The following is a 288,358-nucleotide window of genomic DNA, read 5'->3' as shown; positions in this document are numbered from 1 at the left end:
AGGCCATTCATCAACTGTCAAAAGGTTTTAATTTGTCTAGTTTGCTGATATTATTAAACATTCAAACATTGGAAACAAAACAAAGAAAATCTTTTACATTTTATAGGTATGTTAACCTCTGCTCATGCCTGACATACCAAGGGCTACACAGGAAATTCTCTTATAACCCTATTCCTGTCACATGACTGTAACTCTCTGCAACATCCATCCTGTTCAACTGTTTACCTGTTACGAATTTTGACAATGAAGCTTGTAGAAAAGACTAAGCAAAACCACTCTCAGCTGGTTTTTTGGAACTTTTCCCATATAACTCAAGTAAACTTCTAAGTCCCTTTGTCTGAACAAGGTTGAAAATTACCCATATTTGAAACCAAACTTGAAACCTAAGAATATATCTTTCAAGAGAACCTACTGACTTAAAAAATTGCACAAAAAAGCAAGTCACCCTGAAAATGCTCACTAGGTGTCTCCATATATTTTTTGCAGATGTAGCTGCCATGCAATTTTCTTTGCCTCAGTGATTATCACAGAATCACAGAATCACTAGGTTGGAAAGGACCTTTAAGATCATCAAGTCCAACCATTAATCCAGAACCACCATGTCCCCTAAACCATGTCCTGAAGTGCCACATCCACACGTTTTTTGAACACTTCCAGGGATGGCGACTCCACCACCTCCCTGGGCAGCCTGTTCCAATGCCTGACCACCCTCTCAGTGAAGAAATTTTTCCTAATATCCAATCTAAACCTCCCCTGGCGCAACTTGAGGCCATTTCCTCTTGTCCTATCACTAGTTACTTGGGAGAAGAGACCAACACCCTCGTCGCCACAACCCCCTTTCAGGTAGTTGTAGAGAGCGATAAGGTCTCCCCTCAGCCTCCTCTTCTCCAGACTAAACAACCCCAGTTCCCTCAGCCGCTCCTCATAAGACATGTGCTCCAGACCCCTCACCAGCTTCGTTGCCCTTCTCTGGACACGTTCCAGCACCTCAACATCCTTCTTGTAGTGAGGGGCCCAAAACTGAACACAGTATTCAAGGTGCGGCCTCACCAGTGCCGAGTACAGGGGCACAATCACTTCCCTACTCCTGCTGGCCACACTATTCCTGATACAGGCCAGGACGCTGTTGGCCTTCTTGGCCACCTGGGCACACTGCCGGCTCATATTCAGCCAGCTGTCAACCAGCACCCCCAGGTCCCTTTCCGCCGGGCTGCTCTCCAGCCACTCCTCCCCAAGCCTGTAGCATTGCATGGGGTTGTTGTGGCCAAAGTGCAGGACCCTGCACTTGGCCTTATTAAACCTCATACAGTTGGCCTCTGCCCATCGATCCAGCCTGTCCAGATCCCTCTGCAGAGCCCTCCTACCCTCCAGCAGATCAACACTCCCACTCAGCTTGGTGTCATCTGCAAACTTACTGAGGGAGCACTCAATTCCCTCATCCAGATCATCTATAAAGATATTGAACAAGACTGGTCCCAGAACCAAGCCCTGGGGAACACCACTCGTGACCGGCCGCCAGCCGGATTTAACGCCATTCACCACAACTCTCTGGGCTCGGCCATCCAGCCAGTTCCTCACCCAGCGAAGAGTAAACCCGTCTAAGCCTCGAGCCGCCAGTTTCTCCAGGAGAATGCTGTGGGAGACGCTGTCAAAGGCTTTACTAAAGTCCAGGTAGACAACGTCCACAGCCTTTCCCTCATCCACTAGGCGGGTCACCTGGTCATAGAAGGAGATCAGGTTGGTCAAGCAGGACCTGCCTTTCATGAACCCATGCTGGCTGGGCCTGATCCTTTGGCTGTCCTGCAGATGCCCTGTGAGCACTCTCAAGACCAACCGCTCCATAATCTTCCCTGGAACAGAGGTCAGGCTGACAGGCCTGTAGTTCCCAGGATCCTCCTTCCGGCCTTTCTTGTAGACGGGTGTCACATTGGCAAGCCTCCAGTCTTCTGGGACCTCCCCTGTTAACCAGGACTGCTGATAAACGATGGAGAGTGGCTTGGCAAGCTCCTCCGCCAGCTCCCTCGGTACTCTCGGGTGGATCCCATCAGGCCCCATAGACTTGTGGGTGTCCAGGTGGCTTAGCATGTCCTTGACTGCTTCCTCCTGGATTATGAGGAGTACATTGTGCTCTCCATCCCCGTCTTCCAGCTCAGGGGGCTGAATATCCTGTGGATACCTGGAGTGGCTATTAAAGACTGAGGCGAAGAAGGCATTAAGTACCTCAGCCTTGTCCTCGTCCTTGGAGACAATGTTCCCCGCCATATCCAGTAGGGGATGGAGATTCTCCTTGCCTCTCTTTTTGTTGTTAATATATTTGTAAAAACATTTTTTATTATCTTCCCTAATCTACATGATTTTGAAATAATGTGTTAGATATGGTGGCAGTTAACAAGTAAGACCATAAAGCCTGTTTGGTCCAATGGCACAGGTGGTGTTATGCAAGTAGCACTATCCTGCTATAGTAATATAGGGATGAACTGTCTAGCTGTAAATTACAGAGCTATAGAGACAAACTGTCCCCATAGCAATATAACTGCTATCCTGCTATGGGAACAAACACACTAAGATGATGACTTCTCTCCAAATAGCATGAAACTGTCCTAGTGATGCAGTGGGGTATAAGTTGTGTAGTCTACAAAGCCTGTGTGTTAAGAGGAGCTATGAAGAGCTGGGAAAGCTCATTGCAGCTTGCCAGCTCTTGGTCCAACAAATGCTAAATTCCTCTGCTTCATGACCACCATCTAGTGGCAGTTTATCTATGTAGTTATTTGTGAGAATATGAAATACTTTCGTTTCCCTGTCTACACAGTACAGACAAATCACTTCCTGCACTTTCCAAGTAGCATGTAGACAAGATCACAAGGAGGATGTGCTTCCCCAACGATTTCTATTTCCACAGTCTGCAACACATGATTTATGTAGCATAATACCTATTACTGCCCCATCCATGCTGATCCCATTCTGTAGTCTGACGGGGAAAGAGAGGAATCCTTGTGTCTCTGTTTATTCCTCATTTTCTTCTGAGTGATTTGCACCTCAGAAGAATAACCCACTCTGTCTGCACAACATTGCCTTTGAAAAAGCTAATCAGGTAGCAACTAGAGAGACTTGCAGTTTACTCATCCTCAACCTTGACCCATTCACTCAAACAAGGGAAGACTGTCATCTAGCTTGCAAGATGGATCTCCCTGTAACTGTCATAACAACACAAACAGAAGAAAAATGGGTATACTAAAACTAATTCCGATTATTCAATCTTAGCACCTTTGTATAATTGTTCTAACATTCTGCAAAGACTATCAATTACAACATTTTCCACTTGTTAAACTTTAATTTTCATTCCTCTATGTAAATACAGTAATTACATTTTAGCTCCATACTACTACGATGTTATCCCAGCCCTGCTATAAATGATAACTGGCCAAACAAGAACGGGGGCAATTCACAGTTCTCTCCCTCCATTTTCCAGCTTATTGATATGCTTCCAAGGAAGCACTTAGAATAATCACTACTGTTTCAGAAAGCTGCTATTCCAATCGCAATTACTGGAGAATTTGACTCAGTTTCTACCCACCATGAAAAAGGTAAATTTCTTGTTTACAACACTGGGCCCAGTACGAAGTTCTGTATGGTAAAGAATTACCATTCAATTACTGAATAGCACGTGCCCTCTAGTGGCTAGTCACTCCAGTACAAAAAGTTCCTTTTGTATACTTGTTCAGGAAAATAGATATGATGACAAGTAATTTGCAGTTGGCTAGCTCCAAGGAGTTCAATATCACACGATCTGTAAAAACTGCAAGATACTAAAAAATATTTTGCTTTCCTTTGCTTCCCACCATTAAGCTGTTCTCTGACAGTGACGGTCCAAAGCCCTGATCAACAGCAACAAAATACAGTGAATTCTCATGTTTAACCTTTGAGGAAACAAGCGTTGCTGTTATGACATGACAGAAGGAGTGAAATCTGTGTAAGGGCTTCCATACGGCTCAGTGTGTTGCAATTTAATTCTTTAGAATTGATTCACTTATTCCACTATCCATTAAATATTTTTTTTAACAAGGACACTTAGGTGAATAAAACACATGATGACAAAGGTATATCTTTCTAGTCATTCTAAAAAAATGTTTGAGTCTATAACCAAAAATTAGCCAGTAAGGTATGTCTTCTCCTTAATGATATTACCCTTTACCTTCCAGTACTATCATACAGTGCCTGGACACTTCTTTTTCGCTTCTGGTCTGTAAAACAACTGGCCAGATCAGAACCAGGACTTGAACTTCTCAGGTTTCCTAGAAGAAACAGGTAAGCTTTACAGATATGAAGCCAGACTTCCTACAGATTTTGCCAGATGCATAACATATGCACTAGTGAACTATTATATGAATATAAAAATCATGGAACACACGGCTCCCTTCAGTAATTTGTCATCTCCATGCTTTAGATACTTAACAACAATGTTCTTTGCAACATTATTAACTTTATGCTGGACTACTATAAACAGACAATAAAAACCCAGGACAGAGAAAAAAAAATGAAAGCATGTATTAATACCTGCATCAGAGTATTTGTTGTCTCCATCCTGTTGTCTCCTCCATGTCCAGAGGAGGCCACAAAACTCATCAGAGGGATGGAACAGCTCTGCTGGGAGGACAGGCTGGGGGGGTTCAGCCGGGAGCAGAGAAGGCTCTGGGGAGACCTTACTGCAGCTGCCAGGACATAAAAGGGGCCTATAGGAAAGATGGGGACAGACTTTTTAGCAGGGCCTGTACTGATAGGACAGGGGGTAATGGTTTTAAACTAAAAGAGGGCAGATTCAGACTAGATCTAAGGAAGAAATTTTTGACGAGGGTGGTGAACCCCTGGCCCAGGTTGTCCAGAGAGGTGGTCAATGCCCCATCCCTGGAAACATCCCAGGTCAGGCTGGACGGGGCTCTGAGCAACTCTGATCGAGTTGAGTATGTCCCTGCTCACTGCAGGGGGGTTAGACTAGGTGGCCTTGACAGGCTCCTTCCAACCCCAAAATTCTATCATTCTATGATTCCATGATCCTGCTCCTGCAACATCTGAAAATAAGCTATATTGACTCAATTGAAAAATGTATTGCTTTTCTGTAACTGAGCTTAAGAAAACAGCAATAGTATTTCACCATTGAATTACCAGATGTGCAAACAGTATCAGTTTCTATCAGTAGCCACAAATTAGTAATTCTGACATTTGAAAATGAGTAATACCAGAGATAAGGTAGATAAGGGAAAATACTGCAGAGTCATGAGCAACAGATTTAACAACAGAGAGATATGAATTAAAACATGATACATGAGGAAGATACTCCATATGCCTGTGTGCTGAAGTGCTTGTTTTAGATGTGGACTATGCCTGGTGTATAATTATTCTAATAGCTATTAGCTAGATTAGATCAAGTATTCAGTCTGCTTGAAAACATGTTGATTCTTGATTCTGCCAAGTGACTTTTCAAACTTTGCAATCAGGTAATAACTTGCCTATAGAATGTTGATTCTAAAGGAGGAATTGTCATGAAAGGTGAAAGAATTCCAGAGCACTGAGCACAGCACTAAAGGAAGATATCAGTGCGTATACATCAGAAGAGCAGCAGTGATGGAACCAGAACTGACTTCAGTATGCAGCAATCCACCACCACACACTGTCTCTCCTGCCTTGAGAGACTTATGACAGATGGGGCCCAAAGTCATGGACTAAATTAACTCAACGGACATTTTAGAGGGATGGCCCATAAACTAAGGAAATTTGATTTTGAGGGCTCAAGAACAGGTGCCAACCGCTACCACAACAGAGCACTGATGGCAACATTGCACCAACCAAGACTCACCGATTCCCATCCATAAACTGATTTGTCAACTGGAGAGCCAAGGAGTGATCAGCAAGACTCGCTCACCCTTTAACAGTCCCATACAGCCAGTGCAAAGGTCTAAAGGTGAATGGAGACTGACAGAAGGCTACCGTGGCCTGAATGAAGTCACGCCGCCACTGAGTGCTGCCGTGCTGGACACACTAGAACTTCAATACAAACTAGAGTCAAAGGCAGCCAAGTGGTATGCAACAACTGGTATTGCTAATGCGTTTTTCTCAATCCCTTCGGCGGCAGAATGCAGGCCACAGTTTGCTTTCACTTGGAGGGGCATCTAGTACACGTGGAACCAACTGCGTTGGAAACACAGCCCTATCATTTGTCATGGACTGATCCAGACTGCAGTGGAACAGGGTGAAGCTCCAGAACACATGCAATACATTGACGACATCATCATATGGGGCAACACAGCAGCAGAAGATTTTGAGAAAGGGAAGAAAATAGTCCAAATCCTTCTGAAAGCTGGTTTTGCCATAAAACAAAGTAAGATCAAGAGACCTGCACAGGAGATACAGTTCTTCAACTTCTAGGACTAAAACCTGTGCACAATATCTAGTAGTGACTAGCATGCAAATAGAAAAAAGAAACTTCTGATACCTAACCAGAGATAACTGACTTTGGTTCACTCGTCATTGCTATCAGCAGATGTGGAGAAAATAAATGCTGTATTATCTTAAGGAAAAGCTCCTGAACCATTCAGCTCTGACATGAGGAGGGTACCATATCCAAGTTCATGTAAATAAACTGAAAAATCAGTATTTCTCTGCTGAGGCAGAGTAACATTAATAAGAAAAACCCTTACTAGCGAACAAATACTTCAGAAAAAGTTTCTTTTGTTATCTCTCCTTCATACTGTTTTACTGAAAGAATTTCTTTCCCCAATCAAAACTGTCATCATCCATTTTAAGCTAAATATTTATTGTCAGAGACATGCGGTACTATTGACTTTAATATTTGCAAAGTTGCTTTTCTAGGGAAGAAATTGCTGCATTTCAAAGCTATTTCCTGCCTCATATATACAGAACTAAAATATCAAATAGATCTGGTTTAGACTGGATGCTCTTCAACTTTTTCTGCTCTAAAAATTCAAGCCAACAGTAGTCATCCATAAGGTAGCTGTCGTGCTGTAAATCCCTACTGGTTTCTTATACCATGTTCTCTTCTACTGTTTCTACTTCATTTCCCGCTTCTGATTCCACTTAATCACATCCTGGTTTTACATGCTCTCTCTCCTTTTAATTGTTAAGCTCCAAGAATAAGACAAGCCCAAATAAATCATGAAACTTACAATTTTTTCTTCTTTCATGTTTTGCTTTCAGAATCTCTAAAAGAGCTAATTTTTATGATGAAATGCTTCGGCACAGCAAAGTAGAACATGCTTACAGCATTCTAGAAAAACGTCTTTGGTGTTATATGTTATGGTTTCAGCAACTGCTTGCAGATAAAATTAACACAGCCTCATCACAACATACGCAGATTTTGCTCTCTAACTCAGGCAGGGGTTATCCTTGCATGAGTCAGGGAACTGAGCGCAATGCTTTCATAGCTGTCTTTTTAAGCCACCGAGTGTTGCAACACAATAAAATGGAAGTGTTGGTAGTACTATAACACTGCTTTCCATTCTCCTTCCCCAGCACACACAGGCACACAAGTGCATACACACACACCCCCCTTGTTTGACTTGTCTGGTTAGGGACAGAGTAAGAATGGAGTAGGAACTACCTTCTACTCTACCTGCCCATCATGTTACATAATGCCTAAGGACCTGAAGGTACCATTATCTTATATACAAAAGATTATAATCACTGACAAATTTGAAAAAATGCCAACATTTCTGATGAAGATTTCTTCATCCACAACATGGTTTACAACATAGATGGTAAACATTAAAAGGTAATTCCTTAATGGTATTTTTCATTTTAAACACTGAAAATGAAACTGTGAAGAAGTTTATCAAATAAATAATTCCAGATTAGCTATATCTACTTCCAATTCTTATATTTCATTGTAAGATTATTATAATCAGACATTTATCTTGGGTGATGCTATTCCTACATAGGACATTTATTTTGGACAATGCTGTTTCCAAAGAGGATGAAACAGGATTAACTGCCAGAACTGTGGGATGATAAAAATCACGGACAGGATTCAGAAAATCTTACTGAGTAATAGTCCACAGTAGAGTTATTTTCAAATGAGGTATTAGTCAAACAAAAAGCTTCATACGTAGTAAGAAAAAAACATTACTGAATACTACCTTTGAAACCAGGTCCTTTGTTGTTTCCAGTAAGTATTTCTCTTCAACTTTTGCAGGGTATTCTAGTAGCCATACTACCATGACATCGATCTGAGGCAATAAAAACAGTTTAAGAAAACATGCTAGCTGTTTAGATGTCTTCATCATCAATGAGAGTATTTAAACAGAATGCACCATATTTCCTTAACACTCTGTAACGAAGTTGTTGGTTTCTTATTTAAGAAGGAAAATAATTACAATGAACTATACATGGGAAATTATATAAAACCACCCATGAAAACTACGCTTGCACTATCCGGTGCTGGAAAATTTTTAACTGAAGCCTACTCCGACTAATTACACCTATTTAATATATTAAGCAGCAAAGCAAAATAACAAATATTCCTAGCTCACTGCAGTTTTGAATGTCATTTTCACTGGTATAAAATTTTATCACAGATGTTACTGCTTTGAAGATGTATCTGTTTAATACAAATGTCACAGTCACTTTATGGACATTCTGTATTAATTAAGGGTGAAACAAAGGACAAAGAGATTTCATTGTGGCCAAAGTTTTAATTTCATACGACAGCTTTTCAAAGAGCAAATGAAATTCTGACTAGATTTTCTGAATGACAAGACTGGATCTTCCAGCTGAAGTGATGAAATACTTGACAATTTAAATATTATGACAGGTGGGTATTTTTAATAAATTCTGTGAAACTTTTATAAAGCTTAAGTAGTATAAATCCTTCTTATTACTACACATTAGATAATTTAGAAGGGTTTGTTAAAGGCTGCATTGTTGTGTTTTTGAAGTGTCACAATAAAGGCCTGGAAACAATGGGGTTTTTTGAACTTTTTTTTTTTAATATGTATATAACTCATAACAGAGAGAAAGTATCTATATCTAGCAGCTAACAGTCCTGCCGGCTTGATTTCAGGGTGCAAGTAACTCACGGGTATGCCACATATGTATTTTGGATACTATGCATCCAAAGTATTTACAGTATTTTGAAACTGTCTACAATTTTAATGGATTCTTTCTCATACATTCAGAATAAAAGCTTGTATCACCATGCCATTTTTCTGTTGTCGACAAGATAATCTTACTAAGTATTCTTCTTTAAGCACACCGGGCAATAAAGAACATTCAAGTAGGTTTTGCACACTCAAATGCAGGGGGTGCTTAAATTACTCAAGAATTAGTCTTTGCCACTTTAGCACTAAGCCCTATTTAGAGTGAACTGAGATTTTTTTCAGCCGAACAGGCTGCCTCCGACCTCCCCCACAGGCCAAATGCTGGTCTGGGACAACCCCTTCTGCTAGCTACAGAGGCAAATTCTGAACTCAGCCTACAGAAAGGCCGTCCCTCTTCTCCCACACAGGTGTAGAAGGGACTAGCGGGACTGAAGCTGCCTATTTCTGGGTACACTCTGGCTTCCACAGCTTTACATTTGGCAGAGAGATAGAAAGAAAGGCTGGGAGGGCTGGGGGGGCTCAGCCTGGAGCAGAGAAGGCTCTGGGGAGACCTTACCGCAGCTGCCAGGGCTTAAAGAGGCTTAGAAGATGAGGACAGACTTCTTAGCAGGGCCTGTAGCAACAGGACAAGGGGTAAGGGTTTTAAACTAAAAGAGGGCAGATTCAGACTAGATAGAAGGAAGAAATTTTTGATGAGGGTGGTGAAACCCTGGCCCAGGTGGCCCAGAGAGGTGGTCGATGCCCCATCCCTGGAAACATCCCAGGTCAGGCTGGACGGGGCTCTGAGCAACCTGATCGAGTTGAAGGTGTCCCTGCTCATGGCCTTGACAGGCCCCTTCCCACCCAAGCTATTCGACGATACTATGATTACAAACTGCTGGCAACAGCACTTCCCCCCCTCCCCGTGCTAATCCCAGTACACCAACGTAAAAGAAAAAAAGACAGTGGCTGAACAGACTTGCCCAGGACTCTAATTTGGGTCATTCCAGATGAGAGATAAGAATAATAAAGTCATCTTGATAATGAGTCTACATATACATTCCTCAAATTCTAGCTTTCTATCAAAACAAGGATACATGTCAGCAACATGCTTACTAGATCGTCCATTAAAAAACTTAGCAATAAAAAGTCAGTCATGTCCTAAAGATTGCAATTCAAATAGAAAATTAAAATCTAATCCCTAAAACAATAGTCTCCAGACTTTTTTGATAGCACATGCCTATCAGTATAAAAAAAATTTGAGCCCACACCCCCAAAATATGTATATTAATTGATAAATTATATACATGTGCTACTGTACTAATAAAGTGCATTATAAAAATACACAAAAATAGACATTAAAAAGGATGAGAAAGATTAAATTTTAAAAATAATTTTATTTATTAATGGTGAAAGAAACCTTTTTATCTCGAAAAATTAATAACGGCCAATATAATATCACAGAATCACTAAGGTTGAAAAGGACCTTCGAGATCATCAAGTCCAACCATTAATCCAGAGCCACTATGTCCCCTAAACCATGTCCTGAAGCGCCACATCCACACGTTTTTTGAACACTTCCAGAGATGGCGACTCCACCACCTCCCTGGGCAGCCTGTTCCAATGCCTGACCACCCTCTCGGTGAAGAAATTTTTCCCAATATCCAATCTAAACCTCCCCTGGCGCAACTTGAGGCCATTTCCTCTTGTCCTATTGCTAGTTACTTGGGAGAAGAGGCCAACACCCACCTCACCACAACCCCCTTTCAGGTAGTTGTAGAGAGCAATGAGGGCTCCCCTCAGCCTCCTCTTCTCCAGACTGAACACCCCCAGTTCCCTCAGCCGCTCCTCATCAGACTTGTGCTCCAGACCCCTCACCAGCTTCGCTGCCCTTCTCTGGACATGCTCCAGCACCTCAACGTCCTTCTTGTAGTGAGGGGCCCAACACTGAACACAGTGTTCAAGGCGTGGCCTCACCAGTGCCGAATACAGGGCGACGATCACTTCCCTACTCCTGCTGGCCACACTATTCCTGATACAGGCCAGGACACCGTTGGCCTTCTTGGCCACCTGGGCACACTGCCGGCTCATATTCAGCCGGCTGTCAACCAGCACCCCCAGGTCCCTTTCCACCGGGCTGCTCTCCAGCCACTCCTCCCCAAGCCTGTAGCGTTGCATGGGGTTGTTGTGGCCGAAGTGCAGGACCCAGCACTTGGCCTTATTAAACCTCATACAGTTGGCCTCTGCCCATCGATCCAGCCTGTCCAGATCCCTCTGCAGAGCCCTCCTACCCTCCAGCAGATCAACACTCCCACCCAACTTGGTGTCATCTGCAAACTTACTGAGGGAGCACTCGATCCCCTCATCAAGATCATCTATAAAGATATTGAACAAGACCGGCCCCAGAACCGAGCCCTGGGGAACACCACTTGTGACCGGCCGCCAGCCGGATTTAACGCCATTCACCACAACTCTCTGGGCTCGGCCATGCAGCCAGTTCTTTACCCAGCGAAGAGTAAACCTGTCTAAGCCACGAGCCGCCAGTTTCTCCAGGAGAATGCTGTGGGAGTCGCTGTCAAAGGCTTTACTAAAGTCCAGGTAGACAACGTCCACAGTCTTTCCCTCATCCACTAGGCGGGTCACCTGGTCATAGAAGGAGATCAGGTTGGTCAAGCAGGACCTGCCTTTCATGAACCCATGCTGGCTGGGCCTGATCCCTTGGTTGTCCTGCACATGCCCTGTGAGCACTCTCAAGACAAACCGCTCCATGATCTTCCCCGACAGAAGTCAGGCTGACAGGCCTGTAGTTCCCAGGATCCTCCTTCCGGCCTTTCTTGTAGACGGGTGTCACATTGGCAAGCCTCCAGTCTTCTGGGACCTCCCCTGTTAACCAGGACTGCTGATAAATGATGGAGAGTGGCTTGGCAAGCTCCTCCACCAGCTCCCTCGGTACTCTTGGGTGGATTCCATCAGGCCCCATAGACTTGTGGGTGGGCTGGGCTTTTGCCTTTCTAATTTTGTCCCTGCTTGACCTAACGAGATCCTTGTACTCTTCATGAGTTGCCTGCCCCTTCTTCCAGAGGTGATAAACTCCCCTCTTTTCCCTGAGTCCCAGCAAAATCTCCCTGTTCAGCCAGGCCGGTCGCCTTGCCCGCCAGCTCTTCTTATGGCACATGGGGATCGTCTGCTCCTGCGCCTTTAAGATTTCCTTCTTGAAGACTGTCCAGCCTTCCTGGACACCTTTGTCCTTCAGGACTGCCTCCCAAGGGACTCTCTCAACCAGTGACCTGAACAGGCCAACATCTGCCCTCCGGAAGTCCATGGTAGCAGTTTTGCTGACCCCTCTCCTTACTTCGCTCACAGTTGAGAATTCTATCACGTCATGGTCGCTAAGCCCAAGACGGCCTCCGACCACCACCACCTCTCTCACCAGTCCTTCTCTGTTTGTAAACAGCAGGTCCAGCCAGGCACCTCCCCTGGTGGGCTCACTCACCAGCTGTGTCAGGAAGTTATCCTCCACATGCTCCAGGAACCTCCCAGATTGTTTCCTCTCTGCCATGTTATACTTCCAGCAGATGTCCGGTAGATTGAAGTTCCCCACAAGAACAAGGGCCAGCGAATGTGAGACCTCCGCCAGTCGCTTATAGAACATCTCATCTGTCTCTTCATCTTGGTTGGGTGGTCTGTAACAGACTCCCAGAAATATATAAAAATAACAGTATTTTAGTGAGAGCTCTATGATTTAATACGGTCCATTATTTTTTAAAATATTGGTTTAACACATTCTGATACAGCAATTTGAAAGTCTCGTTCTAAGTTCAGTTTGTTTTGATACTTGGTTTTGATGCCTGTCATAGCTGGAAGACGACTCACAAGGATAGGCAGATCCAAATGGAAGGAATGCATTGTTTGCTGCACTTACTGAAACATGATACTTGTTTTTCACTCCCATCCACTAATTATGCAAAGGCTTTTCTTGAAATTTGGCTAGTAAATTTTCATCTTCTCTGATGCTAATCAGTTGTTCTTGCAAACTCATGGGAAGGTGTTGCATTTTTATATTTTTAACATATGGGTTCAAAACCCACTGAAACACTTCATTTGGAAGGTTTTTAAACAGGCTAGGGGTTTCTTTTTCCAAGTTTTTTAAGTGTACAGATATGAGAGTTTTTATAGGTGATGCATCGTTTTTGGAACAATATCACTTAACAATAATTTCCACACATCCATTTTCAAAATGCTCTCTCCATCGCACCAGTTTCTTTCAAAAAGCGGTTACTTTCTCCCTCATTGTTAAAGTGTCCCTTTTACCTTGAAGGGACACATTAAGTGTGTTTAGTTTTTTGAAAATAGTTGCTAGGTGACATACTACCAACAGCCACTTGCCATCACAGAAAAGGTCAGCAAATTTGGAACACTTTTCTTGTGAAGAAAAATGCGTAACTCATCTTTAAGCCTGAAAACTCTTTAATGCACTTTGCCATGAGATAACCAGTGAACCTCTGTGTGGTACAGAGGATTTTTATGGTCATTCCCCATGGCTTTCTACAGCTTAGAGGTCTTCCTGTTATAAAATTAGCCACATTGAAGACATCCTCTAGCACTTTGTGCACTTTTGGCTCCAACTTCCTTGCTGCAATAGCTTGCCTGTGAATGGTGCAGCTAATTAATTTCACACATGGTGCAACCTCTGTAAGTTTACCTCAGAATCCTTTTTTTATTCCAGTCAAAGCAGCCACTCCATCAACAGTTACATTTTCATGTTTTTTCAGTAAAACATTGCTTTTATTAAAAAACTCATTTGCTGTTGAGAATATATCCAGTATATGTTTCCTTTAGTGGTTCACAAAAAAGTAGTTCTCCTGTATGTCATTACTGAAACAGAATCTAGCAATACCATAAGCTGAAACATTAGAAATAGCTGTACTTTCAGCCAACTGTATAGCAAACCTCCCACAACACACCTGTGCTAACCCTTCTTTCTTCAAATTTTCAGCAGTGTTTTCTATGCATCTTCCAATAGCATTTGCTGACAAAGGAATGCATTTTACTTTGTCTCCCTATTGTTTTCCATGTACTATTTCAGCCATTTTTACCATGGCAGAAAGAAAAATTGTTTCCCCAATGGTATTCGTCTTTTGCTATTAAGTAAGAAACCTCAAAAGAGGCTTCTAAAGATTGAAAAAAAAAAAAATCACTAAAAACTGTCTTCATTTTCTGGATGCTTCATTTTTAAATGCTTTGCTAGTTGTGATGGCTTTATACTATCATTAGCTATTATCTCAGGGCACAATATACAATTAGGGTGAGGTTCATCGTTAATGATAGCAGATATTTCGAGTAGTCTTAACTTCAAAAGTTTTTGGCCGGTATGTTGACAAATCTTATTAGATAGTCACTGTTTTTACCTTGTAATGTGGCTGACAAGCTTGTAGTAGGAGTAGGTGAAGTGTCAGCTCTGCCATTTTCTTGTTCGCTTGCACTCGCATTATTATCTTCAATCTGTGGATTCTTTGCAGGAATCTCTTTAAGCCACTTACCCATTTTGTGAGCTTTATTTCAGTTAAAACTAGATAATATAATCCATAAATCCACTTAACTAGGCACACACAAACTCCAGTACATCACAATCCACTGAAAGTGAACAAATGAATGAGGGCACCACTGTGAACCTCTCTGTGTTGTGAGCACCCGCTCTTCCTTCAGGAGATGTTGGTACCATACATGACACTGAATATTAGTGAAATATTAGTGAAGCATCATTTCTTTTTTTAAGATAATAAATATAAGGAGAAGTTCTAAAATTTTCATTATGCACACCAACCCATCAGTCTTGCACACACCCTTGGCTGTACACACCTCACTTTGGAGACCACTGCCCTAGATAACTGGTGAGCAATGAATAGTCTCTTACTAACTTGTTTCCAAGTTAACTGGGTGACTTGCTTTTATAATAAATTAGTTGGATCTTCAAAGGTCTTGTTTAAGCTGACAAAGTTCAGCCTTTGTTCTCCAGAGGATTTGGAAAACCTATTGACAATGAGAGACTACTTTTTGTAATATTAATGTGGCATTGCCCAGCAGCTCTGTTGCTGTCCTTTCTTGGAACTTACATCCTTACTGTTCATGCTGTTTCCCTCCTATGTTTACCTCACTAAATCAAGTTCTACAGTCTTTTGCTTGAAATAAAAAAAATCACTACATATTTCTTAAAAGCTCCACCTGTGGTCTTTCTGCTGAAATACCTGTATAAAACTGGAGAGAAAAGTGACCAAAAAAAGTCTCCTATCATCTCTGTAAAGCTTCTGTATTTTACTATGGCTTCCCCCAACAAACAAGGATTAACTATAGAGGTAATGTTCTCCTCAAATATTTGTGCATCTTCTGATCAGTGGAACAAAAGGCCTTCAAGCCTGCCCTAGAGAGCAAGAATGTACCATTTAGAGGCTTTTTGCCCAGACATTAGTCATAGAAACCCAGCAGACAGATGCACAGTTATGCATATTCACACAACAGTATGGAGACTGTTCATAATTATTACAACGTTAGACATCAGACTTCAAATTTGGACCACAGATGCATAGTTGAACTTCACATCACTGACAGTTAAAACCAAGTTCTGCTGCAGTACCACTTACAAACTCCCAAGAGAAACCAATGACTAGTTTTTGTCCCAGAAGAGAACGCTTTCTTCAGTCGGGATACAAAGTTGTAACTAGCTTTACACCGACTTCACTGTTTTCATTAGAAGTAGTCAGCAGGCGCAGCAAAACAGCTTAGCGAAACACATACACATGAAATCCATATTATCACTAACACAGCAAAAAATGAGATGCTGTAATATGATACCTGGTGCTATAAATGAAAATCTCCTTCTCTACCGCTTAAGTCAGCATAAAGAGATTTTTCCTTGACCTACATATGCATTAGAGGATGGTTCCGTGTAATACATGGCCAGTAAGCAACTGGTCCTGGTTCTGAGGGTGTTGAAGGTGCACAAGGAACGAAGCTGGGGGTATTGTTTAGTCTCTGTGAGCAGTTTCCAAGGAGCAACCTTGAGGGAAGGAACAAGATAATCACAAAAGCAGCACAGCTCCGGGACCTTGAGGGAACTGTCCTAATTAACATCTAATTAACATCTAATTGGCAAATAGCAACCTGCCCCTGGGCGGGGAAAGCCCCCTCCTCGCTCAGCATGCCCGGGAAGAAAGAAGGACGCTGGCTTTAGGCAGAGACGAGGCTGGCGAGAACCGAGGGGAACGAGGGCGACGGAGCCAACTGCTGAAATCACCGGTAACTGCTGCTCGGAGCGTAGCCACATGGCCCGCGTGTGGCCCGAGGGCTGCCAGCTCTGTGCGCAGCCGGAAGAAAAGCAAACACCCCGCCTCCGCGTGTTTCCTGGCTCCCCGCGCACCGGCAGAAGAACCGTGTGTGGGACAACAAGGGGATGAGGCTCCAAATGAGAGGTCCGGTAGCGCGGCGATTCTCTGCCGTCTGCCACGGTGTGAACTCCCACTAGGGCCTTTCCCTCAGCTGGGCAGGAGCAGCTGAGGTGCTTCTCTACCCAGGAACTGATTTCCACTAAATTTGGGGCAGAGCATTAGATCTGCAGTCGCTAGCCCTCTGTCGGATGTGGCCAAGGGCACTCGGAGGCTTCAAAAGTTCTCAGTCACAGGAAGGAATGCATCAAAACACAGGAGCTGAGCACATGACCTCGAATTCTGTAGGAAACCCAGCTAAAAAACTTAACAAATCAACAGATCTACAAAAACAATGCTAAAACTCCAAAAACAACAATAAAAAACTTAAGACATGTGCAAGTGAGAAAAATTCTAAGCGAAATACCACAGAAGTTAAAACAGGCCGAAGGAAACTTGGAGACTATAGCAGTAATTTCACAGGCCTATGATGAACAACGACGACAAAACAAAGGAATAAAGAGGGCGACCTGTACGAGGGCTGGCCAAGGCGATGGAGGCTTCCACCAGAGCGAGATGGGTCAGCAGTCCATCTAACACTGATTCCCCCCCCCCCCCCATATTGCAACCATTTGCTTCCTTCAGTGGCTCCCTTCCTCCTTCCCGCCCGACTTACACGATGCCTCCTCAGCCGGGCGCTGCAGGGAGCCCCACGCCACGCTGACCTGCTGGAGCGGAACGCCCAGCCGACGGCCGCCGCCGCCCCCCAGCCCTTTCCCGCCCCGAGCGATGAGCCGCAGCCCCTCGCCCTTCACGACAACCGCTCCCGCCCTACCGCACCCACGCGCCGCCTCATGGGCCGCCGGCGCGCGCCCGCCCCCGCCCCCAGCCGCATAAGGGCGCCGCCCTGCGGCACCTTGTGTTGCGGCTCGCGCTCCACCATGGCGCGGCGAAGGCACGTACCCCCCCTCCCGCCGCTGGGTAGGCGCTCTCCTGCAGGTAGGGGCCGGAGCCGGGATCGGAATCGGGGTCGCTCTCCCCTCCCGCGCTGGAGCCGGGACGGGATCGGGGTCGCTCTCCCCTCCCGCGCCGGAGCCGGTGGGAGCAGGCGCTCCCGCTCCGCGGCATCGCCGGCGGCCCCACCGCGAGCAGAGGGAAGGCAGCCGCCGTCGTGCCCGCGGGCCGCCTTGCGGGGCCGGCCCCGCGGGCAGCTTGGCGGCCCCCTGAGGGGGTGCGGCCGCCGAGATCCGCCGTCCTTGGCGAACGCGGCTCCGGATAGCGCCTGACGTCCGCGGAGCCGCCGGGCCGCGCCGCGCTGCCCCGCCGCGGCCTGCGCTCCCACACCTGCGGGCTCCTGGCCGGCTCCTGTCGACGCCTGAGGGGGGTGGCAGCGAGGGCCCGGCGGGCGGGGGTGGTGTGCGCCGACCGAGCGTGGCTGCCTGTCCGTTCCCTTCCCCCGGCGCCGCCGGGCGGGCCTGGGCCGAGCCGCGCCGGGCTGAACCCTCTGCCGGCGGAGCGCTTCTGAGGCGACCGTTGGACCTTAACGCGCCGCGGTGCAGGCGCTGAAACTCGTCTATTCTGCACAGCCGTTCCCGCTTCATCCCGAGAGATCGCACCCCGACGTTCTGTACTGCACCCGCTCCATTGAACTGGAACTTGAACCGCTTGACTTTGGATCCGATAGAGCAGGGAGGCATGAGGTTCTGCTGCGCTCTCAGTCAGCAGCGCGTTATCAAATAATGGGGAGAGAAAAAGGTTTCAATGTTCTAATGAAATGTTTTGGTTTAGCGTTCCAGTCTTACTCTTCACCTCCTGTGGTAACGTGAAAAACTCTCTGGGTTTTTTTTTTTTCTTCTACCTCCCCCTTGGGGTTCTTCGAAGTAGTGCCTCTCAGTGCAGGCTGATGACTGTTCCACGTGGCGCTCCAACCCCTGCACTACGTAATGGGTGATGTGTGACGATGTCATACGCCCAGGTGTGTTGGAGAATTTGTAAATTCATACAGATGGTAATCTGCTCCTATGCTTGCCCACCCGCTAATTGTGTCTCGAAACGCGGAGGGAGCAGTAGCTTTGTAGCCCGTGGTGCTAGGTCCGCTTACAGAGCTTCCGTGGGTTTTGCCTTTCGAACTCTTGCCCAGTCACTGCTTAGTCTAAGCTAATTAGGGTTTCTGCCCCCTGCGGTTTATTAGGAGTAGTTACTGCCTGAAGAGCACAAGGCATAACTTGTGTGTCTCATTGCACCACTAAAATCTGGGTTTTTTTTCTGGAAAGTTTCTTTTTTAGGCGTGCTTTTACGTGAATTTGTGATGTAAGTAGCTTTATTTTCAGCTTCACTTGTCTCTAGTCCTTTCCTGGATTTCTGTGTCTGTGTGTGTGGCAGGGACGGTTGAGTTGCACCTGAAAGCGCATTTAAACCACTACACTCGGTGACCTAGTGCGGGTACTGGTTTTTCTTAATTTATGTGACAATAAAGTGCACCTTGGTGAGGCTTCTCTGTCACTGCAGTGACGGTGACCTGGCAGAGTAGGGATGGTAGGAAGTAAGTTGTTTCAACTATGCCCTTAGTGAACAAAGCAGGTTGAAAGTGGACACCTTTAATCTGACCATAGTTTCCATTAGCGACCTTGGGATTCAACAGAGCTTGGTGCCTTTGTTTCTGATTTGGTTTGGGTGTTTCTGGGGTTTTGGTTGGTTGTGTGGTTTTTTGGGGGATGGGGGGGAAGATGTTCTTCCTTTCTTTCTTTAAAAATATATCATGTTTTTAATGTGGAAATTAGTATAGATTTTGGTACTTAGTTCTTAACTGTTAGATTACATGGCATGCAAGGCACATACATAAATCCAAAAATTGAACTCTATATCAAAACTTTTACATCTCTCTTAATTGCTCTGAAAAAACCTCAAATTACAAAACAGCATTCAGGTGCATTCCAGAAGCATCCATATTTAACTCTTCCACTGCCATGGATGTGTCTGTGCTGGTCTGACAGCTGCTACGGGCAGCTATTTTCAAGTCAGTGAAAAGACTGAAACAAGTCTTGCAGTATTTCTAATAATTGTAACTTTCTTCTGTGGGATTGTTGTAGTAGACACAATTCCTGATTGGCCACTTAGTGTTTAAATGTCTCTCCCTGTTTTGGGTATCTCTCTCCCTCCTGCCTGCCTGCACCAAGGCCCCAGCTCCCCTTTGTGCTTTTTGTAAAGCTTCATAGTGTCAAAATGTCTTTGCCTCCCTGTGTGTCTGGATCTCTTCTCCCTGATAAATTAAAACTATAAAAAATCCTTGTATCTAGAAATCGCCAATCCTCCACATGCGTGCCTAGTGAAGGTCCCAAACCAAAAGACGTGGACCTAGGTTCAGTTATGGTTTTTATCTACTTCCAAAATTTTAGCTGGGTTCCCATTTTCAGTTTGACTGTTCTTAAAGAGAGAGAAAAAGAAAAAAACAAAAACCACTAAGTGCCTAACAAGCTGTGGAAGAATACTTGGGATAACTTGCATTGCTGTTCTAGATGAACTTGTTATAAAGGGAATGTGATGTCAAGAAGACATTAGTCTGAAATCTTGAAATATTGGGGGGGGGATGTTGTGCTGTGTTTTTCTTTTTTTTTTTTTTAATCCTTTATCATTCTTTAACGATGCCTCTTGTGTTAACTCCTGCTTACAAACACGAGGAAGAGTTTCACACCTTGTGAGCTGAGGATACTTAGAATCTTGATTCTCTTTACTGGTAGATAATTGGAAATGGTTGACATTTCCTTTTCAGGGACTTTTCATTTTGCAGTTAGGCTCTCAAAAGAATTTGGTTTAGTCTAGATTTCTAGCGTATTTGCAGCTGTAAGGTTGCCGGGTGATCCATTTGCTGCTTATACAGCAGTATAATTAACTCTTTGTATGTATGTTTGAAAAGAAAAGTCTAGATATTGCAGAACTCCAACACTGTAAGGCTGCTTTGGACATGACTGAATGAGAATTCATGTTTCTAAAACTAAACCTGCAACCAGGAAGTAAAAGGTGAGTAGTCAGATTTGATAAGAAGATGGGGGTTAAGTTACGGATGGACACATCTGCTCCCCCAAAAATGGCCAAATACATTTCTCCTGCTATTTAGCTGAGTAATTCTTTAAACTTTCGTTCATTCCCTACTCACTCCTGTCCCCAAATATTTCAGTTTGAAAACTTTAGTGTTGATTATTCATTATAGGAATAGGAACCTTGCTGTAAGATGAAGCAACTTCTTCAAAATAATGAGAAATATATACTAAGTTTGTTCTTTCTCACTCTCACAATTTTAAAACTTAAAAAACCCTTGTGAACAGGAAGAAAGTATTTCTTTCAACAAGATGTTTTAGCTAACTTCACAGGTTCCTTGTTCAAAATTGAATTTTCTGACATGCCTTAGTACTTAAATTGTTATTGTTAGGTCATCTGTAGCTTAATTAGTGCTAAATGGTTTTGTGATTGGCAGATATCTTAATAAAATATAATTAAACTTGTTAGAACACAAGTACAAGATAAGTATGCAGCTGTTTCTTACCTGCATTATTAAGTTTATTATAGAATACCTTGAGCAAATCGTGAAACCTTTATTGCTGTTAGTGACATTGTTCGAAAACTGAAAGTGTTTAGAGGTTTGTTTGTTTTGCTTTTGTTTAATTTAAAATGGAAACATTCTGAGATCTGGGGGAGAAGAATGCGTATTGACATAATAAGGTCTTAAGATTTAGTGTAGTTAGCAGTGACCAAAACCCCCCTAACTTCTTGATTATGGTATTTGGAAGTTGATTTGCGTATGCTATGACACTGAAGCTTAAAGTCTTGGTTGGATCTCTTTGGTTTACTTCTGTGTATGTGTGTTTAAAAGTGAAGTATAGAGTTAAATACTGAAATATGATTTACTGTTAACACTTACCTGGGGTTTAAGTATATTTTTCTTCTCTAAGTGCATGTAATGTAGTACATAATTCTGTAATAATATTTTCTTCTTGCAGTAAAAGCTGGAGGTATGAGAGTGTCTAAAAAGCAAGAAAACGGACCTGTTGAGAGAAATGCTAAACCTCCAGGAAAAGACAAGACAAGGTACTGCACTGCAGGGCTTGTTCCCCCCAGCCCCATAGTTAAAGTCCTTAGGTAGCAGGCTGAAGGCTGAAAACAAAGACAGGTCTTAAACTCTGAAGAGTTTAATTCTTAAATTAACTTGTGCCATTTATAAGTAAAAGGCAACTTTGAGATAATAATCCACATAAAAACAAAAAAAACCCCAACCTTCAAAACATAAGGATGATGCCTTGCAATGAAAGACACAGGCTGAATCTCTTTTCCATGGTTATGTGTTATGGAGCAGAAATTAAAACAATGTGTTCCCTACCCGTACCTAATAAAGTAATGGTTGACACCCCACAAAGAGTCTATTATCACCTGTATAGGCTATATCTCCCATTTGAATCTCAAATCTAACATGGTTTTTTCCTGTTTTCTAGTTCCGGAGGTTACTCAAGCTATCTTGCCCCAAAAGTGAAGGCATGTTCCTACTTTAGAATAAAGAAGCAGTGACTGGTTGAAGTGTTCATCAAAACAAATATTTTCGTACAGCTTGTTCAAACAAAGACAATGTTTTTCTAAAATATTTGCATTTTTCTTAAATGTCCCATAACAAAAAGTTGACTAATATAACGATAAGAGGGTAAAATTTTCATGACTTGTGGTGTTCCTGAAATTGCGTTAGCATCCAAATCCTAAGTGGAACGCAGTGCCTAAATAGGATTTAAACACTCAGGTTTTTGCTTCTATTACAATTTTAAACTTTCTCAGCAGCCACCCACTTTGGATGCTCCTTACCTCACCACATACCTTCTTTTTTGCTCAAAAGTTTCCCTTTAAGAGCCTGCAATTCTTTTGGGGCATATCTAGAATTGCATAGTTATTGCAGAGTACCTAGCACCCCTCATAATTGCTGATATTCAGAAACTAGTCAGTGTGACACTAAGGTTTTGTTCAAGGGTGCCTTATACAGTGATTTGCTTCTGGAACAAACCTGCTGTGTCCTGATAGCTATGACTTGCTGTGCAAGGAAGTGGTGTACATATCCCCCTCCATATGATGATTAGGATATTTGTGAGGAAATGGAAGACCTGAATTTTAGCCTGTTGTCAGCTAAAAATAGCACATCTCTTGCTGTGTCACTTGCCTTCACCAGTGAGCTAGATGCTTTCTTTTGAAGTTTCATAGAAAGACTTCATAGAAAAAGACTTGATATTTGTGGAGATAAGATAAAATGTAGTGGTTAAAGTACTATGTTTGGGGAGGAATCTAAAGGATGGAATCTAAAATTCCACTCGGTGTTGTAACTAGTGTGCATTTTAATACCTTTATCCCTTTTGTTAGTGTTCAAAATAATCATAGAATCACAGAATACCAGGTTAGAAGGGACCTCAAGGATCATCTGGTCCAACCTTCCACAGCAAAAGCATGGTCTAGACAAGATGGCATAGCACCCTGTCCAGCCAGTTTTCTGTTTAAGCTGAGTCTGGAACTTGGATACTCTAGTGAGTGCTCCTGCACCTAGTGTATCCTTTTTTCTAGCCCTCTATAACATTAAATTTTTGCTGCCAGTGGCCCAGCTCTAAGAGGAGAGCACAGTCTGGTCTTGTAGACTTTTGAGAGCAGATTAGGGTTTCGTCCCTTTTAGAATGAGAACAGCTTGGAATTCATTCATCCCTTGGAAACTGTTCAGCGTGACTTTATTAGGCATGGGTCAGAAATACATCTGTTGTTGCTTTAAAAGTGACTTTGTCATCTTGCTATGAAGAAGCACTTGTAAGCCAATGTTTTTACCTGTAGAGTGGGCTCTAATTTCTGTCTGGGTGTAGATGCCTCTTTTGTAGTCCCAATTTGCGACTAGTTTTGTGCATTAAAAATAAACTGAAACAAAACAAGATTAAATTTCTGTTGTATCTCTTAAGAACAGAACTCCCTTCAAGCAGTTTTTGTATTGTTCTCATGATAGCTCGCTCTGGGCTTGCTGAAGAGGCCTGTCCAAACTGGGAGCAGCTCTAGAGTCATGTCTTTATTAAAGCATATCTTGGAGTTATCCTGAAAGCTGTGAATTACTCCTTCCACTGCTGGGGATTTAGGGACATCAGTTACTTTTTAACCTATAAAAAAGGAGCCACCTGTACTGTGGAGTTTCTGTAGTACGCAGGCAACCATTTAAAAGGGAAGCTTGTGACTAGACTGACAGACGAACCCAGTTTTGGGACGTAGATGTGATCTCCCCCCCCGCCCCCACCCCTGAATGTTGTAATCAGCTGGATAGCTTCTAAATTAACTGGGTTTAGCCATATTTAACACTGACACATTGACACTATTTCTCAGCATTCTACAGAAATCACCACTGTGCATTTTTGTTTATGTGGTTTTTTTCCTCGCTGGCTTGGAGGACACTAACCTAAAATACAATTTTTGGAATAAAGCTGAGCCAGTAACACTGACTTCTTTCCTGTTTACTAGTTCTCTGTGCCAGAATCAGTGGTTACCCAATACAGTATACGTACCTTGTTGGGATGATGGATTTCATTGTCAGGTTGCAATTGCAGAAGTCACAGAGAACTTCTTTATAAAGTAGTTTAGTAGCTATCATATACAGATTCCTTGCCTCTAAGTTTCTGGTTCAGTTGAGATTATCTGGTATGCTCGAAGTCACTGTCATAGCTTAGAGTGGTTACTCAAAGCTGAATTTGGTCTTGGCAGGAGCTGAGCTTTGAGATTTAGGTCCAAAAAAACAAAAAGCACGCTTGCTCTAAAGGGGCTGTGTAATATAAGGCATAATAGTGTGTAATGCATTGTGTTAATAACTAGATGCCTGCCTGACAATCTTCTGACAATACATTACATTTGGCTATACCTTATTATTTAAGAGAAACAATTCAAAGTTTAGTGTGTTCCTGGGTTTTTGTTGTTGTATTTTAATAACTTGACTTCTGGGGTTTTGGGTTGCTTTTTTTCTGGAGCTAGAAGGTTTTTATTTTCATTGATTGCCAGTTGTCTGTGTAGTTTTGCTGCTGTCTTTTCTATAGTCATAGTTATCTGGTGTCATAAAGGAATATCTTACATTTCATAGAATCATAGAATCTTTGGGTGGGAAGGGACCTGTCAAGGCCACCTAGTCCAACCTCCTGCCATGAGCAGGGACGTCTTCAACTGGATCAGGTTGCTCAGAGCCCCGTCCAGCCTGACCTGGGATGTTTCCAGGGATGGGGCATCGACCACCTCTCTGGGCAACCTGGGCCAGGGGTTCACCACCCTCATTGTGGAAAAATTTCTTCCTTCTATCTAGTCTAAATCTGCCCTCTTTTAGTTTAAAACCATTACCCCTTGTCCTACCGCAAGAGGCCCTGCTAAAAAGTGTCCCCATCTTTCTTATAGGCCCCCTTTAAATGCTGGCAGCTGCAGTAAGGTCTCCCCAGAGCCTTCTCTGCTCCAGGCTGACATTTGTTAGTGTGGCAAACTGTATTGATTGCTAAATTGAAATTTCAGTGGGAAATGTGTCTTGCCTGATCTACAGAATCATTAACTTAACTAAAGCAGCATCTGCTTTTTCAAGAGTCACATTTAATATATCTGGTTCCATGTAGATGGGTAATAACGATTTTTCTCGACTCCATTTTAAGCCACACTGATGTTGCTGCAAACAATGGTATCATCAGAAGAATATGCACATTCCACAGTACTTCCTGTTGCTGAACTAAATTATTTCATATCCACAGATTGTTTATTTGTGGAATATTGGTAACAGGGCTGTTTTTCACTGGAATATGAAGTTAATGGGATAATCTTGCAGAAAAAGTTCCTGCTTGACAAATTGCTGCTGTCAAAGGAAATAATCCCTTAAGCAGAGGGTGAACTTTTTTCATGGGTCTAGATTGGAATCAAGAAAATTACAAAGTCAAATTTTATAGTTCTGGATATCAGTGCTCAGCTTCTGTGAAGCTATTCTACAGTGTACCAAAAAAAAAAATCTCTTTTGAGATACTTAAGGATATTTTATATGTCATTTTCTGTATAAAACTATATGTAAATAAAACAGCCTGCAACACAGATCTTGCATTTTTCTATTTTGAGGCAGCATACCTTTTTTTAATACATAGTCTTTAATGTGATTTAGGTTTTGGAGCTAAATCCTTTAATTTCTATTACAAAATGTTTTGTGTTAAGTCTGGAAAATGAAAGTGACAAGTGTTTCTGTGAGATGGAATTGCTAAATACTTTTTTCTTTTGCTTTACAGTGCTATTGCCAGCTTTTCAAGAACCCAGAACATGAGTGTCTTGCTAGCAGAAGTGCTGAGCAAAGTAAGTACACCTGGAAGAACAAGATACATGTTTGTCAGGGCTTTTACATAAAGCTAAACATTAAAAAAAAAAAAAAAAAAAAATCAAAAAGTGACTTTTCCTTCAGCTGCTGTCATCTGACATTTGTAGGTTTGTCATTTACCACTAAACATTCTTGAGATGATCTATTTCTTTAGTGGTTGTGTGACTAAAATGCTAGATGGCTAAAAAGTAACTAGCCTTTCCTCCTTACTCTGCCGTGTTTGATTCCATGACTATTTAACACTAAGGAGACCCAGGGTAGTTATGTATACCTGTTACAGAAAAGTACAGCAAGATATTAAGGAGTGTCCTTTTTTAAAGTGGCATTTTGATTTAGATTTATTGAAATGTGGGGAAGAATTATCAGTGACGTAGTAAGTTTGTGGCGTGGCAGAGCTGGGATTACAACCCAGAACAAAACCTAGTCTTCAGTTCTTTATCCCACTGTGGCAATAGCTTCAACTTCTGTAAGGGTCTGACTTAGAGAAGCTAGAAGATAGCTTCTTGAAGGAGGTGGGTAGTGTCACTGACAAGTGCACAGTGGATGCCAAGATGGTAAGCTAATGTCAAACTACTGTAAGTGATCCCCAAGACAATAGGCACAGCATATTCCACTGCTGACCCATATGCAGCTATTTCACCTGAGGCCTGACATTAGATAGTCATGTATCTTCTTGATTTCTCCCTTGGAAATACTACAAGATAGTTTAAAATTTTGTGTCACAAAGCTGTTGATGTACCCCTTCAACTCCTTACGCTTACAACCACTGTCCAGTATCTGTTGCTAGGCTGTTGATGCGGACTCTTACACCTACACTTTGCAAGAGCTGATTTAACAAGCAGCTTTTTAATTTGCATGCTAATCTGAAGATCTGACAGGTATAATCTATTTTTCATACACATGCAGTCTTTAGATTCTGAATCATAGAAGAGTTCCTCAACCATAGAGCTTAGTGAAACATGAGTTGCATCATTTCAACATAAATCTTTCATTAACAGATGTGATTATAGCTTTAGTGTGTAGATCTTGAATTTTTGCTTAGACTTGTTTGTTAAGGAGAATAGATACAACTCATCCTGTTTCTTTTCTACTTGTCCCCATCTCCTGTGTTCTGACTACCATTTCCTTTTCCTGTTGGTTTCCAGAATCTCTCACATGAAGCTTCCTTAGTAGTTTAGAAAGTGATAATTAAATACTGTAATGATGATGATTTACATCTGGGAAAAAAAGAATTTGAAGCAACTTACTGTTAACTCTGGCATACTGATTAGTTGCTCTGCTTTCCTTGACAGCTCATCCTATGAACTATTAAAAAAAGGAAGGGGGGAAAAAAAAAATTAGTAGTTCACTGAAGGTAGTCAGGCTAATGTAACTTTGGAAACAAAAATTACAATTAAATGTACAAAGTCACCATGAGTTTTATGTATTGATCACTTGAACTTTTTGTGGAGTTAGGTTTTACTACCATTTTTAAACTACTTTCATATGATGGAATTTAGGAAGAAAATAGCAGAAAAGCTGTATTCTATCACAACTTTTTTTTCCCCACTCTAATGTTACAGATGAGCCACAAAATTCATGCAGCAGCATTACAAGCGGCTCACCAAAAGCCACAGCCTGCCTTGGAGAAGTTCATACTGCCTAAAAGAATTTACATTATTCAACAGCCACGGAAATGTTAAAATACTCATTAAAATATTCATGTTTACTTAAAACTGAGTTTCTATTCTAAATAGCACAGCACATTGTGGTAAAAGGATCAAGCTGTGTGACTTGTATCTTACTGTATTTCTGTTACTGACAATAAAATACTTTATAAAAAGAGTTACTAAATGTACTTGGGTTTTATTAAAATATCATGGCTTCTGTCTAACTTGGTTTTATTCGTGTACAGTAATTACTCAGTGCCAAGAAGTCTAACAGTTTCACTTACTGTGCAAATTTTGACTGAAGTACTAGAAACTGTCAGCCCTCTTTTAAATTTTTTTTTTTTAATTTAGCGATAGCAGAGCTGAAGTGAGCATGATCCTAAGAAAGCAGATCACAACTGAAAGGCATGTTCCCCAGGAGATTTGATGTGTCAATAATGAATGTTCTGAAACGCTTCCTTAGATCCAGATTGCCTAACACTTCGACCTTAGTCTCTCTTTGGGTTTTTGGGTTGTTTGTTTGTTTGGGTTTGTTTTCTTAATTTAGGCTGCGGTATTCCATGCTGACTGTATGCCTTTGGCTTACAGCATAATAAGAAACTTTAGAAAGTCCTGGGAAAGATTTTCATGCAGTGGAAAAAGTATGGGTTTTTTTCTTGCATTTCTTTCTGTAAGGAAATGCAGTTCCTCCGCTGGGATCCAGACAGCAGGAGGAAGCAAGTGGAAACAGTCTGTTTGCGTGAACCCCTTTGGGGTTGGGGAGGATGAGTGAAGGAAGTACCTGACTTGGAGCTGAACCTCTGGGATGAGAGGTTAGATAGAAGGAAGGAGTCGAGGTGCAGAGAATGCAGTGATTTGGCTATGGAGTTTAAGGTTGGTAGAATGGGATATGAGGCTGAAAAGCAATGAGACTGAGCATGGACTGGCAGTGGTAGGGTCTGAGGGGTCAAGCTTAATAATGGTGGGGAGCAGCTGTAAATACAGGTACAGGAAGTATCCTTGAGCCTTGCCTGCTTGTACTGTCACCAAAAAACAGTAGAAATAGTCAGGCCTGCCCAGTGCAGAGGATAATGCACTTCTGCTGCTGCTAGTTGGTTGAGTAGCTCAGCTGACTCCTTGCTTTGAATTTAATTCTGGTGGGACTAGGATTTTTTTAAAGTAGTAATTGCAGATGAATATGCCATGAAAATTGTTGTCAAGGAGTCCAGATAGACTTAATCAATATGAAATATGATGCTCAAAAATATTTATGTTGTTAAGGAGGCTTCTCTTTATAGTGTGCTTTCCACATGACTACAGTGGAAATCTATTACAAACGTGAAATGCAATTCCTTTTAAATAGAGGGATCCCAGGTGGGTTACCCAGAATTAGTATTACCACTTAACATGAATGTCTGCTTCATTTCATCCATCCATAAAATGTAAATAACTTTATATGTTGATTAAAGATTAAATTATGATCACAGGAGGTGGTGATTAGTAGTATGTGCAATAAGTAATTTGGTTATACCTTGAATAAGTAGGAAAAATTAAAATACTGCTGCGCCTATGAAGAAGACTGGTTTTTTTCCCATGTTCCTTAACTGACTGGTAGCTACTTGTAAAATATTGTCATTGTTTTCCTGGACAACAGCAGCAATACACTTTATAGATGTTTAAGTTGTAGGTAGGGAATTTGGAAAACAGCTAGTTCTGCTTTTATAGCATATATGGCACACTTTCCCCTCCCCAGGTATATAAATGAAATCAATATGAACGTAAATGATGAAACATAATTTGAGTTATCATGTGTGAAAGGATTATTCATGCTATGAAGGCCAAAAATAGCACCGTGCACTCTAACATGTCAATGGCTAATACATGCTCCCTACAGAAAGAATATTAGTAAATCTTTATAATTCTGACCTTTATTCTTGTTTCTGAAGAAAAATAAATGGCTAGTGAAAAATTACAGGATATGATTCTGAAGGCCTTTATGAACATTATGTTCTCTGAAGTAATCTGCTTCTGAAAACTGACTTATGTTCTGGCCAAGGACTTAATGCACAATGAGATCTTGTAGGAAAAGGTTTGTTTTTTCCCAAGTTATACCCAGCCTTCCCGTGGGTGCTAGATTAACTAGACACCTGATTGTTCTGGCCGATTTGTGCTTAACATTTATCTGAGTGGAGAAACCATCTGAACACCCTTTCCTGGTGCCTGGGAGGGATGGGACGTATTCTGGCATGCTATGGAAAGGGCTAGCTGTGGCAAGTCGCACCTGGCTGCGAGGAGTTGCTCAAATACCTGGGGAATGGAGATATCCGTGATCCATATTTCTATCCTATATCCCTCCAGGGGTTGGAAACGTTACTGTCCTAGCTGTGTGCGAATCGCTCGGTGGGGATGTGACCTGTTACTGCAGTGCTTCGTCATTGCAGTTGTGTAAACACGCGTGTTGTGATGTAACATTAACATCACTGCGAGTGGCAGTGAATAAACCAAAGGATCTGACTGCCCTTCTGTTAGTTCCTTCTTTGATTTTGCGGTTTGGTTTGTTGTTGGTGCTTTGTTGTTTGGGGTTTTTTTAAATGAATGTTATTTAAACTGTTTAAAGTAGTAGGGTGTTCAGGGTAGGTGCGCTGGTTTTAGCTGGGATAGAGTTAATTTTCTTCACAGAAGCTAGTATGAGGCTATCTGTTGGATTTGTGCTGAAAACAGTGCTGGTAACACAAGGATGTGTTAGTTACTGCCAAGCGGTGCTCGCACGGCCTCAAGGTGCTCCCGACCCCGTCCTGCCAGCGAGCAGGCTGGGGTGCAGAACAAGTTGGGAGGGGACACAGCCGGGACAGCTGACCCCGACTGTTCCATACCATATGACGTCATGCTCAACATAGAGAGCTGGGGGAAGAAGAGGGAAGGGGGGGATGTTTGGAGTGATGGCATTTGTCTTCCCAAGTCACCATCACGCGTGATGGAGCCCCACTTCCCTGGAGATGTGTTGTGGTTTAGCCCCAGCCGGCAACTAAGCACCACGCAGCCACTCACTCACTCCCCCTCCCGCAGTGGGACGGGGGAGACAATTAGGAAAAAAAACCTTGTGGGTTGAGATAAACACAGTTTAATAGGACAGCAAGAGAGAAGGAAACAACAGTGATAATACCAACAAAGGAATGTACCAGAACAAGTGATGCCCAATACAGCGATTGCTCACCACCCCGTGATCGACAGCCCGTCCCCGAGCAGCGATTTCCGCCCCCCGGCCAACTCCAGTTTACATACTGGGCATGACGTATGGTATGGAATATCTCTTGGGTCAGCTGTCCCGGCTGTGTCCCCTCCCAGCTCCCCGTGCACCCCCAGCCTGCTCGCTGGCAGGCCAGCACAAGAAGCTGGACTGTCCTTGACTGCTCAGCAACAACCCAAAACATCAGCACATTATCAACAGTTTCTCATCCCAAATCCAAAACACAGTCTCACACCAGCTTCTGTGAAGAAAACCAGCTCTATCCTGGCTGAAACCAGGACAAGATGGCTGAACCCCTGCCTGCCGATGGCAAGTGGCGAATGGATTCCCGGTTTTGCTCTGCTGGTGCGCGCGGCTTTTGCTTTGCCTGTTAAACTGTCTTTATCTCAACCCACGAGTTTTCTCACTTTTACCCGTTGGATTCTCTCCCCTGTCCCACCAGGGGGGAGCGAGCGAGCAGCTGCCTGGGGCTCAGTTGCCGGCTGGGGTTGAACCACGACAGCAGGGATGGCGTGCTCAGTGTAGAAGGTAGCTATAGGAAAGTACTTTTTGTGACATAAATCAGGTAGTCATACAGCCATTGCTTATTGATGTAATAGTTCTGTTTAAAAGGTCCTATACTCTGTGCAGTGCACATTTAGCAAGTTCAATACCACATGGATGAATTTAAGTACACACAGTAACTCAAGTTCTGGAAGTATGGCGTCTACTGTATCGGCCAACAGGAGTTATACAGCATAGGCTCAGCATAGGCTTCTAAGCGGCATCAGTCTTCCTGGAGAAACAAATCCATACATGTATTGCAGCAGTGCCTAGGATCTGTATACGTAGAGAACATATCTGGTGGGACAGTACACATCTTGTAGAGCAAGAAATGCCTGGCAACTGATCTATGTCATTTCCTGCTTCTTGGAGGCTGTTGTCCTCTGTGGTGGTAGTACAAGTAACATATTTGCTTTTTGTGTCAATACTGTCAGGGGCATTGTTTTCTCTAATTTATTTCTATTTTTTAAGGTGTTGGTTAATATGCAGGTTTTTTATCTGTAGACCTCAGAACACCTTACAGAGATGGGAGTGACTGAAGCCAAGTGATAACGAAAGCAGTGAAAACAGATTTCAGTAAATGTTGATTGGTTCAACATACTGGCAAGCTTGATAATGTTGTGCATTGTGTTTGACAGCCTGAGTAAGACACGCGTGTTTTGCTGGACTTCTCTGCAGGGATGAATTTCCTCTTGGACAAGGAAGAGTCTCCACCTTTAAGCACTTAGCGCTCCCAGGTTGATAGTGCTTGACAGAGCTATTTGGGAACTTGGCAGTGTGCAACTTTTACCTGGTCTGGAATGAACTATAGTATATGCTGTTACGTGTGCAGACTGAGGTCTGAATTGAGAGTATGTGATTTCTGCCTCTTGTGTGAAGCTGTAGCAGATGAAATGGCACAGAAATTAATGCATGGCAAATCTGGGAAGTTACAATAAAAGGGAACTATAACAAACAACTTAGTAAATATTAACTGTTGTTTAAAGCCTCTATCCCTTCCAAGATGTATTTGTTCAGCCTGTTCCTCTCTAGTATGCACAGATCTGCAAATCACGTAAAGCACAGTAACCTCTCCCTGGTGTACAAAACCCAAAAGTTCTGCTAAGTGGTACACACATAGCCCAAGCATTTACTGAGCTCATCTTTAGTTCGGTGGTAGAGGAGTATGTTCCTGGAATGCAAAAATTCTTTGGTCTAATTGGTGTCATCTGTAGTATTCATATTGTGATTGTTCCTGTTGTGTGTAACTCCCATAACAGTAAAGCACCTCTTGGTTTTGAAAACCTCACTGTCCTTGATGACTGTTGTTTCAACATGCTGCCATTCCTCGCATTCCCTTCCTGCAGCTTCTAGACAACCCTCTCCCACTTGGCATGAGCAGGACAGATAACTTGCAGCTGATCAGTTTAGCTGGAGGAATGTGCACTTCACACTTTTGGACCACTTGTGAGTTAAATCTTTTTAAAGAGGGTAGGTGTGATGGGATTCTTTGCAGATACCAGGGTTCCATTTGTTTTGCCTTTGGGCCATTAGAGCTTCCAGGCCTAAAGCACTGTCGGACTGTTTGTTGTCCTCCCCACTGTCAGCTGAAGGGCTGCCGCTGTGCCAGCGTTCTGCAGGATACTATATTGAACCAGGCTTGTACTCTTCAGTCTTGCTCAGCTACTGTAAACTGTAAAGGCACTTTGACTTCCCTGGTGAAACCTGTCATAGTTTTCCCTTTATTCCTCAAAACCATGCAGAAAACAATGATTCAACATAATAGCATGTTTATTATTCTTGTCAAACCTGGCCATGGACTCTAGTTCTGGCCATTGTTCCATTCTTGCTGAATTGTAATGAAAAACTTTTAGATAATTTTATTAACAGAAATTTCAGTCTGGCACTTCATCTGTAACAGGCTGCCAATGTTTAGTTAATTCTTCAGCTGAAGAGGAGGACTGTTACAATTCTGAAGTCTGAGTATTGCTGACTTGCCAGCAGAGAGAGCCTCTCCAACTGACAAAGACTCTCCAACTCTCCAGCTGTTTGCTAACAGCTAAGATTTTATAGAGGTGTATGACTCGTATCAAGAGCAGCTTAAGAACTTTCAGTAGTTCTTGATTACTATGTGTACACCATCCTTGCCACAAGAGGTTGCTACATGTCTACAGCTTATCCAGGTTCTGCCAGCTGAGCTAGCCTCAGAAAACACAGCTGTTTTCTTAGAAGAAGGTGTATTCTAGTCTGCTGGAAAAGTGTCAAAGAAAAAAATAATAGATTAGTTTATGAAAGCATCGTTTGGTATTTCACAGAGGATATGACAACTCCTTAGAACTTGTAAAGACAGAAGGGGCATAAATGGATGGTAACAAAAACTGGCATCTGATTCCTTATCCTTCCTGCATTCTCTATGTTCATAGCTGTGGTCGATTACAAATGAAACATAGAACAGGGAATAGAGTAATGTGCATACTAGATTGGTATCAGGTTAATTTACACAGCTAATTAAGATTTGCTGGTTTTGTAGATGGTTTCATATTATGTTTCTAAATGTGATCACTTCAGAACAAACTCATTGTTTCATGAACCAGGCAACACTGAAGAGTTGGGTACAGCTATTCATACTCAACAGTTAGGTATAATGGGATGAAATTTCTGACACTGACTTCATTTATACACACTGCTTTTCTCTTGTGTTTGGGGTTTACTTCTGGTGATTACTTCAAAAGTTATTTTTATATAAAGGCATGATTAAGACTTTTCCCAAGTTATTATTAAAAAATGTTCTATATAATAGCTCTCATTTTAGTTGCACAATATGCATTTACTGTATAGTGAAATAGAACTATCACTAAAAGATTTACTTTAAAATTTAAATCCAAGTTTCTACTTCCATTGTTCATAACTTTCTTAAATTCCTTCTAGCTTAAATTTTCCATATTTGGTATCTTTTTTCAAAGTTAAAGAGTTGGAGCAAACTCTGAGCTATCTTTAAACTCCACAAGCCTGAAATATTTGTTCTTTATATGTTACTATCAAGAAACATCAAAAATAATGAAAAGCAAGATTATCTATTAAAAAAACAGCTGAAATTGAAAACTTTTAACTTGGTTTATTCTATGTATCTCAGTCTTAAAAAGTAAAACAAGTCAAAAAGCCAAATTTAGAATGAGATGATTTTGTTGGGGCTGTTCACAGATGCCGGTCAAAGACGGGTAGCCATACAATTGCTTGTCCACAGTGTGTATGGATTTGAACTCTTCCATACTAAAGTCTTCTGAGGTTTCTAAAGATGGTACTTTAAAATACATTATAAAGAGTCCTGCAATTATGTTGAAAACTCTAGCTGCTAGTCCTTTAGTAGCAGACTAAAATTGGCCTTGCTACCTGAATTGTAATGAATAAAAAGAAAAAAAAAAAGGGGGGGCGGGGGGAAGGAGTAGCAGAATGTCCCAGAGCTCTGCAGGCCTTGGCTGTAAGGAATTTAGAAACTTGGCTGGCCAAATGGGATATGCTGCATGCATCTGCTGTTTTAAATGCATATACTCTTCTAAACTAGTAAGCTCACACTTAACAAATTAAAGTTTGAAGCTAGTAGGGATGGTAGAATGATGATGAACTCAGATTTTTTTAAAATCTTTTTTCATCAACCCTACTTTTCCTTTCAAAAGGAGCAACAAGGACTCCACCTCTGGCATTTTCCCCAGCTCACGTACAACCTTTCAGTAGCCTGGTGTATGCACTGCACCTTCAAACGCTGCCAGTGAAGCACAGAATGTTTTGCTTTTATGGCTCACTGTGATTAAAAATGAATTCTCATTTTAAAGAACTGTCCCTAATATTTGTAACAAAAATGTGAAAGAACACTGTTTTCGCTATGCTTTGGTTCCAGCTTGGTGGGGGAAAAAAATCCCTGTTTCTGAGAAGGACCTCAGTAGCACTCACCTTTTCAGCAGTGTGCTTACAGAGCTGAACTGTAATAACCGAGCTCCATGAGGTCTCTTTTGAGACAGTCTTTGCCAACAGAATCTTCAGAAATGTAAATTAATACTGTTTGTCAGACCTATTGCCATAGAAGTATAAAGAAAAATATGAGTGAAACAGCACAGCTCTCCTTACTTTCATGACTGTTTTAATCAGATGTTTCTAGTGCTTCCAGCTTTTCAAGACATTAATTGATTTTTTTTTTTTTAATTTTTGTTACATCCTGGGGATTGTCAAAGTATAAGGTGTTATAAGGCATTATTTCCTACAAATCAAATTTTTTTTTTTCCCTTGAAACTACTACTGCGTTCAGTATTTTTCACATAGGGATTCATTTCCAGACAAATAATATTAGTAGTTCTTCAAATATAAGGTACGTGTGTCCCTTATTCTATGATTTTACCATAGGTTGGAGCACATAATTCATATACAGTAAGCTTCATAAACTTTATGGTCTGAAAACTTTTTTCCATTTTTTAAAGTGCATTTTCTGAACTGATGCTCTATGCTCTATATATATGCTAAAATAAAAAAAGCAAATAATGAAAGAAGAATTAAAAAAAAAAACCCAAACAAACCTAAACCCTCCATTTGCACCACTTTATGTTAGTTGTTTTGGTACAGGGAAGGAAAGGGAGGGAGCCTAAGGGGCAAAGAAGAAATTCTAGTTTGTCTCAAATTGATCTCTAGGACATGTTACTAGTGTCTTCTCCTGCTGCCCTCTTTTACAGCAACATTGCTTCCACCATTATATTCTATCATCATACTGTATTTTTTTTCCAAATGACTCTGTAATGCTTGAGTGCCAATAGATGATAAATGAACTGTCATAGAAGGAGCAGAGAGACAGGAAAACCTAAGGACATAAAAGGTCTTTATCATTGGACCAAATTCTTCTTTCAGATAAGTGTATACATTTTTCATTTAAGTGGTTTATAGATGTATTTTTATAATATATATATTAAAAAACCTAATTTTAGCTCACACAATTCATAGGCAGTCTAGGTAGCCAAATCATCGCTTACTGCTTGACCAGTAATTAAAAATTCATGTGTATCATGTAAAAGATTCCTTAGTTCAGACCTTTAAATGTTTCGCATCACTAGTTCTAACTCATTAGCATCTAGATAATTTTTGTGCGTAGGCAATGAGCAACTGCTCACTCATTTGCAATAACTGCCTTTAGAGCTACCTAAGTTAAAAGAGGACTACATGAGAAATTCTGAATGAACAAGAATTCTCGTAAGTGTAGGGTATCCTGTGGTTTCTTGGATGTCAAGGAGGAGGCTACATAAAGAGCACTAAAATTTCCACCTTCCATTTTTTGCTAAATTGTATTGCTTTTTGTTGTTGTCATTTCCTGTAACAAGGAGTAATTTTAAAAATACTCAGTCTCTGTTAAACGTCCCCTTAAAAGATTCCCTGATGTTAGTTAGTTCTATTGCTGAAAGTGAGACAGAATGTATAATGAATATGATTTTTCTAATTAGTAACCTCTATCAGTATTTCAAATCGGTGGCTCCTTAGGAGTTCAGAGGCGTGACCATGCTGCAGATTCCCTGCAGAAGCAAGGCTAGAATCCAAATTCTGCTTATTCTGAAAGTACAAGACCTGCTTTTGGCGTCATGTAGAATCTTTATTACCTGCTAACGTTATTGGGGCCTGCAATGCCCTGCTCAGCTATTCTGTTTTTCCTGCAACTCCCTCTCTCTCCGTTCATATGGCTGCAGACTACTGGCATAAATACACATTTGAAGGGAGACATCCTAGGTTTTGTTCCTCATGCTGCGATACTCTTGCAATACTCTACCTCTGGCTTAAAATGGCTTTAGTCTTCTGTGTTCGTTGCCAGTCCAGCTTCAGTAGTGAGGTGGGAGATGTCTGTCTTAACCTTTTTCTTTCTTTTCTAAGTAGCATCTGGTGTTGTGTAATGAAGCTATGTGGATTCTGCCTAAAAAGTAATACTTAAACAGAAAATCGTTCAGGTATAAGTACATATTCACAAAGTAAGTCCCTTCCCTCTTCGCTTTGACTTTAGAACAGCAATTCCTATGTTAAATGCTAAGGCTTATTTGTTGTCCTACCTCCCCACGCCTTTCAGAAGCGTACTCCTGACCAACAGACAAGGGAACGGCGCGCGCTAAAGCCGCGCGCTCCAAGCTGCTGTCTGCAAGAACAGACCTTACACCGAGGTCAGTTGCCGATAATTCTTTTTTAAAAAGTACATAATGGGAGGAGTTGGGAATAGGTGGACAGAAGGGCAGCAAAGCATAGGGAAGGACAAGAGCTGAAACTGAGCCGGGAAACAGTGGACAGAAAAGAGCACAGGGAACAAATTATTAATGGAAGCAATTGCAATAGATGTAACGGCATTTGGGACATTTCCGTTGATACCACTGATTATTAATTTTTATTATTTATTCTATTAATACTTTGGTAAAAGTAGCATCTACACCTATGGGAGCTGTTGACAAACAAGTATCATAAGAAACTAAACATCACAAATAAGGTAAATTCTGATGTGTCATCAGTGACATTACTGAGGCTCTGTGCAGGATCTGCTGCGGACAGCAACTGCAAGACCTAAGCTGGTGCGTGTAGCCATGGTAGAGTAGTTTTGTTGTCTTCAAAGTGCAATTAAGTGTCAAATGAACTCCAGTCATGTAGCCTTGAGAATGTTTCTGGAAACTGCAGGGATGATTAGTTGTAAAATATTGTAACCAATTAGCAGTTAGCGATAAAGGATTGTATAAAAGCTGAACCCTGAGTGAACGAACCCTATTAACATCTGATTAACATCTAATTGAACCTGCCCCTGGGCGGGGAAAGCCCCCAACTCAGGGAAGCCCCTTCCTCACTGAGCATGCGCAATACAGGAGGACGCTGTGACCTGGAGACGAGCCTCGCGAGAAGCAACGGGCACAAGGGTGACGGAGCCAACTTTTTAAAACACTGGTAAGTGTTGCTCGAAATGTATCAGTATTTTCTGCGTGTTAACGGGGGTGTGCTAGTTGCATCTAGCATCCGGGCTTGCGCACCTCTGCAATAAATCCGCATCTCATCTCAGTGTGTGAGACTGGTCACCGCACGCCGGGAACGCACGCACATTTGCGACAACAGTTTGACATAGGTATTGTTTGTAACTTGCTATTAAGCTTCGCTCTTGCTTTGCCCTGTAAAGCCACGTGACCGACTTGTAGCCTGGTTTCCCAGGGAAAACAGGCCTATATATAATCCCTGGGTGCATACCTGTTTGTTCCCTTTCCTCTCTTTCCCCACTAGCTTTAGAACCAGTTGGTTCATTTGAAGTAAAACCAGCTGAGAGTAATACTTCGGTGAAATTAGTTGAAAACAGGTAGCCAAGATGAGACAACCTCCTACTACTCTTCCGCTGTGCCAAGGTGCCGTCACAAACAAAAGCCGACTGAGACATCGGATAACTGCGTACTGGATAGACATTGTAAGTGCTACTTTTACGGACAAAACCCATTAATCTGAACTTACACCTTCCTAGACATCTGCAAATCCAACAGTAACAAAGCTATTGAATATAAGGTAGTGTTGATTCCACTAGTTATAGAACAAGTTGTTTTCTTAAAACAAGTACATCAAGAATTTTCTACCAAATTATTATTTTGCATGAGAATGAATCTGACAGGATAAAAGCAGCTACATTGAAAGAAAGCTCCTAAAATTTACCAAATTATCTCCTTTGAAGAAGCCCTCCAAAACCAAGAATTGAAACTGAAGGTTAAGATGAGAAGCCCAAGCTAACATAAACAACACTGAAGCTGAGCAGAAAAAGTGAGAAGTCTTTGCTAGTCCCCCGCATTACTGCTGCCATTGTATTTCAGCTTGATCTAAGGTTCCTGTTTAAAAAAAAAAAAAGAAAAAAGGGAAAAAAAAAGGCTTTAAAACTACTAGAAGCTTGCTGTACACTAAGTGTGAGACTCTGAGGACAGACATAACCTTTGTGGGGAAAAAAAAAAAGGGAAAAGCTGAAGAATTTCCGTGGCTGAGAATGGACAAATCATCTGAACAAATGAGTTGAAGGAGCAGAGGGCAGAACAGTTAAAGTAGAAAAGCAGCTGTGGGCTAAATTCTTCCCAACAGGAAGCTACTGATGAGAGCGAAAATCTTTATGTTGCTGGTATCAAAAGCATTGCTCTACTGAGACAAATAGGGAAGCACTAAAATCAAGCCCTGGTTAAAAATTTCTTGATTCTGAGCTTTCCTGGGGAACAGCAGGACCTAAATCCAATTGACTGTAAATACTATTTCGAAACTTCTGGGTTCATACAGAGAGGAAGAGAGAGTGAGCACTGGACTTGATGAAGAATAGATCCCAGAATGGTGGAGTCATAGCTCAGTTTTTTGTCTCGGATTTCAGAGACAAAAACAAAATCATAAAAGGCTGCCAGAACTAAGACATTTCCTCTGAGAGAAAATTCCTTTCTTCCCAGAAATATTTTTCATCACGCAGGGAAAATGGAGGGAAGAGAATGTGATTTAAGGCGATTCTCCACCAGAAGAAAGAAAAGCTGCTGGCTGAGTCGCACGCAGCATCCTAGCCTTGTTTTGGGACAAGTCTTCAGCTACTAAGCTGCTGAAGTCACAATGAAAGAAGTGGAAGATAACTAATTGCGCTGCTGTTGCAACCCTGAGAGGCTTTGTCTCCATGTTACACCGCTCCTCTAATACCATACAAGGCAATCATGTCCAATGTTCTTGAGGGGATGCTCTTGTATGTAAGCCTGAAACTTGTTTCTGAACACATATATGGATTCTCTTTTGTAGCCCTTACAGACACGATGAAAGATGCTGTGTGAAATACATGCATAGCACAGAAAATGTTCTAGAATACTGTGGCACTGTAATAATTATTTTGCATTTAAATTCAGATTTAGTTTTTCATGATGAATTACATACGAAAATAAAGCCTAGTTTGCCCAGCAAACCCTTACTATTATTTATAAATGTGTTTTGGATTGTCCCTACATTTTCCTTTTTTAGTGTGAGGAGGATTCATTTTTTAATTAATTATGTGAAACTGTACTGTAGCAATTACGTGGGGAAGCCAGGCAGTTTGGCCTCTATGCAGGGAATAGCTGGAGTATTGGACATTTTGGGTGGAAAAGGCCAGCCATTTGAGGTTGGGAGACAAAAACACATCAGTGGTCATGCTCATAATGAGGGCATTCAAACCTATGTCTTAATACTTAAAAAAACCCACCAAAACACTTTAACACTAAACCCATTAATGTGAGATGGTTATTTACATGTAAAAAAAGAAGCTAGCAATAATGCTGTGTGGTGGCTACTTTGATAATAGCTCATCGAGGCTACCACAGCATTGACCTCAGTTAAGGGCACCAAAGGAAAATTATCAGTACCTCATTTTCTCTCTCATAAGCCCCCGTTTGAGCCATCTTTTTTAGGAGCTAAATATTTTAAGACTCTTAATACTAGGCATCACCTTCAGCCTTCAGACCGTTTTTGTGGTTCTCTGCTGCACCCTCTCTAATATTTCAGTATCTTGGAAAATACGGATAGAGAGGCTGGAAGCGGCGTTCCACTGTGGGTCTGACCACAGAGGAACTCGGAGGCGACACGACCTCTGCACGGGCCGCTAAGCCCTTGCTCACGCAGGCAAAGGCGGCACTGCCTTTTTTTCCTGCAGCGACATTTACGTTGCGTGGCTTTACCGCCGCCACCCCAAATCCTGCCAAAGGTACTGCTTGCCAGGACGGGGTGCAGCCCTTTCTGGACCGTGGGCAGGGGCCACATTCCATGTTCCTAGCCACGTCGTCGCCAGTCTCCGTGTTCCTAGCCACGCAGGTGCCCGTCTGGCGGTGCCAGACTGCATGTGCCTTGCGTGGCCCAGTTCGGCGAGTAATTCGGATCACACGGAGAGCTCTTCTGTCGTTATTATTTATATTCCACCCGTCGTCTTGTCCTTTGCAGACCGTATAGGCAACGATGTAATTACTTTCGGGTTACCGATACGAAAGGCTGCATTATTTGAAGGGCGACCGCCAGCTTGCGGAGCGGTAGCCGCGCCTGCCCCGCCGCGGCCTGCCACCCGCGGGGAGCGGAGGGCCCGCGGACCCGAGCTGCGCCCCTGGGTTTTCACAACCTGGCTGAGACCACTGACATCCGAGCACGCTGCCATAATCACGAGTAACAGGTCAGAGGATGAACAGATGTCCGGGTGTCTTGAGTAGCAGCCGTCGGAATTCAGCAGGCTGGCGGAGCCGAGGGCTTGGCAGCGCCACGGCCGCCGAGGCGATTCCGGAGGCGATTCCGGCGCCTCTCCCGCGTTTCCCTGCCGGCGAGACATCCGCCTCAGGAGAGGCGCGGCGCTCGCTGGGGGTGCCCCCCAGCCCGGCCGCGGAGGGCCGGCACCGCCCCGGGCTGCCCGCCCCCGGCCGCTGCCCGCGGAGCTCCCGCGGGGCCGAGGTGCGGGGTCCCGGCGCGGGGCCGTGCCGAGGCAGCTGCGGGGCCTGCCCGGCCCGGCCCCGCCCCGCGGAGCCGGTCCTGCAGCGGGGCGGCCGTGGGGGTGCGCGGGGCGGGGACTGCTGCCGCCTGCGCCCGCTGAGCTCATCCCGCCGACGCGCCTGGCTGGCCGCGGGAGCCCTGCCTGGGCCGCGCCGCAGGAGCCCGTGGGCGCGGGGCCGGACCCCGCGGCGGAGGTAAGCCCTCCTTCCTCCTCCCCGCCGGTGCGTGCGCCCGGCCGCCCCGGCGGGCTGCGCGGGGGCTCGACGGGAGCGGAGGCGCGAGTGAAACTTTCTGGCCGCGGAGCGTGTACGGGCATGTCGGGCGGCCCCGGGGCGGGGGCTGAGGTGGCCGGCGGGGTGGCGGGGCTGAGGCGGCGCCTGCCCCCGCGCCGGGCGGCGGGGCCTGGGCCGTGGCCGTGGCCGGCGCAGGTGGGGGCAGGGAGGAGCGCGGAAGAGAGCGGCTCGGGGGCGGCCGGCGGGGGCCCGCCGGGGCCGGGGGGCCTGGGGGCGGCCGGCGGGGGCCCGCCGGGGCCGGGGCGGGCAGGGGGAGGCGCTGCCCGGCCGCTGGTGGGGCGAGGCCTGGAGCTGTCTGCGCGGCCGGGATTTCCGCCTCCCCGGCTCATACTTCCACGTCTCTGTGGCTGGTGCGATTTTCCTTCCTTTATCGGTGGACGTTCGGGGGGGGGGGGACACAAAAAAAAAAAAAGTCTGGCTTCAGGGAAACTTGATTTCTGTGTGGTTACTTGTTTTTGGTAGTACAATGTGAAGAAGGCCCCGCTAAGAGCAGGAAAGACGGCGCGATTGTCTCATTGATAGCATGGCAGCTGAAGTAACGACTGCGGCTGGCACAGCCGGGCGCTGTTAGGCCGGGTGGCTGACCTGCGTGCGGGGTCCGGGCGGAGCTGGCGGGAAGGGGGGTGTCCGGCTCTTTGCCTTTTTGGACTGGAATGGGTGGTGTGGGGGCATGTGTGCATCCGTCGGTAATGACCTTATTTTGACTAATATAGAAGGTCCTGCCCTTGTAGTCGTCGGTGTTGCCTGCTATGATCTCAAGAATAAAATGATAGAACGATAATTTAATTTGGCTTTTAATACGTGAGTTACTAATAATGTATAGTAACTGTGTGTTTTATATTATACTTTCTAAAGCTTTCTGACTTCTCAGCAGTATTATTGCAGTGATTTGTTTGCCTTAGCTTCGTAATGCATATTTATTTACTGGACAGGGAGTAAACTGTGTCCTAAATGATTGTTTTCAAAAATAGCATGTAACTGAAGACATCTCTCTGGGAGGATGAGCCTTGGGGGAAGAAGGGGGTTCAGATCTGCTTCAGTGTGCTACTGACTGGGTCCCCCTGACCCTGTTCTCTGCTCTGCACCCACCTCCTTTTCCCCCGTCGTGGCAATGTGGCACTCGTCTGGTCTACTGTAGCGGCTTGTGTTTTCTGTCTGACGAAGCAAACGCTGCCTTACCGTTTGGGAAGCTAACAGTTGGGGATGTGTGAGGTTTGCTTTGGGCTGCTGTCATCGCTGCCTGTCCAACAGGTTGCAGGAGGTGACTGGCCTTAGAGTATGTTAAATGTTTTACTCATCCAGGCTACTTCAGAGTTTTGCAGGATTGTTGAGGACGTGTTAGTTGTTTGCAGAAGTCGTACGTTAGCTCATATTTTTGATAGCTGCTGCTTAAAAATAGCCTGATGCTTATAAAATTAAAAATACCAGGAAATAAGGGAAATAAATGTGGTACCTTGGATCGTACAGAATTTCCTCCCACTGTAGTTTGATATGCAGCTGCCAAAAATGAACCTTTCCCGTTTGTTCTGATCTGAGAGTGCTGGAAAAACAGTATTACATTATTAAATAATGCTACTACACAAGATAAGTGCAAATAGAGCTTCTTTTTGCTGTTGCTAGGACAGTATATTTAGAGCTTCATTTACATGGATATTCTAAAGTGCTGGTTGTCTTGTTTTCTCAGTTTAGCTAGCCATTGGAATGTCAAAATAGTGATGAATTATGTCTACTTTAGAGCCAAAACATATTTGGTTCATGGCCAAAGTTGCTCAGCTTCCCATAACAGTCTGTAGGAAAAAGACATTTTGTATGTCTAACCACAGTCCTGAAGTTGATGCCATAGCAACTTTGTGATCTGAGTATATACTTCTGAAGACAGCTAAGCAGTCTTAGCGGAGTTGTTCTGTTTTTCTTTAGCTGAACTTCTTACTGTCATCAAGATTAAACCTTTCTTTGAAGATGTAAGATTAATAAGCCAGCATTCAAACTCTTCTGTGAGTAAAGCATCAGTCTGATCTGTTCGTTATTTGTAATGACACCCATAAACATATCTGTAAGTTTAAATGTGTATTAATAGTTTTTAACTTAAGGTTTTTCTGTAAAGATGCTGTTTTGACCAAAAATTGGTATTTCAAGCTCTGTAAGGAACTAGATCTTTATGTTTTCCAGAAAAAACAGAGAAAGGTCATCTTTGGATTTTGCGTGTGGGTAAGGTTTGAGAAAACTGCGTAAGTTCAAGTCTTTTGGTAGCTTTCAACTCCCAAGACAACATGGAGGTTGGAGAGTTTATTTATCACAAAACTGTGGCAACTGAAAAAGAAAAACACATATGGCCTAACAAATGTACAAGGTCTTATTTTTTAAAAATATGTTTGTATCTAGGAGACACTGCTGTTAGAACACTGACTTCTGAATAATAAGTAAGGCATAGTATAACACCAAACTGAAAAAAACCCAAAAGCAAGCACTGAAGCAGTCCACGATCCTCACTGCATTTGGGTTTGTATTTCGGTTTGAAAAGTGTCTTTTTTTTTTTTTTTTTAAGAAAATAAAAGAAAAAAAGGAAAAAAACCCAAGGTTTTTTTGGTGGAGCATTAACCTCCCTGATCTTGTCCTGAAGGGAAGTAAATAAAGGGAGCAGTTGCTTATTAATGCAAAATACCTATTGTGTGGCCTGTGTTAATGTGTCTACTTTTATGCTCTATTACCTTCTCCTTTTAAAATTCATTGTTTAACATGACTGATCAAATTGTTTAGTGTTAATTGTATTTAGGAGAGTCTATAAGGATATTTCGGCATGCTTACCTGATCAGATTTTTTTATCTAAGTATAAAATATACTATCGAGATTGTGAGATGCTCTTTATTTGGTGTTTAGCATCATCATATACCTTTAAGGGTCTAGTGCAGCATACCTGTCTGGCTTACGTAGGATGGAGGCAATTTTAAGTAGGGAGAATCTGAACTGGAACACAGGTTTTCTGCCGTCCAGTTAAATAGCATGCCTCTGACCTCCGTATCATAGCTAAAATGTCCTGCTGCCTTCCCCCTCCTCCCCCCGCCCCGGTCCTTCAGCTTCAAAAAGAGACTAATCCTGCAGAGTTTGTAGTTATTTCAGGTTTCTGTGATGTATAGGTGATACATCGCTGTATAGACTTCTTTTCCACCCATCCTTGTCACTCCTGCATCGTGAAATATATGCATTGTAGTTCATGTTAAAGTCCTGTCTTTCTTGCCGTGTTCCAGGAATTCTGTTTTTGTTTCTTCCCCTCTACTCACTGAGATGAGGCCTGTTAAGCTATAGGCTTAATCTGTAAAGGCACTTCGGTAATGGAATATTAAACTTTGCAATATCTTAACTGCAGCGTTTGGCCTCCCTGTGTAATGTATGGAGATGCTCCTGTGCCTAACTAATATTCATAAGAATATGGAAGCAGAAGACCAGGTAATAAGTGTCTATGAGAGTTACTTCTCCATTCCATGACTGGGAGTAGTTGGTGGAATATGTGCTTTATTTCCTGAGGTAGTGCCATCTCCAGTTTAGTATTTCACTTATTCCAGATGAAGACGAGAAAAGAAAATAGTAATTTCTAATGAGGGTGCCAAGTCGAAAACAGAAGTTCCACTAGCTTGTTGGATGAAACACCCTGCAGATCAGCCAGCTTGCTAGATTTGAAGTGTCTCCTCATTGGTGTCTTGTCGCGTGGGATGCCAGTTCTGAAGCGTTCACAGAGAACACTTTGCTAGATTTCATAGACTATATAATGCTTTCAGCTTGAGAATCTTGACGGGTCTTAAACACGGATCAGTTCAGTGATATCAGTAAATGAGTTCTTTGCATAGCTGTTAGCAGAAATTTAAATGTCTTTGAGGTCAAATCAAGAGCTGCTTTTAAGATCTTGATGATGAAGTTGGTGGCCATGCTCAACAAGCTGTTGCACATTTGACCTTTTTCTGTAAATACTCTGTGTCAACAGGTGCAGAGGTTATGGTTTTTTAGTGTTTGCTTGGTGACTTGTTTGGTGAAGCACTGCTTTGTGAAGTAGTACTACTTGGGCACTTCTGCAATCCAGATGAACAACAAAATTTTGGAAATGGGGTTGACCTTGAAGTCATCTAGCTCTTCCTCATGTACCTTGGTGAATTCAGCTATATCTAAGCTTTTGCATGAAGACTATCATTTTACAGTTCCTTTCTGAGAAGCTAATGCCAGCAGAAACACTGCAAGTTCTTGGACATAATACTATTTTCGTAACTTTCAAAAATTTTCTTCTCAATAAAGTCAGTCACTTTGCCTTTGCTGAAACATCACTGAGCACTAGTCTCAAAACCAGATTACTCAACAAGGCCAAAAAGTATAGCAAACAGGTATGAAGTTGGAAAACTGGATGAAACTTAGAGTTCTAGTGATCTTAAATATTGTAACCACAGAAGGGACAAAGCTACAGATAGGGTAGTGGGTTTTTTTCAGCTGCCTTAAATTCATAGTGTTGCTTTAAAGTTAGAACTTGTGAATTATCAATAAATGTGGATTTCCATGTTTTAGAAATCTAAAATACAGGGTGGTGTTAAAAGAGGAAAACCTCTGTAGCTGTGGTAGAATTGTTCGCAGCCTCAGTTTGGCCTGCAGGAGAATTTCCCTCTGATTAGTGATCCAAGTTTAATGATCCAAATTACTCAAATTTAACACCTTTTTTTTTTTTTTTTAAAAAAAAAAGATGCCTCATATCCCAGCATTGTAAAAATTAACCTATCAAAGAAAAGTGTGCAAGGCAAATGTATGACATGCACGGTGTTGTGTGGGAAGCGAAACAGTTGTATGGATGGAGTAGGAGTGACCTGTGTGGGTGGTCTCCAGAAGGAGCCATGCGGGCAAACGCATCTTGGGACGGTGGTGGTGTGTGAGCATGCAAGTTCATGACTGGAGTCAGTAGCTTGAATGTTGAACCTCCTTCAAGTTGTTTCTTACCCTTTCCCTTCTACCTGCATATTCCCCCGATCTAGCTCAGACAAATCTGTAATTAAAATGTTCAAGAATTAGCATGTTTGCAACAAAGTCTGAAGACTTTGTAAGGAGTCTTTTTGGCTTAATCCAAGCCACGACTGTGTTTAGTCCTCTAATCCAGATAGCAAAGCATGCTTGGCCCTACTGAGGAGCGCTGGCTTCAGGTTGAACTTCTGACTTCCTCTGTAAAGGTCACTCACTTTTACGTACATGTATTGAATTAGCAACCCTACAGTGCTTGTGTTACCTGTACCTCGTAGCATATACGGTGCAATTTCAGAAATGTGTAGGGCGAAAGGGTGAGGGGCTGCTACTTGTTTGCTGCATATTTCATATATTTGGTAATCAACAGTTTTAAAAACAAAGGTGCCTGTAAAATGTTTTCTGCATTGTATTGAAGTTGCAGATATGGTGTGGGTTGGTTTTTTTTGTTTGTTCTTGGTTTGTTGGTGGGGGTTTTTGTTTGGTTTGTTGGTTGTTGTTTTGGGGTTTTTTTTTTTTGCTTTTTTAAGACTCGATCTTAGTCTTGGTTAAATTTAGATCCAGCAGGAGAGAAGCTGGAACTTGTTAGCAACACAGGAAACGCCCTGAAAGAAAGCTTTTGATGTGCGTGTTTGTGTGTAAATGTGAACTCCGCAGCTGTATGGCTGGAGTTAAGACTGTGGGGAGCTCTGTTTAGTTTTGCATCTTTAAATGTTGTATTAGCTTCTGGTGGCACTTCGCTGCCATGCATTTAATGTAATTAAGTATTAATTATTAACTATCTGTGACTTATCCAAAGCTCGTAGTTATAAGTGAGATTCAAAGCTACTGCACTTAAAATAGCTGAGGTGTTTAATTGCTGAAAAAGGCAGACTCCATGCTAAACTGCTTCAGCTTTGTTTTCTCTGGAAAAAATTAGAGTTTGAGTAGTCTAAAGATTGTGCTTTTCTTCTTTCAGTCATTTACAATGAAACTAATCCATTTCTTTCTTAACAGACGTCCTTTCCTTAGAATCTGTATTTCTGACCATACTTTAACAAGTTAGGATTTGAACAATATACAAATGAGAATATATAGAAGCAAAAGACGACGTTTGCTTTTTGAAACTTAAATGAGATGGAAGTTGCTAGAGAGTTTAATGTGTGGGTTGGTTTTGGTTCGAGCCTGTTTTTTTGCCTTTTTTGTGGTTTTTGTTGTTGTGGTGGTGGTTGGTTTTTTGTTTTGTTTTTGAACAAAAATGACAAAATACAAAATACTCTTAATGTGGATTTTGGAGGGAGACTGTTTTTGTAGTTTACACCAGAAATGCCTTTGAGTTGAGTTGATTATTTAGTTAATACGGTTCAGGGTCTGTTTTACAGTGGGCTAAATTCCCATTCAGTTCACAAAGGGATTTTTTTTGTGTGTTAGTAAGGACTGAGTTCCTGGATTTTTCTACAATATTTACCAGAAACTGAAAGTTTGAAGGAAGGAGGGAGGAATATTACTGCCGCAAAGTGTAGACATCGTTTTGCTACGACAAAGTAAAATTTTCAGCGCTTCCCAACTACTGTTATAGAATCTTTGTGTGTATGTAAGAATTGCTTTGAAAAGTTCAAGAGGCAATGAAAAGACATCAGGGGAAAACTTGGCTTTGTCTTCAGATAAAGTATACTTGGCAAAGGTAGAATGGAGTATGGGAACATTGTGCCTTCCAGCATGATGTACCAAACTAATGTACAGTTTCAGAAGTCACTGATAGATTTAACACTCCGGGAGAGTGTTAATACTCCATACAGAGCTGGTGTGTGTAGGGTTTTTGTTTATTCTCTCTCTAAGCTGTTATTTGTGCTGCTGTGGTACGTTACTAGATGTATTTTCTGTAAGTTTGTGGCAAGTTGATCAGTGAGTGATGGAGGCACTTCTTATAAAGTTTTACACTCATTCAGAGGAGCTAGGCATAGTTTGAAAGCTTGGGGGAAAAAAAGATCTTATTAATCGTGGGTTTTGTTTTCCCACAACCAAAAATGCTGCACTTTGTCTTTAAAGGACAATATGGAAAGGAGGGCGAAAGTGACATTACGTTATTTTGTTCTGCTAGAGTTCAAAGCTTTGTAAAAGCCTGCAGCGGAGGAATATACTGAAAGGTTTGTTGGAGAGGACTTTTTTGGTTTTCTCCCCTCCCTGTGCCTGTGCAGAGGATTCTTCCAAGGCTCTTGCATCCTCTGCACCAGTGTGTACCACCAGAGTTGCGTGGTACAGATCACACTGGGGAAATGGGCTTCTTGAGAAACCTTGTTTTATTACTAAAGTGTTCCAAGAGTCTCCTTACTGGCACCTGAGAAATCCGACATAGTCCCTCAATCTGGTAGAAACAAGATTCTTTTATTGCTATTTTCACCATGTCTGCTAAAAGGAAAAACAAATGCTTTTCTCCTTACTGAGCCTTGCTTAAGCCTCCTTTCTTCAAGTCTTAGTTTTCCTCAGGAGAAAAAAAGAATTTTGTTTCTTTTCAGTTTTTCTTCTGTTCACAGGATTCTGAGTTAAGTGAGTTCTTGTTGGCATTACATTGATTCTCTTCATAAATAGGTGAACTTGGCTTATTTGATTTACATGGGATTTGCAAGCAACCCATTAACTGGTTAAGGTGAGGCAGTCTATAGTGTCTTGGCAAACTTGTAAAGATTTACATATACCTAATATTTTAATGAATAATTAATATTTTTTTTTAAAGGATACAGGTTTGTATTGCACTACTAGTCAAATTCCCGTTGTGAGGTGGTTTGGTTTTTTTTTTTTTGGACAGTTGCCAGTGGACGGAATGCTTTCTGGCATTTGAATTAGAGGCTTTAAGTGGTGCTGGCTGTTTAATTACTTAGGACAACTGTAAAATTTTAATAAATATGGGCTTGCCAGGTATTTCATATTTTTGGTAAGAGCATGTAAGATCTTGTCTACACCAGGGAGTTATTGCAGAATGAAGCAGGGTGTGAATGTGAAGCACTTTTCCCCTTGTATAGACAAGCCTTTAATTTTTCAAGAGCAAAATCTGGGATGTTCCACATACATTCTTGTCCCTGGTTTGAGCTCTGTAGTGGACTTACGGCTTACAAGGAGTAATACCTAAAGAGTGTATTTAGTTCATGTGAATGAGCTCATTGATTTCAGTGGTCTGCTCATGTAAAAAGAGTACACACATGCTGAGTTGTGGCAGGATTGGAGGCTTGCTTGCAAGTCCTTTGTGGTAGATACTGCCCATAATAAATGTTCAAACAGAGCTTGTTTTAACACTGTAACAAGGTCTTTTAATGACACTGCATTGTACATTAAAATGGAAAGTGCTTAAAGGGAAGAGGAATTGGAAGAATATGGATGCTAGAGGGTTTCCTTGTAGTTTACACTATAGAAGAATGCCTGGGTCTTGTCCACAGAACAGTATAATCAAGTAATTAAAAATGGAAGGCTTACATTTCACAAGAGACAGAGAAAGGTAGCATCCCAGAATTCGAGATGGGAAGTAGGGAGGGTAATATTTCTGCTTTGCCACGTTCCTCTGGGTGAGATTTCCAGAGATAGTTGAGCCAATCAGTTTGTTGGTATTCAAAGGAGTGTTTTTCCTTCTGTACCTGCCATGAGGTCCTGCTGTTTTTTCTGTGTCATCTCTGTTAGTCATCTGACTCGGCAGTACAGTTCAGTGAACACATGGAAAAGTGTATCAGTGCTGGCACAGTGCAGCAGGAATGTACAGCTGACCCCTTTGGACATCTTGTAAAGACTCACCCATTATGACCCTTGAGCAAACTGATTTTTCCTCTTCTGAAGTAAAACGGAAATAAGACTACTACCCTCCCTGCAGGCTCTTAGGAGCTGTAATGTGTTTCGAGATGCTTTGGGGAAGAAGAGGCAGTATATGTAGATGCCTAAGATACATTCTGATTCACGTAGCTTCTAGATTACGTAACCTAAATGTCTGGCAGGCTCAAGAATGTTAATGTTAAATTCCCAAGTTTGCTAATTTATTTTATCCACTTTAGATTACTGCTTGATACCCTTCTGTGTGTGTGTGTGTAATTGTGCTAACGTGTCCTGGACGATGATAACAGTCCTGGTATGTTTGAGCCTTGTGTTCCTCCTTATTTCTATGTTTTAGGGTCACTTAGGAGTTGCATCTTGCTTGCTTTTTTTGGTGGGGGGGGGGGGATGTGTTTGTTAACACATCCATTTGGGCAATTGCAGTCTCTGAAGGAAATAACTCTGTCTGCATTGCGTTTTTAATACGGGTTTCCAAGATGTTCTTGTGTGACTTGCTCTCCTGGAGCAGGGGGGCTGGACCAGGTGACCTCCACAGGTGTCTTCCAACCTCGGCCATTCTGTTACTCTACCCTAAGCAAAGAGCGTGGTTACTTTTTGTCATGATGGATGTTTCAAGCTGTTGTTGTACACATACTGCTCTACCTTTAGTAACTGAGGCTAGAAGATAGGTATCCTAATGAAGAAAATGCCAGCATCAATTTGAAACCGGAGAAATATGTTTTAAAAGTCACATAGATACGTTCATCTCTATTTTTAGGCCTCTGAAGCAGGAAGTATATAATGTGTCCTTTGTATGCAGAGCTTGGATGGAGCTCTGCATTTGATTTCTGGCAAAAGTGAGTGGCTGTGAGTCCCAGCCACTTCAAGATCAGATATTTCATAATTAGGGATTACAGAAAACATACTGTCCCAGAATTTCTAAGGAAAGCTTAGGGAAAAAAAAAAAAAAAACCCCAGACCAGAACATGCAACTGTATTGGACATCTATGTCTAAAATAGAGACCTGTAGTGTTAGGATAAAATTACTAGTAAAACAGGAGGAGAGGGACCATTTTTGCTTTTTGAAAGGGAGGAAAATTCCATGAAAAAGCAGAGAATACAATCCTGAAAATAATCTGCAAGGATGGATGAAGAATATAGGAGATCTGGAACTCGATCTGATAAGGAACTAAAATAGAAAAAGCTTTGCATTTTATCAGCACCATCTTACTGTCACTCAAGGAAATACAGCTGTTTACATTAGCGTGACGTTTTGTTAAAAACAATTATCTCAGGCATACTAGATGCACTGGAAACTTGGAGAGTAGCTGTGATAACAAAAATGCCACCTTTTCTGTGTTCTGGACGTAATGCTGACTTCGACAGCTTTGCTTTGTTGCCAGATTTATCAAAGGGATGTTTTGGTGCCGTAGCTGGTCAGGGACGGTTAAGCTACAGGGTGGCACTTCTTCGCGTCGCTGGGCGGCAAAGCTGTGTTAAAAGGAGCCCTGGGCAGGATCCTGGGCCAGAGACCTGAAGCTACCGTGGCTGTCACAGGTAGGCGTGAGCGGGCGCGAGCGGGCGCAGCGCACGGTTACACCGGCAAAACGACGCCCTTGCCGGTTTGCTTCGCTCGGATGGGGATGATGCTGCTTCATTAACGCTATTGATGGTGGCTTTGCTGGTATGGTTTCCTTAACGTATCGGTAGAATAATCCAGGAATAGACCTAGTTTTGGTTTCAATGCAGGAGTGAAAGCTGAATAGCAGGTTTGTAAGAGAAACGATGATGTACCGGCATGGAGGAACGGAAGGGAGCTGTATTGCTGCCGCCTCCGCTTGCAAATTCGTTTCACTGCTGTTTTCAACGTTCAGATTCCTTAGTAGAGTGACTGTCAACTATCTCAATGTTTTTTCCTCTCCTGAGAGATCTTCTTAGCATCCGTGGTGATCTGCCCTGCTGAGTTACCCGCAACCAGCGACAGGGCTGAAGACTCTGAAAGAAAGGAACCTGTGGGGCGACGACTTTTGGGAGGCCGTTTACGGTGCAAGTATGTATCAGCAGTCTGTAAATTCAGCAGTATTTTTGACTGGTCCCCTTTCCTTTTGTTGTGTAGAGTAATTCTGTGAGAAAAACCATCCGTGTACGCTGTGAATTTGCTTTTCAGTGGATGAAGGAAATGGCGGAAGAAACTTTCACTTCCAGACACTAAGCCTGTATCCTCATATTATGTCCTACAATATTTTCCTTGAGTTACATGCATCTACTAATCAAGTGCTGCCAGGTTTCACTAGTGCCTGCTTTAGCTTGGTATTAAATGATTTAATTTAGCATTTGGAGGGAACTTTTTTCTTTTCTGAAAGGATCATCAGTCTGTTAAAGTCTTGGGAATTCAGTGGTTTTTTTGTGTACGAAGTGGTACTGCTGTCAGACTAGCTATGGTGGATGCAGCAGGTGGCATTTTAGCTATACAAAAACATCCCTATTCTAAAAATGTGACTGAAGATGGTCATGCTGTGTGCTTATATGTAGTCTGGTGCTAGAATCATGTCATTCTGAGGTACGGCAAAGTTTCTTCAAATCCAGAGATGCCTAATGTTTGGGTTTGTTTTTTTTTTTTGTTTTGGTTTTCTGGTTTGTTTTGTGTAGCTTTGTAAACAAAAGAAACAAATATGGAAATTAATGTGTGTGTTGGACCATATGCTATTTTAATCATGTCCAGAAGAGACCTGTGGTGTTAGATCACTTTGAAGTTGTGTTTTTTTGGATGTAGTCTGGAGTACTGTTTTCAGAGCTGCCTTAGCTTACCAATGTACTCCATTGAAATTCTCAAGAAATTACCCATTTTGGTCAAGTCTAATTTTGGAAAAGATTGTCTGTGATTATTGTCATTTTTAGTTTTATTTTTTAATATTGAGGCTGATAGGAACTTGATTGGTGTTCTTTGGACTGAAAAGGAGCAAAAGTAGCTGCTTTGCAAGATCTGAGTTAGAAATACACATCTTAAATCTGAAAACAAGACTCCATGCAGGCACGTAACTGGATGGGTTTATGTAGGATTTTTTCATACATAGGATTTCTCATCTGCAGTATTTGGCAAGTTGAAAGTGCTATTGGTTTAGCCTGATGTTTCCTTCTAATAAAGTGTTTTGTGATATTAAATCCCTTTACCTGGGATAGCTTCCTTCCCTTGAGGTTTTAAGGGAGTTGATATCAATAGTAATTTATTTGTTTCTCTGTGAGCTGTAGCCTAAAAGACACAATAAACAAGCAGATGGTGGTTCACCTGTCTCAGCTGCAGTAGTTCATTTGCTAAACTTACGGATTTTAGTGATAAGTAGTAAGTGTAGGAAGGTTAAGTCATTAGTATTCAACTTCACTGGGTGGACCATATAATCTTCTTGCTCATCGTGTGACTGGAGGACTTGACCATCCTTTGAGGGGAGCCTGAGTAGAAATGGTATGATGTAAACAAAACTGAGTTTTGTTTAAGCCAGTTGTGTGGTGCATTATAATAGTAGACAAATCTCGTGTATGCTATCTCATGAGGAAGCCCTGGCCATCTTAAAAGAATCTCCTGTACCAAAAGCTGATAGTAATTCAACTGTCATGATGTCATTTTGCTGCCTGCTAAATGAAGTTTGGTCCTTTTTCTCCTGTGGAAGAGTATAAAAAATTGCATGCACAGCTGGAGGAGACAGCTGTGTGAGTTTTAAAGCATAATGAATCCAATATGCCAGGTAGTGTTTCTGAATCAGCTGGTAGGATTATGTTGCCATGCAGACAATGAAATGAGCTGTCATTGGGCCCAGAATTTTCATGTGGTGAAGACATCACTTCTGGTGTTGTAGGAGAAACTGTATTTTTCCCTTTGCTGCAGCACAAAGAAGAGAGGATCCCTGATCAGAAGTAGGTGGCATAGCCCTTTGAAAGTCCTGCCCAAAATTATTACAGATTTGATGTATGGCCGGTTTGGTACCGTTACATGAAGATTGTATCTTGTCCTGTAGTAATAGATTTTTGCAAAGTAGGTATTGCTTCTGGTTATTGCTTGTCTTTAACACAAAAATATTTGTTACATCTAGATTGATTTTTTTCTGCTGCTTCTCCCTCTTAACTTTTTAGACCATGGTGATTCCTTAATGGTACATGTAGTTTAACAGGAGCAGAAAAAGCTTGCTTAAATACAAAATGCAAAGACTAACCCATACAGGCTGCCTGTTGAGCCTTCTTTTAGAAGTGGGGGAATCCACAACTCTTCTAATGGATATACTGGAAACTGCATGGTGCCCAAGTAGTCCACAGATCCAGTCTGTTAAAATGTTGGGGTCAATTAATGTAGATATTGATGTGCTATCTGTCCCCATTTTTACTTTGCTAGATCAATCCTGTCTTCAATTTTGTGGGTCGTGAAACAATGTCTGGAATGGCAGCGGTATGGAGGAAGCAAGTTTAAACTGATGTAGAGTGGCAGGCTGAAGGAAAATGGTTTTGCCCACTAAGTTGTTTGAACTGCAGCCTGTCTACTGTGAGATGGGTGCATTCTGCATTGCATTTACTCTTGGCTGTTTGGAGTGAATGGTTGTGTTGTTTCACAAGCAGCTCGTTGATGTTCATCTGGAAATTAGGACTGTATCTAGGCCAGTTGAGAAACTGGAGCTGCGTTTTATTTCTGTACTGACTTTCCATGCTTTCTGGGGAGGACGGTGCTGTCATAACCTAGCTTACAACTGGTCGGTAACGTAAGACTTGATTACTGTGAGTTGGCTCTAGATTTTGGTTAGCACGATTTTTGTCTTCCTTTGATTTCCTGTATGCTAGTAAAGCTGAAATGGCAGTTTCTGACCTAGTTTTCATTTAGTTTTAGGCTCTCAATTTTCTGCTGACACAGTGTGTGCAGGGGGTCACTTCTGCCAGCTCGAAAGTGAGGAGTTCTCTTCCCTAGTGTTCTGACCCTTTCATAATCTATTTTAAAGTGGGGGGGTGTCACTTTTTCTGTGTTTAACACGGTAGGATGGAGAGAGATGGGATGAAAGCGGCCATTATGTCAAAGGCAAGAAAAAATAAATCCGTGGTATATTCCATTTTCCTTTGCTCAATCCTGCCTCAGTGCAAACTATGTATGTCTGTGATGTCCAGCTGTTCTAGGGATTGCTGGCTGGGATGCTTATAGGAGTGTTTCCTCAGCATTGTTTTTAAACCATGTGACCTTATTTCATTCTAGAACACCATTCTAAATAGTGACCTTCCACTTAGAAGAGGGCCAACTTTTTTTTAACTTTTTTTCACTGAAGTGAGGATTATTGCTAAAGACAAGTAGCAAGCAGTCTTCCTCTTACCGTCATGATTTTGCTCTCGCTACACCCACCCACCTTCGTTTTGCCCCTGAAGCAAAAACATACTTTGTGGCATAATCTGTGTACACCAATCCCTGTCTTGCAATGCTGGAGGAGAGGAAAGATAATTAATTGAATTTAGAAATAAAAGGCAGTGGTATGATAGAGGGTAATTTACTACTGTGATACCTAAAGATAAAATTGAAGGGAGAGAACAACCCTCGTGAGAGTGGAGTTAGGCTAAATGAGATGAGACTAGAAGAGCACAGTGGATCTTTTGATCCTTTGAAGAATTTGGCAGTACCTTGTAAATGACAAGAGCTAGAGGGGTGGGCTTCAGAAAGAAGCCTAAACAGCAAGGAGAAATATGAAAAATTCAGTAGGGATGAGAAGCATGGGTTTCTTTTGTTGGGCTGTTTTTGTTTGGTTTGGTTTGGTTTTGTTGTAAGTCATAACTAAAAAAAGGGGGGAAATTGTGTGGAAAATGGTAGAAGGCTATGGTCTTGGCGTTATCTCTGGAGGGTCTCAGCAGAATGGGAAGAGAAAGGGAAAAATAAATTTGTCTACACCTTATCTGTGGTCAGATTCTTTTCATATGAGAAACAGCTGCAAATCTTTAAGACTTTATGGCTCTTCTGTTGGCAACTGCTGCTCTTTTTCCCCAATGTAGACAGGTACGTGACTCAACTCATGAGTCTTCATCTGCATCATTGCTGAATCCTTCAGGTTAGATTAAACAGGTGCTTATGACCTTGGAAGTTAATATTTCTGACTTGTGAGTGCTCTTCATCGGCTTCAGTGGAAGATCAGTTTCTTCAGCACTTCAGGGCAGTAGCAAGTAGCTGGGGAACAGTAATCTTTAAAACTGGTGAACAATCATTTCTGCAGTATCTGGCACCTGACAAAGAATTTTTGAACAGCAGTCAAATGGAGGGACCATCTTTTCCCCTGTGTTGGTAGTCCTTAGAGACACTGGCCAAAATAATCAGCGATAGGGTACAAGAGTAGCATAGCAGAAAGCTGGGTGACTGCAGGGTAGAAATGGGTATGTCTGTGACATCTGGGAAGTGAGATCTAGAACCAGACTGGTGGGAAAAGCTACTGTAAAAGCACATTCTAATAGCTAACCTGATAATGAGTTTTTTCTCACACTTCCTCATCTTTCACCTCTTTCATTGTATTTTCATAGTGCCTCGGGGCGTAATTCCACTATTTGGAAGTGAGCGGCAAATTTGAAACCTTGGTGTTCTTTTGCAGTCTCCTATTAAATTGACGCATAGCTTTCAGGGGTGTCAGATAAGGGGGGTATGTGGAGTATCTTGTAGGTAAGATTAGTAATAATTAGGTTATTGAGTGAGCAAGAAACAAAACAAATGCACTATAGCTTGTCAGGTTTGTATCTGTATTGATCTTCCTGCATAAGAAATATCTACAAAGGATAAAGACTATAATTGTTTAGGGTATTGCAGAAAAATATTTCAGTAATAGTTGTTTAAACTGGGTGAGTTTGTTTAGATTTGGCTAAATATAGTCCATTGGAAACAGCATATGTGCCATTTACTTTTTTATTATATGAAGTCAGACTTCTTCACTATATCTGGCTTATCATTTTCATTCATGCATTTGAATAAAAATAAAACAAATATAGCTCATCAGAAGCTGTACCTTAAAAAAAACCAAAACACTACTCTCTTGTTTTCAAATGGTTTTGTTCGTTCTTGAATTAGGAGTCTCTTAGATCTGGGAGTATGCTTTCTGTTTATTACAAAACGTTAAATATTGATGACTCAATGTAATAATTTTAAAGGATTTTTTAGTTGCTGTATTGCCTGTTACTGTTGTTGTACTGTTATATCAGTAACACCTTTAAGTATTTTGTTGTTGTTGTTGTTTTTCTCTTGTTTGAAAAATACAGTTATGCTAAAGGAATTTGAATTCACCAGAAAAGGGAAATGTTGAAACTTTTCTAAGTGTAAACAATTACATTCTTACTGTGTTTAAAGGCAATAAAAGCACTTGTGACTAAATGAAGTTTTCTGCAAACCTTAGGACTGAATCTTCAGATATTTACAAAATACAAAATGCACTTTTTAAAATACAGCTTCTTTGAAATATATGTTTAATAAATCCTACACTGAGAGGTGGTAAGTCCTTAAGTACTTCCATGGAAATGGTAGAATGACTAAGATATTCCACCCTTTATTTCTTTGCAAATATATGCTAACTGTTTTTCAGGATTTTAATATGGAGGAACTGAACAACACAACTTTGGGAAGCAGGTAAATGTGGAGTTCACAGGCATTAGCGCAGGTGGTTACATACCACATAGGATGAGTTTAGTTCACCTCTCCAGAAGCAATGAACTCTTGTGGATTGATCTTTTGAAAATAACCCACTTCGATAGGTAAGATATATAAAAAGTGCATGCTGCCAACCTTTAAGGAAGGTGCAGCAGAAGTTACGAATGCGAACAAAAGCTATGAATCATCTTGTTACTGATGTTAGTATCTGTCAGTAGTAGCTATAAGTGGAAAATATTCCCACGCAAAGAGGTTGCTGAGTTTTAAGGGGGACTCACAGGCAGAGTGAAAATGTGGAGAGAGGTTTTTTTTTCTGCCTTTCTGCTTTTCAGAGGGGATTCTCTAGGTAGAGAAGTACTTAATTTCTAAAGGGTTAGGAATGAAATACACTGTTGTGTATTTCTGTGCTCCCAGCTCTTTACAGAACCTAGCATTTGTATTTTATAAACCTGATCTTGTTTTGAAGTCCCTCATTTATAAAAAAGCTGATCATACAAATTCTTAAATCAAGGGAATTTCCGCCCATTCCCTTCATGCTCTGAGTATGAGGCAATTGTATGAAATCTCTTGGATATCTCAAGACAAACAGTTGAACTGGTGGGAGGGCAGCACCCGTTTTAAAATGTATTTGACATGAGCTGGAGTGAGGGATCCAGTTTTCTAAGCAGCCAATATGAGCTTTGATTGCATAAGCAAAAGTGTGTTGAAGTGTTTTCCTTCTTATGTGCCATCATTAATATCAACCCTTGGATAACAAGTCCGCATTTTGTATCTGTTTTAAAAACAGAAGTGATAGCTGAAGTTTTTAAAAGACCTTAAATCTTTAAAAAACCCCAACAAAACCACAAAGAGGTGCTTTCAGGGCAAAATTTAAAAATTGGAACCAAGAAAGTATAAAACTGAACTGTTCACCAAAGCCAAACAATTGCAATAGCTGAAAGTGTTTCTGAAATCTTAGTTAGTGAATGATTTTATATAAGCTTAGTTGTGGAGAGAGAGGAAATACAATGGGCTTAGAAAAGACAAGATGCCAGCATTACTGGAAAATATCCTATTAATACAAGTATCTTTAAAACAAAACAAGATCCAGTATCCTGTGTCTGTTTTGAGGGATGAGGAAATATAAATGCACAGTATTGCTGTTCAGTTTGATCAGTTGTCTTGAAGTGTGAAAGATGGGTATGAAGACATTTTTTTACTTGAAGCTGAAATGCCTTTGCATATATGTCAGAAAGCTTCACAGTATGTACAAATAAGTTTTTCTTTAAATAACACATAGTTTATTTGTAGTCAGTATTTCTAAGCTGCAGTATTTGGTTCATTTCCTAAGCAGTTTAACTGCACACCTTTGTGGAATTTGAATGCTGTTGTAAAGTTACCAAGATGTAACTTAAGAAGACAATTTTGGTTGTGTTTTTGGGTTGGGGGGTTTTTTGGTACCTTTCAGCTTGCAAATTAATAGGAAGTTTCACTGTGTGTGCTTTCCTGTTCAGCTCCTTTATTGGTTAGGTGTCTCCTTGAGTGTAGTTGGCATATTGAAGGGGAATTTCTTTGGAAGTGGTTATCTTTCATTTTTGCATCTCATTTTATAGGGGAGAAGGAAGGAAATGGACTTTGCTTACAGGTAATAGGCAACTTTTATAACTGCACTGAATGTGTCTGAATAAGCAACCATCTTGCATACCATTTGTGTTTTATATTGGAACAGATCTTGAAGAACCGTATGCACAGTAGGGAAGCTAGCCTCAATTCCAAAAAGAGAAAATCTAGGATGGAATTGTCCTTGATTCCTTTAATTTGATCCCTTATTACCCCCTTACCTATATCCTAAGAATAGGAATGACATATACTGTAAAATTTCACTTCTATATCAAGTCTCTCTGTTTTGGTTAATCAAAAATTTCTATTTGTCATGTTTGCAAAATAAGAAGAAAGTTAAATATAACACGCAGGTTTTTGGGTGGGGATTTTATTGGTTTTTTTATTACCACTCTGTTCTAGTGTCCTGGTGACTAGAAAAAGGGAAACATTGCACCCATTTTTTAAAAGGGTAGCAAGGAGGACCCTGGGAAATACCGATCCATCAGCCTCACCTTGGGGCCTGGGAAGATGATGGAGCAGATCCTCCTAGAAGCTATGCTAAGGCACATGGAGGACAGGGAGGTGATTCGAGACAGCCAGCATGGCTTCACCAAGGGCAAGTCCTGCCTGACCAACCTAGTGGCCTTCTATGATGGAGTGACCACATCAGTGGATAAGGGGAGAGCTACCCATTTCATCTATCTGGCCTTCTGCAAGGCCTCTGACACGGCCCCCAACAACATCCTTCTCTCTCAACTGGGGAGGTACAGGGTGGACTGTTGGGGGGATGAGGAACTGGTTAGATGGCCATATCCAGATGGTAGTGATCAAAAGATCAATGTCCAGATTGATCGGACATGAGTGGTGTTCCTCAGGGGTCCGTACTGGGACCACTACTCTTTAATATTATCATCAGTGACACAGACAGTGGGATCGAGGGCACCCTCAGCAAGTTTGCGGATGACACCAAGCTGAGCGGTGCGGTTGACATGCCTGAGGAACAGGATGCCATCCAGAGGGACCTGGACAAGCTCAAGGAATGGGCCTGTGTGAACCTCATGAGCTTCAACAAGGCCAAGTGCAGGGTCCTGCACCTGAGTCAAGGCAACCCCCGGTATCAATACAGGCTGGGGGATGAAGGGATGGAGAGCATCCCTACCAAGAAGGACTTGGGGGGTCCTGGTGGATGAAAAGCTGGATGTGCTCAGCCTGGAGCAGAGAAGGCTCCGGGGAGACCTTACGGCAGCTGTCAGGGCTTAAAGGAGGCTTATAGGAAAGATGGGGACAGACTTTTTAGCAGGGCCTGTAGTGATAGGACAAGGAGTAACTGTTTTAAACTAAAAGAGGGCAGATTCAGACTAGATAGAAGGAAAACATTTTTCACGATGAGGGTGATGAAACACTGGCACAGGTTACCAGAAGAGGTGGTAGATGCCCCATCCCTGGAAATATTCCAGGTCAGGCTGGACAGTGCAAACACCGCAACGCCAGCCGGTCAAGAGGTGGTCATCGCGCCGTACTCGGCATTCGTGCAGCCTCAGCTCGAGTTCTGCGTGCAGTTCTCAGCCCCACAACTTAATAAGGATGCGAAGGTCTGTGAGTGCGTCCAGAGGAGGGTAACCAAGCTGGTGGCAGGGCTGGAAGGCATGTCCTGTGAGGAGCGGATGAGGACCCCGGGCTTGTCTAATTTGGAGAAGAGGAGGCTGAGAGGCGACCTCATGGCTCTCTGCAGCTTCCTGAGGAGGGGACGTGCAGAGGGAGGTGCTGAGCTCTTCTCCCTGGGATCCAGTTATAGGACGCGTGGGAACGGTTCAAAGCTGCGCCAGGCGAGGGTCAGGCTGGACATGAGGAAGCATTTCTTTACCGGGGGGGTGGTCAAACACTGCAACAGGCTTCCTGGAGAGGTGGTCGATGCCCCAAGCCTGTCGTTTGGACAATGCCCTTAACGACATGCTTTAACTTTTGGTCAGCCCTGAACTGCTCAGGCAGTTGGACTAGATGATCGTTGTAAGGTCCCTTCCGACTGAAACAATCTAGTCTATTCTTTTCTAAATCTCTTAGGTTGATTCAGGTATGTTCCCTTTCTCCGACAAAGCTCACATTGGATCAAACTCCTAAAAATTCTGATTATCAGAATCCAAAAGGAAAGAAAAACAACTCTAAGCATTTTTTCCAAATACATAGCCAAACACTCTCTCCCAGACAACTTCCTAAGCTAAGACAACAAAGAAAATAAAAGTCCCAATGTATTTATTACACTCTGCTTTTTAAATAAAAAGATTTTTTTTTTTCCATTTCCATACAAAAAATTTATGCTGTATTAGAAAGTCTGCATTATGCAATGGTAAGATGTGGAGGTGTTAATGGATTTCAGAATCTGAGAACGATATGCTACACACATAGTCACCAGGGAGCTCTCCTGGCTGCCAGGACTTTTCAAATATCACGGAGAGTGGCTTGGCAACAACATCAGCCAGTTCCCTCCGGACTCTGGGATGCATCTCGTCAAGTCCCAGGGACTTGTGTATGTGTTCTTACTGGTCGTCTGTCTGGTCAAGTGTCGCTTGTTAAATTGCAGCTTTCTCCAGCCCTATGTCAGGGTAAAATCAAGGCTGTACGCATAATATGCTGTGCCGAGGACTTTTTCTTTTACTAATTTGTGTTCGACCAACCCAAATCAGAAAATGTAATTTAAAAAGCAGCTCACTGACACTATACAACAACTCGTAGGCAAGTGTACATCGTGTTATCCTGCTGTAAAGTCTTCAACTTCAAGCATCTGTGGATCCAGCAACTGAGTTTTTCAAATGTACAGGGAACACCCACGCTAAGGTTAATGCTGTAGAGTCTTACTAAACTTGGCAGACAAACTATATTCTATGTCATATTTTAGAAGCCGTGAGTTTGCCTGTGTTAGATAAGGATTTTTATACACACACAGACTTATATACCAAGTTTTATATGGTTCTGTTTTATATTTAATGAATGAGTTTTCAAAATATTGTTAAATATTTTTTCTCTTGCAAGAGGAGCTTCCTGTTGTGTAGTCACATCCTCTGTAAGCACCAATGACCTTTGGTGTTGTAATATTTCAGGATTACTGCTACAGGCATAAATCCATTGTGAGCTCTGTAACGGGAATCAGCTGTAATATTTGGCTCACTGGTTAGATGACTTATGGAAACGCCTACCATCTCAAGAACAGTGAAACGAATATAACTAGAAAAAACAGGTGATCACTAGCCACCATCAATAAAAAGGACAAGGGTAAGGAGTTACTTGTCGAAGGGGGCCTGTTGTTATTCCTCTAGTGAGGAGTTAGATGCTTTCTCATGATTTGTCCATTAGATTCCTCTTTGCACCCATTATTTTTTTCTACTGACTTTTTAAAAACTCACATTTCTTCTCTTTGAGCTGCTGCAGAGGGTTTCTTTTTGGGCTGCAGCTGTTCAAGATCCTGTAAATGCTGTATTTTATTATTATCATATTTTTCTTAAGAAAGATCCAGTGTCATTGTCTTCAGTTGCAGTAGGCTTCCTCCCCGGACAATAAGCTCTGTGAAACCAAACTTTTTTCATAATTACCCTCTTTAATTTTTGTTTCTGGTTGCATTACACCACTAAGCTGTATCACTTTTGGAAAAAAAAAAAATTAAAATGCATCTAGTAGTCTCTCTAGGGCAGAGCTAGATCAGACATGCTCTGTGAACTTCAGCAAGACTTCAGGTAGACTATTTCTTCTTTGTTCATGTGGTGATACCAGGCAGGATTTTAATAAAGTCAGTATTGTTCTGCAAGACTTAAGGTATTTTAAAATGCTTGTAAGTAAATGTACCACACTGAATAATTTTAAAGGAAATATTAACGTTTCAAAGGCAGGCAGAAGTTAGGGAATACCAAACTAAGAATGTCTCTGCAGCTGCAATTAGACTTCCAGTTCTTCTATACATGCATTAAGTTTCAGCCTTGAATTACATGATTGAACACTCTTTTCCTCACTAAATGCTCTAACTGAACCTGTGCATGCCTGCTAGTAATGTTAAAAGCTACAATACCCTCGAGTACAAGTACCTCAATTGCGACATACTAAAATGAGCTGAGAAAATTTTCATTTTAAGGAGCTGTCCAATTACATATAAAAATAGGTTCCAAAGAGCATAAGCCCTTCAAATTGTAATATTAAGGTGAAATCTATATATCTAGGTTTCTGGAACAAAGACCAGCGTCTGACTGTGAAGCAAGAAGTCTAAGTTCCAAACTCGTACATGGACCAGTATCCTATGGTGTGAAGTGGCTGGAAGGATTTGAGATGACTCAGAACAGTTGTTTTCAGAATTTTTTTTTTTTAAATGAATTTTGTGCTAAAATTAGAAAGGCCCTTTCTAAAATGGTGATGAAGAACATGGAAAAGAGCATGGCTCCAATGGAGCTGGAGCCTACCTAGTGTTTGACGGAAGAAATAACAATAGGTAATGACTGATAGGTATGAAATATATATCACAGCTGCCCTATAACAGCTTTGTCCTGTATAACTGTACTTTACAGAGTTGTGTGATTCAGAAAGCATCAAAGAAGCTTGGTCTTTGGGCAAAGGACATTTGCTGCATCGCTCTCAGCTATTTTGTATAGCCAAAGTACATGCAGTGCGCGCTGTGTGCGCATGTTTTTACAGACTGCAGCCTACATGATATGAACAAGGAGGAAGCTGTTCTGAAAGGATACTTAATACTTGTGAAGTGAATCATTCAGATTTTAGGAAAAATACGTTTAAGGTGCTTGGGCAGTCTTTTGCATCTGTGTATTACAGTGGCCTTGTGGTAGAGGCAGGAAGAGAACATGGCTTTCCCGGGCCCCAGTCGTGCGCTGTAGACAAACAGGTTTGAGTTTGTGGACACCCTTTGCACCGGACGAGTGGACGGGACATGCTTACATCATTAAAGTTTCTAGCACAATTTATGTACAGAAGCAGCACAGACTTGGGTTGCGTGGTTGAGCCTTTAAATTTCCTAACTTCTTAATGCTTGCCCTCACAGTTTTCGCATCATTTATTAGCCTTTTTTATTTGACCTGCAAATTTGAATCTTGCGCTGTTATAAGAAGTAATATTTTTAAATACCGTTCTCCATACTAATGAAGACCAGTATTCTATAGGGATAGAGGGAAGTTAGCTGTCTGTGACATTAGGGAATATCTGTAATTACTCAAATAATGCTTTTATACATAATTTTTAATGTAAAGTCACTCTTATCTCATACCTATTTCAAACTATGGAAGATACTCTTAGGTTCTTGATTTGTTAATACTGTTTGAAGGTGGATTTGATTTCTAGAAATATAAAGTGTTCACATGACTCTCAAAAAACCCTCAGGCTCTCTTTAATCAAAATATTATATTCTTCCTCATGCGCTGCATTTCTGTAAGAGATACCAGTTGTTAAAGGAAGTAAGGCTGCTTAAATCTTCAGAGTTTGAACCCTTTTTTTAGTATTTTTTCCCTTCTTAGCTACAGTTTCATAACTAGCTATTTGATAACTAGTTACAGCTTTCTGATGAACCTTTTTGTAGCCTGCGTATTCCTCTTGGCTGAAGCCTGACAGCACAGAAAGCAGGCGTGGGAAGGGCTTCTGAGGGGCAGTTTAGTACATCCTCCAGTGCGGATCTGATCCCTCTGAAAGATTTCCATTATTAAGCAATTTTTGGTTGAATTGGAAGAAAAATAAGCTTTTAAAGTTTCAAAACTTTTTTTCATGCCTGAAGCAGACACTTGTGAGGTTTATGGCTTGTGTTTTTGTGTTGTTTTTGTCCCCATCCACTGACAACTGTGTCATGCAAATGAAATACCTTAACTTGTCTGGCTCTTTCATCCTCAGCCTAAGACATCCTACTCCAGCCACAACCAGTTGCGGGTTTTTTTCTTGCAGCTGTCTGTTTGAGAGAAGCATTCCACTGTTTCCTTATGGGCTGGCAGTTTTCCATTTTGTTGTCCATACTGCTAGGAAGTTTTTTCTTAGTGTCTAAGCTAAATTTTGTCTGCTGCAAAGCAGGCTCATCTTACTTGGTCTATCAAGAGTTGGTATGTAGGATAGATTGTTCTCTTCTGTTTAACAGTCTTAAAATATAAACCAGGCTAACGTAGTTAGGTCTCTCCTCAAGTCTTTTGCTCTTAAGAATAAACAACACTTTTCAGTCTCTTAAGTCGCAGTGTCTCTGGCGTTGTCTTCTCTGTTCCCTCTGTCTGGTCCAGGTCTGAATTCTGGTGCCCACAATGGGACATAGGCTCCTCTGGAGGCCTCATTACTGCCAGGTAGAGTGGAGTCATGACTTTTTGTCTTAAAGGCAGAGCTGGTCTTCATGCAACTTAGTGAGAGATTTATTTTCTCCTGTCATCAGATGGGCTGTTTCCAGGTGACTGTGGCTGCCTCTCAAGAGTCATTCTTCCTTCTTTGTGACAGTGTACTTGAGGATGTGACTTGTTGTTTTCCCTTGTTACTGCTTTTTGTGTAAGCTGTTGTGTAAAGGAGAGGTGCTGCTTTTTTCCTTTGCAAAGCTAGAAGCCGTAAGTACTGGGAAAGGGGAGACAATTAGGGAACACACGTGATGAGTGAGAATAGAGATACAGTACTTGGCAATCTTTCTCATCCTCCCCAATAACCAGCCGTTGGTGAAAATGATATATATGGTATTTCAAAGGAAGTAGCCAGCGCTGCAGTTAAATTTTGGTTCAGGTGTTCTGTTTCAAATTTCTTTCTCTAATTGTCGATGCTGTTTTTTAATCTCAGAAAATTCTTTGCTGTTGTGGATTGTCTCTGAAGCTAGCTCATCCAGACAAGTGAGGAAAGGAGAGTGTTTCCTCGTGTTGCATTTAGTTTTTTCTTCTCACAATCTTGTGTTGGGATTTTAGGAGATATTTTCTTATTTTCAAAAAATTGAGCATTGTTCAGGGGAGTGTCATTAACCATGTTCTTTCAATCCAGCCTTTTCTACGTTGCTCAACAGATGTGTTGGGACCTGGCGCATAGCCTTTGCCTGTAGAATATGACTGACAGTAAGTCACTGATATTATAACCACATAGAGTGTGTTTTTAAAAAATGCTTCACTCTTCCCAATTGGCATTCAACATTCTAGTATAGTATAGTGATGCTTATTTTCAGAAATTTATGGTTTGTATTCCATAAATAATCATAATTTGCTTCCTTTTGGTTTATTTGATTTTTCAGGTAAATGGTCCAACTTTGGGGGTGTTTTTGTGTTTGTTTTTTTTTTTAATTTTTTTAATGCTGAAGCTGGAGACGGATGCTTAGTTTACATTCTTTGTGAAACAGCTGAAAACACTACAGAACTTGTTTTACTCCTGTAGTTTGCAGATGGATGGTATTAGCAAGGTGGGTTTTTTTCTCTGTGGGTAACCCTTAGCAGATACTTCACCCGAGACGTAGAGCACAGAAGACAGCACGTTTGCTGCCTGCTTGCCCTGTGGTGTGTGGCACTGAGGGGTGTAACTCATCCGTACAGCTTGCTTGCGATGCTACACTGCCATGTGAAAACCAGCCGGCTACGTGCACAGCTTCGCCCCTGTGGAACTGACCCGGGGATTTGTGCACTGAATATAATACGAGCTCTGGAAACCTTCCAGTTTTCTAATGAGTATTAGTTGTATGTGCTTCAACTTATTGATAGAAGCTTAAGAACTCTGTTGTACTGATTTTGCTTTTTCTGCTTTATTTCATAAAAATAAGTGGACTTTCTGAAGAATCCATATTTTTTGCATGGAAGATTTTTGCTTTTCCTGTTGATATCATGCAGGTTTTATGGCAATCCATTATGTAATAATCCATTAAGTAATCCAGCATAGATTACTTGATTTTTTTCTTCCCCCTTGTTGTTGCATATTCTGTACTGCAAGTTTTCTAAAATGAGATAGCTTTGGAATTTTTCAATAGAGAAAACAAATGAAATTAGTATTTATATGTGCTCTAGAAAGCTTTTTGAGAAAGAAGTGCCCTTCCTAATTCCTTTTGTTCCTTTTTCCTTGCGTTGTACCTGAAGATGGTTACCTGAAACAACTGTCTTCCAGGTTTCCATCCCAGATATACTTTTCTTATAATGAATAATTCTCCGCAGTCTGCCGCTGCTGCTCACTTGAATTTGTTGTTAAACTGGAGATGTGGAAGACAGAAATGCGTGTGCTCACGGGCCTGGGTACGTGGGCAGGTACGCATGTACGCAGCAGTGCAGCGACTTAGGGAATTTGTTCAGCCTTTTCTGGGTTGGTTACAGTGCGTTGCACATAGGTGAAGAACGGTTGCGTGGCGATACGGTGTCGTGCCGTCACCCATCCGTTCTAGGCCCCGGCGGCCTGGCGTCTCCAGCTGCGAGCGGGTTTCCAACCGCAGCGCCCGCTCCCCCGGCCGTGCTGGTGCGCTCCGGTCGGGAGTTAGACCTCTGTTCTGCTTTGTTTTCGCCAGAGTGTCTTACAGTAACTCACATGAGTTTAGCCTTATAACCTTAATTATACGTGGAATGTGGAGAATGCTGTATTATTTTTTCCGCATAGGAAGGCGGTGAACTCCAATTGCTTAGTTCAAGGGTTAAAACATTCCTTGTGCTTCAGGACTTTTCTTAAGCGAGCTACGTTGTAAAAAATACAGGTAACTGCCAAAAAGTTTCTTCTGATTACCTCCCTGCTTTATTTGTATTGATCCTATCTTTATTTTGTTCGGGTTTGTGTGAATGGATGTTATTAATGTTGCGTTTATTTTTGTTTCTTTCTGTTATCCTTTAGGAGCAACATTTAAAATGTTAAAGGCAGTTTTAAAAAAGAGCCGAGAGGGTGGAAAAGGGAGCAAGAAAGACTCAGGTATGAATATTAATGAAATATGTTGTAACCCAGCCGAGTTGTGCGTGTTAAATCCAGCAATTACATTGCCTCCGTTGCAGCAGCGGTGCCCGGTCCCCGGGGCAGGGAGGTCCGCAGGCCCTCGCCCTCCTCGCGCCTTTGCCTGGGCCGCTTCCATGCGGAGCGCGGCCAGCGGGGCCGAAGCCGCCCCAGAGGCGCGCGCGGCGTGCTCCTTCCTGACCCGCTGCTGGCAAGGACAGGTGAGGGCCGCTTGCTCTCGGTTCTTGCGTAGCAGCACGGAGAGCAGGCTGCGTGTCGTGTCCTGCCAGCTGAAACGCAGCCCAAGGCCAGAGGCTCAGAACTACGGAAATGTATTTTAAACTACTTATTCAATTATATTACAGAAAAAAGCCATTATGTATTATGGGTGATAGAATTTTTATTATTAATTTATTTAGGAAAAAATGTATTGAAAATAAATATAGTGAAAAGCTTTTAAGTTGGTTATCAAACTTCTATTATGTTCTAGTTCTTGCTTTAAATACAGATTTTTTTGAACATAAAATTAATCATCAGCAAATTTTACTTTAAAAAAAAAAAAGCTTATTTTACTGTTAATCATAAATTCAGTAGTCCACTGCTTATCTGTATTGCCTTTCAGGAAAAAGGGTAACTGAGACCTCTAATTGCCATTTGCAAGGGCAGAGGAGGACCAGCAATGCCTTTGAGAAGGAGTAATAGTGGTAGAAGTGCACATGTTGGTGGCTGAGCATTAAACCTGCCTGCTCCATGCAGGTCATGCTGAAGTCTTTGCAGCAATGGCTAGAAAGCTCATGGACCTGAGTGACAGTTACCTTTTCGTCACAGTTAAATTTTTAACTTCAGACTATTAATGTAGACTAATACATCTGATTTTCTGATGAGTGACATCCAAAATTATCTACAAGAGTGAGTTTGTGCTCTTTGGCAACACAAATGCATTACTCTGCCCCCTTCCCCCCCCCCCCCCCCCAAGTAAAAAGAAATATTCCTTTAACGTATTAAGTACAGAATGTAACACAGACTACCACATCCACATTTGCGAGAACCTTTAAAACAATGCAGTCATATTTTCTTTGACAAGCAAATTATATACGTACTTTGCATTGCAGCTTTTAAAACTATACCGAGGTATACCGAGTCCTACGAGGAGAGTATTTTAAATGTTCTTTTGCAAAAAGCAGTTCTATGTTCATCTGGCAGGTAGTATGTTCTTCAGGAAGTTCTTGTGGTCTTCTGAAGTTTACACTCCACCCTGGTTTCTTTCTAAGTGACTGAATGATGGGAGCTATCCTGAAAAGAAAAACATTGACACTAGAGCAAAGATGCACAGAAGTGATCACAGAGCAAGACGAAAGGCATCCTGTTTAATTTTATATGTACTGCTGACTTGAAGTTACCAGCTGGAGTTGTTTAAACATAGTGGGCTAAAGATTCCTGTGGTGAGGCTTTCATTGGCACATTTTTTGTTAAAATACTAGATGGAAATTGGTTTAAGCTCAAAAGGAAAATTAGGCTGTTTGGAATGGAGCCTTGACCAGGCTTTGATTAAAATGTGAAGCTTGAAAAGCCTTTTTCCTGTAGGTTAGAAAACACATATTTTTTATTCTAGGATCTCATCACATCTGTCTGGATTAATGTGTGCAAAAGAAAGGATCTTCTCCCTCTGTTTTTACAAATACAACGCTGATGTATTTCTGAACACCAAGGGGAATGTTAAAGTGTGGGAGCATTTCTGGTTTCACTTTTGGTTTGGGTGGGTGAGTGGGTTGGTTGGTTGGTTGGTTTTTTTAAGCAAAGCTCCAGAGTTTGATGTATGAATTGAATGTTATGGAAACAAAGGAATGGGAAAAATTGGTCAATAATGCCTGGCTGGTGAAAGCTAGAGTAAGGAGTGCAGGAGCTCCTTTTTTCAAAAGGAAGGAAGTAATTTATACAGTGGACTCCAGAGATTTTGGCTTATTTTGTATTTGAAGACGTTATGCAAGGTTTGAAAAAAAAAAAGTGTGCATTCTGTTCTGTGTTACTTCCAGGACTTCCTGTAAAGTTGTGTTCGGTTTAATAATTTTATGTTTGTTCCAAAGGAGCTTCCAATTTTTTCAGCTGTAAGTCATTTCTCAAAGTTTTTCGAGAAGATGAGAAGCAAGGCAAAGAACATTGGTCTTTGCAGAGTTTTTGTTTTACTCCCTCCTCTCCTTGGTCCTTAAACTCCAAACAATGAGAAATGGAAATTTTTTTAATTATAGAGTTGTCCCATCTCATGGCCCTTCAGGTCCTTAATAACAACAGCGGCTCTTAAAATTTACTGCTCTCTGAAGAGCTATGAAGAGCGAACAAGTATGCTAATGACGGAAGCTGACCTGAGAGACACCCTTCTAGCCACCGTTTAAGAGAGTAACGCAATAGTAATGTTAGATGCTTCTCTTCGCTTCATGGGCACATAGATTTGATTTTTTTGCTGATGAAGTTTTGAAAAAGTTTTGAGAGCTTCAGAATGTAGCAGGAAGTAGATGAGAGAGCGCAGCTCAGTTGTGCCGAACAGAACCCGATTAGGAAGACTTCTGTGATCTTTTTTCAACATACACCCAGTTTGGGAATAATGCTGAACAGCTAAGAAGGCAGTAAAATCTTAAGCTGCCATAGCTGTGTCAGAACTGACTCTATGAACGTGCTTGCGAACATCCTCTAAGGTGCGTGGGTAAATCTATCGTACTTCGCATCCCGGCAGGCAGAGGAGAGACAGCGAGGTGTTGAACGGCAGCTGAGAAGCGGTAGCTCCCGACAGCTCTGTCTTGACCACTTGTGATTGTTTCACTCTAACTGAAGCCAAATTGGAAGAGGTTTAGGCTAAACTGCAATAGCTTATTCTTAAACTGAAGTAACCTCTGTTGTCCCACGGGGTTGCTTGTATAAAAGGAACTCCTGGAAGTCTGCTAATTCAAAGCTGAGTGGGATGATTCCTGTTTTACTGAACAGAACTTCCTGTTTGTGCATTAACTATATCTTACTGGTTTTACAGCTGTTAGCCTTGCAGAATCAGTGCAAACAGGAACTTTGGGGTTTTTTTAATTGATTGAAGGCACATCTGTAGTATTCAAAAGTCTGTAAAAGGATTAAAGAACAAAAAGAAATTAAGGCAGGTTTGGGGTTTTGGTTTTTTTGTGGTTTGGTTGTTTTTTAGGTGGGTTTTTTTTGTTTTGTTTTGGTTTGTTTTTTTTAATAGCTTGTATACGGACGGTGGTGAACCCCTGGCCCAGGTTGCCCAGAGAGGTGGTCGATGCCCCATCCCTGGAAACATCCCAGGCCAGGCTGGACGGCGCTCTGGGTGACATAATCGAGTTGAAGATGTCCCTGCTCACTGCAGGGAGTTGGACTAGATGTCCTTGACAGGTCCCTTGCAACCCAGACTATTCTACAAGGGCTTAAGAGCTGAAGATGTGCATAACATTTTTGAAATACAGCTGCTGAGTATGTTAAATACAATTATTAATAGCTTTTTAAATTCAGGATTACCCTGAAAAAGAAGGTTGCAAGAATTAGTGTTGGTGCTTTTGGGAGAGAGACTGAAGTGCTATGCGAAAGACTGGGAGAGGGTCTTTATATAAAGCGACTTCTGCCCTAATCAGGTGGAAGACTGTCATGTGGGAATCTCACTTTTGGATGGAAAAAGGGCACCTTAGGCTACTCCAGTAGCAGTATGCTAGCTATACATAGTTGGGCTATGCAGATCCTGCAGTTGCTTCAGTAATAAACCTTCTACAGTTGTTTTATTAAAATGTGTGTCCCAGATGTGGCTGGGAGGCACTGATAGGTGGGTGGCTGTTACAGGATTAGGTAAAATCTAAATGAAGCAAAATTTGTATGTTTAAACATGTGAGTGCATCCATGATTGTATATCAGTATGTGCGAGCACACATGAACATCGATGAAAAGAGAGCAGTGTTGACAGCATGGTGTTTATGCACAGAAGAACTTTTCAAAACAAAGCTTACTAAACTTGCTTCTAAATGTGGATTTGAAGACAAGGTGGTTGACGTCATATTTAGGTACACTGATGTGCCAAAGGAACAGAATTTCAAACAAACCAATATTTTGACCCAGACATCCAACTTTTTCTTCATCCAGCTTTTTTTCAGGTTTTCTGCAGTATGAAGCAACCTGTCTTTACACTCCTTCAGACATAGTTATTTCTGTTTTATGGAAATAAGTATCTGTGAGTTGATTTTTTGTTTTGCCTTGTCCCCCTTCCTTCGATTGAAGTGATGTACGTACTTGGTAAAGGACAGAACTCAAGGAGAAAAAGACCACAATCTGCATGTGTCACATTAAAGTAACAAAGAACTGTTTTGTGAATGTTTGGAGCCAAGCAGGAAGAGGGCAAACAGGAACATTAATTTTTGTGTCCCAGAAAGTAATCACTGGTTTTATATTGTCTCATGTACACTGAGCTGGAAATGTACAGCAATTACTCTCTCAGTTTCCCTTAGTTTCTCAAGTTTTCATTCTGTCTCAGAAACAAAGTAAAAATTTGGTATTTTCTTGTCTTAGGTTATTATCATCAAATAAATATTAAACTCTGAAAGAGTTTCCAAGACCTTTAATGATTCCTTAGAAGATGTCTTTTCTAGTAAGAAGTGGCAGACGTAGTCTTTTTGTTTGGGAGTCTGTTAGTGTAACTCGCACTAGTCCTTATGACTTCTGCTTAGGGCACACGTTTTCTTTCCTTATTCTTTGCCTTTGTGTTGTCAATGGGCTGTATTTTCTAGATTTAAGATAATCTCGTGTCTTTGTCTTCATTTCTACCCTGTGTTTCTTTCTAACTGCCTTGGAAATTTCTTTCTGCTCTTTCTTCTGTGTTGTCTTCATAGTTGATTGTGGATTGTATGTTTTCCAGTTTCTTTCCTTGTTTTAAATTAATCTCTAGCCACTGGGAGATTCTCTGGCTCTGGCCTCTCTTGGAAGGAGCTGACCTTTTTTATTTTAGTATAGCGCAGAAACTTCGTATCGTAGTGTCACAATTCAATAAATCAGAGCCAGAAGACTGTTGTTTGAACTCAAGTTCTGCAGGGTTACCTGCAAGTCTTGTCTGTGTCCATGATGAGGTGATAGTATAAAGAATATACTTAATAAGCTTCAAAATAGAAACAAAAAATACTTTTTAATTATGATTGCTTTAGTAGAACTTCTACTCAGCTATTTGTTCTTAACTGCTTAAAAATGCTTGGGAGAGAGATTTGTATTAGTATTTCCTGTTGGGTTTATATGCTGCCGGTTGCTTTGCAGTATATAATTATGCTTGTTTTCTTTAACTGTCCTAAAGCCAGCAACTTGCCTGCATTCTGGGAATCCGCTGGGGTTTTTTACTTACTAAGCAAAAGGCCATTCAATATAAAATACTTGTAATGTATTTCAATTTACAAAGAAAAGAAAATCCCATATATTAAGTTTCTACAGAACATGCTCAATTATTTCAGATGGCTTTTTAGTAGCATAAGCATTGTCGTTCTGTTGACCCAATATCAGGCCTGAAGGAACATGAATAATGGGAGTATTGTGCTTAGTTTGCAGTGTTCTTCCTGCACTAAATCCCATCAGAAGTTTAACATCAAATGTAGTACATGGTATGCATGAAAACTTCATTGATTTCAGTAGAAATTAATGTGGTAAGTAGTTGGGACTTCTACATTTTGCAGCTTAAATGCTTGTTAGACATTCATGTAGTGCTCAGTTAACAAGGGAGAAATTATTATGTCAACAAAAAGATAATGTTTAGAACGTAATGCTATAGTGCTTTAAAGGTAGAGAATCTGGAGAAATGAGATCAGTGTGTTTGATTTCTGGATGATGAAATAAAAGGTATTGAAGTGCTGATGTACTCATGCATTATACTTTCAGTGATTGTCTTCATATTGTGTTTTTTTTTTAGGGGGGCTGCAAAAAAGTTCCATATTAATAAAACTTCCCTGGATCTTGTTTGATTCTCCTGTACATCAGACTTATTTTTTTACAATAGTCTTTTGAGACTTAGTTTCCTTTGTTTTTCCTTCTTCTTGTATTCCAGTGTCTTTGTGTAAGTATCTTTGACCTAAATGTGAGTGTACAAAGTTTCTGAATGTTAGTATAGAATGGATGCTTTTACTTCTGCGTTATGTTCTGTTGTAGATTGGTGTACTCTTAGTTACTTTGTTTGTATGCCTTGCTCTTTATCAACATTTTATACTAAACAAGTTGGATGAAATCTGTGAATTTGAATTTTCTTCCTTTTTTCACATATGATCAGATACAATTAAGAAATTGAGATTATACTTAGTATTCTTTTTGAAAAATCAAATGGCTTTCAAAGGCATGAGCTGTGATCGCTCATACGATGTTCTGCCATCCTTACTTTTCTGTCTCCCATTCCTATTAGCATAGGCCACTGTTACACCCGACGGACAGCGCTAGTGCAGCACTTTGAATGATAAGCATAAATGTGTTTAAATTCACTGATGATTTTTTTTGCTGGTGGCAACTAAATCGCTACTTTAAAAGAAAAATTAAGTTGCTATGCAAAAAGGCCTAATTTTTATTAAGACCCACTACGTAATCATTATTTTAAAATTAAGTGGTTTCGGAGTTATTTCCCTGTAGCAGTAAAGGTTCGACTCTCAGCTGAACTTGTTAGGTTGAATGTGTGTTTGAACCCCACCTTTGTTGCATTATATCTCATTAAACATTTCTGTCTGACTAATGTACTTGTAACCAAGCTGAGAGCATCAAGAGCTTCAGGTACCCTTCTGGCAAATTCAGAGGCTTGAAATCATAAATAAGTTTGCATTTTAAGACTAAATATGCAAATTCAGTTGGCTTTATCTGTGTCCAATATGTCCAAACCCTCTATGATATTAGGCTTTGAATTTTAAGTGCAAATGGACTTTGTGGTGCATAAAGTACACATCCACTAGCCGGAACATTGAACTTGTACCGGAATACTTTCAAGCTTCAGTTCGACTTTTTGTTGTTACTCTAAAAATATCTTGCAACAGAAGAAGCATTGTTTCATGCTTCAAATATGGAGCTGGTTTTGATTATTCTGTGTTGCTTTGCCCACTTTCTGTGGCTGTTGACAGTTGTTTAAGAATTTAAACTCCTTTTTTTTTTTGCTGAGCAGTGAGTATTTAATGTGGTGAATGTCTTTTCCCAGAAGCTAATTCCAGTGATATATTCCATGTACACATAACGTAAAAAAAAAAAAAAAAAGATCTTGCCCTTGAAACACATAGGTAGAAATTACTTCAGTGGTCCTAATAACCTCTATTTATCACTCTGTTTTGTTTAAAAATTGATTGTTTTTTTAAGTAAGCACTACAAGAGAACGTTAGTATTTTGTGTACTGAAAAAGTAATCCAGAGTTCAGCAATAAATGCCAGAAAGTGAGCAAATACTGTCAAGTATGAGCATAGTTGGCAAAGCTTGTCCATTTGGACCTTTTATTCTCATCTTTACTTGGTTTGTTTCTCGCTCAATGCACTTCACTGCTTCTGTTACTCGGGCTGTAATGAGTTTTCTTCCAGTTCCAGGCTAGTTCCTGCCTTTTTTCTAGTCTCTCCAGAGTCTGAAGAGCAAGAGAATTAAACGTTGATCTTCCCTAATGCCTGTATTTTACATGACAGAAGCCTGTTTTCTTATCGCAGAAGGCTAGCTGATGAGGAATTTTTCTGCAAGTGGTGAGCGTCGGCAGTAGTGTGAGTGGTTACCTTGTCCTCACTGCAAAGACCAGGTCCGTTCTGTCCTCCTTCTGTCCTCCTAGATCGCCTTCTCACTAGGTGGGACTGGCTATGTACAAATGCACGCACACCTGTAAGCATTTTAATTTAGAAAGACACAGATCCTTTAAAGGAAAGTTATCATTGTTTTGCAATTAAAATAAAGCACCTTCTACACAGTCACTGACCCGTGCTAGAGACTTCTGTCTACAGTTGCCTGTCAATTCTGTTGAAAAATACGATGGGAGTGGAACACAGAAGAAAACTGTGTTTTAAAACATCAAAACCACTATCAAAACCAATTATCAAAACCAGTTTCTTACTACTTGGACGTAGTGATGCCTCGTTCTGGAAGGTCCTTTCCAGCTGTATGGCTTTCCTCACAGCTAATTTCTTTTTCCCCACTCGTAGTTTCCTTCTGAATTCGTCTGTAAAGTCTCATCTTTTCTTTTTCATTTATTAGGGTGAAACACATCCTACCAAGCAGAAAAAAGTTTAATAAGACTGTCAGTAGTAACATGTAATCACATCTGAATGTTGGGTGTTCCTGTTTGGGGAGAAAGTCTTCTTTTTCATAGTGCTCCCTGTGCGTATGGATTGGTACAGTTTGCTACGCGATGTTCATCAAAACTCAGCAGTTTTCCCAGAGGTATCATGGGGCGCTTGGTGCGAAGAGAATAGAGCCTCGTGCAAAGCAGCTAGCAGAAGTTACTGTCGTTACAGTCTTTTGCACGTTCCCCATGGCAGTGTGATTCAGTTCCGTCCCAACTCAGACCGTTATGCTTGCTCTAAAATAGCAAAGGAATCATACCTCCTAAGCTCATCCTTTCAGCTTTTCCTGATACAGATTCTCCAGAGAGCTCGGCAGAGTTCCAGCGCTGGCTGTACGTGCGGGAGTCACCCCAGAATCGCAGCACCTCGGTTACCAGGACTGTGTCCAGTTGGCTTTTGAGAGCCTCCCGGGATGGAGACTCTGCAGCCTCTCCGGGCAATCTTTTCCGCTGCTCTGTCACCCTCACAGTTTTTCACAACAACGATACACTGGTGGCTGACAAATTTAGTGACTCCTCTATCGCAGTAGAAATGTCAGGGCGTTTTGCAGACAGAACAATTGCATGCAGGTCGAGGCTGAACCGGACACCAGCTTTTATGCTGGTTGTATTCTCTTCTGTAGAGAATACCGATTTCCTTTGTGTCTGCGCTGTTCATTGATCTCTGAGGACTGTCGACATAAGCCAGCAGCGGCCTCGGTAGCCACGTAGCCCTAGACCAGTCCTGTTGACACTCTCCCTTCCCAAGGATAGTTCGCAGTGGTACCCAGGTTCTTGCCACCTCCTGGTCTTCTGCCCCGAGCGTGTGCCAAAAGCGCGGAGTTTGCAGCTGTCACAACGGGAGTGTTTCTTTGCTGCTGCTTTGCTTTCCAGTTCATGCCAGAGCGCTGGTCAGAGCCGGGTTGTTACGGTCAAGTTCTCATTTGTTTGGGACATGCTGTCGGTGCACTTCACCCCGTGGTGCTCGCGGCGAAGCTTTTTCAGCAAAGATGTTTTTAAAAATATCTTAAGCAGAACTGCAGAACTTAAGATTCCTTCTGCTATGGCACAATTTTGTATCAGATGTATTTTTAAAGTGGGTTGAGGTTCTTTGTTTCACTTCAGTAGATAGCTGACTTTGTCTTTTTCTCCCTTAACCTATCTCAGAAATACATATTGAGAGGAATCTGCACAACGCTGTTCTGCAGTCGCTGTCAATATTCAGACTTAAGAAATCTGCATTTTCGTTGTTTTAGCTTTCACCGCTCTGAAGGTTGCGGTCCTATTCCTTCATGTTAAAATAATCTGAATTCCAACATGTGCACCAAACTCCAGTTTACATGTATTTTGGTAAAGCAGTTAGCATTCTTCTGGTTTCTAAGCAACTTGTATTGAATCAAGAATTAGATGTGTTTTATCATGTTTAATACTGACATATACACTGTAAGTTTTTCATTTTAGTTATCCTCTCTGTTCAATAGAAGGATTAGTTTAAGTTCAAGTTTTCTCTTAGGATATTAGGCTCTACAAAATCATTACTTTAGTCAGCCATCCTTGTAACTTTTTGTATCCGGGCGGGGGGCGGGGGGGAGTAGCTTGTTAATCAGATTATGCCTTTCAGTTGCATCCCTAGGTGCAACTAAACTGGGATTTGATTTCCATTCTCAAAGCTTTTTGTGTGTGGTTTTTAAAGCTATTAAGTTGCTTCCATGGTTACTTTGACCACTGAATAAGAACTCTGGTGTTGGTTGATGCTTATGAAACTTTTTTGTCTTGAGGCTACTTGGCAGTGGAAAATGTACAACTTGGAGGTTTTAAAAACAAGAAAGTGGGATTTCACAGAACCTTTCCTTATGTTTTAGTTTGGCATTATTAAAAAAGTCTTCTGAGATGTCATCTTTCTCCTATCCCAGAACTGATGCTTGCCTGTTTTACACTGGGTTAGAGCCCAGGAAATGTAATGTAAATTTCAAGTATTGTTCTGGTGGCTCGAATATTTGCAAGTACTAACCTTTAAGTTAGTAACAAATAATTTCAGTCTTCTGTGTGCATCAGTGTGTGGAATCTGGTTATACTTGGGCATTGTAAGAAATTGTATTTTGACAGCTATTACTCATGCATTTTTCTAGTATTCTATTATTATTCTAGTATTTCTAACACGAAGTTGTGTGGCAGGCATAATGTATTACCTTGTAGATCCCACAAGCTTGTTAATTTTGTGTCTGTCTTGTCATATATGTAGATCCAAGGATCTTATGGGAATTATCCTGTAAGTGGGATGAAATGTGTAGATTTAGTCATCAGCCCGATAGATATAAAATAGAGGATGTAGGATTAGGCTAAATTAAATATACGGGATAGATTCAGAGACTTAGGAGATAATGATATAGGCATATAAAATGAAGCTTGCCATCCCACATCATCGCACGTGTAACTTAACTGTAGCCAGGTATAAATAACACTACTTGTGTGGATATAGAACGTCCCTTGATGCTGTACTGCAAGAATAATAAATTTTGTAGGTCCATTTAGAGAGCTTGTAGGACCAAGAGATAGAGGAGGTCATCAGAGAACTTTGCCTCTGATTCTGTCCTGTAACTCTCACTGTGCTACAGACCCACGAACCTGCTGTAAAATTGCCTATGTCTGAGGCAAGTGCCTTAATATTCAGTTGAACTGGATTGTTTCTGTGGGAACTCGGTGTCTCACAGTCTGAGCTTGGCATGAAGCAGCTATTCCTCCAGCTGCGACTCCGCTACATGCGGTGAAGAAAGGTGAGCCACATCTGAGCATCAGCTAGAGACAGGGCCTATTCCCAAATCTTCTGCCCAGTGCCACCCTCCTGCGCGCGTGCTTCTCTGTGGCCCTGCGCTCCCGCGCTTTACCTGTTGCTCCCTTCGGCGGTGAGAGCATGTTTGCTTCTGTGAGGGAGAAAGCCGGTGGGAAGAACAACCCTGGGGAGGTGCGTAGGGAAGAGAGAAGACAAAGCAAGCAGCTGTCCTGCTTACCCTGTTACCAGCCTCGAAGCGTGCTTGGACCTGGGGACTGCTGCAGATGGAGGCAGCTTCTAGCTTCCATCAACAGGTTACTGCCCTGCGGACAGCCCCTGGAGTCCGTGTAGGGTTTTAGCACTCAAACGCTTTGGGTTTCCACTTACCGTTCGTTGCGCTTAGACGACTGCTTGGATCATGGGGGTCTATGGGACGTTCTTCTCCTGGTAGAAGACCTGTCTCGTGGCTGTGGCTGGGACAGTATTCGGAGGGTTGTGGTGCATGAGTTCTGCTGGTTCCCTTCTATTCCTGTTTTTTATGTTTTTTGAGGTCACAAATGTGGGATTGGTCTGTTAGCTAGTGTCGCGTTTAGTTAACTGTTTTTTAGAAAGTTCCTGGAGGAACAACTGTGGAATGAGTCGTGTCTAATAGCTGTCGGCTGTTGCACAGTATCCTAACCGTATTTCATTTATAACATGCTTTTTTCTGCTTCAGTAGAATACATTACTGTTTAAACATGTTCCGGCATCACTGAGGGTGTGGTATCCTCGTAGGTTGAAGCCCGTATGGTTGGGCTTTCTCAAGGTGTGGATTTTTGCTCTAAAGAGCTATTGTATCTTAACAGCATGGGTATATAAGTGTCAGTGAGGAAAAGGTTGTTGTAAAATTAGGAAAAGTAGTGACTGAAAAGGAAAATTGGTACACCTTTTGGATTTTTATTTTTTAAGCCATAGTGCTCTTAGAATCCAAGTTATGAAAGCCTGATCTTTGTACCTGTCCCCTGACCTTTCCTGCAGGGCTGTCAGGAAAATATAATAATAAGAAAAATCGTAGTACTGCTGTAACAAAAATTGCTAAGATGCAGTAGTGTGTATGTATAGATTCCAAAATGTCTTTCAAGCTACTGTCATGATCAAATAATCTAAACTTATTGATTAGAGTTATACCAGCATAGTATTTAGTCCCATCACAGAAGAGGTAGAATGTTTCATATACAACGAGAAGGATAAATTAAAATTAATTCAAAATTCAGAAGTGTGCTAAGATGACAATGAATTAAACACTGATTGTTGATGTCATAGTAAAAGGGAAAATAGAAATTAGGGAATTGTAGGTGGAGTTATTAACCCTGAAGGGGGAGGAGGTAATTTTTGTTTGTTGTTCTCTTGTCTCTTGCACCCTTTCACTAGCATCCCAGTGGAACACTTACACAAATTCCAAATTCCAACCTTGGCAACGTATCTAGTAGAAAACTCTTAACAAGAATGCCAGTATTTTCTAATTGTAGTTAGCTGCATTACTGTGCAACTTCCTTGCTTTTTGCTTATCTTTGAAGGAAAAAATGGAATACCAGAACAAGTTTCTCTGTGCTTCTTCAACAACTTGTGAAGCAAACTCAAATGTACTGTATTGAATAATAAATAATAATATACCTAATGTTAAAGTTGTGCTTAAAAGCAGCTGTTGAAAAAGTTAAATTTCTGAAAGAACAGAGAAAGAAAATCCTAAATGTCTTGATTTCCCCTGAAAGTGAATGGGAACTCAGTAATTAGGCATCTTGGTCTTTCAAAAAAAATCTCATATATGTGATTATAGTGTCTAAAATACTTAGTCCTTTTATTTTAAATATATACTTAGGCTGTACTACTTTTTTTTTTTTTTTTTTTTTAAAGAACAGTGTGTTACAGCTAGGTTGCTAAGGCGTTGAAGCTGCTTTTCTAGTTCCCAGGATTTTAACCCAACAGTTATACTCCCATAATAGTTGCAATGGACTTCAAAAAAGAATATAGTTACAGTTTTTATTTCCATCTTGACTAGATGAAACTAGAGTTGTTTCTGTAAAATCATTACCTGTTACTATGAATTTTGTTTGAACAGAGAGTAGAAATTTTGGAAGGTGGTAGTTTAGTTGGTTTCAGAGGAACAAGAGAGTAAGTTTTACAGAAAAGTTTGAATCTCACATAGCATTCTTTAAGGTCATTTATCTTCCAGATGGATATACACAGCCCTCGTGCGATTCTTGTGAGGAAAAAAGTATGGCTAGAAAAGAAACCTAAATAATCTTAAATAGATGCACGTTTGGAAATAGGGAATTAGATTTTAACATTCGGGCATGTTTGATTTTCTTCCCTTCCATGCACACTTCTAAAAAAGGAGAACAGTAGTTAAATTGACAAAAATATTTTTACTTTTCTCAAAGGATTAGGTTTGGGTTTTTTCCTTCTGACACAGCGTGCAGGTCGGTTGTATGCAGTCAGTGCTGCCTGTAGTGGAATGTGGTAGAACAGCAGCAACTGAAAGACAACAGAATGAACAAGAAATGGGGATCCTGTAGAGCCACATCTATCTGAAGTGTTTCCTTACTGTAAATACTGAAAATAAACCTGTTATAAGGGAGTCACATTTCAAAAGACATTACTTCTCCTTTGTTTGTCTTTTCTTCTAGTTTTCCTTTGGTTTCCTGTACTTCAGCCATGCTGCTTGTTGCATACAGACTGGTCTAAAAAATGTTCTGGCACTATCTTTTCTCTTTGCATCAGTTTTATTTTTCTATTTTTTACCTTTGGTCATACCAATTCAATTTCAGCAGTAGTTCATGTAAATTATTGAGCAATACCCTAATTTGGATATTAAAAAAAGCTGTAGTTAGTTGTTAGCCTTTGCTTTTCAGTTCTGTTTCTGTTATCTGGCTAGGAAAAAACTAGCACTTTCAACGTGTATTTCTGCTGTCTTTGAATGATTACTGTGAGCAACATAACTTTCTGTTGTTTTGAAAATATATTCTTGATTTAGCTGAAATTGCGTTGCCTGCACCAGCAAGAAATTTCTGTGCTTTGGGTGTATTTCCTTGTTTTGATGTGCCACTTAGTTGTGAACCAATAGCTCGTTTTTTCCTTAGATTAAAAAAAAAAAATCACTGTTGCTGTCAGATTGTATATAACTGGACTTCTGAGTTTTTAAACAGAAAAATAAAGCTTAGACTGGCCATCTGAGTGTACTTTTTTGTGACCCACCTTTTAATTGAGAGTAAGGGGGAACCCAAATAAATTTCTCCTTTAACTAGTTCAAGTAAACAGTATTTTCAGATGGTCTTGACTTTCAGGATATCACCGTGATCCTGAAATACCTTTTCAGCTGTAAAAATACTTTTATCTTTATAGGAAATGGGGTTTTACCTCTAATGATGAAATCTGAAAAGTACTTACATTGTTGAAAGTGAGGTTTTTCTCCTCCCTTGCTGTCTCTATTTCAGTAAAATAGAATCTCGCTTACTTGTATATTTAAATTTTTCTAGTGGTTGTCTGGATTCTTCAGTGGAGGATGCACAGTAAGATGAGTCGTGCTGAATTGTTGCTGGCAAATATGTTTTTCTATGTTAAAAACTTGTATTTCAATGCAATTCTATGCTTTTTATTTTGGTATATCAGGTAACGGATGACAAAATTTTATTTTTAGCAGGTGACTCCTGCCCAGAGAATGCCTTGCAGGTTATAGCAACATCTGGCCACAATGCAGATTTTGCCTTTGGCAACCAGCCAGTCTCCGAGGACACTTATAGAATGAACTTGGCTAAAGGAGTCTCAATGTCGCTGCCATCTTCACCTCTGCTGCCACGCCAGTCCTATTTGATGCAGTCAAGATCAAACAAAAAGTCTCCAGGTAAAATGAAACTGATGAGCAACTAAAATCTTCATAGCGCTTTAACTCAGTTTTTGATACACTTTCGTAAAAGTAACACAGTAAAATCATGTTTATCTTTTGCAATAAGGACGGGAGTTGTGAATGCTTTTTGCACGTTCCCAGGGAAAAAAGGTAATTGGTGATTAAATAGAATATAATACTTCATATGGTAAAGAATTATTCTAGTTGGTTTTGCAAAACCTATACTGAAATGTCTGAATGTGTTTAAAACTGGTTATTTACGATTAGTATGTCAGTTAGGTAGAAGACGACTTAAGAAACCTTTGTTTATGCACATATTAGTGACTGTGTGTGAGTGAATGTTGTTTGTGGCTTTTACAGTTCACTTATTTTACTCGTATCTGCATACACAAATGTATTAATAGATAAATTGCTGCTGAAGTTGTGGCAAGAAACTTGTTGATTTTCAGAGGTTGTGTCCTTAGTAACGACCACATACTTGTGTGTGAGCCTTCCTAAATAAGGTGCTCCATCTGGTTCCCTTTTTATCAGCATTCTGTACATATAAATCATTCCAACACGCTAGTGTCACTTGGGTTCATTCAGGTCAAAGCTTGAGCGTCAAGTGAAATTTTCCATATTCCTATTACTTGTGGAGACACTCAACAGTTCTGAGGTTCTTTGTTATAAAGTTTATAAGGTCTAGGAACAAATGGTGTCGAAAGTTGGTTTTTGTCAGTGCTGAGAAATGTCTTGGTTAATGACTTCTTTTTACATGAAAGAAAAAATGTGGCTGAAAGAATTGCCACAGGATAGTAAGTACAATTTCTAAAAGTGTTCTTGGTTTAAGCTACCCATCAATATGTTTTTCCTTTCAAAATTTAAAAATAATAATCTTAATGTTTAAATAATTTTGGGTTGGTGGTTTGCTTGCTAAACAACTTTAAAAGATAGGGTGAAGTCCTTGTAATGTGGAAGGAAATGGAAGGATTTTTGCCAAAGATTTAAGTGAAGGTCAAGATCTAACTCTTAGTTTTGTTACTGTTGGGAAAACTCAACTGCATTCTAGGTATAGAATCATAGTATTGTGGAATAGTTTGGGTTGGAAGGGACCTGTCAAGGCCACCTAGTCCAACCCCCCTGCCATGAGCAGGGACATCAACTCGATCAGGTTGCTCAGAGTCCCGTCCAACCTGACCTGGGATGTCCCCAGGGATGGGGCATCGACCACCTCTCTGGGCCACCTGGGCCAGGGGTTCACCACCCTCGTTGTCAAAAATTTTGTCCTTATACCTAGTCTAAATCTGCCCTCTTTTAGTTTAAAACCATCACCCCATGTCCTATCGCAACAGGCCCTGCTAAAAAGTCTGTCCCCATCTTTCTCCTCGGCCCCTCTCAGCCCTGGCAGCTGCAGTAAAGTCTCCCCGGAGCCTTCTCTGCTCCAGGCTGAGCCCCCCCAGCTCTCCCAGCCTGTCCTCCCAGCAGAGCTGTTCCAGCCCTCGGAGCGTTGCTGGGGCCTCCTCTGGCCCCGCTCCAGCAGGTCCGTGTCTCTCCTGTGCCGAGGGCTCCAGAGCTGGATGCAGCACTGCAGGGGGCAGAGGGGCAGAACCCCCTCCCTCACCCCGTGGCCAGCCGACATTCCTTTGACTTTCAACAATTTATAGCTGATGGAAGATTATTTAGTATAAATTACCTGTCTAGCATCTGAGGCAGGAGTAATAAAGGTACTGATGTCAAAGCACTCTATTTTAGTGGTTTACAAATAGCAAGTTAAAGCTTTTTCAGGATGTGGTGGATGAAAGAAGAAAGGATTGCAGGAGGGAAAGTTAAAGTGGTATTCTGAAGTTAACGTGTAGTGATGAAGTTATCTAACCAACGGTCGAACAAAATTCTATTTTCAGTACTCTCCATTTACAGGTGGAGAAAAAGCAACTACTTAGAGATGTATTTTTCAATGCAAAGCAGATCATTAATATTTTTTAAGTGTTTGAAACGGTGTAATAGAGCAGAGGAAAAAATTGTCCCTTGATATGTGACCATTTGTTCTACCTTTGTTTCTCTTCTGTAGTGCTGTTCTTATAACCCCGACATGTTGATGGTCGTATATAAAAGGTGATATCCTTGCATAACTTATTTCCTCGAAATAAAAGTCTATTTAGTGTCTGCTAGACTGAAGCAATATACTGTATGTATACTCGGGGGTAATGATTAAAGAGTATATTCACTGAATGCTACCCAGGTTTTAATGAAGAGTGTTTCCTAACTTTTTATTTAGTCTGAGTAGATTTAGTTAAAAATTTTGGTTAGTAAATTAAAAACAGTCAGATTTTCCTGTCAGTGTGTTTCTGTTATAAATTCAAAAGTGAAAGTTGTAGTTAACCAGTAGTTACTGGCACTAATATTCATGAAAACATCCATATTTGAGGGCTTCATACTCAGTACATTCCCAGTTTTCTAAGAAATTTGTCTATGCTCTAGCTTACCTTTATCTAGTCCTGCATCTGTATTTGCCAATTTAAAAATACTTAATTAGGCATATATGTTCAGTGGGTAAAAATAGTTTTTCCTGGTTAAATAATTCTAAAATAATGCATGGAAGAACATTCTGCATTAAGAAATGCACTGTAAAATGTTTGACGTTTTTGTGTAACTGGTAGTGACCTTCAAACTCTTTCACAGAATTAGACTCTCGTTGGTGATGTCTAGAACAGACAATCTTCAATGTAGTTAATTAAGTGACAGAGTGCTCTTACGGCTTCTCCTTTCATTGCCCTTTCTGCATGTTTCCAAGTGGGTGTTAATCAGTGGCTTTGGAGAGGTATCTTTGGTTTTGTTTTTTGTTCTGGTTTCACCTCTTTGCTCAGACAGTAGTGAAGACAAGCAGCAATTATTACTGTCCACTGTCTTTTCTGTAAAATGTGTCAGCATTCTGAGTAGGACTTGAGCAAGCCTTGTCCTTCTGTAATTGCTTCATCCACTCGCAGTCTGGTTATCCATCACATAAAACTGTTGAAAACCCAGCATGTTAGTTCCACCAAAAGTGACTTAGTTAACGATGGAAGTATGTTTTATGCTTAATTTGCTATCTTTTTAGAAAGCTGCACACTCATAAATAGATGGTGCTCAAAAGAAGGCAAATTCTTTGACTGTATCCTGTTAAGCGAAAGGTGTTGCAAACATTTTAAACATCGTAGTAAATTAACAGAATTTAGTATATCATTTAGCAGTGGTACCGTATGAAAAACTGCAACAGCAACAAAGAAAATATAAGGCCACTTTTTAAATTTACATTCAAGCAATGTATAAATCCAAACAGAAACTGGTTAATTTATAATTTAAAATAATGGAAAAGTACTTTTTTTGCTGTTCCTGTCAGGCATATTCTCTTTACTCATGTGAACATTTGCTAATTTGGAAGGTTATTTTAACTTATTTCTAGGTTGCTTCAGGGTTTTTTTTAGTTTATCTTATTTATTTTATTTAAATTAAAATGCAATGGTAGGAAAAGGATGTTATGCTTGAAATTATTTTCCCTGTGAATGTCGTATACCTCTTTGTAGCTTTCTACTTCAGATGACTCCAAGAATAGAATGATTTTGCCAGTGTGGTGTTTTCGCTCTTTAGACTTAAGAGGACACTTTTCCATCATAGCCATATAATTATTAGTTCTCAGGTTGGGACTCATCTCACTGAGAAAAGCATTTAGATACTGTAATGTTTAGCAAGTTCGAGGTATCTGTTCAGAACAGATTTGGAAATTGTTAGTCTGGGGACCCCCTGGACCAACACAGGACTTTGTGGCTGTGGTGTCCTTTGAAACTGCTATCCTGATCTCTGGCATCTCTTTCTCTCGTGCGCTACCCTCTAGGTAGGGGTTCAGGCTTGAGACTGAACTGATCGGTCCTGGTGCGCGAGGAGAGTGGTATGTTAGCAATGTTAGCTATTTTATTGTTCCCACTGCAGTGGACAGGCACAATGACAAACGTACGCAGCGGAGGGGGCATCTTTGCTGCAGCACGCGTGTGGTCATGGCTGCTTTTTTGCCCATCCATCTGCAAGTAGCTCAGCCACTGCGACCTCCTAACACATGGGCAGGCAGAACCATGGGAGAGCAAGCTGAACTTCTTCACCGGAACACGGAAAGCTACATAGCCCTGTTTGCACAGTCTACTCTGAGTGACGTTGTGTTTTAATTGCTTGCATAGGAGATGGGAGAGGTTTTTCTTTGTGAGAAGAGCTTGGAAGAGTACCAGTGCTTCTGGCCCCAGTTCAGTCCTCAACTCTAACTATGAAAGGAGAAACTATATCTTAGATTACAACAGAGCCTAAAATTATTGGCAGAACTGAAGTGACTGGTTCATTTGGAGTCAAAAGCTTCTTTAATGAAATAGTTCATTAAGGAGGAGGTGGATAAAAGAGCAGAAACAAACAGGACAAGGAAAAAGTTGTCAGCAGGAGGACTCTGGGATGGGGAGCAGTAAATGAAAAACTGTCACAGTAAGTTGAGTTTCTTCTACTATAAAGCTAGAATGACCATTGCTTGGACGGGTAATCTTACAGGTGTGCAACTAAACCAATATTCATGTTCTTAAAGGGGTAATAGTTGATTGTATGCTGATTTAGGAGGGTCAATTGAAAGAGTGAAAATAAAGGAGGCTCTTAAAAATTGGTTGTTGGAATTTAAGGTGTGAATGACAGACACCATTGCTGCCCTTGAAGTAAATGTTTACTGGCTCAAATTATTTACACCATCATGCTTGAACAGAGGAAGGAAGCAGCTTTCCTTTTGAAGACATCAGTGAATGCCGAAGATGGTTGCTGGAAGAGTCTTCCTTAAATGTGCAGTAGAGCTTTTAATTAGTTTTTAAATTAAACTTTAATTAAAATTTTTTATTAATAAACAAATTAATCGGCATACCTGATACTTGAGACTAGACTAAATAAGAGAACTGGTTTCACCTAAGGCTTCAGTTTTGTGAACCGATCTTGAGAATGCTGGGAAGCAGTTCCCCTTGCATGCAATAAGCTATCCGAGTGCAAGGTCCCACGCCTGGGTCAGGGCAATCCCCAGTATCGGAACAGATACAGATTCATCTAATGCTGATGGGAGGGAAAGCCAGTTCTGAGGATTAGGAGGGAGATGCACAAGCTACAGTAATCCTGTAGAAACATCAGCTCTTCTGCAGTCAAAACAAGCAATCGCTAAAAATTACTAGGAAAGCACTAGATCATAAACAAACAAAAATATCATCATGGAACTGTACAAATCAGTGGTTTGTCTACCTCAGGAGATACTGATACAGATCTGGTGACACCAACTTTAAAAACCTACAAGAGGTTAGGAAAGAGCTGGAGAAGGGCTGCAGGAATGACTAAAGGCTTGGGATGGCTCTGAAGGAGAAATTATTGAAATAGATCTGGCTGGTATTTTTGTGCCTGGAAGACAGACAATTGGTGGGAAAAGGAGACGGAATGATTACCACTTCATGCAATGCTGGGTTAACTTCTGGATGGTACAGATTGTTAACGAAAGGCCGGGGTAAATTCTTGGAAGGAAAATCCATCTAGAATTTTTAAATAGAAAGTGACCCCTTCTGACTCGGGAAACAATAAACCACTTAACCCAAGTCAGGAAAAGTGTATCAGGGAAGTACGTTTTCCCTAACTTAGATTCTTCTCTGCTTTTTGCTGCTGATAAAATACTGTCCCAGGTGAACCTTTTGTCGGACCTGATTCAGCCATTGGAAAAGAGCTTCCATTGTGCAGATACAGTTCATGTTTAAATGGGTCCTTTTTCATCCATGGATTAATCCATTCTAGATTAGTGCATGAAAATAAGTTTACCATGGATTTTCCTAGTTATCACAATACTGTGTGTCATATTTGCAAGGACTGTAAGTTGCTTCCACATTAGTTTGTGAGGAAGAAAATTCAATAAAGGGTCTCTTCCACAGCTTACAGTGTGAGTGTTAAAAATAATTCCTGAGGATATTTCTGTTCTGATCTAGACTGCTACATGTTGTTCTGGTTCCCTGAGAATGGTTGCTTTTTGTTGTTCAACTTTGTTACATCTAATTATACTTCTGCTTACGAATGACAGATTTTTGACTATTGTCTCCTTAAAGAATGTGATCTTGTTTCAAAGGAATGTATTTTTAGCTGCTTTTACCAGGGCCAGTGCCCCTTATTTTTGTTATGAAACAGTGTTGAAAGAGCACCCTCTGGTGATAGTTGGTAACTAAGCTATCTTCCAGTTAAAAAAAAATCGTCTCAGAGTCTCCAGGTAGAGATACAAACATATGCTCATATGTGACTTACATTCCCTGCCCAGTAGTTCTTAGCTAAGAAATTGGGCTATCCCCATATTCCCCTATTGCACGTCTAGGTGGAAATCTGAAAGGACGGGTAGGTCCCGCAGTGAGGTGCCTCAGCGCTTTTGTAGCACCAGCTCCTGCTGAGGTGTAGCAGGCCATGTGTTCTCCAGCCAGCTGCGGCGTGACGGGGCAGCGCCTTTCTGTGGGGAGGTGAGGTTGAAACGGAGAGCGCTGCAGCTTTTCTTTAAAGGCTGTTGTCAGCCTTGAAGCACTCATGAAAACGAGCAAGAATCAGTGCAGTTTTCAGAGACTTGATGTAGCATCTGAGACTGCTGCCAAAAGGAAGGATGGGAACTTTGTAAGACTGCAAGTGTCGTAGCCCAAGTATACTTTGGGTTTTTTTAATAAACGAAGTGTGGGTTGTTTCAGAGAACTTTGGCATGCCCCTGAATTTTGAGCCAAGTAGGAGGCTGCTATTTGAAGACCCGAATTGAAGACAAGAAAACCACCTTATCAAGGACAATGTGGTGTAGTTAGCATCAGGCCTGCAGTCTCGCTCCAGTGCTTTCTGAACAGGGTTTACTTCGTTACTGAGGGAGGGTGCAGACCAGAAAATGGAGCAGTTGAAAGCCTGAAGGGCAGTCCTAAGTTATATGCTAGCAATAAGAGGAGGGAAGCAGCCTACTGGAGTTGTTTGCAGTGTGCAACTTACACACCACATACTAAGAATAACTGGCAAGCCAATTCTGTTTTATCCAAATATTGCAAGCACTTTCAAGTGGGATAGGTAGGTAAGTACTTACCCTTTTGTTTCTGGCGTGAGAGGAAGGAGAGAGACCTGAAGGGCTGCAGTAGCAAAGTAGCACTTAGCAAGGGAGTAGCACAGTGAGGCTGAAACTCAGTTTGTGCCTATTTTGATGTTTGTTGGTTTAGGTTTTTTGTTTTGGGGTGGGTTTTTTTTTTCTTTTTTCTCTGATTCCAGTACATTACAGGCTATTTTATTTTAAAATTTTTTGTGGTTGTTATTGAGGATGTATTTTTACTGTTGTTTTTTATTGGGACATTCACCTCCTTTGTTTTGAAAACTTTACCTTTGGTTATATTTTGTATATTTAACTTAAGGAAAGGTGCTAGCTGTACCCTTCATTGCTTTCTTGAAATCTCATTATAAAACTAATCAGAAGTCATTACTCGTCAAATGCTGTAGTATCATCCGTGGGTGCAGTTATAGCTGCCCATGTATACTAAAAGAATAAGGAGCTGTAGATACCGTGGCATGGTCATGATTGACAAAGCTGGCTTCAGAAATAGTGAAAAATTACTTTTGTAATTATTCGGGAATTTACCAGTAGCCTTTCACTTTTATCTGCTGGAACGCTTTTGTGTCGTGAGGCTTAGGCTTCTACTTGATAAGTTTATGAACTTTTGTGGGAAGGAAAGATCTTGTCTAATAGCTTGATAACTAAGCCCCTTTCTCTGTTTTTTTTAGCTTGGTTTCCTTAGGAAATGAGAGAATTGAGATTGTTATACCAATCTTGTAACTGGTGCGGTTATATTTGTAAAATCAGCTTTTTGATCTGGCACTTCATTCATGATATAGTTCCCACATAGAAGAATACTTACCTGAAATCTTTTTTCACTCCTTTCTTTTCAGAAATGCATGATTTCTCAGTCAAACAGTATCTAATGTGTTGTTCTATAATCTACAAACTGTAATTTTTAAAACCCCTTTAATATCAGTTTGAGTTTTATGTGAAATCTGTGTAAGCTACATTATGAATTTTAAGTGCTATCATCAAAAACACTGTTCTTTAAAGATTGCTTTAAGATCATGGCAGGCAAAACTCATGACGATACATTGGTTAGAAATGAGCATATCATTGTAAAATCACTGTGTGAGCCTGTGAACTGCTAGGACATAGGATTCATTAACATTTGTTTTGTGCTGGGTCAGCGATTCTCTAACCAGGTATCAGTATAATACTGTGATTATAATGATTAAGTCAGCGACGTTTAAAAACTACGCCCACAGTTTTGTGAACTTCACCAATGATACTCCGAGTGCACAAAACAGTGAGATAAAACTTGGACTTGTGGGACGCTTTCCTTATTTTGCAGATGTACTGTGTGAACATGACTGTACCGTTCCTTCATAGGACCCTGTAAGTTCCCATCTTCCTTCAGTGAATAGGTTACCCAAGGCCGAGAAAAGTAGACGCTGTCAGCAGTGGGTGACTGAGCACAGCTGCTTTCTTCGTGGGAGCGTTGCTGATCCAAGGCATCCTGAGGGGAGGAAGGACTGGATCCATTCAGCTGGTGACCAGGCAGTTGAGTTTAGAGGAGGGAGTGGGACATGGAGGCCGTGCTTACCCAGTAGCACAGCTAGCAGATGCATCAAAAGATGCATTCTGGTCTGCCCTTGCTTCACCGGGAAACGCCTCTAGCTTTCTTGGAACTTCTTGGCTTCAGCTGTGGCCTTCTTTGGAGCCACTGCTCAGTGCTCTGACCCAAAGTTCTGCCACTCTGTAGTTACAGTGTGGACACAGAAGTAACTGGGACTCAAACTGCTCAAATGGCAGCGTTTCCTGGCCTGATGCTGTTTCCCTTCTTGTTAACCGTAACTTAAACTTAAAGGCCTCCCATCACCCAGTCCCTCATTCTGCAATGGGCAGAGACAGGAAGTGAAACTACTTGAAAACTGTAAATTTTTGTGGTAATAAAATCCATGTTCTGTAGTAGTGTTGTAGATCTGCTTCTTAAAAGGCTTACTAGTTTTGTGTACTGAGTATCATTTTGTTGATTGTTCTCTGTTTGTAAAAGCAAACAAATGAACAAAAACAAACAAGAAAGAAAAAAAACCATCAGGTAGCCTTGTCAGTAGTTTATTACTGAGAGATATACGAAATATACTGGTACTTGAATTCATTACCTGCTCTCAGTATGGGCATATTACTGATGAAAGGTGGAGCTTGGAAACACATCTTGATTCTAGGACTTCAGTTGCTTAAAAGCATCTCGGAGCGAGCTTAACCCATCTAACCAGGGAGGACACTTGGCTGAGACCTTGGGATTTTGATTTGATTTCAAGTGTATCATAAATGTGATTAAATAAAGAACCTAAAAAGAATGGTTTTTGAAAGCCAAAGATTGGCATAACTTGAAGATGAAGTCACTGTAGTCTTAGACTCTCTATTTGGTAAGCGCTTTTAAAAAAGGCTTCTGAAAGTAGTTTTAATTCTGGGTTATAAACAAAATACGTAACTTGGAAAATGTAATGCATTTCGGCAGGTGAAGGATCTGGGAAACAAGGCATGGATAGCATAGTGTTCGTAATTGTTAGTGCTTAAGAGTTTTAGTACTATTTAGATGCTCCTGATGAAGACCAAGACCTTGCTGTGAGAAGGTCTGGTGTCTTTTCCTCTGAACTTTAACTACAGAGTGAAATGTACTGGGAAAACAAGAGAGGGATACAGTAGGAAAGCAAAGGGAGAAGAGCTTCGTCAGAGGAGAGGAGTAGGGAAGTAAGAGAAACTCGGGCTGGCTGGGGAATGGAGTTGCACTGAGATTTTCTGAAGAAGTACGGCTATGCCAGAGAGCCTTGGGCTGGGACCTGGGTTCTGTAAGGACAGTTTGGAATGGGTAGGGTGGAAAGTAAGTTTGTGGGGAACCCTCTCATTCCAGGATCGGGAAGAGGTTTGCCAGAGTGCGTGGCAGGCCTAGCAGCCAGCCCTTCCTCTACTGTCAGACATTCCTTTTGTAGTGCGTAAATGCAGTTTAATTAGACTTACATGAGTATTTTTGTACTACTCTGGCTTCTTTTAGTTAGAGGGGGACGAATGGGGCTCACTTCGTAAGCATCTATATTCAAGGGGTTTTGTCCTTTTTATTGTTCAGTAAGATGTTCCAGTACCTTCGCTGCTTTCTAAGAATCATGGGATATCTCAAGTTGGAAGGGACCCATACGGATCATCGAGTCCAACCTCTCGCAGGACTACCTAAACTAAACCATATGACTAAGAGCATCGTCCAGACGCTTCTTGAACTCTGACAGGCTTGGTGCTGTGACCTCTTCCTGGGGGACCCTGTGCCAGTGACCGAATCTTTTCAAACAATTCTGGATTAAAGAATTTGAATAGCTTAAAGACAAAGTTACTAACTTCTTTCTGGTCTTATTCTCTGATATTTAGTACTACGTGTGCATTCATCACATCCTTTTCCATAAACCCTTGCGGTGTTCATTACAGGTACGTGTTTGGAGTTCCAGCTTTTTTACTGAATTGGTCAGAGGTGAAAAACACTAACTTTTTGGAGTTTCCAAAATAAAATATTGCTGCCATTTTATGGTTGCATTTTCTTCTTTCCCAGGATATATAATGTAATTAGCACTTAAGAGTGTAGATATAATACAGTATTTGAGTTGAGTTCCAGCATTTCAGCTTCTCCCATTTGAATTTGACAGAATTGAGCTTTGAGGTTCTTTGATTAAAAAAAAAAAAACCCACACAAAAAAAAAAAAAGGCGTGACCATGTAACTGTAAGTTCAAGTTTCTGTGGAGTAGCACAAGAAATGTTTTCTTCATGAAATATGCCAAGTTCTGCATGCTGGCTTTTAAGACTCTTGATTTTATTATTATTATGAATAAAACGATAAGAGTAATATACAAACACGGAAGATGCAGAAATGGAATGCTGCTAGTAGAATGGTTTTGTCGTGTGCTTTGTCACTGTGGCCTAATGTACTTTTTGAAAAATCATTTGGCTGTAGCATGTCGGACATATTTTCAAGCGAGGAAACTTCCTTTCCTACTCTAACGATGCTGTTGCATGATAGAGAGAACCTGAGATTGTAGCTCTGTAATATAACAGGGGGTTCTGTTTAAATAAGGGAAAAAGCACTGTCTGTTGCCAAAGCTGGGGAAATCCACAGAAGCATCTCTGGTTTAGTGTTTTGTTAAGCCCAGGAACTGACTGTGTTTCTAGGGTCTTCCAGCTAATAATTTTTCCAGCTAACAGATTCCTCTGGATGAACCATTGGAATTGCCTACCATACCCCAAGCTCACGAAAACTGTGAAAGGTGTGGCTTTGTTACACATGTAACAATAAATCGGGATTGTCTTAATGAAAATTTTGGACAAAAATTTGGGTTTGAGTTCTTGGTACAACTGATGATGATGTTTCTATTCCCCATGCCATTAAAATATCTTCGCTTTCCAATGTGTAACTTTGCAAGCTTCCCTGTTCATGCTTTTCCAAAACCCTTCGTGTTGCAAATGCCTTTATTGATAAAAAATTATGTTGACATATTTTTCAGGATGTGGATAAAGATACGGTGGAGTTTTAGTTCTACGACATATTGTGCATCAGCATAGCGGTCTACCTGCCAGTACATTCAGTTGCCGAATTAAGATCAGAATTTCACCCTGTGTTTGTAGTGCAAGCAGATACCAATTCAATACTACCAGTATACTTTTTCTGGTAAACCTGGAGAGGGAGGCATCGTTCCCCTTCTGTTAGATAAGTTGTGTAGTTAACATTTCCTGTGGTTGCTACTAAATCATATTTAGCAAAGGATAGGATCATGAACAGCCTGAAACCAAAGCATGAAGCTAACAGTGAGAATGAAGAGTGAATCAGTTTAATTTTTGAAAAATATGTGTCTGCGTGGATACACAGTTCTTCTTAATACTGAAGGTGATAGGTCTGAATTTAGTATGTCCATGAACTGGGAATGCTACTGCTGAATGAAACCAGAAAACGTTAGTAGCCACTAATGTTTTCTTTTCTTTTTTGAACTCATCTTCACCATTCCCTACGATCAGGGCATGTGTCAGTATTTGGAGAAAGTATGCTGCAATATAAAGCTTTCTGGGTTTGAATTATTCAGTGTGTTCATGTTGCGAGCTGTCTGCCTGTAGTCTTTTTCTCCTGGCTTCAAAGATGCTCACAACAAAATTATCTTCCTGTTATAGTGGAAAATAAAAGCTCTGAACCAAGGAGGCCCATTGAAAGTTGTCTGAGTTTGAACGTGGAAAAAGCCACTCGCTTTACATATACAGGGAACTCTTCCAGGTTTGTCACAGCAAGCAGATTGGTTTTGCTTTCCAGCAGGCTTTGCATTCCAAAAAGTCCAAAGGGAGTGTTTCTTTCTCACAAGAGTGGAAGTGCAGCAGCTCGCTGGTCTTTACAGTAGCAGTTGTGAATGTAAGAAATAATTCCTCTACTTTATTTGCATTGCGGAGGATAGACACTGTACATACGAAACTTACAGTCCATCTGGAAAAACTTAGATACACTCAGCTCATTCCCATTGCAGGTCCCATCAGGAAGCTCAAGTATGTGGAAAGTCCTAGAGTGCCAGGTGAGGCAGCTCTGCCGCTGGGAAAAGGATCAGAGCAAGGAGAACCCAGTCAAAATGGTAAGAGTCTGTTCAGCGATTTGCTAGAACAGCTGTTCGTTGCAGACAGAGTGATGCAAAGGCGCCTGCATAATAAGGAAATCTGATTCTTTACTTGTAAGAAAGTTTTGCAGATTTAACGTGCTTGTGGTAAGGAGGAGATGCTTGTCGTTACACTTACGTGGTCTTTAGAACTGTCTTAATTCTTGGAGCTGTGCATGTACTGCAGGCAAATTGATGTCTGAGTGTTGTTGATTACTACATATGGCAAAGACCTACTAGGATTTTTCTGCATTTGTTTTTAATGTAAATTGGTTCCAAGTGTGTAGCTCTGCACGAGGTACAGTGCTTCATTTCAGAATTTTTGTAAAAGCTTGCTAAATAAGAAGGCAGTAAGAGTAGACTCCTGTGTTGGCAAAGCCGGGAAAAGCTACCTCCCTAGAGTTAATTGGAAAGTGTCATGTTCGTTAAATTTTGATGAGTGCATAACAGTGTGTGTCTTTGACAGTGGATGTCATGGTCAAAGCAGTATGACCCATAAGTTGGTATATAACTATATGCCTTGCTTTCATATGCCTTGTATTTTTAGATTAATTTTTCAGTTTAACTGACCTCATTAAAGTCATTGCATGTAACTGATGATGTTCCAGCTAAACAATTTTTTGTTTTCCTTTCGTTTCAGTTTTAAAGGAAACCACAGTTGTAAAAGCCAATGTTTTCTTTTTTAGAAAGCCCCTTATTTTTCATATTTCCTAGTGAAAATAGAACTCATTGTAATTGTTTTCAGTGTCGTGTTCTGTATGGCCTATTTGATGTGTTATCGGTACCCTTGTCTCTCTTGTGCCTCCATCTTCACAGTCGTATTAGTGCTGGCATTAAAGTTCTATGTCCAGTTGGGAGAGCATATAGTCCTCATCTCCCTAATCTAAGGGTGACCGTCTTATGATGATCCTTCTCTTCACAGAGTTGTACTCCCAGACAGTGAAACTGCTGAAGGTCAAAAGTTAAACTCTAGTGTTTAATTATTAAACACTGGTTGCTGGGTTGAACACCTTAGACTCTTGGCTTTTTGTTGCTGAACTGAATTTGGTACTATGTCTAACATCTACTCAGATTTGTCAAAGATTAAAATTTAAGTATGATAATAACAGGGTTTTGCAACTTCGATAGAAGAATGAAGATGTTGATTTCACAAACTCTGTAATTTCCAGGATTGTAATTTTGAGGATTAATCCTCAAAATGACAATTTTACGGAGAAAATAGATTTTCCAGTCAAATATTCCAAGACCTGTCAATTTGCAAAATATTCTGAGATACAAAAACTTTTGCTCTCTGCCTTCAAAGAGACACCATTTCATAGACTCAGTCCTGAAGGCAGGAAGTGAGAATCAGATAATTAGATCTTCCAGAGTGAAAACTTAAGCTGTCCACAAAATTAAGAAATACGTGCGTTCAAGTAGGCATTGAGCTGGAGTGAAATAAAGGATGGTTGACTAATAAACTACTCATGTTTGCAAACCATGCATGGGTTTTACCTCACTCCTAAAATCGAAACATTGTTGAAGTAACGTTTACTGGTCAAACTCTTCTGTTACAATTACTGTTTTCTATGTTTTTCTTACAGTCTGCAGCTTGGGGAAAAATATGCTATTTATTGCAAATACCACTGAGTATCAGCGGTGCCTTATGTGGTTAGATACCATCTGCTCTCCATGAAGGGTAAATACTGGCCTGACAGTCCTGTGGCTTAGTGAAGCCATAAAGGAAAGACTGCAGTAAAAGGGGCAGTTCAGCCTTTTTTTTGTTTTTTTCCCCAGCTTTTCCCCCCACTCTGCTTGTTGGTAGCATAGAAGCCGCCAGGCTTGTCCGTCCTTCCCTTTTAAACGTCATCAGTAAGTCCCTTTCTTCACCCTTCCTCTGAGGCACTCCTTATCAATCAGGAACTTTTTATTGCGTGAAGTCTCCAAATTTTAAAGTGCTAAAGCCGTTTGGGTGTCCCTGCTGTCTTCCAGCTGTGCGGGGATGACGTCGCGACGCTCGGTGCCTTGCGCGCACGGCGCTGATGAGGAAGTAGCAGCATGGGAGCTCCCGCCTCTTTCCCTCTCTGCAGAGCCAGATGGTAGCTACCACAGCCAGCGGCTCTGCAGCTGAGAATTCCTGCTGTGGGCAATTTCTCCGAGTGGTTAGATGATGCTCCTCAATTAATTAACTGTTTATGCCTGAGGATGGGACAGGCCTACATGTTACTCTTTTCTTAATGGGCAAAAGAAACAAATACTTTATAAATGTTTCTGCTAGGGAAGAGCATTACAAGTTGGTAGGTGATGCCAAGCTGTTGGCATCAAAGAAGATGGCAGAAGAGGCTAGTTTGTGAGATTATACCAGCAATGGGTGTTTTCTTAAGCAGATCTGTCATCGGCTGTTTCTGTTGGAGGTTGCCTCATTTTTAACCTTGTCCCATATCTGTTGAACTCCAGAAGACATCTTAACACACTGCACTGATAAAATTAAATATTTTTGCAACCAGAAAAGCTGGGACACTTACAACTGGTGTCACATTCTTTGCATAGCAAGCACAACAAGAATGTATGGTATAACTGTGAGATTACAAAACATCTGTATTATTAACCTCTACTCTTTCATCTTTTTAATGTCAAAACAGAAAACTTTATAAAAAAAATCACTGGAACAGAATTTCAGTCTGCTACTGAGCTTTAGTCTGCTACTGAGCTTTGATAGCATTGAGTTTAATGCTGCTGTTAGGAGAACGATCACGTCAATCATCACTCCAGTGGCGAACTGCTTGCACTTAACCATTACTGTTTTGACTGGCAGGGTGGGTTTTTTTCTCCCCTAGATTTGTGCAGATATGCAGAGGATCCAAGACCCACCAACAATTTAAAGTCTAATGGACGAAAAGTTTAAATGGCATTAGCTTCTCTGTTAGATATATTGCTGACAGAAGAACTGGTGTTTGCACTTGGTTGTACTTTTTCTACCTCTTGTAACAAATAGTTTCCAGATATAAGACACTAATCTTCACCAACTTTTTTCCTCCCACTCCAAAGCAAAGCCTGATAAAGACTCGAGCTGTTCTCCTGCAGCACAAGAATTGATGACGAGATTGGGTTTTTTACTGGGAGAAGGGATCCCAACTTCTGCTCATATAGAAGAGAAAAATGAAGTCATGGTAGGATAATGGAAAAGAATATATTTAATGTTCATCCTATTTCTGAGAGCACTAATGTTATTTCTCCTATTTGCTAGTTGCAATTACTTGATACTTAGCAAAATACAATCCATTTTAATAGACATATGGTAATGGAATTGTAAATTAATTGTAACAAATGTGTGTGTGTTTGTTTTAAAATTGTGAGTTGATCTTGCATTCTTAAAAAAAAAAAAAAATAGACTCCTCATCGTTTCTGGATGTTTATTCTACTATGAATGTGAATAGCTTTCTCTGCCTTATTTTAGCATTTAGGAGGAACTTGTTTTCCCTTCTATTCACAGTGATTGATGAGAGGAAAATGTCAGTGGTTTGTTAAAATAGGAGCATGCTTTTGGGGCATGTGTGTTCATTTTTTCCCCAAGAAGTTCACTTCCATTTGACAGTCTTTCTCTGTCATTTGTGGGTAGAGGAATTGGGGAGAAGCAAGCAGCTATTATCTATATGATATCATCTGCTAACCAAAACTGCACAGTAACTACCAGTCTCTCTTTCTTCCTCTTCCTCTCTACTTTTAGTCCCAGGCCTCATAAATTTTAGCGCATCAGTTTGGGTTTCATTGATAGTGAAATGTGAATAAGACTGCAGTTCTAGTGTTTTTAACCGAAAGAATAAATACTGGGGGCGGAGGGGAGGGGTGTCTAGTAAAATGTTTAATAGGGAAGAAATCTGCCTCACTGCAACTCTTACACTCAACTGTGAAATTCCTTTTTTTTTTTTTTTTCCTTCAGAAGTCACTTCTTAAGAGTGATCTGAAAGCGTGTCATTAAGGTTCCCAGTCAAGATAAAGCTTCCGCTTCTTGAAGTTTTTGCTTGAAAAGTGGGCTTTTTGCTTTGTTCTTATTCTATTTCACCTTGATGTTTCTGATTTTCAGCACAGTAGTGTACTGCCTCCTGTGCAGTAACTATTCATTTTTCTTCACATTGCAGTGTACGGTAGCCAGTCAAGGAGTGAGTCCATGTTCCACCCTCACAAGCAGCACTACATCACCTAGCACTGATAGTCCCTGCTCAACTCTCAATAGCTGTGCTGGCAAAACAGCAGCTAACAAAGGTAGTCCCTGTGGAACCATTAGCAGCCCTAGCTCCACCCTGGAGAGCAAGGACAGTGGAATTATAGGTAAGCGTCTTCATTAGTAATGCAATTAATAGAAATTAACCTTCTCTTAATAGTACAAGTCTGAATAGCTGCTTCATGTCATTGTGTTCAATTTTATGTTGTGCATGGATCCCGTTTCAAATCCTCTGTACTTTTGTTTAAGTCTAGCTGATGGGACTAAATTTAGGGAGGCTGAAGAAAGGAAGCAATTCTAGATCTCAAATGCCTAGATTTGACAAAGTAAACTTAAGATGTGTGGTTGTCTTTGACTGTGAACTTAGTACTTTTTTTGTTTACACCTTCTGTTTGTAAAGGGAATTTCAAGTGTAAGCTGTCTCTGCCTGCCTGCCATTATGAATACCATGATGATAGTTGGTATAGCACTTGCCAAGAAGTAGTGATAATACATGTTTTTATAACACAGTTGATAACACTTTACTCTGACTTTATAGATGTTCTTGCATTTTGTTATAAAGTGAAGTAATTAATAGTCCTAAGTTACAACATAATATTATTTTTACTGATCAGTTACCCTAAAACAGATGTTCATTATGGGTCAAAAGACTTGTGTGTAATAGCACATAAGTACTTTAGTTTTAGAACTATTTTGTGAACTTGTTCCATAGTAGACTGATAAAAGGCATTGTCCGTGGTCAGTTTTGTGTAAGATCTAGTTTTCAGGTAGCATTAACATTTTGATGTAAAGGAAAGGGTATATCAGAATTGTTGCTCTTGGGTTCACAGCTTTCAGTCATTGCCTGACTTGAGAATAGAGTACATTAGTTGTAGGCTTTGTCACAATTTAGGGTTTCCTGTTTTGATACGCTGATGCAAATATAAAACAAACTGAAGTGATTATACAAGTGAGTATATTGGTGTAAAAATACAGCAACGTATGACTAAAAGAAACAGTAATGCCTCTTGTTGCAAAAAATATTTATCTGTCTGTATACCTTAGTCATTTCTTTGTTTAAAATGTTTTATGGGGGTTCTGCTTTTTTGATAATTTAAATCAGTTCTCTGAATGACACTGGGATCTATGAGAGTTGTGCTATTAAAATAAAACATATAATAAATGCATCAGTGTTTAAGCTGCTACTAGCTCTGTAGGTGATGTGTAGACTATTAGGCACTTCTGCTTAGGCATGTTTCTTCAAAATTCGGGACCTTTGTTAAGGCTTCTCTAAGTGGTGAGTGTTTGCCTTTTATAAAAAGAGGAGTCGTGTTGGTTTGGAATACTTAGTTGTTTGGAGGTTTAAACCTCATGGGTTTGTTCATTTGTTTAAAGCGGTAACGCTGAGAAAAACTTAGTTGACTTTGCCAAAAAGTTTAAGAACTGCGCATTGTTTTGCATGCGACTTTTGTTTATATCTGTGAGAATAGCATCAATGTGAATATAAAAATTGGTGTTACTAATACACTAAATTGCTTCTCTGGTAGGTGATATAGAAGGGGAAAAAGGGATACAGTTTCTCAGTTAGTTACATGCTTTCAGCCTTACTCAGCTCTTCCATGAGGTACTGCATCCCAGGGGAGGGATGCAAGCATGTTTTGTACGTGCAATTTAATGCCACAGAAGATGCATTTCTTACACAGATGCTTTATGAAGTCTTGGAATGAATACATGTACAGTATCAGTAACGCATAGCTCGTCCAAGACTATAGAACCATGGTTCGTCCAAGACTATAGAAGCAGCTGCTGGTTTTGGAGTGGACTGGGTTCCTCCTTTCCTTCCAAAAAGACAGGATAATAGGCTGGAGGTCTGTTATTTAACCTTCTTTAAAACCTGTTCTTGAGTGAGAGCTTCACTTCTCTCAAGTGGACAAATTTAGATACTGATATGAACCTAGTGTCCATGCTTTGCAAGCTTGAAGTATTCCGTCAGTATGTCCATGTTCTAAGTGAGGTCAAAACTAGCCTCATGTTTGTTTAAGATGGTATAATTGGCGTGACAATTACATCTTCTATTGTATAACCTTGTAAGCGCTAATATTTTTAAGAAACGATTTTTGAACCCAGTGATACATATTGCTTATTGAATAATAAGTCCTTTATTAAACAGGGAGAAGAGAGCATGGTGGAGTTGTGAGGTGTATGAGTGTGATAGCAAGGGGGAAAAACCTTAGAGAAGATATGAGGGTGCGGGGGAACTCCTGTATAGCTCCTTCAGTCAAGTATATATGGTTTGTGATCATGGGACTGTATGAAAATCATCTGCTCTAGTTCTGCTGAGCTGTCATTTGTGTCTCAAATTCAAGGAGAATTTGAACACCCTTTGTCCCTTTGGCAACCCATGGCAGCGCTCCTTACATCTATAAAGGCATGAAACCAAGGAGGGAAATAAGAGGCACCTTGCTGGCAAATGACTTGTGTGTTTGGTTTTTAAATGTGTCTGTGCATTCAAGTTTGGTATTAGTAGTTAATGTGCATTTTAACTTATGTTTAGCAAGTATATCTTTTCTAATGTCTTTGACAGAGTTCATCCAACCATGCAAATGGCTTACTCTTTCATGCTACTTATGTGGGCTTTCATTGTATTTCTACTCCCACTAAGTATTCTGGGCCAGCAGACTCTGATAGGAAATCTGTCTTTTCTCCCTTTCCCTCTTTTTTTACTTATGGTTCAGGTTTCTTTTAGTTTTCTAATGTTTTACTGCTGTAGCAGTTGAATTCTTCTTTGCTTCTATTAAGTTTGACATAACAGTAGTGGAGGCAGGTTTTAATCTTCAGCAATGAGCTACGTAGGAGAAAAGACTGGACTACTGGCCAAAACATAAGCTTTTCTGGATAATTGCGACTGTTTCAGTATGGAAATCTTGAGCAGCAAGGTTTCCTGATGCTACATTTCCCTTCAGGAGGAATCACAGTTTTAAATAGTTCATACTTCAGGAGGAGCCAGATTTTTTTGACAGGAGCATAAAAATAAAATAAATTTGTCATACAGAAGTACAGCCTAAGCTGTGTGCAAAGGTTAATAGAGTGCCTGAAAAGCTTTTTCTTCTCTTGCCTCTAAAGTGTATGTCTTATTACTGGTATTTCTTTGAATACAAGCTCTTGAATTTAAGCATCAGATCTTAAGTTTCTAGTGGATGTGAGGCTAAGCTGGAAGAATGCAAAGTTGTACGAGTACCTCATCACCCTGCAAGGCTGAAACTGCAGTGCAGTTGATGTGAAAGAACAATAGTTGGTGCTCAGAAAAGCCTTGGTTTTCTAAGGAGCAGTCCGTGCATTTGCATTCTGTTAGCGGTCTAATACGCCAGGATGTTTTACTTAACGACTTGGTCAGTTGAATGTGGAATCACCACATACATACCTTTAGCATTTTAAATTTTTTTATCCTGATGCCCTTCCATCCTATTTTGTATTTTCCTCTGTTGCATACATTCTTATATAAACTAGCATTTGTAATTAAATAATTTGTCTTAGAAGCTCGGTCAAGGTAAAAAGCCCAGAAGTGTGTAATTAGGTAATCTTGAACATTACTTGAAGTGAAGTTGTTAAGTTTTCTTTCCTCTTCTCCTGAAAAAATGAAATGATCAAAAAAAATTCCCCAAACCAAAACAGAGAAAACCCCCACTACCACTTTTCCTGACTTAGCAAGCTGCTTTTTTTTTTTCTTTGTTTTATTTACCCTCATCATTGATTTCTAGTCTAGACCTAACTTTTTTCCAAGATAGTTTTGAGTAACTATGTTTTCTGTCATAAGGGCATGCTGTCCTCATAGATTTAGGTGAACTTTCCAGTGTTCAAAATGCATTGAGTGTTGGCTTAACCTTTAATAAATATTTGTTGTTGAGTTATTTTGTGAGAGTTTAATGTAAGTGCTGAAAACGTTTTAACTGAAACAGAGTAATATCACTGTTAAACATAGAAAAAAGGGTATATGTTTGCAAAGTGTTCTTATGCAAGCACATTAGCATAGTTTTATCAAACATTACCCACCTAGGTCTTTAGGAGTATAAATTCTTCACACCTTCAGTTATTGTAGGAGGCCTTGATTAGCTACAGTCTTGAGGAGCTAAAGATGCACTCTGATACCCTCCGCCACCAAACTGGAGTATCTGGAGCACTCTAGATAACGCAGTTGGTGGTTCAGCTTTCATCGAGCAAATCGCTACAGCAGTGGAAAACTACTGTTCTGTAATGCAGCATCCAAAAACACCCGTGCGGTCTTCAGTTGTCTTGTAGCTGAGGATCTGTCTAGCTCTATGTTGCTTATTTTGCGGCATCTGCAATTTTCATAGCAACAAAAGCACATCTTACTGCCAAGAAGTTTCACATAGTCTTGAGAAATTAGTTGTAAACGATTTCTGATTGGTTTACAATGGCATCAGAAACGAACAAACAAGCAAGCCTTTATCTGAGCCTCCAATTTAGTTTATACTGCAGCGCACTGAAATACTTTAAAAAACTAAATCAATATGGTTAATATAACCTGAAATTTTATTTATATACTCTACTGGGTCTGACCAAGCATGCACCTAGCCTTGCATGCTCTTTCTGACAGTGAAATGTGGTAGGTATTTCAGAAAGGAGTAGAACAGCTCAGTTGCTGGAAGCTTTCTGTCAAGACGTGTGTGCCAGGTACGTGAGTGCAGGCTGAGTGTCATCCTAATGTAGCTAAGCTCTCCATTTTAGGTCGGCTAGATCTCGGAACAACACTGAAAACACTGGCACAGTTCTTCCAAAGTTGGGAGCCTACTTGTGACCAAACATCCCGTATGTTGTGAAGCAGAAATGATAAGAATTCAGAGAACTGAATTTGGAATTCTTTTTTGTAAAATATTAGTCTAGATGCAATTTTTACTTCTTAATGAGCTTTTATTGTCTCCATGTTTACAGAGTGGTTTGAAAAATTGCAAGATACGTTATAGAATTTTAATTTTTAAAAGAAGTTGAGACATGTTTTGGTGAAGTAGTAAATTCTTGATATAAAGTCATAAACGGTTTGTTTGTTTTCTCCTCTGCACAAATTACATAGATCAAAAGATACACCTGGATTCTTCGGAACATTTTCTTGCCTCCTTTCTCAGGTGTTTATCCCAATCTGAGAAGCTGTGTTGTTCGGCTCTTTTAGATAAATAATATTCCTTAAATTTAACAAAATATCCAGTGAAGAAATACTTGAATATCTGCTGTCCCAAAATGACATTTGAGTATGAAAATTATAACCCATATTAACACAAGTGCACCATTTTCCTCTGATGTGTACTTCAGTTGCTTTTTTTTCTTTTTTCAGCAACTATAACAAGTTCATCAGAAACTGATGATCGTAGTGGATCCAGTTTGGAATGGAGCAAGGATGGGAGTCTCCGAGCTGGAAAACATCAAGGGATTAGTCATGATCGAAGAACAGATAATTGTTCACCTGTTGCAGAAGAGGAGGCCATTGGATCTGCTGAGAATTTGCCAAAAGAAGTACCAGCAGGAGAGGGTCCCGTTCCTTATGCTCAAAGTTCTGGCTCTTTAATAATGCCTCGTCCAAACTCTGTTGCAGGTAAAGTCCTGAGGTAGAAAACAGGATGTTCTCAATGATACGACATTTCTGTTGAATCTTTCTGTTCAAGTTATGTTGTTAGTCTGAAAGTATTTTTATACAAAAATAAAAAAGCCTAGGTTCTAAATTGAATAGATGAGCATTACCTAAGTTGTTTAAAATTGTCATAGAGAGGGCTTTTATCATGCTTTTTAGTAGGTATTGGTTAGGTCAGAAATTTTCGAACACTTTAAATGTCCGTCAGTCATTCTAGGACTGTATCTGGTGTCAGCTAACTCCTTGAGGTTGTTGCTTTTGTGTATGCTCACATTTGCTAGATGTGTAAATCTGACTAAGATCAAAATCATACTTTGATCTCTGTTGAACGAGTTATGTATATATTTTTTGAAAGAACTATGTGAAATTCTGCCTTCTGATAGCAAGATGAGTCAGTTCAGTTGTGATAGATACGTATGTGACCTTACCACCGCTTTTTCTGGGAGTTGTGAAATGGACACATCTCTGAAGAAGCTCTTGAAATTTAGTAGAGCCCATCGAATTGTAACAGTAGTGGGCAATTAGCTTACTTCAATGTAACCCTGCAAGAAAAATGTTCTGATCGTGTTCAGAAGCATGTGTGTCATGTATGTGGCGGTAGGTTTAGCTAAATAAGAAATCAAAGTTAAACTTTGTAAATGCAGAGTGAAAAAAACTTCAGGAATGAGGTTAGGGCTTGGGAGTTGGTGATTCCTAGAGGGAAGAGAGGAGGATATTACACTTCATTCCAGATGGAAAATATTGTCAGTAAAAAGGAGTATTTTTAGTATAAAAGGTGAAGCAAAAATTGATGCATAGCATTTTCTTAGTATGCCAAGATGTACAGGGGAAATACTGCTACTAAACCAACTTTTGAAATTGTCAATGGCAAAATTTTGGCAAAGAACCTGCTAGAAATTTTGCTGAGAATCTTTGATTTCTGACAATACCACTTTAAATTTTTGAAGGTTTTGGATTGTAATATGAGCACTAATTCTGTGGTTTCATTGTCATGGCACAAACATGTTGGTTCAGCTCAGGGCGGAAGAAACATTCTCCATTTCATTTTCAAAGGAAGTATATAATATGTTTATTCCAGAAAAGTCCAACAATTTGTAATATATTGGAATTGCAACAGAAAAAGATGCTAATATGCAGCTCAGTAAATGTTATCAAGAGCTTAAGACTTGTCAGTAATAACCAAAATCTGATGCTAAAAAAACCAGTTGTAACATTTAGAATGCTTCATGAAGTGTCATGAAAGATGCTGAAACACGTACTACATTCTTAATTTGAAGTTTTAAAATACATTGAAAGTTATTAGCATATTGTTTCAAAATTCTGCTGTTGAAGGATTATTTTGCAGCAACATGTTATGATAGGAATACAGTAATGCCCAGGTTCACAGGGGAGAGAGCATACCACAGTTCTCCGTAAAACCGCTCTTATCACAGAACAAAGCTTTCTGGCTTTCTGCTATGTTTGTTCATAGCTTGTCTCTAGCTATTTTACATAGTTATAAAATTACAGGTGTTAGAAACAATTTTTGAGTCTGCTTTGAAAATAGCTTGATTTATCTGCAATTTGCCTATTGAATGAACTGAGCTGTTGTTTTATAGTACCAAATAGTTAATGCTCTGTGCACATTGTCCTATTTCAAAGGAGATGTAATAGCCTGATCTTAGATGTTCTAGTATCTGATAGTGCAGAGGTTTTGGCTACAGATTTTGTGAAATCTAGTGTGCTTTTAAGCTGTAAATGACTGGGTTTTGGCTTTTGAGTGCTAAATATCCCTCTTTAAAAATGGGATACTTGTGCTACACGTGCAAGAAATCAAAAAAGTGATCTGCAATACCCGTGCAGGTAAGGGTGACCGAAGAAATTTTTCCTAGACGAACGTGGGATTGGAAGTTGTCTCACCTCCAATCCCTGCTAGAGAAGCAGGAGTGTTGTTTTAGGAATCATTGAATTATGTCTTGCTGTTACTGCTTCCCCTTTTATTACGTCTCACTTCCTATCTTGGAGTTGTGAGATGGACTGTACCCATGCCATGCTCCTGCTTTTCCTTTTATCTTCTATTACTCCCTCCCAGTTTGATGCAAAGGAATTCTGCCCAGCTTCTAATATTTTTAAAGTGACATCCACAGGAGCGTTGGCTTTTTTTGGCTCTGGCTCTTTTTCTAGTCTTTAAATTCTTTCATTTCATTGCTTTAGTATTCATCCATTGCATTCAGGATTTCTTTCATTGCTGTAAATTTGAACTGGACTTTAATTTTCAGGCTGGGCTTCTGCTACCATAGTACCAAATACCTTGACTCTGAACATCCCACTGCAAACCCCATTCACATCTTACAACTTGGACCTGTAGTTTCGACTTCCTTGCTTTACCCTAGGGAGAGATGACATTAAGTTAATGCTCAGTAAGTCTCTATCTTTCTTGTACTGAGGAGCACAGAACTGGACACAGTTCTCCAGATGTGGTCTCACCAGTGCTGAGAAGAGGAGAAGGATTGCCTCCCTGAACCTGCTGGCAACGCTCTTCCTAACGCAGCTGAGGGTGCTGTTGGCCACCTTTGCCAAAGGGTGCAGTGCAGTCAGCTTGTTTACCACCAGGACCCCAGGGTCTTTCTCTGCAAAGCTGCTTTCCAGCCTGTCAGCCCCCTGTGTATACCAATGCCTGGGGTTACTGCTCCTCAGCTGGAGGACTTTGCATTTCCCTTGGTTGAACTTCATAAGATTTCGCTCAGCCGAGTTCTCCAGCCTGTCAAGGTCCATCAGAATGCCAGCATGATTGTCCGTCATATCAGCCATTCCTCCCAGTTTTGTGTCACCTGCAAAGTTGGTGAGATTGCACTATCTCCCATCATGTAGGTCATTAATGAAGATGTTAAGCAGTGTTGGACCCAGTGTTGACTGCTAGAGTACACCACTCCCGAGCTGCCTCTACTGGACTTTGTGCCACTGATCACAACCGTCTGTGCCCACCCATTCAGCCAATTTGGGGCCCACCGCACTGTGCACTTACATAACCTGTACTTCATCAGCTTGTCCATGGCAGTGTCACGGGAGACAGCGTCAGGAGCCTTACTGAAGTCAGGGAAGACAACATCCACAGCTCTCCCCACATCCACCAAGCCAGTCATCATCTTATAGTATCATAGAATCACAGAATGGTTTGGGTCGGAAGGGACCTTTTAAAGATCACCTAGTTCCAACGCCCCTGCTGTGGACATGGACATCTTTCACTAGATCAGGTTGCTCAAAGCTCCATCCAGCCTGTGTTCAGTGAAGAGCTCCTTGCTTACCCATGCAGGCCTCCTGCCTCCTGTCATAATTGCTTTATTTCCTTTGAGTGTCAACCAGCTCTTTTGGATCCCTCTTCTCTCCAGGAATATAGGCCATGGGGTTCTTCCAAGCAGAACTCTGAAGAGGTTGAAGTCCATGCACCTGAAATCTGGTGGTGTGTTCCTGCCTTTTGGTCTGCTCTCTCATATTAGGATGCTGAACTCCACCATCTCATGGTCACTGCAGCCACGACTGCCCCCAGCTTTCACATCTATGACAAGTTCTTCCTTGTTTGTATTGGGTCCAGCAGAGCATCTTTCCTTTTCGGCTTCTCAGACGCCTATGTCAGGAAGTTGTTAATCAATGCACTCCCAAAATCTGAATTGCTTCTGCCCTGCTGTGTTGTCCCTCCAGCAGATGGAAGATGTTGGATTTTATATCAATTTGAAAACAGCTTTGTTGAATGTGAATATTCATTTGGTTTATTTCTGGCGAAAAAGTATATATCCCTGATATAACTTGGCAAATACGTTCTCTGGTTTTTCAGCTCTTACTTTGTATAGCTATCATTTTGGTTTAAAAATTGAAGAAAATAAAAAATGTTATCCAGAATTCTGTAGCGTTAGATAAAGAATGTAAATATTTCCTCACAGTTAGTGTACTAGCAGCTAATATGTGAACCTGTTACTGACATTTCTGACCTCACTGAGAGGTGAGATGAGAACCTGAATGAGAACCTGGTGGTTCTCATAGTAAAAAAAGTAAACTGTAGTAACATGAGAACTGTTTACCATGCGAGTGAGTTAAGGCAGACGTGAGGGGCGTCTGAAAGGGGAAAAAACCTAAATTTTTAGTGAACTTGATGGAAAATCATTTTGTAAATGTAACATGAATGACTTCAACCACTGCCATTGTCTAGAAAAACTTAGATGTATAAGTACTATGTTTAGGAAAGAACTGTCATAAATAATAATGTTGTTTGTAACTTATGCTGCAAGAAAAATAAGCTTCAATCCTTTAATACTGTAGCAACAAGTTCAACCAAACTGGAAGATCTGAGTTATTTGGATGGACAAAGAAATACTCCTTTGCGCACTTCAATTCGCTTACCTTGGCACAACACAGCTGGCGGAAGAGTGCAGCAGGAAAGTAAAGGTATACATATTTCCATCTGCCTCCGTCTTGGCACAGTCACACAGTTCCTCAGTATTTGTGTAACATGGATGTTCTGAGATCTTTGTAAACACCCCCATCCCACCAAGTGATGTTTTAGTGCTCCTGGCAGCACTGAACATGTCTGAAAATAAGATACTTGCTTACACTTTTTCCTGCATAATGCTGGGCTTTAGAAATAGAATGTATGGCTTTAATAAGAAATCAGTATATTGTTTACCTAAGTGTGCATGGGCAGTGCAGTGCAGATCATGTGAATCTCCAACGTGAAGTTGTGTCATACCAGTATTCAGGAACTGGACTGAATATTTTCTTGACTGCCAGGTTTTATCATGTGACCTTCAGATAAGAGTGTACTGCAACTTAGGAAAATTTATGCTGAATTTAAAGTCTTCTGGAGGCTGTCGTTAGAATTCTGTTTTAGGAGGAAAACTGGTCTAATACCTTTAGACTTATTTATGACTAATATATACTACATCTCTGGTCTTTGAGTCTGAAAATAGCAGGTTTATTTTTTGTTTTCTCCTCTTACCGTAGCCATCTGCAGGCTCTGTTAATTTACCAATGTCGCAAATGTGTGATTTAGACCGCTTAGAGAATCACTGTCAAAGGTATAGGCAAACATACATAGTGGTTTTAGTGAAACACAGTGTGGTGAAAGTGTGACTTAACAGTTAAGTTCGATGGCAAGGTTCGCTCTATTACTGTATGGCACGAAGGGTGCAACGATGATTCAAAGTTAGCGAGACAAAATCTGAGTGCGCTGTAACGCGAGGTTAGGCGCAGTATCGGTCACTTGCCAAAGATCTGCTGTTGGTAGAAGGTCTCTCTGCCTCGAGGGTGTCCCAGCTCAAGGGGAGCTGCCCGCCATGCAGCCAGCTGCTTAGCAGGCAGGGCTCAAAGCAAGCTCAGTTCGGCTTCCTGTTTATGGAGCAAAGCGGTTGGCCTGTAGCCAAACTGCATGTGATGGAAAAGGTCTGCATGAGACTCCTTGTACCCACAACTTTCTTTGTGCCTTGACACATGAGTCTTGGAAAAGCCAGCTGCTGTTCGTGTGTTATGGCATGACCGACGTTCCCAGCTGACGTGCCTCGGTGCTCACCATGTCACTCTGCTCCTTTGTGGGTTTCCAGAGAACGGACTGGAACCAGAGACCTTCTTGGCCCACTTACAGCTTAGGCCTTTACCTCCTTTGGAGCCTGAACCACACTAACGCTAGTTTGGTCAAGGAGTAGAGTGCATCCATCACAACCAGTAACAGTTAAAAGCAGAAAAATTTAAGCCAGTTCCTGGTAAAACTGATCTTGAGATCGTATATAGATGCTATGCTGTCCTCTTTCATTTATGTTTTTTCGCAGTCATAGATTAATGCTGAGACAACATTTGTGTAACATTAGGTTAATGAATCCTCGGGGCATTATATTAGTGAACATTATTATATTGTGCAGCCAAACCCAAACTATTATTCTCTCTGTAAGTCTTGTCAGGTGTTTGGCAAATGTATAGATTAAAGTAATCACACACGACTACACTTTTAGCTGTTCTGTGTAATTTCTGTTCTGGCTTCAAAAGTACAGAAAAACAGAGTAGTAGTATTTTTTTTACATTACTCTAAAAATATGAGGGTTTTTTAAACAGAAAAATGTATTTATTCCCTCTACCTTTTTCTGTTAATCTGTAAATGTCTTTACAGATCCAAAGACCTGACACTCAGCAGTGTAGTTCACTCTAAAATGAAGAATGCTTGGCACTTCCCCATTTATAGAATTATTAATGCATTTTAAAGAAAACTTTTGGATTCTGCAACTTATTAACTCAAGTTCAATTGTTTAAAAAAAGCCTCAAATTATACTTGTAGCTTCTCTATTCTAGAATTTCATTCACGTAGGAATTACAGAGGTGACCTGAACTGAGCAAATCAGGTTTTATTGTTTTCACGAAGAAAGCTCTCAGAAGTCTGATTATGAATGCTGTTAACAATGTCACTGGATGAAATGATCTTCTGCAGCACTGCTGCTCTATTGTGTGTTGAGTTTCTTCTGGTAAACTTTTCTCCCTGCCATCTCTTCTCAGCTCGTTTTGTCCCCTATAAGCCTCAAGACATTTTGCTGAAGCCACTGTTGTTTGAAGTTCCAAGCATAACAACAGACTCGGTGTTTGTCGGAAGAGAATGGCTGTTTCAAGCAATTGAAGAAAAATTGAAGAATACTGATCCAGCAGAGAAGAGGGGAGCAGTCATTACTGGAAATGTGGGATTTGGGAAGACTGCAGTTATTTCACGGCTGGTGGCACTTAGCTGCCATGGAAGTCGCATGAGGCAAATAGCTTCAAATAGCCCTAATTCTTCCCCCAAAAGTATGTTCCTTTTCTGAGTAATTTTTTGGGTTATTGTACTGATAGCAAGAGTCAGAATGTTGTTTGCTTCTCTGGCTTAAGGCCTCATCAACTCCTCGGCCAATACTTGTTTCCTCCAGTGAGGAAAGGAAGCTGTTAAAATTGTGTGCTTTGGCAAATACCTTCCACATAACACAGCGTGGGCTCAGCCCATCAAAAAACGTGGTAAAATGGAGAGAATGTGTAGAATCTCTTTCCGTCAGGCAGTGCATACCCTAAACTCTGTTGATAGAGCAACTGTAGTAGCTTGTTCTCCTGTCAGTTTGGAAAGAGAGAAGTGACATGTTTCTTCCTCGCTGTGTACCACACGCTTTTCAGTACCGCATGTTTTCCATAGAATTTCAGTAGAAGCAAGAATAAAGCTGTGGAGAAACCCGTTCTGTCTTCTGCTGGGATCCACAGGATTCTGTCACCTGACCAATCCAGTCCCTGTATTAACTGGAAGGATGGTGTGACTGTAGTTACTGCTAATTCCTCTGCTGACATCATTATTATTATTATTATTAATTATTTCCCAAGAGTTCAGTCATATAATAACTATTAGTTCAAATGAGTCATCACATATATAAATTTCATAAGGAAACTCTTCATATCAGCATGGTTTTGCTTTCAGTAATTCTATAGTTTTGATCTAAAAGTCAGTTGAATTGTTTTAAAATTGAAAAGTTGCAAATATGTTCCTGTATTTATCAGACTAGTTGCAGGATTCTTCTAATGCTATTGTTCAGTTTAATGTTTACTCTAGCAGTGAAGATACTCCATGATGTTTTCCTACAAAACAACCTGCTATCAGTGAATTTGGCCTCTTTTGTATTTGTTGTCTTTTAAAAATAGGTGGTGACTCCTGTCAGGAGATTCCCCTAAGTCAGCTACCCCCGTCTGCTCCTCCAGCAGGTGGTACCAATACAGCGAAGGCTCTGAATTGTCCTGGTAGTCCTGAATACCAAAACCAAACAGGTGATGCCGTGAGACGCCTTGCTTCGAAGGTGAGTCTTCACTTGGTAATAGATTTTCAGTTAGAAAAGCTCTAACCTGGGGGGAGACAGTCTGCTTTGCAGAGCCTCCTGGGTGTGCCAGTGGGCAGTAACCTCGGACACTTCCAAAAGATGTGTGGGTCTTGTGAGTGGTGAAACCAGCTACCTACCTTTTCTACCTTTCAGGTTAGTACTGAATTCTGCTGGGTCTTAGGAAGTGTTATGTTACAAATACCACATCGGATTTATGATTTATGTGTGTATGGGAGCTTGGGATCCTTTACCTGCAAAAGGAGGCTGCGTGTTCTGTAGGGGTAGATGCTCGGTGTAGCATCCAAAAGCAAAATTCTGTAAAAAAAAAAAGAGAGAGTGCAAAATGTTTGGTCTGTGTATGGTCCATCTATATTCTACGATACGGGTTGAGTCTGAATGTAGTCTGTTTTTCATACTCTGAGAGTCTGAAGTAAGCAATTAAAAGTTATTTTTGCATTAGATAATTATGGTGCTTTATTTTTTGCCTAACTAGTAAAAATAATTAATGTTTTAATTGCATACTTCATGCAGATAGTTGTGAGGAAAACACGGGGTTATTGTTTCAGTCTTTAAGGTGAGGCGTATTATTTGGAAGCAATGTTACGAAAGCTCCTGAAGTGCAAACTTTTTATTTACTGTGAACACCATATTTTCTTTGTGGTTTGATTTTTCTTCAAAGGAATATGGCCTATGTGACGTTTTATTTTTAAGGAATACACACCTTCGCAATAATCAGAATAAAGCCAGTTGTCCTCTTTTTCTGTTTGCTATATGAGAGTGTCTTTAGTAGCTGTCTGTGATTTACTTTTGCCTGATGACGATCAAATTAGTCCCTGGGTCATTACAGTGTGTGACACAATGTTCTTAAATTATAGCTAACAGGTTGCTTAGTCAGAGCCTCAAGTTATTTTTCTTGCGCTACTTGGTTACTTCGCTGTTTACCCACTGTATCCAAATGCCATGAACGTAAATTACTATGTTTTCCTGCCAGAATCTGACATTTATGTTTCTTTTCCTCGTTGCATGCGCTATAAGACCAAAATCTATGTCATTGTCTTCCTTTCTGTGTCTCTGACAAAGGCCATCTGAGACCAGTTATGGGGTTGGATACTTACTCTAACACCGAAAAATATTTTGTAGTTGAAAGAGAAGTTTATTTATACTTTATCATAATTGGACTAACTAGTAACCAACTTAAATATTAAAGGGGTAACACTTTTTTTTTTTTAATTCTCCAGGTGGTTGCTTATCACTACTGTCAAGCTGACAACACATACACATGTCTTGTCCCCGAATTCGTGCACAGTGTTGCAGCTTTACTTTGTCGTTCAAATCAATTAACAGCATACAGAGATCTCCTAATAAAAGAGCCTCACTTACAAAGCATGCTTAGCCTGAGATCTTGTGTCCAAGATCCAGCAGCAGCTTTTAAAAGGGGAGTGTTGGAACCACTTTCAAACCTCAGGAAAGGTAGGTTAAGCAGGAAGTGACTTGGAAACTGAACCTAAACTGCTTAAAAAATTGAAAAAATCTAAGAATATGTATTGTTAATGTTTTAAATAAATAAATTAAAACATTCCTGGAGAAAGAGACTCCTTAATTTTTGTAGCTGTTTGTAACAATAATAGGTAGGTTTTGAACAGATGTTGCGTGTTTCAAAATAAAATTCTATGAAACTTATTAAAGATCATGGAAACTTTACCTTTTTTTTTTTTTTTTTCTTTTTTTGGGCCAGAAAACTCAAGGATATCTTTGTAGCTTGAAGTTAAGGTTGGCATGTTTGCATTAAAGGATTTTGGTTTCAAATGCTTTTGAGTTTTGTCACACTTTTTTGTTCTGTAATTTGCTGTGCCTAAACACCTGTGAAGTGGATGTGTTGTTTTCTTGTTTTTAAAATTGATAGGGCAATTTTCCATGTTGCTACTCATTATTTTCGTGTTCTAAAAAAAAAAAAAAAAAACCACAACTAGCCAATTCCTCCTTGAAAACAGCTGGCTTCGCAGTATGTGCCAGCTTGAGCAGGTACCTGATAGATGGCAAGACGGGGGAGATTTGCCTACGTGTGAACAGAGCATGTGTCATTCCTACAAAAACTGGTTTGCAGTTCTCGAATTTTGTTGACTGTCAACAGATATCTGTGAAATCCATTGGCAAATCTTACGTTTACCCCGGGATTTTCATACTTAACAAGTGCTCAAAATGAATATTGCTAGTTTCTCAAGCTGTTGCAAAATAACTTTCTCCTCAGAACTGAAAATGTAAACCAATGCCTTTATGATTATTGCAAATTGTAATTTTTTTTTGTTTGATAAATCAAATAACGTATAAGTTTTAAGTAAATAGCTAATAATTAAACGCAATGTTAACTAATAGCTTAACCTACATATGCCTTCTTCCCGTATCCATGGGTCTCTTATCTCTTACATGTTAACAGCCTTGTTTAATCTTTTAAGTCTTTTTAAATTAGTTATGAAATAGATCCGTAATAATAGCGTAGCAAAGAACGCTAATGTAAGTGATTGCTTCCACTTTTTAGCATTTTTATGACAATGTTATATAGTATCTCCTGATGTTGTTTTTAGTCTCCTAATACATCTTACGGCATTTAAGCATTATTTACTATGCATAAAAACACGTTTTTATTTCTTGATGTTCAAAATTTGGGGATAAAAACATGTCACTTATTAGGAGAATTTGTATTCATCCTTTCCTTTTTTTCTTTTTACGTTTCAGAGCGGAAAATTCCTGAGGAAGACTACATAATTTTGATAGATGGTTTAAATGATGCTGAGTTTCATAAACCCGATTATGGTGACACACTTTCTTCATTTATCACTAACATAATTTGCAAGTTTCCTCCCTGGCTGAAGCTCGTTGTGACTGTAAGAACTAACTTCCAGGTAAAAACCCCTTTTAACTTTTCTTACCCTCAAAGGCTAAGTGATCATTTATGTTGGTGCAGCTGCATTATTATGAAAAATACTTGCTTTAGAGGAATTCAAAGTAAAGTCTCTTGGGGCTTTTGCCTTCCTTCCTTTGTTGTTGCATGTTTCTTTACAGCACACAAGTATGACATTGGAGGCTTTTTTGTTTTCAGTCACTTTCCTGCTGTATGTATGCTAGCAGAATTGGTAAGACAAGAAGTGGTGAAATCAGGGTATGTTTCCTTGACCTTCAAGAGTGAAACGGGCAAATGAATGAAAGCTAAAAAAAAAAAAAAAAAGGTAATTAGAAGCCCATAGTTATTTTACCTTCAATGTTTACTTGTTGGAGTGTATTTCTGCTAGTATTAAGCTCTGGATTTTCACTTTTTAGGAAGGGATAAGCCACAGTTCCACTATCTATGTTTATGAGATTGATTTCTGGCCTTATTACCACTGATCTCTGCATCCCTGCATCTGTTTGCTGCCCCTGAAGAAATCCTGCCTCAAAAGTTCTGGTTAAAGCATTTTGTCAGAAATAAGCAGCTAAGAGATGCTTGCAGAAATCCTGAGAGTGTTTGAGTGAGGCTATACAGAATTCCTGTTTTTCTGTGTTGGACAGCAACGTTCTGAACGAGGTCCTGGTTTTGTTTCCAGCACTAGTCAGGCTCTTTTAAGATGGTCGCCCTCCGCTCACTTCAGTTTAACGAAGAAGGTGCGTCTGTTCTGGCCTTTCACCACATCTCGGAAGACAGCAGCCCTTCCGTGTCCCGGCGGCGCTCGTGGCGCGGCTGCAGCAGCCCCGTGCCGCCGCCCGCCGCGGCAGCGCCCGCTCCGCGGGGCGGAGGGCGCGGAGGGCGCTGCCGTCCAGCTCCCGCGCAGCCGCCGTCCGCCGCGCCGCAGGGCGCCGCTGGGCGGAGGCGGGCGGGCGGCGCCGGAGCTGCGCCGGGCGCGGGCTGACAAGGCGCGGGGCTGTGCAGCCCCTCCTGGCGGCGTTGAGGGGCGGCTGTGCTTCAGAGCGGCCTTCTGAGAGTTTATTTCTTACCCGCCTTCCTGCCGCTAGGACTCCAAGCATTTAGCTGGCGTAGTTTAGTTATCAAATAAATTTTTATTTTTAACAAGGGATTTCTGTAGCAGGGACTGTTTCTTCTCTGGAGAAGTGTGTGTCTGTGATCAAAGCGTCTCACTAGCCGGAAAGTTCAGCTTTTTGAAATCCATGTAACTTCCTTGAAGTGGAGTAAAGAGTTCCTTTTTGTGCTGTGAAATAGTGGAGAGGTTTGATAAACCCTTCTGATACATGCCTCTATGTAAGAAGTGTTAGGTCTTTCAGATCTTTATTTACATAAACACGGATGTGTTCTGTGTCACGAAAACACAAAAACGTGTTCAGGTGAACCTGTTGAAGTGCCCGACCGCGCCATACTTGGTACTTGCCTTAGACTAAATGGGGCTGTGTATGTGTGCATGGCGCCTTGGTGGTATGTTGTTATTGGAAGAGGTAACGATGATGAGATTCTTTTCTCTCTTCTGTGATATTTCTTTATAAGTCATTCCTTCTCAGCAGATCATTCCTTATACCTCCCTGCTTCCCCTGGCCTGTCTTAGGGCCCAATTCTGGTAACTGTTTTCTGTTCTCTTAATTCTGAAGTGGTCATTTCTATAGCTCATTCCCTTCGATTGCCTTGCTGACCTTGGTCAGTAAGATATTTGAGACCTTCCTATGAAAAATGATGGAATGCAGAAATACTGTTCTACGTGTTATCAGGGACAATATCTGCAAAGCCGTTGCAGAGATGCTGAATTTCTTTTTAATCTGTCTGGTACTCATTACAGAAGAGAAATATTGCAAAGATGTATTGTTGAGTTTTCAGTGCTGGAATACTGTAATGCCTGTGTGGGGGTTTTTTCTTTCTTTTTTTTCTTTTCCTCTCTCCCTCATAGGAAGTAGTAAGTTCACTGCCCTTTATCGTGATATCCCTGGACAATTTTCCAGACAACAAAGCAATTCATGAGGACTTGAATGCTTACATTCAGTACAGAATTAGTAACAGCCAGGAAATTATAAACAACATATCTTTAAATGGAAAAGCTGATGCAGCTATTATTGGGAAAGTGAGTAACCACCTCATCATGAGAAGCCTGGGATCTTACCTCTATTTGAAACTCACTCTGGATCTTTTCCAAAAAGGTCACTTAGTAATCAAAAGTGCAAGCTACAAGGTTGTTCCAGTGTCTCTATCAGAACTGTACTTACTTCAGTGCAATATGAAGTTCATGACAAACTCTGCTTTCGAGCGAGCCCTGCCGATATTAAATGTGGCACTGGCATCCCTACATCCCATGACAGATGACCAGATTTTCCAAGCTATTAATGCAGGCCAAATAAATGGTGAACAACAGTGGGAAGACTTCAGCCAAAGGATGGAAGCCCTTTCATGTTTTCTGATAAAAAGACGTGACAAAACACGTATGTTCTGCCATCCTTCCTTCAGGGAGTGGCTTGTTTGGAGAGCAGACGGTGAAAATACTGACTTCTTATGCGAGCCAAGGTAAATGAAACCTGCAGTAAATCAAGTTCAGATAACTGCAATTATGTTTTATATAATTGCTTGCAACAGTGGGTAAGAGGAGAAGGTAATGTTAAAACACAAGTATGCCTAACTTTTTCCAAAATGAAAACTTTTATATATTTAGAGGTGGACTTTACCAGAAGTATGAGAGGTTATAATGCATGATTGACTTTGGAAATTTGCATTTGACTTTGCTACCTTCATGTGGAAATGAAAGTATTATGTTGTTATTAATAGAGCGGGATTGTTGAGAATTACATGCAGCAACACCTTTTTTATTAGAGTGCAGGAATAGAAAGAACAGATCATTTGGGTTCTTTTAAACATAAAAATATTAAGACATTTCTTTCTGTAATTATATCTTCATGGGATTGTTTCAGTTTGTTCCATCGCACCTTCTTTGACTTAGCGTGAATTAGTTAAATCAGGGACAATAAGCTCTTACTGTACATGCACGTTCTCGCAGTCTGCATCGTCCATTTTTTTTCATATCCTTCAGGGTTTTACTTTTTTTGTTTTTAGAAAAGAATAAATAATGCTGACATTTAAAATTGCCACCAACCCAAGACTTCTCTGTCCTTTCAAGTAGACTTAACAAAAACCATGCAGCAGGTGGAACTACCAGGGTGGCTTGGCCTTACTGTCTTTCGATGTTGCTAGCTGCACCCTGGGCCCACTGAACACCTGATGCACAGTGCACGCTCTGACAGAAGGTGACATGTTGCCTAGTCATACTTAAAACTTGCATTTGTGGAAAGTTCTGTTCAGAAATTTCTGAAGATGGGGCGAGAAGCCCCCCACAAATTCGTCCCCCAGATGAGTAGTCCAATTAGCAAATGGTTAACTGTCCAGTTCCAGTATGTAGTCTGATTAATGTATAGCGTGCGATAAACCTTGTTTTCTCAGGGTTGTGCCATTTCCACCGTTTCCTAGAACACTGACTGCCGACTAATGTAGATGTAGAATTACTAAACATGCATCTTATCTCAAATTTCAAAAGGATTTGGGTCTTCTGCTTCTGAAAGGATTAGGTTTTATCTGAGGTACCTGCAGTTCCTGACTGTGAGATGAAACAAGACAAAAGGGAAGCAGTATGCAACTTGGTGTCCAAAGCTGCATTGGTTCGGACATCGGCTCTTGTGGGGTGACAGCAGAGAAATACTAGGAGTGTGTTTCAACTTTGAAATTTGCCTTTTTGTGTTATTTTGTTATGGAAAGAATTTTCTTGAGATGTAATAGTATGTTTCAGTAGTCTGACAAAGAAAGTTGAGCTATTATGACAGGCATACAGATGTGTTAGCATATTTAGTGAAAGTATAGTTATAAAAGCAGTTCCCTCTTAATCCTTTTTACTAGGAATGGACATGCTCTACTGGCTTTCATGTTTTCTCGACAAGAGGGAAAGTTAAACCGCCAACAAACTATGGAACTTGGTCATCATATACTTAAAGCTCACATTTTCAAGGTAAAGCTTACAGCTTTAATAGTTTTTATGATCTATTCATATGGATGGATCTTAGAGACTCTCCTCTGAGTTGCTTTAATAATTTGTTAGGTGCTTATGCAAAATACTTGGTAATGCTAACAAACAAAATTGTTACTTCTCTTTGTACTGATGAGATGTAGATATAGTATTTCTAATCCTATAGAGAGATTTCCTGTTATATCATTTCTGTTAGGGTCTCAGTAAAAGGACTGGAATTTCTTCCAGTCATCTTCAAGCCTTATGGATTGGTTATAGTACTGATGGACTGTCTGCAGCCCTTGCTTCTCTGAGAAACATCTACACACCCAATGTGAAGGTAGGAAAATAAGCATTCACGTATAATGCATGCTTCACCTGCCACTCTTGCTGTAACTGTGATGAACAGGGAAATGAATGTGAAGAAAAAAAGCCGCTACTATGCATCTGTAACTGAACTGCTTTATAACAAGTCTTCATGTACTTTTTTAAGCTATTGTTAAAGTTCAGTTTTCCTTGATAGTTTTCACAGAAAGAAGGGTTTCAGCCTGATTCTGATGTATCCACGGTCTGTAGCATAGGCAAGTGTGGGGCTCAGATGTACCACCTGATGTGCTGGGACGAGTTCAGCCGTGTTTTCTTGTATGGGGAAGTATCAAGGGAACTGTAAAAGGGGAAATACTGTAAGAGTGAAAGGATGTAAAATGCCAGAACTTTGTACTATTATTTGAATCCCTGGATTGTGGGTAGGGAAATCCAAGTTGGCAAGTTGCAATTTTAGCCAACTACTAAGCCTTTTGCTTGGAAATTTGCGTGCATGTGCACACACATGCATGCTCTTACAATTTTTTTTGAGATTGCTTTTTATGCAGTCTGGCTTTCTATTAATGGAGTCAGTTACATAAATCTGCAGAGTAGTACCAAGTCACACCTTCAAAAATCCAACCGTTATGACAGCTGAAATTGTGGTGAGAGAGTTGTGAGTTTCAGGGGAGAGGTGAGTCTTGTATTAGGAATACATAGGTCAGTAATAACAATAATTTATTTAGTGACAACAATAATTTATTTAGTAACAGTTTATTTTAAACTTTCATTTTGCTGTATATGTGATAAAGTCAATGTCTGACAATAAAGTCTGCATCAAAATTAGGGAGTAGCATATGAGTACCTGAATTAAGATGTTAAAGTCTCTTAATAAATTCAGACAAATCTGAGGAAAAATTTATTTTGTTTAAATTACGTTTTAGGTGAGTCGGCTGCTGATCTTGGCAGGAGCAAATGTGAATTATAGGACTGAAGTATTAAACAATGCTCCCGTGCTGTGTGTTCAGTCGCACCTTGGACATGAAGAAGTGGTGACTCTTTTACTAGAATTTGGAGCTGCTATTGATGGAACTTCAGAAAATGGAATGACAGCACTTAGTTATGCAGCCGCTGCAGGTCACATGAACATAGTTTCACTGCTGTGCAAAAAAGGTGCAAAGGTAAGCTGATGAGCAAAGATTGCAATGTTTACAACCAAGAAAAACAGGCAAAGCCCTAAGAAAACTGTAGCTGATTACATAATTATATAATTAACACACATAGACGTGGGGACAGGGAGTCCAGCTCATCTACACAGACTTCCATGAAGCATTTTCCATATGCCACTGATCACAACCCTCTGGGCTCATCTGTTCAGCCAGTTTTGGGTCTACTGCACTGTGCGCTTACATAACCTGTACTTCATCAGCTTGACCGTGACGGTGTTATGGGAGACAGTGTCAGAAGCCCTACTGAAGTCGAGGTAGTCACCTCATTGTAGATAGCTGTCAAGTTGGTTTTGCATGATTTCCCAGTTGTAAACCCATGCTGACCCCTCCTGATCACCTTCTTGTCCTTCATGTGTTTGGAAATGGTGTGCAGGATTAGTTTCTCCCATCACTTTCCCAGAAACTAAGGTGAGGCTGTTTGGCCTTTAATTCCCCAGATCTTCCTTCTTGTCCTTCTTGAAGGACAGGCGTGACATTTGCTCTCTTGCAGTGCTCGGGAGCTTCTCCTCTCCATGCCTTTCACTAGACTTTTTAACTTTGAACTTTTTTTCCTCCCCCCCAATGCAGGCTGACTATGTAGACAAGAAAGGCCAGTGTGCTTTGGTCCATAGCGCATTGAGAGGGAATTGTGATATCCTTGAATACTTGCTCAATGTGGTTTGGATAACTCCTTCCCAAGAACAAAATTCACTAAGAAAAAGCCAGGCACTGCAACAAGCACTTACAGCAGCTTCCAGTATGGGACACCGTCAGGTAGGTTGATAGTTCAAACATTTCCAGAGCTGTTTGAATTTGAGAATTACTTGCAGCTATTTTTAAAAGAGTTTTGGAAAGCAGAGCTATTGAAACATCTGCTATTTAAAGTAGTATGCATTCTTAGCGTCTGTTTTAAATGCTGCAGTTAATTATCCAATAACATTAGTTACTTCAGGATTTATTTATACGTAATTTTCTGTTTACTTTTTTCTCACTGTTCTTGGAAGTTGTCCTAAGTGGGAGTGATGATATTCTGTATCAGTGATCCACCCTAGTATGTTTCTACTTTAGGTTGATTTCTTTTTTCATAGTATAACAAATTCTATATTGCACATAGTTGCGCATGCTTAACTTCTTAACTTGATGCACGTGTCAGGTTACAGACTTCAGTTTACTTCAGCTTCTTGTCACTTCAGGTAGAAATCTGGGGTTGTGCATGTATGTAAGTGTTTGTCAGCATTGCAGTATTATTCATTAAAAGTAACACTAAAAGTAAACACACAACAAATCCTCAAAATGCTTTAGATACTTAGATAATACAAGTATGTCATCTGTTCATTGGGAAAATAAATCTTAACCTTGATATAAAATTAATTGGTAAGTAAAGATACTTGGATAAAGATCACACTAGCCTGATGGAATTTCCTGTGTATTATAAGTGATGTGCCGAAAGTGGAAACTTAAAATTTCTTCAATAAAACAATTTCAATATTTACTTCTTTTAAATCTATTTTTTAAAATTGCTATAAGATCAAGTTGTTTACATGATTCAAACATAGAAATGTCTTATGCGCAATTATTTTATTATGTGATATATAAGCCATGACAGTCCCACAATACGAATTGGATGATTTAAAACTATGATTAACTTCATATGATGGATAACTCCCTCACTCTCTTAATAAAAGTTCTTGTTCGCTATCCACTGATTAAATGAAAGCAGTCAACTCCGGCATATCAGCAAAGTAGATCACGTTAACCATAAATACATACTCTTGCTGGAAAATGTCCACCTATTTTTAGGACAATAAGAAGCTTAATTATTCTTTAGCTAGAAAAAAAGGCTGGTTGTGTGGTGTGTTTCATGAATTTAAAAAAAAAAATTATTCTAGCATTTCAAATTTTAGGATTTCCAATCCACTGTATACAACACTTCTCATACAGCCTGAAAATACCCATGTACTTTCTCCTTTCCTACTTTTGCTTTTTCCCGTAGCATCCAAAACTTTCGTTAGTGTGATTCTACTCCCTTACCTGCTTGCTGCAGTCTCAGTGACAGTGTCCCCCGTTAGAAAATTTGTTTCAAATAGCCAGTAGAAGTTGTTTTAATGTAATAATCTTTTACTAGCAGATGGTTACAAAACATACCTTTAATTAATAAAATAAAAACACAGCAAAACCTAACTTTTCAATTTGAGACGTTATAAATTGGCGTTTAGCAATGTATGTTTAAACCACTCAGTGAAGAAATTTTGTAAAATGGCAAAGATACAAACAATATAAAAGGAAAAACATAGGAATCCCCATTTTACAAGATGTATGCAAATATTCTCTTTTTTTGCCTTCATTTTAGACAACATGGAATTTCCTCACTGAAGCTGGGATGCTTTGTTTTTATTTTTGGCATTATTTGTCTTGATTATTCTGGTATATGTAGGTCACACAGGAGCTCATTAAATCATAATCATGTAAGCCACCCTGAACCAGTTCACAGAAGGGCACTGGGCTTTTTTTAAATTACTTTCAATAACATTCAGTCGTCTTCAAGTCATACTAGAAATCATACTGAGCTTGCTTTGCTGGATGATGAAAAATACTAATTTTCTTTAATTCCTGTGCATCGAGAGAAGCACTCTCACTTGCTCTGAATCTCTTCTCTGTTGCTGTATCTTGCAAGTGACAACTGATGGTTTTTGTGACTCCCTACATCTCTGCTGTTTCTGGCAGGTGGTTTGTTACCTCTTGACAACTGAAAAGGAACATGAAGTAGACATCAACGACACAGATGCCTTGTGGGGAGAAACAGGTATTTCCTTGCTCATATTTTCCCGCATTAGAGTTGCTTACTTAAGAAGTAAGAGTTTTTCATTTTGATTTTCTTAAATTTCATTTTATGTGATAGAATTAATGGGAAAATACCAGTTTTAATAATAAAATGCAGCTTATGAGTCTAGAGTTTTTAACTTAGTAAACCTACTTGTCTCATGTATGGAGGAGTTATTTTATATCAAAATTACTGTAAATTACTGACTTTGTAATAAAATTGAAAATTGTGGCAATACAATGCTTCAGGCTTCAATGTAGAATTTCAGAGAATTTTTTTTTTCTTTTAAATCTTATTTGTTTGCAAGAAATGCTAGGCAATTGCATCATTTGTTCTAATTAGACAATGGATGAAGAGGCATGCCTTTGTATGTATGGGAAATGCCAAATATTTTTTTTTTAAATGGACTGTAAGCTGTGCAGCCTGTAGATGAAAGTCTTCCTGTTTTACCATGAGTAGCATCTCGATTTCATTTACATAGCTGAGATTGCACAGGCAGGTGGGAAAACAGCCTCTCTTCATGATCCTCAGTAGCCTCTACATGCTGGAGAAGCAAATGTTCTTTATTCCTATGCAGATACAAAACTCCTGTTGCAAATCCAATGAATTCTGAAAAACATACGTCTGTTTCTACATTAGTTTTGCTTTAATATTTTCTTGTCAACATGTTGTATTGAAAATCTTACTTACTGTATTGGGAACATTTGCTCATCCAGCGTGTGCTTCCTTACGCAGTCCTAGCTTGTGATGGAGGTGAAGGCCTGAGGCCAGAGATGTACGAGCAGTCCCCCGTGCACTTCTGTGCTTCCTGGGACCCAGAGGAGTAAGGCTGGGACAAGAAAACGGGGCAGAGTGAGTCAGGATAGCCACAGGATTAGCATTACATGAAATACTACTCTTCAGTTACTGGATGTAAAAAACTTAGGTGGAAAGGATGCTAATTTATATGCTGCTGGAATCTTCCAGTTCCGCATGTGTGGGTGAACTTAACATTTGCCTTGCACTGCATGGCTGGCAGATGGAGTGAGGAGCCGTGTGTTTTGTGAGTGCCTGTTTTAAAACGGGAAAATCCATCGCACCTTGAAACAGCACAGAACAACCTTAACGATCGTTCTTTTTCGTGTAGTAACACGTTCAGGAACGGCTTGTTTCTGTTCTTACGTTTGTACTGCTGTTACCTCCCTGAATCTTAAGTTGGTTCTGCTCATCGTGGAGGCTTGTTTCCGTAGCATTTTATATTGTGAGTCTTTTAGAGGGCGAGACAGCTAGAGATCACCATTGCCATTCCCAGCATTTTATCACATTAACGTAGCTGAAGTCCATATCTGTATGAAGTACAGGTTCAAGGCAAGTTAAATAGCAGCTTAAAGTGGAGATAAAAAAAATCATGTAACACATGAAAAGAGAGGATGGAGGGGTGGGAGACTGCTAAGCCTCTTTTCTAAATTTCCTTACTTTACCCTTTTCAAAATCCACATTACTGTGTCTTAGTTGGAAAAGACATTCTTAGGTTAAAGACACCTGAGATGTTTTTACGGCCTCGTATGTTCTGTACAGGTTAGCTGATTTGGAGCATTACTTACAGTCTAGAAAAAGTGATAGAAAATAGCATCATTTTGGCTGCTCTCAACTTCTGCAGAGCCTCGTTGGGCAGATCAGAGGGGATCCTTCTGAGTAGAATAGTTGGAACTCCTGAGGCAGGGTTTAGTCCTGATGTTGTTTAAGCTGACAGGAGGAATCGTTTCATCTTCTTACATGTGGATAAGGTACAGGGAGTTCCATTGTTGCTGTAATGTTCGTCATATCACGAGGTAAAATGCTGGTACTGACAGAATACAAAATTTTTTGAACAGAATAGTTTATTTTGCCTTTAATGTTGGTATCTATAACAGTTACTTTCCAGTTGCTCGGATGTAAACAGTTGAGGTAGCTGTAACACAGCGAAATATCAGTGAGTGAAGAGTGAACGGGCTAGATATTATTGTTTAAAAAATAATGAATTTACTACTTCTTGCAGTGTTTGTAATTTCATTTACATTCGGCATCCATTGGAATTTTTAAAAATTCTGCTTTATTATGTTTGAAAATGTTTAAAAAAAAAAAAAAGAGTAACAAGAAATTCACAATTTGACCCACTTCTTATGGGAAAATACACAGTGTTAGGGTTTAGAAAATGGAGGGGGGAGTCCTTTGCAGAAGTTAGCACATGACCTCATTTTCTAAACAGTGTTAACATTACTGATGATGCTTCAACACAAACAACAGCAACAAAATTTTTAATTTCAAGCTCCATTTAAAACACACAATAAGTTGATGTGAGCCAAATGGAAGAGGGGAAAAAGTCATGATGGGGAAAATATTTTATTTTCAAGCTTCAGTGAGTGTCACCGTGAAAAACAAGGAGTATAACAAGCTGGAGGAGAGGGTGGCGAGTTGTTAAAACACGCAGCCTTACGGCAACATTTCAGTGTTACGGTACTGAGTCGAGTCACAACACATTAGTGCCGAGTGTGTGGAAATTACCTGCTTTCTCATAAGCCGTATGTTGTGAACAGAGATGTGCAGCAGTTTGTATCTTACGAATGTCTGAAGTAAAGATCATAGCAGTGGCTTTATTATTATGCTACCTGGCCAGACGCGCTGCTCCGCGGCGCCGGGCTGCCGCGGCGCCAGGCTGCGCGGGTGCGCATGCGGCCGCCCTGCTCCGGTGTCTTCAGCCAGCGCCGGAAAGGTCTCTTCTGCGAGTCGAACCGAGCTGTCTAAAAGGTGCAAGGTTACTGCATTTTAGATAGAGGTCAAGAGCGCTCGCTCTTGACAGCATACACTGTTCAGTTCAAAAAAGATTTGTAGGGTGAATTAGAACGTTGATGTCTCTTGTGTGCTGGAAGACGTACAGTAATCCTTTGAGGTCTGGAGCAATGGTTTACACACAGGAATTAGAACTATTGATTGATAACCTGCTGTGTTTTTCACAATGAAAAACAGGGAAACAGTTTTAACTGGTGCCGAATGAAGCTAAATTGTCCGAGGCTCCAAGGCACAAACTTTCTGCAGAGATCTAAATACCTGACGTTTGGTAATACATCCCTGCTAGGGATCGAGTAAACAGTTCTTCCTGAAATTTGAGTTACAGTCCCTTTGCTGAATCCCAGAACTCTTGTCATCTTCACCTTTGGGAAGGGCCTGATAGAAAGAGATGAAGCTTTCTTGTCATGAAAAAAATTAATGAAAAAGGAACTAGAACTGCCTCAGGCTGGTGGGGGCTTATCCAGAATTCCCATAAAGATTGCTTTCAACCTACAAGCTACGTACATGATACAGTAGTTACCTTTGAGAATCATCTTTTTATTTACCAGAGAATGTCTGTGGCTTACTGACTTAACCCAATTCTGACCGGTTCTTTTGAGTCCGAAAATAGTTGTGAAAAATCTTACGGAGCAGCCGAGTTGAAAAAATTGGGGCTTCGGTACCGCTCATATAACGTTCACGCGTCAAAAGCTGTGGTGAAACAGCTAAGAGGTTGTGCTGATGAAAATGCTTTCTTCAGCCCTGACAGCCGCCGCAGGAAGAGGAAAGCTGGAAGTCTGCGAGTTGCTCCTGGAGCGAGGCGCGGCCGTGACGAGAGCCAACAGGAGGGGGACGCCCCCGCTGCTCTGCGCAGTGCGGCAGGGGCACTGGCAGGTCTGGCGCGTCTCTGCGGGTCGCGGGGATGCCTGTGGGAAGCGGTGCTTCGTGCCTTCCGCCTCTAGTCCTGTCGGAAATTAGCGTAAACTTTCCAGTATGCGTTTGCGTCACCTTCAAAGGGATGTGTTCGGAAGGTGACTTGTAAAGTTAAAGTGATACAAAGGAATCAAAAGTACGTCGGCTGCATGACAACCTTAGTTATAGTATACCTGAAAAATAATACATGGGAGTTAAAATATTTTATTTCCTGGACCAAGAACAGAGGCAATTTCAGATCCTTTATACTGCCTCTGTATTAATGGAGAGAGAACCTTAGAGTCAGGCCCTGAACTGCAAACGGTTAAGACTTGGGTTACGCAGGATTTCTCAATGACTGCTATAAATAACACCTTAGTCCTCTTCTTTAAAAAGACTAAATTATTAAATTATGGCTAAAATTTAAATCTGCCGATTTATTTTTAAATTGCTGTTTTCTATTTCAGATTGCTAAGCTTCTAGTGGAGCATGGGTCTGACGTGAATTTAAGCGACAAGCAAGGCCGAACTCCACTTATGGTGGCTTCTTGTGAAGGACATTTGAGCACTGTGGAATTTCTGCTTTCTGAAGGTAGAAAACAGCGGTTCAGGGCTGCACAGCTGTACCAGAGACTGCATCTGTGCGAGTTAAATAATTTTTGCCTATTAAACAGGACATCTTCAAAACAAAGTTAATTCTCGCTTTATAGGTGCAGCTATTTCCTCTCTGGACAAAGAAGGACTGACGGCTTTGAGCTGGGCATGTCTGAAAGGCCACAGGGAAGTGGTTCAGTATTTGGTTGAGAAAGGCGCAACAACTGATCAGACAGACAAAAATGGACGAACACCCCTAGACCTGGCAGCTTTTTATGGAGATGCTGATATTGTAAGTAGAACTAACAGTAGAAAAAATAAGCATGTATTGAATTTTCATAACACAAAACAAAACTTAGAAAAAGTATTGACAACCAAAATAGAAGGGAAATTTGAGGAAGTAGCTAAGATGCTTACACTGATCTTGACCTCAGTGCGTTTACTCAGAAAAGCATTTTCTAGATAAGGTTTTGGTACCGAGGTAGTTTGTGATAAAGTCAGCGTTATGCCGTTACGTTTTACAGTGTGCTGTTGTACTACATCGTGGGTGTTTTAAATCTCAATAAAAAGTTAGCGTTTACAATTTCTGTGTTGGATGATCTGGAATTACAAAAAAAAAAAAAAAGAAGCCTGTGGGGCATGAAAGGAAAATATCTTTTTTCAGCCTCTGCAAACCCATCAAGGAAACCTGACAGGGTCCCAGTCAGTTGAGTGTCTTAGTGGAACAGAGACCCCACGTGAGAGATGTAGAAAGAAGAATATTAGTGGCAGAATAGATGAAATGCAGAAAGGTTTTGCTTCTCTATTATAAGGCAGCATTACCTGTCTTTGATAGGTATTTTACATGCTTTGCATGACAGGGAGAGAACTGTTAGAAGTCCTTAAGCTTTTCGTCTTGCAAAGATGACACTGAGCACATCTCAGTGTTACTATCCAGTCTATAGATGTGGAAGTACAACACTTGAGGCGTAAATTCAGTTTTTCTCAGTTTGTTCCACAGGTCATTTCAGAAACAGGACAACAACTGCAGTTCCTTTTTCAGTCCTGTACCTTTCTCACATACTACCTTCTTCCTCTATTATACATGTTGCAATGCAAGAATTTAAGGCTTTTTAGGTGAAGTTTTTCTGAATCTGAAGTAGAGCATACCTGTAACTGAGATCAAAAAGTATACACTAAGTTTGAAGTCTGTGATTTAGAATCCTCTGTATCTTTAAAATCACAGATCTTTTACATGATTGTATATTCTTGTTCTCATGCTTCAAAACTTGCTAATTAAGCACAATTCAGAAGCCTGACCAGATAGGAATGCAATTTCTGCAAACTGCATGGAAAGGCCATGGTCAAGTCTGCACGCACTATAAACAGATCCAAGAGTTCACCAGGGAACTAGAAAGCAAGCAGCCTCTCAAACTTGCTAGCATCTTTATTTCTAGAGTTTGCATATACAACATCTGGTTTCAAAACGGCAGTTCTTGAATAGAAGTGCTGCCATACAGTGTAACTTGCTATAGCACTTTAAGTCCCATTCACTCTTAGTCAGAATTACCTTGAAATTGTAAATAAGCCCTTAGATTCTGTACTAGCTTTAAGAGGTTTCAGAAGCCACATCATGGAGCTATTCCTGCCACTGCAACTGTTTCCAGGTAAAACTGGGTACCTGAAGAGGCACTTCTTTCCTGCTTGGGAATGAGGGATATCGAGACTCCTTTACATACTTTTACTGTAGGATATTGCATTGGAATAGTAAAGACTGCCAGTTCCCTTGATAGACTGGCCACATTGGTGGTTCGTGTGGCTGAAGAGCCTTACCTTTGTGCCTGGGCAACAGGCAAAGGTGGAATCATACTAATTAAGAGATCACTCAGCAGGCCAGGAGCTTTGGGTCTTGGGGGCCTGTCAGTGGGAAGGATTTTTAATACCTTTTTCCCTACTAGATTACTGCCAGTTGCATTTGGGCAAGCAGTGGTTATGTGTAAGAACTATTGCTTGCTTCAAACCTGCTATCCCTGTCATTTCCTGTATATTGCACTTTTAATTAGTATTGCTGATGGGTAATTACTCTGTTGCTCCGGATACCTGGTGAATGCTTGGTGGAAGCTGATGGTGTCTGACATCAGCTTATTTTGCTTTCTTAAACTTTCTTATTCGCCCTTGCTGCATTTTACATTTGCTGCATGTATGTCCAGCTGCAGCATTAGACTGTCATAGTAAATGGATAAGAAACAAATAAAATTACAAATGTGTTTTTCTTCATATAGAGCAAGAAGTGGCCCCTCAGCACCATAACTTGTATGTACACTGTTAACTAGAATGTTTTAAATATCTCATGTTACGTGACAGCAGCCTGGATGTTTTCTGTTTGTTGTATAGCATCATGTCCTGTAGTAGGAGCACATTCTGGTCCTGCACTTCGTGCTTCTCGTTGTCGTGTTACGGTGTACTTGAAGCTGAAACCACAGGGCCTACACCACTACTCTCTTTTCACCTGAGCTTACTGCCCTTATGCTCAAGTTGCTGTGTTGGCACGCAGAATGTGAGCAAAGGAGGGAAAAAGCATGATGTGTTGGTCTTAGGGTTTTTCTGACACAGGTACTTCCAGGAATTTGGGTGTTGTTTTTTTTCAGTTCCCTAAGTTGCAGGTCTTTGGCGCAGTTTGATAGTACTCCTGTGTTGTGTTCTGTTCAGTGGGTTCAGTTCAATGGATTTAAAATGGCTTTAGCATACGCTGGAGCATATACTCAGTATACTTCAAGGAAGATTAGGTGGTAGCTTAAGTATTTCACTGTTCTGCCCCTTCTACCAAAAATAATGTTACGAGGCTTGTCTTGTTTCTTTTCGCAGGTGCAGTATTTGGTAGAGAAAGGAGCAATGATTGAGCATGTTGACCACAGTGGCATGCGGCCCCTGGACAGAGCTATCGGATGTCGTAATACGTCGGTAGTGGTTATGCTGCTGAGAAAAGGAGCTAAACTAGGTTTGTAAAACTATCCTATACTCAAGAGAAACAACGGAGTATCTGCTCTGCTAGAATTACTGTCCTTCCTGTAAAGTAGATGACATAAATATTGAAATACACACTAGATTTTTGCAGGTGGAATGGTTTGCAGATGCCTGCTCAAGAGAAATCAGTCTCTTACTTTTAAAGGCAGTCACTCAAGACTCACTTCAAAAGTGAGGAAATGCAAGTAATTTTATTCTATTCCTTTCTTTGATGTATGCTGATGAGGAGGTCTGGAAGAGTCAGTCTTCATGTGGTTACTCTATCATGATATACTTAAACAAGAAAATTATGATTACGCTATTAGTGATACCTAATTTTGACACTATTAACAATTTAGATTAAGAAATTTTACATTATTTTAATAAATTATAGAATCATCCATTTTTGCAAAGGGTGGGCAAAAAGTATATGTCCAAATCATGTATTGTCACTAGGCAAGTAGACGGTGCAGCTGTGTACATGATAATTGCTGAATCTGTAGTACCTTTAAGTCATCGTTCATTATTATTTGGGTAGTAAGTACGATCAAATACAGATCCTTACTTACGCCTGAACTTTACCAGGGCTTTCATACTGTCTTATAATGGCTTTAGGCTGGGGGTAAAAGGAATTGGGCCATTTAATATCTGGCTGCCATCTCTGTGGGGCAGCAGGGGGCAGGTATGGATATATATGTATTTACAATGCATATGCACACAGTAATAGTAGTAGTAGTAGTAGTAGTTCCATGCAGGTGGAATATCTGCTGAAGTAGGATTAGGCTTTCTAGTGTGAATAGGTATCAGAAACACATTTTCTTCCCTTTTGTCAGAGATCCTTAAAATTTAACTTGCAGGAAATGCAGCATGGGCAATGGCCACCTCAAAACCCGATATTCTCCTTATTCTGCTGCAGAAACTGATGGAAGAAGGAAATATACTGTACAAAGTAAGTAGATTTTTATTTTTTTCTGGTAGCAGAACATTATAATTGGACTTCTGTCTGAAGGTACATTAAAGTTCTTTATACCTCCTTTTCCGTTCAAACAAGATGTGTGCTTGCACATCCCCTTATGTTGGGAATGAGACCAAGAAACCTGGAGAACCCTGGAAAAGAATAATTGAAAACTCCTGTGTAAAATAAATAAATATTAAGTACATTTTCTTTCTGTTGAGCAAGTTGCTCTGTGAACATCTGTAGCAGTCAGTTGCTTCTTAAAAGCAACTCAGAATCTAAGGTGCTGGTTTCAGAGTGCCTTGTTGAATTACATGACAGGCATATCCTTTGCTTCAGGATAATGTTCTTTTGTGTGCTGTTTAAATACATAATGAGCAAAGTGACAGCTCTCATGATACATTCTTTTTACTAGTGGTAATTTATTGCTCAGAAGAGAGACTGGAATTATTTTTGTAAACTGTGCAGTACACCTGTGTTATTTCACTAGTGCAACACAGTGCTGAAAGGCTTATATCATTCAAAGTCTGTTCTAGCGACAAGACTTGAAATCTGTAGGGTTTTTTTATAAGGGCCCTCAAATACCTGCCACCTTATCTCTGATTTTTGTTTCATATTAAATGGCTTTGCGTAGTACCGAAGAGAGACCCTTGAGACTTTGCCGTCATGAATCAGGGTGGACCTGCTGAGATTCTCCCAAGTTCTGTATAGGAGTCTGGATAATTTATCAAGTTTATTGATCCTGAAATGGGTCAAGAGCTTTATATCCAAGCAGGTACCTTTAAGCATGGGACATTTTTCAACCTGAAGGATTACAGGTTTTATGCTACAAAGGCAGTTCTGTCATCCCTGGGAAGCCTCTCCTGTGTCACACTTCTCTAGTGGTGTGCTGAATGTCACTCGCTGGCTGCTCAGCGAGAAGGTGCCACCGTGTCACCAGCACCAATTAATTTTCTTCAGTTTCTGCCTGAAGCTGCTCCACAGGTTGAACCCTGCCTAGACTCTGAGAACACAGAGTAACGTGGCAGGACTCGGTACTCGCATCTTTCACGTTTTGTTACATGAGGTTGAATTCCCTCCTGGTATCTATTTTTAGAGTGCTTAATTTTATGGTAGTAATTTGAATGGACTCACTAAAGCTATGGTATGTCATTTAGCTTGTTAAACTTTTTCCAATATACTTTCTTTATTTGCCAGAGTATTTTAAACGGATAGTTATTTTGCAGAGTAACACGTATTTGAGTCTACTCGCAGTATGCGATAACTACTTTTCAGCTCTCCAGCTAAATAAAATATTTTCCTTGCCAGGTTCAACAGTAAATTTTGACCACTTTGAAGGTTTCGGTGAATAAAATAATAAAAAACACCCAATGTTTATGAAAATAGATTAACTTGTAATATCCGTAAAGAGAAAAATTTCTTCATCTGTTGATTAAAAGATCTGCTTTTCTTATCATACCGGGACGGTTTCAGTGTTTTTAGCTAAACTGTCTCAAATCTTCAGTTTATTATGGAGATGTTCTCCAGGCATCTCTTGGAGAGTCTGAGTATTTCCAGTGCAACAGTAGATCATTCAGGTAGTCCCGGGGGACAGGTCAGCTCTCTGATGGAGCCTCTCTTAAGCAGGAGGAGAGTGACCTTTGGCTACTTTAAATTCATACACTCGGGCACCCAGCTGGTCACGGCTGAGACACGGGAGTGGATCTGGCAGCAGCTGGACTCCACGTCTGAATGATGTGCTGACTCCCTCTCCCACCCAGCCCCCTCCATCGCCAGAGCTTATTCTGCAGTACCGCCATTCCTGGCTAAGGGTGCACTGTTCCTGGCTAAGGAGATGCTCTGCGAGAAGCAGCTAGGCCTTAGACTTTTAATCAACTACATCTTCAGATATTTGACTGCTCTGCTTAAAGAAAGAAAGAAAGAATGAATTGTGTCATATATTAATTGTACGTGCATGGATTTTTCTGGTACAAGTAGCAAACATTATCCTGGTGAAGTATCATTAAAGGTGTGAGTTTAGAAACAAACGCAAACTCTAGTTAAGGCGCAAGTTCTCTCATTGTGTCTGTGTGTAAGTGTAATTCATGCTTTGTATATTTATTTTGTAAAAAATCTGTCTCTGTATCTTGTCCCTGAAGAGCGCCTGTTGGTAGATGTCAAATATAAATGGGCTTTTTTGCAATGGTATTGCAATATTGAGTTTGTAAAAGCCTCTTGTTCCCTAAATTTGTAGAAAGGTAAGATGAAGGAAGCAGCGCAGCGCTATCAGTATGCCTTGAGGAAGTTTCCGAGGGAAGGATTTGGAGAAGAAATGAAAGCATTCAATGAGCTGAGAGTTTCATTATACCTAAATTTATCACGATGTCGCCGAAAAACAAATGTAAGCTTGTGCTGTTAATCTGTTGCCTTTCTGGCTTTGAGAATCTTAGACTTCTGTTCTGCTGTGTTACTGAGTTTGTACTTCACAGAATCACTAGGTTGGAAAGGACCTTTAAGATCATCAAGTCCAACCATTAATCCAGAGCCACCATGTCCCCTAAACCATGTCCTGAAGCGCCACATCCACACGTTTTTTGAATGCTTCCAGAGATGGCGACTCCACCACCTCCCTGGGCAGCCTGTTCCAATGCCTGACCACCCTCTCAGTGAAGAAATTTTTCCTAATATCCAATCTAAACCTCCCCTGGCACAACTTGAGGCCATTTCCTCTTGTCCTGTCACTAGTTACTTGGGAGAAGAGACCAACACCCTCGTCGCCACAACCCCCTTTCAGGTAGTTGTAGAGAGCGATAAGGTCTCCTCTCAGCCTCCTCTTCTCCAGACTAAAACTTGGACATATTTTTTTGCTGTTTTAGAATCCTGTATCCTGATATTGGGCCTTCTTGAGTCAACAAATGGGGGCAGTTCATAAGATGAGGGCATGTTGCTGTGGGGGATATATTACAGCTGTTCTTATGTAATCCACTTATTTTGGAATGATGAACTGCTGGATGGTTTTTGTACTTTTAAAACGCTAAATGGAAAATGCCACCACCACTACCCTTTGTTACCATACAGCATAACCTACTACTACAGCTGTATTGTATGTGCTGGTGGTTTCGTTGTACCTTCACCAGTGCATCAGATGGCTGGTAAGAACCTGAATCCAGAACAAAAACTTCTGATTCTTCTGAATACACCTTACATTGTTCCTTCTTTTCAAACGGTGACTTCTTAATTCCCTAGTCATCCAAGTTGTTCTTGACACCTGCTCTAGTTTGAAGAATTTCTAAGCATAGGTCTCCAGGACTTCACACAGGCAGTTCTGCCACTGCTTTGCAGCAGCAGTACTAATGCTTTCCTTTCTGTGCTAGAACTACCTCTCCTGATGCCTTCCTAGATGAGATTGGCTTTTTCAGTTGCATCAAACTAACAGCAGAAAGTGGCTCTGTGACCAACTAGTGCATGTGTGTGCGTGCATGTGCGTTTCTTATTGTATCTCACCGATAAATTCTGATTTACATTTTGCTAATCCTGAAGTGCATCACCTTACATCTAAAGCTCAAGTTCATCACATTGCTTTGCTTTTGCGTGAGATATCAGAATGGTTTTTTGGGTGTTAATGCTTTCCAACCTTCTGTATCATCATGCTCGATATAATTCAGTATCGTGAACGCCCTGTGCTGTGCATGGCTGTTATGAAAATTAGACTTGCTTCTGCCTTCATCTTCCCCATAGCCATCTTTACCCCCATTTCAGTCCTGCTTTGTTAATTCCAGTCCTTGGTTTAACCAACAATCTACTAAACTCTTATTCTGTGTTCTTGTTAAATGAAAACCAAATATGTTACATCTAGTGCAATTCTTCTCTAAAATTTTCATGTACTTTATCAAAGAAAGCTCTGGACTAGTCCAGTCCATTTCCTGATGTTTCTTGGTTTGCTCTAAATTCCTAAGTTTTTAACTGGCCTTTTTTCAAAAAACATTCTAAAGCCTTCCTATCTGAGGTAGTCATTTATCCTGCTAAACACACAGACTCTTCTAGCATTTTAACATCTTTAGAGAAGATATGGTTACTTTCAACCCATATTAACATTGCCTTTTAGCTACCTTGGAGTCAGCTTCCCTTAGGCATGAGACAAGGTTAGCAAGATGAGGTCTGTTCTCCATCTTTCAGAAAGTATCTGCTCTTGCTAACTGATAAAGGTGACTTTCTATACTGCATAAGCTATCTGCACTTTTGAGGGGGTACCGTGAATAAAGAGCATGCAGCTTTCTTCTATTGTCAATGTATAATGAGTACATTTGTTTAAATTATTAGGACTTTGGTATGGCTGAAGAGTTTGCTACCAAAGCATTGGATCTGAAACCCAAATCTTACGAAGCCTATTATGCTAGAGCAAGAGCCAAGAGGAACAGCAGGTATGGTTTGATTCTGTGCACCTGTCTGCACCGATTTTTTTTTTTTTTTAACTTCCCAACACATCCAGTAACTTTTTCTTTTCCACTAGTTCTATTTGGAATTTGCAGAGGAAAAGTTTAAGTAAGTTCCTTGTGCACTCTCCATCTGTATTGGGTTTCTGTATCAGTTAAAGCCAACCGAACCCAAAAAGCACTATTGAATACTCATTTAGGTAATTATTGGGCAGTCCAGAAAGTAACAAATTGGCATGTTTCAAGTGTAAGAGTGAACGGGACTGCTACTCCATGTGATTCAGCAGAATGTTGTCAGCAGTGTTCCACCAAACTCCAGTGCTGCATTATTTATTACCAAGAATAACTGGATGCTTTTATGTGACAGGATATGTTGAATCATTAGTAGTTCAAGATAAAAACAAGGGGAGAGAGGAGGAACCATTATTTAAACTGGAAAAACACCAAACTATAGTGGTATAGTTGAAGTACAGGGAGAGGTGCCTTTTTGATTTGCCATGTCTTTTCTAAGCAGAACTAGAAATAGTCATGAAGCAGAGTTCAGCAAGTTACCTACTCTGAAGATAACAGTAAAGGGCTTACGAGACAAAGCTTCATTTCCTAGCGTTACCAGCAGACCTCTGCTGCCCTCCTGAAAAAGCTGTCATGATGCAAGGGAAGGGTTTAGGGCTGGTTCTGCACTTTCATGGTAGGAAAGAATTTCCTGGGTTGGAGAATATCCAATTCTTATATTGTCACCACCTGCAGCAGGAGATGAGATGACAAATCAGAGTACTTCTTAGAAGGTGGCAGAGGTGGGTTAGTAGTAGGCAATGCTGAGACTCAGATTTGCCCCAGGTTTTTATTGTTTGCTCTCTTCCCCCCCTGCCTCCAACCAGAAAACTACTTGCTGCTCTTGCTGACTTACGTGAAGCCACACAGCTGTGTCCTAGCAATCAAGAGATAAAACGTCTCCTGGCTCGAGTAGAAGAGGAGTGCAAACAGTTCCAGAGAACACAGCAACAGAAGCATCAGTTGCCACAGCTACTCCAGCAAATTAGCAACTCTGATAATGAGGAGGAGGGCATTATACAAGGTGTGAATGATAACTTTAACCTTCAGGACAGGGAGGAGGTACTGCCACACTCTGATGAATCTGTTCCCTCTCCACAAAGGCTGCAACGTTCCTTAGCTGCTTCCTCGTACAGCAGGACCCTACAAGAAAGTGCTCAGCAGAAAGCTAGATCTGTGTCCCCTCAAAGCAGAACGGGCAATAAATATCTGAGAGAGCCAGGCTTGATCATGCAGCCAACAAAGCAGGCACAGATTGTAAAAACTAATCAGCACCTGAACTCCGTCCAGCCTGGATCAAAAATGGGAAGCAGTCCATGTAATACCAAGACACAATCATCTTTTCAGCAACTTCCCCAAAGTCCCTTGCCAGTCCGGCACTCTAAAATTCAGCATTTGGATGGGACAAGCACATTATCATCTGGCAGTGGCTCCACAGGTCCTAGTTCCGAACTGTACAATGAGAAGTTTACGTCCAGCCAGTGTCCCCATTCACAGCATAGTGAGAATCTCCCTTCTCATTCTTTTGGAAGTAAGTCTAAAACCGCCGACAGGTTAACAGCCCCTGCTCAAATGAATTTCAGTGAAGCAAGGCAGCAAAGCCCTGCAGCCAGTGGTGTCTCTTCTAATTCTCCATCCAGTAGTATGATTCTTGCTAGCTCAACCAGCAGCTTAACTTCAGCCAGTAGTTTTTCAGAGAGTATTAAGGGGCTAGGCCCAGATGTTCGACTCAAGGAGAACAACATTAATCAGGTTCAGGGCGCTACTGCTGAACACAGACCTCGCAACACCCCATTTATGGGAATCATGGATAAGACTGCAAGGTTCCAGCAGCAAAATGCTCAATCCAGTCGCACGTGGCACTCTCAGGCGTCAGATGGATTATCAACAAATGTTGCTTCTGGGGGCATTCAGCCCTCAAATTTTGAGCAGTTCTCAGTCAAACACTACCAAACTAAAAGTTCCTCTACTGGTGCTGCCCCAGGAGATAGCAACCAGAATGGCATGCAAGCTAAAGAACATGAGGAGCTTACATGCCAAGTATCTGCGCGCTGTCAAGACAACAGAGCACCTAAACAAGCTTCACATTTGTACCCAGATGCTGTGTCAAAACAGCAGTCTCACATCGGTAAGGAAGGCCATCTAAGTCACGTCACGTCCACAAAACCAAAGCGATCATGCATTGAATCAAATGTATGAATATCACTTTGTAATGATATTACAGGGTTGTAAAACTTGGCTCATAGCACCATAGGGTATCACGTCTGTACGACATACCGAGTGGCTGGTCACTTGTGAGTTTGGGTAAGCAGTCCATGTTGGCCAGTACTTAATGGGATACAACCACTTTAACCTGTTCCTACCATCACGGGACAGTTACAGTAACTGGAATAGCAAATTTGTGTAGAAAGAGTCAAGTAGGATCATCAATCCACCAAACCAGGACCTCAAGCAGAGAACTCCTTTCTATTACACTTTACCATTAAATAAGACTTTCCTTTTACGTAGGGCTTTAATCTTGGCTTTTGGTTATATTACGTCTTGCCACTTACTTACTTACACAATAATCGTGCCTCAATAATGCTTAAGTGCTTACTTCTCAGAACAGTGTTAAGAAAGATACCTGCTGCATAATACTCAGATCTGTATATGTATGGGTTTTTTAAAATCAAAGATAGTATTTTATCACTTTTCTAGTGGGATTTAATTTGGGTTGCATGATGTACATTTAGGAAGCATAAATGATTTGTGTATGAGTAAGCTATAAGCGGCAATGTTTTGACATGTAAATACAACTATTTTTAGTAACTAGAAGAAATCAAGTAAAATAAACAGTGACATTTGCATGTGTATTGAAAGGCTTTGACCATATTGGTTATTGCACTGAAGAACACATTATTATGGCATATTAACAATAATCGCACTTTATGTAGTTTATCTAATCACCTTTGGGTGCTATCTGAAAAGCAAAATGATTTATTGTTTATTTGTGAAAAAGGTACAGCAATGAAATGTTTAGTAAGTGTTTTTATGGGAAACCCAGGGAATTGATGGAGTGGAGATGGAAGTTTGAGGAAGAGTGTATGCGTGTGCAGCGGCATGACAGGCTGAAGTTGTGAAGTTTTTCGGAGGTTTTATATCGGCAAGAACGTTCTGAAAATAGACGTGGGGACATTCCTATGAGTGCAATTAGGTTGGAGTGGTCAACTTTACATGGACGCTTTTCATGTCGTCTTTGTATACAGTGTTTTATGTACATTGTAAGCAGCCGTACCCATTTTTACAAATTCTTTTTGAGTTTGCATCGTTATGCCTTAGCTTATTTATTGTTTACTGTTTCTTTGATATTTCAAACAAGTCCTATGGTAATCTTGTCCTGTAGTTATATTTTTGCACAGCTACTGTATTTTTTCCGTACAAAATAAAGATCATGCCTATACCTGCGGGCTGAGGTGCAGTCACTGATGGTTACAGGAGAAACTCCCTCCCGGCTTTTCCATCTACCTGTTCAGTAACAGGGAACAGAGAAAGGTACATTTTTCTTTTTCAAATTAGAAAAAGAAGAACAGATTATATACTTGGCTATTTCTTACCTGCTGGAACACTAACTTGGAAAAATCAAGATTCAAAACTCATAAATGTAGTGATAATTTTAAGAAAACTTTATTTGAAAAACTGTGGACCTGAATACCTCATTTCTTAAATACCGCAAAGCAGAATTACCAGTAACAAAGTTTTTCAGTAATTTGCTGGGAGCTTCCAACAGTGAAGATTTTCTTTCAAACAAAAACTTAAATGACAGCCACAGATTAGAACGGAAACGCAGCTTTTTCTTTTTGATTGATTGATTGTTTCCGATACAGTTATTTCCTTTAGCTACATACAATTTCATGTCAATTAATTTTAATAAACAACTTAAAAACTAAGTAAGTGGTTTAACCGTATTTCTGCTGAGTCTCTAGCCAGCGACTGATAGCCATTTTTAGTGTCCTGTTTGGTGTAAGCATAAGCGAGTGGAGAGGAAGATTCGTCATGGGACTAGATCGTCTTTTATTGCTGAGCCAGTTTTCCATTGCTTCCTTCTCATAGGAATAGCCATCTACAAAGAAACCACCATCAGAGGCTTTTGTTACAGATGCTTGGGTACTTCAGTGTTACGCTGTAAGGGTTTTAGCTATTTAAATTTAAAAGCGATGTAAGGTAATCGGTATTTCCCAACAAGAAAATTGAGAAAGAGAAAAAAAATTATGCTGTCTGTGAAAGCTTCACCATAAACTAATAAATATTTGTTTCAAATCATATAGTTAAATGTATTACAACAAAACTTTATACAGCAGTATTAAGATAAAAGTTTGGTTCACCTTTTTAATTTGTACTGTACCTAGCAAACTAACTGCTACAAGCTGTCTGTCTTAGACAGCACTGCAAATTTACCAGCCCCTTACAGCTGCATCAGTTCACCGACGACTGACTATGAAGCAGCGTGTTGTTTGAAAAGATCTTGCAGCTGTGTCCGACACCTACCCCCAACGCGCCAGGAGTGGGCATGGGGGGACAACACAGGACACACAAAATTTCCATCTCTTTCTTTAGAAAAGGCTCCACTGATGCTGAGGCAGGGCAGCAAGACATTTGCAGAACGAGCCTGCTTGTCTCTGAGGAGGCCACGGGCCTAAGCCATGTTCGTGCATGAACTTGTGACTAAGGTAAACAAGTGGTAAACAGCTCCAAATTACATAAAATCACGTGTTCATGCTACAGGAAGTTCAGTTCTGTAGTGCTGGGCTGTGAAGTAGCTACCTAGTGAATAAAGAAGTTTCCAAACACAAAAAATATACTTTCCTTCACCTGTCTTGCCAGAAACCAACCTTCTCCTGCTGCAATCACTAACATTTCTGTTATTCATTAACTTCTATAAAAATAAAGCAGTATGAGGAACTCCCAGATATGCCCACCCTCTGTTCTGAAAAGCAGAGGAATCCCATGTTTCAGGACAGCAGTGTAACACATGAATACTGAACGGCACACAGGTAATATTTATGTATATATATACACTGTAATTGATCCCACACACACTGTAAACATTTTATTTTAAAAGGTCAACAGTTTCTCTTAAAAACACCTATTTGATTTTGTAATATACACGTTAATAGTGACTGGTAGTAACGTTCAGCTTTTCAACAAAACTATCCTGCTCTAAAACTATGTACCCTTATTTCAAAATTATATTAAAAAAAGGATATGCAAGGCTGCCCTCCTACTGCTATTGCTTAGAAGCTCAAGCCCTGTTAAGTGCAGTGCTTACTACTCCAGCAGGTGGCAGATGTTTTCATATTTTGAACGTTTTAATTCTCAAAAGTCTGGCCTGATACCTCAAAACTGTATAAAGTTAGGCACTGTTTACAGAGCATCAAAAAAAATATACTGGTCTTTTGCTGGTCATATGCCCACCCTCCCTGCCCCCAAAATTATAACTGTGAAACACTAGTTCTTCATAACATAACATCTCCTGGTCCTTGCGTATCTCTGTTCCAAGGTCTTGTTCAATCTAAACAAATCTCATTCTGTACGAACTTTTTAGCGCCATATACCTGGTGTGCTAAGAGTAGTAGTGAGCCTGGGCTTTGTCCCCCCTGCCCCCTGTGTGCATAGTTCCATTTTGCACTTACCAAGGCAATTCTCTAATTAGGCTTGTAATTATATTTGCAAAGGCACATAAAGAAAGGGACATTAAAAAAAAAAAAAAATTATGCAGCCTCATCAGCAGAGCTGACACTACGCAAATTGCTTGCTACAGCATATAGAGATATAATTTGGCAAATTAAACATTTACCACAGTTCTATTTTGTGGCAACAGCTATTTAGAATAGCTTGTCTTTCTACAACTGGTAAGATATGCCCATGTTTGTGCTCCCACACCTATCTTTACCCTCAAGTCATTCATTTTAGTGAACGTCATTTAAAGACATACCTGCTGCAATGACAGGATCCTTCATAAGCTCCCTTGTTATAGGACATAAGAACTCGTCAGGGATAGTAACAGAAACAGAGACCATTTTCATCCTCAGTTCTTCAATTTTCTGGAGGACTTTACTGCGCAGGCCTAGAGACTCTGAAATTCATACATGAAGCGGACAACACAGACATGTAAGGCAAAGAGGTTAGGTCTTGCATTCGTTAGCAGCTGCGTTACAGGAGACACAGCTCCATCTCACCACCCCCACCTAATACAGAAAAACCTGCAGACGTCCCTGGCCACTGCTACAGGCAGCGCAACTGCAGCCCGTCACTCCTGCTGGCTAACAATCACTTTGTACAGTAATGCCAACCAACAGTAAAACAAATGCAAGCGCAACGTCGCTGCAAAGACGTGGCTACCTGGCAGAACAGCATTTTAGTTGACGCACAGCAGAAGCACAGACACTGCTGCATGTGCAAAGCTAACTGCAGATAAAACTGAGGCAGAGTGGAAGACAGCAGTCTTTCTCCCTTGAAACTGGACTATATAAATAACAGTACGAAGTTGTAAGAGTGCACAAGTACCATCGTCACCTCCAAACAGAAGGCTACCTACCACCAAAGCACCCGAGTGAGGACTCATCACCCTTGGACCAGGTTTGCCCTGCAGTTTGGCACAGGGTCATATTTATGTCACCATTATGGACATAAAATGCTGAATTTTTCACAGATCAGTAGGGAGGCATTCAGGTGTTGCTTAATCTCCCAAAAAGTCTCATTCCAATCAGGCTGAGCATACTTAACACAAGGACTCTGCTGTTGGTATAGCATTACACCAAACAGGATGAGAAGGATGCGATATTTACTCTACTTCCAACCCTCTGTGGAACAGCTTAGTGGTTCGCACTGCCCTTAGGCATGGGACAGTCTGGATTCCAGCGTGCCTTAGGCTGTGCAGCATCAAGTCCACCTTTCTCATTTCCCGAGTGTATGCATCAACCACTCTTCCAGTAGAATACTGCACCAAGCAGGACAGCAAAGTTCACTGACACTGTAGCAGGCTGAGGAGACTCCATTAACATGTTCTGGCCCCGTTCCTTACACTATTTGCACTGCGTAATTGGAGACAACCCACATAAACTAGAACTATTTGCTTAAGTCTAAGCTTACTAGCATATTTTTGATCTTCTACCTTTGAGCCATGTCTACACAACAGACATACAGTTAGACTCACGCACAGGTCCTAAGACTTTGCATCCAGGCCTTGGGAGTTCCTGGGACTCTGTTACTGGAGATCCAGAACCACATTCCTACTTCATTTCTTGAATTCAGGCCACCATTAACACATGCATTCACCTTCACTGTAAGCGGTAACGATGAGTGCCAATTTACAAAATAGAAGCATGCAGCACCAAGAATAAAACCGCATGACAGTTGTAGGGGCTCCACTCCTTAGTTTGATTGACCCGTTTTTTAAAATGGTAAAAAGGAAGACCCTGGGAACTACCAACCAGTCAGCCCCACCTCTGTGCCTGGCAAGAACATGGAACAGCTCCTCCTGTAAGCTATGTCAAAGCATACGGGTGACAGGAGCCAATGGCCGACATGGCTTCACAAAGGGCAAATCATGCCTGACTGATCTGGTGGCCTTGTATGACTGTGCTGGTAGATAAGGGAAGAACCTCTGATGTCATCTACCCGGACTTCTGTAAGGCCTTTAACATGGCACCACACAACATCCTTCTCTCTTGGAGAGATAGGGACTCGATGGGTGGGCTGTGAGAAGGATAGGTGGTTGGCTGGCTGGCCGTGTCCCGAGACTTGCAGTCAGTGGCTCAAAGTCCCAGTGCAAACCAGCGACGAGTAGTGTCCCTCAAGGGTCCCTACTTCAACCAGTACTATTTAGCGTCTTCATCAGTGACATAGGCAGTCATTTCTCTAAATGCCTGATGTGTTACAAAACACACTATTGGTGCAGGGATTAAAAAGGTAATTAGAGAGTAAAAATCTGAATACCACTAACATTACAGGGACTGACAGCTTTTTTACTGACTGCTGTGTCCTTCTGTCCATGCTAAATGTAAGGACATACCATTTCAGTAAAAGTGTAATTCACTGGATTTCCCTTAACCTTCACATCAGCTTTTGTCCCGCAAGGTGATTTACATCTCTCTATTACACTACACCTGTCGTATAGTATTGCTGTCCTGTGGCGTACAAAGGGATGACTGAAGAATGCCTGAACTTGTGGTTTTTTAGAGATTAATGTGCTTACGATTGTGCCACGGTGCCTTGTTTTCTTTCAGACTGTTTTAGTTCAGGGGCACTAAAGCTGATAAAGGGAAGACACATCAACAGTAACTCTGCTGTCTTCAAACACCGCAGCAAAACAACAATAAGGTATGTTTGTACACTGTGCCGGCAATTTATACTTCATTGTTGTACGCTCCTATTTCATGAAAGATAAGGTCTTAGACTTGCAGCACCTCAATGCTCAGGCAATGCTTGTGTAAGCAACCTGTATCAAAATGGAAATAACTTATTTTTACAATGAAATTGTACACAGGCATTCCTCTCCCCAGAAAAGCGCATCACATTTATAATGAGGTGCACTCTCATTCACACAGTATCAATAAACCCATAAAACTTCATTTGCTCCCAACTGTCCATTCTTAAAAAAAATTAAAAATAACCTCGCTGTGGACAATCCCCTTGGCAAGATTATGATAAACCTTAAAAAGCCTGGGTAAGACATACCGAAGCCCTCAGGATACAGACAGACCTCACACACCTTTTGTTCGAGGTCTCGGTAACAGAGCCCCTTTATTGCACGGCATGGGACTGTTCCTACCGGAACTCACCGCTGTGCAACACCGCTACTGCTAAACTGATGACAGAAAAGGTTCATTAAGTTCTCTTCTGTCTCTAGTGAGTGAAGTAAGAGTATCTTGATGAGCTGCTCAACTCTCTGGATTTTTTTTTTTTTTAAAATGTTTGGCACAGAAGCAGATACTACGAAATAGCAGAAATGCTGCTAACTTAAATTTGGATTCATGGTGGGGCTTTACACTTACAAATTATATTGAAATTAACGTATGGGAACCTAAATCTTTTATAAATTCTCACCATGCTTGATTGTATTTTGTGAGATATTTTTTATGAATAACTCCGTCAAAAAGATTGTTCACAATCTAGTTTAATGCTGGATTCCAACCACTAAAGGTGGGGAGGGGGTGGGGACAGTTATGTTTATTCCCACACATTGTGCAGACGCAATTTATACTTCTCATTCGCTAGAAACAAAACCAAATACCACAGTAGCATAACTATCTGCAAAGCGGCGTTAAGACATCAGTGCTTCGATTGTACTATTTAAACTGCTATATTAAATGACTTACATTTATAGTTTCACTGTCAAACAAGGCAGCCCACGCAGAAAGCAGTGAAAGGACCATGCACTCACTCCATGCAAACAACAATAATGAATATTTACTTTAAGGGGAGGGAACCAATAACAAAAAAGCTGTATCCAAGAGGAAACTCATGCTGAAAAAATGCATGCAACTTCTGACCAAAACTGAACACCATCTTCTATGTTGGAGGGAAGAAACTGTTTTCAAAAAGCACGATTAAAATGCCCAGTACACTAGTCATCGCTGCCTGGCGCACAGCTCCAGTCTAACATATACTTATAAAATTGTTGGCATATGAATAATCATTATACATGTTCTCAAATTAGGTACAGTAACGTACTACTGCAAGTGAAGGTAGCAGAGCTGGTTCTTGGCAGAAAAGAGAATCCCGTAAAAAAATAAAAATCCAATGGTAGGGATGCTAGGGGAAGAGGGGCCTGTTACTATGAGCAGTAAGAATCTTTGGTTTTAGTAAAGATTCAATTCATTTATTTCAGTTCAATTAAATATAATCAAACCCTTTTGCATAAAAATGACCTGTGGAGCCCGAGTGCCCGTATTTTGTCTGAGTCTATGAAAACTGCATCAGTTTTGCTTGTTTTTTTTTTAAAGGAAGAATACTGTGGTCTGAGATTTGTGGGACTTACGAGCTCTTCTCTCTACAAGGTACATACTGCGGTATAAGCTCTTTTTCTTGATGATGTAGGGCACCACAAAAACCAGTTAACACATACTCCCCCATGAAGGATGACAAGGTTATGTAAGCATCCCAAAACTGACTTGAGTACTTACTATTACCGATTTAGTGAGAATATGCAATAGCTGTGAATCTGACAAAGGAGCCATATCTGTGTTTGAGACAGCAGCCATTCTTTCCAACTCAATTGTGAGTAGAAGAGGAAAAAAGAAATCTGTCAATGAGAAAAGTGATTTTATAGTTCTACAAACTGTCACACTCGAATTTTAACCTGTCAAGACTGGAAATGCATCCTAGATATCGGTAATCTTCATCTGGCAGCAGCATAAAACATTCCTCCTCTTAAAAACTGTTTTATGTCAAAAAACCTGCGGGTGTAATGTGTCACATTTTTTTCTTCCAATCTAGTAGTGGTAAATACTAGTTCCTACTCCGGTTAATTTTCCATCTTCGGTACAAAAATAAAAAGTTGAATGAAATACAACAGTCTTACAACCAACTGCTCACTCTGTCTGCAGACTGCCAAGCAGACTGGCCCTAACAAACACACCAGTGCTTCCAGCTTTACTGTACGATCAGTCAGCCGCCTCACACAATGTGTGCAAAGGGATAAAACTCAGTCATGCTGATATGCAAGCCACTGTAATCGGCCACGGCAAAAGATGTGACAGAGTAAGAAAAATATATGCAAAAGAAAAAAATTAACCTACATTTCCTTAATAAGGATTATATAATGACATATGTAAAGATAAAGACAATGTAAGGACTGAAATAGAGTAAAAGTTCAGGCTTATTCTTAGGAAGAGTTTGCATGGCAATTTTGTAAAAATCTAAAGGATCAGGTTGGGATCAAGAAAAATTAAGACTATAACCAAAGGAAAGAAAGGTAAAAAAGGAACCAAATAATTCTGTAGTTATAACTGGATTTTGAGGGCATCTTCTACAATCTTCATCACATGGGCCATTTCTCCTCAATTCCTCTCATGCAAACAGATTACAGATTATTGCATCCAGTTTGCACCTCAGTTAACTACCCTCTGAGTAAATCTCTAGTAAGGGATTAAAGAATTATCCGTGACCCACCACCTTTCGAAAACTAGTTATAAAAGAACACCTAAAATAAGATTTTTTTTTATATAGGCAAAGCACGTGCAATTTTCTGTTTCATCTATACCGAGCAATTCCCCCAAAGTTTACTCCTACTTCAGTGTGCATGTAAGGCATGGTGAATCACAAGCAAATCAAATTCTGCTCTAAAAATGTTGTTTTCAAGCTCATTCTCAGCCCCAGAGCTTCTTGATAACAATGGAAACAGAACTCATACTTTTTGTATGTACCTAGTGTGCAACCTTAAAAGCAAGAGAGGAAGACAAAACCCCCCACATATTTGATAGCACGTTGCTGATGAGGAGAAGACGGAGTCAGCCTGATCAGAGGCTGCCTCATTCAGTTTATGTGTATTCATCCTTGTTTTAAGTTATGTTCTAAGGACACCCTGCAGTAAGTGAGGAAAGAGATGAACGGTCTTCAAGACAATCTGTTCTCTTTACGTACCTAACCTAAATTAGGATAGAGTCACATGAAAAGAAGCCGCCTTAATGTGCTGCAGAAGAAGGAAAAGTATTTGGAACGCTTCCAACTTCTTTACGATTTGTGATATTACAGTACAAAATATTTTGTATGGCACTAACCCCTAAACTGAAGGTGTGGTTTTCCAAAAATTAGACTTAGTCTCACCTCCTACTCACCCTCTCAAACAAACGGAAGGCAAGGATTCACCTTACATTAACACATTCAGTTAGCCTGATAGGAAGAAAAGAGTATGCGGGCATGGAACAACGTACCGTCACCTTGTATTCTGAATTGGAAGAGGATGCATATTGCTGTTTTTTTTGACTCAACTGCATCCCAGAATTGCAATGTTTGTGTCATTGTGTCTGTTAAGAATGAGAAATCTTGAACTTTGTTGAATGTACACAAGCTTTTCAGCTAGAATGTATATAATAGTTGCTTTACTTTTGCTCAACATCTTACAGAGTTTAATACAGTGTTATTTACATTACATGACAATTAGGTTGGGAAGAGGCTAGTTCCATTTGCATGGTAATGAAGCATTCTTCCAAAACCTGTCAAAAACAACTGAAGAAGCTAATGAAGTGTTATGTGAACCACTTGCTTCACTTTCTCTTAGATTAAATGCCTTCAAAGGCATGAGGATACCCTTTTTATTAAATGCAAATCAGAGCTGAAGCAAAGACTAACAGGACAAAAATTCAGCAGTTAATTAAAAAATAATACAAGAAAAAGCTTCTATCCTATCAATCATCAAGTAAAACAGTCTAAAAGCTCCCTCAGCAAAGACTGTAAAAAACCTCAAGAATTTTTCGGCAAGTTCTTATGGAACTGGTAAATGTTGCATTTTTAGAGCAAAGAAAACAGATTATCAAGGAGAGAAAGGACATGCTCATTCAAGTATTTGTATAGTGATAGACTCTTAAAATTTAGTTAAACTGGAATTTGAATAACACTGAAAAGCATGTAAGTTTTAGGCAGATAGTATTTTCCTATTTTGTAAATGCTTGAGCCATGGCAGATAGAGAGCAATTCTTCAAGTCAAATATACCAGGCCATAATTTCTATTCTGCGCCAATTACAGTTGTAGAATGATATACAGAAACAGAATCACAAGCATTTACCACTTCAGAACTGATTGATTTGAATGATTTTATTTGGCGAGTACTGTATTTCATTATTTTCTTTTAAAAACAACTTTATTGTAACCATTAAAGTGGAACTCACTGCTTCATATTGCATATATGTTGGCTCATATTTGTGGAGTAGCTTATGTTTATGAAGACAGTAAGTGATTTCAGTTAGAGCTTTTTTAAAAATTTCTTATAGCTACCTGATACTGGTGAAAATCCGACTCCTTATCCTATAATCTTATGATGCGTGTTAAAGTAACTACTGAAGAAGAAGCATGGCAGAAGAACAAAGTCTTGAGAACAGAGACTGAGCAATGAGCATTTTACCTGGTAATGGGAAAGAACATACTGAAGCTACTTCAGCTCATATGTACAATCAATCCTCACTGCATCCTTTTATAGCAAATGAAAGAGCCAGAAAGCAACAGCTTCCCGTAATTAGTCTGTATTCTACATGTGCTCTGTCTAAAGCCACATCCACTCAGGCATCTTATACCTTGCCTTACAACGGGCTCTTACAACTCGGACTTTATTTTCTTATTTGAGTTTGAAATTGTTCTTGATAGCATCATTACAAATCTATCAGGCAACACATGCTTTTGCTGATTTTCTTCCCCATAGAGAAGGCTATATTCAGCAGGTCAGTTCTCATCATTGGTCAGACTGCATTCCATTCTCCCGTAACTTTCTAGTCAGCATTATTTGCTTAGCCCCAGATGGTCACTGCTGCAACAGAGTTTTAGGCTACTCCAATGTTAAAGAAAATGTGTGCAGAAACTGATGAAGCCAAGTGTCTTTCGTGGATGACAAATTCTGGCAGATTCCCAGCATCTCTGTTGATCTCTAGAATTCAGCAAAGCGAGTTGATATACAGAGGTAGTACGATCTGATACAGACCAATACCCTCCACACAGACACAGGAGAACCAAAAAAGGAAGGGAGCGGTCTTCCTACAATGAAGAATACTAACTTATAAAAATGAAAATGTACGTTTAAAAAGGTTGCTTAACTCATTCAGCCTCTTGCTATACTTGATCTCACTTTGGCAAACATACCAGCACCTAATTTACACCAAAACTAGCCATCAAAATGAACAGACAGCTTATATTCAGAAAGTTCCAGTGTAGCTCACCATCGTTAAGTTTCTTATTTCAGAATTACCGCTGTGGAATCATTACTAATATGGCACTTCCTTGTGATTCCTTCTAAAATGTAATCACAGTTTTGCAATAAAGTGACAGGACAATGTATTAACTAGGACATCTGATGAATTATAAAGCGTCTGAGCACAAGCAAGCTTCGCGTGATCTTTACTAAATGTCAACATCAAACGCTTCATCTCCAAAGTAAGTAAAAACTAAAACATGCCTTGTGTCTTTCTATTATGGTAACAGTGAAGAATTTCACTGCTAAATTCAAGGTAGTTGACCACACAGTATTATAAACATGGTCCTTTTGCAGACCAATAGGAAAAACTATGGAGTACCCTATTCACCAAAGTCAGAATCATTAAGTATACACAAAAGCTGAAATTCCTTTTCCACAGCTTAATGATACAAGATCTAAAAAGGAAATCAGAAACAAAAGCAGGTAAGACCACTTAACATGGCATTGTTGGTGGAAGCGCATTTTATGTCTCTAGGTATAAGCAAACACAAACAAACAAAAAAGAGTACTGAGAATAATGTGACATGAGGGGGTTTTATCAGCCCTGGTAATGAAATAAAAATGCATTTCAGGGAAAAAAAACATCCACGTATGGAACTCCTAACTCACTTTCATTCCAACATTTCACGTGTAGTCTAAAGATTAAACACTATTTGGATTTCTACACTCTTACCAATTTTTAATTCATTAGCCAGACTTTCTTTAGTAAGATTCAGTAGTTCCTTGCCATCAATGTTATTCATTTTGAAAAGCCCAACAAAGTCTGCTAAGTCTTGTGCACAAAGCCAGGCTGAAACATCGTCCTCTGACCAGTCCTCAACAGCCACCCGAGATTCATTTTCTACAGTACTTCCTTTGGAAAGGGAAGATAAAAGACAGTTAAAACCAAAACAAACACACACCATCCCTCAGCCCCCACAAAACTAACAATGAAGAAACCCCAGTTTAAGAACAATGGCAAGAATTTCTCAGTACTATACATTCCCCAACACCTAATGAAAGAAATGCTCATTTGACATGACTTCAGTAGGGGGCAATAACTTGGGTTTGTCTTTTACTTATCGATTTTCAAAGCTTAGAGGAATTTATTCCCTCAGATGCCTACACTTCTGTCAAATATGAACTGAACTAAAAACCAGAAAAGCGTCAGCAGACACTGAAACCAAGTTTCACACCTCTGTAGAAAAGCAAACCGAAGTCCAGACTTACTCTTGTGCTTTGAGCAAAGATCTATATACCTTTGTTTCACATACTTTAGGTGCTGATACATTTTGTAACATTAATTATCCTGGTTTTTTTACCTATACCAACTGGTAAGCTGTATTTCGTGTTGACAATTGTGCTTGCAATTAGCGTATTTTCTGTCTACCTTATCGCCAATGATACCTGTCCAAAAAGTCTTTCAGCGCTCTGGGAATCATATTCATCTCTTAAATGCTGTCCAGAGAGTAAGAAATTAATGGCGAGTATCAGAAAAGAAGATATAGCAGATTAATAACATATTTTTTCTTAATAATATATTTTTTCTTTAAAAAACAAAAAGAGAACACCTCTGTAGGACATTAATAAGATCAATTCAGAAAAAAAGATAAATAACATGCACATAATCCTGAGGATACAAACTAACTGCATGTAAGAAAAAGCACGTTTTTTGCATCTTCAGAAAGTGTTCCACAATATTGTGCTTTAAATTTAAAGAACAGATTACAATTACTTCACACACTAACCTGCACAGGATTGCTTAAGCTCAAAGTGCCATATGTTCACAGTTTTATCCATCGAACCTGTGGCAAGTAAGGGCCTATATGGTGCAAAAGCACAAGTTGTAACATATCTACAAATAAAAATAAATGTGTGAAAATTCACAAGAAAAGGATTTAATTTCATTTCTTTCTTAGCAGTAAAACAGAATACTCGTGCTGAATTCTCACCTGGTATGCCGAGACAAAGTATGAAGGGTAGTGCCAGTACTCTGTAAAAGAATATTTGTGCTTTTAAAACTTCAAAGAATAAAAAGAATCTTCTTTCGCTTGTATACTTTCTCTCAAAATAAGGAATAATATTGCTTCTTGGAAGACAGCAGAAGTTACCTTCAGACAAGTTCTACAACCTTGCCAGAGCCGGCCAGCAGGCCGTCCCGTTCTCTGGAACGCGGCTCTCCGGCAGTCAGCCAGCACGGAGCTTCGGGCACTGCAGTGCCAGAAGTACCAGCTCAATTAGTTACATCCGCACTGGCTGGCTGCTCGTGTGGATAAAAACAATTCTTCCACAAATCTAGGATTAGAAGTGACCAGAAGTGAAGAGGTAACTGAAATTCAAGTAGACTTCACGCTACAATGCTTCAGGTGGGCCAGTAATTAATCACACTTGTGCTTCTCCTATTTGGCCACTAGATGCTACTAAATACCAGATTCCTGAATTTCCACAGTTTTAACTTATGATTCGAAAGATTTTCCTTCTACTAAGAGATACTATTTCTTTGACAGGTACAGACAGGGTGGAAAGATGAAGAGGAAAGTTAGTCTGAATCACTAATTCATTGGCCAGCACTCCAGTTTCTTGAGCTGTCCATCATGGAGAAGCTTAAAATTGGTTCATCCTTCATCTTCAGCAAAATTAGTATGTTTAACACTACAAAGTATTGAAGGTAAATACCACTTACAGATGAACCACAAAGGATGTAGCAAATGCCTAAACAATATGTTTTAAAGAAAAGACGTTGTATTTAACATAAAAATTTCCTTGAATTCTTTATTATGCTTCTATTTTATGCTTTTAGTGTAATTAACTAAAGAATTTCTATGGTCACCATTCCTGATTTTACATCAAAAGCTACAGTCCTTCTTGCTTTGGAAACTAAGATAAATTTAGGGTAACAAAAAATCCTTCTACTTCAATACAAAGATAACATGTAAGTATGGAATTCATTTAATACTACTAGTCTCTAATAATGATACTCTAGTGTAGAGAAATCAAATAACAAACTCCTCAAAGAAATGTAACTAAAAAGTGAGAAAGACTGATCAATTCTCAAGGGACATTTTTCCTCAACACCCCCCCCCCCCCCCCCGCACAGTAAATATTTTGGGTTTATATAGTTCCTGTTCTTTAGTATTTCTTTACATTGATAAGACACTGCAGAAACAGCAGTGGTATTTAAAGGCAACAATCCAATGAATGATCTTGCACTATGCTATACTTACAGTTTCATATATTATGACACACTTGTCCACAGACCTTTTAAAAAAAACAACAGTGACATTAAAATGATGCAGACAGGGAAAAGGAAACTATTTTAATTAAGGAAGGAAAAAAACCTCTTTCCACAAACAAAATAAGAGCAAACAGATTTCTTAACACCACTTTATGAAAAGCTTAGGTATCTAATTCCCCTCCACCCATGCCCACCTTAAAACACCACCACTGATTAGCTGTACCTCCAGCGTGATACAAAAAACAGTAGTTAAATGTGAAAACTCTGCACTTTCATGAGAATTTCTGACGTAGAAGATTTGCACAGTGCTTACGCAAATGGCCCCCACTCCCACTGCTCCCCACTGTCTGTACGATACCTACTTCATGTCTTGGCAAGCACTATCTGTAAAGCAGATGCACAGAATGCGGCTATCCATGATCTACCCTCAGCGCTTCTGTTTATTTTTGAAACCTTTTCATTTGCAAAGCAAGCTAGAGGACGTAGTGCAATGCAATGCAATACATCAAATATAGTGGTGAAATGCAATCAATACATAAAATATCCCATGAAATACAAACTGCACAGTTATTTACCATGACAGCACGTTTCGTGAAAGACTTTATGGGACAGACATTTCACTTACGACAATGTAAGTGAAAAACAATAATCCATATGTCTAATGGAAAATAAAATAACTCTAGATCACAAACATTCATAATGATCTTCAAATCCTGAAGAAGACTCCCTTAAAAAGAATACAAAGCAAAACGTCAAAGCAAGCTATTGTCTCCTGGGTTTGTATAGTTTTAAGTTTATTTGCTGGCTATTGTTAGTCTTCTCTTTTTCCTTTGCAAGACATGAGTTTTTCCATTTAATTTTAGACTATCTTTGCAAAAAAGACAATTAAAATTTAGGAGTAGAATCATTTTATTTGTTATTTCAAGTTGTCTCTTATCTTAGAAGTGATTAAGCACTTTTCATGAGAAGTGCAGAACAAAAGCATACAGTCATTAATATTCATTAAAACATGAATTATTATCTCTACCTTATTTATAATCTCCTGTTTCAATAGCTTGATCCCTGAGGAAAGCCACTAGCAACCAGCTGCCAGTTTATCTTTCTGCTGCTGATCACCGACAACCATTTGAGCCCGACAGTCCCATCATTTTTCCACACAACTTACTGTCCACTTTTCCGACCTGTATGTCCCCGCTGTGGCTGTAAGACTACGCTGGGAGCCTTGCTAACGCTGAGGTGTAAAACGCACGCTGCTTCCCCTTCCTCCGCCAGCCAGCTGCTCATCACTGAAGGCAGCCAGGGTGGTCAGGCTCAGCCGGCCCCTGCTCGATTCCTCCTGCTTTCCCCAAACACGCTGTGCTTGGAAACGGCTCCCAAGCCCACTGGAAGGATTCGCTCCATAACCTCCCCAGAGGCCGGAGTTACGCTGACCGGCCCGTAGCTCCCTGGATCCTCTGCCTTGCCCCGCTTGGATGCAAGTGCGACATTTGCATCTTTCCACGCATCAGGTATCTTCCCATCACCTCCACCCTGCTGGGTCTTTCAAACATAACAGAGTGACCTTGCAATGACACTGGCAACTCCCTTATCAACCTCTAACAAAGGCTAATAATAATATCGCCCTCTAACTAATGGTTCATGATTAATTTGGGTCTTAGCCATTATTCTGTACAGGGCTGACATCAAAAACACAGGTCTACAGTTATCTCAGTCATGCACATTTATGGAAAAAAGGCTTATGTTGCCGTACTCTGGGTGTGGATCAGTGAAGAAATTTTTAATTTCAACCAAATCTATCAAAGACAAAAATCTCGAGATACTTAACTTTCTAAAAAGCTCCTGAAAGTGTGTGAGTGACAAGGAAATCCTAAATGGTGCGCCAAAGAGATGGTAAGATTGCAATGTAGATTTGTATTTTTAACAGATGCTAGAGTATCCATACGAAAGGCCACATAAATGCCCCAAAACCAGGAAATCACGACTCTCACTACAACACTCAAGAGAAGAGAGCTTGCAACATCCCAGATTTCAAATTCAATCATTGACATGACACAGAACAACTGGAAAGACACTTCAATAGCTCTGGAGGCCACAGAACTGTTCCTTAATTACTGGAACTATATTTTGAAATCTCCAACTCTTTTGAACTTCGTTTTACAATACTGAAGCATGAACCTGGACAGCCATCTGCATGAAATTTAAACAAGTAAAAGACACTGCTTACCCTGAAACTAACATCTGCCCATCATAAGAAAATGCACAAGCCAGAACTGGGGCAGAATGTCCATGCAACGTGCATTTATGTTTTAATTCAACACCTAAAAATACAAAAATTAAATTATTACATATAGGCATATTTGAGAAGGTGTAAGACAAGCTGCTTTTAGAAGCGTAAAGCTGCACCAAAGATCTGACTCTGTGACATTCTGTCTACAAAAAAGGGGATAAAAGATCACAGAGACAACTCAATTTTAACATCTCTGACTTTCTCACTTTGTAGTCTTAGCATTCTGACAGTGTTTTAGATAATTAAATGTGTATCTGTACACACAACATTCATCCTTAACAGACATCTATATAAAAGAGATTACAAAAAAATACCCACTGAGGATGTTTTTGGCCATCTGCCTAGTCTCTACATAGCAGTCAGACATCTACATTGCAGTTTTACCAGAGGCCAGCACTCATAATTTCTCCAGTTCTTGTTCAACAGCCAAGATGTACTGAAAGATGAAAGGAAACCTCTCCCTGGCCTGGTAGATTAAGAGGTTTCAACCTATCAACCTGTTCAAATGCCAGAGTAGAAACATTACTGGTTACCAAAACATTAAAATGCTAATTAAACCCAAATGCTTATCATAACATTAAGTTTGAGGGAACTGGAATAATTTTTTAAAAAATCTTTTACAATTATTGATAAATAGATCACTAAATAAAATGTACAGAGCCCAATGTCACAAAGTGCTGCATGCCTCAGCTGCTCTCCTGCTAAACAATTAAAAGAAAACTTTCAACTTGTGGTTAGTTTGGCTATGAATCCATGACAGCAGTATCAATTTGATCTTAGATGTAAATTGTCACTAAAGACTTAAGACATTGGAGTATGAAAAAAACATCACTATACACACCTAAGAAATCTGTATACAGAATAAGCCAGAGTTTGATCTGATTATCTTGACCACAAGATGCCATCTGGAAGTATCTGAATCCATGTTCACCATCTGATAAATTCAAATATATTAATGGGAATCAGAAGCACTGAAAATAACAGCATATCAGTAAACTACATCATCATTCTTACACTGGAGTTCGGTAAAATTCCTTAATCTCAGTAATATTTTTAAAAAGTGTTAATAAAAATAACTGAGAAGTTCTAAAATGATTTAGAAGTAAAAGATAGGTATCACTATTATATTGCTTCCTGAACAAGCAAATAAAGACCAGAACTGGGCTCATATTTTAAGTTTTCTTGATGGTAAATGTTTGATTCCTCTAACTACTGAGTGCAACAATGTAGTCTTTTAACCTAAATTATACGGTTATATCCATTTCTTCTACAGTGTAGTAGTTCTCAAACATAACCACATACACATGTACAAAATTTGAGAGCATCTGACAGGCTATTTAGATAATTTTAAATGTTCGACTCTTAATTTTTATAAACTAAGTGATGTTTCATGACTGCAGTCCAGCCAACCACTTGAGAAATACTGCATTAAAGACGAAATACAAAAGTAATCGTTTTATAGCTTCCCCCTCTTTATTCAGTGTTTCTGAATGATCATGTTCCATTCTAAATGTGTTGTTTCAGCCCATTATCAATTTTTTTCTTTTATTCTTATGCCCTGTGCCAAATTATTTCTGCTCTTCTACTCCACTGAGCTGGCATACCAGCCTGACACAAGTCACCGTAACAATCCTTCAGTGGCATTACCTCTGCCACTACCAAGTCTTAAAATTCCTCCAAGCATCACTAGGATTAAGGCTGGAACTCAGAAAATTGTAACGGACATTTTAAGGGCTCATCTTCCCAGCTCTGTAGTTACCAGAAATGTCAAAATATTTACTGTCAAGTGTCTTACAAAATAACCCCAGAGATTTTATCTCCATTTTTCCACCACATGAAGCGTATTTTAATTTCATACAGTTATCACAATAAAATCCTAGTACACATAGAGCTGTTTGTTCACAGGAAAAATCAGAGCTACTATAACTGTGGCAAATCTTAGGACTTACCTCAAATCTGTTAAACTTTAAAGGATCAAAGCGCACCATTTTTGCTAGGATTTCACAGTGTAAGATTTGGGTCTTACAGAAAGATGAGTAGCACACATTAGCTATGATGTTGTAAAAACACATGTTTCTTGGTAACTAAGAACATGTTACTTGGAAGCTTGGTCTGGATGAGAATTCTGACACGATGCACAGACTTTGACACTTCTACATGTTATCAACTTGTTAATGGGGTATTAGAGTGTTGTACATGCAGTGCTCTTTGGGAAAACTTGGAGGAGGACTACGCTGTCTTACACTGAGGTTCACTAGAAAAATTTAGCAAGATCTGCCTATTTTCTACTGCTATCACTAGGTAATTTCACTGAAGTTTACTTATTCAGGAGAAGGGCAGCGATGAAACTTTGCATTTGGATGGGAAAGCCTGCACAGCATTACAACTTCTCTAGATCTGACGAGCTTCTATGCAACTGTGCCTGAATCCACTTCAAAGATAGGAGAATCATCTGTAACTAATAGTTTAAAGCACAAAGAAGCAATCAGAAACTGTGGTTCTAATGTTGCCCTGAATTAAGCAAGTAAAGAGAGTCTCAGTCTAAAACCACCTTTAATTGTAGTGGATAAGCACTACTTGTATGGATTTTGAAATGTGTTAAATCTGCCAATAATCCCAGAAGTTTTCACCAATCCTCGGTGATTAAACAGCAACACACAAAAAGGGAAAATATTGACTTTCAGTAACATATCGCTTAAATAAAATTAAGAATGATCGTAAATCAGCTAAAAAAATTCAGAGTGTAGGAAATACTTGTTTTCTTGACTATTTCTCTCTATCTTCGAAGAAGGGCAGAAGGCTGAAGGCTTGGTAACACACTTTTTTAAAGCTAGAAAATAATCTCAACAGGAAATGGAGCGATGAAAATTACACTCCGATCTGTTTCAGCTTCAATGTGTTCCTTTGCCCTGAGATGCAAGTCTTAGCTCACAATTGAGTTTTTTGGGTAGTATTTTCACCAAGAAAGATCTAGAGGTGTTATTCAAAGATTAATCCTCTTTCTATTGCGAGAGATGAATTCAATGCTGTCCCTACACCTTTCAGTAGACACACATTTGACTGATTTGGTATTGCCAGTCACTAATTCTCTGTACTGAAGTATATGCTCACACCCACTTCCCTCAGCTTTCTCCTGCTTCTGTCCTGCTTTTTTCTCCCACTTCTCCTGCTTTCTTCCTGCTCTGTACCACCTTAATTACCTTTGAAAGAGCAGCTCATCTGTACTCTGAAAACAGAAGCCTACACATCTTTACGGAGACTACTTTGTCTCCATAGCAGATCTGGAAAGCACAGAAGTATACCTACAAGGTTGTTAAAGAGAAGCTACAGCATTACTTCCTAAATCTGACAATGAGGCTTCTGCCCAATTTCCAAACCTCCATCAAAAGCAGATGACTACATGATTTTCTAACTCTTTATTAAATACTTTTACTTGACAAAAGTTTATACAAATTAACCGTTCAGCTTTTCAGACTCTTCTAAATATTTCAGAATTCCCAATATTTGGTTGTTTGGCTATGACGCTTCCCTGTACTGCGATTAACTTTTACCAGGATATTTCAAACAAAAGTTCTTCTTGTTTGTGCAAATGTTTCTTCCCGCTATACAAGCTATGTAAGCTTAGACATGCAACCCTTCAGTATTCCACACAATTATACAAAATGTCTCTGTTGCGACATAATTTTACCGGTTTTGGTTGGGAGAGTAGCTCCTGTGGTTCTGTATTTTGGATTTGTGATCAGAAGAGTGTTGGTAACACAGGGATGCGTTAGCCACCGCTGAGCGCTGCTCGCGCGGCCTCGAGGCCAGCTCTGCCCTTCACCCTGCCCCGCCAGCGAGCAGGCTGGGGGTGCACGAGAAGCTGGGAGGGGACCCAGCCGGCACGGGACAGCTGCCCCGACTGCCCAAAGGGTCATCCCACACCGTACGGCATCGCGCTCCGCAACAGAAGCCGGGGAAGATGGGAGGACGTTTGGAGCCATGGCATTTGCCTTCCCAAGCCACTGTTACGCGTGGTGGAGCCCTGCTTTCCTGGAAATGGCTGAACACCTGCCTGCCCATGGGGAGTGGAGAATGGATTACTTACTTTCGCTTTGCTTGCACGTGCTCTATTAAACTGCCTTTATCTCAAGCCACGAGTTTTCACACTTCTACCCTTTGACTTTCTCCCCATCCCGCTGGAAGAGAGTGAGCGAGCGGCTGCATGGGGCTGAGCTGCCCAGCAGGGTTAAACCACAACAATAATTGTAAAAGCCTGTATCCACAAATCCAAAGCTTTCCCTGAGGCAGCTGGAAATTTAAATATGCAATTTTCAGTATACGTGTTTTTGCATATAGAGAAATCTAGGTTCTAATCACTTTAGTTCCACAGAAAACCTTTACAAATGTGAAATGAATGAAAACTGAACATAATATGCAATGCAGCCCTACACTATGCATGCCTTATGTTTTTGATCTCAAAACCCAAATATATAAAAATCAGAATTCATTCTCAAAAGAAAAAAACTGAGTTCTCAACCATCACAACTGTGAAGAAGCACATAATGACAAAATTGAAATGCCACTCATATGGTGAGGTCAGCTAAAACAACTGTAAGACATTTGAACAGCACCACATCTTAGTGGGACGCATGAGATTCTGGGCTCACTGCTCCCACAAATTCCTCCGAGAAAGTCAGGTGCAGGAAAACAGTCTATCTATCCACACCCCACAGCTCAAGCATTCGGCTTACTAGGTTTACAGTTCTCTGCACTGCTTTAATCCAGTCCAGCTGCTTGGGGAAACAAAATATGAAAGAGTAAAGTGGGACTCGTAATCAAGCACTGACGGGCTAACTCCCTTGTTAGCCCCAGGAGACAGGCTTCACTCACAGATGCTGCCCAAACATTTTCCAAAAATTGACAGCATAATTAGCTACTGAAAGCTACCATAAGCATGCTAATCACCTTGTTTGTTAACCTAGTACACTCCTTGTCATCAACCTAACCACAACTTTTACTTAAGAATATTCAGAATATTCTAAAACATCAGCTCTTCCCAATGACATTTGTATCTTGAGCACTGATGGCAAAAAGAATATGAAAACAGGAGTTAGTGAAAAATAAAATAACTCTTTTTCTGTGTTTCTCCCCTGACAAGTCAAGTAACTAACCAGAAATCGGCTGTGAAGAAATATCACAGCAGGTAACGCCAAGATCATGTGCTTTTTCATTATACAGACATCTCATTTTATCATCCCAAATGGTTAAATCGCCACACGATGATCCAGTGACAAAGAAATTTCCATTAGGAGAAAATGCACAGGCCACCAGAGAACCATCTTTTACACTCCCAGATCTGAAAAGCAAAAGTACACGGGATTTGAATTTAGAATACATCACATTGTAAAAAAACAACAGAAGGGAGCGAAACTCACACTAACGGTGGAAAGAGATGCAAAATAAGCATAGCTGCAGGAACCAGGACCTGCTCTTTGGCTGTGGGAGGCAAAATACAAGATGGCACCCCAAGGCAGTAGTTGCAGCTGAGTGATAACATAATTTTCAAACTAAAGACAATCTGCATGGACTTACCATTTGAAAGGCACAATGCACTGTCAGAATTCTATGGCAGGATAAATTTTAGAAATAAAAAATAAATACACAACTATCATAACACAGATTTACATGTACAAAAACATGGGGAAAAAAAGACTCCCACAATTCCTCTGTTCTGTTTTCAAAGACAAAACAGAACACCTACTAACCCATATGATAAGCTGTAGCTGAGTGGAATATTTGGTGATTTACGATACGGGGTTAATTTTGGACTACTCGTATGCAAGAGAACGCAATGTGAAAAAAATGTTTTCTATATTTTAACTAAGTCAGCCAAAGCACTTTGTAAAACTGATCTTAAAAGAAAATTCATAGCAGATATGGAAGTGTGGTCAATCCTTGGGAAGGAAGTGGGGGTCAACCTAACATCCTTTGGGTTATCTGTCAGTAACCTAAACTCAACTGAAAGTGTCTCTTAATAGACACTAGAGCTGGCCCAGCATGCATAGTTGAATCTTGAAATGCAGTAAAACAAAAAATCACAGCTGTAAGCAACAGTCATACAGCAAGAAACGTCAGTCTTATTTACTCTCTCATTATATTTTGTAGAACAAGCCTCTCATTCTCTTTTGCTGATGGAAATTTTATTTACTGCCAGAGGTGTCAAACTTAATGCCATAGAAGACAAGTCAATAAACTTTCCTGAGAGTTTCTCTAATCAGGCCCAAGACCTTCAAAAAAGCATTGACTCCATTAATTCTTTCATTAAGAATACTACCAAACACACTACAGTGCTTCCTGGTTTTATACGTACGATTCTTTTTCCTTAGTGCAGCTTTTAAAACTTTCCTTCTTTCACACAAAAAGCTGCAGCATCTGCTCTGAAAACCTAACAGTAAAATAAGCAGTACTGTACATGTTCAGAGGATGCATTTCAGGCCAGATTATCAGTGTCGTGACTGCTGAACAGGAAATAGAGAACACTTCAAGAAATGCACATAAATTAACTTGCTTTCATGTTGTTCACATCCATCACAGAGATGATTTAAACAGCCATCTTACTTCCCAATTTGGACAGTCAGTTACAACAGCTGAGCTGATACAGAGTAGCTGGATACCTTTGGTGTAATTACCATCTGTACATGTAGTCAAGTGACATAACAGTGTGGTAAAAGGTGTCCTCTTTTTTAGCATCAGCACAATCAACTGTTGCAAAAGAAACAGAGGACCACAGACTGACATTAGGTGGTTAACTAAAATCCTCTGACGTAATTTTTAAGTACCTTGATAATTTCTAAGTAATACCGATTTCAGCTTTAAGAAAACAGGACAGGTGCACTTCTCTATCTGCAATTACAAATAACAATAATAATTTTAAAAATTCATCAGCTGAAAAAATATATACCCATACATCCCCAAATACATGCAATTAAAGTTAAGCTGACTACTGTTGGCATGTTAACACTTTGAAGTGAACTTTTAAAAGTGAAACGAAGGGGACGGGAATTGGAATGCTCAGGTTCTTTCTTGTTTCTTTACAATACTCTACCAAAGTAATTTCTGCTTAAAACAACAACAGTTTCTACATAGTCGTTATACATCCACTGTTCAACTAGGAGGAAATTAAGGATGTAGGTCTAAAACATGTATTACTGCATATATTAATAGCATACACTTGTAAGAAATGACTTTTTAGTATTTGTTTTTTTCCCTGTGAATAACAAGTATTCTGAATAAAAAAAAGAACCTCTTCACTAGTAATACCTCAAAATAGAAAACCCCTTACTCTTCAGAATACTAATGACTGAAATGCCCGATTTTTCTTACAGAAAAAACTAAGAAACAATATGTAATCAATACGTCTATGCTCTGAAAAAAACCCCACCATTTCAGTGTTTCTGTATGCATTACAAACAACAAGGTGGCAAAAATCTATTAGAATTCTGTTTATGGACAGGTTTCCAGATATACATGATATCAGATAACCATAATCAATCATTTTGAAAGATTTTACAGTTCCTATCTAAGTCACTGCTGTGGAAGGCAAAGGTAGGAAGGCCACAAAAGCAGTAGCATGCTTGACAGGGGATTACCAAAACTCAGCAAGTCTGGCTTTCAGAAGTGGCTGCTCCCTCATCCTGAGTGAAATACCTCATCAGTTCCCTCAAATTCTTCTTTCCTAACTTTACAGATGTTGTGTAATTGCTGCTCTAAAACTTATTTATAAGTACAGATTACAACAACTGGCCTGAAGACTTTGCTGAAATACAGAAATGTAGAGGAGGACTTTAAAGATCACCCTAAGGTTCACGCCTTTAACTCTGCAACATCACTAAAAATGCTCATCTGCTTTGTTTCAAATACTTATTGGAAACCCACGTGAAATGTTGACTGTCATACTTAACTCACTCGGCTCCAATAGTCCTTTCTGTTACCATTATCTCTTAAACTCTATGGTTTCAGGATCTGTCAACAGTTTCCAGACTCTTTTGATTGCTGGATTACTATCAAGCTTCTAAGACCTTTCTGAACTCCACATAGCCTTGTAATTAAATACTTAATTAAAAAACACTATGGATAATGCAATATAAGGCACACAGCACAGTCAGGCTCCACTAACTAACTGTACATTACGTATCATAGTTTGTTGACCCACTGTTTAGAAACCAGAAGCACGCAGTACGCAATGCATCCCGATTTCATGTTAAATCAATGAAAACACTTCCATGAAATTGAAAAAACCCCCATGATTTAGATGAAAGGTCACAGTAAAAATCAAAGCTTCTTGAATTTGCATTGTTTAACTGAAAGGAAAAAAAAAAAGAAAAGACAAGACTCAGCACTTCTCCCTCTCTTACAGATAATTTTTTTGGTCTTCTAAATCCTATTCCTGTTTCTTCATGGTATCAATCAGCGGTGTAAGTCTGCAAGTCTTGTACACAGTACAGCATACTACTTAAATTACATTCTTGTCATTGTAAACAAAGTATTTGGCACTCACCTGTACAGTTTCAATGACCGCACGTTCCAAAGAACTACACTCCCATCCGCCGCCCCTGACAGCAGGTATGTGGACTCAGGAGAAAACCGGCAGACTCTAACAGGACTGCCGCTGGGCTGCTCTAGCACTGCCAGCAGCCGGCCATCGCGAGCGTCCCAAACCACGGTAGTGCCATCTGTTGAACACGAAGCTAAAACGTGTCCTGATGGAGAGAAGCAGCAGCAGTGGACAGCATATGTGTGACCTTTTAAAGGTGAGTACGGAAGCTCAGTAAAGTTGTTTAAAGAATAAACGCGAATTGTTTTGTCCAAGGAACAAGTAGCCAAGCACGACGATGAGAAGGCACAGTAGTTGACATCATCACTATGATCTGCTAAAGTGCGAATTAATGTCGCCATTTTACGTACTTTCAACGAAAGTATCTGAAAAAAAGTTTAACAGTTAGACTTATCTCTTCCATTTCATAAATGAAACATACTACCTTAACAAGGCACATTCTACAGGAAAAAAACCCAACAAATTAATTTGCAGAAGCTGATTTTTCACCTAAGCATTGTTTTATCTTCAACTTAAATCAGAGATTAATCACAGTAATGAGGTGAGGGGTTTATGACTTGGTTAGAATTAACATATCTAAACTTTTAATGTCAGCTTGCAATTTTGCAGTACAACACACAAGATTACATAGTAGCTACTTGGTCTCAGAGCAGTGGCAAAACAAGTTATTCTAGTTATTTAATTTATGCTAAGAAGTTCACTGTTCAAATTTGTGATTATTTGCATCTACACTAGACACGGTGTAGTAAATGGGCATGGTAGAAGACAGTCAAAGCATTAACTGGGGTTGCACCAGGAATACAGAATCATAGAATTATAGAACGGTTTGGGTTTAAGGGACCTTTAGAGATCATCTAGTCCAACCCCCCTGCCATGGCCAGGTACCTCTTCCACTAGATCAGATTGCTCAAAGCCCTGTTCAACACTCGAGGGATGGGGCATCCCCAACTTCTCTGTTCCGGTGTCTCACCACCCTCGTAGGAAAGAAGTTCTTCCTCACAGCCAATCTAAACCTACCCTCTTCCAGTTTGAAACTGTTTCCCCTTGTCCTGTCGCTGCAGACCCCGGTAGAAAGTCTCTCTCCATCTTTCTTATGATCCTCCTTTATATATTGAAAGGCCATGGTCAGGCCTCCCTAGGGCCTTCTCTTCTCCAAGGGGACTGAACAACCCCAACTCTCTCAGCCTTTCTTCATAGGAAATGGATTCCAGCCCTCTGATGACTGCTGTGGCCCTCCTCTGGACCTGCTCCAACAGGTCCATGTCTTTCTTGTACTGTGGGCCCCAGAGCTGGACACAGTGCTCCACGTGGGCTCTCATCAGAGCTGAGTAGAGGGGGAGAATCATCTCCCTCAGACCTGCTGGCCATGCTGCTTTTGATGCAGCCCAGAATATGACGGGAATTCTGGGCTGCAAGCACACACGACCAGTTTGTACCTGATTTTTCACTTCACAATATTCCCCAGTCCTTCTCTGCAGGGCTGATCTCAATCCATTCATCCGCCATTCTGTAATGATACCGGGGATTGCCCTGACCCCGTGCAGGACCTTGCACTTGGCCTTTTTGAACTTCATGGGTTGGCCCACTCCTCAAGCCTCTCAAAGTCCCTCTGGATGGCATTCCTTGCCTCAAACGAATTAACCACACCACTCAGCTTGGTGTCATCTGCAGACTTGCTGAGAGTGTACTCAGTGCCACTGCCTATGTCACTGATGAAGACGCTAAATAGTACTGGTTGAAGTAGGGACCCTTGAGGGACACTACTCGTCGCTGGTTTGCACTGGGACTTTGAGCCACTGACTGCAAGTCTCGGGACACGGCCAGCCAGCCAACCACCTATCCTTCTCACAGCCCACCCATCGAGTCCCTGTCTCTCCAATTTAGAGAGAAGGATGTTGTGTGGTGCCATGTTAAAGGCCTTACAGAAGTCTAGGTAGATGACATGAGTAGTTCTCCCCTTGTCCAGTGATGCAGTTACTCCATCGTAGAAGGCCACTACCTTAGTATACCAAGTATTAGTAGTATACCAATTACTAGATTATTATAGCAATAAATTTTTATTAAATATGTTCTAAACAAAAAAAGCCTGGTAGCTTTCCTACTGATCTAGGACCAAAGTTACAAGGCATCTTTGTATTTGCTTTCAAACCATCCTCTAACTGACAGTGTCATGTGTTCCATTTCCAAGCCACCCACATCAACACACTTTTTTGTGAAAGTGTGGAATTAGCAGAAACATGTCTCATCATACCTATAAGCCTGAGCCCAGGAACGAACTAGACTGCTAAATGTCCAGCTGGGAGAAGGCCACATATGTATACTAGGACTGAAATACAAATCACAGAAAATTCCACTTCGTCTTCACTTCCAAAGACTAGCAGCTATGTTGAACTAATGGCTACGGGAAGCAAGCAAGAGCAAAGAATAAAAGTTAACCTGAGGTATGATCTGGGGATGTGAGAGCTACTGATTTGCTGGGAACAAGCCACTGCATCTTCCTTTCTATTACCCTCCCTACTCTTGTGAAATCAAGTTACTATCTGCATGGCCACAGGCCAGGTTGTGCTTTTTCTTCCTGTGCTTTTTCACCTATGGCTAGGTGACTAAGTGAGGGACCCTCGCCAAAGGGAGGAAAATGCAATTTATCTCCTCACACCTGCAATCTCCAAATATTAAAAGGAATCTTTACATCCTCTCTCAGCAATGCTGTGCCTTTGCTTATACAGTAAGCAGTGAAAAAGGGCAGGCTTTGGAGTACTCGGTGCAAGGGGCAGGAGCCGGAGAGCCTCACCGAAGTCAGAGCGGCAGAGGAACAGGGTCTAGGGAACAGGGACGGAGACACAGCTGCTTTACTAGAACTTGAAAATACTGTTATTCTGGTCCTTCCTAGCCTCCCCATCCCTTCTGTTTTTTCTTGGTGGTAATGAGTGAAGGATGAAATAAGCAACATTAATTTTTATGCACAGGGAGAAGCAAGGATCCAGAGAGACATAGACAGCAGCAGAAGAGAGACAGATACAGAAATGGGAATCTAAGCTATTGAACAAGGAGCAGGAGGGAACAGAGCTTCTCAGAGTACTGCAGAAGACTTACAAAGACTAAAAACACTATCACAGAAAACATCAACTGACAGCTGGGAAAAATTTCAGTTAGGTGTGAGCACAGTGCTTTCCTTGTACTGCCAAGAAGCTCTGTCATTTTTATCTGCTGTATTCTTTAACATTTGTGTACTACAGTGCACAGAGGATGAAACCAGGATGAGGCCTCATTGTTTTGAATGAATACAGAAAAAAGACCAGTCTTACATTAACAAACTTAGAAAGTTACCTAACAAAGCAAGTGGAGATAACAAAAATAGGGTAACTGAGCAGAGAATCAAGGTTTGCCTGTTCAAAATGTTTTACAGTAAAATGTAAACATTAGCAAAGTCCTACAGAAGCAAAGATACTGTTCACTCTTTATTTGCCTTAATTAATTATTATTAGACATGTCCTCGACTATCCTTGGCTCTAACAGAAAACAATTAGTACAGTATAGATCAGCTACTCCAAGAGCATACAAAAAATAATCTTACACTTTTATATAAACACTTTCAGCAACTATTAGCTACACATATTCTATGATTTTATCATATTCAGCATTCTTTCTTTTCCCACTTATAACTCCAGAAAAATACGTTTGCATGTCATCATTGACGTCCAAAAAATTAATCAGGAAGCAGTATCAAAAAGATTCCTGGAAATTATTCTAATCTGGAGCTTGCTGAAATATGTTCCAATGAATTATACCTTGCAGATTGTAGATTCAACAGTTGATACAGTCCTTTTAAAAATACAGCATTTAGAGCACTTGTAGTACAATTGAGTAGACAATTGTATATATTCTTTAGAATAAAACCAGATTAAACAATAAACGCATATCTGCAGGTCTAACATAGATGAGCACTAAGATTTGACCATCAGAATCCAAGATAAAATTTTCCACTCCAGGCCTGAGTATCTTACTCAGATTCAAACTTCTGCTACCTTTCACAGTTAGGCAGCAACATCAGTGATGGCAAAACATCTGAGTAACACCAACAACAGGCTTGTGTTGCCAGTCAGCGATTTGACCCGATTTTCATGTAAATCAAACATCATATACAGAGTAACACATTTAAGTCAAAGCCAAAATATGAATATTAAGAGGGTGATCAGAATCTGAACCTCTGCAGAAATTGCATTTGCTGCTACATAAAACAATACAAGAACAGTTGAACTCCATGCACGTTTTCCCAGTACTGCTGGGACCAGTTTAGATCTCAACATCAGACAAACGGTTTATACTGGTGATGTCCAGGAAAGGTACATTCCAACCAGTTCCTCCCCATGCTGCAGATCACAGTCAAGCTTCCTGAGAGTAAGGCAGCACAGAACCAAAAGGAAGTGCCTACAACTCTTAAAAGTTGTTTATGCTGACAAAAGCAGCAATGCTATTTATATTGAGTTAAATAATAGTCTGCTGTTTTGGATAAATTAAGTGCTTCACTCTGAACAATAATTTCACAGCTAAGAGGCAACTACAAAGAGAGGTGGTTTTATATACATATACACGCACATTTGTTTTTACATATAAATGTATATATACACATATGTTCATATATACGTGGCCATATAAATATGTATATGTAAGTGTGTATGTATAAATGTATGCATACATCCACGCGTATATACGTATACAAAATAACCGTTCCCTTCAGGCAGCGCATGGCATGCCATAAGATCAGATACTTAAAGATCAGATCTTTGAATACTCTTTCAGCTTCAGGATTCTCCCAGTTTTACTACTATTCTCCTTAAAACCATTAAACAGATTAAGTAGTGTCAACAATATCTCTTATCTGTAGAAAGAAAATCAACACGCTTCCTTCAACTATGAGAAACTGAAGAGTCAGACCAAGCTTGACATCTGGAAAGGCTAGGCTGAAAAAGACACCTTAATCTCGTTGTTACGAGATTTTCCAGGAGCTCACTGCAGAAAAGCAAACCTAGGAACGAGAGGTTTCGGCCACAAATAGTTTAAACGAGCTGAGGGAGCGAGCACCCGGAGCTTTTCCCTGCAGAGCTCGCGGGCCCTGCAGCAGCAGCAGCGGCGGCGACGTTTCGCGCAGCAGTCGTACCGTACTCCGCGCCACCGCCTCCAGCCACTACCACTTCCTCGCGGCCCGCCAGCCAGCAGCGGCTGCTCGCGGAAAACCCCACAGCGACTCTAGGCATTACTGGCGACCCGCCCCCCCCGCCCCGTTGTCTATCACCGCCTAACGCCCCCGCACCGGCGGCGCAGGCAGGGAAACGGCTCAGGACGGCCGGCATCTCACCCCGAACGCTAATGGCGGCTTTCAGCTGAACGCTCGGGAAGGGCACTGCCTCAGCTGCCCGGAGCGACGCGGAAGGTCCACCGCAGCCCTTCCGCGACGCCAGCGACGGGTCACGCCCGCCTGGCGCTGAGGGGAGCGGCGCGGCGCGGCGGGCCGCAGGGACACCGGCTCGCGGCCCCTCGAACCGCCGCTCTTCCGGCACGGCCGTGCCAGGGCCGCGCCTGGAACGGTGCCCGACCGCCGCCGCCTGCCCCTCACCGCAGCGGGGCACTGCGAGCCCGCCTCCAACCCCCGGCGCCACCGCGCGCCGCCCTCGCAGGACCCTTCTCCGACTCTCCCGCCTCGGAGCGCTCCTGCCGCGCGGCCGCCGCCGCACCAGGCCAGCGTCACTACGCACGCGCAAGTCTCCCCGTCCTTCCCCCCCTCCGTCTTCTCAGCGTGGTGCAGCCCGAGCTGGCTGCCCCTGCTCTGGGCTGCACCACGGGGCGAAGGCCGAAGGGGGAGAAGGCGTTGCTGCGTTAACCGACTCCTCGCTGCCTCCGTCCTCCTCCTCACTGAAGCAACGTCGGCGGGGACGTTGCTTTTACCTGACTGCACCCACGACTCGTCCGAACCCTTTCCACTGCTCAGATTTGGCGGGCCGGGACCGACGTACCGCCCGCACTCACTGTATCAGCTCAGGTGGGTTCTGCCGCTGTGTGCCACACAGGCTGACGGGGGGGGGTCCCGTACCAGCCCGGCCAGAGGCGGGAACGGGGAGAGTGCCTCGGGGCAGACGAGCTCCGGGCTGCTGAAGCGCCAGAAGCGATCGGCTCCGGGCCGTGCCAGGCCCTCGGGTGTGTGGGGGAGCGGGGCTGTAGTTGCCAGGGCTGCAGGATGGCAGGCACAGCCGGTGGAACGAAGATGGTGACCGCCGTTCCCTGGCGCTCCCTGGCCGCCAGCGGCGCGCGGCTGCCCGGGCCGCTGTTGCTGCAACCGGGGACTGGTGAGCGAGCGTGCAAGGCACTGTGTGACGTTACCTGCTTCATTAAAGGGGTTTCAAACAAATACAACTCCCCCAACCCCATCGTCTGTCAGGAAACTTACATCACTGCCCTTTACGCATCCAGATACATACCTGGCAATTCCTGCAAAATAAATGGTTTATCATGACACATTTTTTGAGGAAAACAACGTCACTTTCTTGGAGTCACTCTTTGCCCAGGAAACATGCCCTCTACGTAAAGGGTCTACCTTCTATGTTTGAATCTCCATGACCTTGCAGTCTGTTTTATAGTGTGTGTCATCTGGTTGCACGCTCTTTGATTCACTGGCTGGTGACTGTCCATTAATTATTCTGAATGCTAGGTGATGGCTAGTACCCAGTATGTGCTGCACTGATCTAGCAATTTGTAAGATCATACGTTACCAAATAAAACACTTCATGGCCTCACTAGAACTTTGCATCAATTGAGACTGTCCTTACTGAAGAGAAGGGTAGACAGTTGATTGTGAATACCGCACACTTAAATTGTACGGATTGTGAATACTGCACCAATACACTTAAAAACTGTTCCATAGTATTTTACAGACAGGGAAACTCAAAATTCTTTGCTAAATATGACACTGTGAATCAATACATGCCCAGAAATTTAGCTACTATCAGTTCTAGTAATGACAGTTACTTTGGACAACACAAGCAACAAAAATTTGTGTAATAAAAAGATAACACATTCGTTTTTCTGAATGTACATACCAGCTATAAAAATTCCTGGTTAACTTTTAAGTTCATACTCAAAGTAGTTCGAAAAGTTACCTAATCCAATAGCGTAATTGTGGTGCTCCTGATTCAGTCTTTATCCCTCAATTTGCAGGCACGTTTTGGTAAATCTAAGACATCTAGGAATGATACAAGTTTAATAAACAAAGTCCCCTAGGCCACCCATTCAACATATTATTTAAAATTACTGTTCTTCAGATGTCTGTGCCCATTCACAGTTAACAGAGCACCTCTACCCTTCTAATTGTCATTAGGAAGCTAAAGAAATCATATAAAAAGATTAAAGAAAAAGCCGTAGACCTCTTTTAAAAAAGACATATTTTGTCCAAGACAACTACAACTTCTGATTTTCAGCTGCTTTTATACCATCCAGTTTTTTTTTTTTTCAAAGAGATGCCAAGAGACAAAAAGAGAACACACACTCACAACCAGAACAGTCTTCATCAAGCACTATTAACGGTACTTTAAAAGAAAGAGTTTGAAAGCTTGTCAATAAATTCTCTAAACTAAGACCAGCATACTTCATTCAGAAAGGAAGAGAGGACACTGGAAAACTTTTTCTCTAAGAAAACCGACGGGCGCAAACATCAACAGGAGAGAAAGTTAGCAAAGAAGAAAAGTTAAGCACATTTTTCTAGTGGTTAAATCCCTGCTCTTTTCGATGGAGATACATGATGGCATGTGTATGATTCAAGCTTGTCATTCAAATATAATAATTCCCGAAAATTTAATTTTACTGAAAAAGCGATGAAGACAATGACTGCTAGTGAGCAAAGCAATACATCAGTAATGTCAAGTTAAGAGAGGTGATGCTTGTCTTACTGTCACAGCTACAGTAGCTGTTACTGTCTTAACTTTCCCAGCTGTTCAGCTGAATTAGGATACAAGCTGAAAAAAATGCAACCACGTATATAGTGTAGCTGGTAATGTTGTTCTGACTTTTCAGAAAACTAATGTTGGATCTAGTATGGCAGATAAAGCATTAACCAGTACAGAATCTGAGGAAAAAAACCAGTTGTTTTGCCTCAAAGAAATAGTTTTCCTAGTAATCTAAGCATACTGAGAACACTGGTATAAGCCTATCACCGTATGTTCAAAACACTGACTAATCTTCACATCTCTGGAACATGTCAGCAAACTGAAGTCTTCAGAAAGGTGATGAAAAAGAAAGGTGTGAAGCAGTCAGTGGTGGAGCTAATGTCAGAATGCAAGACTGCCTGACACCCAAATGTGAATTTTTTATTCTAGGTAACACAAATTAATCTAACAGGACTTCAGAAAAGAAAAACAAGATGTTCTGGGGAGGGCAACAGAAACAAAAATTTTATTAAAAACCAGGCACTGACTTTTTTCTCAGCAGAGACAAGAAGTATGATGGCAAGGGAGTATATAAAACAATGCTCTAAGACTCAAACATGGCAGGCCTAGTTTAAAAGCAAAAAACAACACCACACACACACACACACACCCCCCCCCCCCCGAAAAAAAAAAAAACACCACAAAGCATTACTTGGTGAGGGAGCTATAGGTACTGGGGTTCCACAATGTTAATTTGTAATTCCTCTATTTTCCTCAGAGCAAGGATTATGACTCATGCCCTTCTGCAGACCAAAAAAAAGGACAAGACCTTGCATGGACAGTGGTTTCAAGAAACATTGTATGTGGCATATATTTACATTATCATGTGCATTCACACTGTAGCAACGGTGAACAGGACTGGCAGAAACTGGTCAAATACCAGGCAGCCCAATGGTTACACCTAGATGTTATTTACGCTCATTCAAATAGGCAGCTGAACTGCACTCTTGACTGCTTGGCAATTGCTTCATTTTGAACGACCATTAAGAGGCCAGGAGAATTAGAATGTTAAATGCAAGACTCCCAAGATATTATTAAAAAAATTCCTGTATACACAGGATCTGAAGTATTAAAATCGCCAAGAAAGTCTGGTTTGCAAAACAGTCTTTTATTGTATCCGTGCCACACATACTAGTGAAAAATAACACTCCTAAAAAAGGAAAAGAAAAAGAATGCTACCTTTCCACAACATTCCTTTTAAATAAAACTTCAAGTACTCTAACATTAGTACAAAAAAAATTCTGATCTATCTGCCCCAACAGGCCACCACAACACACAGTAGATAAAACACAGTGGTTACAAATGTCTTTTTTTTGTTATTTCTGTGGCAAGGCAAATGGGGGGAAATGTTTCTATGAAAAAATACTGTGTGCGTAGGAAATTGTCACAATTTTATTCCACATGGATACAAATGATTATACTTGAATTTGAGGCCGTGGTGGCTTGAAATTATATAACAAAATAGAAAAATGGAAAACTAATATCCCCTACACCCTGTTTTAAAGGCAGGCACTACCAAGATTAAGGAGACTCCACAGTGTTGGTAGAGGATAATTACTGTACAAGCCATATAGCTATAATTACCTTAAGACTAAAATAAAATGCTACCGTCCTCCTAAGGCATAAACAATAATGTCTGCAAACAATATGTACACATCATACATATTTAAAACAAGACTTACTATAAACAATAATGAACAGTATGTACATGTCTCAATTTTCTTCACTGTCTTGAAATACAATTTAACTACACAAGTGATGCAGCAACATATATATAAATGTACTTGTAACTCTACAGTAAAGTTTAATTTTTAGTGCTTTTACAGCACATCAGTGTAAACAGTTTTACTTGGCTTTGTTTTATATTTTAAAACATTCCTTGTTGTATTTTCAAGATTTAAAGCAATTTTCTAATTCTTCCTTTTCACAGAAAACGAAGATTCTGAATGCTGTATAATCATAAATAATTCATAAAATTAAATACATTCACTAAAAAATAAACTACAAAGTAAAAAAATGAAAAATAGATATTTATTGAAAGGGAAAAGAGAACCATTTCCCCAAGTAGAGCTCTGGTGGTTGAATATTCAGTGCGTTTTGATATATTTTAAATTGCTATTGCACTATAACACCCCTTTCTTTGAAATTCTTTGGGTGTGCTTCCCTGTTCTACCTAAATTAGTTTGTTAAAACACACAAACCAATAACCAAGGGGCCATGGTTGCTGTAGGAGTGAAGCCTTTAGAACTAGTATCACAACTCTGTGATATTTTAAAGGAAAAAAACAGTCATTAGTTATGCATGTGCCTTGCACTTTCATGTAAATACAGTTCACATTGCTGGTCTTATCAGTCCTCATTTAATGAAAAAAACAAGAAGAACAAAAAAAGAGGAAAAAAAGAGTTCTGGTAACTTCAGCTCACTTTGAAAATCTCTGTCCATTTTTTTTCAAAATACTTCCTCATGTTGTGGCCAGCCCTGCCTATGTCAGAATCATCTTCATTAAAGGTTTCACAGTTGTCAAAAACAAGCCTGACATCTAGCGAAAATGCTTCAAGATTAGGGTACCTGAAAGAAGAAAAAGGTGAATGATTTCTGGAACATGGAGAATCAAAGGGGAGAAGCAACTACATGAGAAGGAACTACCTTAACATCAGTGATTTTACAACCAGCCACAGAATATTCAATGTATGTTCTACATGTTATTATACTTTTAGTTTTTTAATTCTAATTTAAATATTAACAAGAAAATGAACATCAGTGGGAGGAAATACCCTCTTGTCATGGTATTTGTTATTTTCCTCAAAAACTCTGTAAGGTAGAATTTCAAGCCGGTACTGGAAAACAAACTCTTTTTATATTAACTTCCCCCTTCCCTTCAACAGCTTTCTAATTAAAATGCTACGGCTATTTGCCATTTATTTATCTATTCTTGGGCTCACGTCCTTTCAAAGTAAGTGTTGACTACAGCTGTATTTACCTAAAAGAGGAGCAATCAGGAACAAAAAAAAAGCTGCCCAGATCAATCACTGCAACGTTGCCTTTGTTATTCTTTTTATTATCCTGAACATACATGGCCCGAGTAGTGTTCCAGTATTCACAGGAGTTATTAAAAAGACAAGACAGTAAAAGTTACAAGACTACTACTACTGATACCAATGAGCATGTGTGGAGCATTTAAATCTCAGATTCAAGGGAGAAAAAGCCCAAAGAGGTTAAGTCATCCTTTGTGGTACCCTAGGAAACTTGCTTTGTGTGGAGCTGATGGATGCTGAAGAGGGTCAATCTTTACGGATGACAAAATTTTCTTTGGTGGTGGGGAGTCCTTAGAGCACAGGGATTAACAAAGAGGGAAGGGGAACAGAGGCATATAGCGTCTTTCTCTTTTCTAAGAAGTTGTGCAGTCTAATTCTAGGACTATAAAATGATTAACCACCATTACTGGAACGTTACCTGGCTTCCCACAACAGGGGTACCAATTCACTCCACAGCTACACCACTATTTACAGGGACTCCATTGGCTTAAAGCCCACACAGATGGTTCTTGCTTACATGAAACAATACTAAGATGTTCTCAGTGAGAACAGATGAGGACAGAAGTTTTTCCTGTTGATTGATTTTGTGCATTTGACCCGGCAGTTTTATTGTTTTTCAGCCGGTTCCACAGGTTCTCCCACCTGACATGCTATTTCACTTAGACATGGCAAAGAAAAAAGTATACAATTAAGAATTTTGACTGTAAACATAATCACAGAGGTGCCAGTGTAGGCAGATCAAAATAGTTAACTAATTTTAAAAAGTGTGCTGTGTTTCAATGTTTAAATATTTTCAAAATGTTAAGTAAAATTTACAATAGGCTTACTTACTGTCCGCTACTTAGCTTGTCTCTAATGGTGGAAAAGTCCATAGGTTTTTTAATAACTTTCTTATAACCAGGAACAAGTTTCAAGTTTACAGGAAGTAAGAAAGGCCAGGCATCTTCATGAGTTTCCAATTCTGAGAGAATCATGCTGAATAAGATAAGGTTTCAAATCAGTATTTTTTAAGCTGTTCATATATTCACAGAGGTTTTTCGCTGTTCCATAAATTCATCATGTACTGCTAACCTATTCACTTCATAAAAGGAAAGCACTTTATTCTGTGCCCTGTGCAAGGCTGAGAACAATGTCAATAAAGACAGACATCTTAACCGAGTATGTAAAATACCATTAAGTTCTTTCCAGGCAACCTATGTACAGTGGAATTCTAGCAATCAATGTTCTAAAAGAAAAACACAGCCCTGCAACTTCAATACTTTGAACCTCAATGTAAACCATTTGCAAGCCAGTAAAACAGGTGCTAATACTGGCTTTCCAAAACGCTGACGAGGCTAAACTATGTCACTTTTCACCGACCAGCAATGCTACAAAAGAAGATGCATTCCTATTACTGTCTCCTCCTCTGTAATGCAAGGCCTTTTTGACATAGTGGATAAACATCTTTGCTACTCGTGAGAAAGCTGTCAGCACCACTATTCTCAGGGTTTTTCCCATTCTTGGAAGGGCATGTAGTGGAAGATTTCACAGACCACATTCTAACATTAGGTACTTTCCTCTTGGGCTTCATTGCCAAATACAGCAGTTGCTCCCAAGCACGCACACATTTATAAATCCTTTATATATACATGCAAATTACCACAACCTATATGGGATACAGGACAAAGAATAGGGTTCTTATTCCTCAGAACACAGATAAAAAGAATCACGCACTGCTTGTTTCAACAATACTTACCCAAGTTTAAAATTTGTCACTTTACCTGCATATAGCCAGGTCCTTGGAGTCATCTCTTTTAGGTTTCTTAAGAGTAGTGAAATTTTCTTGCTTTAATTGGCTTACAGAAACATTTTCATCCATTTTTCTTTTTCTAGGGTCTGTTTTTCCTCTTTTTAAGGAGGTGCTTGTAGTTGCAGAGTCTTCATCCTCTGTATCTCCTGCTAATTTCCGGCTTCTCTTTTGTTCGTTACTTTTTTTCCCTTTGATTTGAAGTTTTTTTATTTTTAGAGTTTGACCACTTGCCTAAAATAGAGAGAACCGAAATAAGCAATAACCAAGAAATTACAAAAACCTCTGTTGTTATTAATAGACAGCAATGAAGATCAAACAGAAGAACCAAAACAACTGAAATACGTAACATCAGAGATTATTCACTTTTTGCTCTTCTCTAATGGCAAGTAAGGCTGTAGAAATTCCTGTTGCTAGCGATTTAGGTTCTCAACTTGTGACAAAATAAAAGCACCTGACCTTCAGTCGCCTGAAACAGCACCTCCTAAGAAAGCAGGCTGGCATAGTTTTAGACGAGTATTTGTCTATTCCTAAAAGACTGATATAAAACCAGCTGGAATAGCATACTCTTTGCAAGGAACCTTATTATTTGCAAGACATGGGAAACTGGAAAGGAGTTTTTAAAAAGTCAGGGACGGGATCAACTGATTTAAAGATTAAAAGCTAGATATAAAAGATATAAATAGCTTGGCTACAAGTCAACTACAGGAGAACATAAAAGGAGCATGACAATACAAGAATGCTACAAACAAAGGAATGCTATTTAGTACAGAACTATTTATAGACAGTAAAAGGAAACTAAGGGGTACATTTAAGATAAAATAGTAAGTTATTATGGGTATTGACAGCATCATATTGCGGCACAATATTTGAAATCATCATTCTGATCATTGCAGAATGTGAAGTCAAGTACACGGTGCCATTGAAAAGACTCACTGACAGTCAAAGAATGAAAGACAGAGAACAATTTTCATGAAGAAAGAGAGCCAGCATCAAAAGTACTATACTCTGCCTGTGTTACTAAGACTACTTTTGATAGTTTGAACAATTTTTAAACTGTAACATTTATTTTTTATATTCTATCAAAATACTATTTGGTTTTAAAGTTGTCTAAACCTGTATTTTTATAATGTACTTTTTACAGAGTTAAGAATATGCCAATTTCATTACCTACTAGAAACCATTACTACACAACTCCCTTATTTCACGTCATAAATAACTTTCTTGAGTATTCGGCACTGATTGTAACTAGCATGGTGAAAAATGCAGTCAGTTTGTCCAAATCAGATGATGAATGAACGCATGAATGTGGAAACATGTACGTTGTGTATAGAATTCCTTTTGCTTAACAGAGAACCCTAGAAAGATTTGTAATTAATTGTACTGTCTTAACACTGCTCTCTATCATGACTATGCTCTTGGTCCAAGGATAGAAAAACAGTCAAGTATGTCAGTTCAAAGGGCAACTGAAGAGGAATGTTGATTTTTCAGCCATTTTATTAAAAACGCAATGTGAGGCAATGAGAACAGATCAGCTGTCATCACCTAAGGACTGACTTTGAGATGTTCTGTGAATACTAATTCCAAGTAGCTGGGAATGGCAGATGTTGATGTTTTTCTTGCTTTAGACGAGAAAAAAAATTTGAAGTTGAGTTAAATTAGGATGGCCTGGTTATACCTAGTCTTCAACAAAACTGTTTCTATGTTTTACAGAATTTTTAATCAATATTCAACATGTTTTAAAGTTCTGATGGAATTTCACCTTAAATTTCTGGCACCTTTGAATTTCCACCTTTCAGCCAAATTTGGGACAGAAGGTGGGGGGGGGGGGGGGGGGGAAGAGAAAGAGAGAGAGAAAAAATTCTGTTATAATAAACCCAGTAGTTATAGGGGGCGAGGGGGTGGAATATCAAGAGAAGTGATGGGATAAGTTATAGCATGATAGGGTAATCTCTGTCTTTATAAGAAGGTAAGTGTAACATTACCATGACACTAACAGGAACATTACAGCATGAGTTAACCCCTTATAAACTACTACACAATCAATTCTCAACAGTAACCTCCTTTTCTTACTTCTGTTGCACATAATGGTTTGAAACACAATCTGTCTTCCTTATTACTTTCTGAAAGATGCACAGTAAAGAGGATCACATTGACAATACCCGGAGAAAATACAGAATTAAGTATTTACTGTGAAGCTACTTCGTCAGTTACAGTATTCACAGGTAATGGCAGAAAACATAACTAACAAGTCTAGCAAAAAATGCATTTAATTTCAGGATTAGGTAGGGATGGGAAAATTGTGGGCTTTTAAACAATACTAGCTGCTAATTCAGTCATTTGAATAGAACTATCCTAAAGTTCTATTTAGACTGTAATTCTTGAAAGGGGAAAAAAACACCCCACACCTCACGCAGTAAACATACATAGCGTCTCTCTCAAATGTACTATGTATCAAAAACCTAAAACTAAAGTATGCTGTACACAAATTACAAAAATTATTTACTAAGTACTTTCTCCAATTTTTCTTTTCAAACAGAATCTAAGACATTGGTCTGTCAACACTTAACAACGAAGCTTAAAAGACAAATACTGAAAAAATGCTAAAAGAGAAATAAAAAACTATGGTATTAAATCAGCAAGAAAATTCTGTACCTACTTACATTAAAAAAGTTTGAAAGAAATTAAAATGTAGCCTTTACTGCCACTAAAATCCAAGTTAAATAAAACTATTAATCTCATTATTTAATGGCAGCCCAACATAAAACATACAGACCATTATTTTCATTGAAAAAAGCACTACTAGGCCTGTAACTCTACCACCACCGAAAGGTGACCGTAAGTCACTTCACCTTTACGGTTAGTATTACCTTTGCTATGCAGGCAGGACAAAACCAATCACCGTCTGGTATGGTAGTGATCTTGGGTCTGTGGCAGTAGGTATGACAGCCTTTATCGCAGCCATCACAAAGGAGCAGCAGTTCCTCATTATCTCCCTTTCGACAAATTTGGCAGTACTGTAATACATGAAAAATGGCTTTAATTCAATTTTTAGAGTTTTGAAACACAGGAATGGTACCTAAATTACTTTTTTCCTCCAAACACACAAATTCCTTCTCAAAATAGTTCTCCTTTCATTTTACCACAATCAGAGTCTACCAATGATCACATTTGTAGAAGAATATATGCAGTATGTGAGAAATTAACCTAAAGACTACACTTGGGAACACATTTCAAAAGCAATTCATGGTAAGATAGGTGTCCTACAGCACACAAAACTATAAATACTTTTTGTATTTCATTAACGTCCACGAGAAGTAAAGGTATCTTATACCCATCAAAATCACTTGGTCCACACATACCGTCTCAGGAATTTTCTCTTCATTAATGCCCATGCTGTGTATCTAAGTTGCTATTTCATAAAAATAATTTATATTTTACGACAGTATTTTCAGTATTACAGATAATAATCAGTAAGGATCTTATCCAAAGGCCACCATGAACATATTCAGTAAGGCAAAACAAATAATCTTAGCACCTCCTAGAATTCACATTAACTTAAAAATAGCTAATGCATTGTCAGTTTTCTTACACACGTTGTGTGATTTTGATACTCTTCTATATCTGGACTTCTTTTTCAGGAACTTAAAGATCTCCACATGTTTTCACCACATACATACATTTACTGTATAGTTAAATGCATAGAACGTTTCAATCAAATTGAAAATGATACTATAATTTCTTTCTGGATGAGAAGTTACTACACCTTGAAACAGTCAAATGCCTTTTCAGGTGCTCCTACTAAATTCATAAACTTTTTGCTTTGAAGCTACAGCCTTAAACTTACAGCAATATAAACCCAAAGGTACAGCCTTACACTATAGTTTTTATTTAAATCATGCTTTAATTGCCCAGATGTAATGATAATCTGTATAGGACTGGCAGAACTTAAAAAAAATAGGGAAAAGACGACTAATGGAAGAATCACTTTTGCCACCCACTCTATAGCACTGGCCACACTTAATCACATCATAAGCACTACTGCTGTAGTAATGGTTTTGTTTTCAGAAATTTAAGTTTCAAAGGTCCATGCAAATTTTGGCACGTGCATTTTGTGTGCCTTCTTTGTATGTGCAGTTAACACAGCTCTACTTGTTAAGCGTACAAGGAAACAGGTATTTCAGCCTGTTTGCTCACGCACTTGCCCAATTTGTATTTTCAGTTGTGAGAAGTGTGCATGCAAAGAAGTCACACATTTGGAGCATCTCAACTTTCTGAAAAACTAAGTCCTTAATGGGGATATGTGGTGTTGAACCTCCATAAAGCTTGTATCACAGATGAGATCAGAAATATTGCATCAGATAGAGTATCCATCAGATGGAGCCAGAAATTACTTTTTTCTAATGTTAACAACAAAGAGTAATTACCATCTTAAATAAAGCAACCAGTTACAGGAGCTTTTTATCTTAGAAAGTTGAGGATGATGCATTTGGCAAGAAAGGGACAATCTTTTCATTAGGCTTATATTTATCTGTGCACAATGTGCAGTTTAACTATATTAAGTTTTACATGCAGTAATAAGAAATGCACTATTAATGATGGTACCTTAAAATGACTGAAGTGAGAAAACAGGATATAGCAAAAATAGTTTAGTTACAGCACTTTTGTTTTAAAATTAAAAACACTTACAACTTTCATAATAGATTTTTCCCACGCTATTGATTTCTGTAACTGCTGAAGGCACAGAGATATCTGCGCAGCACTGCGCGCTTCTGACAATGCCCTTCTCCATACCCTTAGCCCTGGAGCAATATCCTCTTCAGTTCTGCAATGAAATACAGAGAAATTAAGTAGGTCGCATCCGTGTTTGCATAAGTTTAAACGTGGAACAATCATTATTCACATTGAAAGCCAAGCAATGACAAAACGTACACAGCCAATAAGTATAAGGTTTAAGCAACTAAATTTCATGTAGTGCACAGACTGTGGCTACGTGCCTCAAAGCTTAGTCACAACCAGTTAAATATAAGATAACTTTGCAAGATTATCAACAAACGTAACAAAAAAATCTTTACAAAGCATCATGCAGAATAACATGATCCATGTGGATCACAGACATACAAGAAAGTACATAGATAACAGGCAATAAGAAAATAGGCTCCAATTAGCAAAGAAGCACAATAATTTTTCAAGTTAATCTCAATAACCTACCCGTCACCATCACCACTAATGGATGGTGCAGGAGCAGGGACAGTAACTGTGCCCACATTATCCAGTTTGATCTGAATGGTGGTACTTAAGGGGCTCTTCAGATACCTTCGCTCTATGTTCCGCTCCAAGTCAGCAAGCCTGGTTACAGCTATATCTAGAGGGTTGTCACTCTTCCGCTCTAGAGAGCTGGTATTGCCTTCTCCGCCTCCAGCACAATCTCCATCGTGCTTCTTGTGCAATCTAGTAATTGACTTATGTTCACGATATACCAAGTCGTCTCTCTCTGACGCAGGTTCAGGACACAGCCAACCCTATGTTAATAGAAAGGTTTGTGCATTTATTGGTTGCTGTTAACTTAGTGTGTAAACAGAGGAACTGTTTTATGGAATCAAACTAAGTAACCGAAGTGCTGTTTCCAGTAGATCTTGGTTACTTGTAATCCATCTGTAGAGACCGTTTCCAAAATATCCAGAGAACTAAATAATTAATCAAAAAACACAAGCATTACCAGACTTTTTGAAGGGACCTTTCTGCAACAGTCTTCATTCTTATCTCCTTTTGAAGTATCCTGTTCTACTGGTCAAAACATCAGAATAGGTCTGTCTGTCCAACGGCTCACGAGACAGTATCAGTTGGTCACACAGAAATAACATCCACCCCCAGAACAAACTAGATCCCAAATACTACAGCTGTACTATAGCCAAACATATGCAATTTGATATCCTTACACCCACCTGGGAAAAACTGCAAATTGTAATGACAGCCAGTGAATTCTTAAATCTTTCACACTCACAACCGTCACGCGTTCTCCACGACTCTACAATACTCAAGCAAAGTATGTACTTGCAGGCTTTTCGGAAAGCATTAACAGCAACAATCACCCTAGCCAGGCAGAACCATGGCAAAAACCCACTATAATTAGGCAGTCTATACGCAATAAAACCTTTGCATTCGTAGAAGGTTAATAAAATGTGCAGGGAACTGCACACTGTACAGCACTCTCCAGGAACTGCCATTCTGAGCGTCTTCAGCTGAAGATTTAACTGCAATAAAGTATTTCAAACACAAACATCCATGACACTGCTGCAGTGGATTTGTTTTATTTGCAGACAATTAGAGATCTATAAGGCGGCACTTACCAACAGCAAAAGGAGTGCTACTATCTACTTTAAATTCTTACCAGTTATTTTAAAGAGACATTTTACTAAAAGTTAGTTTTACCTTAACTTGTAAACTAGCTGATGCAACTCTCCTCTCTAGATCTTCCACCTGCTGAAGAATAGCAAGATCCACCTCCATTGCTTGTTCTTCTACTGACCAGTTTTCCACAACATCTTGAGTTACTTGGTTATCTTCATTTTCATTGATATCAATAATTGCAACTGTATTTGAGAATCACATTTTCATTATTTTAATGAGTATTATAACTTCTCTGACTAAAGTCAAGCTGATTTACCTGTCACTCCAGTCATATACTGAAGAACTGTTGTAAAAGGGTGCTACTCTTAAGATACCCAGTATGGACAACAACTTCTGTAGGTTTTCAAACTTGCAATTTAAAGGCAAGACGGGGAAGGAGAGCTAGAGCGTCACAGAGATGGAAAGAGCTTAAAAAGGTTACCAACACTTGCGCCACTAGGGCAATTTATATTAAATAGGATTTCTCCAATCCTATAAGCTTCCAAAACAAGGATGGTGAACAGGCAACTACAGACAATAATATCTTTACTGTTTTTCTCCAGCCGCTACTCTAACTCTGTATCTAAGCACATCTCAAAGAGCTCTCAGCCAGTCGTCTCATGCCCCAACACCATGCGTAACATAAATAACAATTACATACCATCCTTATTTTTGAGGCAGGCCAGAGTGATATAATCCATGTGTTTCTGTATTTGCTTTTGTAAGGCCTTTTCTCTTATTCCCCTGAGATGCAGCACTTTAAGCAAAGATTTTAGGTCCTCTGGATCAGTAATCCTCCACCACCCATACTGCATTTCTAAATCAAGACAAGCATATAAACACTTTGCAGGCATTTTTTATGTGATCACATACAATCAGATGAGAGAAATCATCTAGCCAAATTCAATAGACAAATTATGAAAAAGAAATGAATTGTAACATCATAGTGGCATTGTAGAAATTATCCCTCACATAGTTCCATCTTATTGGTGTATTATACTTACCTTCTGGTATCGGTTTTGGGTTAGGATAATCTACTGGCTTGGCTACGTCAACTGCTGTAGAAGGGGCAGAAGCTATTTTTTCAGTCTGTAGTGCTGGTGATTCACTTTTAGTGGCAGGAACACTAGATGCCAAGAATGAGTTACCATTCACTTCTGATAATCCCAACCCTGATCCAAGAGCAGGTAAAGGAGATGAAAACGGAACACTTGAAGTAAGAACTCCTGTAGGCCATCCACAAAACTGTAGTCCCATTATAGGTAGTCCAGTCTTCATCTGCTACACAAAATATATTGTTAACACAATCACAACTACCATTATTAATTGTTACCGAGAAACCTGAATTATGGTTAGGATGCTATTTGTCAAACAATATTCAAACATAAAGGAGGCCTTTACTCAGTACTTTGATAAGTTTAAGAAAAACTAATGTAACACTAACATGTAATACTCCTTACTAGGGCCCTGTCAATGCTTAAAAAAATAACAGCTTTTAAAGGGAGGGTGTGGTGAGTCATATTTCTGAAAACCATTTATTTATTTGCTTTTCATTTAATACCAGCGGCCAAGACTCTAAAAGCCAAAATAAATTACTGAAATACACATACAAAAAATCATACATTGGCTTACCTGATTTTACCTATCTTAATCTTTTTTATCAAAAAACTTCTAGTATTATAAAACATGTGTAACATGGAATTAGTTATTAACATTGGGGAAAAAAAAAAAACAACAATTATAATGGTAGCACTTCTGTGAAAAATCTGTCTTAAGAAATTATGCCCAAATAAGCACAGCAAATTCAGACTACTCAAAAATGCATTTATTTACCTGCAGCGGTGACAATGCAAAAGGACTTAATCCCATTGGACTCTGTGCAGAGGTTGAGCCCAGAAGAGGTGATGGAACAGGTGAAGGTGACTTTGATGGTGGATGTGACTGAGGAGTAAGTGAAGCTGTAGTAGCTGGTGTGTCTATATGGGTAACTGACATGTCATCACAGGGTATTCTTGGTAAAAGGCTGAACCACTGTCTGCTCTTTTCAGTAAGAGTCTTTAACAACTGATCATTTGGAATTAGTGGAGAACTGTAAAACTTTCCTGTCCCACTTGCATTAGGACTGAAGAGATTATTAGAATCAGACTTTTCAATGGTGCTTTGTGATACAGCAGGCTGAAGACTGCAGAGAGAATTTTTTGAGTTACTTGGATAAGGTAACATACAGCCATTTGCTGCACTGCCATTAGGTTTTGGGGACATAATGTCAGATTCAGGTGGCATTTTTGCTACCTCTAACAGTTTGCTTAGTTTTGAAAATGACCCAGGCTTTTGTAAAAACAAATTAGTGTTGTCCTTTTCTTTCAGGTCTTCCTTTTGCTCACAGTGAGTTGTATTTAAACAGTGTAATTTTTCTTCCGTCTCAAATTCTTCTTCTTTGATATGCATGCTTTCTACCTTTTTTAACTTCTCTTTTTCTTTTGCAATTTCTTCTAGGCCTAAAAATGGACAAGAAATATAGATGAACTGTTTCAAATCACAGACCAACTAATTTAGACCATTCTTATCATCATAGTTAAACAAAAATTACTTAATTTTTGGTTCACATTCTAGTTTGCAATGTCTTTTTTTTTTTCTTTTTTTTTAATTAAATCACTTTTCACTTTGCAGAAGGAAACCAGCTTGAAGGCACATGCAGACTTAAACCCTGCTAAACACCTAGAGAAATAACAACTTCAACATAGGTAACATAGCTATAGTATGATCCTTAAGATGCATATATGTCTGAATCAGTTTGCCAGTGCAAAGTCTTTGAAAGAGACAAACTCTTGGCAGCTTTCTTTTTGCAAGACTCTTCATGCTTTAATGGAAAAACTCCTCTGTTTGTATCAAGAGAGTACAATGTTTATAGCCTTTAAAGCTTATTTTTGCAAAAGACCCCTTCATTAAACGCACAGACAACTATCGTAGAATAGAATCATAGAATCATTAAGGTTGGAAAAGACCTCTAGGATCAAGTCCAACCATCAACCCAATACCCCCATGCCCACTAAACCATGTCCCAAAGTATTTTTTGAACACTTCCAGAGATGGCGACTCCACCACCTCCCTGGGCAGCCTGTGCCAATGCCTGACCACTCTCTCAGTAAAGAAATTTTTCCCAATATCCAGTCCAGACCTCCCCTGGCACAACTTGAGGCCATTTCCTCTCGTCCTATCATTAGTTAGTTGGGAGAAGAGACCAACATCCACCTCACCACAACCTCCTTTCAGGCAGTTGCAGAGAGCGATGAGGTCTCCCCTCAGCCTCCTCTTCTCCAGACTGAACACCCCCACTTCCCTCAGCCACTCCCCATCAGACTTGTGCTCCAGACCCCTCCCCAGCTCCGTTGCCCTTCTCTGGACACGCTCCAGCACCTCAACGTCCTTCTTGTAGTGAGGGGCCCAACACTGAATACAGGATTCAAGGTGCGGCCTCACCAGTGCCGAGTACAGGGGCACAATCCCTGCCCTGCTCCTGCTGGCCAGACCATTGCTGATACAGGCCAGGACGCTGTTGGCCTTCTTGGCCACCTGGGCACACTGCCGGCTCCTGTTCAGCCAGCTGTTGACCAGCACCCCCAGGTCCTTTTCTACCAGGCAGCTCTCCAGCCGCTCCTCCCCAAGCCTGTAGCGTTGCATGGGGTTGTTGTGACCCAAGTGCAAGACCCGGCACTTGGCCTTGTTGAACCTCACACACTTGGCCTCGGCCCATCGACCCAGCCTGTCCAGATCCCTCTGCAGAGCCCTCCTGCCCTCAAGGAGTCTGAAACTCCCACCCAGCTTGGTGTCATCTGCAAACTTACTAAGGGTGTACTCAGTCCCCTTGTCCAGATCACTGATAAAGACATTGAACAAGACTGGCCCCAAAACTGAGCCCTGGGGAACACCGCTTGTTTTCCTATGAAAAGGAAGGCCAAAATTCCTGTTGTGAAATCAAATAGCCTCAAACATAACATTCAATATTTTACCTCTTTCAATAAAAATCATTAACAGCTTTGACTGTGAAACGATGTCAGCATACTCGGAAGTTTAAAACTCAAGAGCCACCCAACATGATGACTGGGACTCCACACAGCTAAACAGACAGATGCAATCAGACAGCAAAACATCTAATTTGAAGCACAACAAGCAACAGCTGATTGCAAAAGCCAGTTTCTTCAAACACATGAGATGCAGAAGAGATATCTTTTCTGAAAAAGCAAAACATATTTCTGTTGTCTTTCCTCTCTCAGTCTTTCTTAACCATTTCTCTTCTACTCTAATAGTGATGTGTCAGCTTGCACTAAAAGTCTTAAAAAATGTAAAATGTGATGGGAAAGTGTCAGGAAAAGGAGGAAGAGGTAGAAAATCCAACATTCCAACTTCTTACAATTATTTTCATCAGATACTGCAATCACAAATGAACAAAAGTCCTGCTTATGTTTTATGGCCAGAATATCCACAAAAGTTCACATGCTCATTCTGGAAAACCATAATTTCTACAAAGATAATTCATTCAAGAAAATAATATCCTCTCCCATTAAAACTTTAAAGTCCCCAGTTATGGTGTATGTCAATATGTAAACACTTTGAGTATCACCATAAGAACCAAAATAACTACATTGAGAGAGAAGGAGAAGTACTTTTGAACTGGATAAATCATTCAACATTTTATGTCTCACATTTCCATTGTTTAGATAAAGGAATTAGGACTGGATAAACTGTAGAATTAACTGAAACAGGGCAAACTAAGAGCAGAGGGGAAGAAGGAGTATTTGAGAACTTAAGAACATGTCCATTTTGCTATGCAGGGAGATTAAACTTTCATTAAAAAAATATCTTAAAAAATACTGGTTTGCCCTACAGTTCTTGGCTAAAACTTTGCTGTGGGTTTTTTTGTTTGTTTTTACTATCTATCTTAAGACAGGTAGGTATATTTCAATGATTTTCTTTGTGTATAATTGCTGAAGCATTGGGGGATTCATTTGGCTAAAATATAATAAAATAAAATACAGTGAACAAAAGGAATGCAAGTAGTACAGGCAATCTCTCTTCCCACACCTCTCGAGGGGATGGCCTGCAAGACAGGGACTGGAGGAGCAAAGTCCCTCCCACTGTAAGAGAAGATCAGGTTCAAGAGCACCTGAGGAACCTGAACATACACAAGTCCCTGGGACCTGACAAGATGCATCCCAGAGTCCGGAGGGAACTTGTTGTTGCCAAGCCACTCTCCGTGATATTTGAAAAGTCCTGGCAGCCAGGAGAGCTCCCTGGTGACTGGAAAAAGATAAACATTGCACCCATTTTTAAAAAAGGGAGCAAGGAGGACCCTGGGAACTACTGACTTGTCAACCTTGCCTCTGGGCCTGGGCAGATGATGGAGCACATCCTCCTAGAAGCTATGCTAAGGCACATGGAGGACAGGGAGGTGATTCGAGACAGCCAGCATGGCTTCACCAAGGGCAAGTCCTGCCTGGCCAATCTTGTGGCCTTCTGTGATGGAGTGACCGCATCAGTGGACAAGGGGAGGGCTGCCCATGTCATCTGTCTGGCCTTCTGTGAGGCCTCTGACACGGCCCTGAACAACATCCTTCTCTCTAAACTGGGGAGATACGGATTTGATAGGTGGGCTGTTGGGTGGATGAGGAACTGGTTGGATGGTCGCATCCAGAGGGCAGCAGTCAATGGCTCAATCTCCAGATGGAGACTGGTGACGAGTGGTGTCCCTCAGGGGTCTGTACTGGGACCAGTACTCTTTAGTATCTTCATCAATGACACAGTCAGTGGGATCGAGTGCACCGTCAGCAAGTTTGTGGATGACACCAAGCTGAGTGGTGCAGCTGACACACTTCAGGGACGGGATGCCATCCAGAAGGACCTGGACAAGCTCAAGGAAGCGGCCTGTGTGAGACTCATGCAGGGTCCTCCACCTGGGTCAGGGCAACCCCCAGTATCAGTACAGGCTGGAGACAAAGGGATGGAGAGCAGCCCTGCTGAGAAGGGCTTGGGGGTGCTGGTGCATGAAAAGCTGGACATGAGCTATCAATGTACACTCGCAGCCCAGAAAGCCAGCCGTGTCCTGGGCTGCACCCAAAGCCGCGTGGCCAGCAGGGTGAGGGAAGGGATCCTGCCCCTCTGCCCCGCTCTGGGGAGACCCCCCTGCAGTACTGCATCCAGCTCTGGAGCCCTCGGCACAGGAGAGACACGGACCTGCTGGAGCGGGGCCAGAGGAGGCCCCAGCAACGCTCCGAGGGCTGGAACAGCTCTGCTGGGAGGACAGGCTGGGAGAGCTGGGGGGGCTCAGCCTGGAGCAGAGAAGGCTCTGGGGAGACCTTACTGCAGCTGCCAGGGCTTAAAAAGGGCTTAGAAGAAAGATGGGGACAGACTTTTTAGCAGGGCCTGTAGCGATACGACAGGGGGTAATGGTTTTAAACTAAAAGAGGTCAGATTTCGACTACATCTAAGGAAGACATTTTTCACAACAAGGGTGGTGAACCCCCGGCCCAGGTTGCCCAGAGAGGTGGTCGATGCCCCATCCCTGGAAACATCCCAGGTCAGGCTGGACGGGGCTCTGAGCGACCTGATCGAGTTGAAGATGTCCCTGCTCACTGCAGGGCGTTGGACTAGATGGCCTTGAAAGGTCCCTTCCAGCCCAAACCCTTCTATGACTGTATGATACAGCATACAACCGTTTACCTTCTCTATCCAGCTACTCATGTGCAAAACAGTTCCTAACACACAGCATAAAATAATGCAGGACAGGAGACACAGAAAATTACTTTTTATGCTATCCATTCTAGAAAGGTAACTTGAAGATTAAGATTGGGCCCCTCACTACAAGAAGGATGTTGAGGTGCTGGAGCGTGTCCAGAGAAGGGCAACGAAGCTGGGGACGGGTCTGGTGGACAAGTCTTATAAGGAGCGGCTGAGGGAACTGGGGTTGTTCAGTCTGGAGAAGAGGAGGCTGAGGGGAGCCCTCATCGCTCTCTACAACTACCTGAAAGGGGGTTGTGGCGACGAGGGTGTTGGTCTCTTCTCCCAAGTAATCAGCGAGAGGACGAGAGGAAACGGCCTCAAGTTGCGCCAGGGGAGGTTTAGATTGGATATTGGGAAAAATTTCTTCACTGAGAGAGTGGTCAGGCATTGGAACAGGCTGCCCAGGGAGGTGGTGGAGTCGCCATCTCTGGAAGTGTTCAAAAAACGTGTGAATGTGGCGCTTCAGGACATGGTTTGGGGGACATGGTGGCACTGGATTGATGGTTGGACTTTATGATCTTGAAGGTCCTTTCCAACCTAGTGATTCTGTGATTTGATAGATCAAGATTTGATAAATCAAGGAGAAGTTCTATGGCTTATTTTTGGGGCCAAAATAGGGCTCAGATTTCATACCATGCTGTAATGTTACAATTATTTTAATTGAATAGCTGTCTGGAATGATGCAATTCTCATAAGATCATGCAGTTCCGATCTGTATCAGAGATTTTTTTTTTTTTTTTATTTGGGGGATGGGGGGGACGGGGACTGTGAGAGTATTGGGGTTTTGCTTCATCTGTAGCTGAATTAGAAAGGATTCTTCTGTGACCAAAATGAAGACTTATGTTTAAAAATTCTAATACCCACAAAATGGGCAGACTAATAGATGTTTTCTGCATCTATCCCATTTAAAGTGTGTGGAATATTCAATCACAGTTGGTATACAACTGTCACAACCACAAAATTACATTTTAATTTTAGCAAAAATAACTTCAGCACTTGCTGGATTGGAAGAAAGGTTAGTTGGTAAAATACAGAGACTAAATTATATTGTTGATTAGCCAAGATAGTATTTCACTGTGTGAAAGTAAGTTTCATATTTTTTGCAGACATATATCAAATCTTCATCCACAGAACAGTCTGTGTATTTGCACAAAATATAACAACTGATGATTAAAAGATTTTTTTTTTCAGTCGATGGTCATTGCAGTTTTCATATGAAGAGTTCACTGACATAGGGAAACATGAAAAAGTTCAGAAAAAGCCAAAAAATATCCCATGCAGATAAGTATGAAAAGCATAACATACAAAACTATAACAACTGAAAACTTCCAAATTCTTAATCCTCATTTAGAAAGATATTAACTGATACTTCATAACCAGGAAGAGTGTATCAGAGAGCACCATATGAATAGATCTACTGACAATAGCTCGTTTAGCCCCTGGTTGAAGGTGAAGCCTAAAGACACTGCTGCACAAAACTACAGCCTACAGAGAGAGGCAGTATGTCTTGGCATAGTATGCCTCGGTGTGACATTATTCCTTCGTGTTTCTTACCTTCACCACTTTCCATGCCTTCTACAAAAACACCACCACACTGGGGCAGAATCCAGTATCGGCGCCTGTAGCGATCTTGACCGAACATCATTGAACGCAAACAGTGTGAAGCTTCAAATAATTTCTTTCTGTACTGGCTTTGTTGCTGTTTTAAAAAAGGGGAAGCATTATAATTCAGTAGGGGGAAAAAAAATCCATTATAACGAAATAATCTCCTGGCTGCCAGACTGAACAGAAGTTCAAGGGTCACATGAGAGGGCTCTCACAGATTTTGTGTTTGTGTTATGTGATATTCTACTCACAACTGCTGCCTTGGTGATTTGACTTACAGAGCTCCCTTTAAAAAAAAATCAATTCAATCCCTTCCTGGTTCAGCCTCAGTTTATCAGTCTTCCTTTAAAAACACACTTTGTGATGGTAGGTCCTGTCTTTTTAACACTGACTCCCAGAGAACGACAGGATCAAAGATTTCATTGCACAAGAACAGCTGACGCCCTATCGATCACACAGTAATAGCAAACGGTGCACAGAGCGCTGAAGGCAGCTGATACTGCAGTTCCTGATGGGAAACTAATGACATATTTTAACTGGTTCATAAAAGAACAATAATGTCTGAAAATAAACTCTGTATTCTAACACGAACAGTTCTCTGAGGGGGGCCAACAAGACTTTCAGGGCATTTATGCAATTCTTGTTCTGCTAAATTGACACTGCTGGAAGTCAGGTGTAATTCTGGACTGCTAATTTATTGCAGTTTGCAACGTGAGAGAAACTAAGAGACGAAGTCTTAAAATTATGAATTTTCTCATACGATGAATAAAAACATGGGCTATCAGCACTGTTATCTACAGCAGTCTATCTTTCTCATTTACATTTCTCTTCCTATTCCATTGTTTCTTCTTCCAAAATCTGAAGCAAGGACAGATCTCTGTACCGGCTTGGAACACAGCTGCAGAAATTAGCCGACGGTAGGAGGGAAGGAGAACTGCCACAATTTGTATAATGGAAAAGTCATTGCTTCTCATAAACAAAATTTATCATCACTTTCAAAGATCAACAAAGAGAAGTATATCAATTAGGTCTGGATAAAAATTATTTTACTTTTTATTCTGAGATGTGTGACTATATCACCAACAGCTTTCTAACTGTCTTTTGAGTCATATCCACTTAGTGCTGCTAAACTCACAACTCAGGTGTCATGAACAGTAGCATCATATTCATATTTCATGAAACAAAAGCTCATCTTTATTTCAATTTATATTAAGTTGGAGCATGGAAAATGTTAGTTAATGTTCTAACTCATGACATCTAGTGATCAAATTTGTAGTATAACAAAGACAAATGACCTCTCACCTTTGTCAGTTTATCAATCTGCTTCTCTAGTTCTTCAACACTTGCTGTTTGGTCCCCATCATCCTATAATCACCAAATATACTGTCACGCCAAATTTATTTCAGGATAAAATCATACTATATCTAACTAATATTACAGTAAAAAGATGTAACAGAAAATGAGAGGCAAAATCTAAGAGTAAAAAAGTTTAGATCATGTGCTCATTCAATGTATTTGACTAGGAACAACATAACTGGAAAAAGACACAACTTGACTCTTTCCCAACCATCCCAGATGCATACAAAGGAGAAAGCTTGTAGCCAAATGTTCCCTGTAAATATTCTTTTACTGGAAGCAATAATTCAGTTTGTGCATGAACAATTAAGACTACAGAATTTAATCTTTGTTTCTTTGAAGCTTTTTAGATACTCAAATTATTTTCTAAGTGTTTTTCATGCATGACCTAACGGAATCTGTCAAAATCTTATCCATCAGTCTTTGGTCAGTGCACACTTGCATTTTATTTCAATGTCTACAAGAAATTGTAGAGCCACTTTAAATTACAAGTCCGCTATAAAAGTTCCAGTATTAATCTTGCTGATTTTTGAAGAGGAATGCACCCATGGTTAAGCCTATGGTTCCCTTCTATTTGACACAGTTTAAAAATGAGAGTCATTTCTATAAAGAGAGTTTTAATTTTGTTCAAGAAAGTCTTTGGGGATAACAGCAAGTTTCCAAAAGAATACAACCAAAATCCTAGGGCTCCCAATCACCTGCACCGTAAGATACTGGTCTTGCACTTCTTGGCCCTGTGAAAGTGCACCAGAGCGAAGCCTTCTGAAGTACCACATATAGCATGAATGCAATGGAAGTTCTGTTATACAAGGAAATTAATCACTCTACAGGAGTTACAGGACTTTTGCCTATGAAATGCCCAGTGTACCAATATACAAGATTGTGCTAAAGGGAAAAAGACTGAGGCACAAATGTGATTAGATGCCTAAACAGTACTTATTTTTAATTCTGAAGTGTTAATTTGTACGAACTCCATGCTATGCCTCTAAGGTATTCTCTTAAATTCACACTCTTAAATTATAGTACTTGAAATAAATCCAGAATAATAGCACAAACAGCTGTTCCTACCCTAGGAACTAGCTGGGTTTCCAATGAAGAGTGCTTGCAAAAGTTTGAGTTCACATAGCACGTTGCATACATGCATGGTTCAAGTGGCCATATCCGCAGCACCCGTAAAACCTTACTGTGAACTTTTATAACCTTGCATAAATGAATCGGTTCCAGCAAACGGTGCAACACCCAGTGCACTAAAATGTAGCATTCGGTATCACTTGTGTCTCTTATCAGGTTTCATCCTGCAGAGAATTCTAAAGTTCCACAGTGAATCTTACAGGCCTGTGGCACTTCTATTACAAAAATCTTTTGACCATTGTAGATACAATTCAGCTCAACAAGCTAAAAATGTTTCAGTGGTCCTTCCTGTATCTTATCTGATATTAACTAGCAAAATTTATCATCTTGTGATCCAATACAGTTGGGCAGTGATTACCCTAGAAAAGTTATGAAAAAAATACACAGGAAGGTCACAAGCAAGCTTTATAATAAATAATGTTAAATGTAACTTTGCACTTCTTTATTATTTTGTTAACTAATAAATAACCTTTATTCTCCACTAAGAGAAAGCTACAGTTATGCTCATTTGCTAACAGGGCTGCAGTTCTCTGGATCTGGTACAATCTTTCAGAATTTCAGAGAAATTAAGATTAAGTCAAAACGGGGAGGGGGGACACACGACGACGACAGACAAACCCAAAAGGAAAAAAAAAAAAACCAAAACCCACACACAAAAAACCCACCAACAAAACCCCAAACAAACAAACAAGAAACCCCACCACACCCCACCAACCCATACTGTAATAGCTATCAAAAAAAGAAAAAATACTCTGGAAAATAAACTTATTCCCAAAGTTTAAAAATATTGGAGGCAAGTTATTCTTCCTTCCCTTTGTATTACGAAAATTTGGGGAAGCAGTGCCATATTGCAGAGAAACAGAAGGAAAACAAGTTCTAACTTATTAGTGAATTAAGTTTCACTATACTTAAAATCCCCCACCTCATCCTCACAAACTTCTGCCTTCTTTCCTTTTTTATCTTCTTTGTCTTCTTCATCCTCATCATCATCATCTGCCTGATCATCACTGTCGTCATCGTCATCATCATCGTAATCACTGTCCCCGCCCTTTCGTCTGCGCTTGCGGCCTGGTGTTGGTGTTTCCAAAGAGTGCTGCTCCTCTCCTATGTCACCACCTCCCGTGGCATCTCTTTTGCCAGTTTTCTTGGCATGAATGATTCTAAGCCTTGAAACACATGACAAGGGGTGAAATTATGGAGTATGTCTGTAGCAGAAACATACCTTTCTTCCTATGTGATTGAAAGTAAATAACTGAATTTTAGATCCCAGTTAGCTCTTCTGTTCCAATATGATATTGCAGTTTCTCAATATTTATTGCCATTAGTCAACAAGAAAAATTCAGGTTATAAAACCCCTTAAGCCACTTATTCAGTTCTGAATAGAGTTTCTATTTCTCTCAGGTGAGTTTTACTGCGTAACTGTTTAGAAGAAATGAAACACAAGAGGGATTTTGAAAAGTCAGGAAAGACAATTAGAAGAAAGAACCATTTCAACTTCTTTATCTTTTGTTTTATGCATTTAAGAATACGATCACAGAATACCGGGGGGGGGGGGGGGGGGGGGGGGGGGGAGGCAAGACAGAAATCCTCAGTTGGAAGTATGAAATTATTTACATTTGCATGGCAACAGCAAGGTTGGATTAAAACATTATTTTTTTCATTTCAGATTTTAATACATTTTTAATTTATTATATGTTATTTGATTTTAGTTCTTTGACTCATCTTTTTATTCTAGGACATACTTCCTGTTCTGAGAAATCTTGGCTACCTGAACTACTAGGGGGTTCCTCAATCAAACTCTCACTTTCCTTTATGAAAGAAAAGGGAAACTTACATACCAGTAATTATGGTTGTAGTAGAGCTTCTTCTTCTATACAAACCCTATAAGACAAGATTCCACACAGCAAAAATTACAGTTCCACCTATCAGGGAGCTAGCAGGCAAACATGCTGAATCACAGGAGGTGTAAATAGCCAGCCCTAACCAGTCACTTATAACGCAGACCAAAAACGCAACCATCTTAGAAGAGATTCATAAACGTGCAGAAAAGACAAAGATTTTTGTAAGAGATGACTGGAAGAAGGTAGGATGGGAAAAGTAGAACGGTAACGACAAACACAATTACCAGTACGTAATTTTTCCTTGTCGTACTTCTCTCTCTTCCCATCCTACAAAACAATATTCCATACAGCAAGTGGCTACAAGTACGATGAGTGTTGCAGAAATACTGGCTACTGGGCACACTGACAAACGTATCAACCTTCTAAGATGCCGATAAACAAAGCCAGTGCTCAACAGCACAGATTTAAATGAAGCTGTCACTGCTCAATTGGTAGCAGCACTTTTTAAAAAGACCGTTAGCAAGAATTAACAAGGGACCTTCTGTTTGCTTGAAAACAGCTGGGCTTCAGGTTTCGTTGGGTTTTTTTGGGGGGGTAGGGGTGAAGGGGTGGGGGGGTGTTCTTTTTTTAATGCAGCCGTTAATCCACTGAAGAATTTAGGAAGTTTTACACTTCTATTTTTTGCAATACAAATGGATTTTTAGCTATTTTAGCAATTCAAAATATTTTTTAATTAAAAAATTTCTCAAGCCTTCCAATGAATTTGGAAGCAAGTAACATTTTCAGGTCTGGTGCAAAAACCCTTAGTCCCACTGAGTATCAGTATTACTCAGGTTGCCACTGAGTTAAGGTTTTTTTAGGAAAAAAAATTTCCTTGTTATGAGAGTAACTTCAAACCATCAAGTCCTCTTCATCCGAACTGGAAATTCCTGCCTATACACAGGAATTAACTATGAAACAAAGCCACTAGTCAATGACTGGATTGACTACTGTGTGACTGGACAATCTTAGAGACAAATTAGACTAAGATAATCTTGAAGACAATTCAATAATAAAGCTGGCAGGTGGAAGCTCAATGACCAGCAAACACCTCTTTCATATACATAAAAGAAATTAGAAGAAGCAAAAAAGGTTACTTTTGCTGGAAGCAAAAACAGAGATACAGTGCTGTCAAGCACTAAAGGAAGCCTGCATGACACTACAAATTACAAGGATGGAGATGAATCAAGGATGTTCTCCTTTAATAGCAGCATAGGCGTAAGAAGGCAGCAGTCTGTATCTGAAGTAGCCTAGAGACAGAAACCAATGAGAGTGTAACTTAAAAAATGCTCTGGTAATTCAAGAGCTAGCGTAATTTTCCTGCTGCTACCTAGACCTATGGCTCACTGAGAGAAGAAAACCTTCACTTACAAAACTGTTTCATCCTTCTCACTTTCATGTATATACCAAAACGACATCTGCAACTATTGAGAGAATGGTATTTAAAATATAATTGTATCTATTGAGAATTATAAAGTCTACTGGCCTACAAAAAGAGTGGGTGGCCCATCAGACAATCAGATGTGTCACCTAACCCTGCTCTAATCTAATCTGTAATGTTTACTAGATCATAAAAGGGAAATTCACTTTTTTACTTAATTTTCATGCATTCCTCGTAATTTTTGCACATAAGTAGCAGCAAAGGAAAGAAATTCTAAACATTGCACTTTTAACATACTTCAGCTTGGGTCTCAAAAAATGAGAGTTTCACAAATCAGTATTACTACCTCCTACCCAAACTCAGGGTGTAACTTCTCCCCTCATGTAACACTGCTTTTGATATACCATCATCATTTACAGTTGAGGCGGCCTTATTGCAAATAAATTAACTTACAAGGAGTATGCTGTAATACTGGCATGTTGGAAAGAACATTGTTGCAGTGAAAAAACTTGTTCAAGTCTTGTAAAGAAACAGCTACTACCTAATCCTTTAAGTAGCAATATTTCATTTTTATTCCCTTTTATATTGATCAAGCTGCACAAGAGATGCCAAGGACAAAACATGTAATGGAAAAGGAGACACTGAGATTATGATTATCCAGTTAAAAAACAGCTGAATCCTCTCATCTGAGACAGTCGTCTGACTATAATTGTGATACAGAAAGCACAAAGAAAGATGAATTTCTTGTATGAGACAGGTGCCTTTACAAAAATGGTGATGAATATCAAGATTCACATCCTAAATATGATAGAGAAGGAATGAGATGCAACCTCTCACTGACCACCAGCCCAGCAGAAACAGTCCAGGCAGCTCCGAATTCCGTTTCCAACCATGAATCTCATACTTATCAAGGAATTTTGCTCAATATCCTTAAGAGGGGGTGGTGCGTGTGGCAGCATCCCTATAGGCTTTGATACAATGCTTCCTTTTTCCAGTTGGGATTTTAGCATTGCTTTTTTGTACCTTACACACAGAGCTTCTCTTCCCCCCGCCTTCCCCATGCCCCGATACCCAGTTGAGGAGCCAATCTCATAAAAAGTGATAACGTAAGCATAAAAAAAATCACGTCGTGACAACTTCTGATACAGGTAGAATCTTTCCTCATCCCACCTGCATAAACTTCAAGGCAGTCTGGACATAGTGGCATGAAGATTTACCACAACAAACACTGGCAAGCCAGGCTGAGATGAAATAAACCCACTCCTCAGCATCTGTTATCCTGCCACTATACACTTCCCACACAGGATGGGCTTGTGTTGATGGGCTTGTAAAGTCTGTATACATATGAAAAGAGTACACATCAGTTGATCACATGGCGAGTAGTCGAGAAACCAGATACTCCTATGTAAAACTGTTTGGGAATAGGATGCTTAAAAACTAGACAGAGCTTTGAAATGGATGGGGAAGATAACATGCATAAGAATGAAGCCTGGAAGCAGAAAGAAAGACCGAACAGAAGACTGAAATGGACCTATTTCTTTTCAGAAGCCCCAGAACACTGTAAGAGTTTATGAAAAACACCAACTGACGTACTAAAGAAGAAAACATTGTTTAAAATTGATCAAAGAAGGCTCCTCTAAAAAGCTTCTCAGAGTTCATCAGAAAAACAGTGGGAAATCCAAAGATTTTGAACCAAAGATAAGTGAGACGGAATCAAGTCCAGTGAACTCAAAGACATGGAAGAACGACGTTTCTGAGCACTTGCTTGATACTTACACTGGAAAACAGGGCCAGCACTACTGGAACCTGAAATCCACACATGAGGGGAGAACACAAGAAATAGAAAAATGATTGTAGAAAGGAAGAGGGGCTTGGGAGTTCTGCATATTATGCCCACTATTTGAAAGGGAAGAAAGAGATCATGAGGAAAAGGGAGGATCCTACATCTACAAGTACTTACAGTTTGATGGAGGGAGAGAAAGACTAAGCATTCCCTAAGGAGACAAGGACAGGTAAGGGTCCCATTCTGCTAGCGGACAGTTGGCTACATCAGACATTCAGATACACTTTTAAACAATATCCCACAGAAGGGATACAGATGAAGACAGGAAAATGTATTTGGATTGTCCTTAAAGATAAAATATATTAAGCCTGCGCAGACTGGGATCTGCAGTATTAGTAGATAATTTCTTTTTATTGGTCTAATTTTTTCCTCTACCTCCCTCTTGTCCTTCTTCTTTACTTCTTTCCTTCTTCCTTCTGAGATACATCAAAGGGAAAAAAGGGAGACATAAGATTAGAAACACAAGTACCTAAAGCGAGGACTAAGAAAGGATTCACCGTTCCTAGTAAGAGGTAAAGATGACTAAGAAAAAAAAAGAAAGTAGAATCTGGCTATATATTTTTACCCCCTGTGATTCATGAACTCTGTGCCTTCTAGCTTCCTGGTAGCTGGAGCCATTAGCTTGCTGTATGGAATTTTGTCTTGTAGAATGGGAGAACAGTGGATACAAAACTGACAACCCTTAAAAAATTCCAATTTTACCTTAAATAAGCATATGAAAAAATATCTCAAAGTTCGCATTCTACATATGAACCCTAGCTATAGGGAACAATGCAACATTGACAGATGGGGAACACTAAGGTAATGCAATATAAATTTGCAAAATTCGATTAGTAATTGTATGAAAGTCATGTCTTCTTAAAATGTCTTTCAGAATGAACATTGGTAATTATGGTAGGTCCAAATAAACTTTGATAATGTCAATAGTGATTTGACAGCTCCAGTAACATTCCAATAAAAAAATTTTTACTTTCTTCCAAAGAATAAAAAATGGACTTGACGTTGCTCCAATTTTGAGGCACACCAACCCTCTGAATGTCATGCATCTTTAATAGATTGTAGAAGACTGGTGCTGCACCATTCTAAATCCACATCCATCTGAATTAAGCAGTTCAGTTACTAACTTCTTGGTAAATCCGTAATTGCATCAGCTAATTTTGTCCTTAGAACCAATTGCCTATAGAGTACAATATCTGAGCAAATGCAAAAAAGCAATATATTATAATATTTAAAGAAATGAAACTTACTTCCGAAGTTTGCCTTCAACCATCCATTTATCTCTCCTTAAGTTTGACATATAATCAATGTTTTTATCAATTTCACTGTCAAAGATAAAATAATCCATTAACCGCCAACTTACACATTTTTTCTGACAGACATTTATGTACAGATACTTCGTCTCAAAGAACTATCTTGGAAAAATGTTTAAAATTCAAAATGAATAATTTCAAAGCTAAGAAATTCCAATACTAGGAATGTCAACGTAGCATACTGCTGTACCTATGTCAGGCAGTCTTTATTTACAGTATCACGTAAGCTTTCTTTCCAAAAAAGAGCCTCCAGATGTATTTGCCACAAGCATCTAGCCCTGCACTGAAAACAAAGTCTTCACTGCTATATCTATGGTATTCTACCTAGAATCCATGTGGTCTACAAACTAACATTTGCTTTTCGCTGCAGAAACTGAAGTACCAATAAAGTGCTGTCTGTGAGCCCAATTCTGAGACATCCCAGCCTCAACAATTTAGCAGGTTATAGTTGTTTTCTATGATGAAAACATGAAACTCAAGTTCTGAACGATCATTTCTACAAATTTGACTTAACAGTTGGTCATCAGCAATAAGATAAAGTTTCTTATTATGATGACTTTGATTAACACAGATGAACTGTCTTGCACAGTACATGCACAGCACTTGCACTGCCCACTCCTGCTATTTTTCAACTTTGGAAAACATGAAGCGTCTCTTTCATTCTTGAACTTACACAACCCAGATTCACTGCTGCAGCACAGTATACCAAAAGCAGCAGAATCACCATGAAACAGAACAGCCCTCAGCTAGGTGGTAAAAGACTTTTCCACAGTAAGTTAGTACACGGAGGTATAGGTATCCCAAAGACTGGCATTTCCTAAGTTTTTATAGCATATTGTAGGGCTTTACAATGTTGTTTAACATAGTGGTTTTTAATTATGAAATGCTATACATTACTGACTACAAATTAAGTATACACTTTCTTAAATTACTACCATGATAAATCAGGCTTGCCACCTCAGTTTATGGTCCTAGTTAAAAGTATTTGGACAAGAGAGGTATTAAAAACAGAAGGAAAAGAGGGAAAACAGAGTACTGCAGAACCCTTACACAACTCTTCTAAATCATTCCCTAGAATATCTAGTAAATTTCTTTGTCATCAACCTCATCTTTTACTCTGAAAATAGCTGGAGGAATTTTGGTGCTAGCTTTGAAAACAAGGTTACAGACCAGACATAGGAAAGTTCTACTCTTCCATTGTATCAGAAGTACATAAAGATAAGAAGCAGTAACATAGCAAATTTTAGCTTTCATTGTAAGAACATCAAGACTCCTCCTGTAACAGTGTATACCGTATTTTTGAACTGTAACATTTATACAATTTTATTTTTACAGACTTGCTTGGGAAAAATCTTACCTTACTACACTTTTGCTGCATGCTAACTCATTGACAAGAAAAGCGAGTACTGATGCTTTCTGAGCTGGAGTATGTGCCTGAAAAGCTGTTGTCTTCAAGCTCTCTGTCAGCTCAGTTTGCCCACAGTGAGCCTCCATGAATAATTGCAGAATCTCAGACACATTATCTCGATTGATACCAACATTCAGTAAGTGCTCCCCAAGAATAGTTTTAGCCTAAAAAGAATAAAGACATTTCAAACCATCACATTTAAAAATACTATTCTCCTCTGCAAGCTATACTATTGTTTGCAAAACAGAGGGGTGGGTTTGTTTGCATTTTCATGTAAGCATTTTAATCAGGACTTTGCTTTAAAACTAATCAAATGTAAATCTTGAATAAAGTAACAAATTAGAATGTCTCTACCTCCAAGTTTTTAAGAACAGAGATACTACTAATATTAATGAAATAGGTTAAATGCAACAAGACATGGTCCAGCTGGAACTTGATGAGTACTGTTTTGTACAATCACGCTATGTAGAGTTCTACAGTAGAAAAGAGCTATGTTGGCTTGAAAAAGAAGGCTAAGATGAAAGAGAATCACGAATGAAACAGTTTTGATAAAGTGACAGAGAGAGCAGACTTTGGAGAAAGAAATGGCAAGATTCAGTGAGAGCATAACATGAGGGCAAGAATGAAAGGGGAAAGAAAAAAAAAAAAGAGTTAAAAGACATTGCCACAGATGTGATAGTGCCCTACAAGAGGTCCAAATAAAAATGGGGGACGGCAGAGAAAATGCCCAGAAATACAACACTTCTGGAAAGTGGGAAGGCTGACAGGGCACCGAAGGTCTTTGAGTAGCATTAGAAGAGTGACATCAAAAAGAAGAATTAGGAAAGAGAATGGAAATCCAAATGAGAGAGGTGTCAAAAACGCTTTATGAAGAATACATTCATAAATATATGGTGTTTACTGTGCATTATTTTTCCTCCTCTGTTTTTTACCTTGTATCCTGTAACAAGTCCTGGATCACAAACAGCTGCAGAGACAAGCTTTACAAGCAAGTCTTGTACTTCTCCCATGCTGTCCCCGATGTTTAGCAAACCCTCTTGCAGAACGCTCAGGGAAGGGACATCCACATTCACATCAAAGCCAAGAACTTTACCAAAGTTACGCAAGAACTGCACTACCATGAGACAATCTGAAAATGTGCTTCCATCGAGAACAAGGCCTGGGATGCGAGGCAACTCTGGCAAAGGCTGAAAAGTAAAGAAAAACAACGAAAGATTGAGCATTATATTTCAAAAGAAAACTCTTTTTTTGATACTAGCTAGAGAAATTGGCTGATAGTTCCGTATGACCTACAGCAATCATCAATGCTATAGAGAAGCTGCCCTCCGCCACGTCCCACCCAATTTAATTTAAAGCTGAAGCACATTTACCTTTTGATATATTACAGGAGGCAAGAGATTAATAATTTTTGGCAAGAAGATGCTCTCAGGCTCTATTCTGAGCCAAAATATTATAAAAAGGTAGTGTAAAAATATTTGGGGTACATAGGGGGGCGGAATTCTCTGGAACAAAGAGGTCTTGAACCTGAGGTATGTCAAGTCCTGAAGGACAAGAACTAAACACAGAAGACTGGGAGAGTAACTTTTTTGAGCAACAGCTTAGAATACTTGCTCATAAGTGAAAAGCTGTATCTAGTGCCTATGTACTTAGACATGATGTACATTCCTGCTGTAAAAAATAACTCAGAGTAAGTGATTTTTTTTTTCAAGCAATCATGCAAGTGCTTTTTAGGAAGCAGGCCACTTTTAAACAAAATGCTTTTAATTACCTAAACATATGCTGTGTTAGTGTTTGTATATATTTCAAATATTTATCTAATTATCTAGACCAAAACTTGAATGCTTTGGGAGTGGCTGCAAGAAAAGAAGTTATTGTCACAATGGCAAAATACAGAAACAAGAGGCAAGAAAGTAAGTTTACTTTATTATGATTACCTTCTGGTCTGCTAAGCACATATCTTCGTTAGGCTTCTTTAGCTCCTTTGCCATTTCTAACTCCAATCTTCTCTGCTCCAGTTTACGTTCTTTATTTAATCTTTTTTCATCACGTTTCTCTTGCTTCAACCGCTCTTTTTCCTTAAGTAGGATTAAAAGAGCAGAAAATAAAACCCATATATTACACTTACAATGGAATAATCTAGGAATTTGAAAAGCACTACTTACATAATCTTAATAATTACCACAGCAATTAAGGAACCTGCATTCGAGGGAAGGGGGAAACTACAGAAGTAGAACTGTAATTCTAAATCGAATTTGTGAGCAAACGAAAGACTCACTTTTTTTCCTCTCCTGTCCACATGGAAATGGGCATTGAGTATGTTTATACTGAAAGATTCTTAGCAGTACCATTTGAGAAAGATAACTGAGTGAAAATATGGTAAACAGCAGCCATACATGCAAGGCATCCAATTTTAAAGGCCCCGCTCACACACCAGTGTCATCAACATGCATCTGCTGAAGCAGAGACCACTCAAGAAAACAGCAGCTGGGAAGACCTCTCTGGACAACACACAGTTTAAGAATTCCCACAAAAACTGGATATGAATAGCTTATAAAACACAACTTGTCCTTTCAACACACGTAGCTTCTGGCCTTGAACTACCACACGCTTAGCACGCAATCTGAAAACTGAACAGTCATTAATACCTCGTTCGGTGCACAAGAACACAGGGGTAATCAAGTGAGAAGCCAAGCACCTATTATTCTTCTCTTCCAACACCCTCTCCATTGACCCCATGCAGAAGGCTCTATTAACCGTCTCTCACCTGCCAAGACTGGCCCTGAATCTGGAGCTCCGGGTGCCTTTCCCACCCCGACTCCAGGGGTTCTGCTGTCACACGCCCCGCGCTGATCTGCTGGCCTACGCAATGCCTTACGTACCTCTGCGCAACCGATACGGGGGCGGGACGTAAGCTTGTTTTTGTCACGACCTAAGAACCTGACGCAATATAACGGTGAAGACACTATACGCGCTTTTCACCTGTGGACATAGAAGGGCTAAAGAGCCAAGCTAAGCTGGTTCATATTGTTCAGAATCCCTCCCCATTATTCTGTCAGTTTAAGAGGTCACTCCAGTCTCTTCAGTTTACTACTACCAAATTTTGCATAAATAAGACTATGGTCTGTAACTAAGTCAGGACTCGGTTACGTTTGCAGAACAGGATTTACTGCCGACTTTGCCATATAGTTCTGTCAGGCCCCGTAAATTTTTATTCTTCCTTTTGATTCTATACTGAGTATTACTAGACCACTGGTGATAACTGTGCCTAAACACTATGACTGCACAGAGCACTTGATAACTGGTTTAGGGGGCCATGGTTAGTGGGCATGGTGGTGATGGGTTGGTAGTTGGACTTGATGATCTTAAAGATGTTTTCCAAGACTAATGATTCTGTGATTCTGTTACAATGACCTCTACTACTACAGTCTTTAGTGCATTTTAGGCAAGATAGAGTGCAAAGCTGGGCACAAAGAACATGTTTGGACCAGCAACCTTACACCAGCAGAAAAAAAGCAGTCATGTACAGACCCACTCATCTGCCCAGCTGCTGCTCTGCAGCTGTGTAAGCACCCTCTGTCCTGACAACGCAGGCCCTCCTATCTCTGATGGGCCACACTGCTTATTCATGGTTTTCTCCCTTTACCAGCATATACCTTGTATGCAAAATCACAACACACTAAAAGCAGCACACAAAATCGGTAACTTTTTGAAATGGAAAATATTCCCTGACGTTGTTTTGTAATTGGTTCATTGCCTTTTATCTTAACCTGTGTCAAGGTCTCAAAGCCAACTGGCATTTCCTACAATTTGTTTTTGACACCTAGAAACATACTATGCCAGAAAAAAACCACGAGAAGTACATATGGATATTTAACTGGCAACATATTAATTTGCAGTTATGATTAAAAGTGCGAACCTTGGTGGATGAAAAGCTGGATGTGCGCTCCCAGCCCAGAAGGCCGTGTCCTGGGCTGCACCCAAAGCCACGTGGCCAGTGGGGTGAGGGAGGGGATTCTGCCCCTCTGCCCCGCTCTGGGGAGACCCCCCTGCAGTGCTGCATCCAGCTCTGGAGCCCTCGGCACAGGAGAGACACGGACCTGCTGGAGCAGGGCCAGAGGAGGCCCCAGCAACGCTCCGAGGGCTGGAACAGCTCTGCTGGGAGGACAGGCTGGGAGAGCTGGGGGGGCTCAGCCTGGAGCAGAGAAGGCTCCGGGGAGACCTTCCTGCAGCTGCCAGGGCTTAAAAAGGGCTTAGAGGAAAGATGGGGGTCAGACTTTTTAGCAGGGCCTGTTGCGATAGGACAAGGGGTGATGGTTTTAAACTAAAAGAGGTCAGATTTCAACTAGACCTAAGGAAGAAATTTCTGACAACGAGGGTGGTGAACCTCTGGCCCAGGTTGCCCAGAGAGGTGGTCGATGCCCCATCCCTGGAGACATCCGAGGTCAGGCTGGATGGGGCTCTGAGCGACCTGATCGAGTTGAAGATGTCCCTGCTCATGGCAGGGGGTTGGCCTAGATGATATTACCCTGTCCCAGGTGGAAAATCTGGCACTTGCTCTTGTTAAATTTTGTATGGCTGGTGATTGCCCAGCTCTCTAGTCTGTCCAGATCTCACTGTCAGGCCTCTCTACCCTTCGAGTCCGCAGCTCCTCCTAGTTTAGTACCGTTGAGTAAATTTACTTAATGTACATTCGACTCCTGCATCAGGATCATTTATAAAAACATCAAAGAGCACTGGCCCTAAAACTGAGCCCTGGGGAACTCCACTGGTGACTGGCCGCCAGCCTGATTGATGTGACCTAATTAATTAGAATTCTTTGAGCCTGACCCATCAGCTAACTCTTCACCCAACGTATTATGCACTTGTCTAGTTGTACACTGGACATGTTGTCCTGAAGGATGCTGTGAGAGGCAGTACCCAAACCCTGCTTACAATTAAAAAAAAAAATCCAAAAACCACAAACAAACAAACAAACCCCGAAACAAAAACCACCACACATCTACTGGCTTCCCTTGGTCAACTAGATAGGTGACATTGTCATAAAAGGAAATTAAGTTGGTTAAGCAGGACTTTCCCCTCATAAACCCATGCAGGCTATGACCAATGACTGCAATGTGTCTCAGGTGGTTTTCAGTAACCCCCACAATAACCTTCTCCATAATTTTACCAGGCACTGAAGTAAGACTGACATGTCTGTAATTACCAGGGTCTGTCTTCTTTGCCTTCTTGAAATTGGGACAACATTTGCCAGGGACTTCCATTTGACTGGGACTTCTCCCAATTCCCAAGACCATTGAAAAACAATGGAGAGAGGTCCCACAATAAAATAAGCAGGCTCTTTGAGTACCCTGGAATGAATCCCATTGGGCCCCAGAGCCTAATGCGCATGCAGCTGGAGCACCGGGTCTCCAACATGTTCAGAGTCAGTGGGAATTTATCATCCACCCAGTCACGGTCTTCCAACACAGGGCTCCAGGGATCCCGGGGCCATCATCAGTGTTAAAGACAAAGGCAAAGAAGGTATTAAATGTCTCTACTTTTTCTACATCCCCATTTGTGAGGTGACTGACCTCATCAAGTAACAGACCAGTGTCACCTCTGATCCTCCTTTTGCTGTTAACATATTTTAAAAAGCCCTTTTTGTTGTCCTTCACAGTACCAGCCAGCTTGAACTCTTAATCGAGCTTTGGCCGCAAGAATTTTCTCCCTACAATGTCCAACAGCATCCCAATAGTCCTCCCATGTCACCTGTCCTTGCTTCCAATGTCCATACACCTCCCATTTTCGCCTAAGTTCTAGAACAATATCCCTGCTCAGCCAAGCCAGCCTTCTGCCCCACTTGCTTGACTTCCCACACTTTGGAATTGCCTGCTGCTCCGCTCTTACGAGATGGCTCTTAAAGCAACCACCATTCATGAACCCCAACACCTTCAAGAGCAGACTCCCAGGGGTCCTTACGAACTAGCTCCTTCAGCAGCCAAAAGTCTCCTCTCCCCACACCCAGGGTCAAAGTTTTGCTGGCTTTTTTCCCCTCCTACTGCCAACGATTTGACACTCACATGGTCACTGTGACGAAGACAGCCATCAATCGCCACTTTGCTCACGAGACCCTCTCTGTTTACAAACAAGAAATCTAGGAGGGCACCTTTCCTAGTCAGCTTAAGTGTTAACCCTGAAATTCCTCCTTGCACTGAAGTATTATTCAATTTTTCTTTGTTTTGGTCTGTCACTTTCATTTCAATTTATGAACATAGCTAAGAGAAAAGTTTTAACAATTTCTTTGACAACTAGATGGTGTCACGATGGTTATTGTACTTCAATCTCTTAGCTACCTGTACTTCATTTATAAAAGTCTCAGGATCCAGAGATTAAGTGTCTCAGGATATAGAGAAACATATAAAAATAAAATAAAGTCAGCAATTACATTTTAGCATTGACAGTCCCCCTTAAGATAATATCAGAGTTAAAACTGAAGAAAGCCTCAGGACTAATTAAGATGTAAATTAGTTTATCATGGTCTAATAAAGTTTCATCAATCATACTGTACAGCTCTGGTTTCATCATCAATGCGATTCCATCATGTACTTTTTTTTTTTAATAATTTTTTTAAACCATCTATAATGCAACAAACACTACTGTATTATGTCAAACCAACGAAGCTAAAAAAGTTTGAGTTGTTTTAGCCACTAACATTTAATTTACTGCGGGGTAACCTGAATAAGCAGGATGTATTCCTGTAAGACAGGCTTCTTCCCAGGCTGCCTCAGTCCCCAACATAAGCACTGTTGTTACAACTGCTTCTCAAGGCAAAGCTGAAGACTTTTCCCTCACTTCCTTCTGCAACCTAATGAAACTGAGACCTCTCAACTGGTTATAAGAACAAGTTCTATTACAAAAACATTATTACATTAGCAGGGGAACTTCAGTCTTTCATGCAATAGTATGGCTAAGAGTAAAATTTAACTAGTTAAAGGCCTGATTAGGCGACTCAGTGAAAACATTTTCATGGCTTTTGGGTTAGGTTGTGCTGATACAGACTACCAGTGTTTCTTGAATACTTTTTCCCCCTCTAAGTAAATTATCTAGAGTTCCTTAACTTGCAAGGAAAGTAATCATTTGAATTATGAAAAACACTTCCATTTTGCAGCACTTCAAAAGGAAAAGTTTAATTCAGTTTCCCAACAAACACCCAGTTAATTGCATAGAATGTGTATTTAATCTTTAGCATTAATCCTCATAATAAGCAAGCGTTACTAGGTCCTTTTGTGCTAATACTAGATTTATATACATGAAAGCAGTCACCAGAATAAGAAGCATTCATCATAAGGAAAGGGCAGCTATTTTGAAAATAGTCTTATTTTCAGAAGCAAGACAGAACAAAACATCTAGATGCTTAGATGATCAGCATCAAAAAAAGCCTGAAATTTTGGCAAGTGAAATCAACCAGAGTTTTTGTTATCAGCTTAATGTCACTGTGTTTGAAAAAGAAAACAAGTTAAATAACTAGATTCAGAGATGGACAAAGTAAAAGGACTGTACACAAAATGACACATACACACTTCGGACTTTAGGACTCTGTCTCTTGGTTCAGAATTTCTGACATTTTTTTAGTACAACAAAACAAGAAGTGAAGCATCTACTTTCTGTAGTGCAGCAGTACTTTCTGCTAAATAAGAAAAAAATAAAATTAAGGCATAATAATCCTATTTGTCTGGTTTCATCGTGGTTCAAATCCAGAATCATCTACAAAATCCGCAAGTTCTAAGCAGCCTGGACTGGAATGAGATGTATATTTTTACCCCTGGATAAGTATTGAGGAAAAGCTGGTCAGCAAGTCTAACAAGTCAGTATGATGAAGTCCTTGCTCTTCTTCTACACATGAACAGCGTGAAGAAGAGGAGAAAATAAAACTTCCTGTTGGGGAAATACTAAGGACTCTGAAGTGACTAAGCAATTATTGGCTTCTTGCTCAGAATCACTGAGGATAGAAGGGACCTCTTGAGATCATCCAGTCCCCATCCATGTGTGTGTCCTGTCCCCGCTATTGTCCCCTGAGCAGTATCAGCTAAGGCAGGCTGGAACTCCACAACCTTCCTGGGCAATCCGTGCCAGTGTTCAACCATCACCCTCAAAAGTAAAAAAGTTTTTCTTAAGTTTAAACAGAATTTCATGTATTTCAATTTGTACCTATTGCTTCTTTTCCTACGACTGCCACGTATACAAAAGAAATTATACATTCAGGCACATCAAAGACACTGCTCTGCTACAGATCACTGCAGAATGAAACCATGAAAACTTAAAATTTTCAGAGGTTAATACTCACTTCTGCTTTTTTACGTGCTTCCATGGCTTTCATAAGCATCATATGTTGTCTTCTCCTTTCTCGTTCCTATTGAAGCAGGTAAGATTAGAACAAAACTAATCCACATTTTCAAATCAGTAAAAAAGCTGAGTAACAAATTTAGCATTAATAGACAAGTCACAGTAAATACTAAATATAGGACAAGAATGGCCAAGTCTGTGCATGTTTTAGTTCAGGTTTAGAAAGCAAATACAAGAACAATCAAAAGCAAAAAGGTAAAGCAATGAACATGGAGACAGTGTAAAAAAGAAGCATACAAGTTTACTTATGGTCAGTTGTGATGCTCCTTCATAAGCTGGCAGAACAAAAAGCATAATGGTTGGCTGGAACAGGTCAGTTACCTTACATCTGCTATTATGGAACTTGCAATTTACTTCTTCAATAGCCAATTCAGCGGAAATTTTAAAGTGGTCATTTTCAAACATTGCAAATAGTAACGTTTTTGTAACCGAGCAACAAATCAATACGATTAATTTCCTCAGCTCTAGATCAGTTTTAATGAAGCTAGTGGTGGCGCATATACATACGCAACAACACTGGCATTTACTGATGCCTGTCCCTCAAGAAATGTCAGTAGCTTCAAATGCATTAAGGAGCTGTATTCTAGAGCATTAAGTAAGGGGTTTTTTTGCCTTAACAGCTGTAGAGTAAATCTTGGCCCCAGTAAAGGCTATGGGAATTTTATCACCTAATTCAGTGAGGCTAGGACTACATTCTAACGTTTCACTGTATACTTATAACATTATGTATTTACCACTGACTGAAAACCGATTTCCTTAGTACCTTACAAACTTAGGAAAGCCATCATCCTGATTTCTAGAATACATCAATTCAAATTGTAGTTAAAATGTTTGGATTCATTCCCAGTGAATGGGACATGGCTTGCAAAAATTATCCAAGTGACTACCTATTAATTTCGCATTACACTGATATTACAGAGTAGTCCAATCTCTATTGGGACATCAGTAACATAGATTTCTGTTTAAAAGCCTCAATTATTTATTGCCACGTTAAATTTACACACAAGTTCAGGACATGTCTTTGTTTTTTTCCTTAACAGACAAGACAAGCAGATGTATGCAATGCACTGTGCTGTAAAGCCATGCAGCAGTATGTAATATGACAGCAGCCAGTGCTACATTTTATGCATTGCTATGACAACCATATCACAACCAAATCACAATGCGGTGTTAGATGTACAAAAATAAACATACCCATACCATATCTAGTCTATGCCTCTCCAACTCCTGGTAGAAAGAGTTGGCACAACATTATGAAACAGAAATCACAAAGTCATAAAACCACTTTATAATCCCCCAAAAGACCCCAGTACCAAAGCAAAGCAATAAATCATAAGGTGAAAGAAAATTTGTGCAGGAATCAAACCCAGAAATTTTAAAAGGGCATATTTTGAAGATTCCACCCCGCCCCCTCCAGCTTAAGCAGTACTTCACAATCGGCATTCTGTCTGTTTGGTCAACTGAATGCATACAAACCTGGTGTTTCAGAAGAACAGCTTGCTGCCTTCGCATCTCTTTTTCCTTAAACAAAGAACAGAAATGTATTTAAAATATCTACAAAAATTTATTTACCAAGTTGCACATTTTTGCCACCCTAAAACAGCACATCTGAATTAAATTTCTCCGGCCCCCACAAACTGATCCCAGCGAAGTATACATAGTACACACGACAGCAAGTCTACGGAGTTGGGAGTTCCGTGTCAAAATACACCAAGAATGCCAAAGCAGTAATAGAAGTACATATATCAACTCTATTTTCCAATGTCTGTTAGAGTTCTGTAGTCTTGTATACATACAGTCTAGAAAAGACTACGCTTTCTGAGAAGCAACAGAAGCTTTTTGATACAGCGTGCTTAAAGGAGTATTGTGAATACTGTTACTTCACGAGCATTTTAAGTTATACAAACCAAGTGTCATGTAAGCAAAACTCATGGTAATGGCACACAAAAAATTACTGTCTCGCTCTATATTCATGTCGGTGTGTGTTTTTGTCACACATACGCAAACTTCTCTCTGCGTATGCTCCACCTATTTATATGAATATATGTACACATGTTCTTCATACACCATTTCTATTCACAGTTTCATTATCAATGAATATTCTTCCAAATTTACTGCTCTTATACATCAAGATATATTATGCACAATAACACAGTTCTTGTATTCGGAGCTCCTCTAAACTAACCTTTATTCGTTTTTCGGCCTCCAATAATTTGGCATTTGCTGCTTCTTCCTTCTTCTTCTTTTTTGCCTGTGCATGCAAAACAGGTCACACAACAGCACCATCACAACTTGAAAATAATCTGACTAGAAATAAAGTTACATGCCTTTAAAAGTTCAAAACATCATCACATATCATGTACATTGCAACAGATTTCTTCCCCAATGCAGCTTTCATAATTAATCAATTTACAATCCATTTGCTTTTAAAGAATTAAGTCGGAATTCAAGTCCCATTCAAATTCCTTCACTTGGCTATTATAACTAAGAAAGTAAGTATACATAGAAACAATAAAATGTAAATGGCAGAGATTACCATTATTTTTTCCATGAATGGAGACTCGGAAACTAGAAATCTATCTTTGCTAGTATACTAGCCAAATAGTATAGTGTACCAGTCTCTTCCAGCATTTATATAAACTTAGTACTTTAAGCCCACTGTACTTCATACAGAGCAGAGCATGATACTGGTTCAACATCCTATTATTGTAATCTTGTTTTCTAACAAAGGCACAGTTATGCTGTTAATATTAGCAAATACAAGACTATTTGTGTAAAAACTCGGGAACTCAAGTGAACATTTGCAATATAGATTAATTAAAATATATTATTATTATATAATAGTATTATATATACTTATTATATATAATCTTATATTCTTCATTATACATAATCTTAATATAGTTGTGGGGTTTTTTGTTTGTTTGGTTTTTTTGGTGGGTTTTTTGTTTTGTTTTTTTAAGCAAAAGTATTTTAAGGAACATTTTTGAACTGGCCTTTGGAAGTCCAGGTTGTTAGAGCTGTTATGTTTAGTTACATCCCTGACTGCACACCTAACCATTAAAATACAACACTCTTTAAAATCACAACACAAAAATTTTGAGCCATTATTTCTACCTCTAAAATTTGCTGAGCTCGAAGTTCCTTCTCCATTCTGATTTGCTGGATTCGCTTAATTTTTTCCTACAAAGGGGAAAAAAGTTATTAATTTTATAAAAACAATATTGAGAAAGAAAATTTGCTTTTACATCTAAAAAAATGACCAAGCTTATACATATATACTGAGTCTCACACCCACTGTAGTCAACTGTTCACATACAACAACGTACACTTAGAATTTTCACTAGCATTAGATGATGTCTGGTATATCCCTGAAGGAACCAACACTTCGTGATGCATAGGTGCTAACGTTTAAGTTGTCATGGTATATGTATATGTCAGTTTGGTGGGTTTTTTTCAAACAGCTTTGAGAGGACCAGATTAATGACAACCTAAGTAAGCCAGCAGCATTCACATTCTAGCTGGCAATGGTGGAGCTATTTAGCAATGAATAGAAATGGGAGCTACGACAAGAAAAACATCACGTTTCCATTTCCACCAAACCACTACTTTCCGCCTTGGTTCCGGCAGCCTTTCAGTGGGCGATGGTACCACAGGCCACGTGGAGAGCCTGCGTGCTGCGACCCCCAAGGCGCCGCCTCTGGCGGCCAGCGACGCTCACCCACGTGCGGCCCGGCCGGCGCACCCACAGCTAACTGCACGCCAGTTTCTCCAGGTTTTTAAAGCATTCCGGTAATTGATGACGAGTTTGGATGCCTTAATATGCAGTTCGGGGGACCGAGTTTTATACATGCTGAAGAGTAAAGTTACAAAACCAGTAACCGCAAGAGCGGCCACAGGCTGTACAGCACATTTCAGCATGTTTCATCACAGTAAGAAGGAAACGATCAAGCTAAGCACTCCGCAGATGGGTGCTGCGTAACCATATTCTGATTTATTCTTTTTCAGGAATTAGTTCCTAAAATATGAATAAAGTCTTATTACATTGATTTAGAAATGCAAACATTGCAACTTTGGGATTACTTCACGTTTCCTGTGCTGCACGGGTTTTGTCTGTTAAATAGTAATAACCCAAGCTCATATTAAACGTTTCTACCACACGTATTTGAGGTTTTATTATCTCAAGACAGCTGCTTGAGCCAAAGTGACTAGGAAGGGGCTACTACGAAAGCAGTGTTGCAATACCTTCAGCTGGACTTGCTGTGACGTTTTACCAGCAAGACCCAGGCCGTGTTTTCATTGGCTTTTTTTAACAACCCCAGGATGCCACTTACAGGCAAAATAATGAGACACCTGGTTTTCTAGCACTATTTCTAAGTAGTGGGATGATGAGAGCATACAAAGACCCTCAGGTGCTGGAGCATGTCCAGAGAAGGGCAACGGAGCTGGGGAGGGGTCTGGAGCACAAGTCTGATGAGGAGCGGCTGAGGGAACTGGGGGTGTTCAGTCTGGAGAAGAGGAGGCTGAGGGGAGCCCTCATCGCTCTCTACAACCACCTGAAAGGGGGTTGTGGTGAGGTGAGGGTTGATCTCTTCTCCCAAGTAACAAGAGATAGGACAAGTTGCACCCAGGGGAGGTTTAGCTATTAGGAAAATAATATTGGATATTAGGAAAAATTTCTTCACCAAAAGGGTTGTCCAGCACTGGAACAGGCTGCCCAGGGAAGTGGCGGAGTCACCATCCCTGGAGGTATGGTATAGATGTGGTGCCTAGGGACATGGTTTAGTGGTGGACTTGGCAATGTTAGGTTAACACAGTTGGGACTCTATGAATATCTTCAAGGTCTGTTGCAACCTAAATGATTCTATGATTCCATTATTTCATCCTAATTAATTGCTCTCTGAGATTAAAAACCACAAAATAAATCAAATACAGGTATGTTTTGGTTTGCTAATTTCTAATCGGAATGTTAGATCTGAAGCTTCTATAGAGGTCTAAATGCTACTTAGCTGCAAGATAAAATTACTAAACAGAGCCTAACACAACAGGTTGAAAAGGTGTAACTAGAGGTCAAAAAAAGTAACTAGACCATCTTTAGAAAAAACACAACTGAACTACAACATAAATAGAAACCAGTCATGAAACTACAGTGAAGACACTGCACCACTCAGGAAATATTTTCCCTGCAACGGAAGGCATGAGGTATTTCAAATCAGGAAGTTAATGGTACGTCCCAAGAAGCTGATGCAGTGCATTGCAGTGGAAATCAAACCCGGTATCCTCTCTTCCCACGTCCAACTTCAAAATTCTATTTAGAGCTAAAAATCATATTACATTACAAAGTAACATACCAGAAAGTGTAAATATTTGTAGAATTTCATGGAAATTTCAGTGACAGTTTCTATCACAAATAAAAGATATTGGTTTTAATGGTAAATGTTCATCCTTTCCATCTCCCCATATCCCTTTAATTTAAGTCGCTATAAATACTATTATAACAGGAATATGAACACTGAACATAAACAGTTAATTCAAACAATATTTAGACATTCTTGTTTTAAAATAATTACATGTACTACCTGTACTATGCGTACACATACTAATTCAACAGTAGTACAGGTTGAATTGGCCTACTGAAGTGAACTTTTCCTACCTCTGCAAGGTTCTATATACTTAATTCTCTGTCGCCGTAAGAGGGTAAAAAACTGAAGCAATAATGGCACTGAACACAAAAAATGTCTTTCCTCTGAAAGCTAAAAAACCTTGTCCTTTGACTGCTAACAGATGAAGTATTTAATTCTGAACTCTGCAGTAAGTTTCATACTGAACAGAGAGAATATAAAAAAACAGCAATGCAAATATATTTTTAGATGCAAAAATTTTTTACTCCCTTTTAAAAGATTTTCAGATTCCCAACATACTTAACTTTTCACTGATTTGTTAAAATCAGTTGTTAAAAAAATTAAAAGCCTGCTTCCGTAAGTAGCTTAATTTGGTAAAGTTTATACAGGCTCACTTTTATTGGAAGTATTTGCTACGACAATATTTAACAAGACTTGTATGTTTAAAAACCCGCATGTTGAGAAACAAGCCTTCGCACACAACCTAAAACCACTGACAGCCAGCCAGAATCATTGAAGAAGCTAATTACACTATAGTATTTATATGAGCAGATATAAAACTGTTTGTTTTCACAGAACCAAATAGAGGAAGACTTCATCACTGTACTTTAGTAGCATGTTTTTTAATTTTTTAAGGAATTACATCTGTTGGGTGGCTTAAATCAACACAGACAAAATTGGGATGTCCTGAAAACACGGACAATAACTACAGAATTTTAAATAAAGACACTTTGTGCTCTTTAAAACTAGATTTAAAACGTTCACTTTGTAATCAGCATACTTAACAAGTTACTAAATAATTAAAATACTCCTTATTCAATAGTCCAAAACATAATTTAAAGAGCTTATTTATCAATCACAAAGTTTACCTGCTGCTTCATTATCTTTATCTGCTCCTTCTGCTTTCGCTTTTCTTCGGCTGCCATAATAGCTAACAAACAAAAGCAAACCAAAAATTAATTTCAGCAGAACATCGCAAGAGACAGGTAAGTTTTCATTAATTCAAAATGAATTATTCAAAGTAATTCCTTCCTTCCCACAATAATCTGCTAGTGTGCACAAAGTTTCACAAGTAATACTTACCTTGCTGTTTTTTTGCTTCTTTGGCAGCTCGAGCTTGTTCCTGCTTCTGGAGTTTTCGCAGTAGCTTTATTTGTGCTGCTTGCCTAGCTATCTCTGTTACAAAAAGAAAATATTAAGTTCATAAAAACAGCGCTGTCCAACAATAAAGATATAGCTCATATTGCAGACATTTGCATGAGGTAAAGATAAAGAAAACTCTTATGCACACAATTTATCTTGATATTTCACTATTACCTGTCTTCTAGTGGTATCTCGTGTACCAGTAACTACATCAACAGCGCAAATGAGCATGGATAGTTTCTACATAAAAGAAAGTACTATTTTTGGAAGAAAAAATACCTTTTAAGTGATCAGGCCAATAATACTGCTTCATTTAAAAACTGATCTCTTCCTTCTTTTTAAAGCAGAACACATTTGTGTCAGAGTACGAAATCAACTCTAATTCGGAAAGCATGTAATTACTGTTTTCCTGGTAAGTCACCTCATGTAATTATCTAATCCTTTTTTAACAATGCAGTAAGAGCACGCTCACCTGGGGCACACTCCTCTTGACTGTGGCCACCTACAGCCAGCCACTCTTCCGCTAATGAGTCACTTCCTGAGGCATCCTACTACTTTAAGTGGGAATATCTATGAAACCTGGATGAACCGCTCATGAACACACTGACGTAAGACAGCTATAGGAAGGATCTTCTGGAGGCTGAATTCAGCTTGCTATTCAAAAGACTGAGGTCCAGGACCTCTTTAATCACATTCTCCAAAATACTGTCAGCTTCTTGTGCAATGACCAAGATGCAGGCAGACATATGGAAAAATCCATGTATCGATAAAATGATGCTGTAGGTAGCAAGGGTAGTGTAAATAGGTACACAACAACAGGGAAACCTTCAGGGCCAACGGGAAAACATACAGAAGGAGAAGTTACACCTTAAACGAAACAGAACCAGCAGGTGGAAATTAGAATTTATGTTATAGAGGAGAAGTTAAACTATGAACTATGGAAAGGACAACAGATATGGAGGACCGCTTAGTCTGAATTGACACACTCCATGAGGAGGACGTAGTTGATGTTCAGCACGCATTTGAAAAGGACAGATGGGAAACAAACACCTATATGGAAGGAGGAAAAAAAAAAAAAAAGGAATGACAAATCAAACCACTTGTATTGCCATTCAACTAGTATGTGCAGTATTGAGCAAAATTTAAGGGCTTCCAAATCAAGCCAAGAAATCTAAAAAAGAAATTAGGGAAACTAGAATTCTTGGTATTAAATGATAATCCAGATGTAGCGGACAACGATAATTAATAATACACGGTGTTACCAGGTACCAACAGTACAGGAATATCAGGATGAGCTGTAGAGACAGAAGACCAGCCTTCTACACAAAGTGCAGTATCAAGTCACACAACATAAAAACAACAAATGAAGAGATCTCTATGTAGTCCATTTGGTGGAACCCTAAAAAAAGCTGTACCAAAGCAGTCTTCAAGCATGCATGCTTCAAGTGAGCAACCTAGAAGCAGATAAAAAAAATGTATACTTGTCCAGGTAAACACTGAGCCACAATCTAAAAAAGCAAAAAGGTGGTCCATGTATGTGGCTCTTGGGAAAAGGAGGCTGTCATAGGAAAATGGTGAGCATGTAAAAAACTAAAAGCTTGAAGAACAGGAAAACCTCTGACATGCCAAACTTAAAGAGCGACTTAGGCTAAAAAAGATTGTGAAGAGCACCTTGCAAAGGATGCCTGAGCAGAAAGTAAAAGATCTTTACATAAGTCACAACAGGAAGCCAGAAATGCAATCAGTGGTACCTAACAATGAACAGGATAGAAAAAAGAGCCTTAGAAAAAAGGTTACGGAATTGTAACTGACTTGTGCCAGTCTCTACTGCTGAAGATATTGGGTAGATTCCCCTACTCAGTACATCATCTACAGCAGACAGGTCAGAAGAGCTAGATGAATCTGAGGTGAATATAAAAGAAGTATTAGATCAAGAAGGTAAGTCAGATGTTAACAGATCACTGGGACGGGACAGAGTAAGCTGAGAAATTTGAATGAACACTAACATGAAACCTTAAGGCACATTGATCTGGGTGTTCACCATATTATTAAGAACAGCCACTGTCATAGGATTGGTGACTCTCATCAAATAAAAAAAAAAGGGCTATAGAAGTAGTCTTGGAAACTGCAGATCAGTTACTCTGATTTTCCTTTCCTGTTGAGGTGGTAGAGTCTTACTGTACATATTATGTCTTAGATGTACTTACTGAGTACATTATAAAAGACCGTCAGTTCAGATAGCATAGCTTCTACAAAGGGAAATTCTACCTAATTTGGGGTTTCAATGAGAGTGTCAGTAACAGGGAAATAAAGAGAATCTAATGGACATAATGTATTCAGAATTTCACAAAGTATTTGACTAGGTTCTAAGTCAAACGTTTATTAATAAACTAAGCTCTTACGTGTCACTGAAGGAAACTTTCTTATGTTCTCATGAGGGGAGAAAAGCAGCAATGTAGATATGAACATACATAACACCAAATATTATACATTCCGAACCTTCTTGTATATATAAACCATATGTTTTTGTTCCTTTTATTAAACGATACAGCGTGTGGGGGGAAAAAAACAGACATGGGAGAATGCTCCTAAATACTTCCCCCCCACCCCTTACAGTGACAAGGGAAGATATAAAGTGAAGCAAAATGGCTTAGTGACTAGGGCTTATCTTTTCCCACTGAGAAGAAAAGACTTCTGGTATCAGTTACTGTGGCTCACCAATAAATACACAGCCTCTCAGGAACTGCTACGATGCTTCAGTAGTTGACACAGTTTCCTAATTCTCAGACTGAACAAAAGGTGGTGGTGGCCTTAACACACAGGTAAAATAGCTGTGCAACACTACAAGATATACCACGTACTAAGGTATTTCTAAAACTGCCTTCTCTCTGCCCATGTGTCCAAAGCACTACCATTGCATGCCTTAAATATATCTATACAGAAGAGTTCTCTTTGCAGGCAACAAGGGAAAAGGATGCAAAGAATCGCACCAGGGCGGATATTAAAGGCACCTGTACTGCTAGCAAGGACATTATGCAAAATACAGGTAACTACCCAAACATTTCCAGAGTCAACACATGAAAGAACAGTTAAGTCTTAAGTTAAAACAAACATCCTCACTCCTGGGCTGTAAGAATTTTTCATATTGGATTAGATGACTTCAGAAAATATGATACAGTTATGGACTAAATAACTGAAATTCAGAAGTCATGTACCTGATGTTTCTTTAAAACCAGGCCCTCACCCTGTTGATATATAGTAGTACTTGATATAAGGAAAGTTCTACTGTCAACATTGGCACCACTTATTGCCACTCAACATAGGTTGAGTAGGATCCTACTCAACCTTATGGGCATTTATGTCTTGTCACTGTCAAGGATTTCGCAAGAAAAGTATTCTCCCTGGAACAGCCAAAAGCTCCACAGAAATGCTAACTTCAGTGGCTCCTCAATTTCAATTTCTAGGTCCACTGTTTGAGCTGATACAGGGGAAAAGAAAGATCTGTTAATTTTTGCCAATTAAAAAAAATACATCAGTAGTAAACAGATTGTTGGATGTTAAATTAAATTTTTATAATTCTAAATAAAGTAACTACAGAGTAAGCTGAGACATGCATTTACACACACGCTTCCTCCTTTAATCATATATACGTTTACTGATCTTGAAAAAGGCTTCAGTAAAAGCATGTGACAAATTTCCAAAATAAAATACTGTATACTAACATCCTAGTAAGACACATCACTCCTGTTTAGAAAACAATATTAACTCTCTATGTACTGATACCTTCTGTTTGTGAAAACAGTAACATACTTCTTACCTTGAGCCTGGAGCTTTCTTAAAAGCTTTGCGTCGGTGTTGTCTAGAAATTCAGTGGTACCAACATTCGGAGGTCGGCCTTTCCGTCGTCTCATTCTTGACTCCTCTCTAGAGTGCTGTCTGTCTGGATTTGGTGGTCGTCCTCTACGCCCTTCCATAGCTCTGATACGGGGAATGACTTCCTCTTCCTTCAGAAGACACCACTGTACACCCTTTTAATTGACACATTTCACAGACAGGTATTATAAACACAGATTAAAAGAAGGAAAAATAAATCTAAGACACTTGAAAACATTAACAGCAATATATATATATGTATTTTGCTTTCAAGTAAGTTATATACATAAAATATGCGAGAGCTGTGATGTACTATTTGGGTAGTACAATGTTTTTATGATGCACAGGAGCTATATATTGAGAGCTTACCACTATAAACTTTTGTGAACTGTACTGCTATGCAAGATTTTGAAAACTCTTCAGAGACATGCACAGTATTACCTAGCAGGTATGCCACTGCTGTGTTATTTCTAGTCCTTTCTGACCAAATCGCTTATTGCTCAACCGTTTTTAAAAAGCAAAATAGATTCTTCCTTATCATGTAAACTCAAAAATAACTACCCTGCTTTCACATAATCCACTGCTCAACGTGAACGAAAAAAATGTGTCAAGCTATGAGTCGCTGTGTTTCAACTGTTAAGTGTTTACAGAAATTTTGACATACATAACAAGCAAATGCAGCAGTGTATTTTCAAATACTGCTTTCTGGGGTGTTGTAGATCTCAACAACAGAGTTGAAAAAACACAGACTCACTTTATCCTTGAAGTTTTATTTAGTACAATTTAGTTCTCCCCTCATCCACTGCAAGAAATTAATTTCTGTGCCAACTTGAAGCAATCAGAAGTTCATAACTTTTAAGAATCCACCTATCTGAACTAAAAGTTATGTTAGCTATATTCTGTAACTAAACAAAGTATGCAGCAATAGATTCAACGCTTTCTTTCACTATTACTACTATTGTTTTGTGGAATCTCAAAAACAAATACTAAAATACTTTGTTAATATAAATACCCAAGTTAGAGTTCATTGCATCTGCTGAGCAGAGCAGGTGCGGTGTCTATCTGACCCTGTTTGACTGAACAGGAGTATTTCAAAATTGTAACATCTTTTACCATTTTCCCAAGTTTTTGAAAAATGCGGGGAAAAATGTAAATATCCTTCAGGACTACTCCATAATTTGCGTTAAAAAGGTTTATTAAAGATTTTGAAAACATCTGCTAAAGCAAGAATGAAAGTTGGTAAGTTATAAAACATTAATTAAGTATCTGATCATAAAAAGTACATTTGCATTACCAAAGTTTTCACATTTATATGTACATAAATACTGAAATAAAATTTACTGTACCATAAAACACATTCTTCCTTGCTTATTCTGACAATTTATGTTTTAATTCTTTCTGCTTGTTTTTCATAATTACAAATGTTTAACATAAGATTCAAAAAAGAAATGGCATTTTGCTAATGAAACATCCAGATTCCAAGAAAGCTATTTTCTGGAAGTCTGAATCACTCCCAGTTAAGACCATCCCAAGAGTACATCTCACACTTGAATTACAAAGGGCTTTGTTATTAGCGATGCTCCTAAAAACAAGCTGTTCAGAATCATGACCATACCACTATGTGTACAATGCGTCATCGCTAAGGACCTTTTAATCCAAAAGTTACCTCTACCAGTTAAACAGAAGTTAACTCGTTTTCTATCTACCTACAATTTGTCACAGGCTCAGCGTGTAGAGCAATGTAAGCCAGATTTAATACTGTACTTATCACCTACACCAACCTCCAACCTAGGAAATCTTATCCCATAAACTGCAAGCGCGGGGGGGTGAGGGGGGGCGGAGGGCACGCGTATAGGCTACGTAGAATTCAAAGAAAAGGAGGAGAAGCAACCACAGTTCAAGAAGTACCCACGATTCTGCAGTGGAGACTGCTCTTGCTTTGTATTTTCTATGGTTTAGTGACACTAATGATAACAAATACGTGGAAAAGAGAGAGGTCTACAAGATCATTCGTGCCAGAGATGCTATGGATGTATATTACATTTTCCTAATGCCTCCTAAAAGAGAAACTAGAGGCCATCAAATGAAGCTAGTAGAAGGTTCAATAAGCAAAAGGAGCTGGTGTTTCAAGGAATCAGGAGAAGACTGTTTAATGTCCTGCCAAAGGACATCATGGATGCAACAAGTTTCAACAAGTTTAAGAGAGGACAAGACAAAAATAGTCCAGAACAGATCCACTAAGGGTTAAGCAGGAGTTAATTGACCATCTATATCTTTTAAAATCTGACCCAAAAAGCATATCTATTAAAAGAAGATACAATCTGATATTCTGTGGATTTTCAATATTCCAAAGAAAAAAATACGGGGGTTGTGCCCCAACATAGGAGAATCGGGGCTTTCCATAAAATCTAAGCTTCACTACACAAATGTTAAGAGAAAAAACTGCAATAGCACAGTGAAATGTTGTGTTTTAGTGTTGAAACCAATCAAAATATGAATGTAATTCAATTTCTCACCTTCAGGAATCTACCACCTATTGCAATGCTGTATTATAATCAGGACATTTGCCAAAAAGGCACCAGATAACTGTGCGTGCTAGCAGAATCAAGCTCAATGCCTGTTAACCAAGCTAATGAACAAAACCATAGCCACTCTGCAAGAAGCAGACATCCTCACTAATTTCAGTTTAGATTTGTGAGAGGAAGTTAATAACAAAGCTTTCTAAATTGAATTGCAGAATAAAAAAAGCAAATAATGACTACTACATTACAAACACCTATGACAGCTGACTTTATAGTTGGTTGTTCTGTATGGTATTTCTATTGCATCTGTAATAAACACCTTAGACTTCTAAATACTTAAGTCTCTTAAGTAAACAACAGTAAGCTTGAGAATTGGCTTAAAAGAGGTAGACTCCATGCCTTATGAAGATGCACCATATTTGTTCTGAGGCAGCACCACAATCAGACACTCTGAGGAAGAGTAACGCACATAGGAGTTACTTCACACTAGAGAGATGGGGAAAGGCACTTTAAGCACTTTCTTCCTTTCCTGCTCCTGAAATCAGCTGCCTTTCCAGGCAAGCATTTAGACTCACTCGGGGAAAAAAACCCACCAACATTATTTTCACAGCTTTATGCAAAATCTTATTGGGAAAAAAAAAGTGCATGCTATGTTTACCATGACTTAACTATTACTCCCAGAAAGCTACATCCAGATTAAAGAGCCTGTATTTTGCCCTTGATGATATTTCATCTTCAGCTAACATGCATCTGAACGCAGCTCCAGAGTCACCTTTTCTCTAGCTACATCATGACCCTGCAAAGGAAAGAGCTGAGAGAGAGCTGGGAGAGCTGCTGAGCCTGGAGAAGAGAAGGCTCACGGGGATCTCACCGGTGTGTATAAATACCTGGAGGGCGGGTGCCAAGAGGATGGAGCCAGGCTCTTTTCAGAGGTGCCCAGTGACAGGTCAAGAGGCAGTGGGCACAAAGTGAAACACAGGAGGTTCCCTCTGGACATCAGGAAACACTTTGTCACTGTGACGGTGACGGAGAACTGGAACAAGTGGGCCAGGGAGGTTGTGGAGTCTCCCACCTTAGAGATTTTCAACAGCTGTCTGGACGTGGTTCTGGGTAACTGGCTCTGGGTGACCCTTCTTGACCAGGGGGGGTTTAGATAAGGTGACCTCCAGAGGTCCCCTCCAACCTCAACCATTCTGTGATGGATACTCTTGGTGTTCTATATTAATCAAAGCCAGCAAGATGCAATCTTAGGGCACAGCTCAGTATCATTCCACAACACTGTCTTCCACCTACTAATTGATGCAGTATTCCCACCCATATTACTCAATTACCGTATTACTCAAACTCGTAAGAACCCATGCCCTCTATCACCCCAAATCACATTCACACTGATCTTCCTAAACCACAGCAGTTTAAAGCCTCCAGGTCTTGTCAGTGAACCTCCACATTTGCCAAACTTCAAACATTCCTCTAACCCCACTATTTCGTGTCCCACTTCTGCCAGATATGCTTCTCTGTTAAAGCAGTTAAGCACTGCTTTGAATAACCCATAATATCTGGTTGCTTGTGTACCAGGAGAAACACAGGCACTATCAGAAGCAGGTAATGCATTATTTTTGGCTTGCCGTAGGTAATTCTTCAGTATAACTCACTTAGCCCTTACATCATTTTCTTCACATCTTGTCGCATCTTTAAGTTTTGTGAAACTTACCCAATCACTTTGGATGCATGCTGCATGTCTCAAAAGATGACAGAAATATATAACGAAGAAAAGGAAGAGTAACCACAAAGGCTATACAGAGTAATTGAAATTACAGCAAAAGCAGAAATAAAACTCCTGGAATTACCTCCAGACATCGGTGAAGATATGATTATCACATATTGTTTTGAAGCTGGACAATTTACAAAATTCAGTAAAAAGCATGCAAACTCTCTTCATGAAATATCAGTATCACATACTGTTTTACTAAGTGCACGCTATCAGTCTGTGTAGCCCAACTGTTTACATTATAATCCTCTCATTCAAAATCTCACACATAAAATGTAAATACATTTTAGCACATTTGAAACAGGTGCCCTCCAGTCCTTTTTTTTTTTCTTTTAAACAAGAAAGCTTTTCCTTTGTCTAACCAAGTCTCAGTGGAACCTACCACAAACTATATGAGTGAAAACTACAGTGAGATGTACAGCAACTTAATATTCCTATTGCCAACCTTGCCTACAGAAACCTGCCTTCATTCTCAAGTTCTATAGTAACAAAGGGCAAAATCTGCAAATCAGCTCATGAATTACAGGGAGAAAGAAGAGACAACTAGAGAAGGGGACAAGACTAATGAAGTAATATGGGCAGACACAAAAAAGGTACCAGGTAAAAAGACAGCAAATACCCAGACATGACATCATAGTCACAGTATAAGGAATTATTTCAATCAGGTACATAATGAAGTTCACAACTACTCAACTTGCAATTGTTGTTTTATGAAGGCCAAACATGAACAGGGTTTAGCAGTGTTTTACCCTGTAAGCCATAAATCGGAAGCATCACCTGGAAGCAGCTGCTTACTATGCAATCAGTCTGTATTGCTTTCAAATTCATACCATGTAAACATTAGTATTTCTACAGGGTGTCACAAGGACACAAGGCTTAGCTAGAGCCTGAATTCAAGATTGCTGAGATCATGGTGTTTGTCCGCATTCCTGTAGTTAACATATTCAGGATACTTATCTTTTAAAGAAGCAAATACATTCACTGACATAAGTCCAAAAACTTTCGCGCACATCCTGAAGACAAGGCAAGATGACTAAAATACAGTAACACAGTATGGCACAAACACAGTATTCATTTCCTTAAAATTTTAATTTTACTTCTCCTTGTGTGGTTTATCTACACAAGGTCTAACAGTTCTACCCCTGTAAAGCATAACTGGTAAAACTCAGCACTCCTTCCAGTAAAAACCTCATGCTTCAGGAAGCTCAGATGGTATTCTCAATACAGGTAGCACTTGTATTTAAACACGTATTTTATTAATATTATGCACATGAATACATAAAAAGAGTGTGATTGAATGCATACATATAAATTACTACCAATAGCAGGTTTGTACAGTAAAGGAAAAAATAGAGTTTTAGTCAGAAATATCTGAACACCGACCAAGATAAAATATGTAGCTCAGAGTTCTTTCGTACTAGACAAACCCAGGCTCAGAGCTGATCATAAGGCATGCCAAACTCCTGCAACCTCCTAATAAAATCACCGAGGAGTGGTTTTCAACACTGCCAAGGATCAAGCTCTCAGCATCTTAATATACCTACTATTATGAAACAAGCACAATCTTTAGAAAGAATTAGCTAAAAACAGGCAATGCTTCAGACTGTAGCAAAATTATTTCACCTAAATTTAAGTTAATGTTCCTTGGATCAAAGACTTTTACTTTTTAAAAAGTGGATACCTGCGGTCCATCTCTGGCTTCATAGAAGTCACCCACTCCTATTTTTGCACTGAAGCTGAAATTGTCCCTTGAGATATCCATTATTCCATTTCTGCTGAGATACTGAAAAAATCACATATTTTTCCACTTCAGCTTGTAAATAATTACAACCCAGCTTTGATGTACAGCTAACTTTGTGAGTGTAATGTTTTGCATATTCTATCAAAGCAATACGCATTTATAGGAGATCAAATCAGTAACAGACTGAGATACATTACGCTTCACATCACAGGATATTTTGACATAAGTATCTTTACTGGAGGGAAAAAAATGGCACTTTTTAATTGCAAGCATGCTTAGTAGCATTAGAACACAGAAGTTAATAAAAGGAATGTACCTTTACTACTTCAGGATACTGTCTCAGCTTCTTTCCACATGGTGCAAAATATGCTACTTCTCCTTGCAGACGACCACCGAAGTTTCTTATTCGGGTTTCTCTTTGCCAGCTACAGTAATGTGAAATAGTTGCATACAACAACACACTTTTTTAAAAACAAGTAATTTGTATCAACTTAAGATTTTTACGAAAAAGGCACATATCTAAAATGTGCAAGAATATCATAAATCAAATAGGCAAAACCAGAAATTGTTATTATGTAGTGTCCAAACTCTGACTACGTGTGGATTTATTTATATCAAGCTACTTACGTATTACCAAATTCTAAATTATGTAGAACTATATTTCAGAGAGTGATCTGAAGTCTATACTGGCTCAGATCTAACCATCAGGATTAATTTCCAGCGGCAAAACTGCTAAGCGATGGGTCTTGTTTGCAAAAGAGCAAATTTGATGCACAAAAATTAACATGTGAAATATGCTGACACTTCTAAAGAGATTCACATTCACTGTGATTTGGAAATCTAAGTTTTTGAAGCCCTTTCCTTATTATTCAGCCTCAAAAAACTTTTAAACAGTCATTTCTTTACCAACTGACTTTTGAAGGTATTATCTCCCTTTAAGGAGTATCAAGTATATACACAACCTACCCGTATTCGAGAGGAACACGCAGCTCCCGTTCATCTGTTACTCTTCGTCTTTTTGAAATACCTAAAACAGAATTTCTGATTAGCACCTAAGAGAATTTACAAAATGCAAACATGTTCCTAAAATATACTTTTATCCTTATATCCCAAAACCAAAAGATAAATCATTTTTACATTCTAGCCATTACGTACCTCAAGTACGAAAAAAATTAATGTAACTATTCCCCTTTTGAAATACATTTCCCTCTAAGTTTCCTTTAACCTCTTCTTCTGAGATTATAAACAGAAGAAAACCTAATTATGCCATATTGAACTACTTGCCTTGTTTGGCACTCTCAGATACTGCTAAAATAATTCTTTGTACACCTGCTTTTCTATACTAGACTGTATTTAAATTTTTTCTGTACAGAAGATGAAAATTAGAACACTCTTTACTTTAAAAATCTATACTTATAACAGGCTCAGCCTTCAACAAAAACTGTGTATAGATTGCTGCGAACGGCCAAATACAGAAAATTTTTCGGATTATTCCAGTTTTTAAAAGTTCAAACAGATGTTGTGTTTGTGCCCGTCAATAGACTAAACCAATAAGATGACAGAGACAATTGCCGAACATGGGGTTCTGCGGAGTGCCAAGGGCTCGTACTTTTCTCAGGCCTCTTTGAGAGAACTGTTGGACATGAACTATGTACACAGACAAACTTCTGGAAGATGCATTTCTCAAAAACATTGTTTGGACCTTGTGTGAAGAACGTGACACATCTCTCCCCTGTGGCAAGGACACGAGGGAGTATCAGTATCAGACTGAACCCTTTGAAACTTGCTCCAACCTCTCACAGCCAAAAGGAGCATCACATGATGCAACGGGACGGGTTTCCCACTGAGATGCCTGCACGACCTGGAAGCAACTGCTAAGAAAGAGTCTGCCATAGAAACTATAGCTCAGCTACAGACGGCGCCGGGGAACTGCCCACGCTTGGATGTCAAACTTCTCGGACACGTGTCCACAATCTGAAACTAGCGTGACCGACTATCGCGTTACTTCTGATAGCCACAGTGGAGGGGAGGAGCCTGCTTGTCCAAATACAAGTGAATTGAAAAAATGAGTTCTCCAGTGAAAAACAGATACAGAGAAGAGACACAAGAAGTCTTCAGTGACTGACCAGCTTTAGGTAAAATGGACACAAAAATATTTTAATTGTATTATGGTGATGATTATTATTAGGGAAAAACTACTACACCTAAAACAAAGACACAAAACTAATTTATTAGTTAATACCTCCATAATACACCTCCATAAACAGACAAAAATCCGCTATCAGCTTTTTCAAGGAATCATAAATCAACAAGGATTCCTGAGCAAAAAAATTCACTTTGTATTTTAACAATTTGGATTACTCTTAATGCATGGGAAATCTTTTACAAACTGTGCAATTAACGGGCCTGCGTCTGGGAAAAAAATATGAAGTAGATCACATTACACTGCTTCAAAGTTAATGCCCTTGATGACGTGGAATCAAATTCCTATTCCACTGAATCCAAATATAAAAGCCAATTTATGAGAGGGTGTCCCCATTTAAAAATCTACTTACTTGCATGTTAATTAAATATAAAGTTTCTAATTCAAAATAGTAAATACACAACCTCGTTCAATTGTTACCATGCAAAATGAGAAGTGTGACTTTCAAAAAATGCATTCTTTCCTGTACCAGTAGTAATTACTAAATTAGTCATGAAAGGAAGTATTAAAAATGCTATGTAACATCAGGCATATGCTAAATGTACTTTTCATGAACCTTTTAGAAATAATTCCTTGCACATAATCCACAAATTCTACTGTGAATTTTGAACAAATAAAGTTGTATTTTAACTAAATACAGTTATTAAATTTGTTGAGGACGGGGCAGAAATAGAAGGTTCAGAATGCAAACTGACGCACAGAAATTAGAAATAAATAATATATAGTTGAGGATAAAATGGTAACTAACAAAGAGTAAATAATTAAGAATCGTAATGTAATAAATATCCACTCTGGCTATTTCATCCTACCTTCTCTCAAATAATTGTATGAGTTAAAATGTCCTGGACTAAGTGTCACGTTCAGGTCTTGAGAACTTGCAATTCTGTGACGGATTTTAATGCCTGTTGCAGACAGCCGTGAAAAGATCACAGAATCACAGAATGTCCCACTTTGGAAGGGATCTCAAAAGATCATCTGGTCCAACTTTTTGTGGGAAGGGGAGCCTAGGTAAGATTATGTAGCACCCTGTCCAACCACATCTTGAAAACTTCCAGTGACAGGGACTCTACCACATCCCTGGGGAGGTTGTTCCACTGAATCACAGCTCTTACTGTCAAAAAAAATTTCTTTCGTATGTCAGGATATCACTTGATACCAGTGTCTAAACTACTTTTATAACTAGTTTTACAACACATGCCACTTAGATGTTACATTGTACTATAACAAAAGACATTGAGGTACCACAGTGTGTACTTGGTGCAAGAGCAGATGGTGCTGTCCCAAGAAAAACCGCAGACTGGGACTCGGGACATAAGGCAGCTGGTGCAGAGCTTGGGGTCTTTGCTACTTGGAGATTAAGAAGGGTGGAATGAGCTGCAAGACCAATGGAAGAGCTCTTCGCAGAGGATGAAGTTTTATTCAGTTTCAGTGGAGTTTTTTCTCCCTCAGTGTCTGTATCCGATTCATCTTGATCTTTATCATCCTCATCATCTTCATCCTCAGACCCTTCTGTATCTGACTCAGAATTACTGTCAGACTCTGTTCAAAAAAAAGTGTGGCAAAAGGCACATTATGACTTGATACCTAATGGCAAATACATTTAAGTTCTAACACTTGCAAAGTCTTCTGTCTTACTCATTTGTCTTATTATTGACTTCCATTTATGTTTTATAACATCATTCGAGTATAAATTAGTTAAAATTAACTACCTAAACTTTAAAATTACTATAAATGTAACAGCATAAAGGTAATTCTGCATGATGAAGCACTGTTGTTTCAGATGGATGACTTTGTGTTTCCACGAGGAGATGAGACACAGAAGCTGCAGTATTTTTAGCGACTGTTTAACCTAGAAGGAGCTACAGGCGAGACATCCCCTGCGAGGCAGGCAGTGGCTGAACACTACCACTGGAAGGGCACTTCACAGGTTGTGACATCTATCATGAAGAGGAAGCAAACGATGGAGCTGGGTACAGGCTGAAAGGTGTCAGCACTGAAGTGTGGCGATCTGGGCAAAGGGAGAGTCAGAGACAGAGTGACGGGTGGACAGGGTAAGGAGCTGAAGATAGGCTACAGCTGTGAGGAAAAAAAGAGGGTTAGTACAGGATGTGTGGATGAGAGCGGGAAAGAGAACGATGAAGATGGAGCTGGACCCAAGGGGTATCGGCACACAGGGGAGAACAGAGTGACCAGGAATACAATGAACTCTGTGAAAACAGGCCTTGCCTTTCTGAATTGCTTACGGGCCTTTAAAATAGTAGTCTGAATGCTATCTGTGAACACTGCAGCCCTTAGTACTGTCCCGGTAATTTTCTCTAATCTTGCTCATTGGCTACCATGCTCCTCAACAAAGCCTAGAAACATGCTTTTTTTGCCACTCTTGACAATTTAAAGGCCTTTGTTTAGTCCCTCTCTGGCTGGGGAAGCCTGTTCCGCAGATGGCCTCTGCCAGACAGAATAATTAACCAAGCCTATTCCCTCCGTCCCCCTCCTGGGGACCTTGCCACATAAGCAGTATGTGAGCTGCAGGCTGGGTGATTGATCTGGAAGGTAGGTCTCTGACAGCCTCTCCAGAAGGCTGTGAAGCCATCTTACCGGCACAGCTGAAAGTATACTTGCCGTATGACCACGTATCAGAATACCCACAACGTGATTTTGGATATGACACAATGGGCAACTGGGAGACATGTGCTACTTCCCAGGATATCTGTACGCTGTGTGTGCCACACTGCCCAAAAATCTCCTATCCCTACTTTAAAATACGGTGGGAAATGCATGTTTTCAATACTCAAAAAAAAAAAAAAAAGTTTTTGCTTTTCCTAATAAAAGATTAAACCACCTGATTGGCTATCATCAGAATCATCATCTTCATCGTCCTCATCTTCATCTTCATCATCGTCGTCATCATCATTTGAGTCGTCAGAGTCCTTACTGCTGGGGGCATCTGAGTCTACCCCTCTGAACTGCTCCACCACCAGTTTTGCAGAATGAAGGCGGTGTTGTGTTTTTACTGCATTTACTGCATTATTGCTGACTGTTTTATCCTTTCCTGAACCAGGTAACACAGGAGAGGTAGAGGGCATAACAGGCGTCCGGTTACCAGCTGTTTTTTTCCCACATGCACTCAAGTTTACTGGCAAAGAAAAGGGGGCACTACTAGAAATGGCTACGCTTTCATTGATCTTGGTCTGGGATTTCAGTTTCGTAGTAAGTGCAAGAGGAGCCTCCTGGATGACGCTCTGAATAACTCCATTGGGTTGGTGATTACCTAAAAGTGCATTTGTCAGGAATGGATTAGAATGGTTGTTTTCCAAGGATGTGAGTTTTTGATGAGCTGGTGAACTAGATGCTGATTTGGGGCTTGACAAAGCTGCAATAACCTTCTTCAGGTTCTTAGATGATTCCTGTTTCTTTAGCTGTGTCACTGGGAATGTCTGTTTATATTGTTCCTAAAGAAACAAGAAGACAGAGGAATAAAATATGGGTTGGGTTTTTTTGTTGTTTTTTTAGTATTCAGGCAGGTGAACTCTATGAAATCTTAAACATTTGCTAAGCTTTTTTACTAGGTCAAAAGTAGGTGCTAGCTACAACAGAAGACAGGAGTAACAAGTTAGTCTCGTGATTTTCACTGTAAATCAAGTAGGAAAAGACAAACTGAACTCAAGATGAAGCTGATCTAAATCATGTAGGGAAGCTTTTCCACTTGCTATATCACTCTAGACAGTGTTTTTCATAAAGATATTAAGCATCTTGAGAAAAGGTTTTTTTAAAAGATATTACTCTTCTTTACTGGCATAGGAAAAACCCTGCTTTTTTATATGCTGAAATGAATAGATCTCATTAGTGAATATAAAACTAGATTTAGTAATTTGTTCATTTTAAAGCACAAGGTAAACACAACACATTAATGGCTACAATACTAGCAGAAAACCAAGAGAAGGCTCTTGGCACAGAAAAATTGTATCAAAAAACAACATGGGGGGAAAAAAGGTATTACTCAGAATCACTGTGACATACTGGGTTTTCTAACTCAAAAAAGTAGTACTTGAAAGTTCATCAGGTAGAACTTAACCAGTAGTGGCTCAGAAACGCATGTAAAGCTTACGCTGTCTTTAGTTTCAAGACTCTTCCAAGGAAAAAGAAAATACATCACCTTTGATGGAAAAAAATAATAGAACGGATAAAGATGGTACATTTTAAATAATTTTTAAAATATTAAGTCAAATAATTTTAAGGTACTAATGTTTAAAACGGAATAGGAAATTATGAAAACCTTTAAAATAAATATTCACACAGCGCATGTTTCCAGTAAAAGTTTTAAAGAAATCAAATGATTAAATGGGTGATGTATCATCAGCTAAAGACTCATAACCTAAATCTGACAGCAGAAGCCTCTTCCAATAGCAAAGACGTATGTTTTCATAATTGTAATTTATTTAACCATTTCAGGTAAATGACTAGCTTATTTGAATTTTCCAAAGTAACTCGGTGTTTAAAGGAAAAACAGTGTTTCTCTTCTGGTCTAGGAATAAAAACTATGTGATAAAAATATTTTTCAGTCCTCACTGAGGACTGAGTTAGCTGTGAATCAGAGTTCAATTTACTCTTCACCAATCCTACTTAGTTTAAAACAAAGTTTAACAATGAAACTTGCCTTGGCAAACATACTTTTATATCTATGTCAAGCCTCAACATTTCTAAAATGCATAGACTTTTATTCTTTTCTAATCTCCTCTCAAATCTAACTGAACAGAAATTACAAAAATTCATTGCTGGTCACCATAATCACTACTAACAAGATACATAAACCAAGAGTTTACAAAGAATTTTTGTAAGCTACCGAACTGTTAAGACACATGCATGTAAACATGTTGTGGAGTCCTGACCAGTAAAAAGGAAGATCAAATTTATTGCGATGGCCATACTGAGTTTTAACAGCTATCAGTGCACAAATATCCTGTTGTCGTTAATGAGCAAACAAACCCCAAGATTAATTGAACCTTTTTGTAAAAAAAGGCCTTCAGCTACTTTGTTTAAAATCATCATTAAATGTTAATTTTAGTTACTCTGACTTAAAACTATCCAGCTTGAAACAAAGCTAAGCTATGCTTACATACTATATATAGGAACCATTAAATCAGCGTTCTGACAGAAACTAGGAGAAGCAGAGGAAGAATATCCAGGCCACAGAATTTACCCGCGAATACTTTTCTTATTTTGATATTAATTTTAGCTACTCATTTTCCTTGAGAGATGCATGACAAAATCCTTTGCTTGCTTTATACCCATTACTCTCACCAGTTCACTGATTGCTTTCAGCAGAGCTGTAAAGTTCCACTATGTGATGAGCAAGAAACTCAAGTTTGGCATTATGGGACAGTACGACTACATCATGTATACATTGGGGTACGCATGCATGCATGTGCACCACCAAGTAGATGACCCTTCTCCGACACAAAATTATGGAATAGTTCAGGGCACTTGTACAGTATAGTGAATCATCTCTGGAATTAGTAATATTTGATGCCCTTTAAAAAAATCAAAACCAAAAACAAACACCAAAAAACCCCACCACCACACACACCCCCCCCCAAACAAAAAGCATAGTTCAGAACATACACTACAATTTAGTCAAATTTACACCATTGAGAAATCCATATCAACTCTAAAAATATGCCAAAAAATCATGATATGAAAATAAATATACACACAATTTTAAAACATCATATTTAAAACAGTTTGATAGCACATGCATGTTGCATCTTGCTAAACACACAACACAGGTTACAAAAACCCAGTGATTTTTCACTCACCCGTTTTGATCTTACATCGCTGGTCAAAGAGAGAGATTCTTCAGAGGTATTTTTATTCCCTGCTTTGAGTAGATCAGGGGAAGGAACTATGAGTTTTAAATAGGTTTCCTTTTTGGCTTGATGTACCAAAGACAAAGGTTTCACATTGGGAACCAATCCCGTGGACTGTATTACACTGGTGTGTTTGTTCACAGATTCCTCCTTTGCCTGAGAGCTTTGGAAAATAAATGGAAGCTGCTGTGACAAAACCTGAGGCTGCTTCTGCTGGGACTGGAATGATGAGTGAGTCTGGGAATCAGACACAAGAGGTATCTGCTGGTGTGTTCTTGTTTCTTGGGACTTTTCATGTGGTTTTTGTCCATCAGTTTTCGTATCTGTTATGCCAGTATGCATTAGCACCTGCAAAACACCAGTTAAAGATCCTTAATTAAAAAAAAAAAAAACCAAAAGTCCATCATCAGTCCCCATGAAACAATCATACTATTCTTGGCAGAGGATGAAAAATAATGACTTTAAATTTTAATAGTTTCAGCATGTGAAGCCAATGCTTAATAGAGGAGGAGTACTACATGATGGTTGTTTTTTAAATGTGTTTTTGACTGTAAACATAACAGGATACTCGGGATTCCAATCTTGTTCTTCTATTGGCTACCAGGAAAAGAAACCATGCTCTTAGGGAAAAAGCAACTGCTAAAGCAGTATCTGTAGGAAGATATATTTCCAACACACTATCAGCACATAGCACTTAATTTCTTTACATGTCCCACTTTGTAACAAAAACAATAGTCTACCAACTGTTAAACTCCATGCCCGTAAAGAACAACACACACACACACACACAAAGGAAGCAAACAACCCAGAAAACCCTGAAGCAAAACCAAAAAGAGTATTCTTAGCATTCATTAATGTGTAGTTAAATAATTGCTCACTGGTACAAACGTGAACAGGTCAATTTTTCCACAAATACCTTTCAGTGACAGGACTGTAAGCAGCAGAGTGAGGTGTCATACCTTGTTCTTGGTTTTGAGATGTGCTTCATTTTCAGAATCAGATTCGTCATCTTCACTCTCTTCAGCACTCTGCTCTTCCTCCTCCTCTTCATCCTCCTCTAGATCATCGGAGTCGCTAGTACTTATGCCTTCACTTGAGGTGTCTGAAGAGGAGCCCGAATCACTGTCACTGTTACTAGAGCTTTCCACTGCTTTTTTTCTGGGCTTCTGCCAGAAAGATGAATGCTCTATTAATGGTTCAGCTTTAATCTGTTATTATCATTTTATTATTATGCATAATCTTTAAAACAAAAAACACTAAGACTTTGGAGTAAAGTTATCTGCAATCCTGGAACACAACTGACTGTCTTTGCAGGAGACTGAAGAGAAAGAAGTGCTTCACAAGATGATGAAAATGGAAAACTGGTCACCAGGTTCTGCTAAAGTATTTTTCTGACCACACGCACCGGCGGAACAGTTGACATCACTACATTTCTAAGTAATGTATCAAATTTAGGCCTAGAAAAATTGGCCTGGAATTCAGGTCTAGCAAACCTCCACAGAACATACTGCTTCCAAAAAATTTAAAACCAAAAGCTTTACTGCAACCTAACATAGAAAGAACAATACATATTAGATTCATCAATAGGTTTCAATGACACATTCACTGAAACTGTATTACTTATAATTTCACAGTATGTGCTGTACAGCAATGTAGGGTATTGAGGACTGAAAAGAATATGCTCATCAAATTGCTTCTGGGATTTGCTTCTGAAACATGGACCAAAATCTGCTGAAATACTCTGACAACTATATTATATTTCAATTCTTGGAAAGAACAGATTTGCAGACCAGAAAGGAAAAGTAAAGAAGCAACACACAAGAACATAGAAAAAGAAGGTGTAAAAAGCCACAGGAACTCCAAAACGCTGACACTGCAAGAACAGATTTTAAAGTGCAATGGATGAGGCAAGTTAGCTTTTTGGGGAGCTAATTAAAACAAACGTGTATTTTACAAAGATATCTGAAGGAGGCACCTGTGGCCTCGTGGCTGAGAGAGACATGGAAGTATGCATTACCGTATTAAAGCCTATTTAATCATTAAAGAGAGTTCACAGAATGATGTTGGAAGGTGGAGCGATACGAGAAACAAGATTATGGATGTCAGGCAGCGGAGCAAAGTCTTATGTAGCATCTAAACAGGGCACATGGAGTCACTGAGGGAACCGTAAGGTTAAAATTAGTCAAAAGGAAGAGAGGTGGACAGCAGAAGTAGGTGACTGCAGGGCAAAACAGTTGCAGCAATTCTAGATAACAATGCAAACAGAAGCATCAGAGAAACAGTGCTTTAAAACTATGTGCTTTCTTAACAAAACTTTCCCCAGAAGTTTACTTTTCAAATCTATTTTTTAAAGGTAGGTGTATTATAAAACAAGAGGCTAAAATGAAAAAGCAATTTTATGTCAAAGATCCTTGTCTCATGAAGAAGAAATTCACCTGAATTAGAGGGAGAACGTAACAAACTTATAAGTGGGTGTACTGGTTTTGCATGGCATGGAGATAACTTTGTACTGGGATGCTTTGGGTAACACAGGGATGCGTTAGCCACCGCTGAGCGCTGCTCGCGCAGCCTCGAGGCCATCTCTGCCCTTCACCCTGCCCCGCCAGCAAGCAGGCTGGGGGTGCACAAGAAGCTGGGAAGGGACCCAGCCGGCACGGGACAGCTGCCCCGACTGCCCAAAGGGTCATCCCACACCGTACGGCATCGCGCTCCGCAACAGAAGCCGGGGAACGAGAAGGAAGGGAAGGATGTTCAGAGTGAAGACACTTGTCTCCTCAAGCCACCGTTACGTGCGAAGAATCCCTGATTTCCTGAAGATAGCTGAACAACGTGTCTGCTGATGGGAAGGGGTGAATGAACTCCTCATTTTGCTTTGCCTGCATGTATAACTTTCGCTTTCATATTAAACTGCCTTTATGTCAAGCCACGAGCTTTCACCCTTTTACCCTTCGATTCTCTCTGCATCCCACTGCAGGGGAGTGCGTGAGCTGAGCTGCCCACTGGGGTTTACCACAACAATGGGATTCAATTTACTTTGTGAATAGCTATGGAACGTGGAAGCTATGGATGGATCAAGTCTCATCTATTCATCAGTTTTCCAGTACCTTTATCTTTTTTTAAACGAAGTTCTCATTCTCAATTTCTGTGAAGAATACAGCAATACTTCTATCTCCATACCTTCTGCATACTGTCACATGCACTGCTTCATTGCTGGGAAATCCTAGGATTTTAAGTGTATTTACTTGGATTTATTGTTTCACTGCTCAATTCAGAAAGATGTCAACTGATACTTCAACATGAAGGACAATGATCTGAATGTATGCAGACACTTAAAAAACAACAGATCTAAATAACTGTGCCAACCTATGGTAGGTCCTGTATGTTTCATTGCTGGTGTCCTTAACCTTCAGAAAGATATTTAAATAGGATGTAAAGATCATAAAATTAAGGACAAGACCATGATCTGAAGCAGTAAAAGTAACAATGCCTCCTGGAATCACATCTCTAGGGGTCTATTCTATTTTTTCCCCTTCATGGTTCTCTCTCTCTATATGTGGGAAGGGAAACACCCAAACCACTGCACTAATACTAAAATCATAAATATCCAGTTTATTCACAGTGCTCATAAAATACGTATTCGTGACATCAGCTTCTTAAGAGATGCAGGTAACAGTCTGGAAAAAGAAGAGTACGTCAATGGGCTTACTTAGCTGATAGTGTTTACTTCCACTCAACACTTTAAAACTTCCGCTGTCCATCACCTCTACAAAACGCGTTAGCTGCTGTCTCTTACAAACCTATCTTTTCATACTGCAGACAAGAACATAAGAAAATTGCCATACCAAGAAAGGAGTCAGGAACATTCTTGTCAAAAGGAGGCAGCAAGTGCCAAGCAGAACTACCCCAAGTAAGAAAAGGGACAGCTAATTTTGACATAGAATTTTGTATAAATTGTAAGCAATCAAGTGCTTCAAAACGAATCAGGCACTTAGCTACACTGTGGAACAATCGCTTCCCAGGAAGTTTCTACTTCATAACCAAATAGAATCTGTTTTGACACAGATAAAACCAATAGAAAGAAGTTGGATTAGTAAGATTCCACAAGCAGGGATGGCAAATTAGTAGCTTAGAGAAAACGTAATGGCAGGGAAAATTTAAACTCGTGCATTTAGCAGATAGAAAAGGATTAATCTTGATGGAGAAGTTTCTATCAAATCCAGCATAAAAGGTAAGGCAGCTGGTGCGGGGAGAAAGCCAGTAAACTGCATAGAGAAGAAATAATTCAGAAAAAAACATATCATGTTAAGCCTGAAGGAGAAAAACGTAACTGTAAAGAAAAATCTCTCTGTACAGACATTCAGAACAACAAAAAATACTTGAAATAAATTCTAAAAGCTTGCTGACACAAAAAAAAAAATAGTCAGGAAGGAGCAGGAAAAGTACAGACCAAAAAGTAAGTACTGTTTTACTTGCTTTGAAATATACTAGGAAGAAAAAAAGAGCGCATTAGATTTATGAAGATATATGTAAGACCAGGCAGATATTTATAGAATATAAAAAAAAAAAATATTATGTAGAAAAAGGTAACAAAAGGCTCTTCAAGAAAAACACTTAATAAAAAATTACGATTAGGCTATATATTTAAAGACCAAATTTCACTTCGACTAGTTCCTCTATTGGCAACAATATTGTCGTAAAAGTTGAAGCAAGAGTGGGTTCAATTAAAATAAATTTCATATTTGATTTTGGTTCCGTGACTTTAGCAAATCTGCTGGATGGTTACGCTAATTGAAAACGTCCATCGTTCAGAAAGCAGCGACTGAGACTGACTATGAGTACCAGGAAAAGTAGCACGACCTCAATGATCCATTGGGATAGTCCCATAAAAGTGTGACTAAAGAGGTTAAGTTCAAAAAGATTTTAGTCACTATTTCAAAGTACTGAAGTTTATAAAGGAAATACAACATGGTGACTGCCAAGAAGAGATATTAAAAGTAAAGGATGTGACTACAGTTCATAACCCAGCATCCTGATGCTAGTTCTGGAATCCAGACAAGCAAAAGCCCCCAGCGCAAGATCTTGCGGTAGATTCCTCTCTCATCAGCTGCCCATAATGGTAGGGGACTTTCTCTAAGCCAAATAAGACTCAAGTTCACCGGTTACACCTTCTTTCCCTGAAGACTGTTGCTTTACCAACATAAAAATCCTGCTGACCTTCCTCATCCTAGAAATCCACTGATGCAATCAATCGAGGGGCAGTCAGTTCTAGATTTCTTTTGTGAGGCTGAGGCAGCACATTCAGATGAATGATTACTTATAAAGTGTATCTGCTTATTCAGTTTTATCGTGGCCACAAACAGGGCAGGCTTTAAGGAAGACAATTAAAGCATGCTATGGTTATCAACACAGTGACCAACACAGCTAAGTAAAAAGGGAACACAATTACCAAATTTTTCTATGTAAGAAGTATGTCATGGATAGTACATCAGATCATCACAATGACTTCTATCTTCAATACAACATCATTATGCTCAACAAACATAACATGACACACCACAAATATACAGTGATGAGGATCTGGCACAATTTTTTAACTCTCGTTTCAGACAGATTCCGGTTTATCGTCGTCTGATACGTACAGCCGTCTCAATGATCAAATACATGCCCTAGACAAAAGGAACCCAATCAGAACTTCTACAGCTTTGCAAACTACGGCTTTGAACATTAGATGCTTCTATCAACTCAGAATTTGCTTTTCGCACACTGCAGGCAAAAAAATGTATATAATACAAATTACTATCAGGCTGCACTTCAGGTTTCCCTAAGACGGTAGGACAACAGAACTAGAATTCAATCAGGAAGAAACACTGAACAGGAAGTAACTCTTCAGATTTTCACCAACTGTAAAAACAGCTTGGTATCAGGTTTGCCTTTTCTTTAAAAGAAGTTTACAAATTTTAAATACCAACCCCAAGAGAAATAAACAACTAAGGATATTACTGAAGAAATCAGCAGATGAATACTAAAAAAATAAAATCTTAAAAGAAAGGAACATTTAGAGAAGTGTAACTAGAATGTTTTACAATACACCATGCTCTTTAGAAAAAGAGGCAAGTGTTGTTACATTTGGAAATTTAAAACCATAACATGACTTTTACAAAGCCCAGTACGAAACACTCCATCTGCCTCCTGCCCCCTGCTTATTCCTCTGCCTTCAGTTTCCAGTTGCGGCTTTGTTCTAGCACACTGAAATAGAAATACCTTTTTTTTTTTTTTTAAATCAAATCTCTTAATCTTCTTCTCGTGTTCGAGTTCTTATTTAGAGCATTTCGTACATTTTGATTGGAAACTTTGTTCAAATCATTACGTTAGCAGATACCAATTACCTCAAAAAGGTTCAGTGGAAAAGAACTTAAGAATAAGGATTAGAGGAACATCTAGAATGTCAGCATATCAAGTAAAACCAGGAACAAATTCCACTTCAGTATTAGAAAAATTACTAAAAAAACTTAGGAAGCAAAACTGTTGACAACCTGAAATGTATCTGCATTAGAGAAACAATTTAAATGGTAAGATACAAGAATAAATAAATCTAAGAAAGGAGACACACGTATTGCTTGATTAGATTGTTTTACAGCAACTCAGTATTTAGCAAATTGAAACTGGAGTTTGAAATCAGTACCCACATCAAAAGAAAATGTATCAAGGATACAGACCTTACACTTAAAGACAAATGGTAATATAAAGGAGAAGATAAGAATGCCGACAAACATCGGGGAGGGGAGGCAATTTTCAGTGAGATTTTCAGTGAAATTCGTATTAACTAATAACTAGCTTAACCAGCTCAGTTTTCTCAATAAGGAAAAGAGACAAAAAGCGAACAGAAAAAGAATCTGTTCATTTACTTATGATACAAACTTTTGGGAAGGTATTTAGAGATAATAAAAGATAGTAATCTATTTGGTACTCTGCATAACTACAGTAATTAATTATCAGAAATGCAGAGACACTGTCTGGAAAAAGCTTTACTTCTGCACCACAGAAACAAAGCTTACGTTTTCCACATAGATATACAGGATAAAAGCAGAATTTCAGAAAGGAGTCATTTCTAGTATTTAAGCCTGAAAAAAAGTAAAATATTTCCCAAATACCTATAACTACCTTAATACCTTCAAAAACTGTTGATCGTTGAACACACGACAAATTTTTTGAGGGAAAATGTTCTTTAACAGATTAGTAATTTCCCTATTATCAAGATATTAAACACTGTATCAGTACACAAACATAATTAACCATTTTAGTGCGAACAGCTATTTTTATGCAGATAAATGCAAACACCAACTGTCCTTTGAAAATGCCAGCTTCTCACCTAAGAACACTCAGATTCAGGAGCCAAATGTAATGCAATAACAGAAAGAGAAAGAAAACAACAGGCCCAATTCATCCACAAAACAAAAATATAAATAAAAGTATTTCAGCCTAGATAGCTGTCAGTAGGGAACGACTGACTCCCTTAGCTTCTGTTCTGGCAGTTATCAATTTCCCAGTATCCAATTTCCTGTGTTTTGACTCCGCAGTTCTGATTCCAAGAGTAGCAGTTCTTAAGGAGTGCTTGGGTCAGTATATAAGGAGGTTTACTGACTCACTAAGACTACTCATGTCTTTCATATTAGATGGTATCTTAAGTTTTTTGCTGAATCGCAGCCATTATTAATACTTCTTTCTTCTGATAAATAGGAAATTACTCCCAGAAAAGCATTTTTCTTTTAATATCTAAAAATTTAATTTTGCTTCTGCATTTTTAAGTTAAACAAAAACATAATTAAACAGATATAATTTTAATTATTTTTCTTATTTAATTTTAATAAGTATTTATAGTCTACTAAAATAATGTCAAGTATTGGTGTTTAAAAATATTTCATTTTTATAATTATATAAATTAAATAAAAATATGTTATCACATACAGCTATTAATTAGTGGAATCAGTGCTAATGGTACTTTTTGGTTCATAAATATGTCAACAACAACAACAACAAAAAAAACCACCCCCCAACCAAAAAAAACCAAGAAAAAGCCACAACACAAAAAAACACTCCCACAGAGACAAGGGTACAGGTCTTGCTCTAATAAATAACAAGAAGAAAATCCTAAAGCATTTTATACTGGGAGAGAACGCTTTAAAACGCCGCTGTGTGCACAATCAGAACACTTACCATGTCAATTTTTTGTCTGAATCTTACCTTTTTTTCTGTATTTACCTTATCTTTGATTTTGTCAGGTCTGGTGTCCAAAAGCTGAACTTTGCTTTGCTCCTGGTTGTATTTGCGGCCTCCTGCTCCTGAGGTTATAGCTTTCGCTTGTCCTGCAGATGCTGCAACGCTAGTGGGTAGTGCAGATGTGCTGATACCAGATATTGCAGTGGTACTGTTCCCATTGAGTGATCCATTTATACCTTAAGATGACAGATTTACAAAATGACACTTAAAAAAATCTGAGGTAGCAGATACTTCTTTGAGATGTTCCAGCCACTATAACCTAGCTTCCATGAACACGTAACAACATATTGGACTACTCACAAGTTAATATAACATATACTAAAAATTTGCCATCCAAGAGTCACTTTGATTTTCTCATGGAGTTACTTTAATTAAAACATGCACAGCACCAATGCTTTAAAGGACAAACACATTTAATGCTGTAAGGGGGGGGGGGGAACATTTGAAATTGTCCACTTGTAAGCCCAATCTATGCTTGAATTTAGTCAGGGGCAGCAAAATAAGACTTTGAAGAAAGAAGACACAAAAATATACATGCCAGTAAATATGTCACAGAATAATTTGTTTGTAATTTTGAAGTGTCAATCAGCTCCAAGGAAAACCACGAGGCCCAAGATATTTTAGTTTTGCAATGTGTATTATTTCAATGCTATTTCAAATAACATCCACATTCAAGCTTGCTTACTTATCTGTCAAGAAGACTCTTGTTTTCTAAGAAAATACACCTACCCACACAAGCTTGCTACTCTGCACTCCCAGGACTGTTACCAGATTGAGTCTGAAACACACATCAGGCCCTATAACCTACCAAAACTACAAAAAAAAAAAAGGAAAAAAAAAAAAAGCTTTGTTTGTACATCACAGATTCACAGAACAGAATACCCTGAATTAGAAGAGATCCACAAGGATCATTGACTCCACACAGGACAACTTACAATTTAAACCTCAGATCTAAGACCATTGTCCAAACGCTCTGGAACAGAGACAGGCTTGGGGCCATGACCCAAGCTCCTTGAGGAGCCTGCTCACCCTCCCAGCGAACAACGTTTTCCTAACGTCCGACGTGAATTTCCCTGATGCAGCTTTTCAGCCTGTCGCCGGACACCTGAGAAGAGACCAGCACCTCCCTCTCCGCTCCCCGTCATGAGGGAGCCATAGACAGCAATGAGGTCACCCCCCAGCCTCCTCTCCTCCAGCTGAACAAACCTGCTCTCAAACATCAAACAAACATCCCTTGCATTCAAAAGGCATGCAATACCATTACGTAACCTACTGGCTTGAACTGCAAGAAAACGTTCTAATGTCACTGGGCTATTTTCATTGCCACCCTGCAGCTGCAGCCATCGCCCCCCCGCCACCTACCCGATGCCTGCTCCTAATATGCAGAGGAACAGTACCCACTACAGAAGCACAAGGCCTCCCAAATCAAACCACAAACTTGGAAAGAAAACTTCTCCCTACTGCTCAGTCCCAGACAAACTATCTACGGAAAAGGGGCGGGGGGGGGAGGAATACTAGTAGCAAGAGTATTTCGCTACTGAAAGCCCACACTTGTATGCCTCAGGCTTAGCTAACAGAACGGTTATAGAACGGTTTAGGAATGGGAAGAACGATGAGATGTAAAGCTCAACTTCTACATCTTTATGCATGTGCAGAAGTTCAATACGATTATTTCCTCTACAACTTTAGCCATTACCTTTTTCTGTACTGCTCCGACTATTTTTTCCTGTAGCTCTTGAGTGGAACGAAGCAGACTCATGATTCTGTGCAGGAGGTGCAAACAGCGGTGGAATTCCCAAGAGCGGTGGGAAAAAAGCTGCCCCGGGACGAGAGTGCGTGTCCGCTGTTCGCCACCATTCTGCACCGCAAGGGAAGTAAAAATAAACATCAGTTGTTCTAATTATCATAGAATCATGGTATCTTTGTGTGGGAAGGGACCTGTCAAGGCCATCTAGGCCAACCCCTTGCCACAAGCAGGGACATCTTCAACTCGATCGGGTTGCTCAGAGCCCCGTCCAGCCTGACCTGGGATGTTTCCAGGGATGGGGCATCCACCACCTCTCTGGGCAACCTGGGCCAATGTTGCACCACCTAAGACTCTTAATGAATACATAAAATGAAGCTTCAACAATGGTAATAGATTTTAACCTGCCAGTGTCAACAGACAATGAAATTGCAAGAACATACGTCACAGTGATTTAAAAATGCTATAAATTAAAAGATTCCAATTGCTAAAAAGACACAAAATACAGCTAGATCACCAACAACGAAAACAGAACACTGGACACGCTAGAGCAACAACTCCAAGACTTACATCATGGTATGATAAGCAGGCTGTGCTTGAGCTACAAAACTTCACATTATTCTATTATCTTAAATTTGGAATTTGAGCATATTGATGCATAGTAGTGTTGTATGTATTCTGAGTGTCCCATAAAGTTACGGAATCATTGCCTGGGAATGTACTAACCAAGAAACATGACAACAATGGTCACTGGACAATATATGTAAAATAGTTCACATGCAGGCAAATTGCTACCAAATTAAGGACAAAGGCTTAAGCAAGATTATAACAATTACATATAGCTAGACTGTCTAAGGTAAGTTCAGAGGTATTTATTATATTATCAAGTTCTATAGAAAATACTGAAAAAATACAGCAAAATCAAAGTTTTACTCACTTTTTCCCATACGCTTATTTACCCAGATACATGAATATCAAAAACCCATCTTTACGGACATGAGTGTCTCAATTTTCAGTTGAAAATTTTAAGACTATCGCAGGTCAGAAAATTTTCTAGGGTCAGATGCAGAGTTCTTTCATTCCTACTTCAGCAAAAATAAATTTTTTTCCATGAAGAAAGTTTCTCTTGCCAAATGGAACACAGTCAATGGTAGCTATGAATAACTACCATCCTTTATAGCAAAGCTTAAAACAAGTACCCATTAACTCTGCTGTGCTAACACATATTAGATGGCTGTTACAACTGAATGAATTTTTTCATAGAATAAAAAAAATTTCACTGAATGACAATATTACAAATGAATCAGTATTCACAAAGATCTTTGTGCAATATTTGCTGTAGGTTATAACCCACATTCCTAAAACTCTACCGGCGGTGGAATCCCACAATCCTAAATTCTACCAGAGGCAGGAATGGACAGCAGGGCCTGGCCAGCCAAGAAAAGGGGAGGCCTCTTCAAGATACTCTCTTCCTGGCAGGAATAGCTTTTCTTCAAACTACAGAAAAAGTGAATTAAGCAGCATCTTGACTTAGGGCGTACTTTGGAGAATGCATTACAGTATTTAATTTCCTTTAGAAAGCTTTGTTCTCAGGTGTAAGATTTACAGGGTATGCAAGACTGGAAAACACTAGCTGAGGAACCCAGGTCTGACAGTAGAAGACAGATGCATCACTTTCCATTCCTCTCTCTTGTGTGGAATGCTGATAATTTAAAGGATGGAAGACTACTGCCTTTGCAAGATACCACCAAAAATACCTCTTTACTTACGAATAAAATCAAGTAAGCAACCAGGTCATGCTGGCCAGTCCTGGTACAGCCGAATGCTGCGGCTGTAATAGTACCACGCGTGTGAACTCCTCTGGCTTTCTACAGTCTGCGGTCCCAGGCCTTGGAGGGGGCCAAAACCAGACTGGGTAAGGGCCCGGGCGACATGCTCCGATCCTGTCAATGCGTGCTGCTCTTCAGATGGGAGGCCTCCTGAAGTCCCCTCCAACCTGAGCTTTCCTATGATCCTACAAATTTACATGCACTTCTCGGTGTAAACTCAAGACAATATCCCAGTGATTTTTTTATTTTGCAGCCATATTTCAGAAACACACATTACCAAATTCCAATTCAACCACTTTAATTACTTTTTCAAGCATCCAGTTCTTCGTTTTCATACCATTTTATCATCATCTGATAAGATATAATCTGTGATAACTTCTTAAGAGCCAAGAACTGGTTTTCTTTACTTTTTAAATTGATAGAAGGAAAACTTTTTCGTTGCATATACAGGTGATAAAAGCGGTAAGAATCAATACTACCACAAGAACCTCTACACGCGTGTAAAAACAAATTATTTACAACTAGTTCTATTTAGCATCTTATACTTCATGTGAAACTTTACAGTTAGTTCTGACAAATATACCTTAAAATACAGCAAATATTTAGCAGTAAGTTAAAAAATTTACTGTCCTTTAGTTAGATATTTTTGCTTACAATATACATTTTTAATTTACAGAAGTCTTGCCAGCGTTCTGTACCACTCCAGTACCTTATAATTTAGATAGAATTTTTTTTTTAATTTGTTACTATTGACACGTAGAAGCATAAAGGCCATTTTAAGCTCTTTCCTTGTAATTTGTTGACTTCCAGAACATTCTGACCTGACTTTTGGCACTAGCACAGCCATACCACAATGATGCCTTTCCCAACATAACCGCGTACAGCGGACATATTGCAGACGCTCCTAACTGTCACGTACCTAACTGTCACCATTTCTAGCCAAATCACTGTAATGTGACTCTGGGACAGAACCAGCCAATGCAAGGACAAGGTCACAGGCTATCATCTCTGAAAGGTCATACAGATTAGCGCAGATCACCAACAACTGGAGAAAGGCCAATGTTGCACCCGTCTTCAGAACAGACCAAGAGGACAATCAGAGGAACTACAAAATGGTCAGACTTATGGTAGTCTCCAGGAACACAACGCAGTGAGGCCTCTGTATGAACCACGTCGGAACACATGCGGAATGCCTTATGCGGTAAAATTATTGGGTTTAGGGACAAGAGGAGAACAGTTCATGTCATCAACCCCTAATTAAGCACAGCTTTTCATACTGTCTCCCACAAATAGTCCTTAATAAAAATTAGGACGTTATGGTCTGGATGTGGTGAGAACTAGGTGAGTAGGAAAACAGTGGGATGCTCAGAGGATAATGACTAATGGGCCCTACTCTACCTGGATGCCTGTGACAAGTGGAGTGCTGGAGGGCTTTATCCTAGGATCTGTCCTGTTTAACATGATTATCGATGTCCCAGGGTAGGAAATGGAGTGCTTTCTCATGAAGTTTGTGGAAAACATTGCACTAGAGGAACAAATCACCTGAGAAAAGGTTGCTATCCAGGGGGACCTAGACAAGCTGGAGGAATGGACTGGCAGGAATCTTAAGAAACTCAACAAGAACAAAAGCAAAGCCCTGCACGCTAGAAGGAGTAACCGCTTGGAACAGTTCAGGATGGAGACTGGCTGGCTGGGGCGCACCACTACAGAAAATACTCTACGGGTTTCGGCAGACTCTAAACCATACATTAGCCAGCAGTGTGTCCTGGCAGCAACGGTCAGCAGCAGCTTGGGCAAGAGAAGGAGAACAGCAAGTAGAGGAGGGGAAGTAAATATCCCTCTTAACTCATTACTCATCAGATGGCGTTTAGAATGCTGCATACTGTTTTGGGTCCCAAAACCAAGAAAGACACTGACCTCACAGCTGACCTTGCTTTGATTACAAGTCTGGACTAGATCACAGAATCACAGAATCTTTGGCTTAGAAGGAACCTTTCAAGGTCATCTAGGCCAACCCCTGCAGTGAGCAGGGACATCTTCAACTCGATCAGGTTGCTCAGAGTCCCGTCCAGCCTGACCTGGGATGTCCCCAGGGATGGGGCATCGACCACCTCTCTGGGCAACCTGGGCTGGGGGTTCACCACGCTCGTTGTGAAAAATGGCTTCCTTAGGTCTAGTTGAAATCTGACCTTTTAGTTTAAAACCATCACCCCTTGTCTTATCGCAACAGGCCCCGCTAAAAAGTCTGTCCCCATCTTTCTTCTAAGCTCTTTTTAAGCCCTGGCAGCTGCAGGAAGGTCTCCCCGGAGCCTTCTCTGCTCCAGGCTGAGCCCCCCCAGCTCTCCCAGCCTGTCCTCCCAGCAGAGCTGTTCCAGCCCTCGGAGCGTTGCTGGGGCCTCCTCTGGCCCCGCTCCAGCAGGTCCATGTCTCTCCTGTGCCAAGGGCTCCAGAGCTGGACGCAGCACGGCAGGTGGGTCTCCCCAGAGCGGGGCTAAGGGGCAGGATCCCCTCCCTCGACCTGCTGGCCACATGGCTTTGGGTGCAGCCCAGGACACGGCTGGCTTTCTGGGCTGCGAGCGTACATTGCCGGCTCGTGTGCAGCATTCCATCCACCAGGACCCCCAAGCCCTCCTCAGCAGGGCTGCTCTCCATCCCTTCATCCCCAACCTGTACTGATACCAGGGGTTGCCCTGGCCCAGTTGCAGGACCCTGCACTTGGCCTTGTTGAACCTCATAAGGTTCACACAGGCCCATTCCTTGAGCTTGTCCAGGTCCCTCTGGATGGCATCCCATCCCTCAAGTGTGTCAACCGCACCACTCAGCTTGGTGTCATCTGCAAACTTGCTGACGGTGCACTCGATCCCATTCTCTATGTCACTCACTGACAATGATATTGAAGAGTACTGGTCCCAGTACAGACCCCTGAGGGACACCACTCGTCACCAATCTCCATCTGGAGATTGAGCCATTGACTGCTGCCCTCTGGATGCGACCATCCAACCAGTTCCTCATCCACCCAACAGCCCACCTATCAAATCCGTATCTCCCCAGTTTAGAGAGAAGGATGTTGTTCAGGGCCGTGTCAGAGGCCTCACAGAAGGCCAGACAGATGACATGGGCAGCTCTCCCCTTGTCCACTGATGCGGTCACTCCATCATAGAAGGCCACAAGATTGGCCAGGCAGGACTTGCCCTTGGTGAAGCCATGCTGGCTGTCTCGAATCACCTCCCTGTCCTCCATGTGCCTTAGCATAGCTTCTAGGAGGATGTGCTCCATCATCTGCCCAGGCCCAGAGGCAAGGTTGACAAGTCAGTAGTTCCCAGGGTCCTCCTTGCTCCCTTTTTTAAAAATGGGTGCAAACTTTTTCCAGTCACCAGGGAGCTCTCCTGGCTGCCAGGACTTTTCAGATATCACGGAGAGTGGCTTGGCAACAACATCAGCCAGTTCCTTCCGGACTCTGGGATGCATCTCGTCAGGTCCCAGGGACTTGTGTATGTTCAGGTTCCTCAGGTGCTCTTGAACCTGATCTTCTCTTACAGTGGGAAGGACTTTGCTCCTCCAGTCCCTGTCTTGCAGGCCATCCCCTCGAGAGGTGTGGGAAGGGGCACCACCAGTGCAGACTGAGGCAAAGAAGTCGCTGAGTACCTCGGCCTTCTCCTCATCCATTGTTACCAGTCCGCCAGTCTTGCTCATCAAGGGCGGTACGCTTTGTTTGATCTTCCCTTTTCTGGCTGACCTACCTACAGAAGCCCTTATTATTCTTCTTTGCAGACCCTGGCAAGCTCAGCTCCAGCCACACCTTGGCCTTCCTCACCTCATCCCTATATAACCGAGCAGTGTCCCTGTACACATGCCAGGAGACCTGTCCCTGCTTCCACTGCCTGTGCATTTCCTTCTGCCCCTTTAGTCTGCCCACCAGGTCTCCACTCGGCCATGCTGGTCTCTCGCCTTCCTTTCCCGACTTCTTACACCTGGGCATCGAGAGCTCTTGCGCTCTATGGAAAGCATCCTTAAAGATCTGCCAGCTTTGCTCTGCTCCCTCGTCCCTGAGGGCAGTTTCCCGAGGGGTCCTAGGGATTAACTCCCTGAAGTGCTAGAAGATTGCTTTCCTGAAATCCAGGGTCCTGACTTTACTCTTCACCTGCCCCGCTATCCCTCAGGACTGCGAACTCCACCACTGCATGATCCCTGCAGCCCAGGCTGCCTCCAGTCTTGATGTCACCAATTAGCTCACGCGCGTTGGCGACCAACAGGTCCAGGACGGCATCCCCTCTGGTAGGGCTGTCTATCACCCGGCACGGGAAGTTATCCTCCATGAACCCCAGGAGTCTCCTGGATTGCCTACGGCCAGCCGTGCTACTTCTCCAGCAGCTGCCAGGGTGGCTGAAGTCCCCTAGGAGGACAAGAGCCTGCGAGCGCGATGCCTCCTGTAGCTGGAGCGAGAAGACTTCGTCAATAGACTCCCCTTGGTCGGGCAGCTGGTAGCAGACACCAATCACAAGGTTCCCTTTACTGCCTCGGTCCCTGATTCTCACCCATAAGCTTTCGACCTGCTCGTGGCCATTCCTCAGAGACAGCTCTTCACACTCTATCCATTTCTCGACACAGAGGGCAACACCTCTGCCCTTCCTTCCTCGCCTGCCCCTTCTGAACAGCCTGTAGCCATTGATAGCCACACTCCAGTTGTGGGATTCGTCCCACCAAGTTTCAATAATGGCTATGAGGTCATAGCTTCCTAGCAGCACGGTGGCTTCCAACTCCTCCTGTTTGCTGCCCATGCTGCGTGCACTGGTGTAAAGACACTTCAGCTGGGCTGTTGACCTCCTTTAGTTCCTCTGAGGTCTTTGGTGCAACAGGCTGAGGGGCCTCACTAGCACCCTGTCCCTCTAACCTTGGTGTTTCATCCCACAGTTTGTCGTGGGTAAGCCTGATATTAACCCCCTCATCCTTCGAGTCTAGTTTAAAGCTCTGTCAATAAGTCCTGCTAGCTTGCGAGCAAAGACTCTCTTCCCCTTTGATGACCTCTGAAGTCCTTTCCAAGCTTAATTTTTCAATGATTTACATCTACAGATATGCAGAGACCCAAGGTAGTTCTGAATAAACAAGTAGCAACTGCCATAAGCTCTCTAGCTACAGAGCTTGAAGCTCCACAAGGCCAACTTACTGTACTTCTCAGGAGAATTAATTAACCTATGAGATCAAAAGCACAGTGATATCACTTGTCTCAGCCTGACCGGCTTGACCTTCTCTTTCATGTGTTTTACTGAACTACAAAGACATACCCTACACATGCTGGAGGGAATCTCATTCATGTATGTAAAAATTCTCTTAGTGCAAGGATTGTCTCACCTGAGCAATTTGTCCCTTTGCCCTAGCACACAAGTAGCACCATTTGAGTTTTGAGTAAACACATTTCTTGAAGAGGGGCGGACAATAGCCCCCGCTTTCTTTCTAGGCACTGTTTGTTGGGGGTGGGCAGTGGAGAGAAGTATCTTACTGCTAGATGACGAATGACAGTAGAGGTGGATTATAGCAAGTATGTTCCAAAATTGGTCTTTACAAGGTAGCTATAACATGTTTGTTGAACAGATCATTTCAGTAAATTTTACATTGTTCTGAAATTTTCATGTGCAGCAATGAAAATGCCAACAGGTCCTGTCACGGTGCTTATTTAAGACTTTGCAGAGCAGGTACTGATCCAATTCAATACCCTGTAGCAACCATTTTTTATTGCACGTTCTCATAAAGAAACAGGCATTACAGAAAACCTGTTCTACCTTCAAACATTGTCTTCAGTCACGCCACTGTGATAAAACTTACACATTTCAGAATGTAAACAATAAGAACATCCCATCACTATTCACAAAAATTCCAGCTGAGGTCATTAAAAGTTGATTTTTTTTTTTTTTCCCCTTTCTAGAAAGCCATTATCCCATTGCCAGGCTTTCACTTTAATAACTAATATATCAAAAATTTCATGGCTTTATCCCTCTGCAAAACTGTAATGAACAATCTAACAGAAGATAGAAGATATTCTTCACCGCTCCTCGCGAAAACCATCAAAACAAGCAATACACATTAAGCAATTCTATCTGCAGAAATGAACTGAACAAAAGGTGATTGAAACTAGCACAAGGAGGAAAGCCTCATCAAGCAACAGTTAAGCTCTATCATGACACCTTCAGATTTCTTGTTGGAGAAATGACATTGTTTAAAAACAAAAAAATCACCAGGGAATTAGCTGCACAAAACTGCAAGATGATTCCAAGTCTTCACTTTATGAACATAGTGTTAATATCTTTCATCATTTGTTTAATTTTATGTACACTGCTGTATTATTCCAATTTCTTTAGTTTGCTTTCACAGTAAACCTGCTCTGACCAAGTTAACTGAAAAGCTTGAGAAACAAACGCTTTAGAACAAAAGTCTCTTCCCTTTTTTCTGGTATCATCTGTTCTTTGATGGAAAAGCATTATTCAAACATTCCAAAGCTGTCACCTTCATATTCATAGTTTCAACTATGGTGAGACCATTCCTTATATCATCCATCACTCAGAAATAACTACGCAAAGGCAAGTTAGGCAATAGTTTATTACATTGGAAGTCTAGTATCATCACTGTGCAACACGAGACCTTCTACAGAGGGCTTCTCTCTTTGCTGACTCTTGGATCATTTAAAAGGCATAATCTCCCACACAAGGTACTCCGTGATATTTTTGTGAGGACATATATCATCATACTTCTTGCCAGGTCATTCCTTACTCTGTGAGTAATCTTACCTGAAGTCTAGCAAGTGATTAAGAGTAGTTCTAAATGAGAAAAACAAACCAAATGAGCTAAAAGGGACAATGCTTACATGAATTCCGAGATTGTATACGATCTTCTATGCTCAACTCCATTTTTTAACTTTGAAAAACATGCAGGAAGAAAAGACAGGCTGTGAGTAGCATCTATGTTAGAGCAGAAAGCAGACCTGGAGGATATTTTTTACAACAAAGACTTGTCTGAGATGGAAGGGATGTCTGGCATCCTGAGAGCAGGAAAACTTAAGTAGAGAATCTTGACAATCGTACACACCAATTAGTTTCTCATAAGAATCCCTGAATTTATCTAAACTTTTTTTTTTAAAATAATTGTTTCTGCTTTTTTCATTTACAAGAACTCCACCCAATTAATAACTACATCAGGCAATTAATTGCTAAGGAGTGCCAATGGGATATCTTCCTTTCAAAGCCCTTCACACAATTTGGAACGTCAGCTGTAGAGTGAGCAATGAGATGCACCATTTTTGTGCAATCTGCTGCATTGTTTCTGACCACACTCTGATTTTCAGGACATACAGTGTGCTTTCTTCGTTTAATCAACAGGTGCAACTGCCCCAGTTTCAACAGGTGCCCACGCTTTTAACTACAGTATCAGTAAAGCCATCTGTAAGACTGGGAGGTTGGCTGGCAATATGAAGATAAGACATGGTGGGTTAGAGGAAAAAAACACAATAGGGCTGGATGAATTAGACTGTAAAAATTATGGGCAAAATGTAAGCATAGATGGAGTTGTGCATACCTTAAACAATAAGGACAGTCAATCTAGTGCGGAAAGGAAAAGAAGTGAAAAGGAAAATGAAAAGGGGAAGTGACCAGAAAGAAATAAAAAGAAAGTTTACTTGAGCTTCTTTTGAAGCCGAGGAAAGGCATCACAGAAGAGAGCAGGCAAGGTACAGCAAGTCAGCACGTGTTTGTATGTTAGGACAAGGCAAGAATTTATAACAACACAGATAAGAGACAAAAAACAAAGGGATGACAAGAAATTTTGTTAACACTGGTAAAGGAAATTTCATAGGAGTTTCAGAGCTAAACTGCAACTTTGAGATAGCCTGAACATGAGGATGCGAGAAAAATCAGGGAACTCCAAGACTGTAAAAGCATACATAACCAGCAGAAACAGAATGGTTGCTAACGGAGAGAAAAAGCCAGAGAAGACCAATATCAAAGAACAGAAAGCTCATTTGTGCCATGTTTTAATATAAAAAGCAGTGCACCAAAAAAGCATCAGAAGGACCAAGTATTCCCTGTTTTCCAAGAGACTCCCTTTACCGCCAAAGGCCGCTGCAAACTGACCACACTTTTGGGGGGCTTTGTACACAGAAACCATTACTTGACCTTGTTCGTTAATTCTATTCCTCCTCCTAGACTTTTTTTATGCTATTATTGTGTTAGTATATATAATGGGTAATTTTGGAATTATCTCCTGACAGCATTAGCTCATCATGTTAGGTGCTATGAACACAGGGGCATTCACTAGGATTTTTTATTTAGTAAGTAGTAGTAACTACAAGGCAACGTAATGGCAGTACTGCATACACTGTGCATGGCAATTCCTCTTACTGATTTCAAATTTCTGGTTCAGGCGCTTTTTTTTTTACCTTTTTTCCCCCCTCCTCTAAAACAAGAATGGATTTGCATTTCATTTCACTGATGCTAACTATTGCAGGTGATGTGTATAGGTGTATAGTGAGTACTGCTTTACACTTTCAGCCTGAGTTTAAAAATAGTGTATTTCAGTTCAGTGTTTGCTGAACTTAAGTTAGTAAATTATCACATTAAGAATAAAAACCAAACAACCCAACCCTCATTTATGTACCTTCTTCCACAACTAATGTCCATACTCAACTAGTGATACTAAAGTTAGTTACCATCTGCTACACAGTTCAATCAGGAAACATCACAATATTCTTTGTGCTTTTTTCTTTAAAAAAAAAAACAGTAAAAACATTTGCTTCTCTCTCAGAGACCACAGTGGTGATCCTTAACAATGTTGATGAGCAGCAATGCATTGCACTGTTTCATATTTTCAAGATAGGTCAAGTTAAAACATCCTTTAAGCTTGTTAAGTTTACCAACCTCCTTCATCACACAAAAAAAAGAGTAGATGACTTTATACTGTATTACACATTATTACAGCCTTTAAAAAAAAAAATACAGTCTGCTACCTAAGCCATTCTCTAGTGTGTCTAGAAAAGAGAAGCCATCAATTTTTAAATATCCATTTAGAAACATGGAAGAAATAAAACATAAAGGAAAAATGATAGCAAAGTCTTGTAACAATAAACTGAACTCTAATGACATTTTTCCTCTTTCTTATTTGATGAAAACATTAACAGTCTGTCTAGCAATTAGTTCTAGTATTTCCTTAATTTTCCCATTTTAGTGTTTGCTCTTCAAGTTACTAACTTACTGTAAACATGCTCTGCATAGCAAAATTTCGTATTAAACGGCACTCCTTAACATTCTTGACTTACTTCAAATAGGTTAAATAATTTTGAGCACAGCTTTTGAAATTCTACTAACCACTGCACAGATAAATGATTGAAAGCATTACTCCAAAGGGCAACATATTTCAACAATGCTGGTCTGTTAATAACAAGGAATGATAACTGTGAGCGCTGTTGTCAGTATTAATGAACTTCACAGTGCAATATAAGGTTTTCAAAAGAGTTAAAAATTAATAAATACTTTAAAAATGCCTTAAAATACTCCATGCTCAATGCAGTAACCAGCAGAAATACAAAAGTAACGTGATAGTATTTCTAACAATGATATAGGCATTCCAACTTACACAGCAAGTCTAAAGAACTGCTTAGGGTGACAGAAAGTACTGTATATTTTCCTCCTTTCTGTGTTGTTCTTTAATCATTACACTGCTAGCAAAGTTTGCCTTCTACACGCCATCCTAAGAGCAGCAAGTCTTCCAAACTCCTCATATGCATGATTCAAAACTGCTTGTATGCATGATTTCAGAGTACTGGTCAAAGTCCCTCAGTGTAAAGTTGGAAAGCATAGAAAAAACTGGAAATGGTTTACATACACATAACTAGCCATCATACACCCTTATCGTTGCTTTAAAAAACAAAACCCCTGATCTCAATAAAGAAACATCAAAAATATCCGCTAATTTAAATTAAGAACAAAGCACTGGCAATCTCATTAAAGCACTTCAAAAAAACCCCCAAAAAATTAGCATTTTCATTAACTCTGAACATGCTCTCACAGAAGCAAGTACACAGGTAACAAACATGAATGCAACTGCAAGGACTCCCACATTTACTTCCTAAATCTTCTAACTTCCCTTCATAAATCATAGGTTAAAAGAAGCTAGTCTTAGACTAATTTTCTAAAAAAACCACACAATTTTCAAAAGGGATTGGCAAAACTGCACTCTACTGAGAAAGCTGATACATAATTTAGGGAGAAGCACTGGATTAACTTTCAGGAGTACGAACACCAGGAACATACACCGAGCACTGACCTACCAAGTCATAGTTTAACAAGTATCAATCACATGGCAACTCTCAACAAGGCTTGCTTTACTGTAAGAACTACTAGGTGCTTGATGTGGTTTTAAACAAAATTATTCAGCTGCTCAAACACCATGGTCTCCTTTGATCTCTAACATCCAAAAAGCAATGCACTGAAACTGTTTTTCTTTCATTGTTGTTTCTACTAAGTCCGTTCCTTACATAAAAATTCCACGCCCAAACAATACTCAAAATTGTTCACTCATCTGTGTAGTCCTTATAACAAATACTAGATTATATTGATGATGTATTTGGGGGTTTTGTTGCTTGTTTGTTTTGTTCATTTAAATCAAGCATAATTCTTCTCATAGTCTTGTCCCTAAAAACAAGAGTTTAGTCAGTGCCTGGACCCCACTGCACTATGCAATGCAAACACTGAGAAAGAAATCAGCTTCTGGCCCATAAAGGTAATAATATGAAGCAGGAAGTCTAAGAGAGGCTGGTATCATAGAACCATTTAGGTTAGAAAAGACCTTTAAGATCATCAAGTCCAACCATAAACCTAACCCTGCCAAGTCCACCACTAAACCATATCCCTAAGCACCATCTCTATACTTATTTTAAATACCTCCAGGGATGGTGCCTCAACCACTTCCCTAGGTAAGCATAGAGCATGCTTAAAGAATTATTAAATTATTATATGAATATACATCATGTTTAAAGAATTATTGATAGTAATGAAATTAGAGACTGCTTCTTAATGATACCTATATAAGACACTAAAATTAAGATGTACTTGACCATCTTAACATTGATTTCCAAAAATAAAGAACTTGTGATGTTGACTGAATAACACCGTGGGTACTCTGTTAGTATCAGAACTGACAATTACACTCTACTATTGTTCACATCCTTGTACTTAATCTAAGCATCTGCACCCCTTTAACTATTACCATCGCATTCTCCCTCAGCATTTGAAATTGTTGTACATTCCACAAACTGTAAATCACCACTTTGTTTTTACATATCCATTTAAATTTTGCTATTGTCACTTATCATTCAGAATCCTTAAAATCTCCAGAAGTCAATAAATACCTACAAGCCTCAGATGAAAATTTTCACAAAACCAAGGACTATGAAAAACATTTATGGCAAAATAAATTTGTTTACACAGTTCTACATTTTAGGCACTAAATCAGATCCTTCTCGACAGCCACAATGTCATTTTTATATAAAGACTGAGACACAAAAATATATCTGGTGTTAAAACAAAAAACCTCTTTCTTACTATGAATCAGAAAATCAAGTAGAAAATTAAAGACTTTTCAAATTAAAACAGTCCTGTGACTTTGTGCATTTATGTCAACAACTTTAAAATTCTTCTGGGTCTTACGCAAGGAGAAACAGTGGCCTCCAGAAAGACTGAAGATTTTTGCTGAGAGGCAGCAGGTTTTTGTTATTATTTTTCATTTTATAAAAAGTTAATGAACTTTTTTTTCTTTTTTTTAAACTAAAAATAAAGAACCCTTCAGGTTTGATAATATCAAATCAGTATGTCTCGCTTGTTCAGCTTTGAACAGTTTCACATGCTGCTATTATTGCCCCTCAAAAAAACCCACCAAATTATGGTATCATTTACCCATGTGAGAAAAGGCTGTTGATTTACATTCTTCCCAAAGTTGCTAACCTTCTCATGAGGACGAACTTAAACCTCTTTCCAGAGTCAATTTTCTTTTCCAATGAGCCTTTTTATTTTCACCAATGAATGAATAAGAAAAAAGCAAGTAAAGTATCTGTTTACTTGATTGGAATGCTTCGATTATTCGGGAACTAGTGCTGTATTAACCGATTAAAGTAACAGAATGTGATATATTCCATATTGGTTTCACACAGGTGTTTTGTCTATTTGGCCTGGCAATATGCCAAAATAATTTATTTGTAGTGTAACCTCCCTGGCAAAGCATAAAGACTCCCAGTCCTAACTCACCATGCATCGTGGGCACCTGACAGGGTACACAGTCAAGTTTATTGCAGCGACTACTTAATAAACTATTGATTGCTGCAAAGAAAATAAATAGACGAATTGGAGTAAAAAGAACCTCTCTAATCTAATGCATAGATTAAGATTCCTGTACCTTCTCTTAGTAAGAATAATTGTTCATTTTTGAACAATTATTTTATTAGATGCTAGAGAAATGCATTTTTAAATGTGAAAACAGTTTAACTATCAGATTGAGATTGACAGACACTGTCATAATTTTTTTTTTTTTTTTAAATATCACGGAAGTGAGTAACACCTCAGTTTAAGAACAGGCTAGGATACTAGTCTATCTTGACTACAGACTATCTTGTAAATTCAAGAAAGTTTTGACTCAATGAAATTGCCTTTCCAGACATATGTCATTCAACGGAAAAGAGTCTTTGGCTGGTTGACAGTGTAAACACTTCTGTGAAGTTTCTCTAGGACAACGTATACCTTTTCAGAGTGGATGCAACAGCAACCATAGTGTACTGTGTCAGGTAGAGACATGGATATACTCGTAAATAAAACCGATGGACAGTACTGATAGTACACTACATTCCAGCTTGTATTTAGGAATACGAAGTGTCCTTGAAAAAAAAAGTATACCTTCTTAAGGATCAGATGCAGCCAGGCAAAGGATCTGACCATTAAAAAAAATAAAAGGAAACAACCCATGAATACTGGGAATTGCTATCAGTCTTGATAACTATTAGCTACCAGACAGAAATGAGACTTTTATTCTCAACTTTTATTTTAAAAAAATACTTTTCAAAACTACTTAAGAAAAAGACTACCTGGATTTTCTAATGAAGAAAGAAACTGACAGTTTAGAATCTTCGTTACATCATCCATCTGCTTTAGTCTTACTGTATTTTGATAGACCGAATACATATCCTACACATACACACAGTACAGGAGACACAAAATTACATGCTGTACTATCTACAAAGCAAAGACGGCAAGGAGAGGGAAAATGAGTTCCTTAGATCCTCAGTCTGGGACTGTACATTTATAGCCACATGTAAATGAATGCCTACTACGTTCTGTGAATGACCACAGAGAACTATTTCAAGTGGCATGGGCTAATGAAGATAGACACAAAAGTCTTTTGGAGTTGAATTTGTAGTGGGGTACTGAAAAATAAAACACATTATTATATGTTCTGGATCAGATTTAGTCAAGAACTTTTCTGGCTGATTTTAGAGTAATTAAATTAAATAGTTGAGACATAACTCTAGGTACGCAGACATTCTGGTTTCTATTTTTCTTCCAAAGGAAGATGCAAATGAACAAATGCAGGCTGTAGTAGGGCACTCAGAATCTACTGGTTCTATAGTATCAGGGCAAAAGAGTTTTCCAGTTTGGAGAACACATACTCGCTCACTCTACTGTGAGAACCAAGTTTCTTCTGAAAGTAGTGGATTACCATGAATTTAGGCTGAAAAATCTTCCTATTTACAGTCTATCTTGTAAGAATCAGTAGTACTCAGGCTAACAAGAAGAATGTATATGACCTGTTCACCAAAGAGAAGAAGGAAACAGCAGGGAAGAGTTATTTACCATTTCTTGTTCTGTTGATGACATACGCATCATTCAGCTGAAATATGAGTTTCATTCACAAAGATGAGATTCTTGAGTTTCTGATTCAAGCCAAAATGTTTCACTCTAGTCAAGACTATCTACGACTATGACATTTTGAAATTCACCTTTTCAAAATTAAATTCCATTAGAAGAAACTACTCCTCCAGATATAAAAATACAGTAGGGGTTGGGCTTGAATGCTGAGAACATGATGTATATTCAAGAAGTTCATTATTCGTTCTTAATCTGAAAGTGGCACAGGGTTTGCTGGATCAATCCTTAATTCGATCCCCACTTCCGAGGCAGCTTTGCAAACTGAAAATTTATTTCACATTTGAAATAGGCAATTTAAAATTATTTTCATTCCTTCAATAAACAAAGTACTATGTAAAATGTATTCACATGATACGAATGTCGCTTAGTGACAAAAAAACCCCACCCAAACGTGTTTCTTCAATGCATCCGTGCAGCCTTACTAGATGTGATTTGTAATAATAATTACAAGTGTTGACAAGTACTACAATCACATCGCAATATATAATCGAGTCATTTTTACCGCGTGTGTTGATTGTGGAACTGAGCGACGCAGCTCCAGTGGAAAGGCCACCTTTCGATACTGCTGAAGCTACAGACGGTGTAGAAGACGCCGGAGTCGATGAAGTTGAAGCAGCTGCACTGGAGGAGACTGACAATGACGTTAACCGCTCTCCAGACTCCATATCTGCAAGAGAGAAGATAAACATCTGTCTTCTATGGCAGGAAATGAAATCACAAGGGGACACTGCAGGAGTGTCTGTGCTGACCATGTCTCAGCCTGTGCATGCGATTCTCAAGTGATTCCTACGAGACCTTCACGTGAGAGGTACAGCACTCGGTCATCAGGGGATTCAGCACAACTGCAGCAGGAAGGGAATCGGGTAGTGCTGTCCGGAGCTGCGTCACATTTCAACCTGAATGCCAACAGCCTCACCTGGGACCACCACCCACACCCTCTGCTCAGGAGCCCCGTTTTGGCTCAGGCTGGCACCTTCAGCCCTTGCCCGAGTCAGGTCATAACTCCGCAGCCGGGTCTGTTCCCACGCCTCACGTTACAGCTTCTCTCCAGGCCAGCATCAGCTCCGACCTTCCCCTACTCCTGACCAGGCTGCCAGATGGCCCCTGGGCCTGACAGATGCCTTTATTTTGGCTGGAGCCTGTGACCAGAAGAGTGTTCAGAACCTGTGGGATTGTCATGATCCTCCACGGTCGACTTGTCCCTCCTTGCAGAGCAGCCCTGCTCTTCCTGCTCCCCGACAGAACCCAGCTTTAAACAACCTGTAATGCATGCCAAGAAGTCCAACTCCAGACTCTTCATTTAGGGAAAGACCCAGCAGTTATGGTGGGATAGTGTAAATATAAGAACTCCTGTAAGATGCTACCTTCCCCCCCCCCCCCAGTGTTCTCACATAAAATAAGGCATTTTTATTTGTGCCGTGAATTGCCTACATGAAAAGTTACCAGATTTTTTTAACTGAACAAGCATGTGTATTTTAAGAAAAACAAACAGTAAAATTATTAAAAGTACCACTTGTTGAAAAGTAGTTTCTCAAATACTTAAAAACCGCAGCCAAGCAAGTGATGTCTAAGCATTGTTGTACCTAAGACTGACTCAATCTGCCAGAACTGCAGCTGAGGGTGAGTCAAGACCAGAGTATAAATAAGGTGAGAAGAAATCTTTTCAGAGTCCCTTTATTATTACAAAAGCAACTAGACTAAGCACAGTTAACTCCCAACAGGGAAACTCCTGAGAAACCGGTTTCTGTCCTGAAGTTTCCTCCAGCTACAGAGGCAACACCCTTTCTCCGACCTCTCGCTGGAAACAAGAGGCGGCCACATACTAAGCCTAAGTCAACTATACAACTAGTGTAAAAATCTCACTCCCAGCCCTTGTAAAACAGAATGCCAAGTGCATGACAGACACGCTTTTCCAAATCCTATTTTAATCAGTTTAGAAAACTCATGCGTTGAAGAGCATTTCTGATCCAAAGTTATGTTAAGCAGTGACTTCCCAAATACGCGTTTGGAAAGCCAGCGTGTTTCTGTTCTCTCTTCTCCAGAAAGATGCAGTATTCTTGGTTCCTCTCAGTCAGAAAAAATGACTCTTAAAAAGCGAACGGAAACACAAAAGCAAAAGTTACGGAGAAACGCACAAAACATCAGGACGATACACTGCGCCCATTTGAACTACAGCATTAATTCCTTCTCATTTTTATATCTGGGGGCAGTTTCTATGTAGTGGATAAAGCCTCTAGACTTTGCTAGCTAGCAAAACAAAAAAGACCACTTTCCTGAAGTGAAAATTCTGCTAACAAGGGAACTACAGTATATCATAGAGAACTGGCCACCCTTTACCCCAACTACAAACAACCACTCTGCAGAGAACAGCACTGAAAGACTTCATTGCTTTCATTCTTTACAGCCCAATTTATCACACATAATCTTCATGCGTGCAGAAGGAAATTAATTTTTTTTCTGCAAATACAGAAAAATCAACTACTTACGCTGATATGGTATAAAAAAAAGTATCTACTATTATACTGAATATGAGGGCTATGAACTTTTCCTTCAGAACAATAGCAGAAATCACAAAAACAATTTCCTTCAGAGAATTTATCGAGGCAAAATATTATTAGACTTTTAAATTTTTTAATTCAGGGCTCCTAAATACATGCTCTTCTCCAATTAAACATTTTCTATCTACAGTTAAAGAATACCTCATTGATCTTTAGTAGCCTGTGAATACAATTCAGCTGACCTGCTACACAGTGGAAGTAGGCCACTGAAAAATATTGTATATACTGTATACTTTAAGTTTTATCTTATGTCCGTTAAACCTTATAATTATTCCTAAGGATAATAATAGAAATCCCTTTCATAAGGGATTAAGATTTAAGTCTGTTTCCACAGATATAAGTCTGTAGCAACTGCAAACACATGCACTGTTTCATGCTACAAAAAATTTACCATCTTTAGTACATATTTAGAGAGATCGATAAATAGACATAAATGAATATAACAAGTCCATTTTTTAGACACTGTGAATGACTGAACTTAGGTGAGGCCAACAGGCAGTCCTTATACAAAAACCTATGGTTTTGTTGTATCTTGGTATTCATTGTTGTAAGTATGGCCACAGCGAATTTACTGTATGGCATAAAGGAAATTATAAACACATTTTAATCGTATCATTACAGTAATCACTTGTAAAATGGAAGGTACTTCTAAGCTTTAATGCAGTGCATTCAAAACTCAGGATTGAAACTCTGTACTTTATTTATGTTTCCTGATAAAAACATCCAAGAAGTCTCAAATTCCTAAAAAAAAATTGCTTGTCGTGTGTGTAATAATGCAACATTAAAGTAAGTCTTTACCATCTAACGTACTTTATAAATAAGCATAGTTAAGAACCACCTATGAGCAATCCACATTTCTGCCATAAATGGGAAGACATCTGTGGTAAATCAATACTTTTTTTTAATACAGAAATATAAATTTAGCTATACTTGCAAGCTTTTAACCAATGTAAGCCATCTGTTTGAATTGGAAATACAGCATAAAAAGAACTGGGAGAATAGTAATAAACTACCCTTTTAAGGCTCCCTTCCTCCCCCTGCCCCTTTCTGTTGGGGGGGGGGGGGGCCCTTTTTAACTAATTCAGCTGCTTGTTTTAAGTCATTAATAGAAAACTGGAATATTAGTATTTCTGAACTATTTTGAACTGAAGAAATGATACTCTTGTCCTAGAGACATACATACTTTTGCTTTCCAACTAAGTCAACCCTTAATTATGTTTCGTTAGTTTATTACTCTAACCACAGCAGATGGCTGGCTCCGAAAGAGATAATCCCTGAAACAGTCATTAGTCAGGATCCGCAATAATTACACTGTAGACCTAATGCGTTCTGTGACTGAAGTAGTCCACACCAGTTACAGCAGATCCACATTCTTTCTAACCTCAAGTAAAATTAGACATTTGTCCCACTTCAGTGTATTTTGCCAGTCAATACTTAACGATGAACTTTCATGCCTGCTTTTTAAACTCTCATTCAATTTCTCTTTTACAAACAGAAGTAAAACTAGTAAAACCTGGTATTTTTGTTTTTCAGGTATAGTGATTTATATCAGTTCCTCTCAATGCTTTGCCAAAATCTCCAGTTAATTTTCCCAGAATTTTCCATAGTGAATAATGATCATGAATGCAACTGAACCCAATGAAAACAGAAAGCAATCTCCCATTAAAAAGAAACAAAGGGAAGTATGTGCAGCTTTACACTAGGAAAATGTTGCCTTCCCCCCCCCCAAAAAAAACACACCACACACACAAAAACCCCAACAACAACAACAAGGAAAAAATTACTATATTTGATAAAAATAAGGACACTAAAAACAGCTAAAGGTCTACTAAAGGAAACAACAATCAAGTAATTTTCACATTTAACAAGGTGAAATTTCTTTAATTACCTCGGAATTCCATGCTCAAAACCTTTGCTGAAACATATACTAACATAGAAAAAAAAACACCTTCACAGGACATTATCATAGAAGTGACAGTATACTGTCCATGTTAGTTGGGATGCGTGAACACTATGAAGTGGGTCTTGACAAAAATCTAAACAGTAGACTGACTTACCTCCGACTTCCAGTTTAACCTCTACACTCCCGTGTATTGCTTCATTATTTCAATGACTACCTCTAACACAGCAAAAAAGAAGTTGAAAGTGCAGGGGTAAAAATATAGTTCAGTCTCCTTCACTGACCAGGTGAAACATCTAACAACTATTTGATAGCCAATGGGAGAAAAGTCCCTCAATATCTGGTGTTCTCTTGCCTTACAGCAAGGTATTTAATGGCATTGTATCATAGTATTGCCAGTCCGTGACTACTTCTGGAGTCAATGCGAGTGCTCTAATGCGAAGATCTTACAGCTGCTGAAGGGAAGCACATCCGAGTCTCTCAGAACAGACAGTCCAGCACAGTAGAGTTCATCGCAAATCTGAAACGCAGTTTCATTTCATGAAGTGAAATTTTACATCTAACTCTTCTCCTCCAAAGTGGAGCAGAGCCCCAGAAGGTCAGCACATAGAAGATAAATGCAGAGCATGGGTGCTGGCCGGTGGAGTGACCCAGCAGGCCAAGAGGCACCCATGGGTTCTGCACTGCGATGTCACAAAGCCACAGAACCAAGGAGGAGTGGGTGTAAAAGCAGCGGCGTGCCAGAAAATACTCAAAACAAGCACCCTGACCAAAACCTCACGGAGAAGGAACTGTAGCACTCACAGGAAGGGGTGCAGTCCATTACAGACAAGCTATGGACCCAGGAGGATCCCAGTGATGCTCCCTGCTTTAGTCACAAGGTCTGCTCACAGACCTTCCAACACGCAGCCTGCTACTGCTACCAGGTTTTAGACATCTGAGATTTTTCAACCCAAATAGAAGTGAGATTCATTTTACATGTCTCAAATGCTGTACAAGAACTGGCATTCCATAAACCTTTCTGTTTCCAGGAAAAAAAAAATTAATCACTGCAGTATTTTATACTTGTGATGAGTATCAGTTTTTAAGGATTTTGGTTTTGTGCATGACAGTTCAGCTTACACAGATTAAAAACAACGTATTTCCAGTTTCTGTGTAAAAAGTCAATCTTTCATTCCCCACATAACTATCTTTTTTCATATCCCGATTATGAGACTCTGATACTAGGTTCATCTGGACTAGATTCTAGTACCACTAAACCTTGTTCTACAGAAGCAAGACTGATAGCGTTTTATACTATTGCTTAAGTTTGTAAGGGCACTGAGCAAACTGTATCTGTAACTACCTCTGTAATTTTTAGAATCATACAGCATTATTCAATCTTTGCATACTGATACTCGATAAAACATTTTTGAAATACATAGCAAAAATTCCTTCTTACGGTAGCTCTGAAATAGCTAATAGGAACCCACCCTAGAAATCCTATGCCAAATCCTAGCAGTTTGAGAATCAGTACGTGTTGAAGAAGCAGAGAAAATAAATTACCAGTGAGAAATTTCACTAGCATGTTTTTTACAAAATTAGTATTTGGCTTTATCAAACAAAAATTCCATGTCTAAGAATAACTGCAAAAATAACCAAAATATGAAAAAGTATAAAGATTTATAGTATTTCAGGTATTTGAAAGCCCATTTTTTATTCATTTTTGTTGTGTATCTTAAAAAATAAGGTGGTAAACATTCTATTTCCTCTAATTTTTAATTTATCCAGTTATTTGATAATCAGGTGATTTTTAACACTGAGCTAAAAGGAAAATGCACTGCTTCCTTGTTGGCAATACTTTGTCAATACACCTGCTTCACTGCAGCTTACAATCAAGAAAACTTAATTAAATACATAAATATCTATGTAAGTAGGGTTCCTATAGAAAATCTCAAGAAATTATCTCAGATGGGGGAGATCAAGGGATGCATTCCTTGACACAGTAGCATAATTCATGTTTAAGGACTCAAAAGAATTACATTTTGCTCTACAGTCTTAAAAACCTAATGGTGTGCTAGGGCTCCCGGTACTATGAACATCAGGTCCGCAGTTTCTAAACGCTGTTAAGAGAAACAGGACTAGTCAGTAAAATGTTATCTAGCCACTACCTAGTCTAGCATTCTGTGATTGAGAGTAAGCACAAACACTTACTTTTGTGCTTATCAGTATCCCGTTTCCCTGCTCACCTCTCTAAGCTAAGCAACTGGACTTTTACAGGTTCTCTTCCTGAGAATCACTTGGTTATCCTCCCTGCTCATATCGAAAACTTTACGTTATATCTGAAACAAGTATTCCTGCATATAATTACCCCGTGACACACTGCACATTATTTTGCTTACCGGCTATTACGCATCCGAATTTTTTACTTGCTGATGCCTAACAAGCTAATCGTTTCATTCAAATATGCACTACTTATGCACAAAATACCTAGATATTTCACAGAGCTGAAGAAATGCATTTAGAACTCATGAAAGCATGAACGCACTTTTATGTTACTACCCTTTATCCTCATCTACAAAGAAGGGACAACAAAGAAAAGTGTCATTTTAGAAATGAAGGTACCAGAATGACCAGTGAAATGCAGCAGCACAGCCTCTTTCGATACACTTCTTGAGAAGGTCTTCAAAGCAGCAGAACTTGAGTGCTGAAATAATACCCCTGACAAAGAATTGCTTTGACTGGACTTGAACAGGAAGGAAGAGGAACGGAGTGTCTAAACACCCCTGTGGCAGACAAATCCATTAAAATCAGGAGTGTGAAATAAAAACTGTTACTTTTTATTTATCTGTCTCAAAGTCTCACCATCATTGCTTTAAAGACATCAGACATTCTGATAGTAAAAGACAGGTATCCTATACTGGCAACTGAAGGTAAGAAAGTTCCCGGGCCTCATACGACTAAACACATGGGACTTGCTGCTATGAACTGCATTAAGTGGTCTTTTTGTACTTTAACTGTGTAAACAGCTAGCCAAAATCCTCTCTCACTGTCTTCCCTCCAATTTCAAGTATCCATAAAATGATGGTCCAGTAAGAATAAAGGGAAGAACATTGCCTTGCAGTAAATGCCTTGTCTTGTTTCATTAACACCAAGAGAGGCTCCTGAGGCATTCATTTTCCATAGGATACGGCAGGCCAGCTGTGAAAAAACAGCTCAGATGTTTGAATGGTGAAAGCACCAAAACCTTTTTCCCCAGCAAAGCAAGCCAGTTTAACAGGGTCATATACTAGATTCAGATGTGCACCTTTTACTGAACTAATGCTGGTTTAAAGTCACTGTGATCCAGCCAATTTTTGACAACCTCTTTTTCTAGTCTGCCTGAAATCTCTGGATCATTCACGCACTAGAAAGCTCCACATATATTAAGAACTGGATTTGGTGTTTCCACCTCCTCTCTATAGAAACACCATCTAGAATCACTTGGAGGTATAGGTGTCCATGGACCGAATTACAGGTGCTTCAATGATGATCTGTGCGTAAAGGACAGAAGCAACTGAAAACAGAAAAAGTTCCAGAAAGTTTACATAGTCATTTCACTGAAGTGCCTGTGACAGTAACGCATCCTGAAATTGCCTTCATCTCCAATAATTACATACCTAAAACAGATGCCTAACAAAAAAGTTTCTCTTCCCCCTACATCCTAATCTTTCCTCCGAGATAAAACATTTTCTCTTCAGTGAAGAAACGCTGAATACACTTCATTCTGTGAGAACCAGGTGAGAAATGCTCCTTCCACCTAAGTCCCTATTCATTAAGCTAAAGGAGAATCAGTACCGTACTTTGAAGTGACCTAGGCATTCATGGGATAAGTCTGACAAGTTTTTTCAAGACTGATGTCACAGCAGTGTCCTGCAGTCAGTATTTTTTAGCTTGGTAAATACCACCATTGAGAACGGTATAAGTGCATAATTAACTTCTATAATATAATAATTACCACGTAACAAGTAGCTCACATACCAGGGGTTTAGGTCAGCACTTTCTAATGTTTTCAATGTTAATATCTAGATATATGCCAATTGGTAACATATCTTCCTCCTTATTTTCTTCTCCTTATCTTTCTCTACAAGGAAGGAAGGAGAAAACAACAGTTTGAAAAATGAAGATTATATTTCAGTTGAGCATAAAGAACTTCTTACCCATAGTTATGTGTTCTAAGTAACAGTGAAAGGAACACTAATTACAAAATAACCTCTTTTAAAATGAAATTGAAAACAGGTGAAAGTCACACGGATAATGCGGCTCCAGAAACCATATTACAGCTTTCTGACCTCGCCTGTGGCAGCGCAGCAAACGGGGCAGCTGACAGGGGCAGAGAAATTGTCGCAGCAGGTAACCAGGCTGCGTCTTCAGGGAGCGTGGGGGGGAAATTTCTTCAGGAGTCACCTCTCAGGAGCTTCTGGTGGCCTGCTGCCGACAGCGATGGCTTGCACCAGGAGCCTTTCGCTTCTGTGGCCTGTAACCGCCCGCGCCTCCCTGCCGCGCTCCGGGCGGGGAGCGCCGGCTGCGGGCAACGGAGGCGGCGCGAGCCCCCGCCCGGCCCGCGCGGGGCCGCAGCGCGGCTCGCGGGGGAGCGCCTCCAGGCGCCCAGAAGCCCTGCTGCGACTGCGCGAGGCCTGCGGTCAGCAGCAGCCGCGCCCGGTACCCCAGAGCGCCCGAACCGTGACAAGCTCTCCTGGATGTGCTCGACGCCGTACCGGTACGTTTGATTTATCAAGATGAAGCAAACCTGAATAAGCCAGATGGTTTCTTGCGCTGTTACGTAAACAGTTGGAAAATATTACTAGTAGCTATTTTGTAACTGACTTTTCAAGATAAACAGCTTGAAAAAAAGGAAAGATAAAGGATTCCCACATTTTGTTCTGTTTCACCTGACAATATTCATGCAGCAAAACAGCAGCTGTCCGAGGACTGGGTCGTTAAAGCAACTGTTCTTCCTTCAGCAAAGCTCGTTTAATTAAACCTGATTATCTTAGCAGAATAAGCTACTTTTAAATAAACACAGAATTGACTCACTGAAGTCTTTACACATAATTCTAAATGTTACTACTGACACTTGACTGAAACGTGTTCTATTTTTAAATGCAAGTAGAAACAAATGCTTAAGGTAGCTAGCTACCATAAGCGATCTACTGAGCTTAACTAGCGTTACTTTTTAATCCTTAATTTTGTTCTCAATGTGCTTATAAAGTTGTGTGCATGGTATACAACAGTCTATTACCTAACAGTCTATTATCTAAACAAAAAGCCCAGTGGAAATATCCAAATTTTGCATCGTTATGCTCAACTGAATGGAATTCAACTAAGAGATAACTTAGGTGCACCTTCAAGAAAATAAGTTTAGATTTCTTGTAATGAGTTCTGAAAGCTTATTGTCAAATGGCTACACTCGTATTTTACATTTATACCTCAAAAATTCCTGTCCTCATAACTGTAGTTAGTATTACATAAAGTGTTTTCCATTTCCAGCTCTACAACTCCAAGAAAAAAACTTCACCTTTTAGACTAACACTCCGGGAGGGGGGAGACACCACAATACACAACCAGTACATTCTGAAATATATTATTTTGCTTAAACATGAATGAAAACCAAGTTTGAAACAAAAAATAGTCTCATCCAACATTTTTGAAGTCCTAGAATTATAAGAAGCTTCTAGCTCAGCTATATTTAAACAAATTCTCTTAACTGCGTATTAGCACCAGATCTACATGACAAAAGACAGAAAAGCAATCTATGCAGACTGTCGTCTTAACTTAATAGTTGTAGTCTGAAGTCAACTGTTTATGTGTGTATCTCTCAACATGAACTTTCTTTAGTGTTATGTTATGGCATTTATTATTAAAGAGTCAACAAACAGGAAAGCAGTGTTGCTTAGCAGCTGGGTATTCTTGACTATTGTATGATTTAACCACAATTTTCTAATCCATTTTTGTATTCTTCATGAGGATTGGATGTTATGAATTCAGCACGTCTCAAATAAAACAGTACATTAACCTAATAGATAATTAATGTTCCAATTATCTGTTAAAACTCACCTTGTATTAAGGAAACATACAACCATCCTGTCAAAGTATGTAAATAAATTTTAAATAAATTCTGCGCAATGGCTCAAGAAATCTTTTCAATCTCAGAATCTGTTTCTTCATCTCCTACTGATAACCATATAGCAGTGCATTTGCACAAGCTAGTAACTTCAAGCATTTTAACTCTATTAGAGCTGTCTCAGAGCAGATACAGAACTAAACAGGGAATACAACAGAGAAACACACACTGTAGCCAAGAAGTTCGAAATCTGGGACAGCTGAAGTCAATGCCCTTTTTTTGTGCTTTTCCAAGACCTAACTCTCAATCTGACAGAAGCACAGTTTCTGCTTTTCTGCTTTTTGTCACTCAGAAACTTAGTACCAGTATAGCCATTGTATTGTTCACCTATTCCCAAGGTTCAAAAGCCAGACTTCACCTCCTCAAACTCAGAATCTAGGCTCAGCTCCCATTACGGGCACCAACAGAGTTTGAGAAAAACGTACAGAGGAAATGCCCTGCTGAACTTTTGATAGCAAAAGCTGCCGTTTGTCTGGGAATTGTTAAAATTCTAGAGTGTTAAAATTTATGCTTGTGCCAAACATGCTGCTTAGTATTTCCGTAACTGAACCTTGCCCATCTTTGCCAAAAAATGATAGAAGGCACTAAAACAAAGGCTAACTTTGTGAAACCTAATGTATCTGCCCTAACATACATATAAAAAACCTCCCCAAAAAACTCACTACAAGCAACCTCTTTTGCCCACCTGGTATTATTTTGCTTCATGTTGAGGAAAAAAAAAAAAAAAACACATATTTTAAAAAAAAAATGAGCAGGCAGAGAAAAATGTCAATCCAGACACTTAAACTTTAAAAGCATAAGCAGAGGGAAAGATAATTTTGGGAAGAAATAACTACAAACCCAGATATCTATTTATGTGTATGAACTCCACATGAGTCAAAGTAACCAATGCAGAATTAATTCATGGGCATCCTCCTATAATCTTTCAAAGAATAAGGGAGCAGGAAAAGGATTCCTTTACCCTACAGTCCTAGACTTGTCACAAGACTACCATAATACCTCATGTACTCCAACGAGTAAGAAGTGGCAAGGATGTTAATCAAATTCCTTCATAATAAATGGTCTAAAGTCTGCATTAGCCGCTACTTCTTTTGGTTTTGGGGTTTTGTTTTGCCTTTTTAAGTTTTTTCATACTAACAATTTAAGATACTATTCTAGTCCTTTAAGACTTGGTAAAACTAAACGACCATATTCAGATGAGGGATGAGTTCCAAATCAGAGTTCCATAAAAGCATTCAGAAGAAACAAATCTACCTGTACCAGCCTCAGGCTTTGCACTTGGTCCTGATTTTGTTTTAGAATAGCACCAAACTTCAGTCTCATTATTCTAACATTGATTTACATTTAAACAAAAAGAGAAAAAGCCAAACATGGAAAGTGTACATTCAGTTCTCCAATGCCAGCAAAGACTAGTTTTAGTCCACATGATAGCGAAGAAGTCTATCAGCCTCTCATGTTATTAAGCAAGTTTTGGCACCTTGATTAAAAAACTTATCATTGAGGAATGCTAATTCCTCAGTTTGGAACTCTTAAGTACCTTGTAGTGTCATCTAGCAGGAATTAACTGGTTCCCACTAATAGTCTGAGTCAGCAAGGCAGAGACATCAATAACTGGTTTCCACATTTTCATGTTGCTCCACTCACGTAGCTATTCCGAAACCCAGAAGCAGTTCTAGACGGAAGTAAATCAATGGCTAGTGTAGCACAGAATAAGTCAGCTTCATCACTGCAACCACCCTCATTTCCAAAGTATCTTCCAGTTTTAAGGCATTATGATCTTTTAAGAAATTGAGACATTTAAGCAAAACAAAACAAAAACAAATAAAACAAAACAAACACCACCAAAAAAAAAGTCCAGTGAAGTTTACCAGAGTAATTAGAAGGAATAATAATGGGTTTCTTAAGATACAATAAAATAAAACCAAGCCTCAACAGAAGTCACAGCCGCTATTACCATGTCAGAAGTCTATCCTTGCTGACGCCATTCAAAATATTATTCCTACACACCAAGCAGATGCAAATCTGACATCACAACGTTATTTACAAACTTGAAGGAAGTGGTTAGACAAAGAAAAAAAACAAACAGAATGTATTTTTATTTCCTCATACTGGAGAGAAACAAGATAATAAACCATCCCTACTTCCATCCACAAAAACAGAAGTACGTGTCAGAGTATGCATCTAGATTTCAGGCTTCTAACAAAGCCATATTGTAAACATTTTATTCTCCTAAATTATTAAAGGATACTAGTTAAAATACATTTTAGCTGCATCAGGTGTTAATTTTTGGCAAAGCTTCATAATCACTTAAGGATTAACAATGATACACAGTATTCCCAGAGACCATCCCTTCAGAATTTAAAGGCACTCTGCAAAGGCAAGCTGGTACCTCAGGGTCATATCTGAGGAACAGATGAAACTGCAGCTCTTCTGCAGGGTGGGGCAGAAGGAAGCCTAAGCAGCCCCAACTCCTGCCACAGAGCATTCGCTTCAGGAGGATGGCAACCAGACCTGCATAGTGGTGACCTACTGCTGTTCCCTGGATTAGGATCCAGCTGCATCCCTCGGCTGCGGCTGCCCCCGCGACTTCCCTCTCCCTGCGGGAGGCAGAGCTGAAGGCAGCCCATGAACCAGAAGCTCCAGCAGCACCCATCAGGGCCGTCCCTCCCAGGGGAAGGGAAGAGAGTTTTGTCAAGTAAGCTCAGCTCTAGCTTTGAGCCAACCAGTTCAGCTGTGAGGCACCGAGCTTTGCCTTTAAGAGCCTCTATAGATTAAAAATAGCAAGGGAAACATTTTTATGACACCAGGACTGCAGGAAATTGGAAAACACTGACCAGGAATACAAGAAGCCAGCTAGACAGTGAAGGAGCGCAAGCCTGCTGGAAGACGATACGCATATTTTGCTGGTACCCAAGTTAGAAGATTTCTTAGACGTTGTCAATATTGTAACCTATTTAGAACATGAAATCATACAAAATGTTATCTAGTGACAGGAGCAATTCAGTATTTTGTTAAAAAAATTAGTGGAATATTGTTTTGAAAGAGGGATTAGTATAGAACAGTACTCCAGGTCACAGGTCTTTCAAATTAAATAGCCAGTGTACAGGGCTTGAAAGGGAGGCAGCGTGCATGTGTAAGATACCTAAGTCTATCCTATGAAACCTTTATTTTGCAGTTAATGTTCTCAATATGAAGAGGTCACAGTTTTATACGGAATGCTGACAGAGAGTTGGGGTTGTTCAGCCTGGAGAAGAGGTAGCTCCGTGAAGACCCATGGCATTTTCCCTGCCTTGTTCCCCTCAAAATAGACCTGTACCTACATGCTCTAGCCACTCTACTGGCCACACCCTTTTCTCCATACGAAACCACCCATGTGAACTAACAGGTCAAGCATCTCCAAAAACCTTTCTCTACCCCAAGGTGGAGGAACACCACCTCTGTTCCTCACCTACTTATTTTTCTCACAGTGTAAATAAAGATTTCTTGTATATACTGTCTACTTTACAAGTTTTTTAATAAGGGCTATTTAATTTGAAAGTATCTATTCTTTTAACTATTTATTATGAAAATATTTGTTTCTTTTCACTTGAATAATTTTTCTCAAGATTTCATTTTCAGTTCCACTATCTGCCAACACAGTGGATACCTCCATTTACTAAATGAAACTGTACATAATTTTATTTCCATATTAAGATATGGTAATAGAAAAAGTGGACATTGTGTCAGGCCCCTCCCGTCCTCCCCCTCCCCCCAAAAAACAAAAGAAAAAAAGGACAAGTCATCTTTGGTACCAAGAGCACAATATTATTTTAACAAGAATTTATCTTGGAACTGCAAAATCTGAATTAGCACCTTTCTAAACTTTCACAAAATAACCCGGAACATGCAATGGTATTATCTGGTATAGAACTTTAGTAATGATTGTCGCAGTACGTACAACGCTATTGCAAATACTATGCCACTTATACTAGCCTAACATAAGACTAACTTTAAAAAAAAAAAAGTCACTGTAGACCCATTTAACAGAGCAACGTAAGACCAAAAATGCACTGCAACCATCCTTTTACAATACAAAATCTGTTAGACTGATACCCTGCAGCAAAATAAAACTGGACCTGTGCACTGAGTGATAGCTGTCACATCCGCCTAGTCCTCATCAGCAAAAGCCAAGAAATTACTTGAAGTAAAAAATCTCATCAACTATAACAAATATAAAAACAGCACAACATTTCCTATACATATAAGAAAGACTCACAAAAAGGCTGTTTTATTTGAAAACTAAGTTCATGTTAGACATGAAACAGTTTTGCAAGTAATAACAATAAGCTGTGAAATACCAATACTTCAAAATGTGCATGAAACAGGCATTTTATGTCACTGTATTTGTCCAGTGAGTATTCATCAGAATTTTTCATAGCTAATACCAGTTGTCTAACACCTAAACAGACTTAAATGTTTTTTTTCCCCAATCTCATGCGAATCGGATATATTTGCTCATCACTACTATCAGATAAGCATTACAAAAAAGCAGTAGTTGTGTCTTAGAATATAAAAATAATTGAAAGTTGTGACTCTATATATTCTTTCTTCAATCTATAAACATTTCAAACTATTTACCTGGGGGAGAGGGAGGGAGAGGGAGAGGGAAGGAAGCACAGAAGAAAAGCACTGAATACTTGGCATTACAGAAGAACAGATACAGAACGTTAATAGCTTACTGTGGCGAGTGGTTTAATCAGGAAGTAGCCATTATCCTGTCGCTACTCAGCAATGACAGCACTCCAAAACAAGCCGTGGTTTTGGTGTTGGTTTGTTTTGTTGGGGTTTTTTTTTCAGTCAAGAAAGAAGAGAGAACACATGCTGTCGTGCTCGAGCTTTGCTGAGCCCAAAGGTCGCCAGATGTCTATTGTCAAAAGCTACCCTGAAAACGAAATTCAAGCAAGCATTTACAAAGCTGGTTTTGAGGAAGCATCTAAAATCTACCACAACCTCCCTCTGTGTTACACACAAAACATGGCTGTCTTATTCAGAGATTAGCAATTATTGTAATGAGATACTGTCGGAGCGGGTCAAATAGTGCTTCCTGCAGTGTGCGCGTCTTGATTTCCTGGTAAACAAACCGAAGGCAGGTGGAGCACTTAGATCACCAGCAAACACACACGCTCACATGACAGGACCAGCCCAGGTGAACTATGCCGTTTTAATAAAATGCATATCTGTATTTTAGTTACACGAGGCAACATGCCAGCAGAAAACGTACAAATGCCTGAACCATGAAGGAAATTTTTTCCACGATGTTACATAGTCATCAATGCTGTACTTTGTTGGGTTTTTTTTAAGACAAGCCCAAGGAAAAAAAAAATTTTTTAAGTGATGTTTATGTACACACACACACACACACCCCCCCCAGAACAAACTGCTCACAAAGTTATGGTGGTAAAAGAAAATGCTACGAAATGATAACCTGAATCAAAAACCTGAAACAGAGAAAAACAAATGCTAATCACTGTCTTCAGAATTTAAGCATCAATCTCCAAAAGAGCACAATTAAAGAACTCTACTAACAATATTCAGAAGTGACCAAAATTAACTTACTGAACACAGTTTTAAAAGAAAAAATTCAAACACCTTTTTTTTTTTTTTTTGCTTTGAAACTGCCTAACAATTTTCCTCCTCAAAAAAATTTATCACATATGGACTAGTCAAGGTTGCAATCCAGTGAGAAAACCTAGTTGCTTCCTACCTATAATCTTTCAAAAAAATAATTCCAACAAGCTCCAGTTTAAAAATCAGATTTTCACAGTGGAATTGAAGAGGGCCCTAGGCTACTATGAAAATTAAAATGGAAAAAAGAAAAAATAACCCCCAACAAACAAACACCACCACCACGCCAAAAAAACCCGACTACCAGAAGAGTAATGCTGCTGCTCCAAAGTAACTAGAATGAAGTACTTGGTCCACTGACAGAAGACAGAATTTCTTTAAGGGATAAATACAATCAACTTACTACAGAACAGGCTGATGCAAGTGAAACTGCTACAGTCCCCTAAAACAACCGCACAAAGGCTTGAACTTCAGCAGGCCGTAAGTTGAAAGATTATTTGCATACTACAGGAACACAGTGGGTTGACCCTGGCTGGAGGCCAGGTGGCCACCAAGCTGCTCTATCCCTCCCCTCCTCAGCTGGACAGCAGAGAAAAAAATGTATGGGAAAGCTCATGGGTCGAGATACAGACAGGGAGACCACTCACGGGAAAAAAATTCATTTATTACCAATTAAATCAGAGTAGGATAATGAGAAATAAAACCAAATCTTAAAAACACCTTCTCCCCAGGCACAACTTCACTCCCCATGTTCTCTACCTCCTCTTCCTTAGCTGCACAGGGGGACAGGGAATGAGGGCTGTGGTCAGTTCATCACACCTTGCCCCTGCCACTGCTTCGCCCTCAGGGGAGGACTCCTCACACTCTGCCCTGCTCCAGTATGGGGGCCCTCCCACGGGAGGAGGAGTCCTCCACCAACTTCTCTAACGTGGGTCCTTCCCACAGGCTGCAGTTCTTCAGGAGCTGCTCCAGCCCGGGTCCCCCCACGGGTGCCGTCCTTCAGGAACAGGCTGCTCCAGCCCGGGTCCCCCCACGAGTGCCGTCCTTCAGGAACAGGCTGCTCCGGCCTGGCCCCCACAGGGTCCCAGGTCCTGCCAGCAAACCTGCTCCAGCCGGGGCTCCTCTCTCTCCCCGCGGGGCCACAGGCCCTGCCAGCAGCCGGCCCCAGCGCGGGCTGCCCACGGGGTCACGGCCTCCTTTGGGCATCCCCCTGCTCCGGCGTGGGGCCCTCCCCGGGTGCGGGCGCAGATCTGCTCCCCCGTGGAGCTCCATGGTGGCAGGGGCACAGCCGGCCCCCCCGGGGGCTTCCGGGGACCCTCTGCTCCGGCGCCTGGAGCCCCTCCTGCCTCTCCTGCTCTGGGCTGGGGGCTGCAGGGCTGCTCCTCTCACATCCTCACTCCCCTCTCCAGCTGCAGTTGCTGTTGCCATTTTTCCCCTCCTTCACTCCGTTCCCCAGAGGCGCTGCCACCATCGCCGATGGGCTCGGCCTCGGCCGGCGGCGGGTCCATCTTGGAGCCGCTGGCACTGGCTCTGTCGGACATGGGCGAAGCTTCTGGCAGCTTCTCGCAGAAGCTGCCCCTGCAGCCCCTGCTACCAAACCCTTCCCAGGCAAACCAATACAAGGAAATAGGAAAAGGCAGTGGGGGGAATGGATATATCAATTAATTCTCCCTCTCTCAGAAACTCATCAGCACAAAACAAAATGACGTAGGAAACACACCAAAGTAACAGGCCTGAAGAAACACATTGCAGTACAGAACAGTAAAGACATTTCTAGTAACAATGTTATAAATACATTGCAGCCATTTATCACATTAAGCTCAAGAAAGGAACAAAGGAAAGCGATGAGGGAAAAAAAAAAGTACAGAAAACATTACTGGAGAGATCATGAGGTATCAAAGGGTGTATCTGTATCAGCAAACCCTGCTACTGAAAATGTAGCTTGTGCCAATGAAGGTGTTCTTCTGCCACCACAGTCTCCCAAACAAGGCATCTTAACAAGAGGGATCCCTGCAACCGAAACAATACCCAAAGAGGGCCTTTTGCAAGCTGTGCCTGTTATAATTAGTACAGCCACAATTTACTAATCAAGCACTTGGACATACTCATTCCCTCAAGTAAAACCTTCAAAACTTCAGCATTTCATTCATCTGGTTTTCTACTGTTACTCATCTTACAAAAAAACAGCCTTGTCAAACAATATATAGCGTTTCTAAAGAAAACAGTGAAAATGCAAGCCATCAAATAAAAAAAGCCTTCTGCAAAGACAAGGAGTATCAGGCAGAACTCTTCACAGTAGTCTTAAAATAGTTTTTAAAAACAATGTACCTTGTATTTAATAAGGGTAAATCTGGTATTAGTATCACTGCAAACAATGTCTCAAAGCAAGATTCAGGAAATCGTGATCTAAAATCTCTATCTGGGAATTATTCTTAATTCCAGCAATCTGCACATTGAAATACAGCCACAATGAATTTGAGTCTTAAATGGCTCAGGGAGAATCGAGTTCAGTAGTTCTACGTGTTAAAATACTAGCTCAGAAGTGATGATTTTGGTAAAATTACTTCAAACCATATTGCTCATAATGTGAAAAATAGATACTGTGGAACAGCTGTTTCGCACTGAGATAGCAATGAAGGAGGGGGAAACAAAAACATAACATTGGAAACAGCCAAACAGAAGGTCCACACTCACTTTGTGAACTTCAGGTTGACTCAGACCCTAGCCCAGTAACAGTCTGTGAAAGATGTCAGAAGCAGGAATTTGCTTTCTACCAGTACAACCGTTAGAGAAGCTAAACATAATGAAGTACAACCCACTACCTCCATGCTAGTCAGCAAAAGAATAAGAATAATGATTCAAAAATTGATGTTCTCAGCCAGAAATTCTACAGGCTACTAAAATACTGGTGCCCAACACTTCAGATCCATGAAGAAATTGTGTTTATAAAACATGCAGTATTAGTCTATCTTTTACTTCTAGCAATTTTAGCTGGAATCCTTTCACACTAGCTGCATGGAGAAATAACGAGGAGACAAAAGGGACAACTCATTACTTACAGAAATAATTTTCTGTGGTGGGACACCTGAAGTTCTAAATCACTTTTTTACTCAAGAAAAATTAGCAAATTAATAAAAGTGACTTCCAACTAAACTACGAAAGATAGAGGGGGAAGGGAGGGGACACCAGACGGCCACACCAAACAACCAACTTGCCTCCTCATACTCAGCCTGTGCCAAAAGTCTCAACCACCTTTTCCTCCCGAGAGCCCTTCACACCAACAGCATACCAAAGCAAGTCCTGTTTGTGTCCGTATAAATTAGATTCTGACAACATTCAGAAGCCTCAGTACCACTTTTTCCCCACCTACGCCACTGCACAGAGACCACCCCGGGTTCCCCTGTTACACAGTGTAACACTGCACACTGCAATTGGTCTCCACATTTGAAAACATTAAGATGCAGCAAGATACAGATTATCTCATTTAAATTCGTTTCTCACCACCAAAAAAAAAACCTGAACCAACTAATCTTTAAAACCCATCAGCTGACACTACGTAATCTGTATACTTACACTGTTACAGCCCTACCAAAGCAAAGGGAGAGAGGCCTCCCTTCCCAAGGGGAAAAAGAGAGGCCACAATCTTCTCTTTGTTCTACCTCCTCCATATTCTGGTTGCATATATTGGTCATATTGTTCATGATTTAGCTTCATTTTAAAGGCCCTTTGATCCCCAGTGAATTATTTACCAAACGCATGGACACACTCCATCTATCAATCTGATCCTTAAAACAGTATCTTGGAATTGGAGTAAACACAGTAGCTACTACAGGACTACCACTCAGAGCCAGCCATATTGTACCGTTGTTAAAGACTTCTCTAAGAAAACCCTAATTAGAACAGAATTATTTCAGGGCATGTAGAAGTCACTCAAAATCCCTGAAAATTAGCTTATTCTTTACATTACTACAGTGCCCAAAAGCATTCTTCATGCTGGCTCATTACCTAGAACTAATCACAAAACTATTCCAAATCCCAAATTATCATTTATTTAGTAGCATTTCATACATTTTCTACCAGATTTCAACCCCACAAAGTTAATATACGGAATAAATTCAGAAAGAGCATAGAAAAATACCCGAATTAAACAATTTCAGCGCCTTTTCATTTTCCTGCAGCAAACCCTTCCTGTACGTTTCTTCTCATTTTGAGTATTGTTTATCAAATATTACAGAAACAGTAGTTTTAACTAGCAACTTGGAAACAAAAGAAACTAAAACACACCAGTTTCTTAAGGAACCCATTGTCCTATGTACCAAAACATGTAATCTCGTAATAAAGTTGATGTATCTTACAATAAACAGGTTTTCAGTATTTTTAGTACAGTCTATTAAAATATAAAGAGTCAAGTTTGATGAGATTTGAGACTCAGATGTTTGTTTCAGTATTCTATACATGTTACTATTAGTCATTTTAAAAAGCATTAAAGAGACAATATTCTTATAGCTAAATTTTTATCTTTGATATGGTGAATTCAGTATTAAGTTTTATTTAGTCAAACTGAAGGTTTTAGGGAAAGATCACATCGGTAGCAAACATGGCAAAGAAATGCACAGAGAAGAAGGGTTAAACTTCTACTTTCCATAAAAATAACCATTAATGTACTATTTCATTGGAAAATTGAAAAAGAAAATTATCTTGAAAATATAAAGATTTTTCAGAAGTTTTAGAAGGTTAAAACAACTATATATATATATTCTTTAGCTCTCATCCTAATATACACATACACACACTCACAGACCCTCTGAGAATACAATATTCATTTTGCTGCAGAAGAACAGACATTGCATAACAATGAGATTTGCTAATGAAATCAGCCATCAACCTGGAATACATATGTATTAAACCAAGACCTCAGTGTCATTTTCTTTTTGCATCGTTTGTTCTTTCTCTAATTTTTCCTCGACCTTTCAGTATCCTGTCCTCCTCCTGGTTTCACTGCTTCAAGTACAGCAATATTTTGTTAACGCTGTATGTACACCACTTTATTTTACAAAATTTATTTCTCTACTTATTGCTAAACATAGATTCTAATTACATGGGTTCTATCAGCATAGCCTTGAAAGAAAAATCAATGGGTGCTAAGGAGACAAAGGAGTTTTATTTCTCTGTAAAACAGCAGAAATATCTAATAAAAATTGGGTGTCACTTGGAACAAACTATACTTTCACAGCTGAAGTTGCACAACAATTAATAAAAGAATTTAATACAACAACACATTTTTTAAAATCTCATCTACATTGCTCTAATGAATAGACAGGAACAGAATGTAGAACCATTCCATGAATAAAAGTGTAATTGCTTTGCATGAACATGCAAAATCATAACAAAGCCAAGTAAAACAATCAAGGAAGTTCAGTAACAGTGTATAAGCATGCAGTATACATACCAGTTACATATCTTTACTGAAAAAGAGATGAATACCGAATGGAATTATTTATTCTACTACTCAGAACTGACCACAAAAATTAAAACAAAATACAGAAGTATTTTAAAAGACATTTTTCTCTCATTATACTAATACCGTATTTTGGTTTTATGGGATATATGCCGCCTTATACTTCATAGATAAAAAGCAACCTATTTACACTTCTAGCTCCAAGAGTATCAAAACCATGTTTCGAATTCACCCCAAAACTATTAAAACTCATAATACAGCCCACTGAATATTTCCACTGTTCTCACTTTACAGAGTTTCTTAATTGAAATAATACCAGTAAGGTATTGTTACTATAATGCCACTATCAAGTTAGCGTTTGTGTTGATAAGCTCCAAAGCCATACCAAACACTAATACAAAACAGCAGAAAATTAAATGTTTGCCAGTTTGGGAGGGTTAGTTTTTTCATTTGTGTATGTGGTTTATTTGCTTGGTTTTTTTTCTCTCTCTCTCTCTCTTTTTCCCCCACTGCCCTCCCCCCCAACTAACACTCCAAAACCCTAATTCCATTAAGACAAATGGCCGATTAGTTACATTTAGTATACCAAAATTGCATTCAGAACTCCTTTGGAATAAATTAATTTGTAATTTATTTTCGCATTTTATCTTGAGGGCATGAGGAAGTCATTCAGTCATTCTATAGTTACAACGGCCATCTGTGCTGGTTTTGGCTGGGATAGAGTTAACTTTCTTCAGCGAAGCCAGGACGGGGCTGCGTTTTGGATTTGCGCTGCGATCAGTGCTGATGCTACAGGGATGTGTTAGGTACTGCTGAGCAGCGCGCGCGCAGCATCAGCGCCTTTCTGCTCCTCGCCCCATCCCACCCGCGAGCAGGCTGGGCGTGCACAAGGCGTTGGGACAGCTGACCCCGACTGTTCCATACCATATGACGTCATGCTCAGCATAGAGAGCTGGGGGAAGAAGAGGGAAGGGGGGGATGTTTGGAGTGATGGCATTTGTCTTCCCAAGTCACCATCACGCGTGATGGAGCCCCGCTTCCCTGGAGATGGCTGAACCCCTGCCTGCCGATGGCAAGTGGTGAATGGATTCCCTGTTTTGCTCTGCTGGTGCGCGCGGCTCTTGCTTTGCCTGTTAAACTGTCTTTATCTCAACCCACGAGTTTTCTCACTTTTACCCGTTGGATTCTCTCCCCTGTCCCACCAGGGGGGAGCGAGAGAGCAGCTGCCTGGGGCTCAGTTGCCGGCTGGGGTTGAACCACACCACCATCCCAACACCAAAGAAACAGAAGGCACAAGAAACCACTGAAAAAATAGAGAAATTATCCCCACACAACCCAGGAAGAATACCATCAAAATACTGTACGTAATGAACTAGGTAAGTAATTGAAAGCACAAAAATGTCCATAAACTCTCTTCACAAGTGCTCCAATTCTTCCTTTTTAAGTTAACAAGCACTTATGTCATTGAGGGCTTTGAAAGCTGAAAGCATGTAACACCTGGCCTTATTTTTCCTCCCATTTCTTTCGCTTTTAAAGATTTGTGGCTACATGATATAAACATCCAGGCACGTCACATGAAGCAGTCTTACTCTCATTCATACATTACAATGTCCTAATAAGAAGATGTGTGAAGACTATTTTCAATCACACACTATCAAAAATGCTTCTGCTTCAATTACAAAGCGTTCGTCCTTCTGTAAAAAAGCCATCCATGCTACATCTCAAAATTACAGAGACTGAATAGATAGAGGCACAGTTAATTACAGTGGGCTCACCTTTAAAAGCAAACCTCCAGGGTATGCAAGAAAGAGACTCTACTGCAACAACCTTGACCCTTGAAAGTGCTGGGTCATTTTCTTCTGTGATGAACACTGATTGCTTTCTACAATTCTAACAATCGTCAAGTAGGCTAAAGAGTATGGCTGGCAGGTGATAGTTGTGAAATGGTTGCACTTTTAACAATGACTTATTACCCTGCAATATAGGTCAACCGTCCAATAGAGCATCTTCTACAAGATGTTATAGGCTCTTGAAGCCATATACTACAACAACTGACATTGATGGTTTTATTAAGGATCAAACTAGAGTATGTCGGACCTAAGAACAGAGAGAACTGTTAAAGGATATAGCCTTAATTCAAGCAATTAAATGCGAATGACTCTAAGATACCAAAATCTACTGTCTGTATGAAATATGTGATCCTGCTACCTAACTGGTGACACTAGGCAATCATGCATATATCTTACATACAGGACATCGAACTTTATAACTTAGCACAAATACCATTAGTAGGAATGACAATTTAGAAACCAGTTACTCTACAAATATAAGTGAACCCTCATTCTATAAATACAGACTCAACCTCACAGAACACAGATGAAACTGTACCAACAGCCCACAGAATTAGATGCTGCCAGGTACTAAAACATACCTGAATTTTTATCGATTAAAAAAAACCCACAACATTAACTCAGAAATGAGACTGAATTTATCAACCATATTTATCCCCTCTGATATAACTAGAGATAGCTTCTTCAATATAGAGTGCAAAATTCTGTATTTTGCTGGAATAAATCACACAGATATAGGTGCCCAGAGCATGAATATATTCTAAAAATTGACATTGTCCAGTTTACTGTGTTTTTTTATTGTGTTTTAGAACCGTATTCCAGAGAATTAACAGTTCACATATACAGTTTTAGTATTGTGCTGTACCAGTAGTTGTAACCATGCGCACAAACACACATACACCCCTTTATTTTCGGTAACACACAATGCTTAGTTAAAAACTATTTCTGGCACTTTATGCAGAAATTGCAGGCATGCTTCAAAGCTTACCTTAAAAAAAAATTGTGGTAATGAAACATGCTTATGTTTTCTCATAATTAAATACCACAAATTGTACTGAATTATGATGACTACTGTTTATCTACTTTTACGGGAATAAAAGTGGAAGACAATTTATTAAAGCACAGGAGGAACTCGCGAATACTGGAAGGTCACAGCCTATGTGCTGAGCTGCTAAGCAAAAACATCTATGATGTTCCAGAGCTGCCATTTTTCTTCCTTGACAAAGACTCCATCTGCCACAGAGCCATTTACAGCCTCAGAGTCAGAATATCAATGATTTCCAACCATTCTGCAAGTCTGCTTTCACCTTGACATCACCTCTGTAATACATCTAAAACAGATGATACTTCTAACCCCTCTACAAGCTCTAAGCCCCTGCTTTATTCAATTGATATGCATTTAAGCTGTGCTCCAACATACCATTTCTTCGCTTCCTCTGAATTGTGCAAGAATATTAAAACTCCAAATTCTACATCCTTTTCACTCCTGCGCTTGTTGAAAAGAAATTACATCTTTGGAAAACCTAGAAAGAAAACCTTTCAAATATTTATAAAACATGTAAAACCAGTTAGAAAACCCCTCGTCATTTAAAAAAAAAAAAAATCTGTATTTACGTAACGTATATACACACAATCTCAATTTATTTTTTCATTTTAAAATAGACAGAACATGCCTAGCACTATCCTTATCACAGACCACCATGCAGAATAAACTATCACAACTTCACTGAAACCAACAAAACTACGTTTGGCTCTACATCTCTTGATGTAGGTACAAACTGATTTAAAAAAAAAACCCCACCAGGTTAGAGCTAGGACGGA

General features: G+C 40.0%; 4 protein-coding genes across 5 annotated transcripts; 2 read left to right on the top strand and 2 right to left on the bottom strand.

Moving 5' to 3' along the window:
* Positions 1-17,196: 17,196 nt before the first annotated feature.
* DAPL1 (death associated protein like 1) lies at positions 17,197-27,559 on the top strand (the record flags this gene model as incomplete). The annotated part of the gene is made up of 4 exons (XM_082001498.1): positions 17,197-17,503; positions 21,499-21,586; positions 25,792-25,855; positions 27,440-27,559. The coding sequence occupies exons 1-4, from the start codon at positions 17,359-17,361 to the stop codon at positions 27,557-27,559; spliced, it is 417 nt and encodes a 138-aa protein (XP_081857624.1). The 5' UTR covers positions 17,197-17,358.
* Positions 27,560-68,821: 41,262 nt separating this feature from the next.
* TANC1 (tetratricopeptide repeat, ankyrin repeat and coiled-coil containing 1) lies at positions 68,822-140,393 on the top strand (the record flags this gene model as incomplete). Its single annotated transcript, XM_082001233.1, has 25 exons — positions 68,822-68,882; positions 83,622-83,825; positions 96,436-96,537; positions 99,586-99,707; positions 100,677-100,866; positions 106,086-106,343; positions 110,673-110,792; positions 112,890-113,171; positions 114,045-114,196; positions 115,456-115,687; positions 116,951-117,117; positions 119,080-119,687; positions 121,065-121,173; positions 121,388-121,510; positions 122,418-122,654; positions 123,270-123,455; positions 125,406-125,484; positions 129,050-129,183; positions 129,669-129,792; positions 129,911-130,086; positions 132,639-132,771; positions 133,634-133,725; positions 135,965-136,111; positions 138,031-138,131; positions 139,022-140,393. The coding sequence occupies 25 exons, from the start codon at positions 68,822-68,824 to the stop codon at positions 140,391-140,393; spliced, it is 5,511 nt and encodes a 1,836-aa protein (XP_081857359.1).
* A 1,736-nt stretch (positions 140,394-142,129) lies between these two features.
* WDSUB1 (WD repeat, sterile alpha motif and U-box domain containing 1) lies at positions 142,130-166,580 on the bottom strand (the record flags this gene model as incomplete). The annotated part of the gene is made up of 10 exons (XM_082001157.1): positions 166,175-166,580; positions 162,789-162,973; positions 158,477-158,569; positions 157,573-157,666; positions 155,338-155,371; positions 154,066-154,106; positions 153,858-153,968; positions 152,808-152,983; positions 144,166-144,306; positions 142,130-142,293 (listed from the first exon to the last, which is right to left on the bottom strand). Exons 1-10 carry the CDS (start codon positions 166,570-166,572, stop codon positions 142,130-142,132), a joined length of 1,437 nt encoding a protein of 478 aa, XP_081857283.1. The 5' UTR covers positions 166,573-166,580.
* Positions 166,581-175,922: 9,342 nt separating this feature from the next.
* BAZ2B (bromodomain adjacent to zinc finger domain 2B) lies at positions 175,923-263,690 on the bottom strand (the record flags this gene model as incomplete). 2 transcript variants are annotated; one of them, XM_082001416.1, is made up of 35 exons in its annotated part: positions 175,923-176,772; positions 178,071-178,214; positions 179,000-179,259; positions 181,896-182,042; positions 183,715-183,850; positions 184,237-184,547; positions 185,458-185,618; positions 186,077-186,232; positions 186,420-186,693; positions 187,249-187,913; positions 193,747-193,891; positions 195,100-195,162; positions 197,207-197,450; positions 202,636-202,710; positions 204,056-204,270; positions 205,039-205,293; positions 206,041-206,181; positions 212,430-212,495; positions 213,689-213,715; positions 213,965-214,009; positions 214,674-214,739; positions 215,606-215,671; positions 218,979-219,040; positions 219,193-219,285; positions 223,070-223,280; positions 229,097-229,198; positions 229,473-229,581; positions 230,123-230,183; positions 232,602-232,898; positions 234,199-234,808; positions 237,173-237,571; positions 238,183-238,389; positions 245,483-245,676; positions 247,197-247,358; positions 263,528-263,690. In XM_082001416.1, the coding sequence occupies 35 exons, from the start codon at positions 263,688-263,690 to the stop codon at positions 176,619-176,621; spliced, it is 6,486 nt and encodes a 2,161-aa protein (XP_081857542.1). In that variant the 3' UTR covers positions 175,923-176,618. The 2 variants fall into 2 exon arrangements, with proteins under 2 accessions (XP_081857542.1, XP_081857543.1); XM_082001417.1 differs by lacking the exon at positions 229,097-229,198 and having other exon boundaries at positions 186,420-186,696.
* Positions 263,691-288,358: the final 24,668 nt, after the last annotated feature.

This window comes from Phaethon aethereus (assembly GCF_964289735.1).
Source record: "Phaethon aethereus genome assembly, chromosome: 6".
NCBI classification, from domain to species: domain Eukaryota; kingdom Metazoa; phylum Chordata; class Aves; order Phaethontiformes; family Phaethontidae; genus Phaethon; species Phaethon aethereus.
The sequence above is the reverse complement of the archived record's forward strand: the minus strand, read 5'-3'. Positions and strand labels throughout refer to the sequence as shown.